This window comes from Prionailurus viverrinus, chromosome C2, assembly GCF_022837055.1.
Source record: "Prionailurus viverrinus isolate Anna chromosome C2, UM_Priviv_1.0, whole genome shotgun sequence".
In the NCBI taxonomy this organism is placed as follows: Eukaryota; Metazoa; Chordata; class Mammalia; order Carnivora; family Felidae; genus Prionailurus; species Prionailurus viverrinus.
This window is the reverse complement of record NC_062569.1, coordinates 12096488-12384845: the sequence shown is the minus strand read 5'-3', so window position 1 is coordinate 12384845 and position 288358 is coordinate 12096488. Positions and strand designations below refer to the sequence as shown.

The following is a 288358-nucleotide window of genomic DNA, read 5'->3' as shown; positions in this document are numbered from 1 at the left end:
GCAAGCTTTGGGTTTTGTTTGACCCAAAGACTCACAATATCATCAAGCCTCATTTTCCTTCAATTCTTTCAGCTTCTCCCTCCTTTGTGCTTTCACTTCATCCTTAGGCTGGCTCGCCTCATGGTAGGAAGATGGCCGCCAGCGTTTTCCAGAACTTCCAGGTGAGGGATACTGCTTTTCCCCAAACCATGAGTTAAGAGTGTTAAGCTTCACATTGTATCATCCTTCAGTGTTTTAGCATCTCTAAAACTATAAATGTCACAGGAAGTTAGAATTATCTTGATTGACCTGGGCCAATTCTGACCTCTAGACCTAGGGGCCTGGTTAATCTCACATAAACCTTATGTCTGCTCTTCAGGGGAAAGGGAATGAAACAAATTTTCGAGAGGCCACCAGAATATTCATTACCAAAGAAGATAAAAAAGATATATATTTCTAAAGTGCAGTATTTACTTGCCTTAATGTCATGTCCAGTCATAAAACCATGACAATGTAAGGTCCCAGCACAGGAAAAACTCACAGATTTGATGGTGTAAAACTTACCCAGTAAGGAATCGCAGTCTGGGGAGAAGATGGTGAAGTGACCAATAAAGGTATTATTGTGTGGTAAGTACTGTGAGCAATAGAAACACAGTCTTGGAATTATCTGGGGCTTCAGAAGCTTGGATCTGAGTTGTGGATGCCTTCAACACATTTCCTCAGCAACAAAATGGGGATAAGATCTTATTATTCGTGGTGAGTTCAGCTGCAAGTAACACGAAACAAAATTCAAATTCTTTCACCAGAAGAACAATTACCTCACTTTACAGAAGACGAGAATTGATAATTCGGTCACTTGATGACCTCATTAAGGACCAAAATTCCTTGTGGATGTTGGTATTTTCCTTCAGTATTAGCCTTTTGTGTTTGCTAGATGACCAGCTCCTCATGTAGCCACACCCATAAGACCAAAGAGGAAGTCATGCATCTCTGTGGAGAGCAACAAAACTCTTGGGCAGAAGCCATTTGTCACCTTGCCATCAGCAAACATCTCGTTTGGCCAGAATTGTACCATATGTCCACATCTTAACTTCTGTCTGCTGGAACTAGTAGAATGGTATCCTTGGCCCAGACTCATCAAGGTTCATCCTCTTGAAATACGCAGAGAAAGGACTTTATCCCAGAACATGCGGATAAACAAAACTTTTAACCAAAATTCAGGAAGGAAAAGTTATGTAGAGTTGGAGGTGGAGACAAGCACGGACCAGACAGATGTGGGAAAATCTACCCAAATGCCCACTAAACCAAACTCACAGTTAGTGTATGAAAGGAGCTTATCCCACAGTTAGTGTGCAGTATGTGCAAGGGCTCAATAAATAGTTACTGATGCTGCTATCTATAGAAGATTCGTGTGATGTGGAAAAAAATCACACTAGAGGATGCACCAGTCTGAGTGTTGAAAACAGAAGCATTGTGAACTTTCCTAGATGACAAATGACAAGGGAAGGAAGGGGGCCAGAGGCTATGGGGCTGGAGATAGTAGATAATTAAGTAGTTGCTAAGGACTGAGTTTCCAATTGGATCAGGAAGTCTAGAAAGATTGAACTTTCTGGTATGACACAACAGTATCTGTGGATAGATGTGTCATTTGCTAGGACGAGAATAAAAGGGAAGTGTCTGGTTAGATTGCAGGGTAGAGATGCCAAGTTCAGGGATGGGAATTATGAGTTTAAGGTGTCTTCAGAACATTCCAGTACAGACTTAATTGTAGTACAATCTGCTACTGTTTATTTAGTAGTATGTCATTCATTCATTCAACAAATATTTACTGTATACCTACTGTGCCCTTGGGTCTGAGCTCAATCCATTACAAGCATTGTTGTGTAATCTTCTTAAAATTATTTATTTATTTATTTATTTTTGAGAGAGAGACAGAGACAGAGACAGAGAGCAAGCAGGGGAGGGGGGGGGAGAGAGAGAGAGAGAGAGAGAGAGAGAGAGAGAATCCAAAGCAAGCTCTGAGCTGTCAGCGCAGAGCCTGGTGTGGGGCTTGAACCCACAAACCATGAGATCATGACCTGAGCCAAAACCAAGAGTTGGACTTTAACTGACTGAGCCACCCAGGCGCCCCATGTTATGTAATCTCCCAAACCCTGCTACAAGATAGTTGCCCAGTGATCTCCAACCATTGCTTTTGAAGCCAATTTTGGAATCCATTCACTGCCGCATCACTGATAGTTAATTACATTGTTGGCAGCAGCATCCTCAAACACAAAAGCCACATTGTTTATGTTAACTCAGGAGTGAGGTTTTCTCTTGTTATCATTAGAATCAGACCTGCAAACTCATTAACTTTGTCTCATTCATATACGCTAAAGAACCTGAAAATTAAGTGCATGAAAATGCATTGAGTGAAATAGACTGATAACATATCACATCCAAATACATGCAAAGAAAAGCTTAATGTTGGTGCTATTTTGATAATAAATTATATATATATATATATATATATATATACACACACATATATATAATTTATTTTCTGTATATATTTATTATATATATAAAGTTAACATCTGTCAGAGCTTTATAAGTTATAAAGAGTTTTCATAGACATTATCACGCTTGATTCACAAGAGAGAGAGTGAGACATAACCCCCCCCCCTTTTTTTAATGTATTTATTTTTGAGAGAGAGAGAGAGAGAGAGAGAGGAGAGAGACAGAGGATCCTAAGTGGGCTCTGTGCTGACAGCAGAGAGCCTGATGTGGGGCATGAACTCACAAGCCACAAGATCATGACTCCAGCCAAAGTCAAAACACTTAACCAACCGAGCCACCCAGACATGCCAAGATATAACCCTTTAACTAAACTTATATTTTAAGATAATTGTAGATTCACATGGCTATAAGACATAATAAAAAGAGATTCCAGGTACTCTAAATCCAGTTATCGATCAATGGTAACATTGCAAAGCTATTATAATATTTCAACCATGATATTGACGTTGATGCAGCCAATAGTACTAGTCCATGGTATAGATGTATCACAATGTATTCAATCACTCACCTGTTGAAAGGTATCTGTGTTATTTCCACTTTGGGGCTACTACAAATGTTCTTGCCCCTTTTTCTTTGTGAACGAATATCTTCATTCATATAGGATAGATGCCGAGAAGTGGAATTGCTCAATTATGCCGGAGTTGTAGATTTAGTTATTTAAGAAACTGCCACATTGTTTTCCAAAGTAGCCATACCATTTTACATTCCCACCAATAATGTTTGAGTGATCCAATTTCTCCATGTCCTCGCCAACATTTGGTGTTGCCCTTATTTTTTATTTTAGCTATGCTCCCTAATGGCTATTGTTGTTGAGCATCTTTTTATGTGCTTATTTGTCATCTGTGGGTCGTCCTTGGTCAAATGTCTTCTGGTTTTGTTTGCCCATGTCCTTACTGCTTTGTAGTTTTATACATTCTCAAACAATTTTGAGAATTCTTTATATGTTCTAGATAGTTGTTCTTTATCAGCTATGTGAATCGTAAATATTTTTACTCACCTGTAGCTTATCTATTCATTTTTTCAAAGGGTCTTTCATAGAGCAGACATTTTCATTTTGATGAAGTCTAATTTATCAACTCTTTTCTCTTATCCTTTTGTTCTCAAGACTAACAATACTGGGCTAGAGCTACACTGCAAAGATTTCTCCTCCTATGCTTACTTTTCCAAACTTCGTATAGCTTTACCCTCTTCATTTAAGTCTGTGATCCATTTTGACTTAGTTTTTATATAAGATGGGGGGGTTAGGTCCAAGTTTTGCTTGTTTTCTTTCGGTTTTGGCTTTTACATAAGGAAGTCCACATGCTCTAGCATGATTTGTTGAAAAGGCTATCTTCTCTCTGTTGAATTGCTTTTGTATGTTTGCAACACATCACTTGGGCGCATTTATACGGGTCTATTTCTGGGTTCTGATTCACTGATCTATGTGTCTTCCTCTTTCTGCCATTACCATGCAGTCTTGATTACTGTAGCTTGAAATCAGATAGACTGAGGCCTCTCATTTTATTATTCTTTTTCAAAATTGGCTTAGGTATTTAGGTTCCTTTGCCTTTCCATGTACATTTTAGAACAGGTTTTTCTTTCAGGACATTTTTCCATGCCAACAAAAGATCATGCTAGTATTTTGACAGGAATTGATTTAAAAGTGTATAGAGAGATTTAAAGAGAATCAGTGTCTTCACTACTTCAGGTATTCCAATCAGTGGATCTTGTGTGTCTCTCCCTGTATTTGGGCCTCTCCTAATTTCTTTCATGAATGTTGTATAGCTTCCAGCATACAAGTTCTGTACGTGTTTTGTTAAATTTATACCTATGTGTTTCATTTTTGAGCTATGTAACTGGCATTGTAGTCTTCATTTCAGTGTCTACGTGTCCATTGCTGCTGCATAGAAATATAATTGATATTTATGTGTTTATCTTATATCTTGTGACCTTGCTGAACTCACATTATTTCCAGGAAAGTTCTTGTAGATGGGATTTTCTACATAGACAATCACGTCATCTGAAAATAGGGACAGTAATTTCTATTGTTCTATTCTAATTCACCGATTCATTCTTCCATCATTTCTAATCTACTGTGGAACCCATCAAATGAGCTTTTTATTTCAGTTATTATATTTTTCAGTTCTAAATTTCCATTTAATTCTGCTTTATATTTCTCGTTCTTTGCTGAGTTTTCCTGCTTTTATTTTTCGTTTATTTTTAGGTATATTTCTAATTTCTTGTTGAAGCATTTTTACCACGGCTGCTTTAAAGTCTTTGGTAGATAATTGTAATAGCACCATTTTCTTCGTGTTGGCGTTTGTTATCTTTTCCCATTCAGTTTGAGATCTTCCTGGTGTTTGATATGAGTGATATTCTAGAGAAACCTGGGCTTTTTAAATTATGTTGTGAAACTCTGGATCTTGTTTAAATCTTCTGTTTAAGGGTTTTGTTTGTTTGGGGTGTGTGTGTGTGTGTGTGTGTGTGTGTGTCTGCTTGGCTTTCAATACTGCTCCAATAGGTTGAGGGGCACCACACTGTTACTGACAGGTAGAAGTCAGAGTCCAGGCTGCCCATTTGACCTCCACTGACACCTGGCTGTGGTGTGGGGAGACTCTCATTGCTGGGTGCAGTTAGGAGTTCCGGCTCCCATGTGGTATCCACTGACGGGAAAGTAGAGGTGGCCTTCTTACTCCTGGGAGATAGTAAAAGTCATGATTTTCCATGAGCTCTTGTCTGATAGCACCCCAACGGGAAACGGTAGAGACACCTTATCACTGCAGGATAGGGGTAGAAATCCAGGCTCTCTACATGGTCTCCACTCACAGCACAGAAGCAGGAAGGGGCAGAATGGGGCGCTCTACTGGCCAGTGGCGATGAAAGTCCTGTCTTGCTACTTGGCCTCCTCTGACCCCCCCTTAGTAGGCGGGGTTGGGATCCCTCATTAAAACTACACAGGCATGGAAATCTAAGCTCCCCTTTTGGTCTTTGCTAGTATGGGTGGAACCACAATATCTTATGTGGTATTTTGATGGAGTATAGCAGTTACCGTCTAAAATTTTTCTATTTTGCTAAATTGCCTCCTTTCTAGTCTTTTGGCTGGAGTTTTGTTTTTGTTTTTTAGTCTTACCGGTTGATGTTTCCTGGTTGTTGGCTTCTTTAGCTCCGAGTATGAGCTTTTGGGGAGGGGCAGAGGGGAGGACTGAGAAACTCACCACCATGTGGTTCCTCAGGTTCGAGGTCCCTAGTTGGTTTTACTTCTTTCCACCTTCCATAGTCTTCCTGTGTTTTCCTACATATAGAGTCCAAGGTTTTTACTTGTGCTAATCAGGAGGTATAGGGAAAAGTAGCTCTAAGCCATCTTTGTAGTGGAAGTCTGATGTGATTATCAACTTGACTTTAAACTTAAAATCAATCAGGCTCAGAAATGTTGGATAAATTGCTCAGGGTCTCCAACCCAGAAGGTGGAAGATAGGAAAAAAGGGTCAAGAATAAGGACTCTGATGCGAGATGGATTGGGTCTGGTTCCCAGATCTATCATTCACTCTAAATATTATTAGTAAACTTTTTTTTTAATCAAAAACCCCTTTGAAAATCTGATGGAAGTATGATCCCCTCTTTTGACAAACACGTGTACATGAATTCATACAAATTGTTGCACATCATGGTAAATTCCATGAATTCCAGATTAAGATCTCCTGTTTTGGAGAAAAGTATGCTATAGGCTTGCATGTAGGGAAGAGAGAGGCCACACTTATGAAGCAGCAGCAAAGAATCACATCCTAAATGGTCATTCACTGGTCCAAGAACTGACCTCAGGATCAGACGGCTGTGAGGCCATGCAGCAAGGAGAGGGCAACCATGGGGGCATCATGGGAGTGCCAAGAGTAGGGGGTTAAACTGGATGGTATCCCCCTACCTTACCAGCACTCTACTGTCTACCCCCACCGCATCTCCCATCCCAGGAGTCTCCAGGGATGACTCTCCTGGACAGGCAGTTCCACTGGGCTCCTCTGTGTGTGAAGACACTGTCCACTAATTGTCAATCACCATGATGCATGGGCTGTAGAAATGCTCCCAGGGCATTCTGGCTCCAGAGCACTCTGGCCCCTTCTGGATAGGGAGCAAGTGACAGTACTTGAAATTTTGGTGTGGACTTAAGCATATCGGTATACCCTGAGCCAGGAGCAGACGTGAGAGCCCAGTGTAGGGACACGTAAGTCAGCAAAAAACAGAGTTGAAGAAGTCCCTGAGGAACAGAAGAAAGAAAAGTCAGGTAACCAATTGGTGTTCTGGCTCTTACTAGCTGCGTAGCCTCAGGCAAGTCACTAATGTCTTGGAATCTCGCTTTCCTCGTCTGCAAAATGGAGTTCATAATTCTCGCCCTGTCAACATCATGTGGTTTTCGTGAGGCAAAAATAAGATCTGGTGTGTGGGGACTCTGTGAATTGGAAAATACTACACCAGCATTATTTTTAGGTCTGGCTGGAGATTGTACACTTCACCCAGAAGTAGAATTTTATCTACAGAATCGTTATTTTTCCGTAAAAGATATTCATGTAAAAGCCCTGATTTGAAAACCTATAAAAGGTCTATGGTAAAACCAAGATCGAGTTTTCTTTACTTAGAGAAAAATGTCCTGGGGAATATGGGTGTTCCCCAGGAAAGAAACAAGTACGTTTCATGGGAGCAGATGGTTGAGATGAAGGAAAAGTAGAGCATAACAAAAGGTGTCTATAAAATCAGTCAAATAAAACATGAAGTGTTGGGAAAATAGCCCAATGTTTTAATTGTCTTTCGGGAGTTGATTTTGTGTGTGGAGGCAAAAGATAATGATAAATTTCAAAGGCAGCGTCTCTGAACTACTTCCTCTGGAATTCTAAAGAACGAGTAGCATTCTGATAGCCTGTAGGTGAGGAATGACTGCAAGAAGCAGATGGCTTGATGTTGTTATGACTTGGCGATAAGCATTCACCATGGCAATTCTCAACAAGAACCAATGGGTCTATTGTCAACTTCAGGAAGGAGGCACCCCTTTGAAATGCCCGAAGGCACATGTAGCACATGCTTTTCCAATGATTCAGTGGGTTAATAATTAATCACCTCTTGAGACTTTTGCAAATAATTATGCAAGAGCGCATTTCACACTGTGAATTCTTCACCTCTGATACGCTAAAGCATAAGTGTTTTGTTACCAAATATTCTTTGCAATTGTTCTTAGCTGTTAAACTAAAGCTTCTGCGTTTACAGAACTGCTGTGAACTGACTCAAGACATTTTGTCATTACCCAACATTTGCATATGTTTGGTGGATGGGGGAAATTAGAAATGGGTTGAGAACCCAAGGTCTCCCCATATCCTTGCCACCAGGTTAAGACTTAACACTGGAAGCAAGTCTCAAACTGAATTCTGCTACACGTATGTATATTTATTAAGTAAACCAATGTCCACCTCCTCTGTGGAAAAGTGAAGTCTCTGCTGTCTGTCCTTTCACACACTCTGAAAGTATTTTGCAGGAAATAGTCACTCCAGGAAAATGTGACCATTTTCTAGCAGTAGAATTCAGTTAATCTGAGATCAAGGGTCAGAACCTTCCAACAGAAGCCAAACACAGGATACTGGGTTAGGCCTGGGGCTCCCTCTTTAAGCCAATTTATATGTCTTGAGCAACAATCATTTCACCAACAAAAATTCATTTCTGACTTGCACATGACACTTAGCAAACCGTCTGGAGTTGATCTAAGATAAATATGGCAAAAACTGCTTAGGGGTGCAGTCTCGATAAGAGCTTTCTAGATGCTACCGTTATTCACAAAATATTTCCCTTTGACTAGGGTACAAAAGTTTTATCAGAAAATCTCAAATATTCATCGAGTCTAATTAGCACACATGCGTATTGCATGCTCTGAGATGTGTAATACCATGAAATCAAAGTATAAATTAAATGTAGCTCTTCATATGGTTATATCATTATTTTTCTGAGACCAACTAAATAAACTCACGTTAAGGTATAATTTTGTAAGCCGATGAACCAGTACCACTAAGTAATTTTGTATTTCTGCGAAATGAACAACTAAAACAGTTTGTTGTAATTTAAAGCAATAACTTAAGTTTGACTAAGTGTCTAACATTCAAGTCTTATAATATCATTTGGTTAATAACTGCTTATTCAACTGAATGATAATCATAATAAAATTTTAAAAATAAAAAATGAAACCTCTTTTGTTGCAGTTTTCTTTTTTTTTTAAACTTAAAAATTAGAGATGAACATTTACCAGGGTGAAATTGATCAATGTAACTATCAAAAATATAAATGTTCTCTTGGGAGATAAAATCTATTTTCATTTATTTATACCCTTTTCACTTATGGGAAGCATTTTTCAACAACTTAAGAGGAAGTTTATGCTGGTGTTTAAATTCCATGGCAGGTATTTCTAGCCTCATTTGGTAGTCAGGCATTGAGGGTGTTATGGATTTTATCTCCCAGATTCACAATCTGTAGAGTCTCAGTTTTTTAATATTACAGATTATGGAGTCTATTCATTGCATCATCTTATCATTCACGGGTATTTATTGAGCAACAAACATAAATCACGCACAGGAAGCTAAAGATGTGAAAAACACAGTTCCTGCCTCAAGAATGCCACAGTCTATGGGGAAATCTAAGGGGTGGCCACTGTAAAGACAGTAGATGACAAAGTGGCTTAGAGCCTGGGATATGCAGCTGGTCTCTACTGGGCTGGAATTCTGGCTCTGTTGTTACTTAACCTCTGTGTGGTTTAGTATCCCAACCTCTAAAGTGGGTATGATAATACCATGTACTTCATAGGATTGCAGTGAGGGCTATGGGCATTTATTTATATTAACAACTCAGAACAGTGTGCAACATAAAATGTGCTGGGCGACCAATGTTGGTTACAATTATTAAGCAGGATGTTTTGGGAACCATCTTCTGCAAGACTATCCCTCTGCTTCGTCTCATGTCAATTCAGACACCAGTTTCTGCCAAACTGAGCTCTTTATATATTTCTTATCCATTGATTTCCCTCCATTCTCATGCTCCTTTGGCTCAGACTTGTTATTTCACAGTTGTTTTCCCGACATAGTCTTACACCCTCAGATGCATCCTTCAGACTTTTAATCACTATTTTGAAAATCTTATCTGATTAGTTCTGATCATCTCCCTCCCTTGATCAAAATTTCCTTCAATGTTTTCATCACCTGACATATGAAATATAAACTCTTTAGCTTGACATAAAAAAAAAAAAGGGCTTCTCCAAGCCCAAGCTACTCTGGGCCACTATTGGGTTTTGAGATTCCCTGTTAATGTCCACGACTAGATAACTACTAAAATGAAATAACAAAATTTTGGTTCACTTACACCTTTGCTATGTATAAGCAAACATATACACATAAATATGCATTTCTTTATGAATGCAAATACATAAAAAATGTAATTGTGTGATTTCCAAGATAATTGGAGAAATCATACAGTTAAGGCATAATTGATGTGATTCTGTATTTGGTACACAGATTGACAGCCATGTGGTGACTGGAACATCTCCTTCTTTCCATTTCATTAGTGGACTTCTCCGTATTAGTTAGAATTTTGACTGGAACTGACAGTTGACATGATATCAGTTATTATGTCTTGTGATTCTGCAATCTGGACTGGGATCACCTTGCTGATTTCTATCCCCTCTGGCATTTGCTGGGGCTGGGAAGTCCAAGACGGCTTCTTCACTCCTGTGTTTGATGCCTCTATTAGGAGGACTGGAATAGCTGGTGGCTGGTTGGGTATCTTTCTCCATGTGGCCTCTTATGGGGTTCACTTGGGCCTCCTCACAGCATATGGTTGCAGGGTATTCAGACTTCTTACCTGCTAACTGGTTTCTGAGAGAAGTCTCTCTTTGTGGCCAGCCCTAGAACGGGCACTGTATCATTTCTACCATGTTCTATAGGCGAAAGTAAGTTATAAAGCTAGCCTGGATTCAAGGAGAGGGAAAAGAGAAAATAGGATCCATCCCACCTCTTGAGGAGCAACCGGAAGCCAGTGAGGAAAGGAAAGGGTCATAGCCATCGGTGAAGACTACCTACCATACTCAGATAATGTCTAAGTTGAGGTGGTTACTTATATTGGTTCAATAGTTCTACTTTGGGATACTTTTGGCCTTCTGTCATTGTTGAAAGGTGACTGTATCCCTGTAACTGCTTCAGCCTCCCCTAATTATGTTTAAAGGTAAGAAACAGGAGCGGGAAGAGTGGCTTTCCTTGGAAAGAAAACTTTCTCACAAGCCCCAGTAGTATTCCTTTTTATATTTCTTTGCCCAGACAAACCAGGACAGGCTCTTTCCCTAAGACACAGTTAAATCCGTATCCTAAACAAAATTAGACTCTGATAACAAAGCAGGAAGGGGAAGAATAAATTTTGCACAAGCCAGCCATGGTGTTGGCTGTATTCTATAACTTCCTAAATAATCAAATGTGTAGATGATGCCAAGAATCTAAATTAAAGCTGCCTTGCCCTCCTCACCTCCAGCCCCATGATGGACCCCATGATGGTTTTTGCCTGTGAGAACCCTTTGCCTCTAGTGGGAGGAACTCCACACTCAAAAGGCAAAGAATATGAATTCAGGGAGGGGGGCAGAACTGGGCCAAAAAATACAACCTAAAATCCCTTCAAATCTGTACTCTGGGTATTTTAAACTCCTTGTATTTCCCGGCCCAGTCTACGCTCCTACTTCCCCTTGTCTTCTCATGGCTGATCTGTGTATCTGCCACATGCTTCCTCAGGCCTTCATGGCCTGACCATGCTTCAGGATTCAGCTCAAAAGGCACTCCTTCCCTGCGGTCTTCTCTCACTCTCAGGCTGGTTCTCGGACCCTAGTGCCTGCTGCTGTCGTAGCCTGAGCTTATCACCGTTGTGACAATTATATTATCAGGGATATTCCTATTATTTTTCTACTTATCTGTGTTTCACATCAGATGATAAGGACAGCCTCCTGCCCTTCAGTTAAGGCTGGGATTACATTTTCTGAGTCCTCATGCTTTCAGTGCTTAACAGTATTTGGGTCATAGTACAGGATCAAATGCTGGTGAGATGCACAAATGGATGGACACCAGGTTGAAATTCTGTCCTGAAGGCAATGGGAAGCCATTGAACAATTTTAAATGTGATTGCTATTCTGGTATCTGTGGAGAAGAATATTTGGTCACAGGGGAAGATGTAGTGGGATGTGGTGAAACTAGAGAGGAAAGCCGGTGAAGAATCTAAAGTAATCCTCATAACAAGAGGCAGAACTAAAACATGCAAATGGGGGATGAGAACAGAACAGACTCAAGAGATATGCAGAAAGTAAATAGATAGACCCTAATGCCCACTTAGTTCAAGAGGGTAAAATAGAAGTAAACTCTAAGCTGATTTTTAATATTTCTAGCTTGGGCTATCCATTGGAGTTGGAGCCTTTATACAATTTTCTCTCAATTTTAACTTTAGAAAGAGGTAAAGGAGGAGGGAAGGGTCAGAGAGAGAGGGGGAGAATCCCAAGCAGGCTCTGCACTGATCATGGAGGCTCAGTCCCCTGACCCTGAGATCGTGACCTGAGCCAAAATCAAGAGTTAGATGCTCAGCCAACTGAGCCACCCAGGCACCCTTTTTAACATTTATAAAAAAATTTTTTTAAAGATAGAGTCTTTTCTCCATATGGGGAATGTGCCAAGGGGACATGCACTTTGGAGTCCAATTTTAAAATTATGAGTGTTTGCGATGCCAGTGGAACATCCATGAAGAGTCGAGTAGGCAAATGGAATAATGTTAGCTTAGGTGAAATTAGAGCTTGATGATTAGATTTAGAAATCATCATGTATTAGTGAAGCCATACAAATGCATGTGTTCCCAGGAGGAGTGAGAGAGGGGCAGAGAACAGAGTTGGTAAGCACTAGCATGAGACCAATGAGCGGAGGAAAACAAACCTGTCAAGGTATTGAGAAGGAACAGCAGGAAATTGGGCGCACTAATCTGCTAGCACTCCCATCACAAAATACCATAGACTGGGCGGCTTAAACAGCAGAAATCTACTTCTCACACTTCCAGAGGCTGGAAGTCCAAGGTCAAGGCGTTGGTGGTTCGGTTTCTCCTGAGACCTCTGTTCTGGGCTTGCAGGTGACTGACTGCCTTCCACGGTGTCTTCACTGGCGTTTTCTCTGTGTGTGCACTTCTGCCTCCCTGGCAACTCTTTTTATGACGATATCAATCGCATGGGGTTAGGACCCTAACCTCATGAGCTCTTTCAATGTTAATTATCTCTTCAAAGCTCCTATCATCAAATTTAGTCATATTGTAGGTTAGGGTTTCAACGTATGAATTGGGGAGGATATTATTTAGTCCATAACATAGGAATGGAAGAGCAACACTGAAGTCAAAGGAGAGAGAATGCCAAGGGAGAGAGGTGAGCAGGCTCCTACTATCCAAGGTGATAGAGCAAGAAGGCAGGTAAGCCCCTGATTGGAATACGCCCATCCGTGGCACAAGTTAAAGACAAGATGCGAGCTAAGCAAAAGTACTTTCCAACGGAGAGGTGACTGCCATGGGCTGACCAATGAGTAAGGGAGGAAGTAGTGATAGCAGAGGTGGGCTCTCACCAGCCCATAGTCACCCAAAATAGTGTGATGATCAGGCTGGTCAGGTGGTTAGGATCGACCACTTGGTCAACTTATTCTAGAGTGTAGACTCTGGAGCTACACAGGCGTCAGTGTAAACCTGGGCTCTGTCCCTTACTAGCTACGTGAACTTTGCCAACTCTCTAATCTCTATAATCCTCAGTTTCTTCACCCGTGAAGTGAAACTCGGATCAGTACTGCAAGGATGTGCTCCCAAATGTTAACAAGTGATTATATTTGGGTGATAGAGTGAAGGATCTTTTTATTGATTTCTGCCTTTGGCTTATCTCTAGTTTAGGTTGTTTTCCACCTGAAGTGAATATACATTATTTTTGCAATTTAAAACACAACTATGTTTTCTCCAAAAGAAACAATTCCTGCTTTCTCTAAACATGTGGTATAATAGCAGGTTTTATTAATATCTGTAGAGAACTGCAAACAAGGGGATGGATGAGAAAAACAGATATTCTCATTTTTTTCCATTTATCGAAGGCAGGAAACATACGTGGAGTACTGTAGGGCGCAAAGTGTGGTTCAAATTTGAAAAATGAATAATCTATGTTTCCAAGGGTTTTACAAGTATGTGTGTGTGTGTGGGGGGGGGGGTAGAATTCCAAAAAAAATAATGAATAATTATAACACACTCCGTGTCAGAATGGGATAAACATTACAAAATAGGTCAAATAAACGAAATGCTCCTTGGGTTCCCTCTGGGAGAGGAGAGATCATTTGAAGCTGGAGGAATCACAAAATATTTGCTGGAGGAGCTAACATCACGTAAGATTCTGAAAGGGGTGGGTGGTTCTCACACATTCAGTATTGTCTCAATGTTCATTGGCCTGTTTCACAATAGAAGGAGAATTGGTCAAGAGATAAGAGCTGAGAATGCAGAATATGATTGATTTCTGTGAAGAGCAGTCTTCTGTCAATTGCTTTGGTTGCCAGTAACCTCAGCAGCTGCGTGTCAAAAAGTTGAGGGGAGTGGAAAGTTCTGGCTTATCACAACTGGAAAATGCAGGGCTTAAATGAACCATTTTGATTCAGTGCAATTGTGTGTGTGTGTGTGTGTGTGTGTGTGTGTGTGTGTCTGTGTGTGTGTGTGTGCGTGCACGCTCAGAGGTTGTAAAACTGGAAATGTGAAGACACTCAAGCCGTTTAACTTTGGTCCAACTTGGTTTTTATTGTTTTTCAAATTGGTAAGGGCCTAAAAATTACTCTTTGTTTTTTAAGTCCCGAGGAGTTGGGGTTTTAATTTTTGCTTCTATCTGCAAATGGCCCCAAGATTTGCGTATGTCTATTAACTGAAAATTATATTGAGTCAAATATAAAACTCTGTGTGAAAGCAATGTTTTAACTGAGAGTATCAGACTTCTTTTACGGCGAGAATCCCAAAAGGAAGGTCAAACTGACAAATTTTTAAGATTGCCAAATTGCAGTATGTGTGAGTTTACTAGGCCTCTGATTTCATCCGGCTGATGGTTTCTAAAGGATGAGTTTGCATTTGGCAATGCTGAATTCAGACTCTCAATTTCACAGGAGATTGGGGATTAAATCAGAAATGTTAAAGGCAAACAACATTAAAGTCAACATTACTAACACATGATGGCAAAGGCCCTCCAGTTAAATTCTCTGCCACGGAACTGAGTATCTTAAACCTGGCCTCTGACAATGTAAAACATCTGTCTTTGCATTAAATATGGGGGAAAAAAAAAGCCTGTGGGATCACCTGGGCATTTATTTTCTTCTCAGTATGTCTGGAGGAGTAAGGAAGTATATGTAAGCTGTCCAGAGGAACTTGGGCAACTTTAGAAAAAAAAGAAGAAAGAAAATACCCACACACTTCTCCTTTTTAAAGAAAAGGAAGTAATAGTGACATCACCTGTAGCTAAAAACTAGCCTGTTTACATCTCAATTTATTAGGTAATAGAATGCCTTCTCCAGAGTTGCAGAATAAGTAGGGCACTGAAGTCCAATTTTCTTCTAAGTCTTTATTAACTCATTCTTTCGTTTATCCAACAGCTATTTCTTAAACACCTGTTACATGCTAGGAACTAAGCTCACAATGGTGAGCAGAGGGAAAAATTTAATCCCTGTCCTCCAAAAATTTGGACTTGAGCTGGGGAGAGGAAGAGAAGTGAAAGAGTGACACCGATAATGACACAACGATACCTGTAGTAAGTGTTAAAAATGAGAAGCATAAGGGTGCCAAGAGAACATATAATAAAAAGTCTGTTCAGAGAGGTTAGGGAAATCGTGTCCATCAAGGAAGTTGGGATTTACCAAGAAGACGAGGAATTGGCTGGGTGAAGAAGAAAGGAAGAACAGAGAGAAGGAAGGGGGCCCTAGGGGTGGCTCTGTACAAGAGGAATAGTGGACATGCTCTAGGGAATTTGGAGAAGGCTCTCAGCAGGAGAGGAAGGGAATTGAAGGATCCAATTTCTACCCTCTCTCAAGAGCAGTGGGAAGCCACTGAATGCATTTAATCAGAGGACTGGGATAATTAGGTTTGCACTTTGAAAAATGGACGTTAGCTCTGATTTGAGAAATTGGGTGCCCAGAATGGCCAGGACTGGGGATGGGTGGTTGGGAGACTCCCGCCCAAGGGTTGGCAGTGGAGAAAATGGCAAGAAGCAGATTTTGAACTCTACTTTCCTTGGTGGCTCAAGAGGCACCAGCTTTGGCGAGGCTGTGGTTGAGCAAGAAGATGCCCAGCCCCTCCTGGTTTCCCTGCACTTCCAGCATCCGGAACACAAGAGGGCTGGGAAGTGGCCTTTTCCTAAGAGACATTCCGAGGCAGCTTCCGTGTTGGGTGGAACAATGGTGACAAGGCTGATGGCTTCAGGATCAAGCAAATGAACTCTTAGATTGACAGGGAGGTTTTCCGGCGTTGGGTTTCCTGGGAGAGCTATTTGCTTTTATTCCCAATGAACCTGGCCACCTGCCTCTGCAAATGTTTCTCTCAGATAAAGAAAATAAGTTCATTGTGCAACCTGCTGGAAGATCTCCTGACCAGAGAACCGTAGACGGTTGGAACTGGGATGAGCATAGAATTCCCTACCCAACCAAGACGCTTGGGAAAGGAAAAGGGGCTCCTTGAATGATGGAACTTCAAAACAGGTGTGCACATGGATCTTTTCGGGCAAACCTGGTCACCCTAGCAAGAAGGGAGGGTTCAAAGTTGCCCCAGCTTTCCGTTTTGCAGAGGCGCTGAGGATTCTCTCTTCACAGGCAGCATGGGAGTGCAAACCCTGGCACTTCTCTCGCTCCTGGGCCACTTTGATATCAACATTTACTGCCATACTCCATCCATTCTGCGCATGAAATGTCCCACCACTATCCCTCCGTGGTGGCTGCTCCTTCCCACTCACTGAAGCGCCCCACCCCCACCCCCCAGGAAGGGGCAGTTCAAAACGGGAGGCAGCACCCCAGAGCTCCTCGGAAACGCTGCAGCTTGGGGGTCCTGGATCAGAAATTTTACATTTTAGCAAGATACTCATTTGGTTAACACGCACATCAAAGCTTGAGGGAAAAAAAAAAGGGGGGGGGGGAAGAAAAAAAAAAAAACTTCCGGACTTGGACCTACAGTAAGGAAAACATTTCACAACGAAACAAAAGTTTCTCGAGGCACTGCTTGCTATTTTATTTGAAACAAAACTGCGCTCACGCCTCAGATTTCGGCATCCGCTCGCGGGGGCCGCACTTGGGGGGCTGAACACACGATTCCGGGGCACCCGGGAACAATGCAAAGGGGGGTGTGCGGAGCGGGAGGATGCTTGGTGCGGGAGCTCGTGCAAAGCGTGCAGACTCGCCGTGTTCGGCTACTTTCTGAGACGCGTGCCCTTAGTCACGCGGGGGGGCAAATGCTCGGAGCCAGCAACTCCTGAGGGCGGCGGGGGCAGCTGAAAGTTTGCCAAAGCCCTCGGAGGGGCCGGTCTCAGGGACGTGATTGGCAGGCAGGAGAGAGAGCGAGGGCTGAAAGCCGAGCGGAGGGAGAAGGCTCTCGGGCGGCGAGAGGTCCTGCCCAGCTGTTGGCGAGGAGTTTCCTGTTTCCCCCGCGGCGCCCGGGCGAAGTTGAGTGAGTCACTCGCGCGCACCGACCGACGACACCCCCGCGCGCGCACTCGCCGGGGGCAGGAGCCGGCCTCCTGCGCAGCTCCCCTCGGCCGCCGGGGGCCTCCCCGCGCCCTGCCGGCCTCCAGGCCCCCTCCCGGCTGGCGAGCGGCGCCGCATCTGGCCCGCGCATCTGCCCGGCCGGCCGGCGCAGGGTCCCGAGAGGGCGCGGCGCGGGGGCGCAGCCGGGGCTCCGGGAGGCGCCGTCCGCTGCGCTCCGGGCTCGGTCTATGACGAGCGGCGGGGGCTGCCATGGGTCGGGGGCTGCTCCGGGGCCTGTGGCCGCTGCACATCGTCCTGTGGACGCGCATCGCCAGCACGATCCCGCCGCACGTTCTGAAGTCCGGTGAGTGCCCCCCCCTCTCCCCAGGCGGGCTCGGCGGGGCGCCGGGGGTCCCCGCTGCGCTTGACAGGCGGCCCCGGGCGCCCGGCGCTCGGGCGGAAACGGGAAAGTTCCCTCGGCGGCACCCACGCAGCCCGGCTCCCCGAGGGGCGCCGGGGTGTGCGTTTCTCTTTCATAAGAGGACGAAAGTTCGAGGGGAAGGGGGCGCGGGGCACGTCGGGCCCCCTTTGTGCGGGCAGGAAAGGCGTTGCGCCGGCCGCGTCCGAGGCGCGCCCCCACCCCCGGAAAGGGAAGTTTGAGAAGTTGCTTGGGCATCCGAAGGAGGCAGGGGAGCCGCGCGGCCCGGAGCCGAGGCCGCCGAGCAGCCAGAGCAGCTGGCGCACCTGGGGTCGCCGCGGCCCGGGCCGAAGCCGCGCGCCCACCCGGGTCTGGCCGAGCCACCCCCCTCAGTGGCCAGCGAGTCCAGCCTTCGCTCGGGGGAGGCGCCGCACGTCGCCCCAGGCCGGCTTCTCGGCCCGCAGTCACTGTCTGCAAGTTTCAAGGAAAGAAACAATTTCCCAAGGAAAGCTCTCTGGCCCCGCCGATGGCTGGGCGTGGACGGGGAGGGGAGCAGGGATGGTCAGGTGGAAGGCGGAGAATTAGGAACTCAGTGCCTACTAGGTGCTGGGTGCTGGAGATGGGGCCTGGAGCAAGACAGCCCTGCCTTCCCTGAGTTGATGGGTTCTGGAAAGGTTCGATTCCTGACCGCCCGTACGCTTCCTAGAGGTTTCTGAAGGTGAAAAATGCAGGAATTGAGTTCTTACTGACTTGCTGCGGAAAGTGCGGAACCCCCGGGACCTTAAAAGTTAAAGTTTTTGCAGCTGTGATTCCGACAACTGAGTGTCTGCAGCTGGGGTCAAGGTGAACTGAGTATTTGGACCTTTCAAGGCCTCAGTTCCTTCATCTGTAAAATGGTTACGTTGGGATAGTTTTACATCCCTTTCATTGGTAGCGCTTGTCGCTGCCTTTCCCCTTCGGTGATTTGGAGATGCCTTGTGTAGGTAGATTTGGGACGAAGTGTAGAGGATCTCACAGGCCAGGTCACCTTCAGGTACTTGCTTGTTTTTCCCAAGGGGCCACAGGCAGACTTGACCTTTATGTTTGTCCAGAAGAGAGGAGCACCGGGTTCTACATGGTACCTTTCAGAGGATTTGAAGTGGGCTGAGAACTTTTTAAAATGATGCTTCATATGGAACGTGGCATGGAGATGGGAGTTTTCAGTGGAATAAGGCAGAAGAACTGTTGTAAACATAACGTCCTAACGCGCATTTGAGTTTAATAAGATCCTAGTATTTCATTCTTGGATGTTTTCCTATGTTGCAGCACCACAATGTTCAACTGTCTCTGATTATATTCCAGACACTTAAAAACTGAACTGTAGGGGCGCCTGGGTGGCGCAGTCGGTTAAGTGTCCGACTTCAGCCAGGTCACGATCTCGCGGTCCGTGGGTTCGAGCCCGGCGTTGGGCTCTGGGCTGATGGCTCAGAGCCTGGAGCCTGTTTCCGATTCTGTGTCTCCCTCTCTCTCTGCCCCTCCCCCGTTCATGCTCTGTCTCTCTCTGTCCCAAAAATAAATAAAAACGTTGAAAAAAAAATTAAAAAAAAAACTGAACTGTATTTTGCTAGTAAAGATTTGAAACAGCACCCTTCATTTTCCGAGTACGTTGAAAGTCATTAAAACTCTTCGTTTCAGATTACGAAAGAAGGAAATCAGCAGGCCCTGATTTCGTTAGGTTTTGTTTACGAGGATAAGATTTATGAATTTTCCAATTCCAGACTCAGTACTTCATGAGCCCGTTTCATTTCATCTGTATACACATTTTTAAACAATTAGCTTAAGAGCCTAGTGGCTTTTCATTCGGGCTTTTGAACAGTTTTGCAAAACCCACAGGTTTCGTATTCTGATGGAATTAAAGTTTCCGAATTTGAACTAAGGAATCACTTTGAATCTGGATTCATTTGAAATTAAACTTTCAAGGACAGGTGAAGGTTGAAGGTAGCTATAATGAAAACAAGAAACCTGCCTTCCACTTGCGTTTTAATTTTCCGTGTAAGTAAACGGTTTCAGGATTTTTCTAAAATAACGGGTAAACTGTCCAGGCTTTTTCAGAGCATCTTAATGTGTGATAAGATGGGAGGAAGTGAGATTGTTTACCGTGTCTTGTTAGGTCACCTAAGTAAGTCCCATCTTCTGTGTGGCAGACTGGTAAGTGGGAAAAGGATTTCAGTGTAAGAACAAACTTCTCGGGGCGCCTGGGTGGCGCAGTCGGTTAAGCGTCCGACTTCAGCCAGGTCACGATCTCGCGGTCCGTGAGTTCGAGCCCCGCGTCAGGCTCTGGGCTGATGGCTCAGAGCCTGGAGCCTGTTTCCGATTCTGTGTCTCCCTCTCTCTCTGCCCCTCCCCCGTTCATGCTCTGTCTCTCTCTGTCCCCCCCCCAAAAAAAAAAAAAAAGTTGAAAAAAAAAAAAAGAACAAACTTCTCAAAGAAATGCTCCTAAATCCTTTTTTGTTTGTTTGTTTGTTTGTTTCGTAGACCCACTCTTCCCGAATGCCCCGAATTAAGTAATTACTCTTTAGGGGAAAATCTTACATGTCAAAAAACTCTTCAGATCTGAAAAATGCCACTTGTGCTTTTCAAATCCCTAACAAGAGATTTCTGTGGCGGTCTCAGTGTTGGTAAAAGTGTCACACAGATAAACTTCTTTCCTAAAATCATGTCATGTTCTTATTTTGTCAAGGTCAGGGACTAGAGATTGCTAGGCCCGGAATTTGATCTTTGGTCCTATTGCTTTTCAGAAAACACATTTATACCCCTAGGCCACTTCCTTTAATAACAGCTTACTTTTCCCCAGTTACGGTTTATACAAAAAACTCATCATAGTTTGGATTTATTGCCTTTTATCAAGGTAGCACCCCATGGTGATGAGTCCTCATTACAGTTTGTGTAGCTACCATAACTGCTACAAGGTTTCCATTTTATTTTTTTTTTTAATGTTTCTTTATTCTTGAGAGAGAGAGAGAGAGACAGAGTGTGAGTGGGGAAGGGACAGAGAGAGAGAGAGGGAGACACAGAATCCAAAGCAGGCTCCAGGATCTGAGCCGTCCGCACAGAGCCCAACACGGGGTTCGAACCCATGAGCTGTGAGATCATGACCTGGGCCGAAGTCAAATGCTTAACTGACTGAGCCACCCAGGTGCCGCACATGGTTTCCATTTTAATTTACCAATCCTTAGTTATCAATGCTACTTTAAAATTTTTTCTTTATTTTTTTTAACCCTAATTTTCCAATTAAGAATGATACCTCATTGGGGCCATTGTAAAAAGTGGCCAGGACTCATTCTGCCTTCTCAGTATTTATGGAGTATATTCTTGTGCCAGGCTCAGACCTGAGGACACTGTCCTGAATGAATAAGATGAGACTTGGTCTTTGCTCTCATTGAGCTTAATGTTTGGGAGGGTGTGAAAGGCCTCGTGCAAGAACGTTTGGGAGGGTGTGAAAGGCCTCGTGCAAGGACTTTGAAAGGCCTCCATAAACAAGGACACATAGTTTAACCCTGTGCACTTGGAGGCGTTAATGAACCCTGGTGGTTTATTTCCTAGACCCCTCTTTCAAAAGCCCGTTTGCTTGTTGAATGCTCTTATAGGAGTGCCTGTTGAATGTTTGTTTTTTTTTCTCCGTCCCTCTGAACATCTTTTCTTTCCATTGATCTGTCCTTTTCTATACCTGCCATGTTGTAGGTCCCCACTTGGGCCACCCTGGTTCCCCACTCTGGAGCCATTGTGGTAGACCCAATGTGCCCATCCAGTCTCTCTTTTGAGGACAGGCTTAGAGATACAAGCTTTGGAATCGAGGCCTCCTGGGTTCCAGAACCGCCTCCTGCTTACTGGCTGTGTCGCCTGATGTAGAAACCTTCCTCTCTCATCCTCAGTGCCCTCCCTCATTTGTAAAATGGGGATTATGGAGCCATGGTAAAGATGAAATGAAATCAAGCTTTGAAGTGCTTAACACAGTGCCCACAGCATAGTAAATGCTCAATGAATAGCAGCTTTCATTATTATTATTATTAAGTCCTCAATCAGGCCTCACAAGATGCTCCATGATCTGGTTGTCCTTTGATTCTGAGACTTTGCATCCCACCAAGTGTCACATTTTCCCAGTGTACCCCTGTCATCCTGTATACACATGCCCTGAATAGTTTAGCCCTTTTAGTTAGTGTCTTTGTTCAAGCTGCTCTCTGCTCACACCTCCTGCTCCCTGAATAACTTTCCCTTGTCTTTAAGACTGCACTCAAGGGGCCCCTGGGTGGCTCAGTCGGTTGAGCGTCCGACTTGGGCTCTGGTCATGATCTCACAGTCTGTGGGTTTGAGCCCCACGTCAGGCTCTGTGCTGACAGCTCAGAGCCTGGAGCCTGTTTCAGATTCTGTGTCTCCCTCTTTCTCTGACCCTCCCCTGTTCATGCTGTCTCTCTGTCTCAAAAATAAATAAACGTTAAAAAAAAAAAAAAGACTGCCCTCAAGTGTAGAGGTACCTGGGTGGCTCAGTCAGTTAGGCGTCTGTCTGACTCTTGACTTCTGCTCAAGGCCTGATCCCAGGGTCGTGGGGTCAAGTCCCGTGTTGGGCTCTGTCTGATGGCACAGAGTTTGCTTGGGATTCTCTCTCCCTTTCTCTCTGCCCCTTGCTCATGCTCTCCCCCCGCCCCTCAAAATAAATAAACTTAAAAAAAACAACAAAACTTTGCTCAAATGTCATCTGCCTAAAGAAACCTCAACCTCAGGTTGAGCTAAGACCTTAGCACCCAGGAAATGTTGAGCTGAGCTGCTGGTACAATCCAGGCCAAGCATTTTAACAACCAGGCAATCACTATGTATTGGGAGTTTGTCTGAATGGTAAGATCTTACTTTTGGTTAGAATGGTTTTGGCTCCGGGGTGCCTAGGTGGCTCAGTTGGTTGAGCTTCTGACGTCGGCTGAGGTCAGAGTTTGTGAGTTTGGTTCATGAGTTCAAGCCCCACATCGGGCTGTCTGCTGTCAGCACAGAACCCACTTTAGATCCTCTATACCCCCCCTCTCTGCCCCTCCCCTGCTTTCTCGGTCTCTCTCAAAAATAAATAAACAGTTAAAAACGAAAGGAATCGTCTTGGCTCTGATCTAAGTGGGCAGTATGGCTGTTTTTATCCTATGTCCTTGTTTCTTATTCTGGTGAGATATGGAATAAGAGGCTTCAACTTCTGACAAGGCATGATGGAAAGTTCTCATCCAGTCCCTTCAGCTATGCATTTTGAATTAGCATTAGGCATTCTAAGCCCTTCCAAAACATTAGGGTTTCCACCCAAGAAATTCTCCAGTAAACCCTGAATTCTCTCTCCTTTTTTTTTTGTTCTAGAAGGTTGTCGAAAGGAGACTTTCCTTAAAAATGAAGTGCTGAAATCTAAATATAGCTTTTAAGTTTCTTTTTTCATCAGGGTTTTATGTTTTGGTTTATAAGCAGTGACGCAGAGTTGGTCTAAGGGCAGAGTGGCCCTTGAGCAGTCTCTCTCTGCTGCAGAGCTGTGTGGATGTTATTTAGGTCTGATACAAACCACCAAAGCAGTTTAAAATAGGGTGCAGAGGAAACCTACTTCCTGGCTAGAGCATGGCATTATTTAGCCAATTTCCACATAAAAGCATAACTCCGCTACCTTGTTACCTTCCGCTCTTTGGGTCCTCACTTACAGCTTTGGCTGATTTAACGCATGATTCTCAGGGGAAGTGACTTAGCAGAGAAGCATTAGCAGTAAGAACACTCACCACGTGTTTTGTGCTACCTGTTTTCCGTGTAATGTTGTGTCCCGTCTCCCCCCCCCCCCCCCGCCCGTGTACTGTTGCTTCTGATCTGGGCACCGCGATCATTCTCCTTCCTTGCCTGGCATGTCAGGAGGGTTTAGAAGGCCGAGCGGGCACATTAGCTCATCTCAGGGAGAAGTGGGGAGAAGGGAAACCAGCATTTGAAAATCTGCTCGCAGCCGGCTGCTTGACATGGCTGATCTAATTTAATCTTCAGAAGAAGCCTGCTATCTTTATTTATAAATGGGGAAGATGGAGTCTGCTCAAGGTCACTCGAGGTTTGTGTGTGTGTGTATTCAAAGTTTGCCCGGCTTGCACTCTGCTAGGCTCTTTTACGTGGTGTATCTGTGAGTACAGAAGTTGAGATGGAAGTTCGGGAGGGGGTGAAGAGTCCCCGTGTTTCAGCAAGGGGAAACTGACCCTCTGATAGGATCAGTTCAGTGCTTCTGATTTCATGATTTGCTCTGCTTACGTGATCTGCCTCCTTCCTGATTCTCTTTGTACTACAGAAAATCAAGATAGGGCAGTCTCTTTGCAAGGAAACTCTACTCTTCTAGTCTGATCACAGAGGCCTTCATGTGACCCACGGTTTGACTGTTGGCGGCGATTGGACAAGCACCATCCAGGCCTAGCGTGTGGGCAAAAGGGGCCTCTGCCCAAATTCCAGGCACGTAGGGTCAGCCTCTGCGTACAGGCCGCAAATGACTGTTGGGGAGAGCAGAAGGAACAGACTTTATCAGGCATACCAAACGGGGAAGAGTCGACTGTTGAGGTCCACCCAATCCGAAGGCTTGCAGGTGGCTAAGATTCTTCTCCTCATGATCAGTTCCGGCCTTTTACTTGCTATGATCAGCTTTTTAGGTCTTGGCACTCAGCAGGAAGCAACTGCCTCCTTACATGTAGTCAACTCAGCATGGCTTGCTTAGGCTCTCATGGGTTCCCTAGCATCTTTGTTTTGTTTATGGGGCTGAAGCACAGCTCTTTAGGATGGCTTTAGCTGCAGACTAAGTGCCTATGACTAGTGAGGCTGTGAGTGGGAAAGACTGTCTGCTCTGAAAATATGCAGCTCGCTCACCCCCTCCCTCCCTCCTTCCCTCCCTCCCTCCTTCCCACCCTCCTTCCTCCCCTCCTCCCCCCACTTCTTTCCCTCCTTGCCTCCTCACCTCCTCCACTCTTTCTTTCTTTCTTTCTTTCTTTCTTTCTTTCTGATGAGATCTCCTCCCCCTCCCAGTTTATTTCAGCTCAGTTAAAATATAGGCCTAGTGTATGGGCAAAAGGGTCCTCTGCCCTTGGTTGTAGAGGGGACTACCTTTATTCTTCTCAAGTCAGACCCCTTGTCCATGGGGTGAGGAGACTCTGGGCCTCTGAATCCAAACTCCTCCCTCTTTTAGGTCACGTTTCAGGTACCTGGGAACCACAATTCTCTGTCCAGATGGCCCTGTTAGCTTTGACAGACTACAAAGACCTTTTGGTCCATTTTGGTGAGGGCCCATATAGCCACTAGTCTGTGCACCTGAGCGATGGCTAAGGGGCAGCTGTGTGTGTATGGGGTGTGTTCAGGGGAGTGTGACAGCTTTGTGTGTCTGTACATATCTTACAAGGTCCCTCTTGATGTAGGATGGAAGGGGCAGTGGAAAGAGGAAGCTATGTTGTTGGCCAGGCCCTGGACAATGTTTACCCAAAATACCCAGTTCTAGGGAGGGATTTGAGTAGTTCAAGAGTTTTAAAATGATACTTAGTCCTGCAAAGTGTTATGAAGATATATTTTGTCAGTGGAAGTAGGACAAAACCTATTTTACTGAATAGTTTCTCAGCTTAATTTAGAACTTCCAGTATTTTGACCTGTGGTGTGTGGGCCTCTATTTGTCCTGGCCCTGGGTCTTCCAGTGCTGGGGATGCATCTGGCCTCAAGAACATTCCTTTGCAGAGGTGTGGGGTACAAACTTAGTTTTTGTGGATTGTATTATATTTTCCCTGGAGAGACTGGTCATTCATGAAAAAAGCTAAGACTCTGTTTGTAATTATAACGTATTTTTTTGTGTGTGTGTGCAGTTCAGTTTCTCATAGTATTTTCTTGAAGGAAACTTTAGTTCTATTCATTTGACTTGTTCTGTGTGCTATTTCACGTCTACATTTTTTTTTTTTTTAAAGATTTCCCAATGCCTAGTTGCATTTCCTCCATGTGTCGGGAACACTAGGGCAGGGTGAGACTTATCTAGATGTTTTCTTCCACTACTGTAAATATTTTTACATGAGTATCCATGGCCCTCTCAAGCCTCTGTAAGGAAAACAAGAACAGTAGAACAGTGCTAAGAAGGAAGAAGCCCTTCTGACCCTGTCAAAGGTATAGATTGCCCAAACTATGCATGTTGGGGAGCCGGGGAGTTGGCAGAACAAACAGGAACGTTTCGAAGGAGAATATGAAGTCTGGTACATACTTAGAGCATAGGCCACAGCAGGTCTTATCTAAGAAAGCTGTAAATCATTACAGAGAATTCACTGACTTGGGAAGAAACTCACTCGGCTGTTTGTGGATACGACTGGCCATCCGAAAACCCTGTGAAACTTTTCTACACAGGGATATCGAATTGGCCTCATGCTCCCTGTGAGTGAGGAAGTTCTCTCTTTCCAGGAAGCTTTATTCAGGAACCTTCATGAACAGGTTTCCCAATAATGTGTGTAGCTCGCTTCTTGAGATCTTGCTACTTCCTGGATCATGCTGAGCATCACATCTCTATTAGTTAACCTTCAAAAAAGTTTTTTAATGTTTATTTATTTTTGAGAGCGGAAGAGAGAGACAGAGCACGAGTTGGGGAAGAGCAGAGAGAGAGGAGATACAGAATATGAAGAAAGAAGCTCCAGACTCTGAGCTGTCAGCACAGAGCCCGATGCGGGGCTCAAACCCACAAACTGTGAGGTCCTGACCTGAGCCAAAGTGGGACGCTCAACCGACTGAGCCACCCAGGCGCCCCTCTATTAGTTAACCTTCAAAACAACTCTATGAGGTAGATTTTATAATGCTCATTGTAAGTCCTCCGGAGTTTGGGAAACTTAGCAAAGTCTGCCTGGGTAGCAAATGATTATGCTGGGATTGGAACCAAGATGGTTTGGTTTAGACCCCTGGCTTCCCAGTTGTTACATTACATACTATACGAAGGCGAGGCTGCCTAAATTGACATAAGTAGTTTCTCTACTGTAGTGGGGGTGGGGGGGGACATAGAGGCTGAGAAAAATAATGATTATATCCAACATTTTTCTGACGCTTTAGTGTTTTTTTCATTTATTATCCCATTTAATCTCTTTAGCTAAATAAAATAGTGCTTGATTCATACGCCAAGTAATCAGACGTCATGCCTGTCTTGTGACCTCAGTAGGAAAATGAAATATATACATCCATTGATGCATTGTGGAATATTTATGTCATCAAGGAGCAAAACCAGCCCTATATTTGGAAGGACTGGGGGGAATTCAAGGATGTGTAAGTATGTAGGGAATATATATGGTATGCCAAGGTGGGATGTAACTTGCAAGGCTTATCCTTGGTATAGGCCCATCTCTGGCTCTGGAAGGGGGACTGGCAATGTGGTTAGCGAGTGTCATCAAGTTGAAGAATATTTAAGAAATCTTGCGGTGCCCTAAATATCACAGCTCACGTATAAAAGAAACTTGATGGAGGTTTTCCCAAATTTAGAGGCAATTCAAATATTTATAGGATATCACTTAAAATGACTTACGAAGCTGAAATAAACTTTTTCCAAGCTATTAAACAATAAATTACAGGGGCGCCTGGGTGGCTCAGTCTGTTAAGTGTCCAACTCTTGGTTTCGGCCCAGGTCATGATCTTGTGGTTCATGAGTTCAAGCCCTGTGTCAGCCTCCGTACTGACAGTGCAGAGCCTGCTTGGAATTCTCTCTCTCTCTTTCTCTCTCTCTCTCTGTCCCTCCCCTGCTTTTGCTTTCTCTCTCTCTCTCTCTCAAAATAAATAAGTTTAAATATTTTTTAAAAAATTACAAATTCTGATCAACAGTTCTAGAGCAAAGATTGAGTTCTTTCTTTCTTTCTTTTTAATGTTTATTTGTGTGAGAGAGAAAGAGACAAAGCATGAGCAGGGAAGGAGTAGAGAGAGTGGGAGGCACAGAATCCGAAGCAGGCTCCAGCCTCTAAGCTGTCAGCACAGAGCCCGAGGCGGGACTAAAACTCCTGAACCGTGAGATCATGACCTGAGCCAAAGGTCATGCTTAACCAACTGAGCCAGCCAGGCACCCCTGAATTACTTTTCTATTATCTCTATAGAGAATATTGTAAAATATCATTGGAAGAGGTGATCAAAGAATATGCAATCAAAAAAGGTAGCAAAAATATTTCAAAACATGTCAGTTAATAAAAACTGTTTTTTTTTTAATTTCATGCTTGTGGTATTTGTAGCTTTTTAAAATCTGTAACTTGTAAGATGCCATTTTAAATCCTAAATATTTGCTTTCATACCTAAATTTCTATTTTTAATTTTTGTATTCTTTTCCTTAAAAAATGCCCTGAAATTTAAAAGCTTCACAAGATCCAACTCTATGCTTAATGGTAGGATTTGCTTTTTGGCCTAAAAAGTAAATAGAAGTGCCTCCTTCCCCACCCCCACCCCCATACAAACAGAGACTGAAGTCTGCATTGTTACATCACCAAACCCAAACTTCCCTCCACTCCACGCTTAGCTAAACCCTTCATCATTTCCCTAGTTTGGAGGCCCCATGCCAAGTAGAAAAGAAATTGTAAATATGTAATTATCACAGAACCTTGATCTTGAATGAAACCCAGATCTGACCATTAGTTTGAGTGAAGATTCTGCCTGGGAGACAGCTGAGGAAGACTAAAGTGTGTTATGACACCCAAGGTGTCTGGGTGACTTGCCTAAGCCCCTCGGCCCCACTAGGTCTAATTTTTTTCTACATACACTGGCAAGAATTGGACGAGATGATATTTCCAGTTTTTTTCTGTTTTGAAATGTTTCATTTTGTAGCTTAGTGGAGGAAATCATTGAAACTGACTTAGAAAACATAATCCTTAACTAATCTAAGCAGAAAACTCAAAAGTCATGACAGGTCAGAACTGACAGATAAACATCCACTTGGAGTTTGTTGGAGATGACTACTCTTGAAAAAAGAAAAAGAAACCATAGTTATTTTGAAAATTTCTTGGTACAGGTGCCTGAGCATACACCCTGACTAAATAGCATGTTTACTTGAACCTAGCACTTCTTCCTTGCTGAAGAAAAGACTTACTTGGTTTTGGTGGTAATACCATTTCTCTTTGGTTAATTATGGCGTTCTCATTCCCCCTTTCCCCTGAATTGGTTACAATGTCTGGGAAGGCTTTTCCTGAGGAAGAGAATTATGAAATGCTTTGCTGTGTCTAGGAAAAGAACGTCCTAAAGGAGCTTCTATGGGTTTTTTGGGAAGAGAAAGGAAACTCGTCTGAATATATTTAGTCTTCTCCTGCCTTTCAAAGATTTCTCTACCACTTTTCTTAACATAGTCTCAGAAAAGACAGAATTTGCTACAGATTGGCAGATTGCAGACTGCTTTTTTTAGGCAGAAGAGTAGCTATGAGCCCCGTAATTGCATTTCTGTAGTGTCTGCAGACACCAGTTAGCACAAAAGAGGAATCTTCTAACTATTCCTTTGAATGACTATCTTATTACTACATCTCACTTTTATATGTTGTTCCCCAAAACCCATAGGATTGGGGGAAAATGTTGATAAAATTTGACCTCAAATATGTGAAAAGGAAAAAAAAAAAACCCACGGTCACATTGTGAAATCCCTTAAATCCTATTGTTGTCAAATACTTTCTAACAGTCTCAGCCCATCCTGAGCGCTCTCTTATTCTTATCATTTCTATTATAATTAATCATATAATTTTTATTGCCTCTTATCACCTGTTTATTTACTGCAAGGAGCCACAGGCCAACCAGTCTTTACCTTTTTTGCTATTTTCTGTTTTCCATCACCTCCATCAAGCCCTGCTTGTCCTAGTTGCTCACCCCTTCACGAACCTCATTTAACATCTACTTTTCATGTGTTATAATACAGGTTGAGGTTCAGATCTTGAGCTCAAGCATTCTGACACCAAAACATTGCTTTTACATCATCCCCTGATAACAGCAACTGAAGATGTTCTAATACCTGGCTACTCAACGGGTGGTCCAGAATCTGCATTTTAACAAGATCCCAGGGTGATTCATGTACATACTTGAGAAGTCCTGCTCCGGTAGCATTAAAGCATTTTGCACAGAGGAGTCAAAGGATCTACAGTGATTTTGGGAGATCAGATCAGACTTGCTTCTGCCACTGAGGAGGAGAAGGATTCCAGGGGAGTAGTAGCTCCTGGTTTTCGGAGGGTGTTTTGAGTCCTTCCTAGCTACAAGGCCCCCTTTAAACCATATGTAACTAATGCTCCGAGGCTAGCAGGCGTGAGTGCTCTGACAGCGCTTCAGGTCAATTACTGAGTCAGTTTCACCCTGTTTACCCAAAGCGTCTTCCATGGCTCTACCATTGACCAACAACCAAGATCCCAGGGATCCATTTCTCTGCTGAACTCATGGCATTTATCACGTTTACTCATTAGGCTTTTAATCACAGGCTACCTTGACATTTGTAGGCCTTAATTAAGAGCTATCATACCTTGGCATTTCTGAAAGTGGGTGGCACTGTGCTGTATATAAAGTATGTACCCAGTAAAGTAATGAATAAATGCCCGGTTTTTCGGGACATGGTTTTCCTCTTCAACATTAAAAAAAAAAATTCTTTTGCCTTGAGAAACTTATTTGGTTGATGCTGAGTGAGAACTCACTAAATTTTTCTTGAATCCATCAACATTTATTTTAGATGTTCTAAGCACCACCATGGGCTTTTTCTGTGATTGGTGTCTGTATTTTATTTACCATAAGGCAGGTTTTTTTGCACCTTGGTTACTTTCATCTTTAAGAATTTTGGGTCACTAGCAGTTACAACAACAACCAATTCTCATACCTCTTCCTGATCTTATTTTTTTCAAATAACTTTATCTTCTGACTTTTTTCTTCTTCTTGACAATTTAACTGTATTTGGCAAAAACCAAAATAAACAAAAAACTGAAAAAACTTTCCACTGAAACTTGTATCTCATGTTGCTGCCTTTTATATCAAATGTCAACTTATTCAGCAGAATAACTGTAAATCTTAATACCTCGAATCTCTTAAGCAGATGTTTGTTTACAACAGGAACCTAATTACATGAAATGCATAACCATTTGTTTTCATATTTGCTCTTAAATCATGCTACCATAATGAAAATCTGAACTCTTACCTTCTGCCGTCGGTAAGAAGCTCAGTGGTTTCTGCCCATGGACACCCTCTGTCCCTTTTCTCTTTAATAAATATACATGGCCATCAGTTAAATCTTCTCCCCAGACTTCATTTTGAACAGGTGACCCCTGCTAGAAAGCCTTCCATGGATCTTCTCTGTCGATCTCGGGGATTGATTACATGGCCCTTGCTTTCTGTTTGAGGTCAGGCGCTGCATCAGTATCCTTGGTTCCTAAGACTCACTGATGGTTCCTAAGATTCACAGGATGGGTTTGATGATTGCGTGTGTGAATGAGGCCAGTCCTCTCCCCCATTTCCCCCTCTCCTCTCAAGCATGCTGTGGACCCTGGTTCCACTCAGACTGGGTCTCCTCACACATCCTTTTGCTTTTAGATTTTCTATGTTTGACTGTTCTGCTCCCCCACGTTTTCCCATTCTCTACCCATGTCCTACAACACCTCCACCATGCTGAAATAATGCCTGACCAAATGCCACTCCCTCTGTTGGGTTTTCAGTTTATTATCCCATCAGATCTCCTTTCATTCTCCTCTTTGCAGCCTCTCTAACAGGCCTGGCTTCCACACTCAGGTGGCTTTGGTGGCCAAGCTACTCTTGGCTGTATTACGTGCCCCTTATTAGAATGAAAATTCTTTGAGGGAGAACCTTCTGTCTGATTTTTCCTGGCACTCAGTGTGTATTCTCACTGAAAGGTAGTTGCTGTTTAGAATTTATTACTTTTAAAGACCAGGGAAACTGCTTATAAATTCAAGATGGGATGGATAGATCTATATCTGTAATATTAACTATAGATATTTTTTATATAAATTTAAATATTTTTTTCTAGACTGTTTACCCTTTCACCACCAAGCGTGTCATCAGTGGTCTTGTCATTTATTGCCACCTTGAGGGAACCTTGGGCTTGTGGGAAATTTTAAACCATCTGACGCGTGTAAGTTGCTCTTTGCAGTGGAGGATCCCCTGTCTTCGGTCTTTAGCTTCTGTGAACCTGGGGGAGCTGTAGTCTGTGGGTGTTATAGCCTGTTGTTTTTCCGTCCGTCACAGACCGCCTTTGGTTCATTTATCCTCTTGTGTGTGAATCTTTTGTAGAGGGCCCAACGTGTTGTGACTTATAGAAGCCAGAAAAAGTCATAAAGGAAATGATAATACTATCAGACTCAGGACAGGTTTGTTTTTATTTATTTATTTATTTATTTATTTATTTATTTATTTATTTATTTATTTTTGCCACTCCTGCCTTTCATTTTTATGAATTGTGGGTTATCTCCTGCCATTGGGATAGTTGGGGAAGGGACAGTTGAATGAAGGAGTCTTAGTGCAATGGAGAGTGTCCGAAAACACCCTTCCACCTGCCCAAGGGAGGACATCCCATATTGCAAAGATGACTCCTGGCTGTACCTTCTGGAAAGGTCTGTAGACATGGCCCCTAGCTCTCTTCCAGCTGGATTGTCACCCATAGACCCCCCCTCCTCCAGGGAAATTTTGGAGCTACCCATGAGTTCATAACATTAGGCATGGCTAGCAATGCCCTTTCTGTTCTGTCTAGGGAGAAAGGGAGATGAAATCAGAATTTTATGTCTTAATATTCCATCGCACTTACAGGAAATGGTTTTAATTTGATGGATGTTGGTTAGCTTTCAAAACTGCTGAAAATCTTTTATCTTTCAAGATTTTGACGATGAAGTTGGTGAGGATGTTTGTGGCAATTATATAATCGGTTATGCAGCACTGTGCAAAGCATTTTGTCAAACTCAGAGCGTCTCCTGTTACCAGTTTATTAATGAAATACTTATCTTCAGGGCCAAGGAAGGAATCTAGTTTCCTAATAGTTTCATATTTACTTGTTGGATAACTGTTGGAGCTACAGTTAACTCTGTTAGGAGCTCACTGGCTTTGTTACTCCTCAAGGTATAACTCCTCTTAAAAGCAATTGACTAAATGTTAGATGCCTCTGTTAGTCATCTTCTGCTAATCAAAACAGTTTTCTTCTTCTCTCTCTCTTTTCATAGAGAGTTCTGTAATTCATCTTTAAGTTCTGGGAAGGGAATCTTGACCGTGAGCTCTGATACAAAGTACTGTTTTGATTACAGTCAGTACTTTAATAAAATGTGTGTGAAAGTGAGTTACGGTGAGCATTTAATAATGTATATAATTGTCAAATCACTGTGTTGTACACCTGAAACTAATACAATGTTGTATGTTGGGTATACGTCAGTTAATAATAATAAAGGAGTATTTAAAGGGAGCCCCTGCATGTCTGATTGATCCTGTGTCCCTGATCTTAAATCTACTTCCCTTGTTACACAAAGTGACCACAGAGCCCACCTTGGCACTCGTGCTCTCTGAATTGAAGTGTCTTTGAAGTTAGGGGAAAATGAAGGGATCAGAGTGAGCAGCTGATGATTGTGCTGGTTGAAAGCCACTCGTGTGCCCTTTATCAGCAGTGACCAGGGCTGCGGTAGAACGTCCTGATTGTAGTGAACATTTCTGCCCACAGCCCTCCCTGGTGCATATCTCTTGGGAACACGGAAGATGTCTTTTGTTGTTCAAATAGCTGTTAAGTGAAGATGAAAAGCACAACAGACATCGTAAAAATAGTCATTTGCCGGCTTGTCCAGGCAGATACAAAACTAGTGTCAGGAAAACAGAAACGAGCAGTGCTTTGAATAACTTTATGAGTGCTGAGACTTATGGGGGAAAGAGTACCAGTGGGGAAAAGAGTCTAGTCCGATAACTTTGAAGAAAACATATTGACCATGTCTGGTTATAACAATTTTTAAATAATCCCTTATGTTAATAGAGTGCTTTATTATCTGTAAAAGAGTTTCACCTGGATATCATATTTCATTTTGGAAACGACCCTCTGAGTGGGTATAATTACCCTGTTTTACCAATAATATGGAAATGGAAGCCCAGAAAGATGAAACCATCTAAGGCATTGTAAAGCATCACAAGTGTGTGTTTTTGTCATTTTACCATCTTTTAGTCATCGTAGCCCTGGCTGCTTAATTTCTAAGAAAATGTGAGACAAACGCTATGGTCCTGTCATGTTTTTATATTTCAGTAGCCAAATTGAGGAAGACGGGATCGTAGGATTGACCTCAGAAGCCTTGTTCTTTGCTTCAAAAATTGGAAACCATATTTGGGACTGGCGAATACCCTCCTTCAAGATACACTTCTTTGAGGGTTTTGTCACCGGTCTTCCTAGAGCTGAAGCTGTATAATGAGTTATTTTTCTCGTTCTCCTTTTCTTGTAGGGCAGTTTTTCTCTTAAACACCATGCGGTCTGCCTTCCCGAGGGTTATATCACCATTGCCAGTAGGCACATGTCGCCATTTATAAAAGACTATGGCTTTGCCACAGTCTTGTAGCTGTGCTCATCTTCAGAGTTTCGGGATGCTTCCCATAATCACACAGGAAGGGTGTGTCTTCACCATATAGGCATAGAGGTCAAGTATTGTCCTTGGCTTCCTTTCCCAGAACTTCTTAGAGATGAATGTCTGAGTAAAATACGGAGAAGAACAAGGTTGTTTTGACTGGCAGAACACAAGAAACACAGGCATCCAGTATTACTGGAAATCCTAAATTACTTTTGTACCCTAAAACCAAGAGCACACTGTATACACTGTATGTGAGCCAACTTGACAATAAACTATTTAAAGAAATAAATACATAAATAAAAGGAAAAAAAAAGAAATTACTTTTGTATACAGTAGCTTCTATCTTGAGGAGTAGCAAAGCCGACTTATTTGACTGACATTTTCAAAGGATATGGTAAAGAATGACCTTGATTGGCAGAAACTGCACTCAGCTTGTGAGCTACACAAAGCTAACGGACACTCCTGCTTGCCTGCAGTTTGTTCTAGAAATGTCATTTCCCCCACAACATAAAAAGAGAAGTTGAGTCATGATGTCGTTTTACCTAATTTTGGTTAAGGAAACAAATCAAATCAGCTCCCACATTATAGTATGGACTTCTTTCTCTTCTTTTCTACCATTCTTCTTCTTTTTTTTTTTTTTTTCCAGTGGACTTGGGACGAAGGATTATTCTGATCTTTCCATCTCTGGGAAAATTTCCTAGAAAAGATGATCTTCCTTAAGTAATGACTGGGTTCATGAATTTATATTAGAATCAGATCTTCTTCAAATTAGAATGGATTTCAGTGTTACTTTTCATGTACTTCTTGTTTAAAAGGGATTTCATGGTAGATCTTCTAGAATACTACCTATTATATAATCCTTTTAAAAATGGTAATTTGTGCATACCGATTCCTGTTAAGGCAGATGTAACTGTATTTAGAAGAATATTCAAATTGTGAACATCTCAGAGGTGATCCTTCTTCAGATCTGGTAAGATAGTACTCAGTATATATCTGTTAAATGGAATAAGAAAGAAACTATACCACAGAGACAAGGAAGAGAAGTTAAGCTGTAGGACTATATTGACTTAAAACTTATTTTTTTGTGTGTTCTATCTATTTAGCTTTGTGATTATCTGAAGGAAAAACATGTCCACAACCGCGAACTCTGATCTAGGAGCTATTTATCTTATTAACTCCTTTGGTAGTGCATCTGAAAGGAGATAACACTTTCTTATGTTGGACTTTTTGAAGTCATTATTCATTTTGCCTTGTGGAGTCAAAGCCCTTTAGAAATTCAGCTTTCTCAGGAAACCTGCCCCTTAGGTCTTCAAACAGATCTCCCTTCAAACTCATGCCCTTGGTGATTGACCAAGGATTTCCACCCTTTAAAAACATAGGAATATGTAAAATCCCTACTAAAAAATTAACCTAAAATGACCTTCCAGGGGTGCCTGGCTCAGTTGGCTCGAATGACTCAGTTGATTGAGGGTCTGACTCTTGATTTTGGCTCAGATCACAATCTCACGGTTTGTGAGTTTAAGCCGGGCGTGGGGCTCTGTGCTGACAGTGTGGAGCCTGCTTACAATTCCCTCTCTCCCCCTCTCCCCTGCTCATGCTCGCTCGCTCTCTCTCTCTCTCTCTCTCTCTCTCTCAAAACAAATAAATAAACATTAAAAAAAGAAAAACAAAAAATAAATAAAAATGACCTTCCAAGCGAGAATTTGTACAACAGCAACCAAATGCCTTGGGACCGATTATGTTTACGATCCCTGCCCTATCCCAAAACATTACTGGAGTTTGAGTCACGTAAGAAAATCACTTGGGTTGGGTTTGACCCAACCCGAGTACGTTGATAAAAATGTTCTGTTAATAATGCAGTTTGCGACTTTCCCCGCAGCCAGGCCAAGTTGAGAGGCATGGTTTGCAGGCGGACCCTCCTCTCTCTCAGACTGCCTTGCTCCCTATCTCTAACCCCTGAGCTTGTTCCTGTTTAGCTCTTCACTCCATACACAGTAAATCCTTTCCTGAGCTGTATTTACTTTTTTTACTTCCGGCTGCACATTAGAATCATATGGGGAGCTTTTAAAATAATCCCAGTGCCTGAGCCAAACGCCTAAAGTTCTGATGCATTCGCCCTGGTGGAGGGCCCGAGCATCGATAATTGTTTTAAAAGATCCCCCGATGATTCTGTTGTGGAACCCAGGTTGAGACAGACTGATTTCTACAAATGGAGAATTTGCACAGAGAAGTCGAGGCGTTCACTTAATGTCCCGCAACAAAGTAGTACCATTTATGACTCCTGACTCTAAATCCAGTATTAACAAATAAGGGCAAGGCTTTGTTGGAGAATGAGGGGGGAGAATCAAAATCCCTTTACTTCTGGAAACTCATCGGCAGAGTGGGGTTAAACACACACCCATCCAAAAGCCTGTCTCACAGTACAGGTGGTTAAAAACCAAGGCCGAAGGAATCGGAGCGCTGGGCCCTCCTCAGTGGTTGTATCCGTTCACCTGCTTCAAGGGAACCAAGGGAAGCTGGGGGGATGCCTGCTTGCAGTGTATACCCAGCAACCACACCCAGGACTCTTCCGGTTCTCCCGAGCGACTCCACCCTCCAGAGCGGACAGTCGGCACACTCACTGAGTTGGGCCTCTCCTTGGGGAAGGTGTCAGATGCCAGGTGTCCTTGGAGAGGCCATTCTCTGAGTTCCTTTCCAGCTGCTGGCAGAGGCACTGCCCTCTCTCTGAGGCCTGGGCAGACCACATTGGGGATGGTAGATGTTATGTGGAGGCGGACACGCTGGGGGTGGAGAAGGAAGAAAGGGTGAGCATATCATAGGGGTTCTGATAAGACGTCGTTCAGCAGAAAGATGCTCAGATCATCGGGGCCTTAAATGCCAGGCCATGTAGTTGGGCTTAATTCTCCGAGTCACTGGCAGATTGTAAGCAGGGACGTAATCGAACCGTCCCCAGGCCAGACGTTTGTGATGGGAAGGCTGTGAATGCCTTTCTTCTCTTTTCCTCTGATGCCTCTGCAGCTAGCAGAGGGCAGCGGAACCCATCCCAACCTGCCTGTGCACCTGGTCAGCACCTGCACCCTTCTGGATTCTGATTCCACATCAGGGTTAGGGTGTCATCACCGGCACTTAATGGTTTTTTTTAAAAAAAGAACAGTTCTTTCGTTGGACCTCAGAAGATATAGGCGGAAACTCTTAAGCATCGCAGAACCTCTACTGTCTCCACCTTATCTTTAGGTTCTGTGCTGATCTCGCTCCATACAAAGTAGTCGGCCGACTCTTCTGGAATGAGGTATGAACAAACCAAACGGGCACAAATTCACTAATTCCAAGGGGGCACTTTCTTTTGCCAGACCTCACTTATAGATGCTTTCCTGACGTGTTCACACCCCAAGTATCTCCAACATATGCCTCATACTTTTAGAAATCTGAAGAATTTAGAGTTTCAGTTGGGTAGAGCCTCAATGGAATACTTTTATTTATTATATCTAATGCCATTTTAATGGGCTTGAGACTAGGGAGGTTGGATTGATTGGACAACGTATATAAACCACTGCAAGGAATTTACTAGAGTGGAGAACGATGCCAATAGCTCAGAAATGTGGTATTTATGGAGCTTTTTACTTCATAATCACCATGACAACATTGGGACAAATTGTATAGCCCTCTTAGAGAGCAAGCACTTGTTTGCTGGAACTTTCTGCAGTGGTGACAATATCTAATGTCTGTGCTCTCCACTGTGCTAACCATTAGCCACCTGTGCCTTCAAATGTGGCCGGTGCAGCTAAGGAACTGGGTTTTAAATATTATTTTATCTCAGTTACACTTAAATGTAAATGACCGCCTGTGGCTATTGGCTTCCATCATGGACAGAACAGTTATAGAATATCCTTAATATCCTCATTCCCTTCAAGTCCTCTGATGAAGCACAATCAGATAATTTCTTAACACCTATAATCATAGGCAGATTACATTATTTATACCTTTCCAGTCCTGTACTTTGGAATTGTAGGCTGTTTCTGTCTTGGATATATGATATTCTAATGTTTACGAAAATACTCTTTAGTGTAGTACGCTTTAATTATAATACTTTGTTCTAGGAGGATCCAGCCGGGGCCTCTTTTATCATCTGTGTTTTTAGTTTTAATCTTAAAAGGGCTATAAAAATAGTATTATTTTGTGGGAGAAAAAAATATGCTTAACGTCAATGCCTGTGGAGCGGTAGGGATTATGAAACATTCAAACTCCTCCTGGAAATACTGGATAAAGAGAAGTTAAAGAGGCAGGTAGAAATCTCCAAGGAGAAAACTTGCCCTGGAGGAATGCTTTTAATTAGATTCAGCTTCCATCAGAAGAGTCTAGCAAGGTGGCTTTCCCTGAGGGCATTGGGATTTTCCCTTGTGAATAAATTCTCTCCACCATCGGTCACCTCTCTGCTACCTTCTTCTAGAAACTCAGCCTTACTTGGCATGCCGTGACTTAAACCCTCCAAAAAACCTTGGAAAAGAAGCCAGTATTTTTTCTAAAATGTTAATTTCCTTGCTTTAGGCTTATGTAGGCTTTGACTGGAAACTCAATCTGTGCGCCTCGGCTCTGCATTATGTTTCAGTCATTGAAATGGGGCTTAATAAGAATTACTTGATACCTTAGGAGTCAGATGAGCCTCACTTTTTTTTTTTCAAACAGTCTTTTATCTTAGGCACAGGGATTTGCATTTTGAGAGGTCGTGCCAGCTGACTTGAGCCTCTACAGGTTTCAGCTTGTTGCAAACCTAGTTTGGTCCATTTTTCTCACTTCTGGGACCTTCTGTTGCTGCCACTCATGGCTTATGGGTTTACTGAAGAGATCTAGTCCCTGTCCCTAATTGTCTCCTGTCCCTACCTCAGCAGTAATACTACAGATAGCCAATCATTTCATGTATAACACATCCCTTAAGAAGTCGCGATGGAGTGTTGGGGCACCTGGGTAGCTCCATTGGTTAAGCATCCGACTCCTGTTTCCACTCAGGTCATGATCTCACAGTTAGTGAGTTCGAGCCCCGCATTGGGCTCTGCACTGATAAAGCAGAGCCTGCTTGGGATTCTCTCTCTCCCTCTCCCGTGTGTTCTCTCTCTCTCTCTCTCTCTCTCTCTCACTCTCTCTCAAAATAAATAAAATAAGCTTAAAAAAAAAAAAAAGAAGTCAGGGTGGACCGTTAGTTACAAACGACGTCCAAGCCAGTCTCTTCCCCGTGGGACTTCTTTTCTGGCTCTGCCCCACTTCTCCTTCCATGTCCCTTGCAGCTTCTGATTTCAGAGCTCCCTGGCAGCTGAGGAGCCCAGGTCTGTTCAGATTCCTTCAGATCAGTGTTTGTCCGATAGAACTTTATGCTGTGATGAAAATGTTCTGGGTCTATCCTGGCAATATGTGGCTACGAAGCACTTGAAGATGGTTAGTGCTACTTGAAAGTGAATATATGATTTTATTTAACTTCAGTTATTTACGTCTGTTAGTTTAGTTATTTAAATTTAAATTGAGAAAGCCGCGTGGACTTCTGGCTACCATATTACACAGCGCAGCTCCAGACTGAGCCCTCGACTTCAGAACAACGTGCCTTGACAAGAGCATCTTGTCTTGGGTGCCCCGTGGTCCTCTACCTTCATGAACGAGCTCTTCCCAGGAAGGAAAGTCTCTTGACCTCTGAACTAACTTCTTTATACTGCTAACTTTGATTATTGAAATCTTGAGCTTTTTATTTTTTATTGTTTTAGACACTGCACAGACAATTCACACTCTCCACACCTGGGTTCTGGGTTCAACATGCCAATTTTTTTTTTCTATTGTCTTATTTCCTCTGTGAGTGTATCTTTATTCCTTGTCCAACAGCTACAAATACACATTAATTTACTTTGTAACAAATAAGAGGCATTTGTCAGAAACAGTAGAACTTTTCTCCGGGAACCTAAGGAAGGGATGTGAAACTTGGTGTTGCAGGATGGAGGGAAATGGAAAAGTGGAAACGAGTGTTTATTGCATGCCAGCTACCACGTGCCAGACAGCGTCGAAGATTCTAGAGGACAGCCGTGAACTAAACAAAGACCATTATGCTCCAGCTAGAAACAGGATTTTACTAATATGTTGGGATAATAAGTGCAGAGTAAGGACCAGAGGCTGATGGCTGAGTGCAATTTTAGAAAAGGGCTACCATGTTCCTATCTGAAAAAGGCATCTATCTTCAGAATGTTCTAGGTGGAGGGAATAGTACGTCCAAATGCCCTAAAACCAGAGCGTGCTTGTTACCTCTTCACACCCTCCTGGTCTCCCCGTGGTCTCTCATCTTTGCTGGTCTCTCTTTCTCTCTCTCTCTCTCTCTCTCTCTCTCTCTCTCTCTCTCTCTTTTTTTACATTTATAGACGCACATTTTTACATTGGACTCCTCAAGAAATGAAGCCAGTCCACAACCCCATTGGTGTTGGTAAAAAGATTAGACTGAAATGGTTGAGAGTCGGTGAAATGTAGTCAAAAATGTGCTTTCTTGGTCACCACTGGGGCCATGCAGCATTTTACACATCTTGCCCACTCACTCCATTAGGTAGTTTCCAGCACTAGTTAGGTTTAATGAGTAAGATTATTTGAGTTGGGGGGCGGGCGAGGGCAAATCCAAGGTGCAGAAGTTAGCTGCCTATGGGAGTTGGCACAAAAAGCCTTCTAAAGAACTAAAAGGTGTCGTAGTTTCATCTCCCAGTCAAAGACAATTGAGAACATTTCAAAGTTGAAGTTACTTATCCCACACTTAGCCCTAGCAGTAAGTGTTACTGCTGTATGCAAATGTGGCCGTCCCCATAGATGGAAGGAGCCCACTGTATTCCAGTTCTCAGTGGGAAGAGCCCCAAGGACTGTGGGTGTGGTTCTCATTTTCTGTACTGAAATGACTGCTGGGATCTGTCTTGACTCTGCCACAGCCTGTTGACAACAGTGAAAACAATATCCTCTGGTAAATGGCTGTTCTCTCTTCTTACCAACTGCAGTGGGCTTGTTACAGCGTGGAGGGCAGTTGGCTTGTTACCTCTCGGAGGACAGCATCATACAGATCACCGCTACTTACCTTACGAGAGCCCTTTATGCCGTTTACTGTGAATGGCATTAATGACAAGGGTGAGGAATACCCAGGAAAGGCATAAACCCTCCCCACACGTTCTCATCCTACTGTATTGCGAGAAAGCGACAGAGTTGCTCGGTTCAAGAGCAGATTCTCAGAATTCATTTCAAATTTCCTGCCCTGTGATGTCCCTCCTTGAAGGCTTCCCAGTGCTTAAAACGTGTTTCTTTCTTTTTTTTTTTTATTTCACTTCCTCTCCTTGAAAAATATGAAGGGAGGCTTCAAAGTGTTTGTTGTTATCTTAGAAACCAAAGTGAATCCGAACGCACCCTTTAGTTTTCTCGTGCCAACTAGTCGAAGGTAGTTTGGCAGCTGCTGGTCAGTGAAAAGCCTCCCCAGAATCTTTTACAAGTGGGTCACAGTTTTAAACATAATGCTGAAACTATACCAGAACTGGTTGTTACTTTCATTTTCTTAAAATCGACGCTATTTCTTTGCCTTAATTTTCATTGGAGGGAAAATTCAGCCTCAAGTAGATGGCCTAGTAGAAGGAGCTTGGTTTTGAATTTTGGCTTTTACTTCAACATTTATTGAGCCCTGTTCTGTGACAGACCCTGGGCCGAGGCTGTCCATCTTGGAACAAGACAGATGATAGTCCCTGACCTCATGATGCTGATATCCTGCTGCCTGCCAGCCTCAGCAAGCTACTTAAACAGTTCCCTCTTCTGTAAAATGGAAGCAATAATCTAATCTCTCATAGCCACTTGCCAGACACAGTCAAGGCATAGATCAAGTAATGGGATGTTTTTGTACAATTATGCATGTTATTATTACTTATCATTCCAGCTGAGCCCAGAAATGGATTCAGAGTAAACAGTGATGTTTCTAATGCTGAAGGTTGTTTTTTTTAAATGGTTAGAGTGAATGTCCGTGCTGTAAGCCAGAATTTCCTCCACATCCCCCATAAAATTAGAGGAAATGCCTACACGGGCTGAATGGAAAGTGATCCTTTGTCATCTGACATAATTTTCCTTCCTTCTAACCTCGGGATGCACAAATGTTTGTTCCTGCAAGATGGATCAGCTTCAGTGATCGGGGTTAAGCCTGAGTATTAATGGGGGATGTGGACCTCCCAAAGTTGCAGAGAGTGTGGTTTCTCAAGGAGCAGAGACAGCAAAACTGAAATCACACCGCTTGATAGTCCTGAAGCCGTTTTTTCTTATAAGCTGAAACATAGCATCTCATTCTGCTTAACCAGGACTGCCAGGTCAGTGCTGGGGCACGTCTGAATTATTCAGGTTTCTTGACTCTTGGGGGTTGAACTGTGAGTGTTTTCCAAAACGAAAGGGACTTAAAGATCGTCGTGTTCAGCCCACGTATTTGACCGGTCAGAGGATGGGCACAGTGTGGTCGGGTAGTTGCCCAAGAACGCAGAGCCAGGCACACAGTTAGTTCAGCGTCTTCTCTGCTGCAACCCGCTTCTACTCCCAGCGTGAATTCTCCTCGAGGGGAAACTGTATAGCAATGTCACATAATTAATTTTTACATGAAGAGACGGCTTCGAGGAAAAGAGATTAAGGAATATTGCTTTCCGTGTATCTGAATGGCACAGAACGCTTCTTAACTAGATAGATAGTTACAAATCTAGGAAAATTGTTGCTTATATTCCTCTCCATGTTCCTCATCAGCTGTGAATCACATTGTGCTGGGTTTTTCCTTGAGAAAGAAGGCCAAACATAACTTCATTTCAACATTTTAGAATTCCATAATCTTTTTTTTTTTTAATTTTTTTTTTTCAACGTTTATTTATTTTTGGGACAGAGAGAGACAGAGCATGAACGGGGGAGGGGCAGAGAGAGAGGGAGACACAGAATCGGAAACAGGCTCCAGGCTCCGAGCCATCAGCCCAGAGCCTGATGCGGGGCTCGAACTCACGGATCTCGAGATCGTGACCTGGCCGAAGTCGGACGCTTAACCGACTGAGCCACCCAGGCGCCCCTAGAATTCCATAATCTTAAGGTGCCTCGTTGCCTCCCCACGGCTGCCCATCAAATTCACTAATTTTATTAGCATGTTGCCAAATGACACACGAAGTGCCTCAAAGCCAAGGCAGATCAGCTCTTCATGTTGAATGTGGTGCAAGGGTCAGCAGAGGATTTGAAAATCGAACTCGATCCTCCAGTTACTACCTAGTTGCCAGACCTAAGCTGGTTCTGAACAGTATTTTAAAACCAGATGGTTTGGCTCTAGAAGGGTGTTTAAAGATCCAAAGCACTCTTGGGAGCTTTGTTATCAAACAGTGATTGATTCCGTTAGATCTCTTTGAAAGCTTTGGCTCCAGGTCGCTGGTAACAAAAAGTTACCGTATTTCAATTTGTCTATTCGCTCAAATTTCCTGAAATATTTTGTAGAGGTCATCAGACTGCTGCATTCTGGTGATGAGGAGGCATAGATTTACCAGACTTTTAATTATCTTGTGCCTTTCCTGTAATTTTCGTTTGTGAGGGAGTGTTTGCATGCCGTGTTACTTTTCTAACCAGAGTGCTTGTGTGGCACTTTTTTATTGTCCAGAGGATTTTCTCATGTACTTCCAGCATGTTTTCACTTCATCCTGACCCTAGAGAGTACCATTTCATTGATCAAGAGAAGGGGGTTTCAAGAAGTGGCTTGCCTTGGTCCTACGGCCTTAATAGTGGCAGATCCTGAACTCTGAAGTCTTTGACCTTAAAACCCTTGGACTTCACAAGCTGACTGTGATTCTATATGTCTCCTAAAATAAGCAAAGGAATTACAAAGAACCAAAGCTCTTTTCTAAGAAAAGTGCTGCTCCCCTGGCCCTACATGACCCCCTCTATTACTTCTGGCCACACTCAGTATCTTTGCCTTCTGCTGGAGGGACTGTTAAGTGCTTCTCAGGAACCTTTACAATGGGGACATCTGTCACACTGCTAGTGTCAGGGAGGCTGAGGGTTTTCATGTGACTTGTGGCTTTGTTTCTCATTAGCTGCGTCTGATTGACCTTGAATAGTCAGCTCACCTCTTTGACCCTTAATTTCCCCATCTGTGAAATGGTGATGACAAAATGCCATGGTGGTTGTGATGAGCAAACGAAATAATCCTCACTCTTGGTACTGGACTAGGCATTTGGTCTGCGTTCAATAAATGGTGTAGAAATAACTAGTATTATTATTATTCTCCCATACAGTTCCGATTTCTAAAGTAGAAAATTTTCCTTTTCTTGAAACCTGAGTGTCGACATTAGTGAATCAAATACACATTGGAAAATGACCATATTAGAGAGTTATACGTGAGTTTTTGGCGTTCCAGTTAAACCTCTAATGTTGGAATAGAGAGTTGAACAGATATGTTAAAAAAAATCATTAACGGTAAAGCTTCAGGTGGCCGCAGGGGCCGGGCAGAGGGTAGGAGTCATGAGGGAGCAGCGGTGAATGGCAAGCCAGCCAGTGGGTACTCGAACCATCTCAAGGGCCTACCACCCCTCGCTAGTTAACATCTGACTGTTGTCGTGGCAACTCTGTAGGTCCACTGTTGCCACATCTTTTTAATTTTCTTTTTTTGTTTTTCATTTTATTTATTTGAGAGAGAACAAGTGAGGGAGAGGAGCAGAGGTGGAGAGCAAGAGAGAGAATCTTAAGCAGCCTCCATGCTCAGTGCTGAGCTGGATGTGGGGCTCGATCCCATGACCCTGGGATCATGACCTGAGCTGAAATCAAGAGTAGGATGTTCAACCAGCTGAGCCACCCAGGCACGCCATCTTTTAATTGTCTTAGTTGGAGTTGGAAATCCAGCTTTTCATGTGAAATATCCTAATTTGAAAACCTGGGGGGGCGCCTGGGTGGCTCAGTCGGTTAAGCGGCCGACTTTGGTTCAGGTCATGATCTCATGGTCCGAGGGTTCGAGCCCCGCGTCGGGCTCGGTGCTGACAGCTCAGAGCCTGGAGCCTGTTTCAGATTCTGTGTCTCCCTCTCTCTGGCCCTCCCCTGTTCATGCTCTGTCTCTCTCTGTCTCAAAAATAAATAAACGTTAAAAAAAATTTTTTTTTAAAAGAAAACTTGGTTCACGTTTTTTCTACGTTTATTTGTTTCTTTTGAGAGAGACAGAGAGTGAGGAAGGGACAGAGAAAGAGGGAGAGAGAGAATCCCAGGCAGGCTCCACGCTGTCAAGCACAGCATGGACTTGAACCCGTGAACCATGAGATCATAACCTGAGCTGAAATCAAGAGTCAGACACTTAACCTACTGAGCTACCTAAGAACCTCACTTGGTTCACATTTTAAAAAGAAAAGAGTTTAGGCCAAACAGAACACATCTGTGAACTCTGTGTGGCTCATGCAATCCCTGCTTTAACGTCTCTCAGTCTGGTCTACTGCCAGCTTATTTGGGTGTCAGAAACCAAGCATCTCGAACCTCACCCCTTAAAGAAGTACTTCACCTGAGTGCTATCGTATTTCCAGCCCTTTTGCAGAGCATGAGCCTCTGAATCATCTGCTCTGACCAGTATTTTCACATACTTCACAAAACTGAAGAGCCTTTCCATTTCCAAAGTTTTTTTGATAAAAATCATATAAGTACTGTTTGTTTTTTTTTTTTTTTTTTGGTTCCCTACAGGACTGTAAGCATCTTGAAAAGAAAGGGTTATGTCTCATAATGTCCACCCTTTCCATAAGAGTTCTTTTAAAAAAATTTTTTTAATGTTTATTTATTTTTGAAGGAGAGACAGAGAATGAGTGGGGGAGGGACAAAGAGACAGAGAGGGAGACCCAGAATTCGAAGCAGGCTCCAGGCTCTGAGCTGTCAGCACCGAGCCCGACACGGGGCTCGAACTCACAAACCGTGAGATCATGACCTGAGCTGAAGTCGGACGCTTCACCGACTGAGCCACCCAGGCACCCCCATAAGGCTTTAATATCCGCTCACAAAGCAGATAGGTAATGCATGTTTGCTTATGTCGGCTAATTTTTCTCATAATTATTTGAGTTGAGTTGGAATGCTATAGCACTCCATAAATCGTGTGCTCGTTATGGTGCCTCTGCCAGGCTATTTACCAATGCTGTTTTGACTGTCACCAAGAGCGTTAATCATATTTATTTGCAGTAATCTCTGGGTGCTTTTGCTTGTTGTCACGGTATACCATCCAAGTCACATCAACTGAGGGAGAATTGTTTTCATAAAGCACCAACTAACTTTAAAGCATTTCCCAGCAGAATAGTTATTTTGACAGTATGTGAAATGGTGTCAAATTGTACTCTTTCACTTGGTATGGTATCCCATTTGCATTGTTGTGGCTTAATTTATTCAACTGGTTTCCTCTTTTCCTCAACCCCAGCCCCTGCATTCTCCTGGTGTTGGCTCATTTCAAAGTCTCTAGAGTTAAGATTTTGCCAGATAAACACACTGTGAAAATCAGCTTTCTTAATGGTAAACTAAAATTGCCATGTGTGGACAGTGGCATTTGTTGCCAACTGCTCACCCCTGCCCAGCTTTCTGGGGGCTGTTTTTCTACTAGATCCCTGTTAAACATTAAAGAAGATGATTGAGAGAGCTAAGAGTTTTTCAGCTCTTTGTGGCAAAGATTCTAGTATTCGGAAATACTGCCTTTGGCAGTAATATAGATATTTCCATCAGCACGAGTCATTTAAAATGTGTGGGTTTTGTCACCTGATATGTGGCCTGATTCTGGGACATATACCCGCTACCCCCCCCCCCCCCCCCCCCGCAAAAGAAAGCAAATGCAGCAAGTGTTTTCGGAGAACTCAAGCTGCACTTCATCCTCAGTGATCCAAGAAATTCAGGGCTAAGCAAGAAAACAGAGTGTGCATATTGGGAGCTATTTGGAACTATAAGGGTTGGGGAGTGTTCAGTTGAGAAGTTTGCAATCAAACTCTAGCTCAGTTATTTTATGTTTGCCACTAGAAAATGCCAATTACTTTTCCATTCAGCTGCAACTTGTTTTAGTCTATATATGGCTTTAAAAAATCTCCCTGTAAATCAGAATTTTAAAATCCTCCTTTAAAGGTACAGTCAAGTTTTCAATGTAAAATGCCCTATTGGATTAATCCCTTTGAAACATAGCTTAATCCCTTCATTTATTTGTTTGGTGAATACAAGTTCCTACATTGGTTTATGCAGTTTCCTTGAAACAATCCATAGTGAACAATTCGACTCATTTTAGCCAAAAAGGCTAAAGAAAAAAAAAAATAAAGAAACCCAAACCTTCAAAGCTAACTTCCTCCACTGAACAAGTCAAAAAGGGAGGGAACACACACGCACACACACAGGCACACGCACACACACACACACACACACACACACACACCTCCTCTCCGATTTATTCACAGTTACCTACTTTTTCGTGAATTTAGGCTGGAGTTTTATTAGGATGGTTGACAACTGTCCAGATTCATTAGTTTACTTGCCAGCCCCTGACTTTTAAGTTTTTAAACCAGGCCTGGAGTTTCTTCAGTTCATTTCTAGATTAGAATATTTCTACTATGAGGGGAGGCAGACTACGTCTGAGATTCAGTTCTTGCCTCCTGTGCTTCTGCTCCCGGGGCTTTTGCTCTGCCTTCCCAACTCTCCTTGCCTTTTGTAAATCTCACTTGATCAAGCCAGTCCTGTGAATAGCATACACACCAGAACATGCATGTGCCACTCAAATGCAGGATGCCTATTTGATGAATGATTCTCTGTCTTCAGAGATCTCATCTCTGCTCAGACTCTCCTGGTCTGAGCTATTTGCTCAGCCCAGAGTGCCTTTATTTAAATTAAAAAAAATTTTTTTAACGTTTATTTATTTTTGAGAAGAGAGAGACAGAGCATGAGCAGGGGAGGAGAGAGAAAGAGGGAGACACAGAATCCGAAGCAGGCTCCAGGCTCCGAGCTGTCAGCACAGAGCCCAACACAGGGCTCGACCTCACGGACCATGAGATCATGACCTGAACCGAAGTCAGACGCTTAACCGACTGAGCCACCCAGGCGCCCCGCAGAGTGCCTTTTTGTCCTTCCCTTGCCAAAGCCACCCATTCTTCAAGGACCGATCCCCACCCCCCACCCCCCATAAAACTGGGTATTCCTGTGCCAGTCTCTCTCCTTTTTTTGACTTCATGCCTGCATTTAAAGACAAGTCAGTTACATTTGATAATTTTGCTTCTCCAACTAGAAGGTAAGCCCCAGGAGGGCAGATGTTTGTTTTAAATCTCTTGGGACGTGGAGAATATCACAGACGCTTGACAGATCCTTAAAGGTTGGCCATGTGGTAGGCAATTTCAATGTGAAAGGATACATCTTTTCTTATTAGGTTTTTGACTAGAATGACTTTTCTGCCATTTCAGAGAGATTTTCGAGTATTGTTTCGGTCATCCTTGGAAGGTTTTTTGAAAGTATTATCATAGAACATTTGCACGAAAAGAATTGATGTATTCAGGCCACTTGTCTCTGTTTCTTTCCTGCCCATACTCTGGTCTCCAAGTTAACTAAGTGATGGTTTCTCTAGGACTCATCCTGGTCCTTCAGAGACCGTGCGGGACTATCACTTGAAGAAGAGCCCACCTCCCCTGCTCTCCAGATATTTACAATTACTTAGGGAATGGCGGTTAAAATACTTTTAAAACTAAAATAGAAGGTATTGTGTCGTGTTACGATTTCCAGCTATGCTGTAGAGAAGAAAAATATTCCTAAAATGTCTTCGACTTAATCACGAGGTGTTATTTGTTTGTTTATAGACATAGGCCAAAGTATTTTATTCCCTCGGAAATGTCTTTCTTCCGTGAAGAGTTATGAAGGGCCTGCTCTGAGGCTGCTTGACTTGCTGCTTTGTTCTGGAGGGAGGACGTGTGTGACGGGCCAATACACTTGTCCCACCTGGTCTCGGGGGCCGTGGGGCATTTGTTGCCAGCATCACAGACCATGGCGGCTGTCTGCCAGATGGTCGCCTCAGTGTCTGACTCCGAAATGCCAACTGCAATTAAAAACCTTCTTTCAGAGAACAAGTCTTTCAATTCTGGGCCCATATGGTGATCAGAGCCTCTGGGCCTGTGATCGTTTAAGAGGCCAGACTCAAGAGAAAAGCAGATGGAAAGAACCGTAAGATGAGACATGCCTGTAAAAAAGGTGAGGAGCGGTATTTAATTTCGCTGGGTCCAGTATGAGTGGAGAAGGGGGAATAATGGCCAGGCAAAAACTGGGCTCCCCCTAGCCTTCCTCCTCAACACGTGAACCAGCGGCATCAGCAGAATCTGGGAACGGTCTCAGTTTCTCCCTGTAATGCCCAGTTTAATGAGTACTTGGCTAGGCTACAGGGCCCAGCTCTTCAATCAAACATTAACCCGGGTGTTGCTGTGGAGGTACTTTGCAGATGTGATTAACAACTGTAATCAGTTGACTCTAAGTCAAGTCACATTACCCTGGGTAATGTGATTGGGCCTCATCCAACCAGTCGGAAGGCCTTGGGAGCAGAAGAGGTCTCCCCGAGAAGAAATTCTGTCTCAGTGCTGTAGCATTCATTCTTGCCTGGGTTTCCAAGCCCTGGCCTGCCCTCTAAATTTTGGACTTGCAAGCCCCACAATTGCATGAGCCAATACAGTATCCCACACCTGGGGGTTTAAACGTATTCCCCAAATCTTTGTGCCCCTCGTAACATCTGAGAAGCACTTCTCAGAAGCATGTGGAGTTCTGTTCACCAGTTGCCATGGATTATTCTTTGAGATGCTGCAGGTAATTGTATCAATTTTAGTGGTCCTGCTCTGAAATAAATAGCACTAAACAAGACCTCCACAGGTGTTTGTAGAACGAATTCATTCTTAGGTGCCCCCCAAAACGCATCACTAGGCGACAAGAGATAGATGCATGAATTCAAACATACGGGAGTGCATTTCTGGCAAAGTGTTTAAGGTTATGTGTAGAATCTTGAGATTTCACCTAGTACTTCAGTTAACAGTTGCCACCATTCCAAAGATAACGGACTAAGAATTCCTATCCGATAGTCATATCTAATATTTATCTGGAATAAATCTAAGCCTTAGTAGGCTGCTCATCACTAACCTTCAAAGACAACAGGGTTGTTCCAGAAATAGACACAGCTAAGCTTTTACTCAATTCATATTCTCAAGACCTGGAACTTGTGTCTCCAGGCAATGAGTTTGGGGAAAATGGGCCCTAAAATGAGGAAGGCAGTATGACCTAGACTGAAGGTCTTGGTATTACTCATGGGTTTGTTTGAAGAGAAGTGAAATGCGGTGTGCCATGTGACCCCATCATATGCTGAAGGAGGCTACCCAGGCTCACTTCCTTTAGCGAATGACTTTCTAGGTGAGAGATGTTCTTATTGGAACCTCTTTCTGGGGGGACATTATGAATAGCTGATTTGCCTGGTATGGGTAGAAAATTCCCTGAAGATGGTCAGCTGTGCACAGAGGGCATAGAGACACTAAAAATGTTCACTAATATGAGAACATATTAACTAAAGATGCAGGAGGGTAATTTAACCCGAATTGGAAGTAATTTGGAAGTTGGTTAGGGTCTACTGTGGGGTTAATTAGGTGGCTTTTGTTGTGGTGTTTAGGGTAATATCTTTGTCCCTGGCGATTCACATATATCCACTCACCTTTCATTACTTTGGCTTCACAAACACGTATTCACAAACATAAGATGTTTGATACCTGAGGTTGCAATGGTAACTTCTTCTGTTGATTGGAATGCACAGATGGAATCATGCACGTGGTGAATAGCCACTAGGGCCCTTCCTGCACCCCCCCCAGGAACCCCCCCCCCCAACTCTGAATAGCGGTGTGCTACTTAGGGTGCTATCGGTGATTCTTGAGGACTCTGGGCTAGTCCTTGGAATCTTCGGCGGTGGGGGGCTTGTGGGTCTTCAGGGAGTCTGTAAGTCAGCCCTCTGAAATGATAGCCAAAACGTCCTAAGTATGTCTCCCCCATCTCTTCAGAGTGACTTCATAAAGTTTTTAGCAAAACTAGATGACCTCCAACAAAGCTTAAGAGAAGCTTTGCCCCTGACATTTCGCTCTATGCCACCAACACACGTATTCACAAGGGAGAACACTGGCCTAAAGCAGAGGCTGATGCTTACAGGCTGGCTGGAGTTGTCAAGGTAGGGAGCCTCCTGAGGTCGGTGAATAGGGAGTGGCTGGCTGGAGAAGGGAGGGCAAGAAATTATAGTGAATATGCCCCGGGTAAAGGCTTTCAAATTTTTCAGAAAAACAAAAACATAAAAAACAGCTGCTCAACCTTAAAAAGTCTGTTCACCTTAGCAGTGGTCGCTTTTACAATAATAAAGAGAAAGATGAGGCCTCTTCACTGGGTACTTACGACGCGATATGTGATAACTTAACATCCTTTGGTGCACAGTAGGTGTTTGATGTGTATGAATCCCCACTGTAAATGGTCCCTTCCCCCCCGACACACACACACACCTGTACCTCCAAGTAGGGACTGAAGTTGGCTGTTTGCCTTTTTCCCAGGGTTCATTGCAAAGGCCTTCCCTTTCTGGGTCTTGCCGTAGGCAGCCGGCTTTGTAGACCTGCATGTCTCCAGGGGCCCCGTTTGCACAGACTGCGGTCGGAATGCCACCCCCAGGGCTGTGTGGCTTGGCGGCCCTTCTCTAGCCTTTCTCTTCTTTGATGGCCCTCTTTGGTGTCTTCACTGTTGATTGTGCTTTGTAGGCATCAGATCTAAAGCCCTTCTACTTGTCAACAGGTCTGCGGCTGCCCTGGTGGCTTCCAACAGTGGACTCACTGTTTGCACTTCTCTCCTGACTTTTCTCACACTTCTTAGCGTGTGTTAGAAAAGCACTAGCCATCCCTGAGAAGGACTCCTTTTAGGGGCTGGTACTCCTGGCTTTATGGAGGGGCTGCTCCATTACGGTCACAGAAGTTGTGTGTGTGTGTGTGTGCGCGCGCGCGCGTGTGCATGTGTGTGCATGTGTGTGTGTGCGCAAGTGTGTGTGCGTGTGTGGTGGGAGGGTTGTTTGTTTTGCGCCGGTCATGTTGTTTTCAGTTAATTCTAGGTCAGGATTCTCTGCCTTGGGTGCACGTTAGAATCATCCAGGCAGCTTCTTAAAATTCTGATGCTCAGGCTGCCTTCCAGCATAATTAAATCAGTGTATCTGGAGGTGGGACCTGGGCCTCATTATCTTTTAAAAGCTCCGTAGGTGATTGATTCTGACATGCCCTCAAAGTCGGTAACCGCTAATACAGGCTAAAATCCTAAAATGCTAGAAGGCTTAATTCCATTTCATGGAGGCTTCATTTTATATTTAAAAAGAACAAAGCTTCTGGCAAATGCATGTTTGTCTGTCTGAAACATACTCTATACCAAAAAAAAAAAAAAATTCACATAAATACAACATGCCCCAGCTTTTTGTTGTTTTACAAATGTCTTATAGGGAAATCTAAAGGGTTAAGTTAGTTATTTCATAAATAGATCCAAATCTAACTATTGCAAATATATATATATATATATACACACACATATATATATATATATATATATATATATATATTCATTGTCGTGTTAGTCCCAAATTGAACACAAGGTTCAGAAAGCATTTTAGCCTGTATTTTTAGCTTAGCATAGAGCTCTGGGTCTGGGAGACAAATTTCAAAATAGTTTGTTGCCTAAAAATATACTTCCTGAAATGAACTTGAGGCCTGAGAGGGATGAATGGGTTTGGTTTTTTTTTTCTTCTTCTTCTTCTATATTTAATGTTACCACAAGAAAGCAAATCTTAAATTTATATATGTTTGTATTTTTAGAGACCCAGGAAACAGGTGCTGTGCCCAAGTGATGAAGAGGGTTTCGTGGCAAAGTGTGGATGACAGAAATCTGAAATTCACGGGACAGGGAGAGACAGGGGGTGGGTGATGAAGTCGTTCCTTTGGCTTTAGGCAGGAGCATGCTTGACACAGGGAGGAGATGGGGAGGCTCTCCTCAGGCCTTTCCAAGGGCGATCCCTGGGAGAAACGTACCTCCCAGCTTCCTAATGGCCAGTGACTGATATGGTGCTACAGGTGGTCTAGGCACCTGATCTTTCTTAGTCCAGTTGTTAAGTGTCTCTGAGTTCATGTTTGTTGACCAAATGCCTAGTAGCCTTGTCTTTATTTTTTATTTTTTTAATGTTATTTATTTTTGAGAGACAGAGAGAAAGAGGGAGGGAGAACAAGTGGGGAAGGGGCAGAGAGAGAAGGAGACACAGAATCTGAAGCAGGCTTCAAGCTCCAGGCTCTCAGCACAGAGCCGGATGTGGGGCTCGAACTCACGAACTGTGAGATCATGACCTGAGCTGAAGTCAGATGCTTAACCTACTGAGCCACCCAGGCGCCCTCCCCCCGCAACCCGCAGAAGCCTTGTTTTACTTCTCTTGACTCTCAAACTCATCCATTGAACTTCCACTTTTGCCAGTAGAAATGGATCTCGTGCAGGAAAAATAAGGGGAAGGTAGTGTTATCCCCTTTTTAATGGTCTGTTAACATGCAGCATGTATCTTGCAAAGAACAGTCTGTCTTCAATATGTTATTGATGACTGTGAATGAATATTGCATGTATAATCACACCCGCCACCCCCCAATCTGAAGGAAGAAGTTATGTATCCTTTCCCACTTGATACAAAGAGTCAAACGTGAACTCCTTATAGTTAGTCCTTTGTGTATTCATTCTTCACATAGTCATCTGACAAATACTTTGGATACCTTCTATGTAGCAGGTCGTCTTCTTGGCACTAGAGATACAGTGTGTAGACAGGGCAGATGAAAGCTCACGGAGCTTGCATCTTGGTGGATAGATTGTAAGCAAGTAAGTGACTGAGATAGTTGTGCAGGAGATACAACAGAATTCTGTGGTAGTTACTTGTGGGTTGCTTTAGGATGAAGAGGTCACATTAACTGGAGACCAGGAAGGTGACAAAAAGCCAGACAAGGGAATAGCAAGTGAAAGGCTCTGGGGAGGAAGGAACTCGGCTTCTTCCGGGGAAGGCCGGAAGGAGCTGGTGGGGGTGTGGCGGTGGATAAAGTCAGAGAGATAGCAGGTGGTAGATTCTTGAGGTAGAACTCACCTTTCACTCACCTGCGGGACTCCGGCGCCTGGAGCCTTGCCAATTTTGGGGATTCTATCTCAGAGACAGTCAGTGTTGGTTGATTAACTGATTTCCTTCAAGGCAATGGGGAGAAGTTAGAACCAGTCTCTTGCAAAGAACGCCCTTGTAGCTCTTCCCATGCAGGTGAGGAGACTGATGGCAGTGTCCTGCCTCACCTACAGTGTCTCCTCTGAGTTGGCCAACACGCTTTTGTACCGCACAGCTCTGCTCCATTGTGACCTCTCTCTGCCCATCTAAGTGGTGGCCCTCGTTAGGATCCTGTATCTTCTGTGTTTCTATTTTGGGTTACCCTGCCCTCATTTGTTTCCTTGTCTGTCTACTCAGCTAAATGATGGTTTCCTTAAGGTAGTGTTCTCTGTGCTTCCAGCACCCAGAACTATGCAGTAGACCGATCAGTTCGCTGTTTCTGGATGGAATGATTGTTTGTAGATAGAGTGCCTTAGGTAACCACTGACAAAATCAAGAAGTTACTCAGACGTCCCCCCGCCCCGGCCACCGCCACCCTGAAATGGCTTTCATTACGAATCGCCTGTGTGAAGGAAATTCTGATCTGACATAAAGGCATTATTTTATTTCATTCGAAATTGCAACACATCATCAGGGGTTCGCTGGCAGGCTGCCTAGCAGTTAGATACTCATTTAACGTGTCTTGCTTTTCCCTCCCCAGTTAACAATGGCATGATGGTCACCGACAACAATGGTATCATCAAGTTTCCGCAATTGTGCAAATTTTGTGATGTGAGATCTTCCACCTGTGACAGCCAGAAATCCTGCCTGAGCAACTGCAGCATCACGTCTATCTGCGAGAGGCCACACGAAGTCTGTCTGGCCGTCTGGTAAGGTGGCCTCTAAAAATCTGCCTTTTCTCTCTTTTCTAAGTGATGCGCGCTGCCGTGCGTAAAGTCAGGGTGTCCCCTGGCCCCCTGACTTGTCCCTTTCCCTCAGGCAGCCTCTCTTCCGGAGATATTCTGTATGTTTTCAGATACATACACACCCCTGTGGATCTGTTTACATGTGGGCGTGACAGTGTATAAGATGGCCTTAAATATTTACAATAAGTCTGGGACCCCTTCCTTGTATGAAGGAGAGACATTTGCCACTTGTCGTTTTAACTGACAACCTCCCGCTCGGTACCCCAGAGTGACACCAGGAGCTTTGTTTCTCTGAGGCAATGTCAGTCTTGTTTTATGGGAGGAGAGGGGATGAAAGGTGGCTGTGTAAAGAGGAAAGACCTTGTCAAAAACAGGGAAGTTCTTAGGAGAACCAGAAAAACAGCCCATTCATTAGTCAGAAGTCCTGGCCATGTTACTCACAGTATCACTGGCCTAAATAATCCATCTTGCTCTGGGATCAGAACTGCTTGTTTCTTAGGTCACATTCCCTTCATATTCTCTCTCTCTCTCTTTCTATCTCTCTCATTCCCCCTTCAACACATGCACACACACACACACACACACACACACACACACACACGGTGCTCATAAATCCTTTGATTCATTCATAGTTTGGGATTGGGAGTAAGAGCAAGAGATAAAAGGAAAATAGAGATTAAAAGAGTCCTCTTTTATAAAATGTATAAATTCATTAATGAAATACAGCATTTGCAGACTTACTCTGATGTTTTAAATTTGTCAGCCAATTTTTTCTTAAGTAACCTATGTGTTTCCTGGCCAGTTGGCAAATGAGAATATCTGTATCTATCTATCTATATATTTTCTTAGTTTTTTTTAACATTTATTTATTTTTGAGAGAGCGAAACAGAGCACGAGTGGGGGAGGGGCAGAGAGCAGTGGGGGACACAGAATCCAAAGCAGGCTCCAGGCTCCGAGCCGTCAGCACAGAGCCCGACGCGGGGCTCGCACTCACAGACCGTGTGAGATCATGACCTGAGCCAAAGCTGGCCGCTTAACCGACTGAGCCACCCCGGCATCCTGGCGAATGAGAAGATAAACCCAAATGTCTCCCTGCACCGCCCCCCACCCACCCCACCGCCTTTTGGAGAAAAAGTCTTTTGAGACTTTCTCCAGACCACATACAGTTAGCCTTGATGATAGATCTGAAAAGCTTGCAAATTTCTTTTTTTTTCCCTTTTTTTTTCCAACGTTTTTATTTATTTTTGGGACAGAGAGAGACCGAGCATGAACGGGGGAGGGGCAGAGAGAGAGGGAGACACAGAATCGGAAACAGGCTCCAGGCTCTGAGCCATCAGCCCAGAGCCTGACGCGGGGCTCGAACTCACGGACCGTGAGATCGTGACCTGGCTGAAGTCGGACGCCTAACTGACTGCGCCACCCAGGCGCCCCGCAAATTTCGATACATACCAGGGGATGAACGAGTTTCTTAAGAACTCCAAGAATGTTAACAGCCAGTAGCTGTCGTGACGGCTTGCTCTACCTGCCAACCTCATCAGGTCCAGTTCTGAGCACCGTCTTTGCGAAAGGGGTTTTGACAGAGAGCGTGTTCAGAGGAAGAGGGGCCGGTACGCTTGCAGGCTTAGGAAGCTTGTGATGTGTCAGCTGTTCCTCACAATCTGACGTGGTGAGTCCAGTAAAGAGAAGACATGGGCTCTGTTGAGAGACGTTGGATGGCTGCTCAAGGGGAAACTATAATAAACTCGTTCTCCATCATTCTGAAGGGCAGAAAGAGGATCCGTCAAATGAACAAGGGATCGGTCTGCAGTATAAGTGTGAACATTTTCACACTTGTGGTTTCCTGCCAGCCAAACAGGCTTCCTCGACTGAGGAGTCAAAGTGCAGGGGAGGCTGGGGGACCACCCATCGAGTCTAATGCAGGAAAGATTGAGGCACCAGATTGTTATGGCCTCAAAGCTTCCTCCTTTGCGTCTGGTCTCTGCTGATCACCTTTACTTAAATCTCCACCGTGACGTGAGAGTTTACTTCTGCGACCCCAGACAGGCTCATCTGATAGATATTTTGACCTGTGGTCCAAGCCCCACTGATGGCACGTGAATCGAGTCGCTGTGAAATTCCCATCTCTGGAACGAGGCGTTACTCGCTGTCTCAGAGGATGCGAGCATGTAGCGGGGAGGAGACCTCCCTGTTTCCTCGGTGTGCCCACCATGAAGAGTTAATACAGCCAGTGTTGTTTTTCTACCTGTCTCAGCAAAGACAAATCCTCCCGTGGGGGTGGAGTGTCGGTAAAGAGAAAGGGAAGTGAGAGGTGCTGTCGCACATCTTGCCCACCCTCCTCCGCACTGAAGCCCTCACCCCCTCAGCTGCTGGCACCAGTCGCCGCTGAGGGATCACCCGAGTCCCTCCAGCTAATTTCCCTCCCTCCACTGACTGGAGCTTCTGCCCTCACGTGGCCTCTGCTCAAACTTGCCCCTCCCCATGGGGAGCCAGCCTCCCGTGACCGATTGACTCCAGGGTCCAAAATGCCAGGCCACGTTGCCTCCTTTGGGACCGCCCTGACTGGCCATCTTAGCTTTACATCTTCTGAGGGATCAGGGAGTCATTTGCTGTGACCTGCATTGTGGCTCAGCTCCTGCTGTGGGAAGTGCTCCTTCCTTCATCCCTTACAGGTGCCTCTCCAGAAACTCGCAGAAATCTCACCTTAAGGTCCGTTTCCAGGGAAGCCCAGCTAACAGCCAGATGTGGAAACGGAAAGGCTCTACCCCTGCTCGTGCATGCCAGTGCCTTTTCCGTCGTGGTGTTCTTTTCATTCATTCATTGACTCATTTGTTCGTTTAACTGATGTCAGCTGCGCCCCCATACCGTGTCAGACGCGTACGTTCTTGCCAAGGATAAAAATAATTTGGACCCAAAGTTAATTTCATTATTGTGTTTCTGGTTTTGAGTGGATGTTGACAAACCCCTTTAATGGCTCAGAGCAAATGTTTCAGCGCAAAGAAGTCTGTATTTATTCCATCGTATTCTCCCTTCCTATGCTCAACTGTATCCGAAGATGTTTTTCAGAGTTGGCTTTGCCTGCCAGGGAGCACTGTTACAGGAGTGAGTGGAGAAAGCAGTTAAGGACTTTCCCCAGACTCAAGTATTCTAATTGAATTTCCTCTCTGCAATTTTAGTTCTCTAAGCAGCGAGGAGATGGCAGGCAAGAGGCTCAGGAGCTGCCCAGGGATTATACGGCAGCTTTCCTGCACGGCCCACAGTTCCTTCCTCCGTCCATTCGTTGGGCTCTAGAAGCTTCACAAGGAAGAGACACCCTACTTTTACTTGGGGGGCACAGAAGACTCAGCCTTCAGTTTGTTACCCGAACCAAAAAGCAACCATCTCTGGGCACGCACACAACACACACACCCCCTCGCGGTGGGGGCAGGGAGGGAGGTGCTCTTGCTTCATGCCTGCCGTTTTTGCCAAGACTTTCAGTAGCTTTGGGGTGAAGGATCAGTGGGTTTTTTAAATAGGCATGGTTCGTTGTGTGATCGTGCCAAGTTGGGTTTCACTTTGCTCCCTGCTAGCCACCCTAGAGTAAGGATTCCGATTGTGGCATTTCCTTTACCAGGAGGGACCTGCTCAGCAAGGGCGTGCTTCTCTCGTGCCTGCTGGAGTGTTAGTTCCAGAACCCTTGAGCTCTCTCGCCTCGGGCCCATTTGCCTTTGCGGGAGCCGACCCTAGGTTGCGTGGATGCCAGACACGCTGTCTGTATTCCTGGTTGGACCATTCTATCTGTACCCTTACTTCTGCTCTTCTTATCTTTGTTGACATATTGCCCATTAGTGTCCTGGAATTTAACACCCTAGCGGTGGTACTGTTAAAGTTGCTCTTCCCCTGTGGACATGGCCTACCTGTTTTCCAGGTGAGGGCTGTGCCTCAGCTGCTTCTTGCTTCCAACCTGCCTCCCATTTGCCTTGCTGCACGCAGTGAGCTTGTTGCCGGGAGGGGAGCAGCTGGTGAGTGTGTGTGGGCATGTGGGCACGCGTGTGCACTCAGTCGCATGCATTCAGAATCCTTCCCACGGGAGATTATATTTGCAAATTGATGGTCATTGAGGCCTTATTGACCCTTCCCTAGACAACCCCCGCTCCAGATATAGAGACTACCTTTCAAGACCACACGTATTTTGCATCTGAAGAGGTCAGAGATGGGAGGAAAGAGGTCAAACCAACCTTGGTGTTGGACACAGTCCTCCAAGATGGCAACTTTATGAGGAGCAGATTGAAACAGGCAGAGAATGGTGCACATTTTCAAGGATGCCAGAGTTTCATGTAGGCTTTTGCAATTATAACAGTGGACATTAATCATGTCACTTTTATTTTTTTTATTTTATTTTTTTAATTTTTTTTAACGTTTATTTATTTTTGAGACAGAGAGAGACAGAGCATGAATGGGGGAGGAGCAGAGAGAGAGGGAGACACAGAATCGGAAGCAGGCTCCAGGCTCTGAGCTGTCAGCACAGAGCCCGACGCGGGGCTCGAACTCACAGACTGTGAGATCATGACCTGAACCAAGTCGGACGCCCAACCGACCAAGCCACCCAGGCGCCCCTAATCACGTCACTTTTAAATGTAATGTACACATACAGCCAGCTGAGCATTTTCTAGGGCCTAAGTAAAATGCCACGTGGGAGATTCTCTGAGCCCTTCGCTGAGTCAGGCTTCAAATATGTGATGTGAAGGGATGCTAAATGTAGAAATAATTTAAGACAGCATAAACTATTTCACTGAACTGTACATGAAGAACACCTTGCAATTCTTTCCCGTGTGTTTTCTTTTTTTTTTTCTCTTCTGTCCCTTTCTGTGAGTCGGGAAACTGCCAGTCCTTCCTCTAGGAAGTTTGTTCCGTTTGCTCAGCCCAGCAATCAGCTGACACGGAACACGCCCTCATTCATAGTGCTCTGGGGCCCAGTGAGAACATTGTAGAAGCTAGACATGACCCTCATCCTGCCAGATAAACTGGGGATACGGCATGAGCCCGGTGGTGCGTTCGGGATGGAAGGTTTAATCCTGAGTCCCTCGAAGTCTTCCCTTTACCGTGCCTTCCTTTCTACTGATTTCATTAAGAGGTAATGTGTCCGATTCTCCAGCAGGACAGCCTCCGAGGAAAGCCTTCGTGTTTACGGACATAAATGGGTTTTGAGACTACGCAATGGAAAAGCCAAAATGAGCAGAAAAAGCACAGGGGACTGGAGGACAGCCTGTTCGTGCTGGAGAACAGGAGCCAGCTGCCATTGTTAGAACACCTTTGTGAAGGCAACACAGGCTAGATTGCTTTTCTGCCCAGAAGACCGTATTTATCCGTCCTCTTTTTTCTCTCCTTTGCACCCCAGGAGAAAGAACGATGAGAACATAACCCTAGAGACGCTTTGCCATGACCCCAAGGTTACCTACCATGGCATTGCTCTTGAAGACTCTGCTTCTCCCAAGTGTATTATGAAGGAAAAAAAGGTGTTGGGCGAGACTTTCTTTATGTGTTCCTGTAGCACCGATGAATGCAATGACTACATCATCTTCTCAGAAGGTGAGTCTTCTTCCCCTAAGTGTCCGGAGCCCCGCTTCCTCTGTGTCCAGAGTCTCAGGCTCCATCCTTCTGGGACTAGACAGGGAGCTTACGCTCTGTGGATTAGGAACCAGGCACCTGGCGGGACGAGGTGCTTAAGGAGTAACAGGGCTGGTCCTGGCCCAGAGCCAATCTGGCTCATAGGGCCCACGTTCTTCTTGGCCTGCAACCAATAGTTTCTTCCCCGACATCAGTGGCTCTCCGTGCGGTCCCTGGAGCAGCCGCGGCGGCATCACCTGAAAACTTGTCAGCGACGCAGATTCCGGGTCCCCACCCCAGACTATGGAAGTAGAAACGCTGGGTGCAGGCCCCGCAATCTGTGTTTGAATAAGCCCCCCAGGTGATTCTGATGCCGCTGAAATATGAGAACTACTGGTCTAGAGATTGGAGGAGGCTGTCTTACTTTGAAGGCTTACTTTGAATTAAGTCAAGAAGTTTTGTGTACCTGTTCTCAGGATTTGTCTGAAGGGTACTTATTAATGCCCCGTCTCTGAGGAGAGCTGAAATGCAGACAGAAAATAATGACCCAGGGTTTATAGGGAAAGATGAGATTAGAGTCTTGCCTCCATCTTTGAAGTTCAACATTCACTCAGCTTAAAAAGAGAGCACACACTATTCCTTCAGTTTAAACCACTATTCAGTGATTTTTAACCACAAAAATAGTATGTGTTCCTTATCAAAAATTCAGACAATCCACAGCCTGTAAAAATTTTAAATGGAAGTACGTAAGTTTCTTCTCCTCACTCCCAACCCAGTAGATAATCAATATGAATAGTTTGTTTGATGCATACTTGTCTCTGTCATCCATTCATATTATCCTTCCTTATCTCCTCTGTTTCCCTATTTCCTCCCCCTCTCTCTTCCTTCCTTCCTTCAATCCATGCATCTGTCCGTCCATCCATCCATCCACCCATCCATCTATCTATCCACCCCATACCCTCATTCACCTTTCAGTGCAAATAGTTGATCATACTATAAATATTATTTGACAGTATTTTTTCACCCAGCCCCCTTACTTCTCCTTTTAAATAAGACAATACATATGGATATACTGCATGCCTTTTAATTATTGTCTAGAAGTTCCATAATGTGGATTATCTTCTATGACTGAATTAACCATTCCCTGTTGGTAGATTATTTAGTTGTCTCCATTTTTCCACTTAATCCTACATTGAATATCGTTGCAAAAACGTCTTGTACATTTGTGCTAATATTTCTGTAAGAGAGATTTCAGCCCCAAGGAGGTCTGATTCAATAAAAAATCCTTTTAGAACACAAGTTCTGGGTTTACGCAGCATCCCTGCTGCTATGTGTATCGCAGCGATGGAAAACGGGGTCTCATGCTTTGTGTATGGTGCTCATGAGCACTGCTGACCCACCTTTTTCTCTCTCTGTGTCTTTCGCCAACTCCCATTCCTCTCTTCTTGTCTAACCCCTTACCTATTCCAGATTCTCTGTACAGAGTCAGACACGTTCATCTTGTCAGCACAACACTTTGGAAAATCATCCCTCCCTCCTATTTTCTCATCCTATGATCCATTTGTCTCATTTTTCTTGTGTAATTTGAGTTAGGTGGGAAGATATAACTGTGTTAAATCACACTAAAGCATGGTAACACCTGATATACTGACTTAACACATGAACCTTCCCCAAGTAGTTCACCTTTTCAAAGAACTCCCAGTCTAAGGTGAAGGGATTAATCTCTAATAGTAGAATATCCAAACAGGTTTATTGCCATCGATGAAACTTCTCTCCTTTTGCAAACTGGTTTATCCACAGTGGAAGAGTTTATTCTGTCCAGAAGGGACAAAAGTTAGTAAATGGCCTCAAAGTTGAATATATAGTTGTATTACTATAAGCTTTTAAGATATTAATGACTTCAGGGGCACCTAGGTGGCTCAGTCAGTTAGGTGTCTAACTTTGGCCCACGTCATGATCTCACAGTTCATGGGTTGGAGACCCACATCCGACTCTGCACTGACAGCCCAGAGGCTGCTTTGGATCCTCTGTCTCCCTCTCTGTCTCTGCCCCAACCCAGCTTGTGTTGTCATTCTCTCTCTCTCTCTGTCTCTCTGTCTCTCTCTCTCTCTCTCTCTCTCTCTCTCAAAAATAAATAAACATTAAAAAAAAAGAGGAGCCAAAATTCTTCTTAAAAAAAAAAAAGAAGAAGAAGAAGAAGATATTAATGACTTCAGTTTGCAGTATATTTCAACTCAGGTGATCATCATGGGCCCATGTCCGTACTTTCCCTCTTATTCATTATCAGACTATTTCTTTCCTTATGAGGTAAGATAATCAGCATAAAGGCAGTTTCTCATTTACAACGCAGGAAATCCAGCACAGCTGATGACTGGAGTGTCTGGATGACTTCAAAGTCTCTTAAAATGCTCCAGGGAGTGTTTGCCTTTTAGGCATCTCCCTTCTCTGCAGTGGGATAATTCCTCCATGTAAAACGCCACATAATTAGCAACGTTTGGGGATCCGCATCCCTTCTTACTGCCACCATCTCTTTCTTATGCTGAGGAATGAAATGTCTTGAAGCAATTTTTATTTCTCCATTCCATGTCAAATAAGATGTCAAGCACAAACACTATAAAGTGTTTTATGCTGTATTTTTATTTGTACGGTGCTCTGTTCTTGTTGCCAGATTTCTGATCTGCAAACGCCGTGAGTGATAATTACTCACATCTTCCATTGTTCTTAAATATTTAAGGGCAAAAGGTAAGCCACATGGTTTTCCTTTTAAATGTAGATCTTATTTCCAGGGCTATTAGCCAAGATAGCTGACATTCAGCGAGAATGAATCCTGTCTCTGAAAGATTCTCTCTTGCTAAAAGGTGTTGTGTAGAATTCTGAGAAGTCCCAGTCCGCCCCTGGACTCCCCCAGACCGAAGATTCCAGCTAGAAGAGCGGGTGGTTGTGTTAGTCCTTATTGATGGCCTCGTGACAGCTGCTAGTCAGAGGAGACCTTTGAGGCTCCAGGACCGAGCATAGAATGTGGGAGGAGGGAACCCTGAGCAAACAGCTGTCCTGTTTACTTGCAGATGACACATCCACTTTGCAGAGACATTATGCGGGGATCGATCTCCCACTGAACCTTTAAGAATCAAACGCAACCACTCGGCTTTATTCATTCCTTAAACGGTTTCCAAGTGCAGTGAAGACACTCAATTTGCAGCGCTCAGAGCAAGGAGATGATTTTTTTGCTGTTTTAGGAAAGAGAAACAGTGTAGTGTAATTGGTTAAGAGTGGGAGCCCGAGGTGGGTTCCCTGCATCGATGGCCTGTTCTACTACTTATGAGCTTTGCCACCTTGGGCCAGTTACCTGATGTCTCCCTGCTTCAGTCCTCTTGGGTATGAAATGGAAATTAAAGGGCAGGGTTGGGGGCTGGCGCGGTGTTGTGATGTTGTCAGGATTGAATAGATGCGTGCGTGCGGAGCCCTAACGTCAGTGCCCAGTACAGCGTGGGGAGTCACTCCTCGCTGCTGGAGTTCGTTGGGCTTTTTGTACAGGTTTGGCACTTTTGGTTAAGACCTGGGCCAGGACGGTGCGGTGCCTAGGTCTCCTCCGGCACTGAGGTCGTGCGGTCGGGTTTTGACCATGGCATGCCAGCAGAGCATTGAGACCCCTCTCGCATACACGGAGGGGCTTGCTTTGCTGGACTCTGAGCCTCATCGTCCGCATGCCTTCACAGAGGAAGGGGAGCGTATTGGGTCTAGGATTTCTAATCAAAGCTAACCACAGCCCTGACATCGCAGGATAATATTACAAATTAGGCACGTTGTTCCTGTTTTGACTCAGAATCACAGCAGGAGGCAGCTAAATAAAACTAGGAAGACTCACAAGTGCCTTTCAGATTAGTGATGAGGGTAATCACACTCTGTCCTCGCTAGAGGGATTCACCCCCTCTTCTTTTTTCCAGCCCAACGCTTGCTTGGGGCCACGTGCCCGTCTCACTGAATGGCCTGCCACTGTTGACCGCCTAGTGCTGATAGTGGGGGGCCTGTGGCCTGGGGTGGCTGGGAGTTACAGGTGGTGCCGGGAGGGCCCAGCTCAGTAGCCAGCGCACAGTAGGTACCTTCTGTTTTACTCCTTCCTCCCTGGGGAAGGAGAACCCCGTGCCAAGGAGCACAGCTCTCCTGCATGGTGGAAACCTTTCATACACGGAGTCTTGGCACACCAGCATTACCAGGGAGCTTGCTAGATGTACACAGCCTGCGGGACCTGTTGCATCAGCATCTGCCCTGTAACCGTGTCCTTGGTGATTTGTTTGCACGCTGAAGTGTGAAAAGCACTGGTGTGAACTCACCCAGCTAGGCACGGCACCAGAGATGGGTCTCGTTAAGTTCATGCTGGCAACTTGCTGAGCTGATCAGCCCAAGAGGAGTGCATTTGGTCTTAACCCTGGTTCTTTGGAAGTGAGCTAAATATACTGTACTTGGTCCATTCATGAATCGCGTTAACGCAACTCCCCAGGGAAATGTGTTTTTCAACAGTGATGGTAAAGTTCATTTCTTGATACACCTGATGTCTTGTTCACTCCACAGACCTTGTGCTAGCGTCTGCATGTAGATACCAGGCCCGTTTTAGGTAACATTTGTTTTGTTTCCATGATACTGTTTATGCTAATTTGTCTGCGGGGTTTGTCCCCTAATACTTCCCAAAGCAAGAAGACATTTAGGAATGCTTTTAAGACATTGTTCTCAATTGGGTCTACAGAGGAGATGTTTAATAGCCCCGGGGAGCCCTGGACAAGTAATAGAGTAACGTTACAAAGAGTTTGCCTGAATCAGTTTGTCCTTCAGTTGTTTGTTATGGTCATCTGCCAGAGTTGGGTACGTGAAAAACAAGAAAGTGACTTATAGGAACTTCCTGTCCCAGGTGACTGGGCTCCTGGCCATCCCACCTTTCCTCCTGACTTGGAGCTGAGCTGCTCATTCTAGAAATGAGCTCTGCAGGAAAGGGAATTAGCATTAAACTCAAGTCGTGAACTTTGAAAAGTTTGGTTTTAAGGCCAGAGACCCAACGCCTTCCTTAACTGAAGAGCCAGAAAGCTGAAGCCTTCTCCGAGGCCCCGGCCGTGGTAATTCATAGAACAGTTAGAACAATAGCAGCCGCGATCACTGCCTCGGGTTGAGAGTCTACTGTCGGTTGGCCACGTGGGCTAACTTGTCCACTTGCAGGGATGTTGTCTTGTTTCCTAGAGTCCTATTTTTTTTTTCTGCCATCATTTTTTTTCAGCTTTATTGAGGCATAATAGACAAATACAATTGTAAGACATTTAGAATATACACATACGTTATGAAAGGATTCCTCTCATCTAGTTAAACACATCCATCACCCCACCTATTTGTGTGTATGTGAGAACATTTAAACGCTACTTGCAAGTTCCGATTATTCAAGACAGCTTTTTCAACTCACTGTGTTTTGCATTAGATCCTCTGACCTTACTCACTTTGTAGCTGAAAATGTGTACCCTTTTATCAACCTCTCTCCATTTCTCTGACCCTCCAGGCCCTGGCAACCACTTTGCTACTCTTTATGAGTTTGACTTTTTTTTTTTTTTTTTAAGAGTCCACATAAGAAGTGGTAACATGCGCTATTTGTCTTTCTGTGCCTTTTTTTTTCTTTCTTTTTTTTTTTTTTTTACTTAATGCCTTCAAGGTCCATCCATGTTGTTGTGAATGGCAGAATTCTCTTCTTATGGCTGTATATGGATATATTCCACATCTTCTTTATTGAGTCACCCATTAATGAACACTCGGGTTATTTCTATATCTCAGCCATTATGGATTTATCCTGCAGTGAATATGGGAGTATAGGTATGTCTTTGAGAGCCTGTGTTTATTTCCTTGGGTTATTTACCCCAAAGTCAGGTTGCTGGATAGTATGGTATTTCTTTTTTTAATTTTTTGAGGAACCACCGTACTGTTTTCCATAGTGGCTGCTACCTTCCCACCAGCAGTCCCAACATTTTCCTTTTCTCTCCTTCCTGGCCAGTGCTTGTCCTCTCCTGTTTTTTTTGAGTCACATTTTTCTTTAGGCTGAAATGAATCCCATGAAAGAAGCTTATCTACACTTTTTATTTTACTCCCAAAGAAATGGGTCTCCAGAGAGTAGCATGCATTTCCCAAGATCCCACCGTTGGTTCTCCAGCTTTTACCCACAGAGAATCAGAGAGTCTCGTCTCTTCTTCAGGGAGTGCCCTCACCCTTCCACGGTCAGGTCTGGTTGGGGGTGGGGTGGGTCGTGTATGCTTTTTAAATCAGGCTTACACCCGTGCAAGTTTGCACCCTTCACATAAGGGGCTGCCTGTTCTGTGGGCACATGACTGATCACTGAACTGCAATACACAGTCACCATTCAGCAAGTCCTTGGCAAGAAGTACAACCTCAGGCTTCCACTGTTCATGGGTTTGTGAGAAACGTTTATCACGTAAAGAATGGCCAGCAGGATGCCCATCTCTTGAGAAGCTCATGGTTCCCCCCAGTAAGATGATCCGAGTTTACATCCCAGCTAAGCGACTTATAAACTGTCCCTTGAGTGGACTACTTCGCCTCGGCATTCCCCTCTGAAAAATAGGGATAGAAATAGTGTTTCCTATGACCAGGATAAGTGTGAGGATAAATGACTTCATTCACTTAGGGGACTTAGAATAGTACCTGGATCAGAGCAAGTCTTCAATAAACGTTGTCTGTAAATATTGACTATTACTTATCGTTGGATTCAGCCAGATGATCAAGGAGCTTTGTGCACTGAAATCAGGGTGATATGTTCATGGTAAGGAATGCTGTTGGGGAAACTGTTCCCTGCATTGTGGTGGTATCTTCAGGAGGAAGCCGGGAGAAATTTCTCTCAGCTCTCTGCCTTAGAAAGACCGTTCCCCTCTGGGGCCCCGTTTGTGTCTGATCTTATGGACACTTTGAAACATATAGAACAGAGGTCAGCAAACTTTTTTGCTAAAGGACCAGTTGGGAAATAGTTTTTGGCTTTCTGGGCCACAGAGTCTGCCTCCTGCGGCTGCTCAGCCCTGCCGTGGAAGCAGCTAGAGACAGCCTGTAAACAAGTGGATGCAGCTGTGTTCCAGTAACACTTCATTTACAGAAACAGACTTCAACCCCTGATGGAGAGCGTGTTTTTCGTACACCCCCCTTCAGTACCGAGTTGAGCATCTAGCAAGTAATGTGGCTACTGACACCACCCCTGCCTGCCTGTATTCCACATTTATCTTCTGTTTACTTTCATTCCACAACCCGTCTTTTACTTTGTTGTCTTCTTTCCCTACTGTCTCTATCTGTAGGTGACATGAGATTTTTGTTGTTGTTGTTGTTGTTGTTAAACAGGATGGGACTATCAGTAAACACATCAATTATTTGTCATCAACTTAGAAACGAGGACTCTAGAAACCACTTCTGACTCAGAGTTCAACCGATGTGGTTAAACAGAGAAACAGACCGTCCGATAAAGGCTGCCACCCAATGTGTTGTCTCATTGCTGACGTGCCAGCTACGTGCGGGCTTTTGCAGTTAGCATGCCCTTGAACCTGAGAGGCTGAGAGAAGAGAGACCAGGGCTCCCGGTAGCCACAGAGTTCCATTCCTTCCTCTCTCATTGTAGAATTTCTTTTAAATGAAAACAGCCTCTTCGGTTTGCAAGCCTAACTCTGGCAGGAAGACAAATGATTTTTTTACAGTATCAGACACGCGGTTTCCTGTCTGTGTTTAACTTGCTAGCAGAACATCTCAGCCAGCTGGTTCCCCCCGGACCTATTGTGACCTTAATAACATGGCCTCGCGCCATCCAGCACACGCACTCCGTGTATCGATCCCATGCCTCGTGCACTTTATTGACTCGTATCGGTTTCTGAGTCAGAGAGGACCTGGGAGCACCGCCCCCTTTCCCTTAAATCCCACTTTGTGTTTGTTCCGTCCCAGCATCACGGGGCTGGCTTCTTGGGGAAACTCTTCGTTCTCACGTGGAAGAAATGAGAAGAATAAAGGGGCTTTGGCAGCTCCGTGAGTTCTGGGTGTGCTGCCTTTGAACTGTGCAGTCGCTACTCAAAATAGCTGGCCCGCCAGCTGTGCGTTTTTGTTGCAGGAGAAGCAAACCAGATTTACTTTCTGGTCTCAATGTAGGAGAAAAAAGTTAAGTGTGGAAATATGGTTGTGAAGAGTTGTTAGAAGAGGAGGAAAATTATGGATTAAACTCGCTGGTTTCATTCCTGGGAAGAGAAGTCAGTTATTTGAGGTGATGATTCAGTGCTGAAGGAGCCTTTGGTTATGAATGAGCTAGGTTAGAAAGCATCCTCTGAATCTGTGAATACGGCCTATGTCTGGCCAAGGAAATAATAAAGATCGTACATGCCAGAGGGCATTGTGACTCAGTCAAGTGCAGCTTAGAATGTATTTGTGGCGTCTCCGGGCAAAGCAACTCGCCTTTGTAGATTTTTTTTTTTTTTCCCCTAAGCAGCAAAGTAAACAAAGATGCTCTGAGGTTAGATGTGGTTGCTGGTTGTGAATCTGTCTACACTGGAACCTCATTCCACTGTGAATCATGGCAGAGTGGAATCTCGAATCCCATCCACTTGGATGTGAGTGACCAGTTAAACATTTGGTCCAATAAGGTGGGACATCTGTAGTCTCTCATCACCCCCATGACCACCTCCTTGTGCTGTACAAACAACACATGGATGGGTGACTGTGAAAAGGGTCCGCAGAGACCCTTTGGCTATTTTACAAGTGTCTCAGCGCCCCACCAGTGGAAAAACACCAGGAAGCTAGCTAACCACCATGAAATTGACTTTCATTTCCGCTCATACTAAACTCCAGAGGCTGTATTTACCACCAGTTGGACATCTGGCTGACAAGATTTTGTAAAATCTTTTCTGATCCTGAAATCACTCCTGCATGGTGCTAATTATGTAAATATCAAATTTACCAGCAATCATTATACATTCATTAAGAAGGAACCTTTTTTTTTTTTTTTATCTTTTGCTTTAGAGAATGGTATGAAAACCAATACGTGGATGTACAGGAAGTCCACTTTGACTTCATGTAAGGAATAAGTTTTTAAATATCCCAGTGTTTAGACCTTATCCTAGATCTACAGCTAGATCTATTGGGATTAGATTGTGGAATGATTTACAGAGGAGTGGGGTCCATCCATTGTAACATTTCATCATTTTAAGGACATAACTCATGTTTTTACTTTAAAAAAAATGTACCTCGCATTGCCTCATTAGGATATAGCATGTTCCATTGTCAAGAACGATTGATCCGGAGCACCTGGGTGGCTCGGTTGGTTAAGGGTTCAACTCTTGACTTTGGCTCACGTGATGATCTCACAGTTTGTGAGTTCAAGCCCCACATCAGGCTCCACGCTGACAGCACTGAGCCTGCTTGGGATTCTTTCTCTCCCTCTCTGCCCCTCCCCTGCTTGTTCTCTGTCTCTCTCAACATAAATTTAAAAAATATAGTTTAAAAAAATCCAATTGATCCTAAATGTAGGCATTAAAACTCCTTCCATTCCTTCTTTTTCCAGGTCCCATCCTATTCAGAATACCTATTTCTCCCATCCAGCTGAAGTCGTTCTCTGCTTTGGCTGCACTTTGGAAACACCTGAGAGGCTTTAAAAACCACTCATTAACTGGGTCTTAGCCCTGTAGTTTCAGACTTAATTGGTCTGAGTCCTGGTATCAGGATTAAAAAAAAAAACAACAACACAACTCCCGAAGATATTCTAATATGCAGCCAGTGTTGGGAACCACTGAACTCAAGACAGTTTGTTCTGCCAAATATTTTTCTATTTTTCATCATGTACCTCATATAACCTGGAAAAGAATGGTAACAATTAGAGAATGGCAACCACCACAGGAAGTAGCTAAAATGCCGCCTTGTAGGTTAGAGGAGGAGGAAAACAACCAAACAAAATACCTGTCTTACCACATCCCTGAGGAACAGGAGGGTTCTCTAACACAGGGTAATACCGTGCTCTCTGTAACTTACAAGCAGCTACTCCCGAACAAGGCCAAGCGCGTTACTGGGTGGAGGCATCCGAGGTGTTAGAACTGGTGAACTTGTACAGCATCATTTGAAACCTCAAAGTGTGACTGGAAGGTAGGATGGAAAACTGGGGTACCACTGCCCTGGCAAAGTCAAGGTGGGGCGGGAGGTGGGGAGGTGTGCACAGTTGGAGGAGGTGGAGACCCTCAGGTGGGAGGAACTGCAACAAGCTGTGGTTCACGTGGAAAAAGCCAGAAAAAGAGGCAAGTTGTGTTTCAAGTGACCGAAGGGGGATTGATAGTGTGAATAATGAACATGCTTTTCCAAAGTGGTCGGAAGACTAACACGAAGAAAAATGTGGCCCCATAGAACATCTGTCAGGTGGAGGCTCTGCCCGGGGAGAAATAGGCATTCATACGATAGGTGATCATTTCTTGGGCAAAGCCTGGCATGACTTAGGCTCTCTGTTAATGTTGGTTGCCCTCCTAAAGCCACAGCAACAGAAGTAGCAGGAATCTGTGTCCCAAGGAGGAACGTGAAGGACGATGAGCATGGTGGAAGGACTGCCTATCTACCGTAGCAGAAACAGAATCAGGGGTTTAGTTGCCTGGGATGGCCAGTAATAATGAACCTTAACAGATCCATGTAAAATCAGGCATATAGGTCCAGGCGATTGATTGCAGAAAAGTAGCTTACCAAAAGCTGGCTTGGCATCTGTTCATGTGATAAAGACCCCAGGGTTTACAGGTGAGTTAAGGGCACATTAAATTCAGGCTGATCTGACCGAGAGCATCAAAACAAAACCATAGAACCAACTAACCAACGAGTCTTCAACTGTGCTCGTAGGAAGGGGCATGAGAGTCCCAGTTAAACTTCGCGACACAGATAACATTCCAAGTATTGTGGCTGGGTCTAGAGAAACATGGAGAATCACGAATACCAAGAATGATTTCAGAGAATACATCACTTCACACTTAGAAAAAGGACCTGGCATTTCTTGGGTGCCTGCCATATGTTGGGCAGGCCGACTTTAGAGTCTGACACATAGATCTTTTGAAGAGCAATTGAAGGAAACGGAGATGTTCAACCTGAAAAAGAAATGATTTAGGGAAGTGGGTGACATACTTACCAAGAGTTTAAGAGCTGTCATCTGTCCCGTAGAAGAAGAAACCATTCTGTTGTCTTTTACTGTAGAGAACAGCATGAAAACCAGTAAATAGATGGCCACATTTGATTTAATACAGAGAATAAGCTTAATATAAAGAATAAATAAGAAACTATTCCAGTGTTCAGACTTTATCCTAACAGATCTACAGCTGGATCTATTGGCATTAGATTATGGAATGATTTACAGAGGAGTGGGGTCTCTCTGTTGTAACATTTTGACTAGAGGTTTTATCTCTACCTCTCGAGAATATTCCAGAAGAGGTGGTCCTACCCAACTAGACTACCAATAAGGCCCTTTTGTTGGGGAGAGAGGTGGAAGGAAATAATGTAAGGGAGACCACAGAAGGGGTGCAAGGGCTAGGGAATGGCTTAGTTTTGAAATACGTGTAATTGGAATAAAACAACCACGTGGCCTGGAGGGAAGACATCTTCCATTATTTTAGGAAGAATTATCCTCAGAGTCTGTCCAGAATGTCAAACAGTCCTGTCAATATTCTAGAAGTTAAATTCAATAGTCTGTGCCCAGTGAGCTCACTGTCCTTCTTTTGTTTAATTAGAATGATTTCTTTTTGTTTGCCTGAATCTAGTTGTTTGCTTTTTACTGAGACAATGAATGAAGAAGCGTATCTCCTGCAGCAGCTGATTTCACTAGTAAATTCTCAGAGACCCTTTTCTCACTGGCTAGCACTGAATACAGTTCTACGAGGGCTTTGCAAACAGGTCCTTTACGAATTTGCTATGGGAGAGGGAAACCTGTCTGTGGCAGAGGACCAAGGAACTTATTCCATGTTTGCTGAAGCCCCACTTCTCAAAGTCTACTGTGTAAATGAAGCAGGAGGGAACTTTGTATTCCTGATTCAGGAATTTAGGACAGGCCTGAGATTCTGCATTTCAGATACGTCCCCAGGTGACGCCTGCCCTGGCTGCTAGTCTGGGGGACACACTTTGTTGTCGTCGTCGTTTTATTTGAGTGTGGTTGACATACAGTGTTATGTTAGTTTCAGGTGTACAACTGGGAACACCCTTTGAGCAGCAGAGAGCCAAGAGAGTCTTTCTGTATCATGCCACCAGATTTTTTTTTTTTGATACAGAAAATGCTGGTAAGATATTAGAACTCCTCAACTAGGAAGTGTGTGTGTGTGTGTGTGTGTGTGTGTGTGTGTGTGTGTGTAAAATATGGTGGCTTGGTGTATGTGATGGGGCAAGAATAGAGGAAAGCTGTATGGATATGCAATGTAACAGAATAAAGAGATGCAATCTGTTTCGCTTCTTATGCAGTCCCTTATCTTGTTCTCTGGGGACCCTGGCGTGTGTGTGCCTGGAGAGTGCTGTGGTTCAGTAATGCTTCCCTTGCATAGTGAATGAACATGCACGAAACATATTCAGTGAATGAAGAGGAGACATCCGTATTTTTGGTTCACTTTCATCCTTTTCTTTATCGTAACCGGGCCCAACTTCCTTAGACATATGGTTCAACCGAGTTATGTCCCTGGGAGGACAACATCCAAACCAAAATGCGCATGTCTCCGTTTTCCCAGTACAGCCAGACTATCTTCCGACTTCCCTCAATAAGCCTTCCACCTTCTTTTTGGTAGTGCACTTCAAACTCATCAGCATACGCTCTCTTAAACTTATTTCTGACAAGGGTATATTGCTTCACTTTCTCAAGAAAGAGAATCTTACAGCTCAGATAGTCATGGGGGAAATGGGTTCTCTAAAAGCAGCATTATCATAGGGCATGATACAAAAAGAAGCCAGGCAAAACTGCAAACCACAAACCTAGTGAAATTTTAATGCTTCTTTACCAGATGGGGATTTTTTTTTTCTGGTTGGAAACCTATGAAATATGTTACTAATGAGAACTATTATTTTTTTGCTAGAGTTTATCACAAAATAATACAAACATATTTATCGAATGTTTTCTTTTTTTTTTTTTTTTTTTTACCTAACTTAAAGAGCTTGACAGATACTTACGAGATTGCCAGAAATCTCTTGTGAGTCTTATAAAGAACCTAGTGGGGTTATTTCTGGGTTGTCTTCATTCTGCAGGTGAGCAGGCAGAAAGAAACAAAGCTGGCCGTAAAATCAGGTTCCAGAGTTTTTAAAAACCCAGTTATGCTGCTTTTCACGTAAATTTTTCAGGCTCGGGATCTACTTTGTTTTGGGAGCTTTCTGTTGCCTGGTGAAGTGTTACTAGTTTGAATCTAGAGCTAGTTTCCGCCCCACCCCCCACACCCCCTGCAGATTGCAAACAAAGTCAGCTTTTCAGTGTGCATCCAAAAAGTCAGGACACTGGATCCCAGGTCAGTGTGGTGTCTAGAAGGTAAAGTAGCATGAAAGATACTAGTCCATCGCTTCATCCTGGAACACTCCAAGAACTCCCCTTCCCAAAGCATCAGGGACTTCAGGATTTTACATGTGGTGGCTGCTGTAGGAGATACTGCTAAATAGTTTAAGGGAAGAAAAGGGACCTTAAATCCCAGGCAGCAAAGGGCGTGGCAAAGAAAGGTGATTCTGGGTTACATTGGGAGACTTGGGATAAAAATGCCCAAATAAGCTGTTTCAACAAAATGTACTTTGTGTTGGTCTGTTTGGAAATAATAGTTTCTTGACTGGAAGAAAGAGTCCTTTTCATACCATGAACCGCTCGTCCTTCCCGATACCTACATCATTGTTTGTGTGCATATTATTTCATGAGAAAAGAAGCCACATGTCCGTGCGTCTGGTTGTAGAGCAGATTGAACTAGCATGGGGACACCTGGACACCAAGCGTCACTGAGCCCAGGTGTAAAGGACTGAGCTAGATGAGCCTGTAGATTTATAAAAATTCTTTATCTTGTAACACAGATTCCTCCATTTTGTTTCACTGTGCTGGTTCAGATCTCCAGTTCATGCTCAGTAGAGAGAGCTGTGGTTGGCATCCTGTTCCTGTTTTTAAAAGAAATGCATCTACCGTTTCCCCGTTAGAATCAAGTTTGCTGAAGACCATTGGTATGTTTTCCTTATCAAGGTGTTCAGCGTCATCATATACTTCCTCTGTGTCCACTGAATTGATCATGTAGTTTTTCTGCTGTAATTGATTAATGTGGTAAATGACAGTAGGTGGTTTTGTTTGTTTCTCGTGCTAAAACATGCTCGCCTGGTAACCTGGTCCTGCTGTCTTATCTTTCTATTTATTTTTATTTCAGTTGAGAGAGAGAGAGAGAGCAAGCCCAAGCAGGGGAGAGGGGCAGAGGGAGAGAGAGGGAGAATCTTAAGCAGCTTACGTAGCCCAACGTGGGACTCGATCCCATGACCTTGGGATCATGACCTGAACCAACACCAAGAATCAGATGCTCAGTTGTCTTAGCCACCCAGGTGCCCCTCTTATCTTTTTATATCCTTTAATGGGTTTGGCTTGCTGTTTAGTTAGAATTATTTGTTTAAATCACAGTACGTGAGTGAGATTGCTCTGTAATTCTCTTTTCTCATACTCTCCTTGTTTGCTTTTGGTTGTTCTGTTTTCATGGAATGAATTGAACCATGGTACAATCTTTTCTGTTCCCTGCAAGCGTTTGTGTGATATTGAATGGGTTTGTTCCTCACAAGTTTGGTTCAGCTGGGACTGGTATGAGTTTAGGGCTTTGAGGGGGGGGGGACACTGTTGCTCAAATATTCTCGGTTACTTTTTTCCCCTACTTCATAGTTTTCCTTTTTTTTTTAATGTTTTATTTATTTTTGAGAGAGAGAGAGGCAGACAGAGAGGGAGACAGAGGATCTGAAACCGGCTCTGTGCTGACACCAGACAGCCCGATGCGGGCTTCGAACTCACAAACCGTGAGATCATGACCTGAGCCAAAGTCAGACGCTTAACTGACAGGGTCACCCAGGTACCCTTCCCCCACCTCTTATTTAAACAAAATTTAAACTTGTAGAAAAGTTGAAAGGATGGCATAATGTACACTTGTATACCCTGTGCCTTCCTCAGTATTTACCCTGTGTTAACATTTTACTACTTCCTCGTTTCTGTGTGCCTGTGTGTGTGCGCGCGTGCGTGCGTATGGGTGTACCGTAGTCAATATTCAAGTTTCCCCAAAGCTGCGGTGTTGCTGCTGTTGCTTAAATTCCGGATCCAGGCAAGGACCACACATTGTATGTAGTTGTTTTACCTCATCCACCTGTTTCTTGTTTTTCACGACATTGACTTGGAACAGGCCGACCCGTTTGTTTTATTCTGGACTTGTCTGATGGTTCCTGCTTAATGAGATTCTTTTTGCTAATCGAGATGTAATTGACACTTGACATTGTATTAGTTTCAGGTGTACGACATAATGATTCATTGTATGTATATATTGCAAAGTGATCATGACAGTAAGTCTAGTTAACATTCCTCTCGGCGGCACGTGGTTACAAGCATATTTTTCTTGTGATGAGAGCTTTAAGAATTACTCTCTTAGCAACTTTCAAATATGCAGTGCAGTATTTGTAACTAGAGTCGCTAGGGTGTACATTTTATCCTCCAGACATATTTTATAACTGCAACTTTGTACCTCTTGACCACCTTCGCTCATTTATCCTACCTCGTACCTCCCACTTCTGGCAACCACCAGTGTGTTCTCTGCATCTATGGGTTCAGTTTTGTTTTGTTTCTTTAATTCCACATGTAACTGAAACGATAAAGTACTAGTTGTTCTCTGTCAGGCTTCTTTCACCAAGCACAATGCACTTAGGGGCCATTCATGTTGCCATAAATGGCAAGATGTCCTTCTTTTAATGGCTTAATAGTATCCTACTGAGTGTGTATTTATATAGATATATCGTGTTTTCTTTATAAATTCATCCACTGATGGACACTTCGATTGTTTCCACGTCTTGGAACATTAAATAATGTACATAATGTTGCAATAAACACTGGGGTGCATCTGTCTCTTAGAGATAGTGTTTCATTTCCTTGAGATGGATTAGATTCAAACCAAACATTTCTGTAAGGATTCTACTGGTGTTTTTATTGTAGGAAAGTTTGGGGTGGGGAGGCGGTTGACAGTTCTGGAAAAATCGAATTCTGAGATGTGTATTCAGACATGTTGATACCAAGGAAGCTAATTTGATAGTGAAAGGCTACAAAAGAAGAGAGAGAAAAAATTCAGAAATTAGGAAAATTTTGAATTACTCATTCAGTTTCTTTAATATTTATGAGATTATCCAAGTCTCATAGTTTTTCTTGGGTCGGTTTTGGTAAATTACACATATATTATTTCAGGACTTATGACCATTGTTGTCTAAGTGTTTAAATTTATTAGCAAAAAGGTCTCATGATCCTTTGAATCTTTGCTGTGCTTGTAATTACACCCCCTCTGTGCCTTTGCCTTATTGCCTTAACAGCTGCACAGAGGCTTGCATACTGTATTAGTCAGTATCCACAACCAATTTAGGGTGTTGTTGATCCCTGCCCCTTGTGTCTTTTATTCCTGCTTCACGATTTCAATCATTATGTTCACTATTCTTTCCTTCGGTTCACTAACATCATGCTGTTTCTAGGCTCTTCCTAGGGCTCGTGCCCTCTTCTCTGTGTTGAACCCTGTGTTGGCTGAAGGTCCCCAGAGCTGCCAGGAGCATCCCTCTTCGGGAAGCCCACCCCTCTGATGTGCACCACTACCTGCCATCAGAGCTCCTCTGCTTTGATCCCAGCTCACTTCCTGTACATTTTCCCAGTTCCCACTTCTGCGAAATGGAAATAAATACTACATAACTAGCAGTGCGGCTGCAGGATTCAACATAATTTGTGGTATAAAACATAGTGTTTGGCATTAAGTAGAAGCTTAGTAAACGAGTGCTGGGCTTGTCACCATTATAGTGAACAGAATGACTTAAGACAGGAAGTTCTCCCTCCCCCCACAGGCCTCTCTCTCTCTAGCAGTTTCCTTCTTTGGATCTGGGCCAGTTGCATGTATATCCTGTTGCTTTAGACGGTATTGGCGTGTGAAAGCTTAGCGGTTAGACTGCTACCACCAGCTTCAAGAATCTCAGGGTTGTCCTGTGGTGTTCGTTCGTAAGCCCTGCAGCAAGGAGTGTGTGGAACAATCATCCTTGTCCCTTTGTATTGCTTGGATAAATTAGTTTCTTGGTAAAGTTGTGCCTGAAACTCCCTCATTAAGTGGAGGAATTGCCAAAACTACTTCAAATATTAAAATAGGAGCCCATCTCTCAAATTCGTCTATGGTGATTTGGCTTTTCTCAAGACACATTAGCTGACCCACCTGTGGCTTTTTTTACTATATTGGTCTTATTTATTGTCTCTGTTATGGTTTGATTTTTCTTTTGAAACTGTGAATTATAGAGGTTTACTTTTAAGTTCCTTTTAGTAACCAGTGTTCGATTGGGGCATAACAAAGGACTTGAAAGAGGCTGGGACAACCTGTTTTCATTGGGGTGTGTGTGTGTGTGTGTGTGTGTGTGTGTGTGTGTGTGTGTGTGTTACTAGGCAACTTGTTTACTTTTAAATCACTCCAAAGGAATGTATACCATGAAATTTCCCCTTGAGGTTTTCTGCCAGTTTGTATTTTTTTATGGCATACTAACATTTATCTTTGACATTTGTCTTTAAAAAAATATTTATCATCAAGGCTCTGACATTTGCAAATGGTTCCTTATTTGCAACTAAGTCTGGGCTCTGTATGTGGGGCACATTTGGTTGGAAATTTTCAGAATTATTAAAGAGACCTCCGGGTTCATTTCTAGGGAGACAGTTTGGTGGCATGGAAAGAACAAAGGCTTTAGGGTCACTCAAAGTTGAGAGAAACAGCCCCCCTGTTTGCCCTTGAGTGATTCATCATAACTCTCAAGTTCCCTTCCTTCCTCCCTTCCCTCTCTCCCTCCACATTACAAGAATGTTTCTGGCAACATCGGTCATAGCTCAAAAGGACCAATAGTGGTAGAATGGATAAATATATTATGGTATATTTGGACAAGGAATTTAATTTCTTCACCCCTAAGATGGGGTGAATACTTGAAGGGGTGTTCTGAATATCAAATGAGATTACGTATCTGAAATTTTTGGCACGTAGTAAGTGCTCAAAAAAAAAAAAAAAAAGAATTTTATCTTCCCTTTTCTTTTCCCCTAATAGCATCCAAAATAATTTACTTAGCCCAGGAGCAAGGTGTGGCGTCCACAATTATTCTTCTGATTTCTCTCTTTTGAAAAGAGAAAGAATCTTGCAAAATAAAATAAAATAAAATACAAACACAGAAAAGCACATAAAACAAATGTCCTGCTTAGCAAATGGGGCTAACATTCTTATAACCCCTGCCCAGGCCAAAAATGAATAATTTTGCCAGATATCCTCCAAGTTCTATGTGTTCTTCAACTCAATCATAGATCCCTCCTTCCCTCCAAAGTAACCGCTATTTTTCTTCTATAATTATCACTTACTTGTGTTTTCTTAAATAGCTTTATCATCCACGTTTGCATCTGGCAAACACTAGCATAGTCCTACCTATTCTTCTTCTTATTATTATTACTATTATTTTGGTAATTTGATATACCTACAGGTTCTTTTTTTTAAATCTGCTCTCCCCAGTTCCTTTTTCCCCCACATCGTATCTATTGAAGAACCACGTTGACCTGTACTATTTTACAGTCCGGATTTTGCTGGTGGCATTCATGGTGCAATCCACGGCATTTCTCGATTCGCTGTATTGTTTGAAAATTGGCAGCTGGATCTGGAGGTTTCATCAGACCCCACTTAGATCTCTTTGGCAAGTCTATAGGCACAGTTATTCTCCTCCATCAGGGGTGATGATGTCCGACCATCTCTGATTTTGTTACATTGGTTGGCGTGGGTGCTTGTTGCCTAGATCCATTTAATTCATAAAGGGTTAAAAAAAGGATAATCTGTTTCTTCCAACTCATTTGCACTTATTCGCTAGAATAATTTAACAAGGGGATGCTTTATTCAACTCTTTGGTTATCCAGTGCTGTGGTCTGATGGAAATGGCAAGATGCATGCTTGATGTTTCTCTTCATGTTCTAGTTTTCAGTATAATGAGTTGACATCCTGTTGCCCTCAGAAGTTGATAAATTTGTCAATCATTCTTATATCATAAGTTGAAACGTACTTAATTGAGTCCCAAGTGTGTTGCTTTTTAAAAATCTTCATTATCCTGTCTTGGTCAGAGAGTCTCTTCATGATGGCTTCTGGGTCCTTTGGTCATGACCTGAGTAGTCTTTGATCACCTCCTTGTTATGTGGTATAACAAAATATTCCAAACTTATTATTTCCAGTCCCAGACCTAGAATTGGCCGTTTTGCCAAGAAGCCAAGATGTCTTCTGTTGGAAGCCTTCTATTGATGAGGCATTTCTTTTTTCCTCAAGTGGGAACCAAGAACCATAGCTTTCCTAGGAAACTGAGTCCTTGTGAGGTGAAATGACTTGCTTCGGATTTCATGGGTGATTAATGACAGATACAGGAATATAATCTCAGTCTCCTGATCTCTAATCTAGTGTTCCTTCTTTCACACCACATTCCAGGTACTCAAGCTAACAGTGCCCACATGCCATGCACAAATTACAGGGAGACTGTATGCGAGCAGAGTCAGGTCTGGCTCACTCATGGAATTTGGCCTCTGGAGAAGAGGCAGTCAGCTTTGCAGAAATATTCCTCATCAGGTTGATTCATCAGATACATTCATTCATTCACTCAACAAACTTGACTTGTCTCCTTATCTTTGTGTCTGGCTGTGAGCATGATGATGGTGAGCAAAAAACGTGTCCCGTTAATAACTATACTTCAGCTTTGGCTGTGCCAGAGAAAATTGGCAGGAAACTTGATACTAGGGACAACTTTTACTTAGTTTTCTAGGTAAGCTAAAAGAATGTTGTAGAACCAACCGAGGCTCAATAACCTCGTCTGTAAAACAGGGCTATTAAGGGAACCTGACTTGGTTGTTGGAGAAATAAAGTGAAATGGTGCTTATAAAGTGAATTGCTCAGTGCCTAGTCCAATAAAGCACATTTTATGATCATTTTCTTTATTATTGTTGGGATTTCAGTGGAGGGCTTCCCACCATTACCCATTGCAGACCTCCCTTCATGCGGGGCAAGGGAGACAGCAGCTCTGATGGAATTCAGAGTTAGGATCTGTCACTGGCACCAGCTTTCTCCCTTAGTAACTTCCTGGAGAAACAGCCCAATCTCAGAATCACTGCCCTAGGAAATCCTGGCAGATACTGGCGCTCCAGTGACTTCCCTCTGCCATGGGCTTCTCGCTTTTTTTGTGCATGTGCCACGGACAAAAGTCCATAGACTTCCTGGAAGTCCGGTGAACCCAGTGGACCCCTTCTCAAAAGGATGTTTTTAAATGCATAAAATATAATATGCAGGATTCCCAGGAAAATTAATGATATTGAAATATAATTATCAAATGTTTTAAAAACTACATTTGTGATACAGTAATATGTGCTTCTGTAATAATGCTTTAACAAGATCTAGCATCAGATCTAAGACACTGAAGTATATTAAGTGATGAGTATAAATGATATACAAAGACATCTTGTGGTAAATGCAACATGGCCTGAAAATACCTGTGGTTTCTACTGGTAACAAACTCATAGCTACAGCTACTCGTAGGAAATGTTACTTTAGCCAATAGTTGGAGAAAATAAAACGATGTGATTTCTGCCCATTTAAATTCGCAGATCTACTGAATTCTATCCATGGAGCCCAGGCTGATAACTTTTCTATTAGAGTGTAGAGACTTATTTTTTATGAATCTTAAAGAAATTCTCTTACTTGTACTCCTCCCCTCCCAGAAGTATATGGTTTCCTCCACCACCCAAAAGCAGAGCATTCCAATGAAACCTTTCGTAAGCCAAAATGACGTAAAGCAAAGAAGCAATTACCATTAATTTATTTGGAAACATTTTTGAGCATTCCCACATTCCCCCAAATAATCACTTTTTAGGCTATTCTGATACTGTGGGACACATCTTGCTAACAGATGCACAAAATAAATTGAGATAAAGCACAGATGTTCACAGAGTTCGAAGCTATGGCGGCCTGAGGCTGAGCTGCTGAGTGTGGTTCCCAGGGAAGGGGCTTGGCAGGGCTGGTCTCGCTGCTGGGGTGGGGGTTGGGGGGGGGGGGGGTGCCTCCTCTACAACAGCTCACTGCAAAACACTGGATGCTGTTTTCTCTTTTTGCCTTCTTTCATAGAAGTCAGAATACTCCCCGGATTTCTTTCAGTTAGCATAAACAGGTACTAGTGTAGATCTTGTGTAAAAAGCCAGTGACTTAACAGGAACGTTTAAGAAGTAGAGAACACCTGTGTCTAACTGGATGGTACGTGACAAGGGAGCGTAATGTGATTGTCAGGTCTTGGGCACTAGTTACCTGATATCCAGGCAACAATTTATTATGTAGAAATTCTGGTGGTTTGGCAGTTACATCTTGAGCGTCCTATGTTGTCAAAGGCCCTGGGGTAGACTCTGACAAAAGAGATTTTAGGTTCTCCCTCATGTAAGACTTTTCTTCCCAGGCAGGCAAAAGACACATATTCATGGGGACACTACTCAACTGTGGTTCTTAGTTAAAAACCAAAGAGAATCACCTGCACACCTAGAACATGCCGTTTGGGATGTGTTATCTAAGAACTGCCAATATCACTTAATAGATGTTTATAAAATCGCCTAGTGCCCAATAGAAGGCAACCAGTTCATCAAGCTAAGGGGTTTTATAAATTCATTCTTCGTTGGCTTTCACCAATGTGAAGTGTACAGACAACATGGCGGGGCTCCAGTCAGACCGTTCGTTTCACATAGTAGCTTTGCTGCTGCCTCAGTTTATGATCTTGGGAAATCATTTAATCCATATAACCCTTAGCTTCCCTATCTGTATAATGGGGCTTATAATAATAGTAATATCTACCTCCTAGGGTTTTTCTGTAGATTAAAAAAAAAATGATATAAAATGGGGGCACCTGGGTAGCTCAGTTGGTTGAGCTTCCAACTTGGGCTCAGGTCATGGTCTCATGGTTCGTGGGTTCGAGCCCCGCGTTGGGCTCTGTGCTGACAGCTCAGAGCCTGGAGCCTGCTTCAGATTCTGTGTCTCTCTTTCTCCGCCTCCCCCATTCACGCTCTGTCTCTCAAAAAATAAACATTAAAAAAAATTATATATAATATATATATTATATATAATATATATGTAATATATTTTATATTATATATTTTTATTATATATACACATATATATTATGTACATACATTATATATATACATATACATATAAATAAAAGTTAGCACATAGCCAGGCTCATACTAAGTATTGAGTATCTTAGTTCTTGTGTAATTGAGAGTTGGTGAAAAGAAATACCATCTCCTGGTAGTCTCGGAGTAAAGGAAATGCCAGCTTGTGCCTGTACCTGAATCTGCTTTTGTAGCAGCCCAAGGGTTAATACCCAGAGGGTGTGGGTGGCTCCTATTTAGAAAAAACCACATCCCAGAGCTCCCTTTTAACCCTGTTTGCTATTGTTAGGGTTTTCCACCACCTCTTTGAAGTTTCAAGATTGACAGATGTTATTCAGTAATTCCCGCCCCATCAAATTTTTACATGTAGGTTTTCAAAAAGAAATCACAGGAAATTTGAGGGGAAAGTAAAACTTTTGGTTTCTGACACTGAACTGGGGGGCGGGGGGGGGGGGGCGCAGTTGGGGATTTCTAGAATCTTCTTCACACATAAATTTCAGGGGATTTCTGTTTTTGTGTTTCCCTTAGCCTGGAAAAGAATAGAAATTAGCAAGGAAGATCCTTTTCATCTGTGGTCAGGAATTATAAAAAATCATCAGCAATAAATAGTTCATCTGAATGCTTTGCACACTTTGATGAATTGAAGGTTCATTTGAATGTTTTGCACACTTTGATGAATTGAAGACACAGCCAAGTAAATATGCAGTATTTATATATTTATATTTTATAAAAAGTATCTTAGGGGCACCTGGGTGGCTCAGTCAGTTAAGTGCCGACTTCAGCTCAGGTCATGATCTCTCTGTTCATGAGCCCTGCATTGGGCTGTGTGTTGACAGTTCAGAGCCTGGAACCTGCTTCGGACTCTGTGTCTCCCTCTCTCTCTGCTCCTCCCCTGCTCGTGCCCCCTTGCTCTCTATCTCTCTCCTACAATAAACATTTAAAAAAATTGTTTTTGTAATGTTTTACATTTTCTAAAATATTTTAAAATATTTTAATAAAATATTTAATAAAATAAAATATTTTAAAATATTTTCTAAAATATTCTAAAAACTTTATATTTTTAATATATATAATTATATGTTTTATAATTTATATATTAATTTATATTTATATATTTTATAATTGTATTGCTGCCCCATATGTGAAACAGAATATATTCACCTTGGACCAAAGTGAACTCTCCCCAAATTCTGCCAATGTGTTACAGGTTGTTAAAAAACAAAAAAAAAACAAAAAAAAACCACCCACACAAGAGGGGCCTGCAAACTTAGAGCTCTATATAGAGCGAGGTAGGAAGTATTTTAGGCTTTCTGGGCCAGATATCATCTCCGCTGCATGCACTTGTTAGTCTCTTTCTTTTTCTAAGCAACTCTTTCACAAACAAACAAAGCAACAAATGTTTGTAGCCCACAGGGCTGTACGAAAATAAGCCTTGGGCTGTGGTTTGCCAGCCCCTGCTGCAGAGCGGAAAACGTGTGAGGGCTGTTGTCCTGTATAAGTTATCATCCAGCCAGCTTCTATAGCGAACACTTGCTGAGTAGTGTAGGTGCCCCTTCCTCAGCCTGGCACACTGGGTGTGAGGACGACGATCGATACATAGATTTACCCATAAAGAGCTTACTTTCTCTTGGGGGAAACCAGCGATGCAGGGATCAAACCGATCTATGATCATAAGGCATCGTGTAGTTACAGACAAGTGGGTGCTTGAAGCAGACACATTCATGGGATACTTGAGATAATAGAGGCAGAGTTACCAGGAGGGAATGTTGTTTTCTGCTCTATTCCTTCATCTGCCCCCCCTCCTTAACCTTGCTCTCCAGGCTCATACTTTGTTGAAAGGTGGGGACAGTCTGTACTTACTCCACAGGAACTCTCTTCGTTTGCAGTTCCAGCCCTCTCTGCCACTGCCTTGTGCCACTGTCACTTACGGTGTCTCACCTGTCCTTTGTCCAATTCATGCCTTCCAGTGTGAGCAAGAATTTGGGTTTGCAGGAGTCAATTGCCATATTGTTTCCCTTTACCTCTTCTTTTTTTAAAAATGCACTAGGGGCGCCTGCGTGGCTCGCTCGGTTAAGCGTCCAACTTCAGCTCAGGTCATGATCTCACAGTTCATGAGTTCGAGCCCCGCGTCGGACTCTGGGCTGATAGCTCAGAGCCTGGAGCCCGCTTCGGATTCTCTGTCTCCCTCTGTCTGCCCCTCTAATGCTTGCACTCTGTCGCATTGTCTCAAAAATAAATAAATGTTTAAAAAAAATTTTTGTTTTAAATGCACCAAGAGACCTTTCCCCAAAAGAGTGACTTTTTTTTTCCCCTCTTGGTTGCTGAAATTCAGATGTGTGGGGGTTGCTCTTCCAGCGTTTTGTGGCATCTCCTTAAGATCTGAAGTTTTCATCTAGAACATACAGGCAGTTGAAGTTGGTGTTCCCAGTCAGAACTGACCTCAAGACTCAGCGGTACATCGTGTGAAACCTAACCTCTCCAAACTGGCTTGCTACAAGCTTCCTTTCTCACTGAGCTTTGTTGACTGACGATACCAGACATGATTTAGGTGACGGATTCTCTTTGAAAGGTGATGGTTCTCTCCCTCGTACCTGGACTGTATTCTCATCACTGTATTCTCATCAAACGCCTATAGTAGGTGAAAACTGCCATTTGAACAACGATACTACTCTCTGACGTGCTCTCCGGTTCCGTGTCACCTACCCAACCTTTTTTCTGTTTCCTTGTGTGGAGCTATTGGTTTGGGAGAACTACTCTTCCTCAAATCATATATTCTTACTTTTTAACAGAACATTTCTTCTGGTCACCACTCACTTTTTCCCATTGTTCGTTGACCAGCTCAGAGGTAGTCCTTGCCACCGCGGTTCCCTGTTTCTCCAAGCTTTTCTATATTCTGCCAACACATAGACTGCAGCACACATTTAGCCCCGTCCCACCGCGGTTCCCTGTTTCTCCACATTTAGCCCCGTCCCTGCTTGCTGCATTATCTCTATGCATTTGTACACGTGCCCTAATCCTCTCCTGGGTTAGAACCTCTTTGAGGGCAATGCCATGCCCACAGTGGCATCCAACAGTGCTGTGTTCAATGAGTGAATCTAGTCTCTGATCATGAGGACTGCTTCTTCACAGGTACCTTTGAGGGGAAATGAACGACATATAAAACCAGTAGAATTCTGGCAGTCTCGTCCAGTGGAGACAAGCTGACACAAAGGTCTCGCTGAACCATGACCACCTTTCTCCGTCTTCTGCCACTGACTGTTTCCATCTATGCTCTTCTTCCCAGAGCCAGGCCAGGCTAGCACATGACCCAGAGTTTGACATACAAGACATTGTATGTGGTCAGATAGCTGGTGCTAAGGACTCCCCTCCATCAATCCCCAGGCATGCTTCAGTGGTCCAAGCTAGAAAAATGGCTGCCTTTCTTTTTACTCTTCTCAGCTTTGTAGTAATATTTCCACTGTTGTGGGGCGCCTGGGTCCAACTCTCGATTTTGGCTCAGGTCGTGATCTCACAGTCCGTGAGTTTGAGCCCCGCATCGGGCTCTGCAATGACAGCACCAGTCTGCTTGGGGTCTTCTCTCTCCCTCCCTCCCTGCTCTTTCTCTCTCAAAATAAACGTTAATTTTTTTTTTTTTAAAAAGACTATTTCCACTGTTGCTAGTAAGAATTCCTATTCTAGGAAACTGCACATCACATGCACGTTCAAAAGAGGGATGTTGGGTGGGTATAAGGTACCTGCCTTCCAAAAAGACCCTTTGCATCGATTCCTCTCCCCACCACCTATGTTTAAGGGTGGCCTGGGTGTCGGCCAGAACAGGACAAGCTAGAGTTTAGAAAAGAACAAAGACATTCTTTGTTTAGAAAAGAACAAAGGTCATTCTTTCTATATTACTGAAGCCTCCTGTTCAGCCTTGGGCTTAGTTAACCCTCAGTAAATGCTTTGTCCGTGTAGTGAGCACTTGCCGAGGACCTGACGTGTGCTAGGCACTGTTTACAATAGTGCCGGAGAAAGACACGGCCCCTGCCGGCATGGAGTTCTCAGTCTGCTGAGGGTGGGGGAAGTAGAGAAAGGCAGATGTGAAACCAGTAACCAAAGTCATAGCTATTTAATTCAAATTGTGCTAAGTTGTCGCATAGGAAAAATGTAGAGCGTCATGAGAGTATATAAAACAAAACGTTTTCCCACATTTTCCTAGATTTCCTTTAGAGAGTGACATCGAAGCTGAAGTTTGAGGGATGAATGGGAGACATTGAATAGGTGGCCAGAGGCGGGGAAGACTGCGCAGGTGCACCCATCCCTGGAACAAAAAGTCACGATATATTATCCACAAAAATAATGCAGGTGTCAAACCCTCTAGTTGCCTAAGGCGTGGACCCGCTCCCTGACCGTGTATACCCGCTGAACCCAACTTCTTCTCTCCCTTGTTTTGTTTCCACATCAGAATACGCCACCAACAACCCTGACCTGTTGTTAGTCATATTCCAAGTGACAGGCGTCAGCCTCCTGCCCCCCCTGGGGATCGCCATAGCCGTCATCATCATCTTCTACTGTTACCGTGTTCACCGGCAGCAGAAGCTGAGCCCATCCTGGGATACCAGCAAGCCACGAAAGCTCATGGAGTTCAGCGAGCACCTTGCCATCATTCTGGAAGACGACCGCTCTGACATCAGCTCTACCTGCGCCAACAACATCAACCACAACACAGAGCTGCTGCCCATTGAGCTGGACACCCTGGTGGGGAAAGGCCGCTTCGCCGAGGTCTACAAGGCCAAGCTGAAGCAGAACACTTCTGAACAGTTCGAGACCGTGGCGGTCAAGATCTTCCCTTACGAGGAGTACGCCTCCTGGAAGACGGAGAAGGACATTTTCTCAGACATCAACCTGAAGCACGAGAACATACTGCAGTTCCTGACAGCCGAGGAGCGCAAGACGGAGCTGGGGAAGCAGTACTGGCTGATCACGGCCTTCCACGCCAAGGGCAACCTGCAGGAGTACCTGACGCGGCACGTCATCAGCTGGGAGGACCTGCGCACGCTGGGCAGCTCCCTCGCCCGGGGCATTGCCCACCTGCACAGCGACCACACCCTGTGCGGGAGGCCCAAGATGCCCATCGTGCACAGGGACCTCAAGAGCTCCAATATCCTCGTCAAGAACGATCTGACCTGCTGCCTGTGTGACTTTGGGCTTTCCCTGCGTCTGGACCCGACCCTGTCTGTGGATGACCTGGCCAACAGCGGGCAGGTAAGTTAGACCTGGATCCCCTTACTTGTAGGGGGCCCCGCCCTACCTCTCCATCCATCTCCCGTGTCTTTTGTCTCCAACGGCCCTGTGCTCTGCACACCTGTCAAGGGAATGTAGCCGAGGTCGGGAGTTGGCCCTGGGAATGCCCCACTGTCTTCTGCCAGGGTGTTGTTACTAATGGACAGCATTTCTCCTCCTGTTTCTGCAGACCTCTTCCAATTCAAGACAGACATTCTTCTCCTTGAGTCGGTCTTCATTTTTCTCCCGTTTGCAGAGTACATTTCATTGCTTCTAAGGCCATTAGTGCTTTGCCTCTATTTTTTCCCCTCTCTTACTCTTCTACTGAGCACTTCCTACTCGGTACTGTTGGTGGCCACATTGTTTTCTTTTTACCATTCTAGAAGGCAACCTCCTTGAAGCCCAAATGCACATCCATTTGGTCATATCTAGCACAAAGCCTTGAACGGTGAAAGTGACCAATAGATACTTATTGAGTGAGTTGACAGACTGAGTGAATATACAATTCTACAGTTTTTTTGAAGCATCTCATAGATGAAAATAGAAACCTTTTTGGGTAAGGAGGTATTGGAAAGTCACTAGAAATTACCAAGCCATCCTTCACGAATGACGGCACTCCATGTTTTCACACACTGGAAGCTTGATGTGGATTATAGTAGAGTCTGGAAAGCACCGTTGTTTCCTCTAAGAAAGTGGGGGTATGTGCTTCTGAAGCATTCAGTTACTCCTTGGTCTGGCCTCTTGGGTCCATAGCTGCACAGCCATTGTTGAGGTAAACATATGGAATGCAACATGGACAGATTAATATGGCAGGGTAGTGAGTCATGCAATGACCTATTGAAAAGAAGAATTCCCTCTGATACATACGATTAAGAAACATTCCTTGGGATAGTAATATCAATTCACATGACCTGCCCTAGATTCTTGAAAAGGTAAGGACTTCATTGTTACTTAGTTAAGCTATAGATACTGCAAAATCAGACATTTAAGTGATTGCTTCCCTAGAAATATCTTTCTCCTTTTTTCCTGTGTATACCACTGTTTTTGCATTATCAGCCATTGTCCAAAGAAAACTGCATAGCATGCTCATCACAATTCTACAATGATCTAGATTTGGCCTTCTACTATAGAAATACTTTCACACAGCTTAGTTTAGTAGAGATTTTATGAAGGTACGCTACATTCTTGGCACACTAGAATGTACCACGGAGTAAACAAAGAATATTGAGGCCGTCCTTAAGTGACAGACACTAATGGCAATTATTCTTACTTTCACCATAAATCTTGGTGTTTCAGGAATGAGAAAATAGTTATTTGCAAAAGCAAAAATAAAGTTCTAACATATCACAGATGTTGTCTCCCCAGTTATCTGTGAGGATGTTATTGTATAATACAATGACATATATCATGAAGTGAGAGAAAGCAGCCCTGGGGTTTGACATTTCCTTATTTTGGCGTGCTTTGTTTATATTTTTAAAAGTGTGTTCAGGGAGAGAAAAACTATTTTTAAAAACAATTTCAGAGGCTGTCCCTTTCTGTACCAGTCTCATTATTTAAAAGAGCGGTGTGCTTTTCAAAGATCATCTGCATGTGTAGAGAACAAACATCAGTTATATTTTTAGAATAAAAATGCAGCTGGATTACACGATGGGCCTCAATGTCTATTTTTGCTTTAGGTGGGAACTGCAAGATACATGGCTCCAGAAGTCCTAGAGTCCAGGATGAATTTGGAGAATGTTGAGTCCTTTAAGCAGACGGATGTCTACTCCATGGCTCTGGTCCTCTGGGAAATGACATCTCGCTGTAATGCGGTGGGAGGTATGTATGGACCACTCTCATACTGTGGGGGTAGACGTGTCTTCAAAATGATGTCACATTGTTCGCTTCAAGCGTGATTCCAGGGGTACGACAGAGTTAACCCCACAGTGGGAGCTAGCTGAGATCGGTTAGTACACAGCCGTTCCAGAATGACTGAGAATTGTGCTAAAAAGCCTAGATTTTTCAGCTGAAAACCATGTTTGGAGCAGAAGGCTTTCTATCCCCTTCTTTACAGTATAATTACTTTTCTCTCGACACATCTCTCCACGGATATTTAAATATCTGGCAAGAGATGAACACTAGTAATACTTATAAGAATTCCTCCTGTTTGTCAAATAGATCATGTTGTTAGGAAAAATATCGGATTTTTGTTTGTTTTTATATTTGAAGGTTTTTAAACCCATCACCTATTTGCCTGGGTCCCTGTGTGGGGACGGCACTTCCTGTCTGGCCGGCCCTGTTATTTTCTGCTGCTTGCCTGCCTGCCTGCCTTCCCCCCATGGCACATCCAAAACTAACTTGGTTTTTCCTTGCACAGTGAAATTTGTTTAACCAAGTTTCAGCCACTGAGCATAATTTTCTGCTTGAAAGCTTTGACAGTTCCAAAACGAATCCTTCGACCAGTATGAGTTGTATAAGAGACGGTGCTGTTGTCACCGTCAGAATAAATTTACCTAGATTTCGGTATCTTTTCTATCCTTTCAAACCCGTTATTCTATAAACATGAGCTGGAGATTGTGTCTCTGTCTTTCCCTCTGTCAGCGCAGCCAGCTTATTAAGGCCCTATGTGAACTCTCTGCTTTCATTGTTATCAATGACTGAAGCCCTTTCCTGTTGATATTTGCTGAGTGTGGAAGAATTTGGACTAATGGGGAAGAACTGAGTTCACCAACTTTTACGAGGTCTAAAAATGGATACAGTATAAACAAGTTTTCCCAAGGAAGGAACAGGATCTCATTTGCTCAGCTAGTCTCAGAAAACCTTTCATAACCTTTAGGATAAGAACGGATGGGTTTTGGGGAACCGGAAAGAGGCCATCCCAGTTCTCATTTTGTTTGATCTTAAGCCCACAGTCCTGCGTCTCTCATCTCCGCTCAGGCTGCAGAAACTCAAGTTATTTATCTCTCCTCACTTGGATCCAGCTGAAAGCCCTTCACTTGATTTAGTGTGTGAACTCACGTATTAAGCCCTTTTCTTTACCTTCTTTTGGAAAGCATTGTGGATTTTTTGGGGTTTTTTTGGTTTAGAGGTTTTTTGTTTTTTTCGAAGGGGGTGGAATGTATCTTGAAAACATTAAAGACAGATTCTTCGCTTCATCTTAATCTCAGAGACTTTTCCTTTTTTTTAAAATATTTTTTAAGTTTTCTTATTTTGAGAGAGAGAAAGAGAGAACATGAGAGCACGAGCAGGGGAGGGGCACAGAGAGAGGGAGAGAGAATTTCAAGCGGGATCTGTGATGTCAGCACAGAGCCCGATGCGGGGCTCGAACTCACAAACCATGAGATCATGAGGACCTGAGCCAAAGTCGGATGCTCAACTGACTGAGCCACCCAGGTGCTTCTCAGAGACTTTTCTTCTGTGTTTCAGGAGTCCCATGGGAAGAGCATAGAGTCGGCAGATAGAAGGACAGGTCTTGCCCTCAGGAAGCTTGACTGATGAGACAGACTTTTTTCTTCTTTTCTTTAAAAAAAATTTACAAATTCATCAATTTCTTGCCTTAGAGATAAGATCAATTATAATTCCCCCCAGTTGATGTTAGGCTTTAATTTTGAAGGTCTAAGAAAGAGGGTGGGATGTAGAAAAATCTTTCCTTAAGCTTAAACCTTCTTTTCTCTCACTTGAAATGCAATGTGTGTAATCACTATCTTTTATTGACCGTCTGATTTCAAAAAAGGAAATGTGGAACCTGAAGCTTAACTTGGTATGGCGAATTAGAGATTGAGATTGTATTTTGCCACATAGGTCAACTAATATTCCATTCCATCCAGTTTTATTCGGAGTAGCAGGCATCTAACTGCATGCGGGAGGATGCTAACCATTAGAGGACAGTCTTGTAGGGAATGTGAAACCCCAGCTGTCCTGCCGTTAAGGGACGCCATTCTGTTCTTACGGTTGAGCCCAGACTCTTCACGTGAATGCTAAGCCTGGCCCTCGCTCGCCTTTCTAGCCTCATCGCCCCATAGCACTGTCATTCCACACGGCACGTCTTCTATGAATGCCTTTTAGGTCTCAACCCTAGGCTTTGTCCTGTGCTATTGACTGGGACCAAAATAGACTTCTAAACACGCAAGTGCAGGTCAGTTGTGACCAATGCTGCACGAAGGTAAGGCAAGGACATGGGGCCCCAAAAGCCCACGTCAGCTGAGGGGAGTGAGACAGTAGGGTCGGGCAGGGAGGGCTCTGGAAGGATGCGTAAGACTTAGGACCGTCCTCTTGAGTTGCTTCTTTTTCAGCCTCTCTCTGCGAGGCGGCTCGAGGGGAACAGAGAAAAAGCACTACCACCCCACTGGACCAGTCAAGTCTTTCTTATCAGATGACAGAATGCCAACAGTTGATCATAGCACTCTTCCGAAGCCAACTGGTACAGCCTCCTTCACACGGAGGAGCTCGAGAGGTGGGCTGCAGTCATTGAAGAGGGTGGTCCAAGTGGAAAGGCGTCCTGGTGGAAGCAGCTCTGATCATGAAGAAAGCCACGAAGAAGTAGTAGCCACCATTCCCTGGGCACTTGCTTCATGGGTCAGCTCGTCCAGCCTACCGAGCACTCTCGGGCACTGGTATTAAATGCTGCATTTTACAGATGGGAAAACTGAGGCTTCGGGAAGTGGGAAAGCCGTGTGGCCACGACACTGCTGGCCTGACCAGTGGAGGACATCGTAAAGAAAGGACATCACGGATTGGGCAGCCAGTGCTACCTTGTGCATCCTGGCCTCTAATTCAGTGTCTTTCTGGAAGTAGCCAGCAGGACTGTCACACTTGAGGAACGTTCGGTGATGGCCTCACTCGTGAAAGTCTCCAGGGATGGACTTTCCCGTCTCCTCTGGGTGCATCTCTATTAACAGATTCCTAAAGCTCTTAATTTCTGAGCATGTTACAGACTCAGTGCCTTAAAGTCTGAGATAACTTCTTTATCCTTATTTTTCTGAAGATCTGTTTATTCGTTCATTCCTTCTCTTAACAAATATTTATTGAGTACCAGTTGTAGGGCAGGCATTATTCAAATGCTAAGGACACAGCAGTGGGGGGCAAAAAAACAAAAAAACAGAAAAAATGCTGTCTCTGTCCTCCAGAGACAAGGAGTCTGTGAAGAACTCATATTGTCGAAAGAGGGGTAATGAACAAACACATATGTGATTACAGCACCGGGGTGGGAGTAGGCAGATATGAATTTAGAAAGCAAAATAAAGAGTCAGGGACAGATCATGACAGAGCGCATCATCTCGGACACTCGGATCACCTGAAAGAACACGGAAGTCAGGAAAACAGGTCTTTCAGAGTTGTTTGAAGGAGCCGATCACAGGAGGTGATTGGTCTGTGACTGTCTTAGAAAGGAGGAAAGTCGTGAAATCGTCCTTCAGCAAGGACAGACCCGGAGACGGGCCCTGCTTTACAAAGAAATCTCTGTCCGGCTTTTGGTTTATTTGGTGTTCATGCAAGCATTTGCGGTGCGTGGGAGGCGGAGGATGGCGGGGACCCTTTCGGGAGCCCCCCTCTGGCGAGCACAGCAGACACAATATGCACATCACCCCCAGCCAAAACGGACCCACCGGAAAACCGACTTCCAAATAAATCCCTGGCCACTGAGGTCTTTGAATAGCAACTGACACACGGCAGCCCGAGGAGCGGGCGTTTAACAAGGGGAGAGACGTAGCTCTTAAGCATCCTGTCTGCCTGCCACAGGCCTGGAAGACAGAAAGTCACATGAGTCGAAAAGAAAGGCAAAAGAGAAAAACAACAACAACGATGAAGAGGGGTGGGGGAGGAGGGCTGAAGAGAGGATAAGAGGTGCTCGAAGTTTTCCTGGGTTTCAGGGGAGCATCATTTAGAAGCAGATACAAAACTCAGGGGTGCTGCCTCGAGGACCACTGTCAGCCTGCTCTGTGAAGTTGGAACTGCATCAGAACAACAGCTGTGTTCCAGATGCCGACTTCAGAGGAAGAGCATCGTGTCCCAGAGACTTGCCCTCTGCGTGTGCAAAATCCGGGGGGGCGGGGGTGGGGGGAGAGGCAAGGGTGGTTTCTCTTAAGAGCCTCCTGAGAGACATGAAAGGAAGCTGCCAGGGTCTGGGAGGGATGGCTTCCATCAGTGGAAAGACTCAGGGGAAAGCCTGGGAGAGGGGAGCCGGAAAGGAGAGCAAGCCGTACGTGATAAAGAAGTTCCGCAGACAAGATGTTGTTTGAGGCAGCCGGGCAGATCCCGAGGTGTCGTGTCGGGCCCTGGTGCGCCTGGCGTGGGAAGCAGCCTGAGGGTGGGACAGAGACTGGGTCCGAGTGAATAGTTCTGTCGTGCGGACGTCTGGCTGGGGTTGGTTGCCTCAGAGCCTGGAACAAGAATTGAGCCTGAGTGGTTTATTTGGGAAGAGATCCCAGGAAATGCCAGTAAGCGAAGGCAGAAGCGAGTCAGGAAAGGGGAGGAAGCCGGGAAATGGCAGGTCATCAAGCAGGCCATCGCTGTGGGCAGCTGGAACAGAGTCCTGCTGGGGACGCCGGGAGCAGACACACACACGCCCCGGGAGCACACCATCCGACCCACGGGCAAGCCGGCCGTTTTCCTCCCAAACCCCATCCATCGTGGGTTCAAGGTCGCTCCCGGGGCGAGTCGGAAGGGCGAACACAACCTGCCCAGCGCGTTCCACCTGTGTTGGGCCAGCGGGCATGGACAGCCGCGTGGCCGGCGGCCTTCTGGGAGTATATGGAGTAACGGTGCGGAGAGCCCGCTCCCCCCTTGACTGGCGTGATGACAGTTCCTCACAGAAGGGAGGCCTGAGCCGTGGCATCGTTTATTCAGATGCACAGACGGCACCTCCAGAAAATCACGCATTAACCCCGCGGCCAACACTGCCCTGATCTGGTGCTCGTGGCACAGGTTGTGATGGGGTCCTCTTCCCCCACCTCTACCGCCACCAGCCCACCTGTTTCACCAAAACCCAGAATGGACCAGCGTTTGGGTTTCATGCTGGTCAATAAAAGCAGGGAGAAGGCTGCTCGTTGCCATCAGTGAGGGGTTTTCTCGTTGGCTGTTTTGTTTTTTTGTGTAACCCGTTTAGCAATTACACACCGTAACCGTCCGACAGATTTCCATAAGGTTCCCCTTCTTGGAGCCATGCGGTGCAGAGGGGCCGGCCAAGGCAGGGAGGGACACGTTTGTCACATTTGTGACAGGCATGTTCCCACCTGGGGCTGCCCCAGCTGGGCTTGTTCTGGCCAGGGGGGAGAACGAACTCACCGAAACGCTTAGTAGAGAGGAGAAAGCATGCAGGCTTCCTAAAAAGGCAAAGCCAGTTCATCAGAGGAACAGTAATAGAGCCCGCGATTCTGAGCGTTCTTCCTGGAATCCAGCGTGCTCTCTGGCCTCGGTTTTCGCAACTGGAAAATGAACTGTTGGATCACATCTCTCAAGACTCTTCTTCAGCATTCTCAGACTCATTTGAAATGTTGAAAGTATGTTTAACAACTTGCATTCGGTTCCTCTGTCAAGACGCAACTCCTATTCCTTGCAAAACATGTACAACAGTCCTGCTGAGAGCATGGGCTGCAGAGGGTGCTGGCCCTCGGACGGGTTGTTTCAGATTTGCGACATGATGAGGACAGAGCGGGGGTGCGGTGACTCTGATAGCAGTCTGGGGTTGCCCAGGACACCCAAATGGCATTCCTTCTTCCTGTAATTTTCTACAGTGTTTTACCCAAGCTTCAGTCCCCAGTGAATTGGGGGGGGGGGGTGCAAAACATCTATCTAGTCTTTTATCAAAAAGAGATAGATTGAGAAGCACTCATCATAAACAGTAAGGGGCAAATTTAAATCACTTTTTTGGGAAGTTTGTTTTTGAGAGAGAGAGCATTTGCGTGAGCAGGGAGGGGCAGAGAGGGAGAGAGAGAATCCCAAGCAGGTTCTGTGCTGTCAGCATGGAGCCAGACTCAGGGCCTGAACTCACCCACCGTGAGGTCATGACCTGAGCCGAGATCGAGAGTCACATGCTTAACCGACGGAGCCACCCAGATGCCCGTAATCACTTTTAATCCCGGCATTGCACCTAAGCCACTTTTGTGAGACTAAGGATGAGGAGTGGGACAAAGATTTGCTTTTGCCTGTATCCATCTACTTAGTAATTTTGGAGTTTTAAACACATGCATTTTCTAAAATAAAAGCATTTTAAGCACCAACACGAAAAACAGATAAGGACAAAAGATAAATAGACGGGGATAAAAGACATGTAACCTGGACCGAGCAATTTTGCCAGAGTGGATGAAGCATCTCAGCCCCTAGTTGCCTGAAACCATGGGAGAAAGTTGGAGCTGAAAACCAACCTCTGGTTTGGCCAGTCACCACGTCTGCTCGAGTCCCCCGACCGTCTGGGTTTCAGTGCTCGAGGTTTCATCCCAGGAAGGACCATCGGTGCCCAACTGGCTGACAGAGGCTTCCTGCCCTCAACCACCTGCCCCAGGGCTTAGGCCTCCACCTCGGTCTCTGTGGCCGCCTCCTCCTGCTGAAGCAAAGAAAATATGCACGGTATCCTGAGGGCCTCTGAGTAGACCTGAGGAGCAGTTAGCACCTGGCCTCCAGGAAGAAAGAAACAGCCTCTCTTACAATGTCTGTCCGCGGTCATCCTCCACAACCTGATTAGAGACCTGAGAAGGCATTGCCTTCACAGCCACAGAAGGAAAAAAAAGGAAAAGAATGTTAGCAGACAGTGGTCTCCACGATCAGAGATTCAAGCCGGTGACTGAGAGGCAGAGGGACACGTGCTGCCAAGCACAGGTCATCTTTACATGTTATAGGGCATGATTTAAAAAACTGGGTGGGAGTGCGTACGTTTAAACTGAGGGCGAAAAGCAAAGAAAGAGGAATTGCAGAAATCCTCAAGACAAAAAGCCCGCTTAGCTGTTTTGAAAAATATATGTTATGTAAATATGACATTCACCGGGAGTTGAAGAAAAGTCAGCTGAAAATATGCATACACTTTAGTTTTTTTTTTAACATGCATATACTTGAAGTCTCCATCCCGTTTCCTCACTGGAAAGACTACCTCGTTATTAAGGGATGGGGGTGTGCCAGTGTGGGTCACAGCATGGTCACCCAGACTTGTCTAATTTTTTTTTTTTAGTGTTTATTTTTCAGAGAGAACGTGCAAGTGGGGGAGGGGCAGAGAGAGAGGGGGACAGAGGACACGAAGCCGGCTCTGCGCTGACAGCAGTGAGCCTAGTGCGGGGCTCGAACTCACAAACTGTGAGATCATGACCAGAGCTAAGTCAGACGCTTAACTAAGCCACCCAGGTGCCCCAGACTTGTCTTATTTATTTATTTATTTATCTAAATGTTTTTATTTATTTTTGAGACAGAGACAGAGCATGAGCGGGGGAGAGACGGAGAGAGAGAGACAGAGACACAGAATCTGAAACAGGCTCCAGGCTCTGAGCTGTCAGCACAGAGTCCGACGCGGGCTCAAATTCACGGACTGTGAGATCATGACCTGAGCTGAAGTCGGACGCTCAACCGACTGAGCCACCCAGGCGCCCCCAGACTTGTCTAATTTAAACTTAAAAGGAGATTCATAGATCCACACTCTCCCAGTTCAGCTCAGAGAATCCATTTCAGACTGCCCTTGACCTCACCTGCCTACTTAATCTCCCACAAGTCACAGACTCCTACCCCTCAGGGATACCAGGGAATCTGACAAATCTCACAGCTTCCCAAGGCTTTAGGAAAAGTAGGAAGTAATCCAGTTAAAATTCTCTTCACTCTGGGAAAGGACTGTCGCCTTTGTCTTCTTTTCCAAAGGGGCATTCATTACTTTTTCTTTAAGCAGAAAACAAGCCCGTGCCTAATGCCCTCTGCCATCGTCAGCTCGCCCCCATTCCCCATGGAAACCTGCGTTAGTCCCCACAGAACTTACAAAATTAGACACTGTGGTTTGTGGAACTTTGAAGATTAGAACTGGAAATTAAATAAATTGGCCCTGGGTTATAACGACCTCAACTCTGGAGATTTTTTTTCTTTGTTCTCTAGGAATCTTAGCCATGAGCTCAACACCTGGGATTGATTCTGATCCCGCCATTTTCCTTCCCTGACTGCAGTCATCCCCCGCCCCTTTCTGAGCACTGTGCTGTGGGAATTGTTGATGGGTTAGTACGTTCACTTTCTCAGGAAGAAGCCCTGTCAAGGCTTCCTCAGGGTGACTTTGCAACCAGGGTCCAGTGGTGCAGTTTAGCTGAGAGATTGACCTGAAGAGAAAACACTTCTTTGACTGCTGTCTTAGGCTGGCTTTCCTAGAACTAATCTAAAACAAAGAGTTTTGTGCAGTGGTTTACTGAGGATGAGGTCTCAGGAGAAGGGAGGAAGGGAAGGGGAGAACCTTAGTAAGCCTGTAGTTTCAGGAGAGGTCTAGCCTCAGCCTCATCTCATGGGGAACTCTAGAGTATGAACTGTACCATGGTTATCTCCCTGCAGAGGCAAGAGGGTTAGACTATTAATACTCCCACATTAATTTATCATTGGCTACCGGCTGTCTCTCAGGGTGAGGCTTTCTGGAAAACTCTAGGCCAGGCGGCTCTCATCAGCGAAGGGCAATCCTCCAGAGGAGGGTGAAGTTGTGGCCTCTTAGGACTCAACACCTGTGGCAGCTGGGGGCTGGTGCTCTTGGCTTGGTTAAGGTATAGAGCCAGGGAGCCAACAATGCCAGCTATGGCAGCCCAAACAGTTGGAAATGGAGAGTGTGTGGACTGATACGTTATCTAAGGAATACTTTATATCATATACAAATCCTATCCCATTATATTGTATTAGAATATGCATACCTCAAGACATGGAAGTAAGAGGGCATCATATTATTTGACTAGGTTGGATTACAAGATAATCCGGAGGGCGACAGGGAGGTCATCCACTTCAGCCCCTTCCTTTTATAGAAGACAATATTTATATCAGAGTAAACTGTACTGAGAACCAGCTCTGATTACCAGTCCTCAGCTTCTAGAATTCGACCCAACTCCTATCTGTCGAATGCCTGCTATGTATATGGCACAATTTTTAGCACTGAGCAGAGAATCAGAGGACACTAGACTCAGCCTCTGCCTTGGGCCTTAGGAATGTACAGTCTGTAGAGGAAGATAAGGGAATGGAAGAAAGAAATATTATGCAGATCAAAATTCAGGTCTCACCTCGAGAGCAGTAAGGGCTAAGTGCTGTGGCACTGAAGGGGCAAAAGTGGACACACCAAAGGATGGTCTGTGCTCGTGCTCACCTCAATGTGATGGGAAGCCTTCATCACAAATTTCCTGAAAAAAGATCTTCTATTTGGGGGCTAGAGGGGGTGCCACAGAAGATGAATCCGCAAGTGGGGTTCTGGGAAAGGGGAGAAAACAAACAAATAAGAACAGGCAATCCATTTCAAAATGGCATTTGCCTCAAAAGCTTCTTCAGTTCTTAGCCTGGAAGGGCAACTTACTGAAAGTTTTACTCATTAAACAAGATTATTTTGCTAAAAGCCCAAGGTCCTGGTTTCTGTAGGGAAAATGTTGGATCCAGCCCATCCTCCGTTTCCAGCACAGACATGTTTTACTTATTTTTATTTTTTGGCATTTATTCATTTTTTTGAGAGAGAGTACGAGTGGGCGGGGGGGGGGGCAGAGAGAGGGGGAGACACAGAACCAAAAGCAGGCTCCTCCAGGCTCCGAGCTGTCAGCACAGAGCCCAACGCAGGGCTCGAACTCACAGGCCACGAGATCATGACCTGAGCTGAAGTCAGATGCTTAACCCCCTGAGCCACCCAGGTGCCCCCAGGTATGTTTTAGTACCGGAGTGTTTTCAGTCTTTTAGGCTGTCCTGTGCCATACTGACATGTAGGGGATCCCCACCCACTTACTGTGTTGTTTTAGTATTCACTTAGAGTTTAGGCATTGCCACTTTGGACGGGATCTAAGATTCATCCATCCATCCATCCATCCCTCAACAAAGTATTAACTGAGAGCCTCTTGTAGAGGAGGCCCTACCAGGGGTGCTGGGAATACAAGGATGACCAAAGGGAGTCTGAACCTACTCTCCGATGCACACAATCTTGTTAGATGAGACCAATAAATTTGACTACAGCAAAATATGATACATGCTAACATAGAGCTCTGCCCAGGACATCTAGCCAGGAATGTCTTGAAGGATATTCAAGGAAGTTTCTATAAAGAGATTCACTTTAGTTGAAATCTGAAGCCCTAGGGAAGGAGTACAGCATATCCTCTCTGATCATCTTTGTCACATGTACCGCTAAAGGAAAACTACCTTTTTAAATTTTGTTTGTTGATGTGTTGTCAATCTCTCTCCTCTGCGATCCCACTAAACAGCATTGCTCAATGTTTTTGTCATCATTGCTGGCCTTAGGAGTCTTTATAGACATTTTTTTTCTTTTCTTCTCTTGTGTATGTGTGTGTTTTAATTTTAAGTAGGCTCCACACTTAAGGTGGGGTTTGAACTATGACCCTCATATCAAGAGTCGCATGCTTTACCGACTGGGCCAGCCAGGCGCCCCAACAGTTTTTTTTTCTTAATCCTTACTCTGCTTCAGTGATTTTCCTTCCTGGAAGAACATACATAATCTAAAATTCACTATCTCAATCATTTTTAAGTGTAGAATTCACTAGCGTTAAGTACATTCACAGTGATGTTTAACCATCCCCATTACCTATTTCCAGAACTTTCTCATCTTCCCCAACTGAAACTCTGTACCCATTAAACAATAACCCTCCATCTCTCTCCCACACACACACACCCTCCCAGTCCCCAGCAACCACCAGTCTACCTTCTGTCTCTATGAATTAGTCCATTTTAGGTGCCTCATGTAAATGGAATCAGATGATATTTCTCCTTTCGGGATTGCCTTCTCTCACTTAACATAATATGCTTGAGGTTCATCCACTTTGTAACTTGTGTGAGAATTTCATTCATTTTTAGGCTGGGTATCCCCATGAAGTTTGCCGCCACCTATTAAACCTGTGTGTGTCCTAGGGACCTTTGTAGGGCTACAAACCATCGTAATGTGTAAGATTTCTCCACCTCCCAAGAACCAGTGTTGCCTTCTTGGGGCAACATCGTCCCCCTGAGAATGCCTGCTTGAAAATGTAAGCTGAGGGACCTTGTTGGTCCCATTCTTCACTGTCCGCAGCCATTAGCACAGTCCCTGGCACGTAGCAAGAGCTCAACAATTACCCATTATTTCTCTGGCTCTTTCCACAACTACTTCTTCTTTCTTATTTTAATCCACTCTTCTTTAAGCATTGCTCTCAGAGGAATCACAGGTATATTTTGATGCTCGGTGGCTCAGGGTACTCGGCCAGGCTGCTCACCTTGTTCTTGTCCCCAAGCTGCCCACGCCCTTCTCAGCGGCCTTGTTCACCTGCTCTCTTTAACAGAGGTGAAAGAGTACGAGCCTCCATTTGGTTCCAAGGTGCGTGAGCATCCCTGTGTTGAGAGCATGAAGGACAATGTGCTGAGAGACCGAGGCCGACCAGAAATTCCCAGCTCCTGGCTCAACCACCAGGTAAGGAGTTGCTGTTTTGAAGGAAGAAGCAGATTTGTCTGAAGTAGCCTTTAGTAGAGGAGAGAATTTTAGGATGTTGGGCTTCAGTCGGAAGGCGGGTCACTTGGTGCTCCACGATCCTGCTAGGTTTTGTTTCTAGAGAAAATGTCACTAAAGTGGACTCACACGGCAGACACGCCATTCAAAGAGGGCTCTCCAGTAATCATTTGCAGGCCATCGTCCCATTACGCAAGCCCGCTTGGGTCTGGTGTTAAAATATTTTGTTTGCAGCCTCTGCCCCTCACCCCCCAAGCCTTTACGTAGCGTGTTTATGTTTTGTTCCCTTCTGGGTTCCAAATATCGTCTCCTGGGAATCTTCTGCTCTAAGAGTGAGAAGTAAGCAGAGTCTGTCCCCCAGTGGGACCGGGGGGCGGGTGCCGTGTGCTCATGGCCGTGTGCAGGCCACGCACACTGGGTTTGGAAGGACACCAGCTCTGCAATAAAAGAAAGCCGGGAGACGTAGGAAGGTCCAAGTGAACAAACAGGAAATCTGTCTGTGGGGAGCATCCTCAGGGCTGCTGCTTTTTCTTTTCTTTTTCCAAGAGATGGTAGGCAAGAGCATCTGTGGAAGGGCAGCCGTTCTGGACTTTCGGGGTGAACTATCCAAATTCTTTGTTTGGGGGCATTTTGACGAGAGCGGTGATCAGAGAAGAAGAAAGTGAGTGATAGGTTGCCAGGGCAAGAGAGCTGTGCGACATACTCGGGAGAGAGCGTGAAGGAAGGACGAGAGGGAGCCGTGTGCTCCTGTCTCACGGACAGAGCTGATCTTTCTCCTGGGTAGACCCTCTGATGGCCTCCTTTGGAAGAATTCCCTTATCCAGTGAAGGTCGGGCTAAGTTGTAGGTTTTCTGAAGGGCAAGGCAAATTGAGATAAGCAACAGAAACAACAAATCACGCACAATCAGGAAGACAGATGGAGCCGGAAGCCTGGTCGGTGCCAATCCTGGCCCGGAGCCACTTCAGCAGACAGTCCCTAATAAAGTCGGGGTAGAGCTTGAACCAGGCCATGGTAGCCCAGGGCTTCCCCGGGGTTTCGGGCAAACCCTCTTTGGCTGAAAATGCAAGGCTGTTTTGTGTTCCTTCCGAAGTCAGCAGGCACTGGGGTTATTTCTTTCAAACCCCGTTGCCGCCTCTGCTGTATGGTTCTTGTAATGAAGCCATTATTCATGATGATAAAATTCTGGAAAGAATTTGCATAATACATTTTTTCTTTTAATGAGATTTGTTGCCCTATTGATTTCACGTTAATGCTTAATATTTAATTTAATTTACTGCCTGTAATTACAGGGCCAGAATAAAATAAATGTTACTTGTGTACCAACAGTACCACTGCACTCTTAACAGGCCATCAATCAATACCGTCAATTAGGTGAATTTTACAATTAATTCAACATCATGAATTCACTCACAGGGCAGGAAGGGAAGGAGAGGCTCCTAGGTGTGTTGGGAAAGTTACCTGTGGTAGATGCTCAACAGCAACGTGCCGGTTCTCGGGGCAGGTGCTGGGGTATATCCATCCCACCTGGGCCACTTGTATCAAAGATCACCAGTGACCGTGGGGAGCCTCTAACTGTTGGAGGCACACTCTACGTCTGCCTCTCTGTTTAACCCCTGCCTGCTTGGTTGCCAAAAAGGACTTGAAATGATGAACGTGTTTGCACTGCAAAATAAAAATTACACCCGTGAGAGAAGACCCTTGCCACCGTACTGGGCAGCATTTCCTGAATGCCACCCCCTCCTTTTTTTAAAAAAAATTTTTTTAAGTTTTTGATAACAGAGTGCGAGTGGGGGAGGGACAGAGAGAGAGGGAGACACCGAATCTGAAGCGGGCTCCGAGCTGTCCGCACAGAGCCCGACGCGGGGCTTGAACTCACGGACCGTGAGATCATGATCTGAGCCCAAGTCGGACGCTTAGCCAGCTGAGCCACCCAGGCGCCCCCGAATGGCCCTTTTGAACGGCGTCTTTATGGGGCTGGACGAAACCTTCTGACAGAGCCTGGAGTCTAGCACGGCTGACTTACAAAGACAGCTGCTTCCTAGGGTGCAGCCTGATGTCGCTGGGAGGAGCGGGGCACGAGGGGTCATCCTTGGCAGCTGCCGGAAGCTGTCCAGAGAACGTGGGACTTCACAGGAGGAAACCAGCCCAAGGTTTGGACTTCACTCTGACTGGGGTATTTAACCCTGTTTAAATAGAAAGGTGTCTGTGATTCCAACTGTAAGATGCTCTCAAAAGGCAAAACCATAGACGCAGGAAGATCAGTGGTCTCCAGGGGCTCAGGGAAAGAGGAAGGAGGGGTGGTGGGGTACAGAGGACTTTAAGGGCAGGGTACTTACTCGGTGGGCTATGACCATGTGCCTCCATGCCGTTGTACATTCGGCAGAACCCCCGGCGTGTCCCCCGGTATAAACCACGGACTTTGGTTGGTAGCGATGTGTCCGTGTTGGTTCCTTGACTGGAATAAACGTACCACACGATGCGAGATGTCCGTAGTGGGGGACGCTATACGTGTCAGGGGAGGAGGTGTTCGGAAACCCTCTGTGCTTTCCGCTTAGTTTTGCTATGAACCTAAGACCACCCTAAACAATAAGGCCAAAAACTGCTCTAAAGAAATAGGAAGGCGTGACAGGGTGTCAGGGGCCACTTCATGGGAATTTTCCGGTACCGGGGATGCTACTGCACCTCAGAGGCCTCCTGGGGAGTCCTTGTCGCGATCAGACGTGCCGGCTCTCCATCTCACGACCTGTCGTGATGCCATGGCGCAGGAGCGGATGGGTAGAGCAGGCTTCCAGGACAGCGCACGCCCCTTTGTTCCACAGGCGAGTGGCCGGCCCCGCCTCGTGGGTGCTCAGTCGGGACATGGGGCTGGCACCCAGCCAGTACCGCAGGGGCGAGGTCAGCAGGAGCCCCCCAGACCAGCAGCTCCGCGTGACTGTGACTTTTGTGACTTCTTTCCCACCGCAGGGCATCCAGATGGTGTGCGAGACACTGACCGAGTGCTGGGACCATGACCCGGAGGCCCGGCTCACGGCCCAGTGCGTGGCAGAGCGCTTCAGTGAACTGCAGCACCTGGACAGGCTCTCGGGGAGGAGCTGCTCCGAGGAGAAGATTCCCGAAGATGGCTCGTTGAACACTACCAAATAGCTCTCTCGGGGCAGGCTGCGCTGATCTAAAGAAGCTGCCCCTGTCACCAAAGAACAGAGGCAGCGGGAAGCTGCCCCTGACTCTGAACCAATGCTTCCTGGAGGCCCCGGGGGCCACTCCCCTCCCCGTGAGCTGTGGGCGTGAGCAGAAACACCAGCAGCAGGGAGTGGGTATCATGAAGCATTCTACGCCTTTGACATTGTCATAGGATAAGCTGTGTTAGCACTTCCTCAGGAAATGAGATTGATTTTTACAATAGCCAATAACGTGCACTTTATTAATGCCTGTATATAAATATGGAATACCTATGTTTTATATATATCTATATATGTCTATATCTATATATATATACAGCCATACTCTGGAAAGAGACAAGGAAAAAAGATCAAACATCCCAGGAAATTGGTTTGTTTGGAGCGCTCCAGAACCAGGCACAGAAGGAAGGGATCCGTGACAGCATTAGCATTTGACAATCACACGTGCGCTGGTTCTCTGACTACACAAGGTGGGGGCTCTGCATCAGGAGAGGGGCTCCGAGGCTCCGAGCCAGCCGTGGCCACGCTGCACTCGCTTTTGCAAACTAATAACTCCGTGCACGTGGAATTAGCTCCTTTTCTGGCCAGGGAGCTAATTAGAGTCACGCCGTTTGGGGACCAGATGCTGGGAGACTGGGTCTCCTGGACTTCTCACTTGAGCTTCAAGCCCACGATCGGTTTGTGAGTCACCTTCCTCGACCAGCTCAGAAACCCTGTCCCGTCTCCAAGAGCTTTTAGCTTCCCAGGCTTCACGGGCATAAAAATCAGAACAGATTTCCCCACTTAGGAAGTGGCCGCATATTCTACTAATGACAGATCGTTCTGTTTGTTAATCCCCCTGCCATATCTATGTTACTCTTCTCTCCTCCGACCCAGATTCCCTTTCCTTAAAGGGAATACGTCTCCTGTCGAGGGTTCGTTGTGTTCATTTGCTCATCAGGCTCGGTTTGAGTCTCCAGCTTTCTGTGCAAACGCCAAGAGTTTCCATCTCTCTGGGCTCCTGGATGCTTCAGTACATGTTGGCCTAGTCAGAAGGATTCGAGCTGCATGACACTGCCATGGTCAGAGCTGTTTCCTCAGGCACTCTGAACATGTGTTTTGCTTGGCCAGCACAGCGTTGAACAAAATTGAGCCACTTTTTAAATATTTGGAGATTTTGCAAAACAGAAAATCTGGATCCTCCCAAGTGAAGACAGATAGCAGATGGTTTCCAGTTCTCCCCAGTCCACATTATTCACAAGACAAAGGTGTGGACACACTTTTAAAGCTGCTTTACTTCTCGCTGTAAACGTTGCCATTTTCCACTGCCTACCCCATCCCAGGCTAGGAATTAAACCTGCCCGTAACCAAGGCCCCTTGTAAGAAATGTGCGTTACGTCAGCCATTCTCTGGCTAGATCATATGAGTTTGATTGCCTCTCTCTTCCTGGTCTGGTGTTAAGATTTTAAGTTGGTGGGTTTTTCTGGACTGAAGGGGACCCCCTCAAGTGGTCCCAGTTAAGCCAAATCTATTTTGCCTATATGTTAAGAGCTTTCCCCTGCGCATTATGGAGGGGAGCTCTTACCTAGAAGCTTTTAAAAGCCAGGGTTATCAGTCTCTCCACCATACCAGCCTTCCCCGCCCTTTGCAGGATTTGCTAGCAAGGACTTGAATGTGGGACCCAGTCCCTTTTGCATTTAGGAAGTCTGTGTCCGAATGGGCAAGAACAAAGAATGAGCTTTAATACTCCATAGGAATTTGTTAATCCACAAACAAATGTTAATGCTGCAAATAATCTCTCTCTTTTTTAATGTTGTTGAAGCTACCTATTTTCAGCCAAATAGGAATATTAGGACTGGCAGTGAGCAAATCAGTTCCATTTGGATTTTGGAAGGTCTCCTCTCATTGAAGTTTTAGCAGATAGGCTGAGATTTGGGATTAGATGAACCTTGTAGGCACCCTTCTCAGTGGGGGTGGGCTGAGAGAGTTCGGGACAGTCCGTCTGCAGTACCTTGGAAGTGCCCGGAAATTCCTTTGCACCTTAGGGCTTAGATGCTGTCCCAATAGCTGTTGCTCATTGACCTCTAGTGGTGAATTTCTAGAATACTGGTCCATTAATGGGATTTTCCAAGATTCAAAAGAGCTTTATCACTTCTGGGTGGTCATCAGCATAAACTGGAATGTAGTGTCAGATGATACTGTGGCTTTTTTTTTTTTCCTTGTCAAGAAAAAGACCAAGGAATAACATTCTGTAGTTCCTAAAAATACTGATTTTTTTTTTTACTACTATACATAAAGGGAAAGTTTTATTCTTTTATGGAACACTTCAGTACTCATGTATTAAAATAGGAATGTGAATGCTATATACTCTTTATATCAAATGTCTCAAGCACTTATTTTCATTCTATGCATCGTTTGTCTTTTATATAAATAAAATGTTTATTAGATGGAATAAAGCAAAAATACTCAGGTCAGCTTCCTACCTTTTGATCCTGTTCATCGTGATTAAGCCATTTAACCACACTCGGTTATTGTGGGAAAAGTCACAAATTTTCCAATTTGTTGTCTTCTTCAAGTGGCAGTCTCAAGTCCTTTTTTTAAAAAAGCAATCACAAAAGTTCCATCACAAGAGATGCACCAAATGTCATTGGTGGCCGGGACGTGAAGTCTCTACGTCTCCTGGCTGCCATCTCGCCTGTCCCAGAAACTGCCTCCATTCACATGACTTTGTCTTCTAGGCTCCTTCCCTCGCATAGCAGGCCCTTGACTATCTTTTTGACTGTTGTCACTTATGCTTCCTCCCTCTTCCTTTCTACTCATCCATAGCATCTTAGGGCTTTTAATCAGTTTATCTTCATCACCAGATGACAATGCCTTAGGCAGTTGGCTCCAGGTCCTTGCTGGAAGGATTTCTGGTAACAATGTCTGTGATTTGCTGCTCAACCTTTGGCCTTCCAGTTTTGGAATCTCAGAGATTCAATGGCTTCTTCTAAGTTATTAACTGAGTTCTAAATAGTTACAGTTCTAAATATTGGGCTTTCTTTATTTTTTTAATGTTTATTTTTGAGAGTGAGAGAGCATGAGCAGGGGAGGGGCAGAGAGAGAGGGAGACACAACCAAAAGCAGGCTCCAGGCTCTGAGCTGTCAGCACATGGCCCAATGTGGGGCTCGAACCCATGAACCGCGAGACAGGGCTACCCAGGTGCCTGGGCCCCCTACGTTGGGTTTCTAAACCTCAGCACTACTGATGTTTTGATCAGATAGTTCTTTGGGGAGTGGGCCTGTCCTGTGCATTGTAGACAGCATCCCTCGCCCCCACCTCCCAGCTGTGACAACGAAAAATGTTGCCAAACATTGCTAAATGTCCCCTAGGGAACAAAATCACTCTCGGAATCACTGAACTAGATGATGTGGTCCTATAGTCCTGTGGGCATGAGTTATAGTCCTATGTTAACTAGTAGCTCGACGATTTTAGTGGTTATCTACTCCTCCATTTATCAGCTTTGTGACCTGCATAATTATATGCTTCATGCTTCAGCTTCATTATATGTAAAATAGGATTTTACAGACCTCATCCTATACAATATACCATTGTGATAGGAATACACGCAAAAGCTTTTGGAGTTGTGTCTTGAACTTGGAAAGCCTGCAGTGCATACTGGCCAATACTAAATTGGTTTAGTAGGCCAACGGCTGCTTTCCCAATGAGGTAGATTTTGAGGTAGACCCTAGAGAGCATTAACACCACTGAAGAGACCTGGGCACGTGCTCCCCGGCCTATATGTCGATAATCTGTGGAGAGCTCCCATTCCCTACCTCCCATCTCATCAAATTGAATCCCCGACCCGCGCCCTGAGGTAGATAGTATGTCCCCTTTACAGATGAGAAATCATCCTGACAGAAGAAAGAAGCTAGGGTTTCACAGGGGTAGAATCTGGGTGACGGGCCAAGTTGTCTTAGAATTTGGAATAATTTGGAATAATTCTTGGTTCTTTTCTCCACGTCATACTGTCTCCTGAGGGAACTGGCTTGTACGTTAGAACAAGAGGGCCATACCATGATGAAATGTTCTCCACGTACACAGCATGGTCACTGTTCTCATCTCCCCTGCCTGTGGAGTTGATTGCTCAGTGGAGATAAGGAAAATGCTGCTTCATCTGTGTAATCCACCCACATGATAAATGTCATCTAAAGCCTTGATGAGAACAACTGGAAGATGGATGAATATGTGTGGACAGCGTTGCCTAATGTGTGGCACGGACACTGGTACTTCAGATGATTCTAGATTGTGACAACCCTTAAAAACGTGGCTTTAGTGGGCCTGTTCTTATTTAAAAAAAATTTTTTTTAAGTTTATTTTGAGAGACAAGAGAAGCCGGGGAGGGGCAGAGAAAGGGGGAGAGAGAGAATCCCAAGCAGGCTCCGCACTGTCAGCACGTAGCCGGATGACAAACTGAGATCACGACCTGAGCCGAAAGCAAGAGTCAGACGCTTCACCAACTAAGACCGCCAGGAGCCCCTGTACTGTTCTTATTTTAACATACAGTCAGCGGAAAAAATTAACACTTTAAGCCTCGGGTTTCACAAATATCAATCCATATTAATCACTAACATGTATTGAGTACTCAGAAGCACCAAACCCTGTTCTCTCTTCTACCTTCTTTATCTGCTTTAATCTTCGCCCCAAACCTGCGAGGGAGCCTTACCTCCATGTTAGCGATGAGGAAACTGAGGCAGAGAGTGAAGTATTCCGGAGAGTTCCACAGTTAGCGATTCTTAGGCCAGGATTTGAACTGAAGCGATGAGATTCCAGAGCCCATCCTCCCATCTCGAACACGAAAGAGAGGTGGCGTAAAAGAGAAGGGGGGAGCCTCTGGCGTGCTCCAAGGTCTGATTCGTTAGCCTAAACTATGGAAGAGTAAGGTGCAATTTGGAGGGCAAGGGGTTGGCCATAAGGGAGCCAAGGGAGAGAAAGCCATTCCTCAAAGTCACATGGACTCTGGGCTCCAGTTCAAGAGCTTCAGCCAAAACAGGAGCCAAGGTCCTCTGACCCCCTTCGCAGGCTCCGTTTTGCTGGGGTTATTTCAGTTCTTGTTACTGCAAGGTCAGGCGCTTTCCTGGTTGGCCGAAAGTCCCCAAGCGCCCTCAGCAGACCCATGGTCTCTTGCGCCAGTCCCCAGCTTTTGAATGCAGGCACTCTCAAGAGCCCACGAGCTTCTGTTTTGGGGTGGGGGCTTTGTTGTAAGCCCTCTTTGCAAACGACACTCGCTAACGGCATGGTCCTGAGGGAAATCCCTCCCCTAGGTGACAGGAAACTTCATTTAAAACAGTGCGTCCGTCCTTTTTCACCAAACTCACCGCCATTGGTGTCTCTCATTCTGTTCATTTTCTCCCTGAAATAGGCCTTCTAATCATTGCTAATCACATTTCCAATTCTTTTTTTTTTTTTTTAACTTGAATAATTATAGCTCCAGACGATGGGTTTGGGGCCGTGGCTTTTCAGGCCTGTTTTGCAAACTGTGCTGATAAAGACAAGATTGTGAACTTTCCCATAATACATGGCCTGCCAGTCACCCTCACACAGTGTAATTTCATTCTAGCACACCTCCAGATCTTTGCTGCATTTAAAAATAACTTAAGAGTCTTCCTATTCTAATTAAGCTGTAATTGTACACACTGAAATGCTTGCTCTCTTTCACTCTATGCACATGAGTGCACCTGCGTGTGCACACACACACACACACACAAAGTGGTCCTTAAAAATCTCTTCTGTATGCAGCCTGTGAAGTACACAGCTTCTGCAAATGTCCTCAGAGCCTTCTCTCCACCCATGCCCACAATAGCAAATGACAGAATGACTACAGCCCTGATGCCATTGGGTCATCAAAAAAGATAAAAGGCCTTTGAATTTTCATGTTTTGTCTAAGTATTCATAACAAAATCATTAAAATTGGGCCCTCGAGAGCCAGACTCCCTTGGTTCAAATCCTAGCTCTGCCACCAACCACCTACACAACTTGGTGCCAGCCTCTTAACCACTGTATTCCTTCGGCTTCTTTCCATGTAAAATGGGGTTGGCGATAGGACCTTCCTGGGAGAGCAGTAAGGGTTGCCGTGAGAGTAGCGCTCCTGTTTTAAAAATGGTTAGAACAGAGCCTGGTGTTGCAGGGCTGGTTCGATATTCACAAATCAATCAATGTGATACATCACATGAATGAAAGAAAAGAACCATATCCTTTCAATAGATGCAGAAAAAGCATTTGACAAAATACAGCATCCTTTCTTAATAAAAACCCTCGAGAAAGTCGGGATAGAAGGAACATACTTAAGCATCAGAAAAGCCATTTATGAAAAGCCCACAGCTAATATCATCCTCAATGAGGAAAAACTGAGAGCTTTCCCCCCTGAGATCAGGAACACGACAGGGATGTCCTCTCTCACCGCTGTTGTTTAACATAGTGTTGGAAGTCCTAGCATCAGCAATCAGACAACAAAAGGAAATCAAAGGCATCAAAATTAGCAAAGGTGAAGTCAAACTTTCACTTTTTGCAGCTGACATGATACTCTACACGGAAAACCTGACAGACTTCAACAAAAGTCTGCTAGAATGATACATGAATGCAGCAAAGTTGTGGGATACAAAATTAATGTACAGAAATCGGTTGCATCCTTATACACCAATAATGAAGCAACAGAAAGAGAAATAAAGAAACTGATCCCATTCACAATTGCACCCAGAATCATAAAATACGTAGGAATAAACCTAACCAAGATGTAAAATATCTGTATGCTGAAAACTATAGAAAGCTTATGAAGGAAATTGAAGAAGTTACAAAGAAGTGGAAAAACATTCTGTGCTCATGGGTTGGAAGAATAAATATTGTTAAAATGTCAATACTACCCAAAGCAATCTACACATTCAATGCAATCCCAATCAAAATTGCACCAGCATTCTTCTCAAAGTTAGAACAAGCAACCCTAAAATTTTTATGGAACCACAAAAGACCCCCAATAGCCAAAGTAATATTGAAGAAGAAAACCAAAGTGGGAGGCATCACAATCCCAGACTTTAGCCTCTACTACAAAGCTGTAATCATCAAGACAGTATGGTATTGGCACAAAAACAGACACATAGACCAATGGAATAGAAGAGAGACTCCAGAAGTGGACCCACAAATGTATGGCCAACTAATCTTTGACAAAGCAGGAAAGAATATCCAATGGAAAAAAGACAGTCTCTTTAACAACTGGTGCTGGGAGAACTGGACAGCAACATGCAGAAGAATGAAACTAGACCACTTTCTTACACGATTCACAAAGATAAACTCAAAATGGATGAAGAACCTGAATGTGACACAGGAAACCATCAAAACCCTAGAGGAGAAAGCAGGAAAAAACCTCTCTGACTTCAGCCGCAGCAGTTTCTTACTTGACACATCTCCAAAGGCAAGGGAATGAAAAGCAAAAATAAACTATTGGGACCTCATCAAGATAGAAAGCTTCTGCACTGCAAAGAAAACAATCAACAAAACTAAAAGGCGATGGAATGGGAAAAAATATTTGCAAATGACATATCAGATAAAGGGCTAGTATCCAAAATCTATAAAGAACTCACCAAACTCCACACCCGAAAAACAAATAATCCAGTGAAGAAATGGGCAGAAGACATGAATAGACACTTCTCTAAAGAAGACATCCGGATGGTCAACAGGCACATGAAAACATGCTCAACGTCGCTCCTCATCAGGGAAATACAAATCAAAACCACACTCAGATACCACCTCACGCCAGTCAGAGTGGCTAAAATGAACAAATCAGGAGACTATAGATGCTGGCGAGGATGTGGAGAAACGGGAACCCTCTTGCACTGTTGGTGGGAATGCAAACTGGTGCAGCCACTCTGGAAAACAGTGTAGAGCTTCCTCAAAAAAATTAAAAATAGATCTGCCCTATGAGCCAGCAATAGCACTGCTAGGAATCTACCCAAGGGATACAGGAGTGCTGATGCATAGGGGCACTTGTACCCCAATGTTTACAGCAGCACTTTTTTTTTTTTTTTAATTTTTTTTTTTCAACGTTTATTTATTTTTGGGACAGAGAGAGACAGAGCATGAACGGGGGAGGGGCAGAGAGAGAGGGAGACACAGAATTGGAAACAGGCTCCAGACTCCGAGCCATCAGCCCAGAGCCTGACGCGGGGCTCGAACTCCCAGACCGCGAGATCGTGACCTGGCTGAAGTCGGACGCTTAACCGACTGCGCCACCCAGGCGCCCCTACAGCAGCACTTTCAACAATAGCCAAATTATGGAAAGAGCCTAAATGTCCATCAACTGACAAATGGATAAAGAAGATGTAGTTTATATATACAATGGAATACTACTTGGCAATGAGAAAGAATGAAATCCGGCCATTTACAGCAACGTGGATGGAACTGGAGAGTGTTATGCTAAGTGAAATAAGTCAGGCAGAGAAAGACAGATACCATATGTTTTCACTCATATGTGGATCCTGAGAAACTTAACAGAAGACAAGGGGGTAGGGGAAGGGGGAAAAAAAGAGTTACAGAGAGGGAGGGAGCAAACCACAAGAGACTCTTAAATACTGAGAACAAGCCGACGGTTGATGGGGGGTGGGGGAGAGGGGAAAGTGGGCGATGGGCATTGAGGAGGGCACCTGTTGGGATGAGCACTGGGTGTTGTATGGAAACCAATTTGACAATAAATTATATTTAATAATAAAAGAACAGAGCCTGGTGCACATAAGAACTAGTTGTTAGGATGATGATCATTTTTTTTTTTTTTTGCATTCTGCTTTAAAATGAAGCTCTGTCATAATATTTCCCAGACATGCTGTGCCCCAAATTTGGGGGCAAAATGGACTCTTGAGGAAGATGAGCCCTATTTACATCTGTAACTATGAGCAGACCACCCCACATGGTTGAAGAGATTTTCACTCAGCCTGGCACGGCTGTGGTGGTAAATACAGGGCTCTGGGAGGCAGGAAAGCCTGGGGTCTAGTCTGGCTTCACCAGCCACCGCCCTGTTTGTCCATGACTTTGGTCTCTTGCTCTGGACACTCACCTGAGGCTCTTCCCTGTCCTGCCCACATTAGAAAGCTGGAGACAAATCAAATGACATAATAAGTAAAAATGCATGGGAAAAGTACTGGATAGCATTGATGCAAGAAGGAAGAATTTATTACCTTTTTTGGACATGGAGAGATACACTGAGATTTTGCTGGAATATTAGATTCTCTTTTGTTAATAACATTATATATGTATACGATCATCATGCCAGCAATCCTGGAAGGGAGGAATTAGTTTTTTTCCATTTTGCAGTTAAGGAAATGGAAATAAGTATCTTATGCAAGTTTACAGTTTACACCCAGTCTCTCCCAAGTGCAAACCATCCGCTCCGGCAAGCTGTTTTGTCCATATTTATTTCCTTCACTCAACATACGTTAATTGAATGCAGAATAGCGTACCACCCAAGGTCTGCTTGCAGCTTGAAAGCAAAAACTATGTGTTGTTACTCAGCGTTTTATACCAGCATCTAGCACAGAGTGGAGCACATAACAGTTGTTCAATAATTTTCACTGAAGGAAGAAAATAAGCCTCTTGGCCTTTGGAAGTTCACAATCCGACGGAAGACACAGACATTCAAATAAACAGCACATGCTCAGGAGGTCCTAATTGGTAATGCCTGTTGGAGTGAAATAGCCTGAGGCCAAAAATGCCTACATTTTGCAGAGAACTGCTTAGCAAGAGCCTGAGTGCTGTCCCTTATCTGCCATGTATGAAATGCTCCAGCCACCATGGCTATCCCTGACAGGGTGGACTTGCTCCTTCAATTCCCTTAGAACTCTCTCTCTCAAGGAGCTTGTGTTAGTTCCCTAGGGCTGCTGTGACAAATGAGCACAATCTGAGCCAACAGAAATGTATTCTTCCACAGTTCTGGAGTCTAGAAGTCCAAAATCAAGGTGTCAGCAGGACCTCGTTCCCTCTGAAGTCTCTAGGGAATAGTTAGGACTAACTGCTTGATGTGTCCAGATCCCATTGGCTCCAGGCATTTCATGGCAGTTCTTGGCTTTTGGCCACGACACTCAAGTGGGCCTCAATCTTCACATTACCTTTTTATTTGCTTCTCTGTGTGTGTCTTGTAAGTATAGTTTTCATTTGAGTTACAGCCCACCTAGGTAATCCAGGATGATCTCATCTCGTGATTCTTAACTAAATTCCATCTGCAAAGACCCTTGTTCCAAATAAGGTCACATTCACAGGTTCTGGGGATCAGGACATGGATACATTTGCGGGGGAGGGGGGCGGGGGGGACCATCATTCAACCCAATACAGAGCATTAGCCAATTCCTCTGATATCAATTCTTTCCAAGATGAGAAGATCTCAAGTCCAACACTCTCCCTTTGGTCACTTGAAGCATCCCTAAAGATGACCCTGACAGATTCACAAATTTCATTTGTTTCATTTTCTATCTTAATACACACACACATATGCCATGTGCGCACACACACACACACACACACATACACACACACACGGTATGTTTATACTGTACGGTAATTAAAATATCACTTAAGGATTACTGTTTATCTCAGTGACTTCATATCCTTTTTATACACCTATCATTTTTCTAGCAGTTAGGAATTTTGTCCTCCAGAAGTATGAGAATGAGGTGAAGTTGGCAACTCTTTTCCCACTATACCTCCCTTGGATGCCACCCTGTGTTTAACAGCCCCTGCTACCATGTAGGGAGCAATTCATGGTTCTCCAACAATATTATGGAATTTCACACCAGTGCCAAACTTAGAAATAAACTGTGACAATTGAAAATATTCAGTTGCCTTGTTCCAAAGCCCCATCTCATTCCTTTGAAATCAGAAAGGATGAGAATGACAAGTCAGGTTCTAGCCTATTTCTTAGTCCCTTACCTCCATGAGCTTGGGTATTCTAGTAATTATTCTAGCATAGCAAGTGACTGTAAGACCTAATGGCTTAAATCAACCACTTTACTTAAATTTTGTGGATCAGAAATTTGAGGAAAGCTGGGGCTGGACAGAGCTCCCTTGGGGTCTCTTCTGCCATTGAACTCCCATGTTGACTCATGGGATCATTAGATCATTAGATCCCATTAGACTCATGACTCATTAGAATCATCTGATGGCTCAGTTGAGCTGGACGGCTAAGATACCTCACTTGGCAGTTAAAGCTGGTTATTGGCTGGGAGCTCAGTTGGGACCATCATCTAGCACACCTACACCAGGTGGCCTTTCCACCTGGGGATACCAGGGCACTAGTGTTCTTACATGGCAGCCGGCTCCCTGTAGGGTGAATGGGCCAAGAGAACTAGGCAGAAACTGCATGGACATTCATGGCATCTTCTTGGAAATCTTATAACATCACTTCTCCCATACTCTTAAACCAAGCAGTTGCAAGTAACTCGAAATCAAAGCAAGGGAAGGGTCTCAAACCTCTCAATGTGAGAAGTGACAATTTTAGGCAATGCCTAAAAACTACCACAGGTACTTTACTGTATGTGGGTCTCAGTCTCTCATCTGTAAAATGGAACTACACTATCTCTAAGATTCTTCTTAAAATTCTCAGAGTTTATGAAGTACTTTCCTATATTTATCTTAATGGACTCACATTAATATTTATATATTCAAAAATATTTCCTTTCCTTTATGTCACAAAATAACCATATTACATAAAATTAGGGGGAAAAGAGAGAAAAGGTTCCATTCCAATAGACTTCCTAGTCTTCTGCATATTTTTAGAGTTGCTTTCTATGTGTGGTGTTTATGTTGTCTGTGTATGTGTTATGTATGGGGAAACTTTTCCCCAGAATTAAACAAGCCAGAAGGACATTCTGGAATCTTATTTTTAAGAGGCATCAGTTCCCATTATAACTAAACATGCTAGGTAGTAGTAAAAGTTAATCTCCTAATTCAACTGTAGTGGTTATAAATCTCAAGATTACAAACTTGAGTGTGCCAGACATGTCCTGTGTCTTATTTTTCTATAAATAAGAAACCTAACTTTGATTCTGAGCCCCTATCCTGCTGGACTGGCAGGAAATCCAGCCCTTTTTGGGGGGGGGGGGGCTATTCTCCCCGCTAACTCCTGGAGATTTACCATTGTTTCAGGCTTCCTGCAATGAGAACAAGGAGCAAGGGGTTGGCTAGTTCTGGTTCCCAGTTATCAGTGAAGCCTGATTTACTTCCAAGATGCCCATTATCCCATTTGCTGGGTTTGTTCAGGTCTGTCTTTCCTCTGGTCCCTTGCCTTGCTGGGGACTTGGCATTTTTCTTGGGAAAGCTTGAGTGCCATGGGTCTAGATTTGCTTCCTGGTACACCTGGGCTACTCCCTTAAAACCTACCATATCCTCAGGTTCCGTTCCTCAGCTCCAGAGACTAACACAACTGTCATTCCTTCAGGAGCTAGGACTTCTCTATCCTCCATGTTTCCTGTATCCAAGCTCCGCTCCTGCCCATTTGTTACTAGATTTTGATGGCCTATCGACTTGGGAGTCTGAATCATTAGCAACCAAATAACTGGTTCATGTAATCTTCAAACTTTCCCTGGAGAAGAAAATATTTGCATTCCATTATTCTAATGCTTCAGAGAAAGCAAAGAAGAAGAAAGAAAAAAAACACACACAAAGTGAAGAACCAATTGATTATTTTTCCATAAGAGTGGATGTTCACATCTTGACACAGAAGAATATATCAGCCTTATTTATATGCATTGTATATCCTCCAGTATAATAAAGGGACTCAAACTTCCATCTGATAGTTTTCTTGAGTCTGTGTGCAACCATTTCCTAAACCTCCTGGGTCTGAGGGACAACAGCCTCTTTCATGGCTGATAGCATAGAAGAAATACCAAAAAGAAAACAAAATGGTGGATTTGGTGTTTACTGTTGGGATGAGACCATACAGGTCCATAATCCCTTATTTGCCATTTCAAATCTGAAACCTCTGAAACATATAAATTTCCTAACTCATTTGGTTTCTAAACCTGACTTATAGTCATTATTTATCCCATGTAGGGTAAATATTTATGTTGTGTGGCAGAAATATTAATGTTTGATTTTGGGGCTGTCACCTGTACTATGCTTTAGGGTGTCACATAACATTCATCTTATTATCTTTCTAAAATTTCCCAAAAGTCTAGATTTCTAAATCAATCTGACTCTAGAGGTTTTGGATAAAGTTTGGGAGAGGAAAAACTATATATATATATATATATATATATATATATATATATATATATGATCTATCTATCTATATTTGCATATGTTGGGAGATATCTCCCAAACCTTATCCATATATACATACACACACACACACACACACACACACACACACACATACCAGTAAGTTTCTTAATCATGATATTTCTTTGTATGCCAATCCCATTCACACTAGATCAGTGGGCATGATATAGTGAAGCATGATTTCAGGGTATGATTATTAAAGCTGAAGAGAAGAAAAGGCAATTTCAAATTTCAAAAGCTTACGGTGGACTCAAAGCAAAGAGGAAGACAGGTATCAGCAGAACAAAACTTCTTGTCATTATACCACCAAGTGTAGTCAAAATTCCCCAGTCTAGGGGAGACAAAAGAACAATGAGGAGAATAAATGTCCGGGCCTGGGACCAGTGTGCTAGAGATCTTGGAGGAACCACACAGACTGAAGTTGAGAGACTGAATGATTTAAAGACACCCAGTCCCCATTAGTGTGACATTTTGTCCGCCTATGGAACACCATGGATACAGAGTCAGAAATTCTAGAACCTCTAGGGTCTACTCTAGTGAGTACTTCATGCCTTCTGTACCAAGGAATTATATCAATAGTCTTTCACATTAAGAATCTGGTGAGAAGCTCCTATCCATAGCAGTCTGTTGGCCTCTGAACGTCAACAAGGAGTGGCCCCAGGGCCCCCAAGAGCTTTTTCCTAGGCCTCATTTGTTGCGAGTTAACCTGAGTAATTTTGCCAGCCATAATTACCAGACTCTGTTGGCTATCAGTAGCTTCTGATGGTTAACAGCTTATTGAGGCTACAGGTTTCCCCAACAATCTTACCAGCAGATTTTAATGAAAGCAAGTCTCAGATGGCACAAAAGGAGTCACAAACTGCTCCATGGCCTCAAAAAAAAAAGTCCCAGATCTCTCTTCTTAGTGCTGTCGCCATACTTGGCGACATTCCAGAGGTGTGTGTTGGGGGCGGGGGGCGCGGGTGTAGCACCTTTATAATGATACCCAACAACCAGAATTTTCAAAATCAGTACCTGAACACTGTTTTAGAAGCCTACCTCAAATAACAGTCTGAAGGAGCTAGACTTATAAGCCAGTTGGATTTTTGTTCACAGGAAGACAGGGAGAAGCTTCAGAACTTTTTTAGTCTGTTCACACATCTTGAACACCACCATTTCACCAACGAACCCTCATTTGTGCATCCATTATGATAACTAACAAAACCTCTGCTCTCGTGAAATAACGGTAGGGGAAATGCTTGTAGTCAGTCTGTGAAGTGTGCCATTTAATTACATATGAATTAATCATCCTTGTAATATTTATTGAGATTGGAGCAGCCATCCATCCTAGGAATATATGTTCAAGTTAATTTATGTAATATATGTATCTCGAATGTACGTACTAAAGTATTTTAAAGTCAAGTACAGACTACAACTCCCAGGGCACTCAGGAGCCCTTCAGGTTGGAGTGGAAGGCACTGGATACCTAGAAAGATAATGGTGGTGGTATTTAGCTGAAATCCCAGCTTCTCAGCCTCCACACTTGAACTTGTTTGGGACTGAATGGAATCCGCTGAGAATCTTCCAAACTCGGGAAGCAATATACTTTCTTCCGCTTTTCCTGGTTGGGATATTAGATAAGACCCTACTTCTGGAACACAACTGGTTTGGTTAGAATGCCTCCTCACTCTAGCTTCCCGGTGGACTATGCTGAGTCATGATGACTGGAAGGAATATCATTGCTGTTGGCACACACAGGACAGGAAAAAGCTGTTAATGCAGGCAATACCTTGTGGTTTTGTTTTAGGAGACAAGTATTGTATTAACAATAAAGATTCTGTGTTAGGAAATTAAATCATTCATACTCTAGCACTGTGTAAAGACATTAAATCATTCACAAGTTCTAAATCTTCAGTAATTGATACTAAATGTGATTTCTTAAAAGGCTAATCCTCAGTCTAAATTCAAACATTGGACATTCAAAATTTAACAGTCAATATTATAGAAGTGATTGAGTAAATTACAGTCAGAGGAGAATCATGTTATGTAGACTGCTATGCATGACCTAATGTGAAGTGGAAAAGAATCATGGAAAACATACTTTTACCCTGTTTTAAATTTTTTTGTGTGTCTTTCACATCTACCTGTACTCATGAATTTCCCATTCTTGCATTGCCATTTTTCAGCATTGTGAATATTGGTGCAATGAATATCTTTATATAAGTTAGCATTCGTATATTTTCCATTTCTTTAAAATAGATGATAAGAACTGGGGCACCTGGGTGGCTCAGTCGGTTGAGCATCTGACTTCTGCTCAGTTCATGGTCTTGTGGTTCGTGAATTCAAGCCCCGCGTCAGGCTCTGTGCTAACAAATAGTTCAGAGCCTGGAGCCTGCTTCAGATTCTGTATCTCTCTCTCTTTCTCCCCCTCCCCTGCTCATGCTCTGTCTCTGTCTCTCAAAAATAAATAAATGTTAAAAAAGTTTTTTAATAAAAATAAAATAGATTATAAGAAGTTATGAGTATTTTCATGGGTCTTGTCATCTCTGTCGAAAATATTTCCCAGAGTAATTGTGTCTGTTTATATTCCCACCAACAGTACACAAGAACATGTGTTTAACAGCACATGCACCAGCTTTACATATTATCATTTTTTGTTAATTTAATATTCTGTGATTATACATCATCATTGATATTTGCATTTCTTTGATAAAAGGTTGAATTTTTTTCATATGTCTGTTTAGAGATTATACTTTTATCATTGACAATTATCTGTCATGGGGAGGGAAACAAAACATGAGAGACTCTTAAATGTGGAGAACAAACAGAGGGTTATTGGAGGTATTATGGGAAGGGGGATGGGCTAAGTGGGTCAGGGGCATTAAGGAATCTACTCCTGAAATCTCTGTTGCACTATATGCTAACTAACTTGGGTGTAAATTAAAAACAAAACAAAACAAACAAAAAAACTAAGGGACAAATCCAAAAAAAAAAAAAAGAGAAAATTATGTCATGCCCTTTACATATTTATCTATTACACCTAAATGATTTTAAAAATTATAGTATTTGCCATACTTTTCCAGCTTTTATTTCCCTCTTCATTTTGCTAATGTGTATTTAATATATACAAATTTTAAAATTTGTATAGAGTTAAATCATTCACTCTATTTCCTTATGAATTCTCCTGCCTTCATATTTAGAAAGCAACCGTCTTTCCAAACAGCCAATAAAGAACCAACGCTATTTTCTTAAAGATTTTCTGTGACATTATCTTTTAGTAATTATTTATTTTCTCTAGAATGTATTTAGGTGTATGGTGTGGGCTTGAGGGAAGATTATTTATATTTTCCCTTAAAATTTTTTTAATGTTTATTTATTTGAGAGAGAGAGAGAGAGAGAGCGCACAAGTGGGGGAAGGGACAGAAAGACAGGGAGACAGAGAATCCCAAACAGGCTGTCAGCAAAGAGCCTGATGTGGGGCTCAAACTCACAAACTATGAGATCATGACCTGAGCCGAAACCAAGAGTCAGACGCTTAACTGATAGCCACTCAGGTGCTCCGGAAAGATCATATTTTTTCTAATTGCTCAAGAGATACCCCAAGATCATTTAATGTGGAGATGAGGGCAAGAAACTCATTTATGATTGATTTGTGTTATTTCCATCAGGATCCAGTATATTTGTCCTTGTAATAGAAACTACTTCTGTACTATTTTGCTCCATTATCCAAGTTTCAGTGCAAGGTTGCTATAGATAATGTTACTTCTAATTAATGTTAATACTTCTCAATTCCCAGAATTTTTGTCAACATTATGGCTTGTTATTTGTTGTTGGTGGTGTTTTCTTCATGCTGTTTTTGTTCTCATTCATTTTTTTATTAGGAAAATATTAATAATTCAGCATATACCCAGGCCTATACCATATATCCAGACTTCATAAATGCACTGGTTCTGAATTTGATTCAGAACTTAGCCTTTCATTTGAAAAAGAAACAAAATACTATAAACGTCACCACAATCTTGGTAGCTGTCCTTAGTTCCTAATCCCTGTTCCTACTGATCTTCCCATGTCCCCCTCTGTTACGGCTTAAATGTGGATCTTTCCCATCTATGCATGTACCTGTAATCGAGTGTTATCTTCTGTGTATAATTTTTACTTTCCAGAAGTGGCACTATATACATGTTGTTCTACTTCCTTATTTTCTTTACTTAAGATTATGTTTTTGAAATCCATCTATGTGGATACATATCAATCTTGTAGTGCTTATCACATGTTAAAGTAATCAAACAAAGATGCCATCAGATTGAGGTGGCTGAAATGCCTTGGGAGTCTAGTAGGCAAACCAAAACTTAACCCAGAGTTAATTACTATAAATGCCTCAAGGTTAAAAAGAACAACCAATCATAAACAGCAAACCAGTCTTTCCTAAATAATGCAATCACTTAAGCTGTAGCCAATCAAATAATTTCCTTTTCTGCTTCTGTGTCTTCTCTATAAAAATCTTACCTCTAGCCCTCGTTGGTAGAGCACTCCTAACTACTTTTTATTTGGTGCTGCCCAGTTCAAAATGATACTTGTTCAAATAAACTTCAAAATTTTAATGTGCTTCAGTTTATCGTTTAATACACATAAATATACCGCAATCTTTTCATTTACCTTGCTCAAATACCCTGGGTTTTGGGGTTTTTTTTTTCCAATTTTTTTCCAATTACAAAAGGCTGAGTAGACAGTATTGATCTATTTTTATTAGAAATGATAACAAAATTAATTAAAAGACGTGAAATAATTTAAAGTATGAAATTCATCAGAAAATATACAGACTGAGCATAACTAGTGAGAAATAGAATAAGGAGAAATTAGCGTAATTATGACCCCCTCCCCCAAGGTGAGAAAAGGTCTACCAGTTTAAATGCTAACAACATACGTGCAGGATCTGTATGCTAAAAACTGTAATAAATTGATAAAAGGAATATAGAAGACTGGTGAGGAGGAAAACATTTTACTCTGTCCTTCAACATTCCTCTAGCTGGTCTAAGAATCAAATGGACACAAAACGGACTAACGGGAAAATCAAACAAAAGTTTAACAACATTGATATCGCCTGTATTCACAGGAAAGACCCAGGAAAACTGAATAACCCCTCAAAATGACTGAGACAATCACCTTAAATACCATCTCCAGCTAAAGACAAAAGATGACGATGTTGGGGGTGGGAAGTCAGTTATGAGAGGTCACCAAGAGAAGCACAGTAAACACAGGTAAGGATACTGTGCAGATTAAGTCCTTGCCTTTCCCACAGATCAGGGTTTCTAGATGTAGAGTCATCCCCCTCTTCCTGGTACAGAGGGAGACACTCTTACAAATGAAGATTTCCCTTATCCATGTAAATGTCTCTTATAAAAAAATGTACCTTCTATTTGGTTCCCAGAGCTTTGCTTGTGTCTACAATTGCTTAAAAATAACCAGCTAAAAATAATCAATATGCCAAAGAGGTATATCTTGAAATACCAACATTTGCTCCCTACAAGACAAAAATAATTGGAGCACTATGCTGGGATCATGAATCGGCAGACTCAATATCATTAAGACATCAGTACTCCCCAATTTGATCTGTAGATTCCACACAATCCAATCAAAATCCTAGTGCCCCCCCTCCCCTTTTCAGTAAACATCAGCAAGAAGATTCTAAAATTTATATAGCAATGCAAAGGAACCAGGACAACCCAAACAATTGTGAAAACAAACTAGGTTGAAGGGTAGACTATCTATTTTGAAGACATACTATAAAGCTATTGTCATCAGAATAAACAGCCCAGAAATAGACTACACAAATACAGGCAACTGATTCTTGATAATTGGTGGGGAAATCTAATAATATAAATAAAATCTCTTGCCAGCCCATACAAACCTATCCACAAGGGAGAAGAGGGAAAAAAAAAAAAGGTTTATTATTGAATAAGCATTAACTCAGAGTGTAAGACACATCTAAAGAGATTATAAAGACAGAAAGAAATCACATCTCTTTATATAGCAAAGCAGATACAATTCGTTACATACATGTTAATTGTCTTTATCAAAAAGGAAAAATAAAACTTCTCATATCTCTGTGACAAACAGAAATTTACAACTTGAAGTCAAGCACTGAAGCTGAAACTCCCACAGAGGCAGGGAGACAAGGTCATCCTTCTTGATCTTTGCATTTCAAAGAGATAGCCCATGTTTCTCAAGAAAGAAATCTCTGGAACATAAAACTGGCAAGAGGCTCATTTAGCTTTTAAAAGGACTAAAATGCATTTCAAAGAAAACAGAGAGAGCATTTATAATTTCATATTTTCTAAAGGAAAGGCTAAAGAGAAAGGAGAACAACAAGTTCTCTTCCCCTTTTGGTATGAGGGAGGATTTATTTATTTATATTCGTATTTGCCCTAACAAATGTACAAAGGCAATTCAATGGAGAAAAGATAGTCCTTTCCACAAATGGTATTAGAAAGACTGGATGTCGTTATGCAACATAAATAAACTTCAATATATACCACACAGGTTATAGAAAAATTAACTCAAAATGGATCATAAATGTAAAAGTAAAATTATAAAAGTTCTAGGAGAAAAAAATCTGTGTGACTTTAAGTTTGACACTGAATTTCTTTAGACGTGATACCAAAGGCATGACCCATAAAAGAAAAATGGACAAATTGCAGTTGGTCAGAATTTAAACTTTTGTTTTCTGAAAGTTATTGGTAAGAAAATGAAAAGATAAACAGAGTATGGAGAAAATATTTTTAAATCATATTTATGAGAGACAACTTGTATTCAGAACATATAAAGAATACTTAACACTCAACAATAAGAAAACAAACAAAACAACAACAACTATAAAACACTCTAAAAACTGGGCAAAAAACTGAATCGGAAATTCACCAAATAGAATAGATGGATGATATATAAGCATATAAAAAAGCTCAACATTATCAGTCATTAGGGAAATGCAAATTAAAACCTCAAAGAGACATCACTATATAAGCATTGAAATAGCTAACTCAAGGGATCAAAATATGCCACCCCAAAATATGCCACTTTGGCATAAGGGTAATTTTGAGCTGAAGGCAATTAAGAAATAGCAAACATAGGGGGAATTCTCCGACCTTTTACTTTCTGCCAGAAGAAGGGCATAATTTTCCCTTTTGTAAAGGAAATATATCAACTGAAAAGATTTGAGTCTGTGTAACAAAACTCACTGAATAATCCTTATTTACTGTACATTTTGTAGTCGCCTTCTAGCCATTTACCCTTCCCTCCCCAGGAAGTCCAAACTTCCTTTTCCTTTTGTCTAATCTCTTCTCCACACTTTATCACCCTTTGTTAAAATTGTATATAGACCTCTGGGTCAAACTACTTCTTTTCTATGAAGCCTCCACATGCATGCAAAATAAACCTTTCTCCTGCTAATCTCTTTTCAATTTAATTCACAGGTTCCAGTACTGAACATAAGAGGGTAGGGGAAATATTTTTCCCCTCCTTTACACAAATACAAAACTGATATCACTAAGTGCTAGTAAGACTATTGAGAACAGAAAGTTGTACACATTGCTAGTGGAATGTTTGGAAAATCATTTAGGAGTTTCTTGTAAAGCTAAACATATACTTAGCATATTACCCAGCAATCCCCTCCTAAGCATTTACTCAAGTAAATGGAAAATTTATGTTCACACAAAAACCTGGACACAACATTTATAGAGGCTTTATTCATAATTTCCCCAAACTGGAAAGAACCCAGAGATCTTTCAACAGATAAACAGGTTAAGGAACCATGGTATATGCATACCAAGGACTACTACTCAGCAATAAAAATGCATGAGCTATTGGTTAACATAACAACATGAGTGAATCTTCAGTGCATTTTGCCAGATAAAAGTTGCTAGACTCTAAACGCAACATTCATATAATTCCATTTATATAACATCATGGAAAAGGGAAGAATATGAGATTACTGGTTGCTGAAATTTGAAGGTAGAGGAACTGATAAGAAGGGGGCTACACAAATAAATTTTTAGGGTAGTGGAATTCTATTATAGTTTCAGATATTTGACTATATTTATTTTTTCAAAACCCATAGAAAAGTAAACTACAAAGGGAGAAATTTACAATATGCAAATTTTAAACTCAAGTAGGATGTCAGGATAACATTAAAGAAAAAATTATTCTGATCCTTGTTAAAATGGTAAGGAAGACTTTATTCAAGACTATGGCAATAAGAATATTTCAAAAGGGGAAATATTAGGTTCAACTTTGAATTGAAAGGTAGCTATGGATTTATAGCCAATGAACAGAGTGAGGGGGGTCAGTGGACAGAAAATTACTAAGTGCAGACATCAAGGGTAGCATGATTCTTGCCTCCTGGCCTAACAAAATTCTTGCTAACAGCAGATCAAGACTTAGATATCAAAGGTAGGGGATGAAGAACTTGGTCAGCTATCAAGTTGGGGAATTCTCTGTAAACCTAAGTCCAAAGTCAAAGCCTACTTGAGGGGCTTAGAGTGTCTATCGAAAGTTTGGGCAAAGAGAGGTTTTTTTTTGCAGCAACGTGAAGGGAATGTCGACTATGACAAATAAATCTAACAGTCTTGCAACTATGCAACATAACCTCACGGGAGGAAATGGAGAAAAAAGGAGCCAACTTAAGTGACTTTGAAGAATAATTTTTTGGCTGGATACTGTAAAGCTAAAGAAAAAAAGAAAACAGTCCACAAATACCGTACTCCAGTTGGTACGTTTGTTTCTCTCAGGGGCACAATAATGCAGGTTAGCAATCTTGAGATTAATTTATGTGTAGAGTACAGTTGAACAAATAAGTAAATATATTATAAATAAAGAGAGCCAGATGTCTTACTGTTAGAGAAATAGGTATAAATAAGCACGTCAGGGAATGCTAGAAAGAACCCTGCAGTGTTGGATTAGAATTGGTGATAACAGTGTGAATTCATGTTCACACACACACACACACACGTACGCATATGCATTATGCATGTGTGTATAGGTAATATATATAAATTGTGTGTGTGTGTGTGTGTGTGCGTGTGCGTGTACTTGGGTTAGGGTGGGTACATGCATATATTTCCTAGCTCTGTCTTCTGAGATGGCCTAGATGCAATGACAGCCCAATTACAACCAGCACCCTTAGCGTCTACACATTGGCTTCTACCATTTTCCAAAGAAAGGAGGTAGGACTTCATGGAGAAATGGCTATCTCTAGATATGAGCAATGAAAGATAAGCCTATGGCATCTGGTTGTGCTGAAGGGAATAAAGTGCTTAAGAAAAAGAGATGGGAACATGTCAAAAGGACATAGGAACCAACCTGTAAAAGCTCCCAATGGTCTAAACTGGATCAATCTGAGCACCAAAATAAATAGCAATGGTGCTAGATTCTGACTAAGAGAAAATGAGTATCTGTGAGTCCATGCTGACATAAGTAAGTGACTAAATAAATACGTAAGGAGGAAAAGAGACAAGACTTTCTTACAAAATAATCCCACTTAGTAAATATAGAAGGCATGAGGGAAATAGAAAATCACTGTTAGAACACCAAAGTAATAATTCCCATAAGGCAATATGCTCTAATGAATGATCAAACCTGTGGGTAAAACTTTAAGGAGAAAGATATCTAAGATATTTACATAGCCTTAACATATCTCCCCCCCCCCCCCAATATTTAGTAATTACCGCGGGTGTCTTTAACATGTATCTACAAATTCTTTGACACGCCTTTTTCCAGAAATCAGAGTTAATTCTCTTCCATTTGAGAGTGGCTTGGATTAAGTAACTCACTTTTAAAGAATAGTATATGAAAAGGAAGAAAAGAGTAACTTCGTGGTGGAGAAGCCTGGTAGGTTAAAGGTTAAAAACGTTAAAAAGACTACAAAGAAAGCAGGAGACAATCCGGATGTCTGAATGTAGGACTAATTTTGTTCCATCATTGAGGCAAGGCCCTTCTGAGTATTTTACTCGGTGTCCTATGAGTCGTAAGGTTTTCCAGTGTGGCTGATAGGAGAAGGCATTATTATTCCAGGCCCTGTCAAAGCACTGGTTACTGTTTCCTCCAGTCCCTTAAGAGGGTTCTGCTTCCAGCCACAGGTCATTTCTTCACAGACACATGCTGATCGGTACTCTGTTAAAATATCCAAGGGAGACAAAACCTTTGTGGATCTCCAGAATTTTCTATCTCTGCAGCTCTTGCCTATTCAATATGCTTGACCCTTGAACAACACAGGGATTAGACCTGCCAAACCCCGCAGTCAAAAATCCCCCTATAACGTCTGAATCCCCTAAAACCTAGCTAGTAAGAGCTTACGGCGGATCAGAAGCCTTACCCATAACAATTAATACACACTTTGTATATGCATTATAGACTGTATTCTTACAAAAAAGTGAGGTGGAGAAAAGAAAATGTTAAGAAAATCATAAGGAAGGGGCACCTGGGTGGCTCAGTCGGGTAAGCATCCAGCTTCGGCTCAGGTCATGATCTCACAGTTTTTGAGTTTGAGCCCCACATTGGGTTCTGTGCTGACAGCTCAGAGCTTGGAGTCTGCTTCGGATTCTGTGTTTCCCTCTCTTTCTACTCTTCCCCCATTCACACTCTGTCTCTGTCTCAAAAATACACGTTAAAAATAAGTTTAAAAAAAATCATAAGGAAGAGAAAATACATTTACAGTACCATACTGTAAAAAAAAAAAATCTCTGTATGGGCAGTGTGCCCAGTGGTCCCATGGATCTGCCTCTTGTTTCCATGGTGTTTGGACAGAACAGACCCAGGGACACCCCTTCTAGCAATGTCCTACCATTCTCTAGCCTCTTTTCTAGTCACAATCTCCGGGGACCATCTTCTGAGCCATCCTCTACCCTCCAGACCAGTCAACACCAGTTTTTGAGCTTAGCTCCTTATTGCCAATCAACCGTGAATTCCCAGATTGCTCAGAATTAATCCACTGAGGTGGAGACCATCCCTATCGACTGCTTGGTCAGCCTCCATCTGAAAGCTTTCTACACCTACCTCTCTCTGGCCTTCTATTTCATCTGCCACGATGTGGCTCAGGAGGGTGTTAGCCTCTTCCTTGAGTTTGGAGAAAAGAAGCATGAGGGCATGGGGTCTTAAAGATGCAAAACCAGCACAGCTGCTGTACCCTCTCTTTCAGGACATGCAGAAGCTGTCCCAGAATAAGTGGCATAAAACTTTGGATGCCATGGAGGTCACCATGGGCCTGGAGAAGAATCTGGACCCTTTTGGATCTGCCTGCCCTGGGTTCTGCCCACAAAGACCTGCATCTCTGGGACTTCCTGGAGAACCACTTCTTAGATGAGCAGGTGAAACTCATCAAGAAGATGGCAACCATGTGATTAACCGCTGTAGGTTGGCTGGCCCCCAGGCTGGGCTGGACAAGTATCTCTTCAAAGAGCTCACTCTCCAGGCACCTAGGTGGCTCAGTCAGTTAAGCATCTGACTCTTGATCTCGGCTCAGGTCATGATCTTGTGGTTCATGAGCTCAAGCCCCACATCGGACTCTGCACTAACAGTGCAGAGCCTGCTTGGATTCTGTCTCCCTCTCGTATGTTTTGCTCAGTTGTGTTTTGTTCAGTTGTTTGGTTGTTCCTTATGGACGAGTATATCTGGTTCCTTGAACCAGGTGAACCTGATGCTGCACTTCAGCACCGAAACTCACCGGGATCGACTTTTCACCAAGAAGGAAATTGATATGGAATCTAACTAAGTCTAGAATACACTTGACTCCTATCATTGAGAGTAACTGTTGCTGAGTATTTGTTTTATTTTCGGGATTTAATGGTTATTTTAGACAGAAAAGACAGACAAGAGATTTCAGGGATAATTACTCTTCAAATTAGGGAAAGTCATCAGCACTCAATCAAACTCACAATGGAGTCCAAAGTCATCCAAACACACAGCTCCTGTTCTCAATTCAGCAAAATCTTCGATGAATATTCATTGGATCTTTTCTTCTTTTGAAAATAAGAACCAAAGGCAATCCATTTAGATAGGATGAGGCCCAAGACGTGAAGCCATTCAATGATCACTACAGCAAGCAGCATTACACAACACTCAGCATGGAATTTGAGATCGGCCACAGCAGCACAAATGCCAGTCCTTGGTCTCTAATTACCAGGCACTTTTTAGAAGGTGGGTTGACACAGGGGCTGGTAACCCAGTTTTTCTTCAGTTTTCACAAATAATGGCAATTTATGATGGCTAGCTTGTTTCCATTTTCTGAATTGTAATACATCCCTGTTATTGCAAGCTACGTATCAAAAATCAGATTCACCCACTTGTCTGCCAAACTAGCCCCTCTTCAAATTTCCCTGGTAACGACAACCATTCAAGCACCTACTCAAAATCAAAGACTTGTGTTAATCTTCCACAAATGCCTTCATTCATAATAGTGCACCCTGACTTTGGCCCTTCAGGGTAGTGTGATCTGCATACACATCACATATGCGGAACCACTGACTTGGAAGGGTGCAATTCAAACATCAGCTAGTATTCAGTCAGGAACGTTGGTACCAATTTGATCTCATTTAGAAGTCAGGCTTTCACAGCTCTGTCAGGCTCTGTTAAGTCTACCTTACTCCCCGTCATTGGTATCTGGATTTTGTTATTTAGGCTTGACCTCTCCAGGATTCAATCCATGCTTTCCCCAAGGTGTAGAGCATGGGGATTCTGCTAAATCACTGCATTCCAGTTAAAAATATCCGATTCCCTTTGTGGCTTTAGATAACCCAGACCTGCTGACAGCAGCTGACCAGCATCCTGGTCAAGCCAGTCCCGGCCCTATAACCACATGCCTTCAACCTAAAACTGAGCCCTAATCTATAACCACACACACACACACACACACACACACACACACACACACGGTCTTATGGGTAGTCTCCAGGATCATCTAGCTCTTCGTCCTTGATTGCTCCCATTAGGAGATGTGATGCAGAAATTCCCACCTAGACTTTATTTTTATATTTTTAAGTTTATCTATTTTTGAGGGAGAGAGAGACAGAGAGAGAGAGAAAGCAAGCAGGCACGAACAGGGGAGGGGCAGAGAGAGAGGGAGAGAAGGAATCCCAAGCAGGCTCTTGTGCAATCAGTGCAGAGTCTGATCTCACGGTTCCTGAGATCATGACCGGAGCCAAAATCAGGAGTCAGACACTTAACCCACTGAGCCCCCCAGGCGCCCCTACCTAGACTTTACTATGTGGCTACAACTATAATGGGCATCCAGACCTTACAGATACCGAAGAATTTTTACAATTTGCACACAAGAATAAGAGGAACCTGAGTGCTCTTGCCTGGTAGACCAGCAAGTGTCTATAACATGTGTGCACAACCTCCCTGGAAGCCCTGCAGGTTGGGATGTGTCTTTCTTCCCTAAGGATATGAGAAATACCAGAATTGATCCACAGATTCCAGGGCAACAGGCAGTAAACACTCAGTTGTGGCTGTAGGTCTCAGGATAAGAAGATTCCTCTCTAGTGGACCCAAGTCCGAGAGACCTTAGGGAACCATGTGTTTGGGTTTTTGAACACTTGACCTAATCATTCACCTAAAACCCCAACTCACATGTTGATTTAGGTATGATATGAAAGGTATATTTTTATAATTAGCATGGGTTCCCCACTGTGATAATAGGGTCCTATTCTAAAAGCAGGGAAAGGAGGAGGTAATAAAGTGCCCCCCAAAGCTCAACCCCCATCGCTCATCTTCTTCCTCATCCAGCCTACCAGCAGCAAGAGACGCCCCCCTTGCAGAGAGAACAGCTGTGTTTCCAGAATGGCGTAACACCCTTCTGGCCCTTTGGTCTCCAGCAGAATACGATCTACCCCAAGAAACCTTAAAGCCTCCATCCAGATAACAGAATAAAAATTGTTCGGGACTCACCATTCACTTGAGGGACAGTTGGTAACTCTTTGTATCCTACATTGTTCTCGGCAATCGGGCAGAATTGCAGAATATTGCTAACGTGAGCTGGTATTAGGCAGCATTAGGGAAATATTAACCAAACCATAACTTGTGATGCCTTAAGGTAGATGTGGCTTTAGTCCCTCACTCTCGTGAGAAAATATCTAGAAATCAAAACTATTCTTATTCCAATAAGAAAGTTTTTCTGAGATAAGTCAAATCTAAGTTTATTTTTAAGAGGAAACTTGGCTCCTTTTCTGCAGGAGCACATACGCTAACACATTTCGGTTATACGCTGTGTGTGTCAGTAACACACTGACATTTCAATTCATAGCATGTGGGGTTTTTTTTATTTTTAAATCTTTTAAAATGTTTATTTATTTTTGAGGGAGAGAGTGTGTGCACACAAGCTGGGGAGGAGGAAAAGAGAGAGGAGGACAGAGGATGTAAAGCGGGCTCTGTGCTGACAGCAGGGAGCCCGATGTGGGGCTCAAACTCACAAACCTCGAGATCATGACCTGAGCCAAAGCAGGACGTTCAACTGAGCCACCCAGGTGTCCCTCAAAGCAATGTGTTTTAAGATTAACGGGTGACTTAAGAGTTTTCTCTAAGGCATAGGTTAATTGTTTTATACTTAGGTATCCAAACCTCCTCTAAATAAAAAAGTTATCTCTGAAAGCATATTATTGCACTTACCTGCCAACCTTCCTCACTGCCACAATAATTTATTGAGCAATTACTATGTCCCAATCCCCCTCTGTATATCATAGTCTAATTTTTAAAGTATACAGAAATACATGATTACAAATAGTGATACATTCAGTTTAAGAAAATTATAGAGAAGGGGAGCCTAGGTGGCTCAGTTGTTTGGGTGTCTGACTTCAGCTCAGGTCATGATCTCTCAGTTCATGAGTTTGAGCCCTGCATCAGGCTCTGTGCTGACAGCTCAGAGCCTGGAGCCTGCTCTGGATTCTGTTTCTCTGTCTCTCTCTGCTCCTCCCCAACTCATGATCTCTCTCTCTCTCTCTCTCTCTCTCTCTCTCTCTAATAAATAAACATTAAAAATTAAAAAAAAGAAAATTATTTATATTGATGCAGATCCCCTTTTGGGCAGGGAGAGACGTTATTCTAAGAAACTGAGAATCAAGCTGAGATCTGAACTGTGTGCAGAAATTCAGTTAGGAGAAGGGGGGAACAGCATTTTAGGAAGAGAAAGTACTACATCCCAAAGTTTTGACATGAAGGATCTGGAAGAACACTGACTTTTCTGGCTCTCAGCAGGATGGAGGCAACGCAACGCAAAGTTGAAACTGTATGGGAATTGGAAGGAGTAAGAGTCTTGGCAGCCACTGCCAGAACTTGATCTTTATCCTGAGAACTGAAATCACTTGCTTCCGTGTAGCTTAACCACCAGGACCGAGAACCAAGATGACTATCGTCAGCATGATTTAAATGTTCGTTTCAGGAGATTCTCGCTCAGAAAGCTAAGGTTGTAAATCAGAGAATAACTTCCCCGTTTGCTTTAGGAAACCCTGCCAACTAATTTATCCAGACAAACATTTGAGCCATCTCTCCCATTAGGACAAAAGAGTGCTCCCTGCAGAAACAGCTTGCTTATCACACAACAGTGTATTTATCAAGACTTACATCAAGTATCTCACCTTGCTGTGCCCACCAAGCCTAAATGATCCCATGATTAACTGTATCCCAATCAGTTTGCCTTGGAAGAGCCATCGGAGCACAGACCTGAAGCTTGTAAATACCATCCTCCAACTTCTCCCTTCTGAGACACCACTAAGACTCTTGCAAGGCAGTGTTCCCTGTACTCGACAGAGCCAATAAACTTAGCTTTGCTTGATCAACAGGTTTTCTAAAGGTCTTTGGCAGAGTTGGTAGTTGTCAATCCTAAGACCAAACAGAAAGTGAGAGATAGGACCAGTTCCGTGTTCTAATCTAGTTGCAGTTTGGTTAAGTAGATTAGACAGAGCCCGGAACCAATGCATGGATAACACCAAGGAGGTTATTGCTATAGTCTGGAGGAGAGGTGAAAAATGTCTGGAATTTGGACATCTTGGATAAACGGATGGATTGGGGACATGTCTTGGAGGGAAACCCAAGAAGGCTTGCTAAGTCATTGGACAGTGGGGGGAGAGAGAGACCCACAAGGTATCAAGCCTGAATTATACATTTTGGTTTGCTACACTAGATAGGAAGTTGTGTCATTCACTGAAATGGAAACACAGACGAAAAAACAGGTTTGAAGATGAATGTAGGGTTGGGGTAGGAAATCATGAGTCAGTTTTGGGCTTGCTGAGTTTGAGTGAGACACCCTAGTGGAGTTGTCGACTAAGCATTAGCACAGTGGTCCAGGAACTCAAAAAGGTCCGAGAAACAAAGCAATGACCAAATACTCAGAAAATATTTATTTTCACCTCCACTCTGGTCCCTATAAACATTTCTTATTTTTGAATTTTTTTTTAACATTTATTCATTTTTGAGAGACAGAGCGTGAGTGGGAGAGGGACAGAGAGAGGGAGACACAGAATCTGAAGCAGGCTCCAGGCTCCGAGCTATCAGCACAGAGCCTGATGCGGGGCTCAAGCTCACGAACCACGAGATCACGACCTGAGCCAAAGTCGGACACTTGACCAACTGAGCCACTCAGAAGCCCCTAAACATTTCTTAATATTTCAGGTCAAAAGACCCTCTCTACTGCTGCCCTCCAACTTCCAAGGCAAAAAGGAGACAGGAAAATTCCTAATCTAAAAAAAAAATAAAAATTCCTAATTTGAGAAAGGTGCCATGACAGTATGAAATAATTATTGCCCTCTGAGACCAAGCTGGTTCTCAGTGCTTTTGTTCGCCAAGTAACTGTGGGATGCCAGACATAGTCAGATTGCTAGGATTGGTCCACGATGACTCTTTCCTCTCCATATAGCTACAGAAAGTGAAGACATTTTTTTCTAATTTTTAGCTACGGCGCTCCACCTACACCTGTCCCCACATGGGCCTTCATTTTCAGGGTCAGGGTGCTTCATGTAACCAGTCTCATGCCAAGAAAGAAGGGAGTGGAAAATAGAATAGAGACGGAGAGGTCTCATTTTTCCCCATGTGTGATTCCAATTGAACCTGGGGTTGTCCTTTGTGCTGTGAGATTATTTTTCTCTGAAGAGCTGGTCAGGTGTCGCTTACTGTAATGCTGCTATTTGAATGGGTTCCCTAAAGCCAGGGGCTTCCTGAAAAGGGGGTTTTAATGCATCCTGTTGGATTAAGCAAGTGTAATCCAATTTTTCTTGAACTAAACCATATAAAATAAATCTCAAACAAATCAAAACAAAATCAAACCATTTCTAATTTGCTGGAATGAATTCCCACAAGATCAAGCTAGCTCAAATGGAATGTGATCAAGGTAGAGAGACGTAAAATTGCTTCAAACTGGAATCAGGCCAGCTCTGATTATATTAGGTGAGTTCAGACCGGTTTAGATTAAGAGAAATAAAACTGGTCCTGAAGAGGTTAAATTGAATCTAAAAAAAATTTTTTTTTTTCCCTGTTCAAAATTGGCTCTAATTGAGTTAAGGGGATTAGGACATTTCAAGTTGTATCAATCCATTTCCGGTTGGATTAGGTAAATGTGAGCGGGGCAAGGCTGACGCTGCTTAGCTTGGACCAACCAGACCAGATTCCAGTTAAAATGGAATCAAACCTTATCAACCTAGGTTATTTCCGAGCTCTCTGGAAAAATAATGCTTTCAGAACTGGTGCCACTCAATGCATTGTCACAGTGGCAAAAACCACAAGTTGCCTGTCAGTACCCGTCCTCATATTTTTCTTCACTACTAACAGAACTACTTATATGGTTGTGGGCATCAACATATGTAGAGCTTTAAAACACCCACAAAAACAAGCAGACGAAAAATACTGTATTTCCCATTCTTTCCCGAAGAGAAAGTGTGTCACATGAAGAGGGGAGGGGGGTGGGTAGCTCCTGGGAAAGTTTCTTTCTGCTTCTTGCTGCTCCAACTTGAAAGTTGGAGAAGATGGCTGGAACCACAGTGCACAAATTACACCCATGAGTAAAACTTGATGAATGAATCCATCTCTAAGGATGGCAGGGTGAAAATATGGAAGGATCTGGGGTCCCTGACAATAGGGTGGAGGTACCATCCAGCGGTCAGCACCCCTCCCAAGTCTCCCCAACATTCACCAGTCCCGCTCAAGGCTTGGGTGGTAAGCACCTGTATTCTCTGCTTGTAAACCTCTTAGGGCCATGGAAGTATGATCAGGATGGTCAGGGAGCTAATACTCCTGGGATCAGCTCTCATTCAGTTAATTCCCCAATGCATTAAATACCCCCTCTTCTTTGCCCCTCAGATGGAACACCTGTGAGGTACATTCTACACTCTTTCCCAGAGGTCATGGACAGTCGTCACAGCATTAATTTGCTCACTAACATTCACTATACTGGTTTCCTTCTTCACTCCACTGGCTCCCAAACAGTGCTTTCTGGGCTCACCAAGTGATCAGGCTTCTTGCTCTCAAATCCTTACCTGTGTCTTCTTACTGGGTAACCCAAGGTAAGATACCAACTCCAGGTTATCTATGTTGGAACCTCCTTTGAATAGAGAAAAATAAACCCTTCCAATGAAACCACAATTAATTGGGGTTTCATGTGCATGCTACTAAATCTCATCCTCTTTGATGCAGTTAGCAACGAGATACTTCTTGAAGTTCAAATCCCTTTATGTTACCAGATCTTTTTTTTAATAAAGAACTATTGTTAAATGTCAAAAGCCAAAACAGGAATTTTAAAGTGTCTATGCCAACCAGTTGAACAGTTTTCAACCAACTGAATCAAGTCTACTAACTGCTAAAGGAAATACTGAAAATTATATTTTAAATGTTTATTTTTAGAAAATAAAATTTCAGTGAGACATTTTAACGATGGCCGGTAATAATGAATAGATTGCCAATTCTAAAGGAAATCTGTTTTCACTTGACCCATCCCCAGCATTTGATATGGTTGGGCATTCCCTCCTCCCCCCAAAATGCTTCTTTACTTGGCCTGTGGGTGACCACTCTCTTCGTTCTTCCTCTGCCTCACTGGCTGCTCCTTTTCAGTCTTCATCGCTGGTCCTCTCCATCTTGTGCTCAAGTCCCAGGGCTCAGTCCTTGCCCTGCCTCTCCTTTTATATCTCTGATCTAGACCTTTAGATGATCTCACCCAGTCCCATAATTTGAATTAACATCCCTATGCTGGTGGTTCTTAAACTTGTAGCTTTAGCCCCAACTTCCCCCCTGAAACTGAGACTCAAAAGTAATTCCTTACATCAGACCTGGTTGTCTGGCATAGACACCTCAAATTTTACGTGACCCCAAACAGGTTAAACTACTCTCCTCAGAGTCCTTCTCTCAGCAGATGGCAATTCCTTTCTTACAGTTGCCCAGACTAAAAGTGTATGAAACTCTCCCGAATCCCCCATTTCTCCTGGAATACTCCACTCCATCAGCCAACCTTATCAATTCTACCTGCAAATGCCTCCAGGGTCAGACCCCTTTTCGTCACTTCCCTCATTGCGACTAGTATAAACTATCATTTCTTGTTTGAACTCTTGTGGTTGCCTCCTGTTTGGTCTCCCTGAATCCACGCCTGACCACAGACATCCTATTCTCCAAACGGTAATCAAAGTGATCCTTCTAGGGGCACCTAGGGTGGCTCAGTTGGTTGAATCTCTGACTCTCGATTTCAGCTCAGTTCATGATCCCAGGGTCATGGGATCAAGCCCCGGATCAGGCTCCATGCTGACAGTGGAGCCTGCTTAAGATTCTCTCTGTCTCTCTCTCACTCTCCCTCTGCCCTTCCCTCCCCATCTCTCTCTCTCTCTCTCTCTAATTAAAAAAAAAAAGTGACCCTTCTAAAATAGAAGTTGAATCACATCAATACCCTGTTCAGATTGTCCAATGTTATTTCTGCCTGAATCTAAGTCCCCACCCACAGGGCCCAGTGTACTGACTCCCAGATACTTCTGTGATGTAATCATCTACCACTCACTCCATGATTCCCTCTGCTTCAGCCTTGCTTACCTCCACAGTGGTCCTTGAACATACTAAGAATGTTGCTCCTCAGGCCTTTCACTGACCATATCCTCAATCTAGAATACGCTTCCCCCAGACACCCAGATGGTCCCCTCCCTCACTTCCTTAGTCTCCCCTCAAATGTCACCTTATTAGAGAGGCCCTACCCCAACCAACTTTTCTCCAATAGCACACGCTTCTCTCCTCTCCATACTCTTCCCCTCTATTCTCCCTAATTTTTCTTCAAAATTCTTATTACCACCTGATTTGTTACATATTTACTTGTTGTCTGCCTCAACTAGACTGAAAGCCTCAGAGGAGCGGGCACTTTGTCTCATTCACTGCATATCCCTGGCACCTAGATAGTTGCCCAGGATGTACTAGGCACACCATCTATATGTTCAAGGAGTGAATGAATTACAATTAACCTTTTGTTGGAAAATTATTCTTGACCATTCAGCCAAATACATGATTGGGGGTGGTGTATCTGAATATGTGAAGGATCAAAGAATGGACTTTTTAAAGTATCTGGTAACAGTTATTCTTTTCATTGATCAAGGAACTATCATCTCTCAAGAAAAGGTCCAACGGGAGCTGAGCCATGGCTATCGGGTTCCCGATAGAAGACAAAACAAGAGACAAATCCCCACTTTGCTATAACTGCTTTTTCCATTTTACTCAAGGTGTTGGCTAAAAAACAGACAGCTTCCAACCGACTCATTCAATCATTTAGCTAAAATCCCAGCGGAACTCAATTCACTTCTAAAATGCATTGAGAAAACCCAGTAAAGAGGAGATGACAGGAATAGAAAAGTCGGTAACATTCAGTGGGCGCTAATGTTGCTTTTTATTTCATGAAACCTGAGTTATTGCAAATATCAATTTCAGGAACATTTTATGTAGACATTAAAACAAAGAAGCAACAAGATATGTAAAACACACATGCACACACACACACACACACACACACACACACACAAATAGTTATCACCAGAGAATAAAGTGATTCAGAGAAAGATTAAAATATTCTTTGACTGATGGAGATATTGAGAAAGCACACACCTGAAGTGAAAACATGGAATAGAGCAATAGTACACATCTGCTTTTTACTCTTCAAAATGTAATCAACACAGTTGACGATATCGTATGGAAGCTTATTGAATATGCGAAGTCTAATACTCTTCAATCTTTTTTGCCTCCCAAATCAGAGTTCTAATCAGATTCACAACCTTACCTGTGGAACTCCGCACCCACACCTCTGAATTCTGTTTATTTCTTAGTCAAATAGAATTCTCCTAGAAACCCAGGACCAGGATCAGAGACAGAATTACAATCACCCGCTCCCAAGAGGAACAGGGGAGGTGTCTGCACTGAAAAGGCCTCCAATTCCCAGATTCTCTGCCTAATATAAACCACTTAATAGTCTACACTGACGTTTCAAAGCTTGATAAAGGGAATGTTGTATAACCCTGGACTTCATTCTGGTTATTTCCTATACGCAGAGAATAAGATAAGAAATGGGCCCCTCACGCCGAGAGAGATACATAGCTGGAGACATCTGTATCTAATGTCTACTCCAAGCTAATGGCACAAGCGCTTTGGGAAGTGAATGAGTACCATTGCTTTCATTAAAAAGGCCATGCTACAAAGTGTCCTTATCCTTATCTCTAATTTAAGTTATTTAGAATAGATCACGGTTAATTTTAACTTTTGAGAATAAACATTCAGCTGCACAAAAGATACATCTTTGTAAAGTAAACATCTTAAACAGTTCCTCTGTTCAAAAATATATATACTTCTGATGCCCCTAAACACTTGTGCTACAGATGCCATGGCCGTATTTTCAAACTGACTCGGGTCGCTGAAATATTAGCTATCTCTTTGCTGGCAAAACATCGGAGTTATTACTCAGTCTTCACAAGGTTGCACTAAGCCACTGGTTTCAGATTTTGCCTTGCCTCAGAATCACCTGGAAAGCTACTTCAAATACAGAATGTTGAGTCGCACTTGAAATACAAAGGGTCTGGTTCGGTAGGTCTGGGCAGGGCTGAGAACCTGTATTTCTAACAAGTTCCATGGCAATGTTGATGCTCCTAGTGGAGGGACCACCAACTCGAGAACCACTGCTTTCAACTATTAATTTACATGTTCTTGAAAAGGGCAATCGAAGCTTAGAACCCAGGCCCTGTGTGGTACTTACTAAATAAACTCTCTTCGAGGCTGTGTCCTAAAGACAATTTTTGAGCAAGTCCATTTTTTCACTTCCTCCTTTCTAGCAACACTAGTGCCCAGGCAGCTAAAGAGTCCTTAACACTATTTGCTTAGCATTTCCGCTTTGACAGGCCAGACCAGGGCACCTTTCCTATTTCTCACCAGAAGGGCCACAGTCTCCATGTCCCCAGATCCCCAGGACAGGACCCGTGCCTCTGGGGAACCAAAAGCCACAGCTACATGTCTCTCCCCAGTAGGTCTATCTCGTCCAGGAGGAAGTCCATGTCCTCCCGGCTCACTTGAGGGCTGATCACCACCTGGCGGAAGAAGTTGACCTTCCCCCGGTGGGGCTGGTAGCCCAGCATCAGGCTTCCCTTCTTCATCATCCGCTCCTTAATGGTTGGGGCCACCTGCACGGGCGAGAGGAGGGAGGCGGTGAAAGACAGAGCGCATTCCTGCTGCATTCCAACCAGGCATCTGATACTCGCTGGCATCCACTGTGGACCCCGTTCCCTTGCGCACAACAAGGTCAACGTTCATAATAATCTACTGAGAACCTGCAGCATATGAAGGCTGATCCAATGGCTTTAGATCAGTTAATTCATTTAACCTTCACAGTGACTTCATGAGGGAGATACAGATATCCCCATTTTTGGATGAGGAAATTGAGGTACAAGGTGATCAGTCTGAGGTCCCATGTTCAGAAAAAGTCAGTGAAAGAGAAGGCAGCCTCACCTAAGCCCACACTCTGAACCCTAAATCATTAGGCACTGCTGTCTCTTTCAAAACAACCCAGTGTCCCCAGAGAGCACAGATTTAAAAGTATCAGATGTCACATTCCCAACTTTGAACTAAAAACTCTTCCAGTTCAAGCATGTTTTTATTTTTTTAAGTTTTACTTAAGTTTGAGAGAGAGAGAAAGAGAGTGAGGGGGGAGGAGGAGAGAGAAAGAATCCCAAGCAGGCTACAGACTGTCAGTGTGGAGCCTGATGAGGGGCTCAAACTCATAAACCCTGAGATCATGACCTGAGCCGAAATCAAGTTTGGGATGCTTAACTGACTGAGCCACCCAAATGCCCCTCCAGTTCAGGCATCTTAAATAAAGAAAATTAGCCTTGGGTGGGAACACACACACACACACACACACACACACACACACACACACACACACAATAACAGTCTTGCATCGATAGTCTACAAAGGAAAACATGAATACAGATATTATGCACGGTTCTGCTTTGAAGACTAATATTTTATTAGTTTATTAATAGTATGTGTGAAACATAAACACTCTTTTATTAAGAGGTGTAAAGGCAGGAATAAAACAGGAAGCCCCTATTTTAAAGATTTCCAGGTAACACAGGGAAAATGGGACCTGATAATCCAACTGTACAAATTTTTCTAAAAGTTTAATGTTTGAAGAAATTAGTCCAATTTAAGAACAAAATGGAAAAATCAGCCCATTTTCATATCGGTAGTGTGACCACCCAAGAACTAGGTTATAAACTTTTAAAAGAGCAAAGCTGCTCTTTGAAATACCAAGTCAAACAATTTAAAAGAGCGCACTCTTCCTGGCTTGGAAAGGCAAGCAAAGGTTTTCCATTTTCCTTTTAACTGTTTCAAAATTTGAGTGCGCCTACATGAACATATGATGAAAATATAATGAGTTTATGTTCTCATCTCCTCAGAAAGATGAGTCTTACTTAATTCAGAAGGGAAGAAAGCATACATAAATAACACCAAGCATGATGTGCTTTGAAATTCCTTACATTAGGGGCAAAATTCTCTGTTCCCGCGAGCCTATTTCAGGGTGTGACCATCCCACACCGTTCTAGTCTTTAAACATACCTATGTTTTGTCAGATATCCCCCTGAAAACAAGCCAAACTACTTTCTCTGACATTCCTCTTGAGCTATTGCAAAGCTTGTGGAAAAATTGGGGGTTTTAGACCTCTATTGGCAGGATGTGTTAGACTCACCCACAGAGCCTTCCAGGGGTGTGTAAGGATAATTTTAACTAAGTACTTTTTCCCCATATGTGCTAATTTTAGAACCTAAATCTTGCATAACGTGGACTACTCTAAGCCTACGACAGCAAAAACAAACATCCATTAAGCACAACCACATTGCCATTCTAGCAAAGTATTGGTGTTCTCTCACTGTATAATGAGACATGAAAAGAAAATCTATGAGCATGAAAGAAAAAAAAATATAGAAAAAGAAGATGAAGTCAGAGGTCAAGTTAGTGAAAAAATATGAACGATCAAGTTCTACAGATTGCTGGAAGTATGTCACAAATTTTACCTGAGCTCTTTAGAGATTAGGAAAGCAGGGTTAAATAAACATCATCTCCAATCTCTGCAAAATTTAGTGACAAATGTTCAGTGGATGCTAAAAGGAAGCAAGTAGGGAACACTCTACATACCTATGCTCTACGTATATCTGTTTGAAACTCTTAAATATGAATGCTCCAAGCATCCACTGAGTTTTCTTGCCAAGCTCTGTATTTAAGTATCATTTGTTATTGGAATTATAAAAATCTTGTGAAATGATATATAAGCAAATGAAAGGTGAATGCAAAAAAAGAGAGTGCTTTCCATAAAAACTAATTTGAAGCCTTTGGAAAGGCTGGATGAAGTCGGGCGGGGGGGGGGTGGGTGGGTTGCTAAACATCCCCGCAAGTCAGGTGCAGGAACAGAACTGGAAAAGCCTTCAAGCAGAATCTAGAGTCTAGACTGATTCTGCACACAGATGGCCACACAGCTGCCACACCCTCACTCTGCTTACAGAAACAGGGGCTGGACGGGACAGATGACTCCTGTAGTTAACGTAAGAACGGTAAAGGCCCTTTGATCATCGGATCCCCACTCAAGAAAAACCTCACTTACTTTTGGAAAGCTTTTAGAAAAAATCCTCATTTGACAGGGAAAAGAAAACAGCAGCCTCCCACCGAAAGATGGGGGAAATAAATACACATAGATATATTTTAAGTTAAAATGTTTAAGTCACGTATGCATCACATTTTCTTCTAGGAGTATTTGCTGTAACTGACCAATCCTCACCACCTTGGGTAGGAGGGTTTCTTGTGTGACTATGGATGTGAATGTGTGCGTGTGCATGTAGGTATGTGTGTGTGTGCACATGTCTGTGCACAAGCACATGTACATTACACTTTTTAACCCACCGTTTGTCATTTAGTGCTCTCAAAAACCTTCCTGTTTTGTCACAAAGCAACGAGGAACCATGGTTTGACTCAGGTTCATGACAAAGGTACATTTAGTTTTATTTCAAACAAGTGGCCTCTTGATGTAAATGGAAGGTATGAGGGAAAAATACAATAGCACCATTGCTGATAACTATAACGTGGGTCACATAACACACATATCTGGCCAGGAGAGTCACAGACTATCAGTTTTAGAGCTTATGGGTTGTGGTTCTGCTGACTTTTTTTAAAACAAAAATTCCTTTCATATTCATCTCTTTCTTCCTCTTGGTACCCAGGGGCATATAACAGGCTCTGGACTATAGCCAATTTTAAATTTAAAACAGGCATGTTCTTGGCTCAAGCCTAGTCTTCATTGTCTATTCCTGTTTACTTTTGAATAACCCTATTTCCCCCTTCCCAGTAATATTTTATGCCTTCCCTTTGGAGAGCATTAGAATTTGGATCCCAGCTCACAAAGTGTCAGAGGCTCACACGAGGCAATTATCAAAATGAATCTGTCAGTTTTGCCTTTCTTGTGAGCAAACCAAAAATATTCTCGAATGTGTGCAAGAAAGATAAAAGAGGACCCGTCGGCTCTTTCAATATAAAGATATTTTGGGTCTTTACAATTCTTGTCATTGTAGAATGGGCCTCCGCGGCTAAATACACATATACATGGGAACCAAACTTCTAAGCCACCTTTTGCCACTGATGTTCAAAAAATTATAAATAAATGACTAAATATCTATGTGACTCAGAACAAACTAAGCAAGGGTTTAGCAGTACAACACTTATTTTATTTATGTGCCCATGCATATATGATTAATTCCTAGAGGTGATTAATCACTCCTAGGCAAGAAGGGAAGATCTCCTTTATCTATGAACGCTTTGCGGGGAAAAGCAAGCCATAAGCCACACCAGGGCTGATACTCACTAAATCTCTGTCACAAATTATAATTGTAGCAGTGGGACTGGTTTACCCTTGTTGCCAACAAATATTTTACCAACTCTTCACAATCTCCAATGTGCTTTCACATATCTGATTCCCACGAACTCACATTAAAGCTTATTTGAAAGGAACCCGTGTTTTGCAATTTAGAGACCAAGAATGGTCTCATTAACGGCCAGCTTATCATATTTGCACCTAAAAAAAAAATCACCTATTTTCTATTTATAGAACTCCACGCACAACCCAATGCTGGATAACCTGGATATTCTCTTTTGCTGATCGAAGCAGAGAAATAGTCCTAATCCGACAGGATGGGATATTCACAGGGGAAAGAAAATATGCACAAACTAAATGTAAGTATCTGAATATCGCCCCTAAATGGAGCATGCATGGAGGAAAGCAATTTGGTAGGAGTGAGATTGCTTTCCAGCTCTCAATTATTTTACTGCTGGTTTTCCTTCAAATTGTAAATCAAATTCTTTTCGCATGCCTCAGTGCCCTGGTCCCTGCATCTTAAGTGGAGGAAGATCCTGACATTTCTATTTGGTTGCACAGAAACTTAATCGACACGTTTCTGTAGGATTGCTGTCCCCCCACCCCCGCCACCTTAAATTATGTTCCAGCAATGATTTAGTCATTTAAACAGAATTCTGTTGTCACAGTCCTGCAGCATAAAATAGCATTTGATATTTAAAAGTTGCTTAAACCCAAGGGAAAAATAGAAAACGAAACTCTCATTCTGGCCAACTACAGTCATTTGATAACAAGTAACTGACCAGACACTAGCATAGCCTTTCAAGAAAATAAAATTTCATGTCCATTAAGTGGTATTTCGTCTTAAAAATTTGTAACATATTTAAGGTTGACGGTAACACATTTTCGATACACAAAGTGTCTCTCAAACTGTGAGGAGGAGGTTTATTTTTTCCAATGCATTGCAGAAATACTTTTGTGAAATGCAACAAATGCGAACTATTGATTGAAAATGAATTACTAAATAAAAATGTGGTAAAAGACAGAAAACTACAAGCCCCATTAAAAAAAAATTTTTAATTCAACAGTAAAGTTAATCTGTTAACGTGTCGTCAAAGTTTCTAAGCAGGAGCTCTTGAGTTCCATATTTTTCTTATCGCAGACTGGGAATATTCAGTTCATGGATCTGCAAAGGGCTAGAGATGACCTTTTGAAGTCTCTGCTGCTCTAACTCCCTTGGCTCCTTGTGGGTATAGATTATGCTAGTTATGAATCTTCATGTTATTTTGCATGTTTATTTACGCCTCTTGCCATGGTCCCCGTGCCATTTTGAATGCTGTCTTGTATTCCATCACAACACTATGCCTTAGTTTACCTAAATCATTTCCCAGTTGTTAAATCTTGGGCCTGCTTCAGTCATGATGGCATTTCAGTGAAACCATGGACCCAATCGTGAAACCTCTACATCAGTGTTTCAAAAACTCGTGCAAAGATTATAATAGTAAATGGCTCAAAATGGTCTAAACTTCAGGACTCACGTACGCCTATTCCCATTATCTGCTGTGCAGGTGAAATCAAGTCACATTTTTTTCACCTGTAGAATACACAGCATCACAACACCTAGGGTGGCCGTGAAGACAAATCCATAATTAAAAGAGATGATGCTTTTGCAGCTAATATGAGGGACAAATACTATATAAGCTTCTACTCTGACTCTAGACAACAATACGACCCAGAGCTTCTAATAAATCCAGACAGACTTGTAGTTTTGCTAAATTCTCCCACAAACCATGAACAAATCAATGCTCCTCAAACTCCAGATTTTTAGAGCTCTTGTCTCAATTTCAATTTAATTAACCTACATTCCATTTTCTCCAAGGAAGCAAAGATTCTTTGGAGGTAGGAGGCTAAACTCACAATAATTTGCAGATATTGTGGGTAGAACATATAGTGGGCAGGCAAGCTAATAAACTGAAGAGTAAATTACGAGACTAGTATTGTAATTAACATCTTGTTCTAAGATTACCTTGCCTGAAAGAAACTTATGTCAAATGCGGAAAATTATCTACAATATTTTTCTCTCTATAAAAAGTCACTTGAGGGGCACCTGGGTAGCTCAGGCCGTTGGGCGTCCGACTTTGGCTCAGGTCATGATCTCATGGTTTGTGGGTTCGAGCTCCGCATCAGGCTCTGTGCTGACAGCTCAGAGCCTGGAGCCTGCTTTGGATTCTGTGTCTCCCTCCCTCCCAGCCCCTCCCTCGCTCATGCTGAGAAATAGACATTAAAAAATAGACATTAAAATAGACATTAGTGTCTCTCTCTCTCAGAAATAGACATTAAAAAAAAAAAAGAAAGAAAGAAAAAGTCACTTGAAAGAGTTTTAAATTTGCCTCTATCTACACTAAACTCCATACCTCCTTGGCCTCTTCTGTATTCCCCACAACAGTTTATGGACATACCGAGACCACACGTCTCCATACATGGTTAAGCAAAGAAACACGAAGAAAGGAATAAAATGGAGGCTAATGTTCAGCGGCTATACTTGAATGTTAGTTATTTTAGATCTGAGAGACGAACTTTTTTCTTTAAAGGGTTAGCTAGTAACTATTTTAGGTTTTGTTAGCCATGCAATCTCTGTTGCAAATACTCAACTCCCCCATCACTAGCATGGAAGCAGCTCTAGACAATATAAATGAGCAACGCTGTGTTCTGTTAAAACTTTATGTAGGGACAATGAAATTGAACATATGGTTTTCACATATCAGGAAATACTAAGCTGCTCGTGATGACCTTTAAACCAGTTCAAAATGTTAAAGCCATTCGTAGTTCCTGGGCTATAAATCAATAGGTGATGAGCTAGATTTGGTTGTGGACATATGAACCGACTCCCTGGTCAAAATGGAAAGATACGCGATGATATGTAAAATCTACCCTTTCAAAGGAAAAAGCGCATAGAAACTTATATTCATTGGTTTTTTTCTTTGTGCTTTGTTTTGTTTTCAGAAATTCTACATTGAGTCAGGAAATGCCAACAGTCTTCTTGACTGTCCTTCTCCAGCAGAGCATGAAACCGGTACCACAGATGGGTGGACAGGCTTTGTCACTCTGACTTTCTTCCAGCAGTTATCCCTGACCAATCCCGAAAAGTAACTTGCTTTATATTTTCTTCTCAAATAATCTGATTTCCAATACAAAGCCTTGCCAGTAACTAACGTTATACACTTGTCAAAACCCATAGAACTATATACTTTCAGAGGTGAGCTCTATCTGTATGTAAACTTTTAAATTAATAAATGAATTCCTTTAAAAATAAAAGAGGCTCGGGGCGCCTGGGTGGCTCAGTCGGTTGAGCGTCCGACTTCGGCCCAGGTCATGATCTCACGGTTCGTGAGTTCGAGCCCTGTGTCAGGCTCTGTGCTGACAGCTCAGAGCCTGGAGCCTGCTTCGGATTCTGTGTCTCCCTCTCTCTCTGCCCCTCCCCAGCTCGCACTCTGTCTCTGTCAAAAATAAGTTAAAAAAAAAAAAAATAAAATAAATAAATAAAATAAAAATAAGAGAGGCTCTAAGGAGACACGGAGCTTTAAGAGATTAGGCAAATAACTTTAATTCCCAAAGCCCAGTTTCCTCATCTCTAGGCAGGAGATGATAATAGGATAGTGCCCCTTCATTCAACTGATAAAATATGGAATATGATACTATAGTGCAGCATGTGATGCGAACAGATGGTACTTGATGAAGATTAATATTCTTATTCAAACAAAGTCTAGAGCACAAACTCTAGAAAGGAAACGGAGGTCTAAATTGGGATGTTTCTTTCCAGTTCTGTCACTCACCGCATGTCCTTAAGCAAATCACATAATTTCCCCATAGCCCTGAAATGAGAAGGGTCATGGTAGCCACTTTTGGGTGCACAAGATAAAACTATTTTGGACGCAGTGGCACTTGAAGTTTTTCTTCATGGTGAGCGGTGCGGCCTAGTGGAAATTGACTGGCTCAAAGTTTTTATAGAGGCTCTACAGCACATTACATCAAACATTTAAATGTACCCACTGTGCTTATTAAATGTGATTCACACATGATAATGGAAGATTTCAGGTGAGTTGTGGGTGACTAAGCTAACATAAATTTTTGTTTGATGTCTGATTTTCCACTTTCTCTTTTGCATTTTGAGGCGATTTTTAAAAAACAGCAAATATTTTTATATATCCCTGTACAATTCCTCTGTCCCCGCCCTAATTTTTCCTGATGGCTAAATAAACTGGAGTTTACTGAGTGACCAATTTTCCTGTTTCCTCAGGACAGATCAATTTATACCTGTAATTATCAATATGTGCCTTTCATTATTATAAGTGAGTCTAGATGCTGAGTTATAGGTTTAGAATAACCATACATAAACCAAGAGGCTAGTTTAGACTGACCTGGGACCTAATTCCTGAAATTCGATGTGGCTTTGGACCAACATTTAACTCCTCTGGGACTCACCTTCTTCTGTCAAGACCTGATAATCCCTTGTAGGATTGTCAGGTGGACTGAATGAAATAATACATATGAATGCACCAAGAATACAATCCGGCACCTTCTAGACACTAGTATTATTAAGTTTCTTAAAATGAATTTGTTTTTAATCAATTTACATTCATACCTGGTCTTTTATCACATTCTTTCATTATCATCTCTTGAGAGATGAGCATTTGAAAGTTATGTGAAAACACGATTTGTAATTTATTCTTTCTCCCCAAAGCATCTAAACTGTATTTAAATAATTCTGAGATGTTGTGAGTTAGGAGTTTTAGAAATTAAATCTCGCACCTCATGTATGCCACTTCTGTATTAATCTTCCATTTAAGTTCCAAGTTTTTCCCAACATTTAGCAAAGTAAACTTCTTTTTCCTTTAAAAAGGAAGACAGTAGTTGAGCATCTTGGCAGTTTGGCGGTGGGAGTGGGCAGTGGGCAGGGAAAGAAGCTTTCCACTGAAATGTATTGTGGGCAGGGATGAGTTTCTATCGTATGTTAGAAATTTCCGCGTGTCGTATAAGTATTTTGCAGGAAGCAGAAATACTTTCTAAGTAAAAATTTACTTCTTCTTTGGACACGTGGAAAAGTCGTAAACTGAAAAGGTCATCTGTCCCCATATCCATGAACTTGTGCCCAAAATTGTACAGTCTCCTTGTGCTGTCCCACCACTTATATTTTTATCAAAGGAAGACCAAAGAGAAGTATTAGGTGTTCCCCAAATGTGTCTGGAGATACAAATCAACTGGATCAGGGGGTCCCAATCCAGAGCATCTGAATTTGAATCTCAGTGTGTTAGACCTGGTCGTCTTCATATTTACCAGGCACTTCAAATGCTTGTTATCATGACGCAAGTTTGAGAACACGGCGAATGACAGTCCTTTACCTAAGACCCTGGGACAGGTGACGATGGGATGAGAGGTGAGAGATCTTTGGGACCAGAAAAACAACTTTAAGAGAGGAGGGGAGAGGAGATTGGGAATCTCCCCTTCCTGAATTTCTTATGTCAATTTTATAATAAAATAAGACTTAGCTGGCAGGAGATACTGTGATCCTGAAAAATAAAAAAATAAAGAAATAATAAGCCAGTCACCTTCAAAGAAATTGCTGGCCAACTTTTCTATGAATCGCAAAACCTGATAAAGTGTTCAAAACACTTAACCGTGGCCCAGGAAACAATAAAGCTCTTTGTCTTGATTGCTAGGAGAATCAGTTTGCGTCTTTCCATATATTTTCTGCCATTCCTTACCTGTCCAATTCTCTTCTTACTCCTGCACACAACGCTCACTCATTCCCCTGGTATCTGCCCCCCTGTAATTTAGATCTGAGTTACATTGGTATAAATCTCCCGAGCTTAAATTATGTAAAATTGGTGGTCTATAGCCCATAAAATCAGATGCATCTAAAGGATCATTTCAGCTTGGCAGAACATGGAGAAATAGGCCACACTCAGAGTGGACATACCTCTTTTCAAATAGGGATTTTTATCCATATTTTCCTCCAGAGTATATCTCAAAATCAGACGCGCACAAAATGAAAAAGTGTTTCGACTTCAAAGCACTGTCCTGTTCATGCCCTTTCCAATACAGAGGAGCTAAGCCACGAAAACAGAGTTTAGAATCCTGGAAAGGCCGAAGGACACAGTTAGATTCACATTTGGTGTTTACAACGTGGAAATGACAATGACAGCAATTCCAATAAACCTAATGTCAGTCATATATTCAAGGCAGCTGAAATGAACAGTCATAAAAATAAACCAAACTGAACTGAAAGCGTTAGCTGAAGAGTGGACACAATAAACGTTTTACACACTCTATAAAGCAAAAACTTAATCCTCAATTGTGTCACAGGAGCCATGTGAGCTAATAGCTGCTCGGTAACTGTTGTGGGCCAACCCCCAACTTTTCGCCCATTTTGGGAGATCCCTGTCTCGTTCCTTAATTTGACAAGTTATTCGGTAATTCTTTCCTTAAAATGGCAGCCGCCCTGGGGTCCTATCACCTCGCTAGGGGCTTTTGTGTCTAAGTGTTTTGGATTGCTTGCCAAGACTCTCTGCATTTCACGTCTGAAGGTCAAGGGTGCTCAACACCTCCCAGTGCTTCAACTAAACCTGCCCAAGGAAGAGTCACGTTGCCCAAAATGCCAACGATGCCCCTGTTGAGAAACATGGATCATGAGCCCCTTGTGCTCCAGGGACACCTCCGGGTCCTTTTGGTTTCTCTCAAGAGTTCTGACCCTTGCTTTGGTCCAGAACACAGGACTCAACTGATGACTCGGCAAAGGGAATGGGATCTTCAGAGGCCAACAGTACTTTCTGTTGGCTCCCTTAGGCCCTTTTTAATTTTTTCCTGCTTTACTGAGGTATAATTGACAACGAAAAACTGTGTGTAATTACAGTGTACAATGTGACTTTTTGCTGTACATATACATTGTGAAGGGATGGCTCAAAGATTCTTAACATACTCCAAGAGTATCACCCCATGCGAAAGGATAAAGTGAGTATCGTCCAGGTTTCTCCCTAGGTCCTCTGGGCGGTGGTCCATATTTCTAAATGCTGCATCTGGCAGGGCAGGGACACAGCTTGGAAGCCTCCAGCTAGTTCCAGCACGACTGCCTTCTAGAGCCAGGGGCTCAGACTCACCAGCTTTTTGCGACAGGGAGGTATATTCCTATCCTTCCCACACACTCATGAGGTAAGGAGTACCCAGTACGCCTTCTAAAGTGGATGAGAGTCTGATTCCTTTCCCGACAGGTTTTCCCAGGGTAACTTTCCCTGAGAAGTCTTTTCCCCTTGGACAACTGGCAAAGGGCAACTGGCAGCTGAAATTCTGTCTTCTGACTCAGCCATTACCAACAAGCCTCTAACTGCCAGTGAGGCTGTTTGAGGCATAAATGCCAAACCCCTACCCAGCGGCAGCGCAGGCACAGATGTGGGAGGCGGTCCTGTGTTGGCACAGCAATAATTTTAAGGTGCAGAACCTGCATTTAGGCTCAGGGGGCTAAGCTTCCTGAATTGCAGAATTATGGGCTTTTAGAGTAGATTCTGGGCCTGACAGGCAGGGAGTAAAACAGGAAGTGATCCCATGATGTTACGCTGCTCTGAACTGAGAGACATCTTACTCTGCCCAGCCTGCCGACACGTCCGATTATGCCTCGGTGAGGTGCTCACTGGCCCGAACCCACCTACCTGCAGCCACTCCCCTGTATCCTCATCTCGCTTAGAGGTTGTTTTGTTTTGTTTGCACTGATAATTGCTTCTGGAGTAAACTGAAGTCCAAATTGTCTTTTTGACCTTTTCTGGTTTGGTAGAACACAGCTGTCCACTGACCACCCCCAAGTTAGCTACACACACAAGATACACTCTCACCTCTTCCTATGGCTTGTCTTTGCATGTCTATTTATAAGTGCTTTGCATATCATTTCACTGCACTTAATTTACCGAGCTCTAGTGTATCCTAAAATGCCTGGTGTTTCGACCTCAGAGGCAAAACCCGAACTTTTAAAGACAGATGTTTTATGTACCTCACTTTTCTTTCTTTCTTTCTTTCTTTCTTTACTAAATCAAAGAGAGCTACCATGAGGGTATTTAAAAATAATTATTGTTCCTGTATTACTCATAAAAATATTGAGAAAATAAGTGTTATGTTCCTTGCTGAAATCTTTATAAATGCTCATAAAGGATTTTTTTTTTTACAATTAGTGCTGTAAATAGCAAGCAACAGCTTTTAACAGCAACCCAGTCCGCTTACTTAAGTAGCAAAATGCTTTAGGTTTGCACATTTTGTGCAAATTAACAAAAGCGATTATGCATTCTTCCTTATGGAGCTCACTCAACACTCTTTAAGTGCTTAAAATTGGACATTGCCTCTTCCTCAAAGTCATGGTGGTCCGGTTGGTTCCAGGGGGCTACAGGATAGAGAGGGCTGCAGAAGGGGAGCAGGGATGCCAGAGGGGCAGGAAGAAGGCCCAGAGCAGACAGGGCCCTTCTTGGCCTAAAGCAAGCCCCACCTTAGCTGTCTTTAATATATTAGAGTTCTATGTGAGAGTTTGTGGGACAACAAGGGCTCCGTCAGGTAAAAAACAAAAACAAAAACAAAAACAAAAAAACAAGTTTGAACTTGATTGGCAATGTATTTGTTATTATTATTCAAGACTGACCATTTTAAGATATCCAAAAAATACCCCTCAAGATGTTAGCTAAATGGATGCCTCGTTACATGCTGAGTCTAAGGGGCGAGGGGGGCTCTTGGTTGACATTCTTGACCAAGTTGGGGAAACTGAGGAAAGTCACAGAGAAACAGGTTGCAGAGTTGAGGATATGTCACACACGGCCAAACTATGTCCAAATGTAGCAACAATGAATAATTATTGGCCGTTTCACATAGCTGAACCTCAAGTATATCCTAGTATAGCTGCACTACGGAGCTGTATCACCTCCCATCTAAGGGCCGGTTTGTTTCTCCCACGTGATCATCATTCCATTCCTGTGTTTTTACTCTCTCATAATCACCCCAGAGTTTCAGCTTATCCATTTGCCATTTGAATGGCTTCCATTTGTAAACCACTTGTTCATGTTCCTTGACCGTTTTGTGTGATCGTCTTTCACTGATTTAGAAGAACGCTTTATTACTAAGAACATCAACTATCTGATTGCTTCACATGGTGCAAGTTGTTTATCTGCTTTTAATTTTGTTTTGGTTATTTCATGTACAGTTTTATTATGTATACAGTCAGACCTATCAACTACATCTGTATTTTTTTTCCAACATCCATTGTACCCTAGGCCAGTTAAATAAATATGGTTTTCTGATTTGATTGTGATGCTTAAAACCTTTAATCCATTTGAACGTTCCATTTGCACCTTACATAAGTTAGAGATGCACTCCTTGTATTTAACCAGGAGTCTCAACATCACTGAGGGAATAAGCCTGCCTTTCCCCAACATGTATTGGGGAATACATATGAATACTTAGGTCTGAGCTTTCTATTCTGTAAGATTGATATGTCTATTCTTAGAATAATCAAGCTGTTTTATTTATTACAGTCCATAAAATATCAAACGCCCCTTTCAGCATTCACCCTTCTCAAAATGTTCTTACCTATTACTACCCACCTGCTCTCTTAGATGATATTGAAAAACACTGTGACAAGTTAAAAACAAAAACAAAACCTTTCCATGATTATGATTAGAATTATATTCACGCTGCATATGAATTAGGGAAAAGTCAATCTTCTTATGTAGAATTTTGGTGTTTTTCAGCTTCTAAATGAGGTAGTTTTGTTTTTGTTTTTTAAAATATGGCTGCATGGTTTTTGGCATTCCTCTCAAAGAGATTTCCCGACCTGGAGAGGATTGGTGGCAGGCTAGGCACCAGTAATGTGGTAGATGTTGCACACCTCCAAGGTGAGGTTAGGAGAGGTACAGCAGTGTGCAGCTGATTCTCAGGGACCCTGGCTTCTTGAGGTCTAACTATCCCGAGCCCACCCCCTATGATGAACCCCAAGCCACCCAGAGAGGCGTCAGGTAGGGCTCTGGTTGACAGGCCCAAATGAGGTCCCAGCCAAGGGCTGGCATTAACCATCAAGTATGAGTGAATATGCTTCCAGAATATTCCAGCTCCAGCCACCGAATCACCCTCAGCTATTTTAGTCCTCCCAGATGAGGCTCCTGACATCCCATCCCCTCTGTCTGTGCTCTGTCTGAATTCTTAACCTCCGAAAGCCATGAGCATCATAAAATGGCTGTTTAAAGGTGCTTCATGTGGCATAATTTGTAAAACAGAAATTGTTACTGGGAACATTAAAGTTTTGGGGGGGTGTCCTTAAAGTTTCGTACTTTTGCAGTTTTCTTCTATAGGTACTATAATTATTTAACTCTCAGAGACTTAATGTATTTTTTGCTATTGTGGTTGAGAAAAATTATTCTTAAAGGCTCCCTTCTGATATAAATTTCAACTCTCCAGCTCCCAGGTTCTTACTCTTTGTGCAAGGAAAAGCTTTTTTAGATATTCAACTTCGTACGCCTATGGTAGCCAATTTCTCAAAGCTTTTTATTTGATGTCCTTGGGTGTTATAGATACAGAATCGCACAATCTAAAACGAACACATTTGAGTCTTCTCCTCTGAAATATTTTAAAGCCCATGTCTTTTTCTGGTTGTCACAGTGGTTAGCGCTCCCAGAACAACATCGACGCGCAGCAGCGAGGGGCAGATGTTCCTAATTTGTTAGTGAGCCTAACGAGAAGGCTTTTCATGTTCGGTAGATATTAATCGAAGACATCATACAAGCAAACAAAGGACACAACTGTGAGACTACCTGCAAGGCTTAACATTAATTTTGGTCATTCAGCCTATGTTTTTTGTGTTCTGTTTTTTTTTTTCTCTTGCTTCATTCATTTTAAGTGGGAGAAATAATTTTGGAATACTTTCGTAATTGACTTGGCCAGAGAGAGGGAGAAGATGATGAAATTGCTTTTTTTTTTTAATTTTTTTTTTAACGTTTACTTATTTTTGAGACACAGAGAGACAGAGCATGAATGGGGGAGGGGCAGAGAGAGAGGGAGACACAGAATCCGAAACAGGCTCCAGGCTCCAAGCTGTCAGCACAGAGCCCGACGCGGGGCTCGAACTCACGGACCGCGAGATCATGACCTGAGCCGAAGTCGGCCGCCCAACCGACAGCCACCCAGGCACCCCTGAAATTGCTTTTTTAAAGCCCGCATTTGCTTAGCTTTTGAAACAACGGGCGTCCTGCTGAATGGAGCAGTAAAAACGGAATGTGCACGGCAACACCGCGTGCGAGGCTGGCTAATCAATCAGACAGGTTCGGGGGCTCCAAAACCACGACATAAATTAAGTTCTTCAACCTGTGTGAGTGGATTACTGTGCAGCAACCTGAAATAATCCTCCCGTCTTTGAACGCTGTCCTGACCCAGTTTGGGGAAGTATCTTTAATATCTGGTTCTACTCCGCTGACCTCCAGGCAGAAGAGCCAGACCCGACCTGCATTTAACAGGCAACTTTCACCTGCAGGCCCACAAAAGGGTCAGCTTTCTTTAAACAGGAAATTGAAACTCCTATCACACGGCCAGCTTTTTAGGTGATTTTACTTTCTATTTTATCACCCCGACAAATGGGAGGAAGGCAAGGCTGTGGAATAACTTAAGTGCCTCAGAACGGCGCAGACCTATTGATGCAAGTAAATCAAAATCCGTTGACTGGACCTGCTCTTACTCACCCCTGATTATTTGTCAAGTCGTGGGCCCTCGCCCCAGAAAGAAAAGCAGAAACACACGTGTAGGAGACGAAGTTACCTAAGTGATGGGCAGGAGGACGGATGACTGAGAGACTGGGAGGGGGTGCTCACTCATTGCTATAGTGCAACTAAGTGAAACCTAAGGAATACAGCTCAAACTAAGGTGCATTAGGTTAGATCCAGGATGAATCCCGCTTTAGAGGAACCCAGGTAATCCTTGTTTGGCTCTAGTTTTCCCTGCATTAGACAGGGTACTAAAGCCCTCACACCCTGAGGATACTACGCACTTAGATTTCCGTAGGCAAAGTCCAGGCAACTGCTGGATGATTCTAAGCGACTGTTCAATGAGTATCTACCATCATTAAAGTGGTTTGGTCAGATAGAAAGATGGCGTCAATCTCCAGCACAGGGGTTGGCAAACGTTTTCCAGAAAGGGCCAGACAGTAAATAGTTTAGGTTTTGGAGGCTACATAGTTTCTGTCATGACTACTCAGGTTGTAAGTGAAAGTAACCACGGATAACAGAAAACCCATGAGGGTGGCTGTGTTCCAATGAAACTTTATTTATAGAAATAGGCAATGGGCTGAATTTGGTCTGCAGGCCAACCCCAGCTATAGCATAAGAAAACTTAAAAAAAAAAACCACACACATATAAAGAAATAAAAACATGTTAAAACAAACCTAATGTTTTACAATCAGGTTTATATTGTTTTAACACTAAAAGCTACCCAGTGGTCACTGAAGGACACTGATAATTTGTTGGCTTTCCCATATTTAAAGGACAGATGGTATAACCACTTCACAAGGTTTTTGTAGGAATTAATTAAGATGGCATATAAAGTACCAATGACCAGGCACTCAATGAATTTCAGTTTCTTTCAGCTTTCATCTCTCTTTTTTCATCTTTGTCCACTCCGAGTGGATTCCCACTGAAGGGCTATTTAATGCATGCCAAGTTAATGAAGGAGGTCCAACAGTAATGAGGTGAAACAGAGACATCTGCTGAGCTATTGGTTTGATAAGATAAACTTATGATAACCAAGAATAACTACTAATACATGCCGTGATTTACATGTCCATTAATTAGACTTCCAATTATATTGACCTGACATAGAAACGCTTTCTTCCCAATTCAGGTGTATATTTTGAGTGACAGGTAATAATTCTGTGTTATACCAAAGTCATACAATTCCTAACGTCTTGCATTAGAGCTCTGTCCTACAAGGGTAGAAACCAAAATCTCAGTGCTATCTGCTCAAATAAAAACAAGTCCATTTTATCATTTATTGAACTCAGACTAGGAGGTCAAGTTTTCTTTTAAAAAGCAATGAGTCTTAATATGGTTCTCTATGTTCTTTAAATGTCTTTAATCATAAATAATCAGAGTCAAATGTGCTCAGGAGCTGATGGCCAATATTTGCCATCTCTGGCACGTGGGCTATAGTGACAAGTGTTGAGATAATTGAACCACTTTTTCTCCCTATAAATTTAAATGCCACCAGAGAAAAGTATTACTTTTTTTTAAGGACATTTTCTGCCTGATTTAACATTTTAAATTTATCTTCCAATTCTCCTCTTGGAGTTCATCCTGTTTCCAAATACTAAAATCACCTCTCCTCCCTTCTTTCTACTTCTTCTACTGCCAAAATAATGACCAATATCATTAACAACTACACGGTGTCTGTTCTGTCCACGAGGTGGATAACCTGACACGTATCATATCTATCACAGTCGCTCCCAAGACACCAAGGCAGGTATAAACACCTTCCTCCTGAAGCAGTATAAAAAAGAAAGGTAGAAATATTCTTCCGTAAAATTGGGGTATATGCTTATGGAGACTTCTACCTTATTCACAGAGTAGGGGAGATTTTTTTTAATGTTTATTTATTTTTGAGGGGGGGGCAGAAAGAGAGGGGGACAGAAGATCTGAAGCAGGCTCTGCACTGACAGCAGAGAGCCCAATGTGGGGCCTGAACTCACGGACCACGAGATTATGACCTGAGCCATGCTCAACCGACTGAGCCACCCAGACGCCCTAGTAGGCGAAATTTTTAAGGTAAATGAAACTGCTCTGAGCTGACAGCATAGTTGTATGCTTGAATAAACATGGGGAAGGGAGCATAGTACAGGAAAATGACTTAATATCCATTTACTCCTGATGTTAATATAATTCAAGGATAGTGGTGGATGGAGACAGTAGCCTTTGCACCAGGGCCTAAATCACCCTGCCTCGTGTGACTAGAACATGCAAAAATTGCCTCAGAATCGTCTGGAGGTGCTTGTTAAAAATACAGATTGTAGGGTACCACTCTCTGTATACCTAGTAAACCTCCATTCTTTAAGAAATTAAGCCTGGAGGGGACCTGGGTGGTTCAGTCAGTTGAGCAGCAGACTCCTGATTTTGGCTCAGGTGATGATCCCAGGGTCATGGGATCTAGCCCCAAGATGGGCTCCATGCTGAGCATTGAACTTGCATAAGATTCTCTCTCTCTTTCTCTCCCTCCCCCTCTGCCCTTCGACCCGCTCACACTCTCTTGCATGCATGTTTTCTCTCTCTAAAACAAAACTAAATTCAATTTTTTGAAAGTTTAGGGGTGCCTGAGTGGCTCAATCGTTTGAGCGTTCGACTTCGCCTCAAGTTGTGATCTTGCAGTTTGTGAGTTTGAGCCCCGCATGGGGCTCTGTACTGATAGCTCAGAGCCTGGAGCCAGCTTCGGATTCTGTGTGTGTGTGTGTGTGTCTCTCTCTCTCTGCCCCTCCCCCGCTCATGCTCTCTCTCACTCTCAAAAATAAACATTAAATTTTTTTTTATTTTTTTTTTCAACGTTTATTTATTTTTGGGACAGAGAGAGAGCATGAACGGGGGAGGGGCAGAGAGAGAAGGAGACACAGAATCGGAAACAGGCTCCAGGCTCTGAGCCATCAGCCCAGAGCCCAACGCGGGGCTCGAACTCACAGACCGCGAGATCGTGACCTGGCTGAAGTTGGACGCTTAACCGACTGCGCCACCCAGGCGCCCCTAAATTTTTTTTTAAAATAAAAAAGTTTTTAAGTTTAAAAATAAGAAAAGCAATTGAGCCTGGAAAACTGATTTTTACCAAAATTTCCCTATGATTTTCATGTAAAGCCAAGTAAAGGAACAGAAAGATCATGAGAAATGCAAATAGTCCCCACTCTCAGTATTTAAATCGAGGCACAGAAAATGACACCAGGGCCATAGCTCATTGGGCAATGAGCTGAAGGGTGGGCTATCACTCCCTCGGAGAAGCTTCTTTCTCTTCCTACTTTGTACTTTTCTCTCAGACGACAACAGCATCTAATCCTGTGTCATTGGTCATCTCACACTGAGGAACATCAACAAATAAAACTCAAGTATAATTTGGGGATACGAAACAAAAAAAACCTGTCATCCATATAATCGTCCTTAAAAATCACCATCGGCGTATTTGAAAAAATGAGCCAGATCTATCACAGGTACCAAAATCCTTTTCTACAAAATCGGTGTGGTATTTTAGTGTTTCTGAGGGAAATCAATGCAGGGGAGCAAAACTGAAACAGTGTGTTTGAGTATTTAAAGAGCAGAAGTGGGGCACCTGGGTGGCTCAGTCGGTTAAGAGTCCGACTCTTGATTTCAGCTCAGGTCATGATCTCATGGTTTGTGGGTTTGGGCCCCACGTGGGGCTTTGTGCTGACAGTGTGGAGCCTGCTTGAGATTCTCACTCTTCCTCTCTCTCTGCCCCTCTCCTGCTCTCTCTCTCTCTTTCTCTCTCTCTCTCTAAAAGAATAAAATAAAAGAGGGGCGCCTGGGTGGCGCAGTCGGTTAAGCGTCCGACTTCAGCCAGGTCACGATCTCGCGGTCTGTGAGTTCGAGCCCCGCGTCAGGCTCTGGGCTGATGGCTCGGAGCCTGGAGCCTGTTTCCGATTCTGTGTCTCCCTCTCTCTCTGCCCCTCCCCCGTTCATGCTCTGTCTCTCTCTGTCCCAAAAATAAATAAATAAAAACGTTGAAAGAAAAAAAAAAAGAATAAAATAAAATAAAATAAAATAAAATAAAATATAAAATAAAATATAAAATAAAATAAAATAATAAAATAAAATAAAAATGTAAAGGGCAGAAGTATACTGAAAAATCCCTCTGTGAAAGAAAGCAATTCAGGTCAGGAATTTTCCATCCTTCATCCTCACAGGCCTTTTTGCACCGTGTAACATTACAGCAACTATATACGGATGTCTCTAAAACATGGCGCCTCTCAGGTTCCGCCATTTTTCTCTTTGCCCCTCAGGTGATATTCATTACCGTAGGCCTGCGCCAAGCCTTCCACATAAAGCATATCATGAGACCAGTCAGACTCGGGCTCTGCTCTGTTTATGTTGACAACCAAATGATCACAAGTGGAACCCAGCCATTGTTCCCTCCCAGGGATTTCAGCATCCAACCTACTGGGCTGTCTAAAAGTTCTTTTTTTCTCACAGAGCTGGCTCAGACCTCAAAACGTATTATGAAAAAATTCAGTCTCCTTGACTACTGACAATAGTGAATCAACTGCCTATATAGCTGTCAAAATGATGGCATGTTTTGCTATCTGAATAATCAAGCAAGGAGAAGAAGGGGAGGGAGAGAACTGTGGAACTAAGTGAGTCTGAAACTAAACACAGTAATAAGATAGAAACAGAAAGGGAGGCAAACCATAGGAGATTCTTAAATACAGAAAACAAACTGAGGGTTGCTAGAGGGGAGGTGGGTGGGAGATGAGCTAAATGGGTGATGGGCATTAAGAAGGCCACTTGTTGGGATGAGCACTGGGTGTTCTATGTAAGTGATGAATCACTGGGTTCTACTCCTGAAACCAATATTACACTGTGTGTTAACTAAGTTGAATTTAAATAACTAAATTTAAAAAATAATAAACAATAATTCTGGAGAAGGATGGATTCATATCTACACCTACAGCTTATTGGACAGTTTTTACAGAATCCTCAAATCCAGTTACTTTTTGAAACATAGACCCCAATATCTTTTGTGAATCAAATGTCTTATTTTTTTTTAAAAAAACAACAGTAATTTATCATTTCCTTTGAAAGGAAGACTCTAGTCATAGCCACATCTGAGGGAACATGGACCAAAGATTTACATAGGAGGGCACGAGGATTATACGTTTCCACTGGTCTACCATAGTCTGTATTTTCTCTTCATTACTCAACTGTCCACCCACTCATCAAATCTGGATTTCAGTTCCTGTCAGGATTGGGGCCTGTGGTTTGAACTGTCTTCAGGGAGTTAAAATGAGTTTGTTCCTCATTCACAGTAGCAGCTAGATCTCCGGGGCCACAGAAAATGCTTCTAGTCAGAGTCACCCCCAACACATTGACAGGTCCGTACCTGCAGAAGTTCAACAGTACGCAGACCTAACCACGTATCAGATAGTGGGGAAAGGTCCAATCATTCTTGAAGGCAGAGGAAGGGAGTTAAGTCAGTCGCAGAGAGCTTTGTGTTTTTCCCCTTCTTCCAGGACCAAAGCAATGGTGTCTAGACTATGGGTTGATTTGGGACACCATCTAGTGAAGGATTTGAGGAAGTGCATGAACACAGAAAGAAAAATCCCAAGCCAAATTATGTTTCCATTGATTAAATACTTTCTGCCGGACTATTTTAAATGGTTCTGAAATGAACAATGGTGTGATTTTTTTTTTAAGTTAGGGCAAAAGCAAAACAGAATGACCAGTGACTGCGGCAAAGACCAGATTCGACTGATTATCCCACCTGCCTCTTGAGATACAATGGATAGTTTCCTCTCTTAGCACTTTCCCATTGACCAAGGTAACAGCCTAAGAAATGCCTCATGGAGTCAGTTCAATCAATAGCCTACTTCTGCCAGAAAGTCAGCATCTGGGAATGGCCCCAAAGGGTTTGGAAAGAATGATGCCAGGGCACCAGATTTTCAAACATGCATCTATCACCTGCAGTGTTTTTCAGTTAAACAGTATATATGTAGAGGCTTTAGCTATCAAAAATATTAAGTCTTTTTTCTAGAACTCAACAGCTTTTATCGCCAGAAAATCAGTACTAACAGTACCTATTTCACAGTGCACTGCACACAAAAAGCACTCAATAAATGTAACATTGTTCAATAACTAAAATTGGCAGCTAGAATTTTTAACCGGGGAAGAGAGTTGAATATAATTCAGCTATTATATTTTGAATTCTTCTCTATAAAGCCATGCTCTTGGCATTGAATAAATGTTATGTCACTGCTTCTAAGCTTCCCATGGGGGTGGGGGAGGAGAAATAAAGCAAAACAACAACAAACCTCCCGAGCTCAATAGTGTGATACTTTTATTATAACTATCAATAGTTACTAACGATTCTTTCAAATACTCTGTCTTAAAAAAAAACCCTCATTCCCCATTCATGACGGGAAGCTTGCTCTCTCATTTCTAGCAGTTGCTCTGAAGTTACATGGTCAGATCGCCAGGGGGACATCAGTTTCTAGGAGTAACTGATTCTAGCTACTCTCAGTGGAAACAAATGTATTCATGTTGCTCATGTTGTTGGCTTCTCCTTTTTAGGCGAAGAAATAAAGCCTCCGACAGGTCTCCAAGCCTCCACGAGAGGCCACTGGGAAGATACGGACCTTCGCTCAGAATCTTGGACTTCTCTCTCTAATCAGAAGAAAACAAGACTGTCCAGAATGCTGGATGGCTCTCTCACTTTCCCCTTCCAGGTCTTCCACTGTTTGACAGATGGCTAAATAGCTATTATCTTAATCCAGCCATGCACCAGCTAACCCATGCTTATTTTGGGCAACAGGTGACTCTGGGAACATTTCTTCTAGAAGCCAACACTTTCAGCCAATTGGACTTACTTTGAGCTTAGAGAACAGAGCACTTTTTGAACTTTAAACTGTGCTTCCCTTATATTTATTTGTGGCCCCCGAAACTAATAGGAAGGGAAGGTTTTGAGAGGGCAACAAATTCTCGATCTGCATGACAATACCTGAAAAGCACCTCCGGGCAGGCAGAATGGGGAGTGAGGGATGCCCCTACTCAGTGGTTTAGGACAATGGCACAGCCCACCCTTTGTCACTGGGTCTAGGTCAGCTCCTCACGCAGACAAGCCACTGAGGGACTCTTACAGTGAATGGCTAGAAAAACATATTCCCTCTCAGGGAGGGGTCAGAAAACATGAAAATGACTATCACATGAAGCAAAATGGGCTAAATACCATAACTGAAGGACAAACTGTGATGGGGAGTTAAGTCAGAGTGTTTTATCGCCAGCAATCAGGGATGATGGAGAAAAAGGCTTTGGGTAGGAGATTTCTTCATCCTTTTGACAAGAGTCCAGATTGACTGCTGGCACTCAATCAGCTGTGTGGTATGTAGGCAACCTATTATTTATCAGGGTAAAGGACAGGAATCCTCCTCTTCCTCCTTCTCCTTCAAAGCAAGTTAAGAGCATTTCAGATTATCCACATATAACATCCCTCTGACTCCTGCTCTGACATGCTTTCACGAACGGGAAAGAAGGAGTTAAAATTACAAGAAAAAAGAGCACATAACTAGGGACGCCAGTTTGCTCAGAGGAGTGCTGATTTTATGTATGTCTTTTTTTTTTCCTGGTATAATTATTAATAGCATCCACTTCGCTTTCAAAAGTGTCCTGAGTTAGGCAATATGAATACGTTCTCTGGTCACCAGACACACACCGAAGGTCTAGGTCGTAAATGCTGTGTGAGTGGATGGAGGAGCACAAGCATTACCAGCACGCTCTGGCCTCCCTCTGCTCCGGCCTCCTGTCTCCCTCTGCTCGGGCCTCCAGAAGGCCAGGCCCACTGAGATACCCAAGCGACATTCCAAAGGTGATGCTGCGTGAGAGGTCACAGTGGCCATTGAGAAGCTCCCAATTTGCTTCCAAATGATGCAAAAGCCTAAGGACAAAAATTCCCACCTCTCCATCCCTTTCCCCCTGATGCCAATCACCGGCCACAACTGCTACAACTACTGCCAATAGTAACAACACGCACGCGCGCGCGCGCACACACACACACACACACACACACACACACACAAATATGTACACATGCATATTTGCAATTTGTTCTGTGGTTTCTTATTGCTTGATTTAAGTTAGTGTCTTCTTCAAACTAATTTCTCTTCAGTGGACTCAAAATAAGTGCCAATTCATTTGCCTGACTTAGAAGCTCATGTTTTTCTTTTAATTTTCAGCACGCATCAGGACCTGCTAGGGTCTACAATAAACAGCACATTATATATTTTACGTGTTTCTGGAAGACACAGGACATCATCTCCAATACAAGATACAGATGTAAAAGGATGTGTGTTTGGTAGACAAAGAAGTAAAAAGACCTTTCTTTGGCAAACCGAATAAACCAAGCAGAACAGAGAGGAAAAAAATAAATAAGCCCTCCAGATTTTGAATGGCGGTATTATAGGCTAATAGGAAAACTTAAAGACAGATGATTTGAGGGATTATCTTCTGCCCCTCCCCAGTCTATTTTTACTCCCCTCGTGTCCCATAGACACAGACAGATGGACTGAGAAACTCAATTAGATTTCTGTTGCACTGGCGCCCCCCAATGGTCTTACCATTTCACAGCTCATACTTTTAGAGGAAAGCCCTGTGTATGGAACCCTTTCACAGGCTTTTTTTTTTTTTTTTTTTTTTGTCAAAGGCTGGAGTAGGATTAAGTGGCAAGGCTAAATCCAGCTTTCCACTCTATCCCCAACCAATTTTGTTCCCCTGTCTTTCCAACAAGTGAATGGCAAAGGGTAATGAGGCCAAGGATGAAAAGAGAAAAAAAGGGAGGCTTACGGATGGCCGTCAGAATAAGATAGGCCGAGATTCTGAAATTAAACCCAGCAGGCAGAAGGCTTTCCAAAGGCCGCCCAGCCCGGCTGCTGAAACCCATTTCATTAAAGCGCGGTTGTGGTTTCTCACTCGACACACAAAAAGGGACCTGACTGAGTACTTCACTGAGAAGCTTGAGCAAAGATGCCACCCCCGATGTGGCGCTGCTCACCAGGCTTTCTCAGGTAATTTCGGGGTTATTACCAATGGCTTTTTTCCTGCTTTTAAAATTCAATGGAGGCAGATTCGCAAACTGAGTACTAGCCCAGGCTGACATGAGACAAAGCCTCAGTTTCTTTCATTTCAGACACTATAGGGCCTACCTCTGCCTGGCTGACAGTCACAAGCTGCAGTTTAAGCACAAAATCCATTTAAGTGCAGCACTCTGCATGGAGGCGTCGAAATTTGTGGCAAAAGATGACGGGCACAACAGTGAAATCTGTGTCCCAGCCAACCTCAGCTTTTACATGATGCCCTGCACCCAATGGTTACAATAGCTAACATAAATTTACCGTAGCCCTGGAGATGAGGAGGACATGGGACACTATTTGCTTCTTAAATCACCAGAACCACTCAGAAACCCAGCCTGGAGGAGTCCTAAGTGACTCCTTCCCTGTCCTCTCTCTCTCAACCTCTTCCCCTTAAACATCTGACAGCTGCGGGAAAGTGATCTGTGGAGCAAACGCCACAGCAAGACGACCGAAGTGAAAGGGCAGCATGGATTGTTCTAGAAGAAACTTCCCCCATCTCTCAATTCACCTGGGGCTTCTAGAGAGTGTTGGAATCCAAAGATTGGTTTGTTAGTGCTTAAAAGATGTCAATTATGAAGGGGGGTAGAATTTGCCACCCCAAAATATGCCTCTTTTAGCATAGGAGTTAGTTCAGGCTGATTATTTTTTAAAAATCAAAACCAAAAAACAGCAGACATAGGAAAACCAGTAGGCTTTAGAAGTTACCTTTTGTTGGGGCGCCTGGGTGGCTCAGTTGGTTAAGTGTCCTACTTTGGCTCGGGTCATTATCTCACGGCTCGTGACTTTGAGCCCAGCGTCAGGGTCTCTGCTGACAGCTCAGAGCCTGGAGCCTGCTTTGGATTCTGTGTGTGTGTGTCTCTCTCTCTCTGCCCCTAAATGATGTTTTACAGCTTAAAGGGAAATCTCCATGTGTAAGGATGTCTCCCTCTCTTTAGCAGGAAAAGAAAGGTGATTCTAAATCTCTAGAACTCTTATCAATAGTAAAGCAAGGACTTAAATCTGTATAACAACCTTACCCTTGTTTACTGTGCTTTTCCTGATAACCTCCCAAAACTGGTCTCCCTGCCTCCCAAACACCTTTGATCTTTAGCTGAAGATGGTATTTAAAGTGATGGCTTGATGGGGCGCCTGGGTGGCTCAGTCGGTTAAGCGTCTGACTTTGGCTCAGGTCATGATCTCGCGGTCCGTGAGTTCGAGCCCCGCGTCGGGCTCTGTGCTGACAGCTCAGAGCCTGGAGCTGTTTCAGAGTCTGTGTCTCCCTCTCTCTGACCCTCCCCCGTTCATGCTCTGTCTCTCTGTGTCTCAAAAATAAGTAAACATTAAAAAAAAAATTTAAAGTGATGGCTTGGGCCATTGCAGGGAGTTACTCAGTTTCCCTGGGTCTCTCTCATATATACAGGAGGTATACATGTTACTAAACTTCTGCTTGTTTTAGTCCTATTAATGCCTTTATTGTAAGGGTGTCTCAGCCAAGAACCTAGAAAGGCAGAAGGAAAATCATTTTTCCTCCTCTACGATATCTTAAAATGATCCAACTCTTTGGATACCAGTGTTTGTTCTATTTAACTTTTAATAGGATAATTATTTCCTAATGTATCAAAAAAGTAACCGCTCACAAAAGTCGATGGAAGCCAAACCAGTGTAACTGGGTGACGACAAACTGGGAACTACTCCTTTGAACTGAACTTGAACTCAGTTGAAAACTAAGAATCTTCATTCTCAACAACCTCAATCAGTTAAGAACATTCCATTATCAGTACATATTAATGAAGCATTAAATTTTAGGTATATTTAGATTCTAAAGTAAAGTACAATAGGCATCTTAAACCAACTTCCCTTTACAAACAGCTGCCAACAACAAATTCACTATTTCATCCTACTGGTGAGACAGCGATTTGCTGCCTCTGTGATATCAATGTGCTAAGTTACCTTGTGGAATATTAACCGCATTCGAAAGACCCCGCCCATGACTGCATGCAAACAGAAGAAAATTGCCTTCACACCGTGTGAGTGGAGACAGCCCAATTTACATTACGTGCTCTATACACAACAGCCTTTCTTTCCCTGGCATTTATTCCTTCAATTCGGAAGTCCTTCCTCAAAAGCAGCCTTCCTAGTTCCAAATGCATCTTTAAAAACACCAGTGACAGGTTTGCATACAGTATTTTGCATATTTATCTTGGTCATGGGGCAGGGGGTTGCTTAGTGTTTATTTTTAAACTTTCTTAATTTTAATTTTAAGGGAAAAGAAAATGTAATCCTCTCTCAGGTCGTCATTTTTGCAAAGAAACCAAACTACTGCTTTCAAGAAAGGATGGTTTCTTATAGAAGGGTGACTAATGGGAGACCCTTTTGCCCACCCACCACCACTGAGCTTGTCCAACAGAACAACCAAAGACCAACAGACCTTAAAGGACAACATGTTAGTCCTTTTCCTTGACAATACTTAAATGCACCCTCCTAACCCTATATTTACCTGTGGGATGAGGCTTACAAAAGGCCCCAGCTGACATTTGGGTAATGTTATGAGGAAACCAATGTGAATCTAGTAGCCCAAATAGAAACTCCCACTCATTTGCTTCTTAACAATTACCTGTAAAGGCTTTAGCTAGTTCATCAAATGGAAGTTTCCTTATACATTTTAATCCACTTATGAGGTTCCTCACAAAGCACCTAATTTTAGTGGGCCCTGTGAAAAACGTAACTAGAACCTTGACTAATTAGAGAAGAGGAAGCAATTATTTAAAATGACATTAGGGGCGCCTGGGTGGCTCAGTTGGTTGAGTGTCCGACTTCAGCTCAGGTCATGATCTCACAGTCCATGAGTTGAAGCCCCGCATCAGGCTCTGTGCTGACAGCTCAGAGCCTGGAGCCTGCTTCAGATTCTGTGTCTCCCTCTCTCTCTGACCCTCCCCTGCTCATGCTCTGTCTCTCTCTGTCTCAAAAACAAATAAAAACATTTAAAAAAATAATAATAATAAAATAAAATGACATTATTATTCCGTTTAGAGCACACTAAAAGTCATGGCCACCCACAGGATTTCTCCAGGGGGACTGAGGGACAGCTGCATCGCCAGTTTTGTTCTATACCCTCTATCTTCAAGTCATAAACTCAATTATCGACACAGAGGTTCCTGTGACGAGCCATCAGGTTGATATGCGGACTTCAGAGAAGTAAAGATCCTCTCAATAAAAAGAGAAAAGAAGGTATACGGGTTTGCCTTTAAAGTAGGACTCTGTCTATGTTTGCTTCCTCCCTGGGTGACAATTTCAGTATAGTGCCACGGGCACAAAGTCCACCATTTGTTTTTATCAAGATATGTAAAGAGGGCACTACATGCTGGCCTTTTGGGGAACAAACGATAAGTTTGTCCAACTAATGAAATACAAGTTATCAAATCATATCATCTGACAGACCCCTTCAGGAAAGAAAATAGAGGGTGTTGTGACTGTACTTTGAGAGTAGATTCAGCCCCAATGAGAAGCATAATAAAGCCTAAATCCTAGAGGGATGTGGAAAAGGATAACTCCATAGGAATGCCAATGACAAACTTTTTGATTCTACAGGAGCCTGGGAATGTCAAGAACATGAAGTCCAGATTCTACAGCTAAGCTGACAGATGATAAAGAGTGTATTACCTCAATGGCTAAATATTTAAGCTTCATGGAGTGGAAGATATTTGACTGTAAATGAGCCAAGAATACAAAATTAGGGAGAAAAAAAAAACCTGCCTGTGAAATTATACTGCAGACATAAAATCTCAACTGCCTGAGAGCTCTAGTTTTTTGAAAAGCCGTGGTTGACAGAGCAAATTAAGCAGTGAGATGTTTACTGTGTTTAACAGAGATAAACTGGCAAATGTAGAAGATGTAATTACCAGCATGTTTTTCTAAAAATGAATCTTAGCTCTGCTATGAAGGAGCAACACTGGGGGGGGGGGGCACTGGGTTCTTTTTCTTTTCTTTCTATTTTTCTTTCTATATTTTTTCCTAAAAAAAAAAAAAAGTCTCTCGCATGCTTGGAAAGAATTAATTTTTTTTTTCCCGCGGCTAATAAGATGGTCAAAAATCAAGAAACCAAGAGAAAGCAGACAAAATGGGAACCCCTTTAACATTACAGCATCTCTGAAAAGGATTCCCTGCAGGAAGAACACTGTTTGACCTAGCCGGATAACTTGACGATTCATATTTATACCAAGGACTAGCCCTTACCTTACTGTAAATTATATCCCAACTAGATTTGTCCTGTATATAATAGGAGATAATAATTATTTACTGACTTGAAAGCAGTACACAGAGATGTTCCATGCTGAAACCACCAGCCTGGTTTGTTAAAGAATCTGGGTGTTTCTTCTCGTTATTAAATAGCAACAGTAAAAGAAGACAGTTCCAATCCAGCCCTTGGAAGAAGATCACCGCTATAAACAATTTACAATTTTTCACAGAGTACAACTTTTTTGTTTGTTTGTTTGTTTTTGAGAGACAGAGCATGAGAGGGGGAGGGGCAGAAAGAGAGGGAGACACAGCAGGCTCCAGGCTCCCAGCTGTCAGCACAGAGTCCGACTTGGGGCCTCAACTCTTGAACTGTGAGATCATGACCTGAGCCGAAGCTGGACGCTTTTCACCTCATCCTCTGACATAGTCATCTTTCTGTAGCCCATGAAAACAATATGGAGCTTGGTGATAATAAAAACTAAATTTAAGCAACCTCTACCTAGTTAGCTACCTAATTAGCTGATCAGAGCCTCCATTTTCTTAAAATGGGGATGGTCATAAGAATAAACTTGACTTTATAGGAAGGATTCATAGGCAAATCGGGTGAGACTGTGGATGTGGAAACACTTGTCAAGCCTTAAAACACTCTGTGAAGTATGCTAGATAGAAAAGTGTCTTTGTAGAATGATTGCAAACATAACACTAATTCTCTGTACCTCTACCAGTCTTTAATGGACTTTGAAGTCCCTCCTGTCCTGCGTCTATTCATCTACGATGCCTCCTCTCTGATCTGGCTGGTCTTGCGATTTGCTCTGGTTTATAAGAAACAGCAGAAGGGATGGTGGCCTAGTTCCAAGGCAAGGCCTCAAGTAGTCTTTCAAATTCCTGTTTGCTGTCTTGGAACCCCCACCACTGCCAGGAGAATGAGCCCAGAAGAGCCTGGTGGAGGACTGAACACCGTGCAGAACGTGGCTCGGTTATCCAACCCAGCCTATGGCAGCAAACATAACCATGAGCAGCAGAGCTGACTACCTGACCCGAAGCTCACTGTAGGTATAACCCTGAGCTCAGCCAGGACCAGCAGAACCATCTAGATCATCTGTAGGTTCATGAAGAGTGATAAAAAGAAAATGAATATTTTCAACCACTGGGTTTGGGGGCTAGTGTGTAATGTAGCAATAGCTAACTGACACAGCATTGTAGCCTCCAATTAAGAGTCCCTGGGGAAATGTGCAGAAAGAAAAGCAACATAGGCAGGCTGTATGAGGTCTTGGAAATCAATGACAATTTTATCTTTCAGCTTTTCCCTTCAGCTTCCTTCAGCATCTCCAGGGTGGTGGGAGCCACAGTTCCTAGCTGACCTCAGAATGAAGGCTGAAAGCTTCTGCTCTCAGCAAAAAGACTGCCCTTCAATCACAGAACACAGTGTGAACGGCTGTGTGTCTGCTTCCAAGACGTGATCCAAAAAGAAAGTCAGAAATGGCTTCCCGGATCCTATCCAATCCCTCTTTAAGTATGCTGCCCCAATAAAGAGCTGAATATGCAGGCAGGTCTCTTTTTAAATATAGCTTCTGAAATCAACCTACCCAACCTGACATTTAAAAATCAGCTGATGCAGGAAAGCAGGAAGGGATTAGTTAGCAAAAGTGGAAAAGGGAATAGATCAGAGGCTAGATCACCAGAAGTCTATAAAAACCATAAATGCTCAGGAGAAATTGCACAGAGAGTAGAAAGATAATTGCAGAAGAAATGAAAGGGTAACCCATCAATGCCTTCTGTGACCATGTAGTCTCTGCTCACAGAGCGCCTGCCATGTACAACCAGGACGAATGTTACACCGTTACTGAATATTCTGAGGATAATTATAGGCTCATGCGTTAACGTTTCCCTTTATTTCCGCTTTGTTGTTTGCATTTTGTTTCTCTGTCAGGGCTTACCCCCTCCACGGAATGTGCATAAGCACAGGATGATGTCCTAGAAATCCAATCATCCAAATATTTCTCATGACTAATAGATCAGAGTCACAACAGGAGAACTTGAAGGGATGCTACAACTTGTGGAAATATATTGCCACCCTCGCTTCAGGGGTTCTCTGTTTACAGTATACCTTCTGGATGCCCAGACTTCCTTCTTTCCTCCTATTAACAGAATACACCAGCAGCAAATTTATCCAAACTATCAGCAGATCAGCAAAAACTAAGAAATAGCATCTGAGCTTAAGATGGGAAGGCCGAGTGCCCATCAACAATGCTGCAATATCATTTACTGAGCGTGTTTTTCCATACTGTGCATCCTAGTGTTTATTCACAGTCTCAGAGTTGTCTTCTCAACAATTCCATGAGTCAGGTGTTATTAAATCCATTCTACCCATGAGGCTGGGACACAGTAACTTGTCCCAACAGCCAGTTATAGCTACTTATTGGCAGAGCCGAGAGCAAGACGAGGTCTGGATGATACCCAAGAACCATCTGAACCCTAAAATTTGGCTCCCTCCCACATTCTTTGCTTTTGAAGCTACTGCTTGTACACCATGTCACAATCTGCCAAGTGTTGTCACACATACAGTTACATGGACCAAATGTCTCACCTTTCTCAGTTCCTTTCCTTGGCAGGGCTTGGTCTACCTCCCTGCACAGCCCCTCCTAGGCTGATGATGTTTCTCCTGGCCACTCTTTGAAGCCTCTCCCAGCTCTGCCTTTTGTCAGCTCTCCGTTACCTATGCTTTTCCTTTCATCCCGCCCCCTTCCTTCCCTTTACGGAGAACCACAACGCCTGGGCTTAAGAACTAAAGGCTAAAGATTCTAAAGGATCAGACCGGCTCTGCCACTAACTAACTGGCTAGCTAATTAACATGAGATGTTGGGCAACTAACTGACCCTCTCTGAGGGGAATAATAGAATCTGCTTCATAGAACTAAATACAATTATGTACGTACTGGGCTTAGCACACTGTAAGGGAATACAGTAAATGCTCAAAACATGTTACGGAATAATAAATACAGCCCCTTCGAATAACACACCGATCTGGCAGAGGGACAGAGTTGAAACTACTCATAGACTCTCATTACTGAGAAAAAAAGATCTCCACGATGACCCCATTCAGGAGGACTGCATTCCATGTCAACAAAGCACGTCTTCTTTAGATTTGCTGCTTTCCAACTGTTTTTTAAGTTTTTATTTATTTATTTTGATGCTTTGATGCTGTACAAATTGTAAAGCACTTCATAAGTAGAACCCTAGGCCACCCTTGCCCTAAGGCAGCACTTTCTAGGAACCAGGACAGATGCCTGCCTCTCGATGGAGTCTTCCCTACGCTTCCTGTAGAAGACAGCAGGGACTCAGCATCATACAACCCTTCCAAATAAAGTCCCTTCCTATACTGCAGAGGCTGATGCATTCCCAAGGCCCCCTTGCAGCTAAGGTGTCTGGTGTGACTGAGAGTTAGCCCATCAGGTGCACCTGTATGAGCCATGATTTCAGTGGGAGAAGTGGTCTAGTGACAGGGATCCGTTTTTGCCGGGCAGATCACAGTACAGGCAGCTGGTTCCAGCGTGGGGCATCTCTCGTGGCAGAGTCACAGTTCAGCAGGCTACTTCAGACAGGGGCAGGGGCAGCAGCACCCGAGGCAGCCTGGCTCTGGGGCATGGCTTTGAACATGTGTCTTTTTTAGCCCTCCAGTGATTACGTCTTTGATTCTCTAGAAATTCTTTTCTTGTTAAATTAGCCAGAGTATATTCTATGACATGCACTTGACCCCTAAGCAATCACTTAGAAGAGGAATTCTTCCTGCCCTTCTTTCTGTACCCAAAGTACTTTGCTCGGCCCGTAATTCTTGTTACACTTGACCTTTCATTACAGCAATTTTTAGACAGGTTTCTCTCTTCTTCCAATTGAAAGCTGCCTGAAAGAAGATGTGATGTCATTTTCATCTTTGATTTTTCCCGTAGTGCTTTGCAAAATATGTGCTGAACTGAACTGAGGCAGGTTCCCACAATAACACCGTGGCAGGGCAAAAGACTGATTTTGAATGATCACTGCATTTTATTCTTCCATATTCTATCTCTTGTTAAATTATGTCTACATTGCTAAATTCAAAGTAACCATCCATGTTTGTGATAGATGAGGTAACTCTTCAGAAATATTTACTCATAATATCTTAAGACTTGACTCATCAGTGGAATTTAAGAAACACAACAGATGAACATAGGGGAAGGGAAGGAAAACTAAGATAAAAACAGAGAGGGAGGCAAACCATAAGAGACTCTTAAATACAGAGAACGAACTGAGGGTTGCTGGAGGGGCGTTGGATGGGGGATGGGCTAAATGGGTGATGGGCATTTAGGAGGGCACTAGTTGGGAGGAGCACTGGGTGCTATATGTAAGTGATGAATCACTAAAGTCTAGTCCTGAAACCATTATTACACTGAATGTCAACTGATTTGAATTTAAATAAAATTTGAAAGAAAGAAATATTTATTCTTACCTCCTCACTTCCATAGGAGTAACATATTTCCCTGACCCATTGAGACTGATTTGGGCCATATGGTTTGATACGGGTTTACACTGAGGTGGAGTGTAACCCATTTTTAATATTGGGTTCAGTTATGTGACTTGGTCAACCCTACGCTAGCAGACATGATGTGACAGAGACTCCTGAAATTGTTCTTGTGAAGTTGGGCTTGTGCTCTTGGGCCTCTGTCATTGCTATAAGGACATGCCCCAGATAATCCACTGATGCAAGGAAGAGAATAAGAGACTCCTGGAGCAGAGCCGGCCCCAGCTGAAGAGAGCCGAAATTAGCCACCTAACATCTCCCCCTGCCCCCGCTGATCTGTAGATGCGTGAAATGCCTACTGTTTTATATCAGTAAGGTCTGTGATTATTTGTTACACAGTATTTTCGTAGCGATAAGTCACGTTCCTGGGAAGGCAAAAAGGAAATTCTCCCTTTCAAAGACGATTGGATACACTAGAAAAAGAAAGTGCATCTTGCATGAAGTTTAATTCCTCCCTGGAACACATCCCCTTCCTCTAACACCCTTCTCAAGCCTCTCCTCCTTCATTTCCGGAACAATATACATTACTAGGGCTCTAGCTACTTTCTCACTGTACCTTACCACCCTCACTCTCCTTGTGTGCCATCAATAGATACTACTCAAAATGTTGCTTCTCTTAACATTAAGTCCTCTTCTGTCTTTTCAGTATCATTTTCAGGGACCTGTATCACTCCCTGTGGAAAACTCTCACACTCTATCCCCGGTCATGAAGGTTTCCTTGGGTCATAGCCACGGAGTTCCAGCTGCCCGCCGGCTGTGTCCAGTGGGCATTCCCCAAATACCTCTCACGTGCTATTCCCAAAACCACGGGCAGCAACTTCTTCTAACTTACTCTGCTCTTTCCCCTCTCTTTTCTTGACCATCTGTCTCCTGGCCATCCATCCACAAAAAACCTCGGGCTTAAATAGTTATCTGTCTCTCACCGAAGCACACTCCAAATACCTTGCCGGTAAGATATATGCGGCTTTGAAACGCACTCAGAGGGAGTTATTTAGATCCATGGAGGCTCTCAGGTAAAGGTATAAGATTGGGAATAATTTTGTAAAGCAAAGAGTGACTTTGGTGACGTGACTTTGCCCTGAATGTGTTCTCTAATTTCAGAATTTTTATCATATGCATTTTTCTTGAATTAGGAGCAGAGCGGTGACAGACAGGTGGTGGAGCCTCATCTGTACAAAGACTGAGGGACTCGGTGAGGGTTCTGGTGGGGGAGAAAGCACATAGGAAAACTGCAGCCATTCCCACTCTGATCATCAAAATTAAAGGCGGTCCCATCCTGTGCTGTCCCATTCAAAAACCAATGACTAAGAAAAAAATGTAAGTAGTATCAACTCAGATTGGCCAAACAAGGATTAAAATTCACCAAGCAGAACAGAGCCCATAAAATTTTTGCAACTAGATTTCTTTTTCATTTCAAGAGAGCATCACACTACCAGTTTTTATCCAGGCATTTAACGAAGGACCTCTGAGGAGACCCTGGGTGTAAGTCTCGCAGCATCTGCCATATTTACTCATTTAATAAAATTTCAGGTTTCCTTCATATCTGGCTGAATTTCCATCCCGTTGTACATCACTGAGAAATGCCGTGTCATGGTTAGCAATGAGAATTCTAAGCACAGCCTCCAGGAAGAAGGTAGCTAGAAACTATCAGGGCCCCTTACCAAGTTGCTGGGGTAAAATGGACTCAGAGAAGATTTATTTGGCAAATTCTAGGAATGAGTGACGACTTGTTTACGGAGCGTATGTGGAGTTTATTGACAAAGTAAGCGGCTACGGTTTCTTCCAGGCACTGAGTGTCATTCGCGCACACACATTTTCACATTCCATTAACTGCAGAGTCTGGGGTTTTATATGTTTATTTTTACTGCATGGTATATTTTAGCTCCTAAGCTATTCAAGTCTTTTGTGCAAATGGAAATTGGTTAAGCCCTCTTCCTGACTTTCTTCCTAACTAGTTGCCCCTAGTTCTTTACCCAAAAAAATCTTGGAGTCAAGACCAAACTTTATTTATTTCAAAATACCAATACTTAGCAGACCATAATGATGGGGATTGGAAGGAGATTTTCAGAAATACATATGGGGTGTGGGAGAACGGGCAGAGGGAAAATGACTTTACTGCATGAGCATTAAGCTGAAAAACCATACAGGAACAGTTACTCTATACTATACCCATAAGATAGCACCCTCCCTCACACACCAATTGGGGTCAAAACTAAGGTTAATGTTTTTAAGGCAGTATTTAAACTGGATAGCACACCAATTGTTGTATTTTATGTTATATGTAATATAAAATTTTTATATATGAACATACATACACCAAAGATGTATACATACGTTATACCGGGGAAGGTGGGGCCATGGGAAGAATGAGATTCTACGAAAAGAGAGCATCTGGAACTAAGGTACAAAAGAGGCAGATGAGACAGAGCACAGCACTCTTAGGGGTCTGGTGTGGGTGCAGAAGGAGGCACAGCTGTGTCACCAAGTATCTTGACTGTCCTGCTTAGGGGCCCGCATTTTATAGAGAAGGTAATGGGAAGCTCTTTACCCAGTGGAACAAAATGATCCATGGGCTGTGTCTATGGCCCTCAAGTGGTAATGGGCAGGGTGAGATGTACAGGCAATGCTAGAAGCAAGCAGATAGTTCTGAGATGTCTGGAGCAGTCATCTAGGTAAGAACAGAGAAGTGAGGACATACACTTAAAATAGCTTCCTTTTGTAAGAAATAATTAGTACTGGCGAGGATGTGGTAAAAAAGAAACCCTCACACAGTGTTGGGGGGAATGCAAAGTGGGGCAGCCACTGTGGAAGACAGGATGGAGGTTCCTCAAAACATTAAAAATAGAAATACATATGATCCAGGAATACCCAAAGAATACAAAAACACTAACTGGAAAAGATAAATGCACCCCTTTGTTAATTGCATTATTTATAATAGCCAAGTTACGGAAGCAACCTAAGCATCCATCAACAGATGCATGGATAAAGAAGATGTGGTATATGTGTAGGAGGGTATATTACTCAGCCGTGAAAAAAATGAGATCTCGCCATTTGCGACAACATGGATGGATGTGTGAGGGCTAAGCTTAGGAATCCCCCGGACTTACACCAATGAGTTGACAAGGCATAAAGAGATACAAAGTCATAAAATGCTCACACCTGAGTTTGGGTAAACCAGATTGGCATTGCAAGAATAGGGGGGTGCAGGGCCCCCAGAATAGAGAGGGAGAGGCAAAGGCCTGAAATAGAAACGGCGCAAAGGTGCCCAATACACAGGTATGTGAAATTAACAAGATTAGATGTTCAGGATGGAAGCACCCCAATTTAGTCCTATGGCAGAAAAGCTGCTTTCACAGGAGGATAGGGCCAGGTTAGGTAAATTGGTGAATTGGACTATGGACCACTGAGCTGCAGGCAAAGCAGCCCAGAGCGGAGATGATTAACAAAAGAAAAGGTGCCTTGTCAATCCTGAGGTTATTTCCCCAGATTTATCCCTGAGGCTGAGACAAACAGAGGTGCTGCCTCTGTAAACAACCTTCCTCTGTAAACAACCTTCCTCCCAACTCCCCGTTGCCCCGGGGATTTTGTTTTGTATTAACCCACACCGCTGTCCACAAATATCCGCAAGACCCCCCTTTCCCTCACGTCCACAAGTTAATGTTCACAGATTCATTGTCCCTCTGTGCACGTCCATCGCCATATTTGTAAGCCTTCTGATCCTAATAAAAACGGGGCAAGGACCCTTACTCGGGGCTCTTGTCTTTTCCCGGACATTAGCCATCTCTCGCTTTAATCCTGCGTCCGCTCTTTTGCTAGACGAGACAGAACTTTAGACTTAAGAGTCTATGACATGGATGTAGGGGGCATTATAGTAAGTGAAATAAGTCAGACTGAGAAAAGACAAATACCACATGATTTGACTTCTATGTGGAATCTAAAAAACAAAACAAAAAACCAAAAGGCAGGAAGGGACCAAAGATTACAGGGAAGAAACTAGTGGTTGCCAGAGAGGAGGGGGTGGAGGCTGGTCAAAATGGGTGAGGGGGATCGGGAGGTACAGGGATGAAAGTTACAGCATAGGGAACATAGTCAATAGTATTGTACGAGTGTTGTGTGGCGACATATGGTAGTTATACTTGTAGTGTGCTATACAAAGATTGAGGGACTCGGTAAGGGTTTAGGTGGGGGAGAAATAGAAATGGCATAGCACTCTAACACATAGAGTGGTGCAACCCACTATGTCATACACCTGAGACGAACGTAATGTGTGCCAACTATAGTTCAGTTAAAAAAAAAAAAAAAAGCTGACTGGCTGATTGTTTAAATAGAGGGAAAAAATACAACGTACCAGTTCCAGCTGTTTTTTTTTCCTGTGATTTAAATATATTTAAGATTAAAAAAAAATTGCTCCTTTTTCTACCCAGTACTTCAATACAAGGCTCCTTTGGAAAGCAATATTCAAAGTTGTCATGTGATTTTTCTGAATTGCCATTACATAAAAAAAAATACATGAAGCATCCCGGAGTCCTTTCCATCCCCTGACTTACATTAAAAAACATACACATATAGGGGCGTCTGGGTGGCTCAGTCGGTTAAGCGTCTTGCTTCGGCTCAGGTCGTGATCACACAGTTCGTGGGTTTGAGCTCCGTGTCGGGCTCTGGGCTGATGGCTCAGAGCCTGGAGCCTGCTTTGGATTCTGTGTCTCCCTCTCTCTCTGCCCTTACCCCACTCGCTCTCTGTCTCTCTCTCAAAAATAAATAAACATTAAAAAAAATTTTTAAGAACATACACAAATTAGATACGTGTGTGTATGTTTGTTTATATGTCTGTGTGTTTGTGTGGTATCTTATATATATGAACCATATATAAATATATATATATATAATCTTTAATCAGCTTTTGACAAGAAATTTTTAAATAATGTGACAAAGTTCATATACCTATGAAATGAAGAAAAGTGCAGGTATCAGAAAATACCTTTTTTGAAATGATGTAGAATGTGGCTATCTGTATTTGGAAAATATAGCTTCATAAAAAAGTTCAATAATACAAAAGAAAGTATCTTTCCATTTATTTTTTTTTGTTATAAAAAGAACCAAAATTTAATAGGGTATTCCTATTAAGTTAATTTTAAACCCCTGAATGAAGATATCAGGCAATAAAATATTTTATTCAATATTACTTTTATGATAACAGCATAGACAATTTTAATATAATAAGTGTTTTACAAAGATGTAAATTTCTATTTAACATATGCATGTACATTTATATTTAATATGTTCATATTTATCTTTAATAAAGTAATTAGTAAAGCCATTTTAAAGTTAAGCTTCACAGGGGCGCCTGGGTGGCGCAGTCGGTTAAGCGTCCGACTTCAGCCAGGTCACGATCTCGCGGTCTGTGAGTTCGAGCCCCGCGTCAGGCTCTGGGCTGATGGCTCGGAGCCTGGAGCCTGTTTCCGATTCTGTGTCTCCCTCTCTCTCTGCCCCTCCCCTGTTCATGCTCTGTCTCTCTCTGTCCCAAAAAAATAAACGTTGAAAAAAAATTTTTTTTTAAAGTTAAGCTTCATATCCAAAAATAAAAAATAAACTACTTAAAGAAATTTTCAAAATTTAGTTCTCTTACATAATAACTAAGGATATGAAGGGGAGGAAAAAAAATATCTTAACAGAGTTATGGATGAGATTTTTAGATCCAAGGCATTTTCTCTGTTCAAACTGTAAGAAGATACACAGCAGAAGCTAGTTTCCAAGACATGGTCTGATAGATTCCGGTGTTTAGACTATAACAGAAATCACAACTCACTTTTGCAACATTTCTGTTAGCTTACACTCACAATGTATGAGTGTAAGAAAAATAAAACCGCAGGACCACAGCATGAGGAACTAAAGTCCAAGCTGAGTTTGCTCTTGTACAAACTGAGGAGCATTTCTGTTTTAATCATTTTTTAATCTGTCCTGTTATCCTTCATGAAACCCTCAGTCTCTAATTATCCTTTTCCTACACCCCTTGATCAGCATGTTAATTCCAGAAAGGACTGAACGAAAAAGAAGCGGGCAGTCTAAGCCCCCAGATGAGGGTTGGACTCCGAGTAGGTGCTCAATACCCATTTTTGAATGAATGAGCAGATTCAAATGAGAATTCTGACTCCCTGATTGTCGTCTTACAGTCCCGCATGGCTAACGTCCGCAGCAGACATGGTTAGGACCCAATTCTCCAGCTACAATATTCTGGCCCACCTTAGTACCACCTGGCAATCGGCTCCCCCAGGGGGCAGACGGAAAGACCATCTCCATTCAGAGTTAGGCAGGTGATGGTACGATTGATGAAAGCAAGATCTGCTACTGTACCTCCGGCATTGGAACCATCCCAGCCCCCGAAAGAGTGGGGTGCTATCCTGTCTAAGACATCCTAGATAGGAAGACACTTCCATCAGAAGCAGAGCATGATGCCAAGATAGACAGTCGGAAAAGTCGGACCTGAAGTCGAGAGAGGCTTCGCCATCGGCAGTCAGACCTGTAAATGCGGACCTCAAAAATCTTTCTCTGCATTCTGAACGGATGACGACTTGGCTGGCAGGACACAACTAGACAGCAACTCTCAGCACCAACTCTGTCGACTTCCGCGGAGCCAGAGAAGCTGACTTCCAGACAAAATGAGAAGACCGACTAAAATGTTCATCTCCCCTAGAATGCTCCTCCCTCCCTGCAATGTCTTCCTTATCAAGACGCGATGCCTTTGTGCTGAGAAAACCCCACACGGATCATTCATAGATCTGAGGGCTCTCAGTCCCTCCTGCGCATCAGAAGCCAAGTAAGAAAGATGCTCCCAGGACATGACTCCAGACAAAGCCCAATCACAGTCTCTGGAAACGCAGTTGATGTTTTAAAATCCTCTAGGGGCTCACCGATGGGCAAAGAAGGTGAGAATAACTATGTCTCTAGCAAACCGCTGTAAGCATAGAAAGAAGTCACTCCAAAGGGTGACACGTTAGTCCATGCCTTTATTCACTGATCCGTTCATTCAGCAAACATTTATTGTGCATCTCCCCCTGTGATAGTAGCCATGTGAGAAAAATGCAAAGCAATAAGAATATAACCAATCACCCCCATTATTAACACTCAGTACAGTACCAGAGCTGGCTTGATGGGTGTGCAACCTACACAGCTGTACGGGGCCCTGCGCTTAGAAGAGCCTCATGCTTGGTTTCATATTGTGCTGTCACCACATTAGAATTCTTGATAATTTTGGAATAAGAGGCTTATCGTTGTTATTTTGCACCGGGCTCTCTACTTGCCAGGCCTTAAGTAAACATTGAATTTGTTTTTAAAAATTAAAAACAAATGAGGAAATCTTAGTTGATAACAGAGGGTTTCTTTTTTTTTTTTATGTCTTATTTTTATTTTTGAGAGAGACACAGAGACACAGACCGACGGAGAGCGAGGCGGGGAGGGGCAGAGAGAGAGAGGGAGACACAGAACCTGAAGCAGGCTCCAGGCTCCGAGCTGGGTTTGAAGCCACAAACCGTGAGATCATGACCTGAGCGGACGTCAGACATTTAACCGCCTGAGCCGCCCAGGCGGCGCCCCTGATGGAAGGTTTCGATGCGTCATCCCCATGTTAAAGTTCATCAGCCATTCCCCCCTGCGGGTAACTTCTCATGGCCTGCTCCTGTCTTCCCAAGCTTACCACCACCACCTCCAACCCCCGAAAAGGTTTCTATCGGGGAGTAACTGCCGAGATAGTATAGCCAAGCATCGTCCACGTGTTTGGGAAGGGTACTTACACTCGAGTGCCAGGAAACGCTTCCAGTGCCAGCTGGGGGGCCGACAGCCTGATCTTAAGAGGGAGTCATGCACAAAATTTCCCCGTGTACCAGGCTGAAGGCTACAAGTGGCCTACACAAGACTAGATCATAGCCACAGTCTCTCAGAGGAGGAAACAAGGGGCCCCTGGGTGGCTCAGTTGGTTGAGCCTCCGACTTCGGCTCAGGTCATGATCTCACGGTCCATGAGTTCCAGCCCCGCGTCGGGCTCTGGGCTGACCGCTCAGAGCCTGGAGCCTGCTTCAGATTCTGTGTCTCCCTCTCTCTCTGACCCTCCCCTGTTCATGCTCTGTCTCTCCCTGTCTCAAAAATAAATAAACATTAAAAAAAATTTTTTTTAAAAAAAGGAGGAAACAAGTGTGTATCTCGGGGGCTTCAGGGAGGAGACTGCACATAAAGTAAGCCACGGGGTGGGGGGTGGGGAGGCGGGAGGGCATAGGAACAAGACACCAGGGACAGAGGGAGCAGCTTGAGAAAACACAAGGCGGTCAGAATGCTAACATTCCCTGCCATCATCAAATACTGTGGACTTTGGCTGGCTTCAAAGCTCTGTGGCTCGTGCAGTCACCTGGTACCCCAGACTAGAGAAGGGCCTCATACTTTGTTTAATTCCCCAGTGTCACGGTCTTGAAATTCTTGACAATTTCTGGAAAAAAAGAAGTCGGGGGGGGGCTCATATTTTCATTTTGCACTGGGCTCTGCAAATGAGGTAGCCGGTCCTACTCAGCTCGGTGAGAATGGCTTGCATGCACTATCTCATTTAATCTACGCAAAGCCATAACCTATCATTATCAGTGTGATTTTATAGATGAGGAAACTGAGGCATGGGGTGGCAATGTCCTCTACCAGAAGGTACACGCAAAGAATGATGAAGCCAGGTTTGAACCTGAGCTTTTGAGTGCTGAGCCCATGTGCTTAGTGACAGTGATATAGGCCGGCTTCCCAAGTGAACACAGGAGCAGGTGGTCCAGTTGGCTGGAGAGCAGGGTACATGAGGAGGATGAGCCGGGGACCGTGCAAGGAGTCTGAAACAGATTGGATCACTGCGGTCCCCGAATGATTATGGACCCTCTCCCTCCGGAACAAAGAAAGCACGAAGGAGCGGACGTGACGATCAGAGTTGTATTTTAGAAAGTTTATTATGATAAGAGTGTAGACGGCAATTTGGAAAGGGGCAAACAGAAAGGCACGAAGAAGACATTCGAGGCTCATACTTCAAACATGGGGTAACAGGATTAATAATGAAAAGTAATGTTCAATAAGCACTTACTCTGTGCCAGACTGTACCCGAGTCATGCCATTCAATCCTTGTCAAAATCCTTTAAGGTGGATATTTTTATCATCCCCATGCCATCGATGGAAAATAAGAGGTAAAGGGACCTTAAGTAAGTTGTCTGTGGTTACACGGCCAGTGAGCAACAAAGGCGTTATTTATTTAGCTCCAGATCTAGTGATACAAACTCCAATAAAAAACCTAACGAGCTGTCTTTTTTTTTTACTAAAAAAGAGTTCTGAAATACGTATGAAAACATTGAGCCTACTGAGACTGAGCCACCCAGGTGTCCCCCGCCTTTTTTATGTTTATTTATTTATTTTGAGAGAGAGAGAGATGTGAAGGGCAGAAAGAAGGGGGGGGGGAGAGAGAGAGAGAGAGAGAGAGAGAGGGGGGGGGGGCTCCCAAGCAGATTCTGCACTGACAGTGCAGAGCCTGATATGGGGCTCAGACCCACAACCAGTGAGATGGTCACCTGAGCCAAAACCAAGAGTCAGATGCTTAACCCATATGAAAACATTTAAAACACAGCATTCAAGAATGCTATGTTTTAAATGTTTATTTTTAAGATAGAGAGAGTAGGGGAGGGGCAGAGAGAGAGAGAAGGAGACAAAGAATGTCAAGCAGGTGCAGAGCCCAACAGGGGACTCAAACTCACGAACGGTGAGATCATGACTTGAACCTAAGCAAAGAGCCGGACGCTTCACCGACTGAGGCACCCAGGGGCCCCTGAAGAATGCTGTTTTAAACAAGAACCAGAAGGATGGAGTTTTAGCAGCTCTGGGTGCCCATTAGGAAGCAATGCCACCTAAAACCTTTGTCTCTGGCTCAAAAACAGAAACACAGATCAATACAACAGATTGGAAAATCCAGAAATAGAAGGAAGTGTTTTTAAAAACGTAACCCTTGATAACACAAGCTTCTGTAATGAAAAATGGTAAGAAGAATTACTTAGTAAGTCAAACTGTAATAAGTAGATAACCATTTGGGGAACTTTCCAAGTTAGATTCATAGTTTACACAATATACAAAAATAACCTCCACCTGGATTAAGGAGTTAAATGCAAAAAAAATTGAATGACAGAAAAACCGGCAGGAGATGGGATAGAATATTTATCAGATTTGTGAAAGACAGTAACTTCAGCTTTGAAGCAGTGGAATAAATCATGAAGGAAAAGACTGACAGATTTGAATACATAAAAAATTTAAAACTTCTGTACAATGAAAACACAGCAAGACTAAAATAAAAAGGACATTATACTGAGAACAATATTTGCATGCTATCTGACAAAGAGGGCCTTAAACTCACACTATACATGTTCTTATTCAAATTCATAAGGAAAACATCAGACCTCAAAATATGGAAAATATGGGAGAAAAAAACAACAAACACACAGGGAAGCATAATCGGTGAAGAAAAAAAACCAGAAAATGGTTCAGCCCACCAACAATTAATACAATAAAAGGTACAGCAAATGTGAGATATTATTTCTCACCTTCTCTGAGTAGAATTTCCATCCCCCCCCCCCCACAATCGGCAGCCTCCAATGTTGCCATAGTTGGATTGTGCCTGGGAACGCATTCCTTGCCGGTGGCATTGTAAGTGGTTACAACCTTCTTAAAAGTCAGTATCACAACACACAGCCAGAGTCTGGCTCAAAACCACATTGATTTTCATAATCAGCAATTACATACGGGGCACTTTATCTTCTGGACATAATGAAAGCAAAAGCGGGCAGTACGAGCACAGACGTGGTCATCCATTATCATTTACAACGGCAACGCGCTGGAGGCAAGCTGAATGCCCAAAATCGCGGGGATGGTTTCATAAGCTATGACACAGGGTGTTCCATGGGCTAAGACACTTTAAGTTTTTCTTCTCAGCAATTTAGTCCAAAGGGATGGAGAAAGAGACAGGAAGTAATTTGAAGGGAAGCAATTTGCTAAAAGCAAATCATAGAATGATTTCCTCCAAGGCTGTCAGAGCCTGGACGTGTGTATTGATGGAGGGCAGCAATACAATAGAGAAAAAGAAAGGATGCGAATATGAGGAGAGAGAACGAGAAGGGAGAGAAGGGGGTGGAACAGAAGGGACGCCGCGGGGAAGAGAGACTGTCTGGGATGACGCCCCAGAAGCAGAACCCAAAGGTAAACAGGCAGGAGTCTGCTGTGCAAATAGGCAAGTCCTTCCTCTGGAGTCGAGGTGAAGAGAGACCAACAGAAACACGTTTGAAGTGAAGACAAGGATCAATTTGATCCTTCTAGAATTTCTTCTTCAGGTGAGCCTTTCTGGGTTTGGCAGACTCCGGGAGCCCTGACACCACGGAGGCTGAAAAATCCTGTACCGTCTTGTTAAAAGCATTGCTTCAGTCAGGGGCTACTGTGGCACTTCCCAGCTAGTAAAGGAAAAAATGAGCAAAATTGCCACCAGGGGGCAGGTCTGGTCTGGCAAAGGGAGTTTAAGGATCTTCCGGGGGGGGGGGGGGGGGGATTTTTTTTTTTTTTCCTTTCAGCTCTGGGTCCATTCTTTGTTTTGCAACCATAAATACTGCATTGGGTCCGGAGCAATTTCTTTAATGGTTGTGTTGTGGGTATGAATTTTGCTCCAGAAACTCAGGTGTGCATGAAATGTCACAGTACTTTACATCCTTTGAATAAAATTAAATCCAGCCTCAAGTGGAGATCCTACAAGCCTGATTAAAAGTCAGCCTCCGTCATGATTATGGCTCCCACAGCCCCCAGAGGTCCCTCGGAGGTTCAGTGTTAGCACTTAGGTGACTGGTCCAGTACATGAAATGCTTACGACCCGAACCAACGTGATCCCCTGATACGCTGTGGCAGGGCCATTTCCTTCCCTGTTAGAAATGAGCAGACATTCCAACATCTGGAATGAACACACACACACACACACACACACACACACACACACCACCTTAGGATGCTTACAGAGGGGAGCCGGGAGTCATCCCTATCTGGGGATGCCCCCACCACCCCTCCTTTTAGCCCCTTGCTCTCCTAGGCCTGCATCTCTGCCTCTAAACTTCTTGCCTTCCTCTAGGGGTTCACTGGCCAGCTGAGGCTTTCAGAAAACCTAGGAAGACAGATACCATCACGGCTACACAAGCCTCAAAGGAGGCATGGACCCCAGGGGTGCTACGCCTTTCTCAGGATCAGGAAAGGAGAAGAACACAAGAACAGAAGCCACCCATATACCCTAAGCGTGCTGCCACATTTGCCTCAAGGTTACCATTTTTAAAACCCCCGTGTTTACAAGTCTGACATCACGTGACCGTGCGTGTTCTTTTTCCGGTAGATGACACAGCACTCAGGCAGCCCTCGTAGCCGACGGTGGGTTGAGGATTCACCATCATGGTAGGTGCCATGGAGGAACCAACACAAAGAAGGGATACGTCCCCCCCCGCCTCCAAGGAGCTCCCAGTGTCTCATGCACAGAAACAGGTCATTAAGACCTGGTGAACTTAGGGAAGAGTTGCAAACTAAAAGCCAGAAGGCCAGATCCCACTGACAAAGGTACGTTGGAAATTTTTAAGTCATTGGCCAACATTACAAATATCAAGAGCAAAGGATAGTTCACATCAGCACCTGTATATGTAGCATCTCTTGAAAAATAAGACCGGGCACTGAGCGTTGTATGGAAACCAGTTTGTCAATAAATTATATTAAAAAAAAAAAAAGAAAAGAAAGAAAGAAAAATAAGGCCTGGGACACAGCCCTGCGTTCCTGCATGGCAGCCGCCATTATTTGCGGAGTAGGGGCTGCTCCCTTAGCTGAGGCCGCCCTTCTCTGCTTTATCACAGTCCCCACCACGCCCTAGAATACTATGCCCAGTCCGCCTCCCTTATTTATACTACCTGTCTAGCTTCTATAAGCATTTGAGCTTTAACCTCTGAGTAAACTAAATACAATCATACTCAGGATACAGGATTGTGCTCCAGACTGATTAAGACTAAGCGTCTGCCTTTCCTCACTGCTCACACTGATTTATCTGGAAATTCAGAATTATTTCAGACAGCCTTAAGATTTGAGCACAGACTAAAGACACTGGCATATTTCAGGTACCGACTTGGTTCCTATGCAATTGGGACAGATGAGGCCAGGGGTAGCCCTGGCATACAGCACAGAATACCCATGCTTGTGTGAGGAACAGCAAACCCAAGGTACAAAGAGATACTTGTGGAAATGCAGCTTTAGCTCCACTGTTGGGCCTCAGTTTCCATCACTGCTATTGAGAGTGCCCAGTGGAGGGGCGCCTGGGTGGCTCAGTCGGTTGAGCGTCCAACTTGGGCTCAGGTCATGATCTCGCAATTCATGAGTTCGAGCCCTGCAACAGGCTCTGGGCTGACAGCTTGGAGCCTGGAGCCTGCTTCGGATTCTGTGTCTCCCTCTCTCTGCCTCTCTGCCCCTTCTCAAAAATAAACATTTAAAAAAAACAAAACAAAACAAAAGAGTGCCCAGTGGATCAGCCAGCCCCAGTGAGCAGGCATACACTGGTGTGAACAGGCTACAGGAGGCCACACACATGCATGTTCCCCACTCAGAACCCATCTTTGTCCTGACCTCAGCCCATGAGCTCAGCCTCAGCCTGCAGAGACGCCCAGCTTGATTTTGCTCAATTTTAATTTTCAACAGACAGTCCAAGCTCAGAGCTTTTTCCACGGTAAATGAGAAGAGTCCAACAGAAACAAGAGGGGAACCTGCTAAACTCCGGACAAAAAAATAAAAGGAAAGAAAAAATAATTTTCTAATGAGGTCTTCTGCACTTGTCTGGCTTTCCCGGGGAGCTCAGGTTACTATCCATGAAAAATCCTCTGGATGGGTCTGAAAATAATGTTTTAAGTCCACAAGATCTAAATGCAATATAAGTTAATATAAATTAATAACACAACAATTCTGTGTGTTCCGAAGGAGAACTCACTGTGAACTCCCCTGTTGCACAAGAATATCCAACAGGAATGTTGTTCGAATCTTTTGCTGGAGGGCGCCTGGGTGGCTCAGTCGGTTAAGCGTCCAACTCTTGGTTTCGGCTCGGGTCATGATCTCACAGTTCGTGAGGTCAAGCCCCGCATCGGGTTCCACGCTAATAGTGTAGAGCCTGCTTTGGATTCTCTCTCTCTCCCTCAATCTGCTTCTCCCCTGCTCATGCTTTCTCTCTCAAAATAAATAAATAAACTAAAAAATTAAAAAACAATCTTTTGCTGGTTGCAATTTTATAAATACAGTGGAGTACAGCTATCTAGAAAGGCTGTGATTTAAACTAGGGAAAATCAATGAGCATAAACCCATAAAACATTCAGAGCATCCAACGTCCTTTAGCAGAAGGGACACCCCACCCTCACCAGCTGATTTCTGAAGAAGGCCATGCTTACGCGGAACATATCTACGTGGCTCCTTGTGATGCCCTAACCCTTAACCACCACCTTGTGGTGCCCTGACCCTTAACTCAGAATGACCAAGAACAATCTGACTTCAGCTAGTAGGGCATCTGACAAACTGTAGATAAAACAGCTCCACCTGAGAGAATACATAGGGCAGGATTGTATCTCGGGTCTTAATAGTTTAGGGAAAGAGAATACATTATCTACAAGACATAGGAAATTCATGAGTTAAGCTTTTCCAAAATCCACACCCCAGCCACTATCAGAAAGAGAGTCTCTCAAGTCACATTGAGAAATACTTCACTTAAAGGGCACGTCTATATTAGATTCTCCTTAAATATAAATTGTAAACAAAGCGCAGCTTTAAGATGAGTTATACCCACTAGGAAACAGGAGTTTTGAAGAATATATTGTAAATTCTGTATCCCATTGTTAAAATAGAAACTCATCCTGAACATTAAAAACAAAACACTGTTGCATCTTTAAAGAAATGGGTGTTTTTAGTTCATGATCTAAAAACGAGTGATTGGATATACCAATGTCATAGATGGTGATGGAAAGAAAATTAGGATCAGCATCCTCAAAAATATACAGAAGCTCTCAAAATGTATACAAACTCTTACATGCATACATACATGAACACACACACACACACACACACACAGGAATTAAATGCAGCACACCCAGGGGGGTGCCTGAAGCCCTGCCTGCCCACCTAGGAAGTGGCCTTTGGGGTGTCTCACTGTGAGGCTTCCATAGAAACACATCACCCCACCCAGACTATGCAGTTCCTTCAAGTGTTGTTCATCAGAAACCTGCCAGGGAGAATACTCGATTCCCTCTAAAGATATCTGGAATATCATATCAAGTGGTATCACCAAATAAGCAATAAAACAACACACCCATCAAATAGGTTCTAAAAGATTTATTTCTCTTCTACTGTTGAGGAGAAAGGAGCCGGTAATAAATGACTAACATTAGTCACAAATCTGCAGGTCAGCAAACAAAAATAAAGGTTGAAATGACCATGCGTGAGTACAAAAAGACAACTTAATTACTTTTAAGAATGTAAATTTGGCTGGCGCGATGCAGAATTATTTATGAAATGTTGACCAAAGAGGAAATCTGCATTAGAACATTGAGTAATGATGAGGCAAAGCAAACTGACGGGATTTTCAATTACATTCTCTGGGTCTCGGGCTTCTGCAGCCTTGCCCAACTCCCTTGCCCTCCACATCTGATCACTAGGGTGAAGCTTCCGAAGAAACAAACAGACATAAACTTATTTTAGGCAGTCGCTTTAGAGAGCAGAGTATAACTCTGCTACGATGCTGGAAGCTCCTGGGGAGCCCTGGAAAGCCTTTCGAAGAACTCAACTGAGACCACGGGCAATGCCCCTGAACTTAAAATCAGTGCAGATGGTGTGGGTGTCTTAGTAAGGACAGAGATAGAGATGGGAAGGGAAGACAAATGACATACTACATATGGGAACAAGTCATGAGAGAAAATAGTTTGCAAACTAATAGACTGAATATTGTATAATCATGCTCTCCAAACAAGACAATCCCCTGTGATGTAAGAAGAGATTAGAACATCTCTTCATAATTTAAAATTTAAAATTCATCCTTAAAAATGATGATGTGTATTTTTAAATGTGCATACTATATTTAAAAGTAATACATGTAGATGATTTTAAAAGAATAAAAACATATTGGGGTGAATGAATACTCAGTTTATTTTCGATGTTTTTAACTGTTAGTAGATTGCGGTCAATTCCTAGATAGCCTTTGTGTAGGTAAGCAAGCAAGGAACCCGATGGCTTCACTAGGTCAATTACTCTATACTTAGGGTTATTATTATTGTCTCTTATTATGATTTTTTTAAAATTTTTTTCATGTTTATTTATTTTTGAGAGAGATCGCAGAGGAGGGGGCAGAGAGAGAGGGAGAGAGAGAATCCCAAGCAGGCTCCAAACTGCCAGTGCAGAGCCTGACGTGGGGCTCGATCTCACTAGCCTAACGGTCAGATCATGACCTGAGCCAAAATCAAGAGTTGGATGCCTAACCGACTGAGCCACCCAAGGGCCCCACTCTTATTATGATTTTCACAAAAATTATATGTTAATGGAGAAAATTAAGACATTTCAGAGGAATACTAAAGAGAAAAAAACACCTATAAATATCTCTAAAATATTTTGGTGCCTGTTATCTTCCCCTTATCTAACCATATATACAACATTTTGTACGTATATAAGTATCTATGTATATATACATAATAAACACATGGTTTTTCAAAATTGATATTATACTATAGTGGCTGTTTGTATAACTCATTTTTTTCAGTTAATAATAAATTATGAATATGTTATTTTGGAACAGAATTTTAAGTGTCTATATACTAGACATTTGCATATAAATTAGGTACTAAAATTTAACCAATTCCCTATAGTTGAATACTTAGATTCTTTTACATTTCTTGTTTTAATACTTGAAGTTTGGACATGAAGGCCTTCGGATGCCAAGCAGAATGGACTAGATTTTATCCTATGGACCAGTCACTCTCAAGGGAATGGCAGTATACTTCTAGGGAAGGTTTTGGAAATCTGGGCAGATGTTTTGGTTTTCAAGATGGGTGGAGACTTCTACTGGTGTTTAGTGAGGGCCAGAGAGGCTGCTTAGCTCTACAATGTGTAGAGCGGTCCTGAGCAATAAGGAACACTGTCCTGTGTCCTGCCCAACTTTCAAACGTCCTCCCGGAAATGCAGCAGGTGAGAAGCCCGGTTACAAGGCTCCAAGCCCATACCCTAACTCTGTTTTACATACACATGCAAAAGATTCTGTGCCCATTTTTAAGAAACGCTAAGTTTTTTTTATTACTCGGGTAAATCAAGGGAAACAGGTTTTCTTCAAAGCTTTACTAAGAGTTGTGCACCGTTTTTGGAAAATTATTTCACTAATACCACACCACACCTGCTATTTGCATCAGCAACGTCACCTACGTACAAAAGTCTGCATTTGTATATGGCTTACAATCACTGTGATTCTAAGAGCATGTGTGAGAATTGTACCACTCACTTCCTTCTGTCTTCTAGTGCAGTCACGCACTAGTCACGCATGTTGTAGTGAAATACGTATCTGTATTATGAAGATTAGCTCTCCTTCACGTTACACGCAAGGTCTCGTGTTACCTTTTACCAAGTCAGGTGTCGGTATTGGTCTCATTTTAGGAGAGCAAAGGGGACATTGACAATATTTATTATAAGCAGGGGTCATTGGGTCTCTAGGGGTGAATATTGCTACTGCAAAGCACAGGAAGCCATTAGAGGCTTCCGGCAGGAGAGCAACATGATGACACAGAGCTGGAGGTATGGATCCGCAGAGAGCCAAGAAAACAAATGGGGAAAAGAGATGGCAAGAGACAAAGAGACCCTAAAGGAGGCAAACGCAATCTGGGCAGGGAAATAACGCACACCTACAATATCACAATGCCTGCAAGCATCAGAAAGAAGAACATTTTACAGAAGCCATCTTAAAAAGGAAGTGACTAGAACTCAGTGATTGAATATGGTGTCAGAGTGACTACAGAGTGACTGAGTCCTCAAAAGTAGCCTCACACACACGCACACACATTTGCGAGCACGCACACAGACACACGCTTACATGCTCTGAAACTCCCGATTCATCACCAAGTAATCCCTCTCCCGCTCCTGCTGCCAAAGGAAAGACTTATCACACCACTGATTCTGTGATCTGACAGCTCAACCTGACAATAGCCTGAACTGGAGGGGCAAAGCCTGATTCGGCTTATTTATTTGTTTGTGATTCTGCATCCAAGATAAACCCCCAAATAAATTTTAAGTGTGCTTCAAGTACACTCCAGGTTATAAATCACATACTTGCATTCTCATACTATAGGAAGCAGAAAACTACAAAGATCAAGTGTGCATATATATATATGTGTGTGTGTGTGTGTGTGTGTGTCCCTTCCTTGCCAAATCCATGCACACCCACACAAAGAGAGACAATAAAAGGAAACTAAGAACCTGTGAACCAATGATTATGTGTCAGCACTAGTCACATTTACTAATCAGAAGCAACCCTACCAATTAAAATAGTATGCTATTAGACTGGGCAAGAAAACCATGGTACTAAATAGAAAAAAAAAAACACTGCAAAATGAAGGAATAGAGAATCATAGATATTAACCATAAGAGAATCAGCGCTACAAAATATTAGGTATAGAAAAGAATGTCCCAATTAATATTCAATTTCCAGTTAAGATTAAAAGTATATTACATGCTGATTATCTGACTTTAGCATGTATATCCATTCTTGATTTCAACTGTTTTTGAGAATAGGTAATATGATTGTTGCTTTAAATAAAGGAAGAGTGAGTCAACAATATCCCCAAATATAATGGGGCTATTTAGTTTTCCTGATCCGTGTCTTGAACTGTCATGAGTCAGCAAAACACAAATATCACATCCTTGGTTGCTTTTCTTAACAATGGAAAAGTGAGGAAAACGGTAACCACATCTTTCTCAACCCTGAGCAATTATTCCCCCACACCACCAAGAAGTGTCAGTTGTATTCCATCAAAGTAGAAAATGTCCCTAGAAACCTCACTATTAAATTCCCACATTGTCCAGTTCTCTTTTCCTTGTATGGGTTACTTAGCATCTGAAATGCGTTCTTTAGCACTCTTCTATTTGCCTTGTGTGACAAAAATGCAAGACAAAGCCCAAGGACTATGTGAACGGCCTGAAATGGTTAAGGGCGGGGCTTTTCTAGGCAAAGGCACAGAGAACATCACCCCTCTCTCCCCATCTCTACTGCCTGATCTCAGGTTTGACAAGGGGTAGAATATGTATGTATCAGGTACATATTATGCTACAGTGTAGGAGGTTTAATGAGCCATGAAAAAAACCAGAGAATAACTTGCAGCTAAGAGGAGATGCTGTAGGTGAGGTTATCTGTGGTTATGGCTTAAAGGCCATGGCCCTCCCTCTTCTTCATTAGCCACAAGTTCCAAGCTCCTTGTCATGAAAGACAAGTACCCCAAGACTGCCCCTTTGCACCTCTGTCATCCTTGAATCCCACCTTTTCTTCTTAAGTCTCTGGATCATCATGCTGTGATTCTTCCTGGAACCTGCTTCTTTACAACCGTCCCCTAACTGGCTTCTACTGATTGTTCAAGACTTAGCTCTAGCGTCACCCAGTGAGGAAGATATCCTCTCTCTCTGCTCTCAGTGCAAACAGGGTTTATCTCCATCCGGGTCCTCACTAGTTACCTTGCGATCATCTCTTTCCTCATTTGTCTCCCCACTTCCGAACTTCTCAAAGGCAGGAACCAAGTCTTTTTGATATTTGTATCTCCAGTGCACGGCACAGCAAGTGCTCCATAAAGGTTTGTGGCTTGCCTGACTGGGAAGAAGAAGCACTATTGCCTATAAAAGCTATTAATAGTAACACCGATTTTCCCACTGAAGGTAGGGAGGGGTTTGCAAGTCGGAGGTTTTACTAACCAGGGTCATGGAGGTAACTGAGCTTGAGGGAGAAGATCCCAGGGGTAGACCATCACCCAAATTACCCAACCTCGATGGTTGCAACCCGTTGTGAACTCTATTCTATCTGTCATGGCCTCGGGGCAACTCATTGGTTCACATCCCTATACATGATGTCTATGCAGCACGGGAGGGGGAGCAAGTAGTGTTGACTCAGGACTTCCCTGTTCTTCAAAATCTAATTTGGAGGCAGGAATTTAACCGGCAGGACCATGCTAGGAGAGGGGCAGGTGAGACACAAGGAGTCTCTCTCTAGAGCCCGGGGGCTTCTTCTCACTCAGGACTGTCAGCCCTCACCAACTGTGTGGAGACACTTTCAAGCACATTTTGTTCTATGATCAGTTGAAACCCACTGCTGGCATCTCTTCATTTTTTTATCACACAAGCCCCTTGGGCATAAGATGCTTTTGTTGGTGGAAAGAACAGAAGGTTTCACACTCACAAAGGGTACCGGATTTAGACTTTTAACATTATCTCCAAGAGAGGTGACGCCAACACAGACATGTGCTGGCAGAGTTGGAGGAAAGAAGCCATTCATCATACGATTTTACCTTGTGTTCTGTTATCAGATCATACTTTCAGAAATACACTGTGAGTGAGAACTTTTCATAAATCTTAGAACGATCTTGCAAACAGCACTTTATTTCGAGTTTGTGTGTAGGTCAGGTATGTTAATTTGTTAAGCGTAAACAACATTTATACTGTTTGGTATGTCATTAGCTTGTAATATACCAGGAGCTACTTCTCTACATCTTCAGGAGGTCTTACAAGCACAGAATTATTTATAGGATCAACAGACAATGGGCATTGAATCATTTCATCAAAAGGAGAAATGCAATTTTACGTATTACTTACCACATTAAGTTTTTCCCAGAACTCAGGTCCTTCTTCCATCTCTCGAAGGCTCGGCGGAATGTACCAAAAGCAAATATTGGCATATTCAGGCTGGGGGTTTAAAAAATTTGAAAGTTATTTTAACTTAAAATTAATCTTATACTGTAATTAAGCTTAGTTACTTCTTCTAAGAGTTGTCGTGTGTGTATTATGTTGATATCAAATCATTCTGCCTCACTTCTGATAACAGCCTGTTGGGAGATTTTCTTCTCAGTTGGGTGCACCCAACTGAGAAGAAAAAGAGGGTGCTCTTTCCTCCAGGTAAGGGATGAGCACAAAACTGGGAAAAAACATAATAAAGTTTGAAGCTGCTCCAACCAAGCTCTGATCATCAGTTAGCACCTGACACTCACGTGCCCAGAGATGCCCTGGTCCCTCCCTCTTCAACTCTGATCCTCAACTTATTTCTTATACCACCATACCCTTCTAATAATTCCTTCTCTATTTAAGGTAGAGCTATTTAAGGTAAAGCTGTCTTCCATTACCTGCTAAACCTGACGGATGCAAAATCCCCAGTTACCTAGGAGTTTATGACATAGGACATACCTGGACCTCACTTAACCAGCCCTGCTGTGACCCTTGCCTATACCGCTTTGAGAAAAAGAGCATCATCTTGACTCGTGGCTCTCGAGTATCAGTGCCAGTCCCAGGTACCTTAAGGATAGGAGTCGGCCTTTTTCAAAACAGAGATTCTCAGTCCCTGTGCTCAGAATGCCCAGCGTCTGATTTAGTCCAGCATAGAAAAGGCTGGAGAATTGGTATTTTACAAAGCATCTCAGGTGATTCTGAAGTAAGTCGTGCGTGGTATAGGTCTGAGAAACTCTGAACTAGAGAGGCCAGAGCCAAATCATCATCTCCAGTAATCGGTTTTGGTTAAACATGGGATAACCTGCCAGAACAGGCTTTAGTCTAGCTCTTGTCACATAGACGAGACCTTCTCCATTTCATACTTCATCCTCACAGGACAAAAACGTAGTACATGTCAATGGCAATCACAAGACTTGCATTCAGTGACCAGGTGATGTGGGAAGTTATGTTGGGGGTTTACAAATTAGATACACAGGGAAGATTAGATATTCAGGAAAGATTATAAGACATGACTACCTGCCCAGCAGACTCTTAGCAGTGACAGTATTTGAAATGATTTCCATTTTTCCACACAAGCACGGTTTGTAGGCAATAGCCAATGTTGTAACAGTTCTCAGTAACCATCAGAGTTATACTCTAGTATCAGGATGAAGTTTGCAAGTATTTCAGAAAGATGGAATTGCTATCATCTTATATCTTAAGATCAAGACCAGTGTTAAAGAGAGTTCGGATTCTAGTGGATTTTAAATCAAAAGTGAATGCCCAGAAACATCCCCAGCTCAACAAGCTAAGCCCTTTCACCTTTGAAATTTGTAACATGCTTATTGGATTTGACCAAAAAAAAAAAAAGCCACAAATCTTCAAAATATAGAGTAGTTCAAAATGAAGTACTATTTAATTCAACTCAGTTTCTGCAAACATTTATCATGAGATTTCAACAGTCTTTACAAATCCATACAATTTATACTTGGGTTTCTGATATAACTGATTTGGTATCTCTAGGAAAGAAATGTCCTTCAAAATTCTTTACTCCCTTGAATGTGAATACATCTTTTCAAATAAAGTAACTATAGTTGATCAGAAAGTAAAAGAAAATATAGTTATCTGTCATCGGGTTCTAGGAATTCATGTCTTTTACATTAATGATGATTTTTTTTCCCAGAAATAATTTCCTGCTTCTCAGCTCAAATCCACACTTTGTCTGTCACCCTATAACAATGGAAGTGGACTCTATAAATATTTCTCCTTGCCATCTGGTCCAATCTGAGACTTTATCAGCAGAGGGTGCTGGAGGGACGCTGAGAAGGAAGAGGTATCTCTTCCGGTTCCAGTGTGCTAACCTCATGGATCCCCCGCAGGACGTGTGGGTTTTTGAGCAGCGCTGGTGTCCAGCCACAAGTGGACCCCCTGCCAACTCCCCCCCCCCGGCACCACCTCGTCAGATGGTTTCACAGCAGACTGGTAGGGGCCCTAAATGGCTTTTTCTGACACACCCCCCTCAGGTGGTCTCACAGGGGAGTGCTGCCAGCGAGGCCCCCCTGTGAAGCCTGAGTGAGCTTCAAGGTGCTGCCCAGAGGCTTTCTCTAGCACTCTGTGCCTCCTCCAACTACCACTGAATCTCAGCCCTGGGAGGGACAGCCTCTTGCTTGGGTGCTGTATCCCGGGTTCTAAGAGTGGTGCATGTTTTCTACCTCTGCTATTTCTTTATTTTTTAGGGTTCTCTCTTTCCCTGATGAGGCAATCCCCTGTTAATAATAATAATAATAATAATAATAATAATTCTCCTCCTCCCCCCCTCCTTCTCCTTCTGATATGAAATGCCTCACAGATTCGTGTGTCATCCTTGCACAGGGGCCATGCTCATCATCTCTGTCTCGTCCCCATTTCAGTATATGGGCTGCTGAAGCAAGCACAATAATTCTTTAGACTGCACTTTCCCACTTCAAATTACTGTGCAGTTTTTGTCTTCTTATTGGACCCTGACTAATACATCATTAAGTTATTGCTTTTCATTTGCACGGAGACATTATAAATCATTTTGTGGTAGTTTCTACTTGCTCCCATATCTGCTCTATGTTGTATACGTTAGGACTTAGACCTTTTAAATCACCTTTTAAATTTGCTTCCTTTAGTAAGTTTCTGTTTCAATGTATTTTTAATTTTTTTTTAATTTATGTATTTATTTTGAGAGAGAGAGAGAGAGAGAGAGCAAGCAGGGGAGGGACAGAAAGAGAGGGAGAATCCCAAGCAGGCTCTGCACTGTCAGCGCAGAGCCTGATGAGGTGCGGGGCTCGAACTCATTAACGATGAGATCGTGACCCGAGCTGAAATCAAGAGTCGGACACTTAACCAACTGAGCTACCCAGGCACCCCTCTGTTTAAATATTTTAGAAGTGACATACCTGTGATTTTTGGCCAGTCTCTTTTATAATGGTGTTTTTTAGTGCTATGACATTTGAAAACTTGTGAAGCCTTTTTGACAGTTCATTTGATTGGAAGATATTTGATCTCCATTTGGTGGAATACCTTTACTGTCATCATTTCCAAAACTATTAAGATTTGGAAAAAATATCCTTTTGAATATTCACGAGGAACACATTTGAGTTTTTCCTGTCTCTTTGCCTTTCTAGCTTGTATTTGATATGTGACTTTCTTCAAGAGGCTGCAAAGCAGTAATGAGTATTTTCAGAGTAGAACCATTCACATGGCACTTCATTGCCTATATATAGGAAAGCCTGACCTCTCGAGTGTCTTAGGAACACTTTAGTCTATGTACTCTAACACCATAAAATTGAGAAGACATAAAAAGGGAATCCAAGTGTCTAGACCAGACAAATGAGAGCGAAGGGTACAAAAACACATGTAGCAGTGAAAAACATTGTCACAACCTTTAAAAATTCATGGAGAAGTACAGAAATGTCACTAAAGGAAAGATGGATACATTCTACCCTGATTTTCAAAGAGAAAAAAATAGATATATTCTAAGAAATGAAGCAGGCACTTTATTATTGAGCAAATGACATGAGACCCCTTGGGGAAATAAGTCGAAGGTCACCAAGATGTAGTAGCTTGCATCCTCTAGAACTGAGTCATGTCAAAAGAAATTCATCTCCTTTGCTTACAGTGTCATTAGATCACAATAATAATAATAAAAAGCAAAGCTAGCACTAGGCATTTTAATAAGTAGAAATGCAGACTCTAGCAGATAGAATGAAATAATCGTGCAAGTATAGAATGGAGAAAGGGGCCACGGTGGATTTCAACTGACTTCAAGCTTTTTTATTTTAAATATCTGATTAGACTACTGAAAAATTTCAAAGGCAGCACTGAGTAGCACAAACAACCTTGGTTTTAGAGTTACATGGATATGGTTTGGATCTCAACTTCACCAGGTCTTTGTTTGGACAGGTGTTGAACTCTAATCTCAGCTTCCTAATCTATGAAATGGAGATCATATGGTCTGCTTCACAGAATTGGTTAGATAGCACAGAGATTATTTCCAACATTTACTACTATATATGGCCATACACCAGGCACTCTATTAGAAGAGTGGCTATTATCTGGGGCTATATAGGTAGAACAAGATGTCCTCATCAAGTGGATGAGTAGCCACGTTAAAATCTGTACTAGGTGGGACACATCACTATTTTTGCATACAATATTTGAAGGGGAATGTTAAAGAATTATAGCCTGCCCCAAGAAGGGTAACTGAAATGTCTAATTCAATTAACAGAATTTTCTATGTTCTAGATACTGAACCAGACATTAAGATGAGAAAAATGACTACACTATATGCTTATCTCTAGGAACTCAGTGACGAGTAATGGAGCTAGATACAGGCAATTAAACTGCAATGGAGCGAGCATTACAAAAGACGAAATTTCTCGTAATACAAAAAACATTTCTGGCAACAGGAATAGTGCACATGTAGAAGCCCGTGTATTCAAGGGGATGGCAAGAACTTGGAATGAACAGAGGACAGGGTGTACTGAAGAGAGGTGAAAATGGGCATGGAAATGAGAGCCATTTCATGAAGGGCTTCCTCATCTGCCATGTTGGAGGGCTTTGGCTTGATTCTAGAAGAGATGTGGAATCATGGGAGACTTTTGATTTCAGGAGATTTCATTTTAGAAAGACCACAGTGTGGCTCCCATGTAGAGACGGACTGATCATAGTTCTAATGACTGAAAGAAGAATGTAGTATTTTGGTAAAGAAAATGGCTACACTACAGGTTTAGAAATGTTGGATTTGAGGTGCCTGTGGGAGTCTAACTGAAAATTTCACAACATACCTAATGTACAAATGACTAGAGTTTAGGAGGCAAGTCAAGGATGGATACATTATTGAAGCTGTTGACAACAAAGTTCTAGAAATGGATTAAACATTTCAGGGAGAGTAAGTGGACACAATGAAGAACTTAAGATGGAAGAACAGAAAAGAATATTTCACGGGGTACCCAGATGAAGAGACCTTTGCCACACAGAGACTGAGAAGAAAAAGTTACAGGTAATGGAGAAAAACTGGGAGAGATTCAAAGAAACCAAGAAGGAAGAGAATTTCAAGAGAGAGGGAGTAGATAATGGTGTAAAACGCTACCTAAGTCCAATGAGATGAAGACTAAACAATGTGCATCAGATTTTTGCGATTAGAAGGGTGCTGTCATCTAAATAAAAAAATATAAGAAGATAACTATAAATTGCATGTACTTGATACATAGCAGGGGTAAATAAATAATAGAATATGAATAATTAGAGCTCTGGGGAAGAGAACTGAGCTGTGAATTATCTGACACAGGAAGTGTTCAGGAAGAGGTTGACATCCTGTTATGGCTACTGGTTACCATCAAGAGAGGTGTCCTGCCTCCAGCAGGAAGTTGACTGGATGTCCTTGAAGATCCTTTACACCCTGGAAAGTCTATGGAGCCAAAATAACTCTTCCTAATGTAGAACTCAGGAAGAGAAAAACAAAAAGTTGAATAATTAGGACTCTCCCAAGAGATCAAAATAAAATATGTGAATGATAGTATATGAATGACTATACCTCTAGGAAAACACTTATTAGATCTTAGATCCAACACAGAAAAAACAGAAAGATTATTTTCAGGGGCCTATGAATAATGCAGAATTCATTTGAAATGATAACTTTAAATCATCTTCAAGAAGATATGCATTATTTTTGTTCTTTTCAGGAAAAGGTATTCAAATACTGGATATTCTGTTTTGTTGTGTTCATTTACTGTTTTCAATATTCCACTTAACATTCTCACTGCTATCTGCTAAAAAGTGAATATATATGTGTGTAAGTAAAATTTTATATATATATATATATATATATATATATATATATATATATATTCGCATTTTTCCTAAAGTGATAGACTTTCAGTTTCACAGACTGTACTCCAATCACATCTCTCTTAAGTCTATGGTACGGTTATATCTAATCAATCCAACTAAGCATTTGTTAGCAAAAAGGATAACTGCCTTGACACTTATATATATATGAGATTCAAGGTCTAATTTTACATTATTTCTCCAAATGGAACACAGAGAAAAGAGGCAAGTGCATCTCACATACAAAACCCCTTGTAAGTGGGAAGGCTGGAGTGCTTTTAGAAAGCCACCTTCACTGCTCTGGGGCCATCTGGCTCCCATAGCTAAGATATTCAGGGCAGAAGGCTGCCTAATGATTAAAACCCACCATCACTTGCATTACAAGTTGAATGTTTGCAATTCCCTAAAATGATGGTGAGAGTTTCCTCCCTTAACTTTTAAGCCTTTAGGAGGAACATATACATAACGTTTAAGACAATCCGTCTTTTTTTCACTTTTTCTTTTAGCTCTATCAAAAGACTTCAGTTCCAAGGTGCACAGGACTTTCCATAGGCACCAGAGCTCCCACAACCAGAGAAATAGAGAAGGCAGTTCAAAATTGTAAAAATAAAGAGTAAAACTCAACCTCAAGGAAGTAAAGAAGGCAAGTTAAACTCAAGAATATTTTTTTTAAAAAAAGTGACTCAGACTCAACCCCCAACCAATCCTATAGCTGTTTTGCGCCTATGTGCTTATATACGCATCTCTTAAAAATATAGATGTTTTCTCATGTAATCATGCCATTATCACACCTAGCAAAATTATTGATAATTCTTTGGTATTATCCAATAGCCAGTTCACATTAGAAGCTTCCCAACTGTTTGAAACTTTACTTTTTACAAGTGTTCAAACTAGGCAACAGCTCCCTCTGCTGCATGTGGTTATCAGGCCTCTTCTGTCTCTTTGAGCCTGAGGTGATCATCGCTACCTTCTCCTTTTATTTTCCTTCACCCCACTAACCTGTTGAGGAAACCAGGACAGCTGCCCTGTAGAATATCCCACATTCCAAATTTGCCTTTTTGCTTCTTTCAAGTATCCCCAGAAAGCCATTTAACTATGGATTCTCTTGCTGTCTTTGCAAGGTCTTTCATATCCCCATTTTTCAGGAACTTTGAACTCTTGCAGATAGTGGCGGAAGCCACAGTCAGGAGTCACTGGAGCAGTGTTTCTGCAGCTTATTGGGAGGGCCGTCATCAAACCTCACCTCTGCTACTGCAACGGCGTCCCAACTTGTCTCCTTCATCCTTTCCTTGGCTTTCCTTCACCCCCTCCCACCCCCTTCCTCTCTTCCCAAGACATCCAGCACCATCTTTTAAAATGGAATTCAGGGGGCGCCTGGGTGGCGCAGTCGGTTAAGCGTCCGACTTCAGCCAGGTCACGGTCTCGCGGTCCGCGGGTTCGAGTCCCACGTCGGGCTCTGGGCTGATGGCTCGGAGCCTGGAGCCTGTTTCCGATTCTGTGTCTCCCTCTCTCTGTGCCCCTCCCCCGTTCATGCTCTGTCTCTCTCTGTCCCAAAAATAAATAAACGTTGAAAAAAAAAATTAAAAAAAAAAAAAAAAAAAGAAAAGAAAATGGAATTCAGACTCCTGTCTGCTTAAAACTTCCCTGACGACTACACTTGGAATAAAAGCCAAAGGTCTTACCAGGCCCTACCTGACTCTACCTGATCTGGTCTCTGCCCACCTCTCCAACTGTATCACCTCCTATACCCCTCTTTCTTAATGTGCCTTCTTCTGGTTCCTTAAACACTTCGAACTCCTTGTAGCATTAAGCCTTTGTAGTTGTTTATTGATTCTACCTAGAATGCTTTTCGCTCAGACAGCTAGTTGCATGGCATGCTGTTTACCATCAATCAGGTCTCAGGTAGAAGATGACCTCAGAGGGCCCTACCTGCATGACCCAAACCAAACAAGCCACCCCCCACCGACATCCTCATTCCAGCATTCCACCGTCCTTAAAAAAAAAAAAAAGTTACTTAACATACAGCATAGTCTTGGCTTCAGGAGTAGGACCCAGTGATTCATCTCTTACATATGACACCCAGTGCTCATCCCAGCAAGTGCCCTCCTTAATGCCCATCATCCACTTAACCCATCCTTCCACACACCTCCCCTCCAGCAGCCCTCAGTTTGTTCTCTGTAGTTACGAGTCTCTTATGGTTTGCCTCCCTCTCTTTTTTCCTTCCCTTCCCCTGTGTTCATCTGTTGAGTTTCTCAAATTCCACGCATGAGTGAAATCATGCGATATCTATCTTTCTCTGACTTATTTTCCTTAACATAATACCCTCTGTACATTGTTGCAAATGGCAAGATTTCATTCTTTTTCATTACTGGGTAGTATTCCATTATACAAACACACACACACGCGCACATGTGTGTGTGTGTGTGTGTGTGTGTGTGTGTGTGTGTGTGTATACATATATACCAAATCTTCTTTATCCATTCATCAGTCAATGAACACTTGGGCTTCTTCCATAATTTGGCTATTGTTGGTAACACTGCTATAAACACTGGGGAGCATGTGCCCCTTTGAATCAGTATTTTTGTATCCTTTGGATAAATTCCTAGTAGTGCAATTGCTGGGTCATAGATAGTTCTATTTTTAATGTTTTGAGGAAACTCCATACTGTTTTTCAGAGTGGCTGAACCAGTTTGCATTCCCACCAACAGTGTGAAAGGGTTTCCCTTTCTCAGCAATCCTCACCAACATCTGTTTCTATTACAGAACTTGCTACATCTGTAACTATTTATTTGTATACTGGATTATCTTTGATGAACCTGCTTTATTGTTTTCTTAAGAGATCTCACTACCTGATGCTTGTTAGGTATTAATTTGCTTGTTTATTGCCTGTCATTTACCATTTTTGGTATAAATACTCTCAGAGAGAGGGATTTCCCTGTTTTATCCTCCCATGCCTAGAACTATGCCTAGCACATAGTAATTGCTCAAGAAATCTTGCTGAATAAATGAATACCAATGGCAGTCAGATTGCTTACATATAATACAGGTTCCTAGGCTGTAATCTCTAGGGGATTTTTACATTAGGTTAAAATTGCTATATAATACGTGCTATTAGAAGATCTGAGAGAACTTTATACTTCCTATTTCTTAAAAATCAGAATTAAATAACACTCTTCATATTTTCTAACCATATGTTTTAGGAAAAAAACAATATTCTCTACTTTTGCAACCACTTTACTTCTTATATATAGCAAGCAGTCCAACACAAAATGACTTATTTTCCCATTGCTCCAAAGCTAATATGCTTTCCTTTTTTTATAAAAAGACAAAACTAAATGCATTATTGTACATTCACTTAATTGATTTTTCACATGCAGGCACCACTATGGCACAGTTGAATATTCACAGTACAATCATCATGCAATTTATATATTTATTCAGTATTATCCTTGGTAATTATTATTGAGCACTTTAATTTTCAATACTTAAAGGCAAGTGTGCTCTTTGTGAATCTAACAAAGGAAAAATACTCACTAATAGAGTAAATTAACATAATGGACTCCATGAATTAAGCTAATGACTTGTTTCTAAGTCTGCAACACAAAAACCAGTGAAATATAACAGATTAGAAAATTACCACCTTCATCACTGTTGACTGACAAAATCACGAGCACAATTCCCTAATCACTTACTTCCAGCAGTAGCTTGAATCCTTCTCTTTTCTTGATTTCTTCTACAAGGTATCTAAAAATGAAAGTCACAATAATATTTATAATTTGGAATCCAAAAACTCCATGAACACAACTGACACACACGCACAAACTGCTATTTCTGATGCAGAGACAAGGCTTAGAAATAAGGAAAGGCATAGGGATAGGAATAGACACGGATTTAAACACATATTCCTGAACCTACTGCAGGCCTCTGGGGCCCGAGCAAAAAAATACATCTTTTTAATAAGGTGATGTCTATCTCACATGTCAGCATCAGACTTTTACCCCACTATGAAAACCACCTACAGTATATCGGAGATACATCTCTGACCACGTGAGTTACACATTTATATTCTAGATGGGGATTTAGTATAGGTACTTAAATTACCCAGCTGGCTTTTGGTGCGTAATCCCACCTATAAGCTCATTTAAACTTAAGGAAGCTCAACATTACCTTTTCCAAGGGCAGAACCGAGGAAAGGAGAAGTGATCATTAGTATCATGTTAAAAGTTAGTGGGCTGCAGCTACTGATAGAATGTCCATGAAGTCACCTCAAATGTCAGGGAAAAGAGAACTATCAGACCATAAGCAAAGGGCACAGATACATGAGATATGGAGTATGACCGAGAAAAGACAAAAACGACTTTGAGTAAATCCACACAGACACCTCTCCCCCTGGGCTTGGCTACTGTCAATAAAAAGGGGAACATTTTGAAATCATTGGCCTTAAAAATTAGTGATTTGGTTATAAGTCTGGAAAAGTTTGTAACCCTTGTCCCAGTATTTCAAATTTGGGGGTAAAGTGTAAGGAATGACAAAAATGTACTTGCCAGAATATTTATTGTGATTTTATATGTAATAGCGGAAGAAAGGAGGAAAGAAAGAAGCAAACAAACGAACAAGAACACGACACCCAGCAATGAGGACTGGCTTTGAAACTTACGGTCCACGCATCATAGGGAATTATATGGTACAATTGTATGGAATATGAGCATGTTGCTAAACTAAACTACACATATTCAACTAATACTTGAGGACAACAAAAATGTTTTTCTTGGGCCTAAATCTCAAAAAAACTGAAATAACACAATTTACTTTTCGAATCTCAAAGGCTGTTGTAAAAAAGTTAAAATCATACACGTAATTTTGTCTAAATCTACATGTACGTGTATATGTGTATTTAATACAAAATAACCAGAAACAAGAGTAATATCCAGAAATTGGGAAACGGTCAAATAAAATGTATTATAGCAATGCAATAGAACATGATGCAGCCATTAAAAAGAATAGATTATATCTACTTTAATTAAACCACAGGGATGTTTATGAAGTATTAGCAAGAGATAAAAGTAAGGTACTGAGAAATACGGATAACACAATTTTGCTTTTTAAGATATTATAAAAAGAACGCAAAAGTAATTCCTATCCACATGCATGCATGCATGCATGCGCACACACACACACACACACACACACACACGTTTTTAACAGAGTAAAGAAAGAAAGGGTACACCATATATTGTTAGTATTTACTCGAGGAAGGAACAAACAGGATGCAATGGGGAAGAGAGAGATTAGTAGCTCTCTTTTTATATTTCTTTGCAAAGTTTCTTGGATGTGGTTACTTGTAAAATTCTTAAAAGGGAACTTAATAAACAAAAATGTAAAGTACAAAACGTATAGACAGACACATGCAATCTCTATCTACATAAGGAAAGCTTCTGAACCATACTTTTTGCAGCTCCTCAGACACAAATGTTCGTAAGCAATATGGGAACTCTGAAGCAATGCCACACTTCACCCTGAGGAAGCCCCCACTAATTCTGGACACCTCAAAGCTAGGGAAAAACTTTGCATCTCTAGAAATCCCGGGACAGACTCTACAAGATTCTAGTTGTGCAGATCATCAATTTTGTGACTTTTGGCAAATCCCTTAGCCTCCCCAAGCCTGCCTCAGTGTCCTCCTGTATATAATGGAGGTGTGGGACTAGGGGGACAAAATCCTTCCCTAACACATGATGACTATAAGAAACTTACACAAAAGTCTCCATTTAAGCTATGTCTGTCAAACAGGCTACAGCGGCTCTCAAGAGAAAGGCATCCTAAAACAGACCAGGATCATGTCAGTTACAACTCTGCTTTTTGCTAACCGTGGGGACCCAGACTTTGTGTCAGGGTTAGCGTCCCCACTGCAGCTGCTCTCAGAGCCCGGAAAGCCCAGGGTAACAGTCTGAGTTGAGAGTGCAGGTGATTCGGGTGAAGAGTTGCTATTATAAACATCAACAAAGGCTCACGCTGGAGTCCCCCAACTATGCTCCATGCCAAACCGTGTAAATACGTCTCCCACATAAAAGAGTTCAATTGCCAAATAAACGTGAGCAATGCTGGGCATGCCAGTTAGATTACTTTTGTCTACAATTAGAAGGGGACTTGGCTTAATTCATAAAGACATTTATTGGGCTGGTTGGATGGTTCAATACTGGCATCAAAAACCAGGCGTTTTGTATCGTTTCTATCATTTCAGCCCGCCACGCTCAGAGTGCTGATTGTCTCATGTCCACAAGATGTGTGCCACACTCCACACGTCACATGCTTGTACAACGGTGTCCAAGAGGGAAGAGAGGGGGCTGGAGCAAAAGCATTTTCTCTTCATTTCTCTCTATTTAGCTAACACTATTTCCCCCAGGAGCCTTCAAAGAATTCTTCCTGTATCTTCTTGACTGAGAAGATACCCTGAAACTAACCCCGAAACTAACTACAGGAAGTGGAGATTGGGTTAGACCGATGTTCCCAGCAAGACTATTGCTACCTAAATAAAATCAAGGTTCTGTTAGCAAGAAAGAAAAAGGGAGACTGGCTGTTGGGTGAACAATAAACAGTGTCTGCATGTTAAAAATGTTAAAAGTCAAGCTAAAAAATGTTTCTATATTACAGGTCCCCTCAGAGTCTTTAATGCACTAATGAACACTGAATCTCCAAGAGAGGAGTTAGCATTTCCCAAACATATTTGACCATGAAAACGTTTTTTGGAAGAACATTTATTAAAATCTTCTGGAAGTCTATTATTCCACCGAGTACAGTTTCAGAAATGCTAGTTTAGAAGTGCCTCATCTATAGGGTACTCTATCCTCTTCTTAAATAAATACTTAAATTAAATGGGTTTTTGGGAGGGAATCCAAATAAGGTTTGAGTCACTTCTGCCTACATTCATAGGGATGATTTGTTCCTCACAATTTCTCTTTTCAATACATGGAAACAGACTAAAGATAAAATACATTTCAAAAAAAAAAAAAAAAACCTAGTCTTATCTGATGCAAACCAGAAAAAAGCTGTACATTGAGTTTGGGGACATAATGCAGGAACCATAAACCCCTTCCACCAAAAGGAATCCGGGTAAATGGATTCAAAAAACAACAATAGCTTATAAAAACTCATCACTGTGCTTCCTACTAATCTTAACAAAAAAAAAAAAAAAAAAAAGAGAAGGGAGGGGAAACACACACACACACACACACACCAGCAAGAATTTTCACCAATCCTACTGGGTAAAAAAAACTCATTGTATTAATATTCTGGCTTGATTTTGAAGCATCCATTAATGATGTTCTTGTTCCCAAACACTTCCCTTACAAACATGCTTCCGACATTTGAAGGCCCTCAATTCTCTGATTTGTTCAATAAGTCTGTCTGATATTTTTGCATTGAACTTGTCCTTTCGCAGGACATTCTTTCCAGAAACAGCCTTTCCAGTCTCTTTCTCAGCTACTCAGTCTCCCTGGAACACTCTGGACCAACTTTCTCTCCCAGTCTCACCTCCTCATTTGAAATTTTTTTTTTTCCGATGCACCGAGTCTCCCAGAACTCCCGAGAGGTTCCCCATCTGCTCTCTATATGCTCTGCATATATTAGAACATATTGCATGGCTTGTGTGATTCATCACAGACACCTACATACATGCTACGTTCTACTGCAATTGTGATTTTTAAAAAAATTACCAATATAAAGAAAAAGATGAAAACGCTGGCCCTTCTATAGCCTTGTAGACTGTCACCCTCTCATCACCTAGAGAAATACACCAGCACAGAGGTGCCATTGTGTAACTGCTCACCTTTTCCATACTGAAAACAATAAATCCCTCAGTATTCATGCAAGTCAGTGAAACGAATGCCATCTGAGAGATTACAGAGATTGTGTGTCAAGGGAATAGATAAATGATACACTGGAGATCTAACAAAGGAGCCGAATGGGAATTCTTGGGCTGTTTGTTGTTGTTGAAAAGATTTACGCACATGACTTTTCTAGACTCGCTTTAAAAATTACCTCTTACTGAATATCCATTTAAACTGAGGGCCTTAACAAAGGCCTGGAAGGTGCCCTCAGCAACGGGTAGCCCTGGGTATTGTGAAACATTTTCAGCTCTTCTAGGCAAATATCAGGGATGCACAGTCACCTGCCTTGTGCCTGAGGTGGTGATTTTAAACCTCAGCCCTCTGGGTCTCAGTGAGGCCTAATAATCGCACATTACTGTAGGTTCCCAATGTCACTGCTTTTCAAACAATCCAAGGAGAAAGCAGGTTTTTAGTCATTAATATTTCTTGAGATAAGAGTTCTCTTGTCAACTGGAATGACAAGGGTCAAATGGAAATTAGGAAAGGCCTTAGAAATCTTCCAGGCGCTAATTTTTCCCTTTTTCCCACCTTCTGACAACTCATTAAGTAAGAATCATCGTCCTCTGGAAAATGTTTGCTCTTGCTTTCCCAAGGGAAGCGAAAGCAAGCTATCTCATCAGGGTAATGGCAATCCATTGTTCCATCAAACTCCGGTCCTTAAATCTTGAGGTCAATATACAAATTTCAAAACTAAGCTCCATTTAGATTCAGGAACGTGGAAATATTGCTTCTATGGAGTTGAAGTAGCCTTTCCTGCAACATGTCAGGGGGAAAGAGTTGCCTAGCCTTGCCAGTATGTGAGAGACCTGACCAAGGATCTAGGGAAACGGGTATCTTGGCTACAACGGGCTACTGATAATAGGTATGCACACCAAATAGTAACACAATCCTCATCTGCAGCTTTACTTTGCTAATTCTTATCTGCTGAAGGAAATTGTACTTCTTGGAAACAAAACAATGTTGTTCTGAAATTATAGAAATTATGCCAGGCTATGGCCTTCTGGACACGGGTAAGAATGGTTTTTATTAGGTAAACTCTAAAGCAAGTGGCCTAGGGTCAGTGAGCTTGACCATAAATGATGTTTTAACTCTCAAGAGTCGGTGCTTTGAACTGATTATACTGGCTTACTTAATCGATGGTGTTCTAGGGCTAGGATGGACTGGCTGTTAAGAGCCAATTGTTAAATATTCACGAATTGTTGACAGCTCGCAATTTGACACCATGGGAACATTTACACCATGGGAACTGCCGGCATTTTAGACTTGGGCTTGTGTTTGCTCCTGCTGAGAGCCAGGTTCCCGGTATACCGCTGTATGTGGGCTCAAACAGAACGGACCCCAGAACGGAGATAAAGTCCCTTCTTTCCTCAGGAGCAGAACCACAAACCAATTAGCCAATCTGAAAACAAATAAAATCATAGAAATAAAGACTTACATTGCCAACTTAATATAATTCTTCATCCTAAAGAAACTCTCCATAATTTCCTATTCACTACAAGTGACACATCTAAAAGAACTCAGTGAAAAATTCATTAAAAATAGAAGGACTCAGTGTTTGCTCAGCATTGGGGGTAGAACAGGATGACTTCTGCCCACCCCGGGAATAGAGGGTTGGATTTATGAAGAATGTGGAATGTTAAGGCAAAAAAAGAAAAAAAAAACTATGATGAATAGCAGCATGATAGAGGAGGGATTATTTCTCAAATATTTAGATACAGGTCACAGCGTCTGCAGTGATGCTCACTGAAATGTTAATTCAATTCAATTCAACTTGACAAACATTTACAAACAATAAGTGTTTGTTGAATTGAATTGAAGTGTTAACATTTATCCTCCTGTGATATTTCTCTGCAAAAATTAGAAAGTATCCTTAGACTATAAATTAAATTCCACCCTGAGCTGAATGTTAACTTTATAACAAATATGATCATCAAATATTTATATCTAGCCTTCTTTCAAGACACCTGTCAATGAATTCCTTAGCAGCTCAGATGGAATAATGCAGAGATTCTACCACAATTTAGTTGAGAAAATACAAAAACAAAAAAGGAAATAGAGCTTTCTGAACTTTTAAGTGAACAGAAACTATGAATATTTATGGTAGACGTTTTCATTTTTTTTTCACCATTGGGTAGTTATCTCACTAACTCTGATAGAGGTACATTAACCCTACTTTTTTTTAATGTTTATTTATTTTGAGAGAGAGAGAGCATGAGCAGAGGAGGGCACAGAGAGAGGGAAAGAGAGAATCCCAAGCAGGCTCCACACTGCCAGTGCAGAGCCTGATGTAGGGCTCAAACGCATGGCCATGAGATCATGACCTGAGCTGAAATCAAGAGTCAGACACTTAATCGACTGAGCCACCCAGGTGCCCCTAACCCTACTTCTAATAAAGGCATATTCTTCACCTAGTTTCAGCACATATTTTATAGAAGGAAATGACGTCTCTCCAGTGCCAAGGGAGGGCATGACCAGTGAGAGTATCACATTTCCCTGGCGACAGCAACGGATTAGGGATGGACGTTTGCCTCATTCAGATATAGAGAAAACTTCCTTTGGGATTGTTAAGAGAGGAGCACACTCTCCTTTTGACCTTGAACTTGAACCGGGGAGGACACAGATCTTACACTCCTGGCAGCCACCTTCCAACATAGGAATAAACCAACATAAAAGACTGCAAATCTGGAAGATGGAGAATGATTAAGGTGATATTGTTTAAGCTCCTAGATAAAGTCATTCCAGAAGTCATCATTACACTACCTCATAAGGTACATGAGATAATAAATGACCTTTCTTTGTTTATAATATCTTGAATTATGGTTTCTGTTGCTTACCACCACCAGAGTCCTAAATGATACAATATTTATAGATTTTCAAACTACTTCTTAAACCATAATCACTAGATTTTCTGACTTCTAACAGTCTTCTGAAAGTGCCAAAGCCATCACTTTATCTGTCCTTATAACCAAGCCATTATGAAAGAGTATAAAGGAAATCTCATTTGAAATGGAGTCAGGAAGCCCTGCAGATGGGGCTCTCATGCCCTACAAACTAGACATCAATTGAAGACTTCAACAGGAAAAGGCTACCTTGCGTTTTCCAACAGGAAGAAGCCTATTTTACTACCACGGCAAATAGGAGGAAGATTTTCTCCTTGTCTAGCAACAGCCCCAGCCAGTGAGAAGCCATACTACTCAGCCAATGAGAAACCATCACTTCCTGTCTCCTCCAATGGACCCATGTCCAAAGCAACCCCTCTCAACTTCCCCCTTTCCTCTATATATGCAAACTTCTCCCCTTTGTTCTCCAAACTTGCCTATGTTTTGCCATGGTTTGCATGTCCTGAATTGCAATTCCTCTGTCATTCCCAAATAGACTATTTTTCTGGTAAAAAACTGGCTGTTTTATTTTCGAGGTCAACACCATGTAACTTTGCAGTTCTTCCTGCTAAAAGGCAGATTGTATTCCCTGACTCTCAACATCGAGTTTGGCCATGTGATTTACTTTGGCCATTGGAATGCCAGTAGAGAGGATATAAATGGAACTTTGAAGTCAGCTTGCATAATGGGGCCTTCTTGGCCTTCGGTCATCTCCATCAGATGACACTCTGAACACACTCTGGCTCACCTGTTAATCCAAGGAGGCTGCAAAGCATGTAGGGAGTAGACTGAGACCCTCCACCAACCCCCACAGCCACCATAGTATGAGATAAAGCCACTCCAGCCAACTGCAGATGTATGAGAATAAATAATTGCTGTTTGGGGGCATCTGGATCAGTCCGTTAAGCCTCCGAGTCTTGATTTTGGCTCAGGCCATGATTTCATGGTTTGTGTTCAAGCCCCACATGGGGATCTGTGCTGATAGGGCGGAGCCTGCATGGAATTCTGTCTCCTTCTCTCTCTGTCCCTCCCCCTGTTGTTCTTTATCTCTCTCTCAAAATAAATAAAAATAAACTTGACAAAATAATGGCTGTTTTAAGACACTGATTTTTCAGACAGTTATTGCACAGAGCACCCATACAATCCCAGTATAGAAAGAGGAAACTGTTTGATGCCTGGGGGCCTCAGTCAATTAAGCATCCGACTTTGGCTCAGGTCATGATCTCACCCTTCAGGGGTTCAAGCCTCGCATAGGGGTCTGTGCTGACAGCTCGGAGCCTGGAGCCTGTTTCGGATTCTGTGTCTCCCTCTCTTTCTGCCCCTCCCTGTCTCATGCTCTGTCTCTGTGTTTCTCAAAAATAAATAAATGCTAAAAATTAAAAAAAAAAAAAGAAAGAAGAAACTGTTTTATATCTCTAAGTGAGACTTCTGGATTTTGCATGTGAAATGTAGCAAGAAATATGAAGGAGAGATCATCCAAACCAGAGATCACAAACTCCAGTGCCTGTAGTGGTCAAGCAGGTATAAATAACCAAAACTCATATAGCCTGTAGCTTATGCCAGGCACATTCTAAGGGTTTAACATATGTCAATTCATTTAATCATCACAACAACTATTTGAACTACATACGACTGTTATCTCCATTTTAGTGGGGTGAACCGAGGCACAGAGAGGTTAAGAAACCTGCCCAGGTCACCTAGCTTGTAAATGGTAGACCTAGGTTTTGAGTCCAGGTTGTCTGCAAAAACACAGAAGGAAGTAGGGGGAATGTGGGTCTCTAGACAGGCATCAACATGTTCAGTGGTTTGTCACCATGTGGGACTGAGAGCATTCAGATCTTTCGAGAGAAGCCAAAAATCCAGATTTTTGACAAATCTCCCTATTTTTAAATATTTTAAGTCTTTAAATGTTTGAATTTTTTTTTAACACCAAGAAGATTAAGTCTATGCAGTTGGGGCTCAACCAATCACATTTAAAACTAAATTTGGCTGTGGCCTGCCCATTTGCACCCACTGATCCAAGCTTAGCAGAAGAGTCTTGAGTGGCAAATGTCCACCACCTGTCTCTCGAGAGCTTGTCTAATGCCTTTGGAAGTGTCTTCAAAAGCTTTGTCTCTGACGTTACGACGAGACAGGTAACCACAGCACTTCCAGATTACCTTTACCTTCTTGCCTCTACTCCAGCCCCACGTTCTCACAGACCTGCTGTTCAGGTCTTTCAGGTCACCATGATTGGGGCTTGATCCTCCACTCTGCCTGCACCATTCTCCTTCGCTTTCTTCACCGGGTCTTAGTTAAATGTCACTTCCTCCAGGAAACCTCTGCCAAAGCCCCTCAAGAACACTAGGGAAGCCACCTGAAGGCTCTTGGAGCACCACATACCTCTCCTTACCGAAAAGCAGGTTCACCTTTATTTGGTCAGGTTTGTCACTTAAAGGTATCTGTTACTAGGCTAGGACCCCAGAGGGCAGGAGTAGGACGGTTTTGTTCACAATTCCTAAAACACAGTAGGTACTGAAAAAATGGCCATTATATGAAAGAAGAAATGCACAGAAGAAAGACCATGTGTAAATCTCACAAATGTCATTTCCATAGAGTCTTTTTTACAGACATGCGTGGGCGCGCGCGCACACACACACACACACACACACACACACACGGGCAAGTACCTAGATAAAGCAAGTGCACGATTAACTCTTTCCTCAAGGCCTAATGTTCCCAGGGCCTTCCAAGTCATCCAGAACTTGAATGCATCTGGTCTCCTGCTGCATTGGATAGACTTGTCTCCTGTGTCATAGCTGACATCATAGAATTTATCCTGCTGGAAGAGGTAAGATGCCTTGGCAGAGTAGCATTTCTTGAGAAGGTCCTTTTAAAAAAAAAAGGAAGAAAGAAAAAGAAAGAAAGAAAGAAAGAAAGAAAGAAAGAAGAAAGAAAAGACTGTAAGACTGTCAATTTTTAGAATACACTTTATTTCAAAAACACACACCCACAAACAAAACCTGTGTGATATTCTACTACCTTGTGCCAAAGGCATTTGTTCTTGCTCTGTGACCGCCCTGCGTGGGAAGCAGTCTATGTGTGTATTAACTTTGAGACACAGGTTACCTATTTTGTTTGGGAAAAAAAAAACCCTCAGAGTTGAGAATTGCTCAGTCCATCTTCACAATCTCACTGATGATTACGGGGAAGCTTGGCAATGACCAAGTAATCATCGTACAATATCAAAGTGGGTCAAGTTCTCAAGATGAAAAATATCAGTTGGTAACTCACTCAAAGCTCCATACTGGGAAAAAATACCTAACATATTGTGTATACTTTGTATAATATCATAGGCAAAACAAACAAGCATTTATAGCCTCTTCCTTTAACGTCATATTCATATTGACAAGGCCAAAATTGACAACAACCCAGGGATAAAAAACCTGATGAAGGAGCTATGGGAGAGTTCAACGGCAGCCAGCAAGTTATAACTATCACCAATATCAGCTGCAATTGCAAAGGGTTTTGGGGGGTTGGTCCTGCATGGGTTTTATTTTGCAACCAAATTCGATCTGCATTTACTGACTGGTTACTTCTCTTTAAGCAGTGGGTAACAATTTACCCTATTTACTACCATTCTAAATTCTTCGCCCTGACCTCAAATTTTTAGAGTTTAATCCTGGTTACCCTCCAAGTCATCTGGTGTCCACAGAATCCCAGATTTCCTAACCCATCCCTTCACCATGCCCTATGCATCTCTGAGCATCTTCATTCTTACAGAATACTTAGTAAAACCCTCTGCTTCCCCAACATAGCCAAACTACTCAATGTCCTTTGACCATTAGATCATGCCTCATCTGTGTCTTTGCTCCCATCGCTTGCTTGACCCTATCTCTATTTTAACATAGTATTTGACACATTCAAAAATACATTCAGCGTATTTACAAGTTCTGAAGTTTACTAACACCGAACATAGTCTTTCCTCTTTATCTAGGTCTGCCCTTCCTTTGGGTCCCATCTCAAGTTATGCTTTCCCTTCAGCTTCTTTTCTGCCCATCCCATTGGACTCACTTCTTGCTTTTATGTTTAGCTCTGGTTGCTGGCTTTGCTCCTACGGTGCCCCTACTCAATATGCAGTCTGCATGTATTCTCTCCTTGTGTGGCCAAGCACGTTCTGGAGGGAAGGAATCATTTCCTATTCATGCCCACATCCACAGAGTTTAACACTGTATTGGGCATAGAAGACCCTCCCTAAGCAATTAGGGTGATGATGCCCCTCCCATATTCCATATTTCCCTCACATTCCCCTGACAGGTAGTATAAACAGAATAAACCCAGATACATGAGCTTCTCATTTGGCAGGCACATCTTCTAAATCTTAATAATACAAAAGGATCAATGCTGTACAGGAAGCTACAGAGAAACACCCCACTGGTCCTAGAAATGATCTCTTCTGAACAGAGAGTATATTCGTTTGACTAATCAACTTGGTACATTCCAAACAAAACCATGCATTTCCATGTTACAATGGTAACGTTGTATTGCGTGGCCACTGATCTGGATATAGGTGTTCCATTACCAGAAACCATGATTTTATGTTATGTAAAAAATTCTAGACCAACTATAATCAAGAACTCCAAAATTCCCACTCAACCAAAATTGTTGTTATTATCCAAAATAAACAACATAAAATAATAACTAAAAGAATACTAGGACGTCTTCAGTCTCGCTCTGGTGGATACTGTTGGGAGACACAGAAGAAGAACAGTTTGCTCTGATCTGTACATTAAGGTATAAAGGGCCCCTTGCTTTTTATTCTTTACTTTAATTCTCTCAGCAATCCTCAGCTTTGATCACAGCCCTTACCACTGTATCTCCCTACCCTCAAAGGTCAGAAAATTTGATTGTTGTTTCCATAGCAACTGCAGCCTGACCATATATTCTAACATTAAAAGGCCACTGCATACATTTTAAGGACAAAGCATGCACACACACTCTTGTACTTACATCATGACTATAAATTTGCTTTCATCAACCATGAAAGACTCCAAGAAATCCCCCAAGCAGATCAACTTTGGACATGTCTTGGGCAAGTTTCAGTGCCTAACACTGGTGACTGGAAGGGAGAGGAAGCCCATCCATTATCAGGAGACAAATTGCATCATCATAGGCAAATGGAGAAGAGAAGAGCCAAAAACATCACACACCAGAATGAGTGAGTGTCCTACAGCCATGACACCATTAATTTCATTGCACTGAAAAATCCTCCTGCCCTGGAAAGGTTTCATAAAGCACAACTGGAGGCTTGGGATTTCCTTTATCGAAAATAAATGAAAACTTTCACCACGAAGTTCCTGCTTTGCATTTTAGTTTATATCCTTGTGTTACAATGGATGTGATGCATTTAGTTTTAAGATACACATCTACTAAGGCAAGATGTTTCAGACCTCCAGAGAAAAGAACGTTTTAGAACAAGTAGAGTAAAAGTTAGTGTTTTTGAAAACACTTAATTAGTCATTATTGTGCTATCAAAGAGAAGCACCCTGTTTATCTTGCTCATCTTTATAATCCTAACACTAGCAGGACAATAAATACTAGTTCTATGATTTCCAGAGACACAGAGGCAATGAGAATACCAATTGCTTTATATTGTGATATCATCTCAAACAGTTCTCAGGAATTAGTAGATATTGTACTAGCACTCACACAGTGGTAGGTACAAGAAATGCAAGCAAAGTAGCTTAAACAAAAAGGAGAATTTTTTATAGGCTCATATATTTAAAACTCCAGGCACATATAATCTTCAGGCACAGGTGGATCCAGGATCAAATCTGGAATCTGTCTTTCTCTTCTTATTCTCTTTTGTACTGGTCTCACTCCCTGGCAGAAAGCTGGGAGGAAGCCTGGGAATGGGGGCTTCCAGTAGGACCTGTGAGTGCCCAGGGAGGCTCTGTTGGGAGAGAATGGAGAAGAGACAGCCTCTGCTGGTGATGCCCCTAAAGCAGAGAGGGACTGCTGCCCTCCCCCTCAATCTCAATCTCTTGTCTGAACGTCCCGTTGCCCAAACTTAACAGGAAGCCAATTGGCGAGGGAGCCTGGGAAATGTGATTTGTAGGAGGCACGCCCCTACAAAGAAGAAGGCTGAAGAATGAATTATGCAGTAAAGAGAAACAAGCAAATGACAAGCACGCTGCATGAGTACAGAAACCACATCTTGCCTTTTCACTGTACAGAACCTAGTACGTAATAGTACTGACCAGAGCCAGCATTAATGGAGTTCTTACTATGGGTCAGCCACTGGATATGCATGAACTCATTGATGTCTCAGAACAGTCCAATGATGTAAGTTCTATTATTTTTGTCAATGCCATGTACCTGTGACAAAACTCTAACGTGGCGAGGTTCAGTTAATTACCTAAGATCATATAGCTACCAGGTAGTGAGGCTGGATGTCAAACCAAGGCTTCTGGGATTAAGGGCCTGAACGCTGCATCCATTACACTCTAGTCTTTCTACAGTGGGCCCTTAAATACATGTGCAAGAGAGTGGCCCATAAATGTTCATTGAAAGTCCTGAAAGAGGGCACCCGAGCGACCCAGTCAGTTAAGCATCCGACTCTTGATATTGGCTCAGATCGTGATCTCATGGTGTGGGGTAGAGCCCCGCCCTGGGCTCCATGCTGAGTGTGGAGGCTGCTAGGGATTCTCTCTCTCCCTCTGCCCCTCCTGGTTTGTGCTCTCTCAAAATAAACAAATAAACTAAAAACAAAAGTCCTGAAGAGGCTGGTGAAAAGGAAAATGGCCCATCGAGAACACACGGAAATGGAGATCAAAACAACTATAATCCCATTTCAGACCTTTGCTTTTTTCCCATAAATATGACTTCTGTCTTACTAATGGTGGTGTTTGTCTATAAGGCATTCTGGTGTTCATCTAAATACTTGTGACGCTGGTGATGTTTAAGGGCATCACTACAAATACATAATGAATCGACACATTTTTCTTGTCGAGCTGAGTCAAACCATTTTTTATTTCCACAGGCTAGATCAAATGCTGTTGTCTCTTTCCCAGAAGTCAATGACCACATGGGCCTACTTATGTCCTCACTCCTTGCAATCATGTTTTTCAGCTCAGCCAACGAAAACTACCCCAAATTCTTCCCGTATGGCTCTTTCCATATTCTGTCCCATATTATTTACATGCAAGACATCGACTAAATGCCTTAGGAAATCGGCATATTAATAATTTCTGTACTAATTCATTATGAAATTATGTACTGAGTACTTGTTGCCTAACAAGCACTATGAGAAGCCTGGGCATACAACCCCATGGAGGTACTAAGCATCTTGGCTAACATTTGTTGACTGGATATGCAAAACTAAATTTAGGTTATGAATAGCAGAAAGGTTTGGTTGTAAACTAAAACGTAATGGTGAATTTTAAAAATGATCATATCTTCTCATCTTAGCTTTATGGCTTGAGTGAACAAACATTTGAGAGGCTTAGTATATGCCAAAAGCTATGCTAGGCACTGGGGATGTAATGGTAAGTAAGAAAACCACTATCCCTAGTCTATGGCCATACCACCCTGAATGCCCCCGATCTCGTCTGATCTCAGAAGCTAAGCAGAGTCGGGCCTGGTTAGTACTCGGATGGGAGAAAACCACTATCCCTAAGAAGCTGAAGATGGAGATAGGAATAGAAAAACAGGCAGTTACAGAATGGGGCCGGAAGAGGGGTAAGAACAAAGTCTACAGAGCATGAAGGATGGTCAACTTTCACTAACTCAGAGATGTTAGGGCTCTTTGTGAGAAGAAATAGGTCACTGAGAGCTGAAAGATGGGGAGGAGCTGGGTAGAAAAGAAGATGGAATGAATTCAGTCTGACTGGGGCTAATTAATGGGGTAGGGCAGAGTTAGTAAGGCTGGAAAGGTACAGAGTAGCCAAGTCACCACGGATCATAAGTGCCACAGTAAGAATGACTGGTCACAGAATTTTCATGGGCTTATACAGATACTTCAACCTAAACCTCATTATTGATCTGGCAGAATAAAGTGAGAATCAGCAGATGTAGAGTCCGCTTTTGATTTAGTCACTTGGGTGTCAGCGCTCAAAGCAAGTCACTTAACATTTTGGGCTTCATTTTTCCCATCAATGTAATGGAGATAATGATACTTGCTCTGCCCACCTTACAGGAATATTATGAAAATCTGATGAAATAATGTTAACTGGGGACACCTCTCAATCTTTTGGCCAAAAATCCTGCTCATCACTCCCTTCTTCCTACATATTCCCATACCCCCAACCCTTTCCGACTGTCCTTTGATTTACTTCTCGCCCCAAGCAAGTTGAAGAGCAACATGCCAGCTCTAGACAGTATCGCTGCTTATGAAATGAGCATATTATACCTCTCACCCACCTCTCGTGTTTAATGGTAGGTCTCGGCCAGCAGATATAGAAAACCAAGTGACAGACTATGTTAAGGCTATTAAAAGAAATGTTAGAGTAATAGGAAGAATTACCTCCAAGTGGAGGTAAGCTTGACCTTGCTTAAGCTAGGACTCTTGATGGCTCTCATAGATGCTGTGGATCTTTACAAGTGAAAAAGAAACATAAGGGAGTGGAGGGGGGAGGAAGGAAGGGAGGTAGGAAGCAAGGAAGGAAGGGAGAAGAATAATATAAGGATATTATTTCGAAATGAGTTTTCGCGTCTTAAAGTATAGGTCAACCTATACTTTATGTTTATGTTATGTTTATACAGGTGTGTTTAAAACCCATGGAAACCAGAAGACCATTAAGTTTCTCCTCTAATGCACCAAGGTTCTTGTACTGGCACAGCACTTTCAGGAATCTTTGACATTTTTGTTTAGTTTTTGATGTACCATGTAGGAAAGTGAGACCATAACCCTTTATCTTCACATCTTTCAATGCAATGTCCGTCCACTACTTTTGACTTTCTCTGTTTGTTCTTCAATCCCACAAATATCCCCTTTCTGACTTTCACGGGTATAGAGCATTTTGCCAGTCTTTATGGTAGGAATGAGACCTGGCCATCAAAATCACTGGCAACGTGAAAATCGTGCATTTACCGTCACTGGAGTCCTGACTCTGTCCCTCTGCGCACCGTCCATCAGATTCCCCCAGTCTCGGGCAGTTACTGACTGACAGGCAGTGTGTTTCACATGCTCAGCTCTGCTGTAAGATCTGTGCATTATTGGAAATTGGCCTTGAACTTTAATCCGCTAGGCCTCCACTTTCTGGGCTTCTACATACAGTATTTCTGCATTTTGCCCCATTCACGTTCATCTATAATCCAAAGCAGGTACCCTTTTCTTCGCAGATTCTTTGGATAGACAGCTTTCATTTTTCTCATGGTATGCCTTGGGTCCCTCTTTTTTGGGATTTATTTACTTCATTGTCTTTCTGTTACCTGTAGCTTTTTCGCTGGCTGTCAGAGCAGAAAATTGTTAAAATCATCTGGTGCTGCATCTTGCTTGAGAGAAAACTTACTCTACTTAATGAGCAGCCATCACAAAATTCCCCACCAGATCAGAGTTCTTATTTGCGTTTTCTTTTGCCATTTAGTGGTTAGTTTCAGACACGTTGTGCTTCACTGGCCACCTCAGTCGTTGCAGAAGGTTCACACCCCAACTTAGGGGCCTCTCTTGGCAGCTCTGAGTCATTTTTTGATCAATTGACTCAACCCTCTTTCTTATCCATTCCCAAACGTTAGTATCACCCCCACAATAACCTCTGCTTAGGTCTTCAGTTAATTCTCCAATTCTTACTCCCCTCTGTCACGTGTGATTTCTGGAAGATGTTAGGTATGGAAGTTCGCTCATATTTCAGATGCTTGTGCTTGAATTCCCGAAGATCTGGTGAACAACCTGCCCCCCCTTCTGCCACGTGGTGACACATTTGAGCCTGCTGTCCTGCCAACCACAAGGGTGTCCATTCACACATGAGCGGGGCCGGTGAGGCCAGGAACTCCCTACTTTTCTTGACAGACTCCTACATTATTATCATGTGAACTCTGTAAGACCAGCGGGGCCAAATCACTTTGATATCATATGCGAAAACCACTGATTACCCTGGAATGTTTGGGCACTAAGTGTTAATACCAAAGGCCACTTCTCCTTCCAGAAAGCCTCCTGGAAGATTCCGGAAAGTTTCGTTAAGTGCTAGGCCTGCAGGCCTGATGGGCATTTTTCAGAGAACTGATAAGAGTACTTCAGTGGCAGATTGAAGAGTCTATATTTGCTAATGAGCTGTAACTCTTTTGTAAATATCCCTAACTAAGGGTCGGAATGAGCTGGTTTAAAAATGAGGAAAGACTGAGCTAAAACATTTTTTTTTTAAAGAAATGCAACTTAACAATTTTAAGCAGCGAGGGTGACTACAGGAGAGCAGAAAGTTGGGCTCAGTGTCTTAGAGAATGTGTAAGTGCTTCTATAAATAGGTAAGAAACATTTGATAGTCCAGAGATAACTTGGCAATACCTCTGCATGCCCTACAAGCATTTAAAAATAGTGCAATCGGGCTTCTCTCTTAGGACAGATGAAGATTTTCTGATCTTCCCCGGGCAGCTATCAACATACTTTTCTGTTAAATATAATCTAAAGCAGTGGTTTTCAAACTCTGATTATAGCCCACAGTGGTCCTTAACCGTAGCTAATATTAGAATTATCTGAAGAGATTTTTTTTTTTTTTAATACCAATGCAAGATCCTTACTCCAGACCAAAAAGTCAGAATTTCTGGTGTGGGGTAAGGGTGATGGCATATTTTTTAAAGCTTCTCAGATGATCCTAATGTGCAGCCAGGATGAAAAACCATGGTTCTGATGGGTCTGGACCTTATGTTGAAAACTCTTGATCTGGAATATTCAGTCAGCATTACATTGATATAGAGTCCAGAGAACTCTGAGGTGTTGAGTTTTTATAAGGTTGTATCAACCCAGATGATTTTTTTTTTTTAATTTTTTTTTTCAACGTTTATTTATTTTTGGGACAGAGAGAGACAGAGCATGAATGGGGGAGGGGCAGAGAGAGAGGGAGACACAGAATCGGAAACAGGCTCCAGGCTCTGAGCCACCAGCCCAGAGCCCGACGCGGGGCTCGAACTCACGGACCACGAGATCGTGACCTGGCTGAAGTCGGGCGCTTAACCGACTGCGCCACCCAGGCGCCCCAACCCAGATGATTATCTGACTACTTTTCATGCTAATCGTGTCCATTATCACAGTTGTATTTCTGTGTGAATACAAATGAGGAATGGCTTTATTCTAGGCACCTAAGAAAACATAGGTGGATATGAATAATACTGGACTCTTAAAGCAGAGGAGGGGGAACAAGGCAGCTTATGAAAACACAACGTGGTAGGTTAAGGAGAGAGGGAAGAAGAGGAGAAAAAGAGGGATGAGGGAGTGGGGAAGGGAAAGGAGGAAGAGAGAAGTCAAGGCCAGGGGAAACGCCGTGGGGAAGCACAGTGCAACTGCCGTGGTATCTGTACACAGAAGTCATGCTGGACGGAGGGTGAAGGGCAGAGACTCCCCGCCGGTTTCTCAGCCCGCCCGGTCATGTGCACACCGCAAGAGTGCCCAGTGGTCAAATGCTGCGTCTGAGCGCCGAGTATTTACTCTAACTGGCAGGTACTCCACTTTGCTCCATCAGATCACATTTTCATTCACCAAAAATTGAGGATAATGATATTGCAAGGCAGCCCTCCTCCTGGGGATAAGTATTGGTGCCATAATGGGTAAGTGAAGGTCCGGAAAAACACTTATTAACACAAGACCTGTTTCTTCAGTCTGGATGGCTGGCTTGGCATCTCTCCCAGATAGGTGGTCGGGTACGTAGAGAAATGGTGTCTTTCATTTCGGCCAAAATGGATCTAAAGCAAGTGTGCTCCTGGGGGCCGAGGCTAGAAAAGTACTCCACACCAGGAGCGCGGTATTTAGCAAAAAATAAAACTAAATAAATAAAAATCGATCTGTGTCTCCAGCTGATTGTGATGCTGTTAACGAGGGCCCGGTTCCTTCTCAGGTGGAATTTTTACACGTTCAGCGGCAAGGCCGCCGGCCTACATTTCTTGGAGTTGGAACATTCTCGAGAGATCTGGCCTCTGAGGCCTGGAGTGTAGGTAAGAAATTGATGTTATACAGTGGAGAAGTGCGGTGCGGCAAGGCAATTTCTGAAACACAAGTTTCCTGCTCTGCATTGCATAAATCCCATCAAACTGTTGTTGGAAATCATTGGTAATTACCATGACCATGGGCAATCCTACTCAAAACTGGCCTTAAATCATAGTTTAAAAGGAATCAGGAAGTGCTTGGCAAAACCTTCTAGTAGGACGCAAGATCTAGCGGACAAAAGCATGTTTTCCCCCCAAAGACATGATAAAAGAGAGAAATGTGCTAAGATAACAAAGAATTGGGGCGCCTGGGTGGCTCAGTGAGTTAAGCATCTGACTTCAGCTCAGGTCATGACCTCACAGATCGTGGGTTTAAGCCCCACATCGGGTTCTGTGCTGACATTTGGAGGCTGGAGCCTGCTTCGAATTCTGTGTCTCCCCCTGTCGTCCCTCTCTGCCCCTCCCCTGCTCATGCCGTCTCCCTCTCTCTCGAATACAGATAATAAAACATTTAAAAAATTAAAAGAAAATAAGAATGTTTTCACTGCACGAATGGACGTTTGTCCAGACAGAAGAATCAGTGTGTTCCATGTAGCTCACTCCTCAATTTGGATGTAACTAGGGAAAAAAAACTGTATTCGCTGACTGTCCACTGTATGGCCGGCAACACACTGCACCCTGCCGGAATATTACCCCATTTAATGGTAGAGTTGTTCTTCATGAGAGAAAAAGTGTCTCCATTTTATAGATAACATAATTGAGGTTCAGAAAAGCTAAGCGACTTGTCAAAGGCATGCAGGGCAGTCCCAAACAAAGGCAGAATTTGAACACAGATCTTACTGAGTTTCAAGGTCTATAAATGGATTTTCCCACGGAGAAATCGTATTCAATCCCAGAATTCCCTAGTTCAGACTGTGGTCTCAGACACTAAGGAAGGCAGAGCCCTCTCTTTTGGGTATTCTAAAACAGGGGTCGGCAAACAATTTCTGTAAAGGGCCAGAGCGTAAATATTCTCAGCTTTGTAAGACACACAATCTCTGCCACAACTACTCAACATCGGCAAGTTGTAGCACAAAAGAAGCCATATAGGGTACTAAAATAAATGGGTATGGTTGTGTTCCAAGAAAACTTTATTTATAAAAACAGGCGTCAAGCTGGATTTAGCCCAAGGGCCATAATCGGCAGACCCTTGTTTTAAGACATAACCAATGAGGAGATACACTCAATAAGGCGACCATTTCCAATGTGTAAACGTAAAAAGAGCTAAACATTTATATGAAAGCTCCAATCCATTGTCTTTCATTTTCACTGAGGCAAGTTTTTCATCTGTTTTATAACAAACAGAGGATACATAACTTCTAAAAAAAGAATATTTAATTTAAAATAAATCAAAACTGTCATGGTTTATTTTCCCTTTTGCTTTGGAGAAACGTTTCATGCAATTTCCATAAGGAATGGCATTTGATGATCCAGACTCATATTGGCTTACAATTGACAATTTCTTTTGTTTCCCCCACGCCTCGAGAAGAAAAAATATATATATTCTGTGATAAAACTGGTTACATCTGGGTTCATTTTCTATTTTAAGGTTGTATTTTGTCATTTATAATAGGTCTTTCCTGAAATAATGCAGCAGGAAGATCTATAAATATCAAACTGGCAACTCATATGCAAACAGCAAGTAGAAACTACAATTGGTCAAAGAACAGGAAAGGAGAGAGGGATGGAAGACAGAGAGAAGGGCTCTCTGCTGGGACAGAAGCAGGGAGATGAGATGACTTCTAGGATTCTCTGGCTCAATGGGTCTCTAGGTAGGAGAATTATATTTTCCAAACCCAATCCTTGTTTGATAAACTGCAAGTGTCTCGAAGGGGTTTGGACTGGGGCATTTAGAACAGCGGTGACTGCAAATCCTAGGGGAGAGTGACTCTATCTACAGAGCCCTACGCTGAAACAGAAAAAGTAAATGAGAAAAACCTACATGCCGGGTCTGGGCACCAAACAGACTTAGGAAGTGATTTACAGGTCAGCTTAACCAGCCTGCCTGGTCATGTGAACAGAGTTAGAATAAGCAAAATCATTAGCAATAGTATTTCACTTTGTATTGGTTCTAAGAGGATTAAACAGGCAAATCTTATCTTCCCAAATCAATATTTTCTATTTCTTTACATCATTGTGGCTTTAAAAAATCAGTTTCAGGCAGGGTATGAGGTTGATCCATCACCTGTCATCTCGATTGAGGAACATAGAGGCCGTGTGATTAAAACCATGGATTGTGGGATGAGCCTGACTGGTTCTGAATCCTGGTGCCATCCCTTATCAGCTTGGTAGCCTTGGGCATGATATTTATGCTTTCCGTACTCAGTTTCCTAATCTGTCCAGTGGTCAGAATGACAGTCCCTACCTCGTGGGATTGCTATGGGGATTAAATTTATCTACTCATCTATCTCTCCATCACACTTGCCCAGGCCTATCTGGGGCATGAGAACAGTTAAGGAGCCTCCAGTTCAGTGTGGGTGACAAGCTCGTGGTTAGATCACAGAGGACCTTGCAATACACGCTGAACAAATGCTGGGATAGAGGAGAGACCTTTAAGCAGACAGTAAAGCAAGAAGCCCCCCTGGGAAAGTTGATGCTTGAGCAGAATGTTGTGAGAGAAAACACAGGACTCAGGGCAGCAGAGAACAGAGTGGTTGCCACACAGTGGGAAAATGAATGTATTCTTAACGTGATGTCCAAAGCCATCCAAACTTGATATTGTTCCCGAGCCCCCATCTCTCAACACGTCCCTCCTCCGTCTCAGACACCTGTCACTGCCAGGACATTGCCTCGCTCGACTCCAGACCACGCGTTTGCACTTTCTGCCTATTTAGAACTTGTCAGAAATCAGAGAGTAACTGTGAGTGAACAGCATCATGAGGGAAGGCTTCACCCATCCTCCCGCCCCATATCCTATCACACCCCTCAAACCTAACACTGCTCAGGGTACCCTCTAGAAGGGCCCTGTGGGCTGACAGGGACAGTGCCCCAGGTGCACAGTGACCTAAAATAAACCACAGCTATGTTCCTCCTCTCCTGCTTCTCAAAACCCATAAAACTGGCACAGCGGTAAGAAACAATATGTCTTCCCTATGATCTCATCTAGCTGGCACTGATGAATATCGTTTTTCATTCTAAATAATTATGATAAATGCCTTGAATATAAGTGATGGCCTTTCCCAAGAATGCTTGCAGCAATAGAGGCATTGCGGGGGGAATCCCGTACAGGGAAAGATAAACCCACGGGTTCACATTAATTCATTGTTAAGCTGGAAACCCAATACCGGGCTCGAGAGTACACTTAAGACTCATGGCTCCATGAAATTAACCTCACCACCAATCATGAGTGAGTCGTTTCCCCAATCACAATCTTGTTAAATTAAGGAGACTGATAGATAACTGCACGCCCCTGGTGATTTTCCCCTTGGATTTCAACTGAAACCTTTAAGTGAAGGGGGCCCTATAATTTTCATAACTGGGAAAGAAAACCTCTTAGAGAGACCAACCTTCTAACGCTTGCTGATGCTACCTCACAAGTAGAAAACAATCTTTTCCTTATTACATATAAATTCCTGGTTCTCACTAGCTCCAAAAAAAGCTATGTATTTCATTGCATTTCACTACATCTCTGGCAAGGTGGATATTGAAATGGCAGAAAGATTCTGACAGTCCTCTAAATGAATGCATCGGTATTTCTGTAACTGGATGTCGAGGGTTTAATCTGCACTATGGTGCTGTCTAAAACTGGTAATAAAACAGAGGAATAATATGTCAAGATAAGATCCAAAGGACATATAATAGTGACATGTGCTACTCCGTGACAAGGGCATAATGAAATGTACTGAGAAGAGAGTAGCCTTATAAAAAAGAAGCCTAGGGGCGCCTGGGTGGCGCAGTCGGTTAAGCGTCCGACTTCAGCCAGGTCACGATCTCGCGGTCCAGGAGTTCGAGCCCCGCGTCGGGCTCTGGGCTGATGGCTCGGAGCCTGGAGCCTGTTTCCGATTCTGTGTCTCCCTCTCTCTCTGCCCCTCCCCCGTTCATGCTCTGTCTCTCTCTGTCCCAAAAATAAATAAAACAAACAAAATAAAAAAAATAAAAAAGAAGCCAGGAACTTTTTTCTGACAACGGCTGCGGAGCCAGAAATGGGGAAGATACAATCCATCTTCCTTTTTTCTTTTCAGTTTCAGGACCAGGTTTAGAGGTCAACAATCCATTAGTAAGTTGTCACAGTTAGAGATGGGAGACATTTATCATAGACACAATGTAGGTTCTTTGTTCAGTCCATAATGACCCCTTACTTCCTTTCTCACCCATTGAGATGGTCACACCACACCATTCCCGCCCTGGTCCTAGCTGATTGGACCAGAGATGGAGAAGACTAGGTGTATGGAATTAACGCTGAGAAAGATCCTAATTTAGCTCATGCTGGTCTCTTGGACTGAGATAGAAGCATCCTACTGTGAAGTACCATATTTCACCTGGCATTGGAACTCAAAAACGACATTGTTATGAATTTCAAAATTGCATCACTTTAGATGTGCAAAAACGGTAATTTATTTTTCTTTAACTGAACACGTTTTTGATTTGGACCTATATTTATTTCTAATGCAGAACATTTAATATGGTCACTTCCAGAAAACCTCAAAACTCCGAGTGATTTCTCAGACCATTCTGACACAAAATATGAGCAATCAAGACTTCTCCCTCTGAGAGTTTTCTTCCTCTTGCTGTTTATTCAACATTGTTGGGACATTCACAAATGCCACTGAGGATGCTTGCCAGATAAAATACAAAACATCCTACTAAATTGGAATTAGGTAAAAATCTCACTTAAATTCATAACAACCAAAATTTTCAGTAAAAGTATATCCCATGCAATATTTGGGATATACTTATACTAAAATATTATCTGTTGTTTATCTGAGATTCCAACTTAACTGAGCATCCTGAATTTTCATTTGCTAAATCTGGCAACCCTATACTGAAGCTGGGGAGTGAACCTGGCTCCCCAGCGTGGTCACTGCTGTCCTTGTGCGGACCACTTGCCCCATCTCTAACTTATCCCCAGATGATCTTTCCCATCTTCCTGCTTCCATCCAAAGACCGGCCATGGCCTCCAGCTGTCAGATCGCAGTCATGCTCCTTGCTCTTGCCCTTATTTCCAGACTTCCTTGCACCTTCTTCTTCATTTTTAGTCATTTTTGGATGAGCTCCTTGCCAGCTACTCCGAAACTTATAGGGGGCTATCTTAGGTACTCTTATACCTTAATATGTACCCCCATCATGTCTACTTAATTTCTGCTTTCCAGACTGACGTGAGGAACAGAGGAGAGGAAAGGCTTCCCAACTCTCTATCTCTCACCAAGAACTTGAGCCAAGAGAGGAAAGGCCCTTATATATCCTGTATTTATAGAGAAGTTCTATTCTTCCTTGGTCCTCTTGGGTTTGCATATTCATATTTAATACTTGGTTCCTCTTCAAACACTTTTCTCCCCACCCCAAGCCCTGAGGACTGTCTGTCTACTTGAGAAAGAAAGTACAAACTAAAAATGGATTCTGGGTGATAAGACATCCTTGCAAGACTAATTATTGACGGGTGCTTGGGTGGCCCAGTTGGTTAGGTGTCCAACTCTTGGTTTCAGCTTAGGTCATGATCCTACAGTTGTGGGACGGAGCCCCACATCAGGCTCCGCACTAAGATTAAGATTCTCTCTCTGCCCCTTCTTCTCTCCCCTGCTCATGATCTCTTTCTCTCTCTCACTTGCGCTTGCTCTCAAATTCAAAGTCAAAAGAAAAAAAGAGTAACTTTTGAAGTTGAAAAGGTAAAAATTTGTCACTCTTGATCTCTGCTTTCATTTTGGTCATTGTCTGACTACAGTAAAACAAATCAGAATTTCATAACATATCTTAAGCACTTGGGAGGTTAAAATCTCTTTCACAAACCATTCTGGGCTAGAAGAGTAAATCCACAGTTACTATGGATTAATTAGAAAATAATTTAAATGAGAACACTCCAAAACAAAACTTAAGGAACAGAAGCGACATTGCCCTCAAATGTAAAATAACATTCTTATAGAACAAAAGTGTAAAGAAGCAGGAGAAAATGTGTAACAATTAAGTGAATAATTGAATAAATTTAATAAATATGTGAATCAAAAAATAAATGCAATTAGGGGCGCCTGGGTGGCTCAGTCGGTTAAGCGTCTGACCTCGGCTAAGGTCATGATCTCGCGGTCTGTGGGTTCGAGCCCCATGTCAGGCTCTGTGCTGACAGCTCGGAGCCTGGAGCCTGTTTCAGATTCTGTGTCTCCCTCTCTCTCTGACCCTCCCCCATTCATGCTCTGTCTCTCTCTGTCTCAAAAATAAAATAAACGTTAAAAAAAAATTAAAAAAAAAATAAATGCAATTAGTCATTCCTTATGGAGAGAAGATAAACTAAATCAAGAAAAAAAATTTTTTTGGGGGGTGGGGGCGCCTGGGTGGTGCAGTCGGTTAAGCGTCTGACTTCAGCCAGGTCACGATCTCGCGGTCCGTGAGTTCGAGCCCCGCGTCGGGCTCTGGGCTGATGGCTCAGAGCCTGGAGCCTGTTTCCGATTCTGTGTCTCCCTCTCTCTCTGCCCCTCCCCCGTTCATGCTCTGTCTCTTTCTGTCCCAAAAATAAATAAACGTTGAAAAAAAAATTAATGAAAGAAAAAAAATTTTTAAATTAAGATTTCAGATAAGAATATAAGGCAAAATTTAAATGAAAATGATAAATGTAAACGGATGGCATATATTCTGCTAACATATATGAAAAGCTCAATAAAATGTAGTAAATATATTTTTTTTAATGTAAGTTCTTGAAATTGATCAGGAGAGCAGGAAATTCTTAGTAGTTCAATAAAAATGGGAAAAATTAACATTAGATCAAAGACTTACCTCCCTCAAAATTTCTGAAAAGTTTTATGATTGACTTTTCTGAACACTTCTTAAAAACTGATGTCCGTGTTATTGTAATTATTCTAAAATGAAGACAGTTTAAAATCCACTCAAAAAAACGATCTAACCAAGATCTCACACACATGCACACATAGAGTAGATCAATCATATGTAGACAGAACCAAAAATCTAAATATACAAATCCATCAATACATTAAAGCAAATGACCACAGTAGAATGAGTTAAATTAGTAATGTAGAAAATCTATTAAGGCACATTTAATTTTGTTTAAGGAGTAACATGATAGAACTACCTTATTAGATAATAAAAGAGAAAATGGTAAAATTCAATACTCATTTTTACATTATTTCTCAAGAGGATTTACAAAGAATGTATATTTTAAGACATCTTTAACAAAATCACAAAGAAGACAAAAATGCCTTCTATTTACTGATATTACTGAATATATTTTCAGAAATTCTATCAGTACATTATAATTGCTGATAACTGATATGAAGCTTACATATTAGAAAAAAAGCAAAATTACAGTTATATACTGATATAATAATATATTTAGAGAATACATGAGAATAACTTTAACTCCTTCAGAAGTAATAAGAAATATGGTAAAGTAGTAACAAATACTTAAAAGTCTGCCTTCATAGCAGCATTTGCAGTTAGAAGATTTTTTTTAATTTTATATATATTAACAAATATAAAAATTTACAAATAACATTAATAGGAAAACATATTCAAGTCCTCTATGAGAAAATCCATCAAAATTCTATGATATAATATCTATAGTTGTTTTTTTCCCCCCAACTATATAGAAAAGAGTAGGAAGTGTTGAGTATGAAACTAAATTAGCCATGAATTGATCCTTATTAAAGTCATGCAATCAGTACATATGGGTTCATCTCTGCTCTTGTATATGTTTGAAATTTTCCATAGTAAAAATTTAAAAAAGAATCTGGGTGTGAAATAAAAGAAATGTGGTTAAATGGAAAGATGTACCATGTTCCTAGATGGAAAGGCTAAAATTTTGCAAAGATGTTAAATCTCAAATTAATCCATAGGTTTAATATAATCCTAAATAAAGTCCCAGTGGAAGGTTTTTACATTAAAAAAGTGTTTCCAAAATCCATTTGGAAGAATAAACAGATGAGAATAGATCATTTTCTTACAGAGTGAATGAAGACCTGCCCCACTAGACGAAACATATTTTTAAGTTATAATAATTATAGCAATACGGACTTGGCAAACAATAACAGTTCGATCCAATAAATGGGTTCCTCCAGAAATGGGATCAAGTTAAACCCTTGCTTCATCCTATCTTTCAGACCTTTAATTAACATTTTCTGCCTTTCCTCTCCAGTTTATGCACTGGTATAATTCTGCAATTCCTTATGTTTTAAAGACTTTGTTTTCAGCTGGGACAACTTCCCAGTTCCCCTACTTGATAAGTAGGCTTTGTCCAGCATTGGGTTTCATCTGGTGCCTCCAATGGGGTGACCTGCTCTCATGAAAATCTGGTTTCTCTGACAACTTTTTTCTGTCAATGAACAGATGCTGAGTGTCACAAAAAGTTGTCAACAGAGTATCAAAAGAATAGGTGGCTGAAGGAGCTTTCCAAATACCAACATCACCCCGTGGAAGAAGATGGTAACACCAGCAAGTTTAGCTTCCCTGTCTTCCCAACAAAGTCACTGATAACATAAGCAGTTGTGATTACAAGAGGTGTGTGGATGGGATGGGGGGGAAGGGATACTATATATTCTGCAATGGAAGAGAATCTTCTTAAGACTTATACAGAAGTTCATAAATGCACACTTCTGAGCTGGACTTAAGATGCCAAATTAGCTGCTTCCACAATCATGGTAACCATCCTTTAAGAAGCAAATTTTCTTAAGACTCGATAAGCCTAACCGCCTCTGTTTCTTCTATCAAAGAAAGGGGTAGGGATGGGCAAAGAAAGGAAGATGCTGGTTACAGAAGCAAAATAAATTCATCTCCATCAGCATCGACATAGATATGAATACATAAAATTCATCTATCAAAAAAAATTTTAATGATTTAACTTTGGCTAGTGGGTTCTAAGTAATTTTTATGTTCCTCATTATGCCTGACTGTGCTAGCATGATCTAGATTGCTTTAAAAATGGAAAGAAAGGGGCGCCTGGGTGGCGCAGTCGGTTAAGCGTCCGACTTCAGCCAGGTCACGATCTCGCGATCCGTGAGTTCGAGCCCCGCGTCGGGCTCTGGGCTGATGGCTCAGAGCCTGGAGCCTGTTTCCGATTCTGTGTCTCCCTCTCTCTCTGCCCCTCCCCCGTTCATGCTCTGTCTCTCTCTGTCCCAAAAATAAATAAACGTTGAAAAAAAAATTTTGAAAAAAAAAAAAAAATAAATAAAAATAAAAATGGAAAGAAAATACCAATAACTGTTAAGTCATGTCTGCTGCAACTAACTTTTCTACACCAGCCTTTTCAGCAGGGGTTGTTCTCTTACCTGATCTGCATTCCCTAAACATCTGCTTTTTACTCCATTACATCACTCTATTACATACATTATGTATTATATTTCAGTTATTTGCTTAAAATCTGTTTCCCGTACTAGCCTTTGAGTTCACATAGGGTAGGCATGATGCCTTACTCATCTAAAACATAGGAGGCAGTACATTTTTGCGGGTTGAATGAAAGGATGAATAAACTAACAAATGCTTATTCCTGCCGGCGGTGCTGAATAGCAGCTGATTATTAAAAAGCCAAATTCTAATAATAAAGGACTAGATCAATTGGAAATGCTCCTCCTGTAAGAAACAAAATATGCTGAAACAAAGCATAAAAACTTCATCTAAAGAAAAGCATCACAGACCTACCAAGACAGAAATAAACTTCTGGAAGGTCCAAGGAGAGGAAGGGAGCTCAAGAAGTTCAGCCAGAAATGTCTCTACCCGAGGGACATTTTCAGACTGAGGGAGGATAGCTAATACAGGAGCCAGAAGGGTAAAGTGAGGGAACAGAGATAGTGGCCACCATGTGTGGAAACAGGCACTCCAAATACTTCAGGAAACAGAGTTCAAAGGTGTTCAGCATCACTAAGGGCAGTAAAGCAATTCTTCCTCTTGTTTAGGATTCAAAGATCTCCACCCTGAAATGGCGGTAGGGTATATACTCTAGAGATCGAGAAAAACTTCAAGCTTTGGTCCTGGGCTGCTAATTCCCCCGGATGCCCAGAAGAATGAAAATAAAATCTTCTCTCCCAAGGTAGGTAACTCCACTCCATATTTTAAATTATTCCTAAAGGTAATCTTTCAAACAAAATATTCCGTAAACCATCAAACATTATAAGGTGTCTCTCTAGATAGAGAGCCAGGAATCACAGATACAAGAATCAATGGGAATAGCGCTCAAGGGAATTTAGATACCAGAGTTAACAGAGGTAGACTAGGTGTAAATCTAGGCGTGCAATGGTCATGGAGATAGAGGCTGATCTTAACAAACGTCAGCAAGAATCTAGAGGCATTATATATGTGAAAAAGGTTCATTTAAAAGAAAACTGGATTAGATATACCTGAAGACAGAATTCATGAATTTCAACAAAGATTATCAAAATTATCCACAACAAAGCGTGGAAAGAAAAAATTATGAAACATACAAAATAGAGAAAGAAACAGTGAGAAGATATCAAATACATTTAATTGGACTGTCCATCAGAAAGAGGAAGAAAAGGAGGGAGTTAATAATTAAGTGAATAGTCTTCAAAATTTGGAAAAATATCATTCCAAAGATTTAATAAGCCCAATAAAGCCAAAGCAAGATAAACCACACAGAATCTATGGTATTTACAACACCATAGATAAACGGAAAATTAAAGAATACTTGAAAATCTTCAAGGAAGCCAAAATAAAAAGTAATTTTGTCATCAAAAAAATGAGTTAGTTAACTTTCTAACACACAAAAGGGGGAAAGAAAAGGGAAAAAATCATTAAAGTACCAAAAGCAAATTACTGTCAGAATTCTACTTCCAGGAAAAAAAGGAAATAAAGCCATTTTCAAAGAAGCAAAGCCTAACAGAACATGCTGCCTTTGGATCCACTAAGAAATTCCTAAATTAGGTCTTCAAGAAAAAGGAAAATTAGGCCAGATGGAATCTTGGAGATATAGCAAGCAATGAAGATATGTGCACAAAAATGTTCACAGCCAATTTTTGTAAAAGTCCAAAGTTGTAATAACCCAAGTGTCCATCACTGGAGCAAAGATAAACAAATTGTGCTATAATCATATGGAAAACTATACAGCAGTGAAAATGACTAATCATCAGACTGCGTCAAAACACAGATGAATCTTACAGACATAAGGTAAATCTGAACAACACCAACAAAGCCAAGCCAAAAAAATATATATTATTCCTTCAGAAAGGTAAAAATAAACTATATTATTTGAGGATCCATACTACAGAGAAGAACTAAAAACAAAGCAAAAGCCAATAACAAGAAAGAGTACATGGGGGACTTCTGTGCTTCTAGTTATATTCTTTGAACGTATCTTTAAAAAAAAAAAACTTTAAAAAAGAAAAAACGACCAACATCTTCCAACCACCCCCCCCCACCAAAAGCCCTCAGAATGAACTATCAGAGAGGTTATTGAGTTACTTTTGCAATTAACAAAACTCCCTAAATTATAACTGTTCATCTATATCAAAATGACTTAAGGGCAGGTATATTTGCTGTGTGAACGTGTATGCATAAGTGCTTGCATACATAAGTTATATACACCTTGAATTTAAAGATATGGTGACTGTTTTACAGAGTTTGCCTTTTTCTATTCAGGGAAATTAGTTAATTCTACAATTAATTTATTATTGCTGTTAACAATTTTCCTACAAATTAGGGTTTACATACAATTCCTAAAAGCCTACGAAAAATAAATCTACATTTGCCACCCCTGAGTTTCTACAAAATCAGAATAATTCTGTTCACATGTACTCGTATTAACATTTGGAATGGCCATGGAAGAAGAACCCAGAACAAAACTGACTCCCTGAAATTTTCTGTCCTTGAAACAACAAAGCTGGAAAGCCCAACTAGGAATGTCAGGTATGTTTTCAAATATCTTCCTTGGAAAACAACACATATGACAATTAGAATTGTGCAAAGGAAAACAAACGGAACAATTTTTTCTAAGAAGTCAAAAGGGCCTCCCGTGTCATACCAGGGAGTAGAAATAAAAGAGAAAGCCTGTTGCGGTGAGTTCATAAAAAATAAAAGGCAAAAAAAAAATGGCAGATGCTTGGAATCCTTTAAAAATGTGAAAACCAAATTCTATGCACCTGAGGCAGATCCAGCATGCTAATTACGGCAAGAATTTTTTCATTAGCTTCATTCCATGTTTCCTTTTGTGCCCTTTTACTCTAGGTATCTCATTTTTCTTAGATTTGAGCTTACAGAACCCTCCCATATAATGAGACCCTCATCAGTTTTGTTGTAAGGTAGGATACAAAAAAAAACCAATCTGTAAATAGAATCCTCCTTCCGGGATATTTTCAACTGCTGGGACACAAGGGTAGAATTTCTCCCCCACTCCTGCCCCCACTTTTTATCCTTTTAGCAAATCTGAAAGTCTTCTATGATGGCTGGCAGAGAACCAAAGGTTGGGGTCCCCTACTGAAACGGGATGGCTGTTATGAAGAATGAAGTCTTTACCTGGAAGGGTATCAGAGAGATTCCCACACTCTGAGGCTTCTCCAGAAATAGACAGGCAGAAGGTATTAAGTCCAATAGTGGCCAACACCCCAACTCATCTAAGTCAAACGGACGAAATTAATGTAGCTTAATCAGTAGGACCAGGTGGCAGTCACCCAAAGGTCTGAAGGAACTCAAGGATGAAATTGGGAAGCTGTTGGCCAAGATACTGGATCCCACACTGCAAACAGGCAGATTGTGAATGTCATTCTGTTCATTAGAAGGGGTCAAGAGAGGACCCAGGGAGCCTTAGAAAAGCAAGTATCTCTTCCGCTTGTCCAGTCGCCAATAAAGAACAGCATCATTAGACACTAAAACGAAAATAACTTCCTAGGGGAAAGACAATATGGTTTCTGAAAAAGGAAAGCATGAGTCACTGATTTATTATTGGTCTCTGAGGCATGTAGATAAAAGGCCAAATGTTGGCACAGTTGAGAGTAAAGACTTTTTTTCAAGTGCCAACATGAAAGGGGATGCGAGGAGGTAATGGATATATCAAGCCATATGGATAAGGCAAACAGTTTCTACACCCCGTCAAAATTGCAACATATTGGCAGGAAGGGGCACTTTTTAAGACTTGAAAGAGATCAGGTGGTGATGATAAAGGACATACTACTTCACACTGCAGGTAACAGATTTAAAACACATCACCATTCGATGGTATTGGAAAAAGGCACAAAGTAAGTTCACTTCAGGAAACATTTCACTGAGCATTGAATGTCAAGCTTTGTACTAAGCAGTGGGACCATAGCAATGAATAAGATCCCTTCTGCCCTCCGGTAGTTCAGTCCGCTGTATACTGATTCCAAAAACCACGAAAAGGGTTCTGCGTTGGGACTAGGGCCCATTTACGACAAGTTGGTAACTACTGGCGGAAATCAGGTAGGATAACCACAATGATGCAATAACTTATCCCTTGGAGCCACAGTTCACAAAGGCATTCATATATTAGGCTAAAAGGAGCACAGATCCAAAACAAAGTGCAAATCCTTGGTTAAAACTAATGACAAATGCAGTACCAACCATAAACCCTAAAACCCAATTACTGGTTTATTCAGTAGAAACAGACATAATGGATTTTGAGAATGTGCAACTTGAACATTAATCACTATCTCCCTTTACCTCAGGGAAAAGGAAAGCAGACATGATACAGGGGCTTGTCACGACTGACTGAAAGCATGTGAGCCTTTTTTAATTTTTGATGTGATGCACACATATATACGTGCACATGCACAAATTTCCAAAAGCCTCATGAAAAGAAAATCAATTTTTGTTTATTACAATTAAAAAAAAAAGCCAAGAATTTAAAAAGGAAAGGGCGATTTAGCAACCATGAATTTGATGAGTTCTGCCAGTTTTAGGCAATCTCAACCTTGCTAAAAACTCTAAAAATTTTCTCTGTTCGTGCAGGAACATCTAAGACATGGAGAGTAATTTTGGCAGCACGAAGCACAGGAGACTGATGTCTCTCCTACAAGCAAAATGCTTCTTTTTTCTCATCAGTTTGAAACACCTACCTTCCTCTTTTTCTGCCACATTACTCAGGAGGCTGTCATTCCAAGGAAACTTACAATGTGCCTGTGTAGGGGGAAGTGTGAGTGTTCCCTGGCGTGAAAATAAGAATTTCTTTGATCATCAGATTGTTTAGTATTTTCAAACCATCTAATGGCACTTCCATAGGAACTCCATGAAGAAAAACAAGGGCTACCAAAGAAATCCTCACAAATCTGACACCGTGTGTTCCAGTTTCTCTAATAAATCTACTTTCCCTTCCTTCTTTCTTTTCTTGCACAATTTTGTGTAAAAAATGGCATATAGTAATTGTCATTTGCAATATCAGTTACCACCCAGAATAAAAATCTAAATGGGGCTAAAAGGTAACACATTTCTGGGGCACCTCGGTGGCTCAGTCAGTTGAGCGTCCGACTTCAGCTCAGGTCATGATCTCGTGGTTTGTGAGTTTGAGCCCTGCGTCGGGCTCTGTGCTGACAGCTCGGAGCCTGGAGCCTGCTTCGGATTCTGTGTCTCCCTCTCTCTCTGCCCCTCCCTCACTCGTACTCTGTCTCTCTGTCTCTCAAAAATGAATAAACATTTTTAAAAACTGTAAAAAAAAAAAAAAAAAAGAAAAGGTAACACATTTCTCAGGTATAGTATTCCAGTGAAAATCTCTGCCTTCTTCTGGGGGACCATATTGGGAGATGATATTGGGATCCTTTTTCTTGTTTTCTCTTTGCATCGTAGGACTGGGCCCGTAATGGACCTTTGGTGAGTGTGTATTGAATGAATTTCCTATACTCTTCTTCTTGCTACTCCTTCTCCTAATGAATAACCAGGACTCCTAAAGAGTGTAAAGAGAATAACTATTCTCCGAAAGAATAGAGGAGGATTCTGATCTTCCTCTAGAATGAAGAACTGCAAACTTATCGGCCTCACATTTGAAACCTAGGTATAGCCCACAGTTGCATGTCAATACCTCTGTCTAAAAAAGATCCCTCAGAAAGAGCTATGTCAATAAATAACACTAGAAGGAAAACGTGTCTGTAAGTGTGGGTATACACATGGCTTACCTGCTAAATTGACAAAGCTAAAAACCCCTGTGATGTCAAAGGTTAACACACACACACACACACACACACACACACACTCATACTCCACTAGTGACAAGGTAAGCAATATTTTAGAAGGAAAATTAGGACAGAAGTATAAAAAAACATCATGAAAGATCATCATGGCTCTTCTACTTCTAGGAATTTTTTATAAGGAAAGAGTATAAGATTTACATAAAGATTTAGCCCTCAAAGATGGCAGCCAAATCTCTAACAGCCAAACATTAAAACAACCTAATTGAGTGCTTGCATCAGCAGCACGTATACGAAAACAACCTAACTGGTCAGCAATAACGAGATGGTCAAGTTAATTATAATATATCAAAATGATAGAATACTATGCAGCTGTTAAAAATGTACCGAATGAACATTGCTTAACTAAAAAGCAATTGGTTGAGCGAAAATAGTATGCTAAAAGAAAAATATGTTATAATTTATTTATTTTGATTTATTTTTATTTTTTTGAGAGAGAGTGAGAGAATGTGTGCACGTGAGCAGAGGAGGAGTAGAGGGAGAGGGAGAGAGAATCTTATGCAGCCTGATGCAGGTCTTTATCTCACAACCATGAGATCATGGAGATCATGACCTGAGCCAAAATCAAGAGTCAGATGCTTAACCAACTCAGGCCACGTAGGCATCCCTGTTATAATCTTTTTAGATTAGGTATGTGCACCTGTGTGTGTGTGTGTGTGTGTGTGTGTGTGTGTGTGTGTATACACACACATTTATTTATTTAAATGCATATATGCAGAAGAAAATACATAAGTGGGCATGCAGTTATCTGAATTGTCTCTTTTCTTCATTTTTCTCCATATCTGAATTTTCTGATTTGTCTATGATGCATATTAATTGTTTCTGAAATAAACATATAAAAACAGACATAATAAAAAAATCCACAAGACCAACATAGTCTTTCTGAAGACAATTAAATAAAAAAAAAAGTGCCCCTTAAATTTTTTGATGAAACAGGAAATCCCTGTGAGTTAATATCGGTTGATAATGGTAGGTAGAAATGGAGAGAAAACATCCATACTCAAAAATTCATCTGATTGGTATTTTCTCATTTCATGTATCTGTTAGGGTTCCCCCCCGCTTTAAACTAAACAGTCCTTCTAATAAGCACTAAAAATTAAAAAGCCAATATTGAGATTTTTTCCATCTATGCAACTGATTCTTAGAATATATTGCCTTTTCTTTTAGATCAAAGCATCAAAATTGCCTTTGATCCAAAACAGCCATGTAGTGCCAGCATTTACATCTGAAGTCAACCTATTTATAATCACAGGGTTCTTTTTTTTTTTTTTTAACATCTGATTTTCTTTTTATCCCTATGATACAAAGGCGACTAGTGATAGTACAATCCAGAGAACAGCAGCTCTGCTTTGTTTTGGAAGCCATTTTCTTTACTAATACAGGACATTAAAAATGCAAACACCACAGCTAGTCAATCAGGAAAACAGCGTTGTGAATGTCAGGGCTCGGAGGGTACAAATTAGGAAATTCGTTTTTCCCTTAACAGAAGTATATTCACTAAGTAATTTGCTTTCTTTTAACTAGAGTTATCCCCTTCCATTAACTGGAGGAGTGAGTCCAAATTAAAATCGCTATTCATCAATTACTGCTGGAGGCACACTCCAGCCTCGTGTTAGGACCTAGGCAATAAAACTCATCAACTGCCATTTTCATCATTGTTATCTCAGAGCGTTCGAAAGGAACGATTTGGGGTAGGGGAGAAACTGGAAACTCCTCGTTATTGCTGACATGATAGCAAGTATTTTTGAGGATTTTTAATATATTTAAGCAGTCAATTTTTCAGTGAATTCTAATTTCATCCTTGTTTAGTGTGTACTTGCTAGGCACTGGGAATACAGTGGCAAATACAATGACATAGTCTATATCCTCACACAGCTTATGTTCTAGAGGGAGGGAAAGTGAATACATGAGAAATCTTAATTACCCATCATGATGAGCACTTACAGGAAGGGGACGGGGTCTGAGAAAGAATAATAGGAAGATGCTGGTCCACCTGGTGAGTCTGGGATCTCTTCTTTAAGGAAGTTACATTTAAGCTTCAACACAAAGGATGGGAGGTCATGAACATTCCTCATAATACGCTTCTCTCAAAGAGTATTGTATTAGCATCCCGCTTTCCTGATGTTCCTCCTATCTCCCCAGCCATTCCAACTTCAGCTTTCACGGACTCTGAAGTTCCTCAGGGCTAAATTCTACATCTTCTTCTCTTCTCACTTCCAAGTTCCTCCCAAGACAATTCATTCCACTCCCGTGACCTTGGAGAACATCTACATAGCAGCAATTCCCAATATACTTTTCCTGCCCAGACCCCTCATCCTAGCTCTGCATCTACACGTCAACTGCCTACGTGACATCTTCACTCGAAAACTTCATAGGAATCCCAAATTTAATGTAGCCAATGCTAAAAATCAAGATACTTCACTCTCAAATCTTCTCATCCTCTAGCAATCTCCATCTGCCTACACATGAACCTTCACTCAGTTGCTGCATCACCAGTCAAGAGAGTCAACCATGACACCTGTTCTTCATCTCCCTCATATAACTGGTGATTCAACCCTATCTGGTTGGTGGACAGATAAAGTATATCTTAAATTTCATCACATTTTTCCATCTCCCCTGCCATCAACTCTTCCTTGGACACCGCAAGCTTCATATTCTTGCCTCCACTCTTGCCTACCTCCAATCCACGGTCTTAAATGAAAATTTATTCAGATTACTTTCTGGTTTTAAAATTCTTTCTCTGTTCTGGGGACACCTGGGTGGCTCAGTCGGTTGAGCATATGACTCTTGATTTTGGCTCAGGTCATGATCTCACAGTTTGTGAAATCGATCCCCGTGTCGGGCTCTGTGCTGACAGCATGGAGCCTGCTTGGGTTCCCTTCTTACAATTCCTTCCTTTCTTAAAAAAAAAAATGGGTATGTTCTGTTTCTTCCAGCCGAAACATCTCAGGTCTCCCTGCTACACATTCTCTGAGTGCCATACTCTTTTCTGTATCAGATAGGAGTGCATTTGGCTACAAGGGACAGATCACCCAGTGGAAGGGATTTCAGCAATAAGGACAATAAATGACCTCACATCACAAAACGGTTGCAAAGTAATCACTTCCAGCATCAGCACAACATTTCAAAATCATTATTCAAGATGGAGACTTTTCCCCTTTCTGCTCTGCCATTCTGTGCATGCCCACTTTTTGATGGAGGGTCATCGTCGTACGGCTGCAAGGCGGCTATCAGAACTCCACACATCATGCCCTGACTCAACTTCATTCAAGGTAGTAAAGGGGAAAGGATGCTTTCCTCTTGCGTGTATCACCCCCAGCTGCAGGTAAAACACTTCTCAACAGTCCTCACACTTCCTCTATCCTGTACCGACCACAGCTGTGTCGTATTGTAGCTCATACTGCAAGGGAGACTGCTTAGATAGTTCGGGAAGGAGAAAGGAAGGCGGTTGGAATGGCTAGAGTATATATGATCAACAGTGTCTGACACATTCTTCGGAGCGCTTACTAAAATAATAATAAAAGAATTAAATATGAACATTTTGTTCATCGTCTCCTCGGTAAGATTATAAGCTCTTTGACTACAGGGAATGTGCCTGTTTTATAAGCCCCAAATTAGCACAGCACCTGGCCTACCCAGGAAGTCAGTTAGCATTGGCTGAATAATGAATGAATAAATACAAAAGAGAACAGAGGCAGAAAATAGGTGCAAAAGGGACAGAAAACTGCCAACGCAAAACTTGCTTACGCTGACTGTCCTCTCTCAGCTCTCATGGTTCCGCTCTCCATTCCAGTTAATTTAAAAACAATCCTTTATGTGAAGGGGCGCCAGTGTGGCTCAGCTGAATGTCTGACTCTTGATTTTGGCTCAGGTTGTGATCTCAGGGTTGTGGAATTGAGCCCCGTGTTGGGGTCTCCACTGAGCATGGACCCTGCTTAAAAGTCTCTCTCCCTCTCCCTTTGCCCCTCCCCAACTGGTGTTCTCTCTCTCTCTCAAAAAATAATAGTAATAATAATAATAATAAAATCATAAAAACAATCTTTTATTTTTAAGAGAAGCTTAAAACTTTTGGGGCACCTGGGTGGCTCAGTCGGTTATGTGTCTGACTTTGGCCCAGGTCATGATCTCGAGGTTCTTGAGTTCAAGCCCTGCCATCAGGCTCTGTGCTGACAGCTCAGAACCTGGAGCCGACTTCAGATCCTGTGTCTTCCTCTCTCTCTGCCCCTCCCCTGCTTGTTCGTTCTCTCTTTCTCTCCTTCTCCCTCTCCCAAGTAAATAAATAAACTTTAAAAAATCAGTAAAAAAAGGCAACTTTTAATAACGTTCAATTCTTTGCACAACAAATACAATTTCTGCAACTTTTTAATTCCTGCCATGGAAGTCGACCTGGGTATTGTTTTTTATTGAGATACAGGAATGAATTCTTTACAAAAATAAAATAAAATTGTCACCCCTTTAATAGAGTTAGACGATGCAGAAAATTTTGAATTGCATCAAGTACATAAATGCAAATCAATTCTTGGCTAAAATATCATTCGACAAGAAAAATGTATAAAAGCCAGAAAGTTATTTAAAAGAGCCGTCATCAAATTTTTGGTCTAACTTTTCCACTCCTGAAAGTGTCACGCCAACAGATAAGGATGTCATTCAGATTGGCGGACTGGGGAGAAGGCAGATGTAGAATGCCAGGCACAGAAAGGATGCTTAATATATTTTTGTTCTTATGTCTAGAGCAAAGGAAAACCTGGGCTTATTCCTAACTCTGTCATGTCCTAAATACGTACCACAGGCAAGCCGAGGATGTTCCTTAGTTCATGAATGATAATATTAAACTACCTTTCAGTTATAAAACGAAATAACAACTTGAGAAGTTACATGCAAAAAAAAGAATGGTGTGAAATACAACCGACAGTAGACAACCTAATAAAATAGGAGGCAATAAATTCATAGTTCTGAGAGTATCTCTATTTCCACATGCAGAATCGGTTTTTGCAGCTTCTGATGGATACTGAAAGGGAGGAAGAAATTGTACTTAGTCCTAGGTTCTTCTAACTGGACTCTAAATTACATTTCCCATTTAGGGGCGCCTAGTGGCTCAGTCGGTTAAGGGTCCGACTTTGGCTCAGGTCATGATATCACAGTTCGTGAGGTTAAGCCCCACGTCAGGCTCTGTGCCGACAGCTCAGAGCCTGGAGCCTGCTACGGATTCTGTCTCCTTGTCTCTCTGCCCCTCCCTTGCTGTGTACTGTTTCTCTCTCACACTCTCAAAAATAAATAAACGTTAAAATTTTTTTTAAAAAAAGAATTAAATTTCCATGAAGACAGATTAACAAGAGAGAAAAACCAAAGTTTTATTATGGGCACATGGAGGCCGAAGAATGGGATCGCGACCCAAACAAATGACGAAGGCGGTTTTTACACATTTTAGACAATGAGACAATACATTTGTGAAGCCTTGACACGATAAAGAAAACGTGTTTGGAAATTTTAACTGGTTAGGAATTCTAAGTGGAATTTGAGTTGGAGTAGTAGATTAGTAAACAGAAAAGTAACAATTTGTTTGTACAGCTTTCTCCGCTTTACAATTCCTGTCTCTGGTGGTCAGGATGTCTTGTTACTTCTTTCTACAGGGAGGGCACCTCTCAGGTGGGAGATTTGTCTTCGGTTTTCAGGAGGCCAGAGGGGACCTGAGTGTCCTTGCCCTGACTGACTCCCAAGTGGCTTCCATTCAAAATAATCAATATGCCACTGGGGCACATTTTAGGTGGGCCTGCCCTTGGCCCCTACTACAGTATTCTGTTCGGTCATCTCAAAACACAAAGAGTGCGGACATACAAATGTCACAGTTCATCTTGAAAGAGAGGTGTAACTGTCTGCACAAGCAAGACTGGGTTTCAACTTTAAATATGGTTTTCCTTTGAAATAAAATTCCTTAAAAAGAGAAAATGACTTTAGCATTGGCAAAGGGAGTCCCCCTAAGGGAAAAAAAAATGTAAACAGATGGCTGAGAAAGATCACCCACATGCTGCACACATATCTTGAGGAGGCATTTCTAAGAACGAAGCGGCATTTCCCAGCCTGGGCCACTTCCCACAAGAATCCTTGTCTTACCCGCGGAAAAACACAGGGTTTATACGGGTGGCCAGGGGGGAACCTCCGCAGCGCCGTTGCGACCTGGCCCGCTGGGATCCAGACTAGTGTCTAACTACCCCCCCCCCCCCCCCCCGCCACACCGACACCCACACGCACGCAAAATGTTCCCAAAGACCATAATAAATCAGTGTTCGGTGATCAGCCCGGAACTAACATCTTCCCGAATGCATGCGCTGTTAAACCCTAGCTAAGCATATTAAGCATTCAATTTAATGTATGACACACATCTGTCCCGCTTTCTCAGCGAGCAGAAGTTTCAAGATAACTTCAATCCCAGGCTTAATCAAGGAGAACAAAATCTTGGCCATGTTTAAAACTGAGGTTTTAAAATATAATCCAAATGAGGGCAAGAGAGACCGTTTTGCTGTGACTAATGAGATTATGTGACACCTAAAGCTAAGCCCCAAAATCACCTGAGCAGAAACACTCGATTTTTGTGTGTGTGTGTTTTAAATCTGAGCCTCTGTAGTCTTCCTTTTCACGCCACCACCATTTCCCAAAGACCTTCCACTGTATCTGGGTCAAGGCACCGAAACGTAAGCAAAAGCGAGGCCTCCGAAAACACGGTGGTTTCACCTTCCGTAATGCCCCAAGACCCGAAGAGGGAAAAGGAAAACTCACGGATTTGTCTTTCACGAGGAGAGCGCAGCACTGAATTCCAGCCATCAGCATCTTGTGGGGGTTCCAGGCCACAGAGTCGGCTCTGTTGCGGAAAACCAAACGGACAGGGAAGGAGGGAATAAGTAGCTTCTGGAGGCAAGATTACGATCATTAGTAGCACGTGATACTCACACCCAGGTGTTCAACAGGCTGCCTTGTTGGAGCAGTTGGGGGAGTTTGGGGTTTGGGTTGGTTTCCTTTCCAGTAAAGCGGTGACTTTGTCTCTGTTTTCATAGTCCCTTGAGTGTGCAAGATCCAGGCAGATGCCCTTGTCTGAACCCGAGGGGCCCGGGGCCTGGAAAAGCCACATTTACCTGTGGATGCCTCTCAGGAGCTTGCGGTGCTTCCTTGACATCAAAGCTGAACCGCCCCAGGAAGCCTGTGGAGATATTTATAGAACCACAACAACATTTCAATGCCATTCGCCTGTCAGTCCGCTGTCACAGAAAACCCTGAGTGACAACCTGTATGGTTTCCATACAACATCCAGTGCTCATCCCAACAAGTGCCCTCCTCAATGCCCATCACCCATTTTCCCCTCACCCCCACCACACATCTCCAAAGGCAAGGGAATTAAAAGCAAAAAATGAACTATTGGAACCTCTTCAAGAGAAAACGTTTCTATGGGGCGCCTGGTGGCTCAGTCGGTTAAGCATCCGACTCTGGCTCAGGTCATGATCTTGCAGTTTGTGAGTTCGAGCCCCACAGCTGTGCTCACAGCTCAGAGCCTGGATCCTGCTTCAGATCCTATGCCTCCCTCTCTCTCTGCCCCTCCCCCTCTCTTGCTCTCTTGCTCTCTTTCTCTCTCTCTCTCTCTCTCTCCATAATAAAGGTTTAAAAATTTAAAAAAAGATAAAAAGCTTCTACACAGCAAAAGAAACAATCAACAAAACTAAAAGGCAACCAACGAAATGGGAAAATACTTGCAAATAACATACACTTGCAAATGACATATCAGATAAAGGGTTAGTATCCAAAATCTATGAAGAACGTACCAAACTCAACACCCAAAAAACAAATAATCCAGTGAAGAAATGTTTTTATTCTTTAGTGCCATTATTGAAGCATAGTTGCCACACCATGTTACATTCGTTTCAGGGGTACAACACAGTGATTCGACAATTCTATGTATTTCTCAGTGATTACCACGACAACTATAGTTACCATCTGTCACCATACGTCGTTATTACAGTATTATTGACTATATTCCTGATGCTGTACTTTTCATCTCTGTGATTTATTTATTTTATAACTGGAATTTTGTGCCTCTTAATTCCCTTCACCCATTTCACCCCCACCCGCCCCTCTCCACCTCCCGTCTGGCAACCACAGTTTCGTCCTCTGTATTTAAGAGGAAAAGAGACAATATCCTTTGCAATGCTGGCATTCTCCCACACACAACATGCCAGGGTTGATAATGAGGTACGGGCTGACGGCTGGCATTCTGAATAATAAAGAGCACAGTTGACAGGGTGGGTAGAGGGGTACACAGGAACTCAAAGCCAACTAGGAAGGGCTAGGTGGATCCCATTCATTAGATCTTTTCAGCCAAACAGTTTTCAGAAGTATTTGCAAATCAAAAATGTTTGAAGGGTGGGAGAAAGGAAGCCTGGGACTTAGGGAAGATGTCCACAGGAGACGTAAACATTATGAGCAAAGGAGAAGACAGCTGAGACTAGGAAATGGAAGGAAACCCCACAGACAGGAAGTCTGGAGCCAGGAGTGGGGGGGGGGGCTGCTGAGGGCCGGTGGGGGGGCGGGGGGAGGAAGAATCCACATGAGAAATAATGAAGTCAGTCTGGTCCTTGAAATTGAGCAGACTGCTAAGTTTTAATTTGCAGAGTATGGAAGGGTAATGGTTGTGAGGGAATATGAGGGCACCAACTTGGGCCATGTTGACTGCCCTCCATGGTTATCTAGACCACACCACACTGCATTGAGAATGGAGCCATTATTTCCTCAAAATTTTTAATGGAAAAACTAAGGTTCAGAGGTGGTAGGTGAGATCCGGGAGCCAAAGCCCATTCCTGCTTCAGGATAACATCCTAGCTTAGGGCCAAATGGTAGAAGACAGTGTGCGGAGCGGAGAGTGATGGAAGGAGGTGAGTTCAGGAGCCTCACACACCACATTCGAACACCTTCCCGTCTCCTGCACCACCCTCTGCCTCCTTTTCCTCCCCCCAAATTAAACAAATTCTCACAATCCTAGTGAGGGGCGAGGAAGTTTTGAAATCACATCAACTTCGAGCACCTGGGTGGCTCAGTCAGCTAAGCATCGGATTTCAGCTCAGGTCATGATCTCACAGTTCGTGAGTTTGAGCCCCATGTTGGGCTCTGTGCTGACGGTGTGAAGACTGCTCGCTCTCTCTCTCTCTCTCTCTCTCTCTCCCTCCCTCTCTGTCCCTCCCCCACTTGTGCTCTCTCTCTGCTATCCTCAAAATAAATAAAAATAAAATCACATGAACTCTTTCAAGGCGTTAGCTCCATGGTTCAGAGTGGCTTGGCAGGGCCGGGAACAGCTCCTCCTCAGGCTTAGTCCTCAAAAGAGCTGACGGGAGAAGAACAACACCCCTCCGGGCACTGTCCTGCTTTTATTTGCTTCACTTTCTGAACTCCCAACCCCAAACTTGCAAAAACATCAAACCAACTGCCTAAATGATGACGGTTTTGCATCTAAGTGAGGACCGTCATTTACTGAGCTATTACTACATGTTAGGCTCCACAGTTACCATGTTACTTAATATTTTTCTCTTTACCTTTTTATATATAATTTATCGTCAGATTAGCTAACATACAGTGAACATACAGTGTGCTCTCGGTTTCGCGGGTAGATTCCTGTGGTTCATCACTTACATGAAACACCCAGTGCTCATCCCAGCAAGTGCCCTCCTCAATGCCCATCACCCAATTTCCCCTCTCCCCTACCCCCCCCCCCCCCCCGTCAGTTTGTCCTCTGTATTTAAGAGTCTTTTATGGTTGGCCTCCCTCTCTGTTTGAAACTATTTTTACCCCTTCCTTTCCCCCATGGTCTTCTGTTAAGTTTCTCAAGTTCCACATGAGTGAAAACATATGATACCTGCCTTTCTCTGACTTATTTCACTTAGCATAATACCCTCCAGTTCCATCCACGTGGCTGCAAATGGCAGGATTTCACCCTTTCTCATCGCCAAGTAGTATTCCATTGTATATATAAACCCCATCTTCTTTATCCATTTATCAGTGGATGGACACTCAGGCTCTTTCCATAGTTTGGCTATTGTTGAAAGCACTGCTATAAACATTGTGGTATATGTGCCCCTAGGCATCGGCATTCGTGTATGTTATTCCCTTTGATTAATTGGTTAAGAAATTAATAGCAAGACCAATCTGGACAGGGAGGTGGAGGCAAGGGCGGAATTGAGATCCGGCAGCTTCTAAAGCCCCTGATGTTAAATAGGTGCAGTGTTTACTACCTCCCCTGGGATTGAGAATGAAGAGTGGGTAAGACACCCCAGCACGCTTGGCTGGGATGGGAAATCATGCAGTATCCAGGGCCTCTGTTTCAGAGAAGGGCCAGACCAGACGGTTCTTCTAGTCTGAGGCAGAGGGTACAGCAGCATTTGCCGTCCTGGAGGAAGGATAGTGCCAGAGATACCAACTGCCAAAACACGGAAGTTTTCCTTAAGCAGTTGTGTAAAAATACACTATAATTAACCAAATGTAAGGCACTACCAAAGGGAAGAGTCACCACCTTTTGTGTGCCACCAGGAAAGAAAAGAAAAAAATGACATCAACATACCAACTTCCGACGCATTAAAACGGAAACAAAGTAAGTGGATCTTGGAATTAACAACATATGTCATCTATGCAGGGCAAGGAGGTTGTATAGAACACCCTCAAGGGCAATGATTGCATTTGTAAAAAAGAAAGAGAGAGGGTGACTGTTTTTAGTATTTTCTAGGGTTTAAAAAAATATTTTACAGAAAATTTCAGACAGGCCGAAGTAATTACTGCAATTTTTATCTAAAAAGTTACTGCTAATTTTTATCTTTAAAGTTAATAAACTATCCATGGTATATGAAGTTTCTTCGAGATCAGCTACATGCTCCTTTATTTAAAAAAAAAATTTGTTTTAGGGGCACCTGGGTGGCTCAGTCGGTTGGGCATCTGACCTCCGCTCAGGTCATGATCTCACCATTTGGGAGTTCAAGCCCCGTGTCAGGCTCTGTGCTGACAGCTCAGAGCCTGGAGCCTGCTTCAGATTCTGTCCCCCCTCTCTCTCTGCCCCTCCCCCCACTCTCAAAAATAAACAAACATTTAAAAAATGCAAAAATTCTTTACAGTTCTTTTTCAGTTTTTTTTTAAACCTTATTTATTTTGAAAGAGAGAGAGAGAGAGAGAGAGAGAGAGAGAGAGAGGGAGAGGGGCAGAAAGAGAGAGAATCCCAAGCAGGCACCGTGCTGTCAGTGCAGAGCTCGATGCGGGGCTCAATCCTACAAACCATGAGATCACGACCTTAGTTGAAATCGAGAGTCAGATGCTTAACAGACTGAGCTAACCAGGCACCCCCCCCCTTTATAAAATTTTATCAACAGATTCAATATGATTATTATAACGATATAATGTAGTATTCCATTACATCCAGCCTGTGATATTTTTAAAGTTTATTTATTTATTTTGAGAGAGAGAGAGAGAAAAACAGTGATACTGGGGAAGGGGCAGAGAGAGAGGGAAAGAGAGAATCCCAAGCAGGCTCTGCACTGTCAGCACAGAGCCCGGTGCAGGACTCAAACTCATGACCCGCAAGATCACAGCCTGAGCTGAAACCAAGAGTGGGACGCTTAACCCACTGACCACCCGGGGTACTCCCAGCCTGGGATATTAAAGCATGAGTGAACACTGTGTCAGTGCGGGAGCTAATCTCGTTAACAGGCCAGATAAACCGTAGTCCAACTTGTCTAATATTACTAGATGTCTACTAGGTGCAAATCAAGTAATTTGTGTGGCTTAAAGACTCTTATAAGAGTGTTTCCTTAAAAAATGTCAACCTTCTTTTTTTTTCTTTTTTTCTTTTTTTTGAAAATCTAGGGAGGTTTTCATTCATACTTATAAATCACAATTCTCTCTGAGCCTCTCTTAAGTCTTTAATCTCACTCCCAATTTAGAAACTGCTGTACTTGCTCTGCTTTCCCTAAACTACATAATCCATATTTGATGTTTCTTTTATGAGAACGGAATTTTTAAGTATAACTGCTGATATACTTGATTTTTCCCCCGCATTTCCACAGTCACAAAGTACTCACTTCATATTATCTTTTAGGACGGAATGTATTATTATGCTCCTAAGTCTATGAAAATCAATAAGATAAAAGCTGAAATGTGAACAAGGACAAATGCGACAATCCCACTTAAAGTCACAAATAATCTACCTGAAGCATTGCCATCGGCATACTAATAGAGCCGGTGACTCTAGCGAGATTTACATTACTGCTGCTTAGCAAATATTAGCGTATGCTTAATGAAAGCCTTGAGCTGCTGAAAAATTCTCTCTGTAACACAGGCACTGTACTTTGAAAGCATAAAATCATGCAAACTATAAAATTGTGTGTAGGTATATCCCCCAAATGCTTAGTTACCTTCCGTTCAGAAAGTCAAAAATAGCGTTCTTTATTTTTCTGCTAAGGAGGATATGAATCACTCACTTGCCAGAAGAAAGTTCCCTATGGTGTCATCAGTATGTTCAACCATCACTTCTATTAGGTTGAATCAAACTAATTAACTCCTCGTTTTATAAAAAGAAAAGGAAAACCAAAAGCTCGACAAGCATTCAGAACCGGCTGAATTCAAATGATTAACCCTGGATTAGTAGAATTTGAAGAGTTACCTTTAATTAAGGGAAAATGTATTATGAAGAGCCCCAGGACTTACAAAATTAATTAGGGGGAAAAAAGTCCATTCTTTAAGTTAGAAAATTATGAAGAATGCAAGTTATCTCAGTCCCTCTCAAATAATTATCTACGAGGGATCCAGACAAAACCCGCTGTAATTATAGCAGGCAATTATGTAATGCAGCTTTTTGCATTTTCCGGCTGATTGGAATCATGTCATTTCAGAGCTAGAAGATACCTCACAGACCACATCAGCTATCTCCCTCTTTATAAATGAAACCAAAGCCCAAACGGGGGAGGTCACAATGAAGAAGAGACCAGTTAGAACCCAAAGTCAAAGTCTCTTGATTCTGTAGTTCAATGTGCCCCTCATACCACACCTGCATCACGACAGTACTAGATTGAAGGGACCAGAGGAAATGGTTCATGGGAGAAGAGGAAAGAAAATAGAATCTGGAAAGCAAAACCAAAATTTACACCAAGTCTTGGCATCTTCTCCTTTATTACCTTATGGAAAATGACATATATATTTCCCCTACTTAGAAATATACGCTTGGGGCACCTGGGGGGCTCAGTCGGTTAAGCGTCCGACTTCGGCTCAGGTCAGGATCTCGCGGTTCATGAGTTCGAGCCCCGCGTCGGGCTCTGGGCTGACGGCTCAGAGCCTGGAGCCTGCTTCGGATTCTGTGTCTCCCTCTCTCTCTCTCTCTCTGCTCCCCCCGCTCCTCCGCTCACACTCTGTCTCTCTCTCTCTCTCTCTCTCAAAAATAAATAAACATTAAAAAAAACTTTTTTAAAGAAAGAAATGCACAAATGAAAGTAGCTGGGACCTCACGTCTAGTTTCTGAGAACATAAAAGACATCCCACCGCAGCGGCAAACAGACGAGGAGGTTGAACCAACGGGTACAGACACATGCACTTACATCCACGTGAAGCCAGAGGCCGTGCCTCTCACAGATGTCCGCTATTTCATCCAGAGGATCAAAGGCTCCCAGCACGGTGGTCCCAGAGGTGGCACAGACGAGAAACGGAGCTGCTCCCTGTGAGGAGGACCCACAGACAAGAACTGTCACCATCACCACTACGTTTGTCCTGTAGCAGGTTGGTAAACAGAATGGTTATACATCCAGAGATCTACGGGGTCCCGTCGGAGGTGACCACTCCCGCAGCGTGCGTTTCAACTTCTCCGCAACCTCGTCCCAGAGAGGTCAGGGAAACTGGGACAACGCTGTGACAGCAGGCGTCCTTGGTCCCAACTTGATACTCATCGTAACCCTTTTTATTCTCATTTTCTTTCCGTAGTATTTTACGCTCTCAGATTTCCCACACGGAAAGTGAGGATGCTCTGCCCGGTGGCAGGCTGGCATTCTGTGCGATCGCTAACCCCTTTTGGGGGCATGTCACTGGGGCCTGGGTGCCCGCGTTGTTGCGCCTCCACAAAATAACCAGGAGGACGACTGGAAAACAGGCAGCTCCAGGGGCAAACCGTGGAGGCCTGTCTGCCTGTCACTTTGTAGGGTAAGCAGAGCTACAAAACAAGGAGTGTGTGCTCGGGTACAAAGTGGTATCCGAGGGGATAAAGTAACCTCACTGGGAGACACTTGCCAAGATGGGTGCCCCACAGAGAAACCCATTAGAAAGTGCTAGAAAAGAGAACCTGCATCACTCCTACCGTGATTATGCCTCTTCATACAGCCCGTGGCTACATCGTGTAGAGCGAACAGGTGCCCGAGGGAAATGGGGTGGGGGAGGGAGACTGTGGGAACACACGCAGAGATGAATGGCGATTGCAGCCAAGCAAGCCAGATGCCCTGGCCCCATAAAGGAACTTCAGAGCAGCCAGATAGAGGGAAGCACATGAGGTTGTCTACCTCATAGATTCATCCCCGTATGTCAGCAAAGAGGCTCTGCTCACTGTGGAAGTGGCTTGGGAGGGAAAATTTGCAGACAGAAGTAGGGGTGGAGGAAGCAGGGAGAATCCGAAGATTCTAGAGCTCCTGAGGAACAAGTGACAAGAACGTTTACTGCCTATAAAAGTAATTTTACCTCCATTTAGGATGGAGTCATAGTTTTCTCTGTTTTATCTTGAAGTTCAGTTGTTCTTACGTCCCATTTAATGTCAGGTGGTGTTCCGGCTGAACCTGACTCATTCCCATTTAGCTGACCTTCGACAGAAGGACGTTACTTCTCAGTGGAAAGAGAAGCAGAGCAAAGACACTTGGTCCACCTCTTTAAATTGAGATGCACGGGAAACAAAGTGATGGTACACAATGACTCCATTTGCCATCGGGGGAGACACTGGTGACACACGGAATCCAGTGCATCCAAACCTGTTAGAGCAGGGCCAGTAGGGGATAGAGACCCTGGGGAACCATAGGCTTTAGGAATTCTTCCCTGTGATCAACTACCAACAGATTATGTCTTTATCATGTCGGTGACCTAAATAAAATGAGACCAGATTTACATCAATCATTAAGAGAAAAAGTAATTTCCTAAAAGCACTTAAGGTGCCTTTCATGTTTGGACTGTTCCTTATAAACCCTATGACACCCTGAACAGTTGTGAAAAAATACCTTTGCAGGCTATTATAGCCTATTAATGAGTTTTCCTCACCTTTTTAACAATCTAGCTATAAATATCAGGCCCAGAAATTAAACTTTTGCAATCTGGATTTAACCTTCCATTTTTTTCCCCCTTTCTCATATCTCAAGCTATCAGTGAGAAAATTCAGTGGGAACAGGGTTGATTGCGTGCTGCTGATGAGGTGTATTCCCTACGAAAGTTTGTCACTGAAAACACTCGTACACAAAAGCACTTTCGAATATCCAGTGGTTATACGAGTTTGATCTTTTCATAAGAACTTCTGATGCTCCTGTGGTTTTCAGCATCTTTGTAATGGCGTCAAATAAAGGTCACTGCTCAACAGATTTTTAATGGATTGTGGTGGGCCGGGGAACTGAATCCCAGCAGAAAAAAAATTGACGCGCTGGCCCCACATCTGTAGCAACACAAGTTAAAAGCTTGAAACAGAAGAGCAAGGTCTGAAGCTACTGGAAAAAGAAGCTAATCGCCAGGTATTATCTCAGAACAGACACAAGGTTTGTCCTCGGTGAATCCAGACTCAAGTTTTAACTAACTTGAAAGAAAACTGAGGAAACATACCCACTCTCACCCCATCGCCCTACTCTTAAATGTCCCTAAAGCGATTTTCACTTTTTCAAAACTCGTCTTTTCAAGTTCTCAACTTCAGGATATGTCAATTTTCATGTACTTTCATTGTCGAAACAAGCAAAAATTTGAACAATGAAAGTACTAATGACTGAAGCAGAATAAAACCCATCAAATATGCTAGAGCATGCATCCTTCATGATATTAAAGAAGAAAAGTCGCTTTGGCTATCTTTAGGGGATGCTAGGCAACTAACTCATTAATATGAAAACCGGTAAACAAGGAGAAAGAATAAAACCTTTATCCTGCCCTCACTGTGCCAACGGTTCCTCTTGGGAAACCAAAGAGGAGTGAGGGAAGGTTTTCTTTATGGTAGTAAGCCTGCCATTAAATGAAGGAGGAACAAGGGAATGAATTAGAACATCACCTAAGGAAATAATGGGTGTGGACAGAGATCATCCATGGCAGCAAAATTCATGGGGTGAGAAGCCGAAGCAGACGTCTGTAACTGATGGACCAATAATACCAGAACCCACGGATCAATGGCAGCACAAAAAGAGACAGGAGATGTGTCCCGACTCAAGGACAAAACCCCACCTGTGAAGAAGCCTTCCTGGTAAAAATTCCAACCTAAGTCTCACTGACTCTCAAAATCTCACTGTCAAGTTACAGGGAATATAGAGAACAGATGGATTGTATAGGGAAGGGAACACTTAGATTCTCAAATTCTTGATGTGATCGACAAAAACCACAACGTGGAAAACCCTACAGGATAAAAAACTTGGTTTCTTCAACAGATCAATTGCAGGGAGAGAAAAAAGGAGGAGGGGTAAGCTACAGATTAGAAAAGATTTGTGTGATGAATCAACCAAATGCAACATATGGACTTTGAATCCTTATTCAAACATGCCAACTATTTAAAAAATGCAATAGGAGAAATTTTAATATAGAGTGAAAATTTGATAATATTAAGAAATTATTTCTTGTAATGGTGTGTGTGTTCTTTTTTAATAAAGAGAGAGTATATACCTTTTACAGATATACTGAACTATTTCTAGATCAAATGATACGATGTGTGAGACGGGCTTCAAACTAATCTAGCGGTAGTGGAAGGGGGTGGGGTGTAGACAGAACAGAGCAGAAGCTAACAATTTCAAAGTTGCATGACGGGTATAGAGAGGCTCATTATATTAGGTTTTATATATTTGCAATTTTCCATAATAAAAAGTTTAAAATTCAAGAAAGAAAGAAAGAGTGAAAAGAGAGTGGGGAAGGAGGAAGGAAGGAATTCTATGAACCATACGGAAAGCACAATCGATCTTCCGTGCCCCCCCCCCCGCCCCCAGACAAGCATTAACGACATAAACAAAGTTCTCTTTGATAGGAACGTATGTAGAAAAAGATAAAACTAGGGGGAAAAGGATAAAATTAGAACACAATATCTGTGGCTCACAGAAGAACAAGCAGGTTGTCATATAGAATTTTACCTGAGAGTGAATGAAATCTGATAATCTGTCTCACCAGACAGCTATCAAGCCCACTTGTCATCAAAATGTTAAACAAAAAGATAAATATAGATCTAAGGACACACAACTAAAGCCAGTACACCTGTAGTAAAGGCAGAATTTTTAAGTACAGAATTTCAACCCAAATGCAATGAGCAAGTATGCTCTGGTGATAAGGTGGTTTTTAGGAAAAATTTAAAATGTGGGGGCGCCTGGGTGGCGCAGTTGGTTAAGCGTCCGGCTTCAGCCAGGTCACGATCTCGCGGTCCGTGAGTTCGAATCCCGCGTCGGGCTCTGGGCTGATGGCTCAGAGCCTGGAGCCTGTTTCCGATTCTGTGTCTCCCTCTCTCTCTGCCCCTCCCCTGTTCATGCTCTGTTCTCTCTCTGTCCCAAAAATAAATAAACGTTGAAAAAAAAATTAAAAAAAATGTGAAGAGTAAAATAACAGAAAAGGATTAAAATAAAAAATACAAATAAAGAGCCTATCCTTCCTAGAGTGTGAACTCGTATGAGGAGATCCTTCTATCCCAGCTCAAGGCTGGGCTTTCTGGTTTTCAGCAGCTACAGCAGTTGCAAACCTGATGCCGTCGCTACATTCTGGAAACACAGGGGAATAGTCTGAAGCTCCAAGAGCAGCGAGAGCTGTGGTGGGATGGGAGGGAAGCAATGAAGCAGGTGCACCTAACCCAGCAGGCTTTGGGTCCAAGAAGCAAGATGGCGGCCACCAAGACAACCACGCCCCCAAAAAGCAGGTGTCAGGGCCAGCCTTGGCTGGAATATGGCAGGTGAGGGGGGCAGGCCTTGCCTTCCCAGCAATGGGTATGTCAGCTTTAACATATTCTGGCAGCTAAGGAAGGGAGGGCATTCTGCCAGAGCTGAAATACTAGGCCCATACCCCAAATAAGGTGATGGGTATGCCATGGCTTTGTGTGGAAGCAACCTGGGAGGGCAGATTGCTCAAGAAATCAAAATCATTGACTGCAACCCAGAGACAACTGGTCTGGCCTATAGAATTCTCAGGCAGTAGTTAGGTAGGAGAGTGGCTACAGGGGTCCTGCTGGAGAGGCTGGGCTCTTCTTTGAAGGCTATTCGAGGCAAGAATCCAGAATATGGTGATGTCAGTGTTTTAATAGGCTCCAGCCACCTGGGAATGAGAACATCTGAGAAGCTGCACAGAACATGGACAGCCAAGCACCTGGAAATAGAACATCTGTAAATGAGTTTCCCTATTTTAGTGCTATCCAGAACCAGCTCTCTTCTCTCTCCCACACACAGAAACGGGTCCGGCTGCTGCAATTCTCTCCTTTGTATCCAGACACATGCCTACGTTCTCCTTCCCTCTTTTTCTCCCCTCTCACCTCTTTTCTGGCTTGCCAGATTTGCTTCTCCAGTTCCTCAGGTATCATTTTACCTCTAAGAGACACAGATTTGAGATGTTCAGTTATGTTTAGTAGTGAACAGACATTGGTACTGCTTTTTAAAAAAGTATGAATTCCCCCTCCGCCCACCAGGCTTCCGGATCCTGTCCCCATTACCTTCCATCTGTTTCCACAAAGCAAACATTCTCTGTACCAATCCCAAGAAAGGAGGCTGCTTTCTTCATAGAGTAATGACACTAAATTAAAAGGGACAAGGGAGAAAAAGGAAAACATGAATACACAGCATGAAAAAACTATTGCCTATTATCTCAAGTCATATGGCTGAGCCCAATCCTTGGAACATGATTCCATAAAAGAAAAAAGAAAGTAGTCACTTAATACAGTGGTTGAAAACATCGACTTTGGTTGGGATCAGAGAGACTAGGATTTAATTCCAGTTACAGCTATGGAATCTTGAGAAAATAATGTACACTCTCCAAGCCTCAGTTTGCTAATTTAAAGTGGGTGTGTCAATGCGAATTCATTTGTTTTTCATAGAAATAAATACATGTAAAGGGCTTAACACAGAACCTGACATATGGCACAGACTTGGTCACTGGAGGCTGTTGTTTTTCCATAACATCGAGAGAAGTTTCTCTTGACGCTATAATAAGACTCAACATTAATGGAAACAGAATCTAGTCCACTGCTGACTCAAAACCCTCCAAGGAGGGAGCAAGACTCTGCTTCGATAACTACAAGCACAAACCACAGCAGAATTTAATTGTTCTCAAAAGCAAACAATGGCTTATAAACTGCAGATCAGACACTTGACGAATCTGGCTCAGTATCAAACGTAAGATCAAAATTAGGCATTCAGGAATGCGGCTAAAACCACAATAACGAAAGTAATAGTAATTTATGGACACACTACTTTCTGCAGCCCTGGTGTGAATGAGGCTCAAATGTGGCTCTAATATTAGGTCTGACCTATTTCCTACTGGAAATGGTAGTATTTGCTTTAGATTGTTGGGACTTTTTTTCTTACTACATAAAGCCTCTAAAATAATTAGCATTCAAACATTGGGGATGTCACTCTTTATACATTAGTGTGGACAGGTGGTCAATTAATTCTGTCTCATGCCAGAAAAAATGAAGGTGCGAAAGGACATTATTGTACCAAAAACCCTTAGTAATTTAATTTGTAGGTATGAATACATTAAAAGAGTAGTCATGCCTTCACACTTAACTTGATATATTCCCTCAAATGTGGTAATTTTTTTCTTCCTTTGTCAAGAGAGTTTTATTGGAAGCTCTTTTTTTTTTTTTAACTCTGTAAAAATAAATGCAGAAGTAACACCATCAGGAAAAATGAAACCAGCCTAAATAATTAATTTCCAAGTATCAAATAGGACACAGCCAAGTGCCTGTAGGATGCATTCATTTCAAATTGTTACAAGAACATATGCATATTGAGGAGTAATAATGTATATGAAAATGTAATTAATTCTCTACTTGCTACATCAGCCCACCACAGCTAAGGTGACACAGCCAAGGTGAATTATTTCTCACCAGAGACTTGGGCTCTGGCAACCAAACAATTATTGATCTCGTAATAATAAAGTGTAGCCTATCCCACGGACATCTGCCAATAAGGAAAATCCCATAGCTTTGGCCTAAGAAATAGCAAAATGTCCCAAAGTATTGGATCTGCTGAGTAAAAAAACTGGTAATCAGAGCAAGAATAGCTTCAGTGGAGCTATCTTTAGGTACTTCGGGGCAAAGTATAGTCCAATGTCAATCTCGGATGGATAGGGACAGATTGAAAAAAAAAAGTGTCTGCGAAACTGAAGTCTAAACATCTGAAAGCATCAGAGGAAGCAAAGAGCCCTGGAAGGGGGGAAAAAAAGGGAAGGCAATGCTTCAGACGTGCTCAGTAGTTTCAAGGAAAGGAAAAACCTAGAAGGTTGGAGTTCAGAAGTAACGGCTGCATTTAGAAACAAATGGCGGCTGCTCCCATCTCCGGCAAAAGAAGGCAGTCAGCCATTCTAAGACCCAATCTGCCCTCAGGTTTCATTCGTCCTACAGAAGACACAAAAATCTCAGTGGGCTTTTATTTCTATCAAGATAAAACAGCAAGTGTCTACATGAAAGACAGGATTGCACTGACGTTTTCCTTTCTGATTGCAGAAAGGATTTTTTCTGTGACCTTGGGCTTCTCGGTGAAGCACCGCTTTCCCCTCCCATAGACGGTGTTCCGGACAATGGGACTCCCTCCTGGTGCTGACTAATCCGATGCTCAAATGAGCTCCAGGCGGTGGGGTCTGTGCAGGTCATGTGTTGGGGAATGAGGGAGAGGGATGTCGTACAAGGACGTCTCCAAGAGCACACAGCTGGCTCAATTCCTAAAGCAGGGTCGGAACCCAGCCTGACATCGTAGGAAGCACCTGCTGGCCCGTAGAGAACACCTGAAATGACATTCAAACTCAGGTCACACTTGCCTAGAGAGAAGGGCCACGGAGAGGGCAGTGAATGAGGTGGTGAGGAGGCACGACCCTGAGAAGCGCACCTGGCCTCTCTCACCCCATCCCAGTCTCCATCCTGCCAGAGAGGACCTAGGCCAACGGCTGGCTGGGCTGGGAGGGGAGAGTTTCTTTCCTCCCCTCACTTTTTAGTAGCAGACAATGATCGCTGCTTTATGCTGATTCCCACGATGACTTGAATTCCAAACCTATGATTTCTATAATTTCAGGGGAATTCATATCTAACTGCTAATCAAGCCATAGATTTATGACCTTTGTTACTTTTCTCCAAATGTCCCCTCTCTTTGGCTCCTGTTCAGCCTGCATAGGCTGCTGTGGATACACTGACAGTGCAGGTGTCTCTGTTATGATGTTCCAGGTCCGCACCAACAATTGGATTGCAGTCAAAACCTCCGGTATGCAAAAACACCTTCAGTGGAGCGTGCCTATAATCTACATCCGATGGTGCAAGACAGAGATGGAGTGGTTACCCTGAAGGCCTCGTAAAAACTGGAAAAAGAAGACCACCTAATATTGTTTATACTCACAAATAATCAAATAATCAAAATAATCACAGGGCCAAGGGCCAACACCTAAAAGGAAGCAAGAGGGATATAGCAAAAAGACTAACACGGGGTTTAAGACCATTGAGGAAACACAGCCTTCTTTAATTCTTGTGTTTTTTTTTTTAACTAATGGATTGCTTTGAAGGTGATCACCAAAACATGAATTAAAATAATGCAATACTATGACTTCAGGCTCTCTGGCAGAAACAGGGAAAGGAATGAGCAACAAGGCAGGGTCTGGATGGATGGAATGAAAATACACATTTGGAGCTACGGTGCGTTCAAAGCTATGGAGTTTTCCTGTAGAATTCACATGGTTGTGAGCTGAGTGTTTGCGTCCCCTCAAAATTCATGTGTTTAATCCCTAACCCCCATTGTGATGGGATTAGGTTTGGATGAAATCACAAGCGTGAGACTCTCATAGGAAGAGAAGACAGAGACATCTCCCTCTGTCCACAAGCATAAGCTGAAGAAAGGCCACGTGAGCACACGATGGTCCCCAAACCAGGAAGCAGGCTCTCACCAGACACTAAATCTACCACCACTTTGATCTTGGCCTTCCCAGCCTCCAGAACTGTGAGCAATAAACGTCTCTTGTTGAAGCCACCTGGTCTATGATATTTTGTTACAGCAGCCGGAGTAAACTAAGACGTGGCCCTAGTTCTTGGGTTTCTGGTTCCATCTTCTGCTGGCATGTTAGCCAGGGCATATGTCTTACCTCTTTTTGCATATAGAGCTCCACCAGAGATTTTTAAAAACATACTAGTTCTGATTTCCCAGCTGCATGAGGTTTCACTACCTTTTCACTCCCAATCTGCTAGCTACACCTGTGTCACTGACCTCTTGCAGGTATGATCTCTATTCTAGGCTTCCACAGTAGAATTCCTTCCCCTTTTCCAGAACAATTATTCCAGAAAAGACCTCTGGTAAAACCAAAGAATGAAGAAGGCAAGAGTAAAAGCCCTGAGCTGATAGCAGGGGCGCTACTGAATCCGCTTTCACAGGCGTGGAAGTGGCCATTCAAACGCAGAATGGACTTTGCATTTCCGATATGCTGGCTTCCTTCAACGGAAATACCGAAGTTTGGAACCCAGAGAGGGGAAGTCTACTCCATAATAATCCCAAAGAACCAAGTATTTCCCCCAGATGACTATATTCCCAAACATTCTTCACTGGCTTCACCGCAAGAAGGTTTCGGGAAGAAGGGCCTCAGGTGGCTGAGTTAAGAATCTCAGATTAGATGATTCCTTCCAGACACTTCCCACACTTGCTGCCCACTTTGCACCGAACCAATCAGAACAAAGGTTAGACAGAGACGGAGGACAACATGGGGGTTCTCCTACCCTAATAACTCATGCTCTCAGAAGAAAATAACAGATACGGGAAAGCCCAGCCGGAAATAACAGAGAACTCATAGGTTTTGCCCGCCTCGTGTGGTTGACAAGAGACCTTGGATTATCACAGAAGGAACAGAAGCTAAACTCTTCCGGCCAGGGATGTGGGGAAGAGGCAGTGGTGGGATGGACAGAGGCACCCACTGGAATCGCACAAAAAGAGAAAAGGAAAATAGGAATCCCTTTCAGATACGATGGGACTTCAGCTTGTGGGTGGTACTTCTACCCACATCACTGTAGCTAGGTAATTCTCCTCCTACTAATAAATCTAGCACCTCTGTGTATCTGTGATGTGCCAGACCCTACTTCACATGCATTAACTCATTCGGTCCCTGGAACACCCCACTCATCTGTGACTGCTGAGCTCCTGTGCCTGCTGGCTTGCTATGATGGCCCCAGATTGTTCACCTCTCCCCGTACTCATGCCCTTTGCCAGATGACTTTGCATCGAGGCCCCTTAAGAGACAGAGTCTGTTTTTCCACTTCTCGGATCTGGGTTCCTTCCCGTCACATAGTTATACCAACGAAAATGTGCCGGTTCTGAGCCTGGACTCAAGAGGCCTGGTGGGGTTCCAGGCTGTCTTCACCTGCGCCCCGGTCGTGACAACACACCTGGACTAGCCTGCTGGAGGATGAGACACGTGGAGCAGAGAGAACTCACTGGAGTTGCCCCTGTCAAGCCCACTCCTGGATCAGCCATTGGGCAGCCAGCCCGCAGACAGATAAGAGAGCTCAGCGAAGAGCTGCAGAACTGGCCTATCTCAAGGCTCATAAGCACTGAGAGATAGCTATAGTTCTACACCACTGGACTTTGGGATAATTCGGTGCATACAACAGCTAACTGATACTTATTTTAACAAATTAGGAGACTGAGGCATGGAGGAGTTAATCAACTTACCAAGGTCACTCGGATAGTTAGTAGTGGAGACAGGAATTGAATCCAGGCAGCTTAGCTCAAAGCCAAAGCACTTACTTAAAATCGGACCTCCTACTTTGGCGGAGAGTAAAAGGAAATAGGGGATTGTGGCAACACGAAAGCGCGCGCGCGCGCGCGTGTGTGTGTGTGTGTGTGTGTGTGTGTGCGCGCGTGATGGTCACTGTTTCTGAATACCTCCCCATCCTCTTGAAAAGCCTTTGTGTTAGCCATTCAAAGCCATCAGTTTTACGAGGAGACGTGAGTCTTCTGACATAGTTGATAAGTTCTAATAAATAAGACACTCGAAGGAGAGATTCACAGAAAGAGATAGCACTTTCAAATTGAGTGTTCCCTTTTCTCAAAGAAAAATGTGATAGACTATACATTTTAAATCAAGGTGATGTACAAAACTGAGTGGCCAGGGGTTACAATATCAAACCCATCAGAATTTCCTTTGGAAGAAAATATGATGTTAGACTTAGGCATATTAGTCACACATGGATAGGATAAAAGCATATCAGACGCCCCAAACACACCAAACCCTCTTAAATAATGCATTCTCAGAAAAATCTGTATCTGATATCAAAAATAATTTTTTTACCTCTGCCGACGTGAAAAGGATTAATCTTGGCAACCCAGACAGCCCCTTTTCCTTAATATCGGGACAGTATTTGTATCTAGCTAAATTCATTGCATACATATTGGACACTGAACCACCTGCAAAAACAAAATTGAAATGGCATATTTATAGCATGAAAGTATAGTTCCCTAAGTGCCAACCACCGTGCAAGACATGAATGGCCGTAGCTGTTCTAGTCTAATGACAAATCTCCGGAAGAGTCTTCTGAGTGCCGCGTCCCACACATCACTCCTACACACTTCCTAACCTCCAGTTCCAGCAATTTCCAACCTCAGCAAAGACTGGCGTTTGGCTCTATTCTCTCATGCCAGAGTTTTTCCAAACTAAGAGTTGCAATCTAAGGACATGGGCCAGTACCCAAGTCTTCATAGTTAATAATATTCTGTCACCTGATTAATAAAATGATAATACATGCTCATCTATGGTCCCAATAAAGGACCGTAGGATAAACAAAATGTGATTCAGAAATCTCCTCAAGTAAAATTGACTGAAAAACTTCTAGCCCTTCCAAATTCCCAGGAGCAGATAAATTCATTTGTTAGATATAAATCCTAAATGGTAGATATCTTATTTGTTTAAAATTTACGTCAGTTATTTAGCATTTATGCAAAATGTTGTCACTCCGGGAAGAGGAACACGCCAGATTCTCAACAAATAGCATTATTAATATCCAACCTTTTGGAATATGTAAATCTTCAAGGAGTTGTTCCTCACGTAATACATAAATAAATGTTTACATGTTTGCAATGGAAAGGAGATGGCAATAACTAGCTGTACTTACCTGGGTTAAATATTCCATCCCCTTCTTTCCAGCCAATAAATTCAATCATTTTCTTCAGAACCGCTTCTTCCACTAACAGAAACACTGGGGACACCTCATACGTATAACTAGATAGATATAAAAAACACTTCACTTCTATGACTAGAGTCAAACCATCCCTTTGGTGTCCCGAGAAATGCACACAGAGTTTTATTAAACCAAGTGGCTATGGACCTGTGGGTGGAGCCTCTGTAGAGTCTTGGGCCATTTATCCAATTGGAAATAGAGACATGTGCAGTCAGTGATAGCGCTGGTCATGATTTGATAAATGCCAATAGCTGGTGGCCTTAGGGATATGCAAGCTACTTCAGAAGTCTTAATTTACGGCAAGGGAGAGATAAAGGCAGTGCATCTAGAGTTTTTACATTAGCTATGAGCAGTGGCCACTTTATTCTCTGGATGCTGCTTTGGATGCTGGTTAAAGAAAAACCATTGTCATGGTAACCAGGTGTTACTAGATTACAACCATGAGTACCCTAACAGTCAGCTCTAGATATTCTACATGGAAACTACGAATCCTCAACTAGGGTTTCCTCTATTACATTCCTGTGTTTGTGCAAATGGGAAGTCCTCTGCGGGGCATCTCTTATTAGGTGATGATTTTATTGCAAAGCACTACCCAAATCCCCTGTCACTGAAGGGTTTGTTGCTCTGGGCTGAGCTGCTATTGCCAGAGAAACGAAGTTAGCCCCTTGGGAATTGCGTCAGCTTCAGGGAGCCACCTTTCCCAAGGTCACAACCTTTCCTCTTATGACTGGGCTAGCTGGAGGTGTAACGGTCATGTGGACCCAACTCCAGACCACTCTAAAGGGCCATTGTAGCTCCAGAGATCTCCATGGAGTCGGCCAAGATCGTCACTGAGCCTGCATGACAGCTGGACTCCTGTCTCCCTCCACTCCTGCTGCCTTCCCCTCCCCTCACCCATGTTGATCCCAAAGGCATTCCTTAATACACATCCTGCTCGCTCAATTCCATCTAGAGCAGTTTCCCCGAGAACCAACCTGGGAAGGTGACCATGTCTTGTTTTGTGATGTTTGAGTCATTTCTTTCTCCAGATAACCTGACGGAGACTAACTGTCTATATTCTCCTTCTCTGACAATCGGGCCAGTGCATTAAAGTGTATCTGAATAAATGAGTACTCTAAATAGGTACGTTAAACAGACACACTTAGACTTACAGTCACAGGATTTAATGCAAATATTTTAACATCTGGAAGGGAAAACGTTGGAAACAGGGCAAAACAAAAACACGAAATGAAACGAAACAACAAAATAGAACACCACAGTGTATCACCTCCCTATGTGCCAAGCACTCTCCAGACATCATGTCATCTTGCAAACAGTCCAAGTTCTATTTCCAACCATGCTAGGCAACCAGTTTACACATAGCAAAAGTGTGGGGAAAAGTATATACGTTTATGTGTACCTGAAAAATGGTGAGATAATCATCCGCTTTTTTAAAAAAAATTAATTTTAAGGCTGCCTTTGAAAGCCAGCCAAACTTTGAACCTGAGAACAGGCATGGAAGAGGAGAAGAGGACATCATGGGATGCTCTCAGGACCTCCCATTTCGAGGGGATTGTTCAGCTTAGCAGCAATTGAACGTTTTGTAAACCTCTCAGTGTTTCAACTAAAAGAACCCAGGAAGGAAGGTAGAAAACCCAAGATCCACAAGGAAAGGTTCACAGAGTTGGGTAATTTAACTCTCTCTTCTGGCCTATCTAGCACTTACTTAACTGTTGTACTCACTGTGAGCTGGTATCATCTCACATTACGCACAAAACCTTCTCTAACTGAAGTCACCAATGACATCCATGCTGCCAGTTCTGGGGGCAATTTTGAACCTCTGTCTTCAGTCAATACTCAACAGCATATGATTCTAGACACACTCTCCTCCATGGCTTCCATGCCTTCCTGTTTGATTTTCTCCTTCCCCTCTCTCTCTCTCTCTCTCCATGGTAGGCTAGCCTTCCTCCTCCCGATGGTAAAATATTAGATGTCCTCAAGGCTCAGTCCTGGGCTTCTATCCTCACTCTACACTCTGTCCTGCAGACACTGCTTCTCCATCTCCTGATTTGTTTTTATTCAAAGTGTTTTCATCCTGCTCATCAAAATCATTCGTTTGGCTTTGAAAATATACCGGTGCTTGGGACATAGCCACAGAAATTCAGATGTAATTGGTCTGGGTTGGGACCTGGGCCTCAATACATTTTTTGGAAATGTCCCAGGTTGATTCTAATGAACAGAAAGAGTTGAGCTTTACTGACTTCAGGAATCCCATCCACGCCTACCATTTCAATTATCATCATTCACCACAACTTCTAAACTGATACTTTTCATAGAGATATCAGCTTGGTTGATACACACTCTTGGATATCTCAAAGTCACTGTAAACTCAGTTGCTCACAACTGAAAATTAAATTCTTGCTCTTGCCTTTTTTTTTTTTTTTAGCATATCTTTGAAAACCAGTCCCCTCTTCTAATGCTTCTTGCGTCAATGAATAAAATGACAGTCAACCCAGCTACAAAAGCCAGAAACCCAGGCAACATTTTATAAACCTCCTTCTTGTCCTCATTCCCAAGTTCCGGTATATTACCCAGGCCTTTCTGTTTTATCTTCTAAGCACATGTTTTTCTCTCTATTCTTATCACTTCTGTCTAAGTCCAAGCTACTGTCCTCTCTCGCCTACGATAATGCCCTCCGGATTGGTCCCCTCAATCCACTCTCCATATTTCGAGTGATCTTTTCAATAAGCCAATGGTGCCTCATGATTTAGAAACCTTTACAGCCTTTCCTTTGTACTTAGGATGTCTCACAAACATGGCCCACTGAGTCCTGCATATCTGGTTTCCATCCATTTCTCCAATCACATCCTCCATCACACTCCCCATAGCTTATTCAGCTATACCTGCACTGATCTTTCAGTTTATAAGGTACACCACGCTGTCTCTTGCCACAGGGCCTTTGTACATGCTGCTCCTCTGTTTGAAATTCATCCTTCCTCTTTTCACCTAGTTAACTTATACTCATCCTTCAACTCCGTGTCGTCAATTCCTCAGAGAAGACTTTCCCGAGCTCCCAACTAAGAAAATTGTCCACTTATATTTATCGCATCATGCACGTCTTCTTCATATGTGAATTAAAGGTTTAGATCAATTTGTGTGGATAATTTTGATCAATTTGCATGGAGCATCTCTATCTCACTAGACTTTTTGCCTCGTGAAGGCCAAGTCAAGGTTTGTTTTTATTCAGCGTATCCCTCCCGCACTTGGCAGAGACATGACGTTTCATGCAGGAATGAATGACAAGTTGCTTTATCAATTTTCTCATTTGGTAGGTGGAGATAACCATGCCTGCGTTAACCATGTCACAGTCCCACTATCAAATCAAACGGCTCTTTAAAATACTGCTAAGTATCATTCCATTATTTATGATGACACTGTACAAATGAAACCATTAAATAGAAATTCACAAAATAAAACTTCACCTACTTAAAAAACATCTCTAATGCATGCTCTGTGTAAGAGTTCAGTAAAATGGCACTTACACACTTGGGTTTAAGGCTTCTGTCATAAATCGGGCCACCAAGGAGTAGTAATCAAGTCCAGCATACAACTGGTTGAAAAATCTGGGATGGTCTGTAAATTTAAACAGAGTATTCATCTACACAGCGATAAAAAAGACCAGTACTATCTATACAGCAGTAACATAAATGAATCTTTCAGACAAGAAAAGCAGCCAGATACAAAAGAATATATACTGCATGATTCCACTTAGATGTCATTCAACATCAGACAAAGCGAATCTACGGAGACTGAGGTTAGAATTCTGGGTACCTTTGCGAAGGTTATACTGTCGAGGAAGGGGCTTGAGGGAGCCCCTGGAGTGCCAGAAATGGTCTCTATCTTGCTCTGGGTGATAGTTACTCATGCACAGATAGGTACAAATACATGAAGCTAAGCACTTCAGATTTGTCTACTTTACTGAATGTAAATCATGCAACAGCTTTAAAAAGAATTCAAATTCTAATTGTGTACAAGGGAAACACATGTTGAAGACCCACCTCATAACCGTTTCTACCGAACAATAATATGTTTCTAAGCAAAACTTGGGCACTACCTTGAGACCTCTGGTTTATCTGCTCCCTTTTGTCTAACAACCCAGATCCAAACCAGAACCCTGGAGCACTGGATTATTTGAACTCTTTGTCCAGGTATCAAAGCCTGCTGCCTTTGTCTTCTGAAAATATTGATATTAACTTCCGCATCTTTAAACGCATTTCACTCGCCAACAGGGTTCACGCTGGGCTACCGGTGGGGAGTGACTTTTCATTTTTCAGATTAGACCGTTTTTCGTAGTGCAACTGGCTTATGTAGATGGAGTAAGATGTGACTCATCATGCGGCTTACATAAACTTTCTAATTCAACTTACTTCAAAGGCAGTAGCCTTTAAGACTCAACTCCAGTTCCAACTTTCTTTTTTTTTCCCCCTCCTATAAAAGGTCTCATAAAGGTTCTTGGCTTTACACAGTGTGAATATTCACACCAAACACCAGGCTAACTGACTTGACATTCTTAATCATAGGAAGCCCAGCATGACAAACAACAAAGAGGCAGGAGGTCTATTTCTAAATTTGAGTATTTGGGAACCTTTTTAGTTAGTGGCTTCTCATTACGACGCTCGGCGTTTGGTTTTAGGTTTTCTTTTTTTTTTTCCTCTTTAAACTGGGGGTTCGATAAAAAACAAAAGTCCAAGAAAATGGTTTTTTAAAAATAATATGTGGAAAACTTCCTCTAATCTGGCAGAGGAAACCAGACATTGCTACAAGTAATTTTAATAAGATTTTTTTTTTAGTTCCGTGTTAATTTATGATTGATTTCCATGGTAACATTAGGGAAAATATCCAGTAAACTGAAAAATCTACTGCATTAAATGTCATTCTCCACTTCTGACAGGCACTATAATAATAAGATATGTATCTCTTCTTTTGAAATGCTAACTGGGTTTTTGATACATACACCAGACTTTCCCAAGGGAATATAAAGCAATTATTTTTAGCCAGGATTTTATTATGTTCTTTCCACTAAATTTAGTTCAGTGTCAGAATTCACCAAGCATAATGCCTGTATGGTCCTAAGCACTAGATTACCTTTACGGCACACGGAGAAATGCATATTTGGGAAAGTTACTTTCTTACCTTTGGAACTTGCTCCCTGGGTGTATGGGATATTAACAGTTAGAATCGCACTTCTGCACAAGACGAATACCATGCTACTGCATTTACAAAAGATCGTAGTTGTTAAGTCTTCTTGTGAAGCTATCACAGCAGAAACTTACCATGTGTTCGTTGTTTTTTTTTTTTTTTTACACCATCCTAAGGGTTTTCATGTTTTGATCCTGCTAGATTTGATGAAATAATTGGGCAAGTACCAATTGCCAAGAGTTCATCAGTATCTTCCACGTCTATTCCTGTTTATAGCAAGGACACCCTCCTTAGCATTTTTTTTTCTTTTTGCATATTCTGGGCCTTTCGGATTTAAAACCCCTTCACACATTCTAATATCAAACTGACCTTTGGCAGTTTGGACCAACATAAGCAATGATTATAAACGGGGGATGGGATGGCCAAGGAACAGATGATATTTCTATATGATCACTAACACCAACAGTTTTTCCATCGATTTGTCTTTGGCCTTGACAAAAAAAAAAAAAATCTGTCTTAGGGATTAAATGGCCCATCGCAAACATATCAGAACCACTCTTTTTGGATCTAGCTTTCTTATCTCATAAACATTGTCATCCTCAGCTTTACTGTGAGGTAAATACGTGCTTAAGAAAATATAAGAACTTATCAGGGGTACGGACGAGGGAAGCAAATGAAAGGTCTTACTAGTTTTGACGCTGTAGCGGATGACATCCCGGCAGAGCTCCAACAGCCTGTGGTGTGGCTCTCCTGTGTTTCTCATGTCCAAATCAAGAAGCTGTTTCAGCTGTTCAGGAGGCCGCCACTCGCAAACCTAGACATTCAGCAATGGCAGTTAACTGAGCACCCACCGGAGCCAGGTACAAACAGGATGTTACCATCATGGACCCTACCCTCCTGCAGCTCCCAGACAGGTGGGGGAGACCGAGATTTAAATGTGCCACCACAGTTCAGCGTGAAAAGGCTGTGAGAGTGGCCCAGATGTCATTGGAACAAATGAGGGGCCCCATCTTGGATTTGGAAGGTCAAAGACTTCCTGGAGAAACCGATATATAACCAAGCAAAGATTAGGCCGCGGGGTGAGGCAAGGGGCACTCTAGGCGGAAGTAATGGAAGTCATAAAGGCTAAAAGATAAGGGGCACATCTCAAGAGTGAAGTTAGTTTGGTGTGGCTAGAGCATGGGGTTTGAGGAAGGACAGGCCAAGAAGGGAAGCTGGCACGCCACGATAACTTCCTAGTCTCTCTGCTTGTGCCCCTATCCTTGTCCCATACAGTCCATCAGCCTAGCAGCCAGAATCCAGAATGATCCTCTTGAATCGAAGCTATGGTCGTTCCTCTGCTGACATATCTCAGCGGTTCACTTCCTTCAAGGTAAAGCCAAAGTCCTCACAATGACTTAAAATGATCCTGTATGATCTGCTTCCCTCCTGGTTGGCTCTGCCCTGCTAACGTGCTCTTCCTTAAATAAGACCAAGAACCCCCCCACCTTGGAGTCTTCCCACTGGCTGTGCCCTCTGCCTGGATGCTCATGTCCCAAATGTCCTCACGGCTAACCTCCTCTGTTCTTTCAGAGCTTTGCTCAAAGTCACTTTCTCAATGATAGCAATCCCAATTTCCTTATTTCACATCACGAGCTGCACCCTGTCCCATCTCTGTCAGCCCCCCCCCCCCAACTTTTTCGCCTCTTCCTTTTTCCATAGCACTTGCCACCTTTCATTTATTATGTCCCACATAATGTCCACAAGAGCAGAGATGTCCATCTGTGCTTGCTGCTCCCAAGTAGCTAACACAGTGCCCACCACGTAAGAAGTGCTCCATAAAGACGTGATGAACAGAAGGATTAATGAATGACTGAATGGGATAAACAAGACCCTGATCATGACAGATTTTCTCTGGCATGTCACAGAGTTCGAACTTGGCTCGAAGGCAGATGCTGAAATGTTTGGGACAGGGGAATGCTATGAACATATCTGTGTTTTGGACAATAGCTTTAGTTGCTATGTGACGACTCCAAGTGAAATTGGAAATGAGGGGTTACTGTATTAAACCAGGCAAGAGAAGGTGGTATTCTGGATGAGGTGGATACCAGTGGAATGAAGTATTTCCACAGATATTTAAAATGCAGAATCAATAGAACCCAGAAGTCAATTACACAGTAAGGATGAGGGAGAAGAATGGGCCAAGGACAACCCTCAGGTCTGTAGCTTGCGTGCATGGGTTGAAGGTGGTGATGGTGGGGTGGGGGAGGCGGGTGGAGAATCTGGTGGGATGTGGGGTGGGGATGATGAGGTTTGAGCGTATTTAGTCTGAGGCCTCTCAGGACCTCCAAAGGGGGTGCAGCAGTTGACCTGAAGCTCTTGTGAAAGACAAGAAACGCAGTTCTAGGCATATACTATGAAAATACAATATGGATAACATGGCTCAGAGAGAACCTACCGCTAAGAAGAAAGGCACGGGATCTCACCTGGGCACCAACAACACTTAAGATACAGGCAAAGGGAGAGAAGCTCACTCGTGAGGTGGAAGACAAACCAGAGAAGCAGGGACAATCTGAGAAGAGTTTAGTGCTGCTAAAACAAAGAAAAAAAGAATGTTTTGAGGAGAAGATGGTCATCACTATCGAATCCTACTGCGAGGCCGAATTTGATAAAGATTGAGAAGTGCTCATGGGATTTATCAACAAGGAGGTGTTCTTGGCAATACCAGTTTGGCTTAGAGAGGTGGGAGTGAAGGCCAGATTGCCATGGAGTGAGGGTGTGGGAGGTGAGGAAAGAGAGGGAGGAAGGGAGTGTAGACACTCTTTAAAAAGTTAGGCTGTGGAGAGGAGGAGAGAGACAAGGGAGTAGCCAGGAAGTCAGGAGACTGGGAGGTGGGAGGTTGGGGAAAGAAGGAGGAAATACTAAGCTGTACAAGAGGTATGAAATTAAAGTCTGATGTGAGAACCATAATAGGCAGAGTTCAATCAAAAGTGAGACCATCGAAAGGAATGACTATTGATACAAGCGTATCTCAGAGACACTGCAGGTTTGGCTCCAGACCACCTCAATAAAGTGACTATCAGAATAAAGTGAGTCCAACACACTTTTGGTTTCCCAGTGCCTATAAAAGGGATGTTTACACTGTCCTATATATAGTGTGCAATAGCATCATGTCTCCAAAAAATGTCCATACCGTAATTAAAAAACACTTGTTGGGGGAGGTCATTGAGAAGAGGTGACCACACAGGTGACCCACAAGCTGGACCCGGGCACTTGGAGGCTACTCACCCCCTCCCCGTCCTTGGAATGTGGGTTCAAGTCGCATTTCCGGCTCTGAGGACACAGTCTTGAGATGATGTGGTGTTGAGAACAGTCGCATAGTGTATTTGGCTGAACCCAGTTGAGGCCTCTATCTATCTCTATGTATATAAACTTTCTAGATGAGGCAGGCAGGCTCAGGGATCCACCCATCTTGCTGCTACCCAAGACAAGTCTCCTATGTAAGTTCCCTTTGCTCATTAAAACTGCCACCACCAACCTGGAGTGGCCTGTTAGTTTCTTTGGTCTCTCCCTGCCCTCTGCCAGGAGCCAGTTTCAGATTTCACCCCAGGAAGCCCCTGAGGAGATTATGGAGCAACACTACTTTATTGCTAAAAGACGCAAACCATCATGGGGCACAGGGCCTTGCCTCAGCGTTGATGGCTGCTGTCTGATCGAGACGGTGGCTGCCTAAGGCTGGGGCGGCTGTGTGGCAATTTCTTAAAGTAAGACAACAATAAAGTTTGCTGCATCAACCAGCTCTTCCTTCCATGAACGGTTTCTCGGTAGCATGTGATGCTCTCAGCATCTTGCCCACGGTAGGACCTTTTTCAGAATCAAGGTCAATCCTCACAAACCCTTGCCACGTCTTTGTCAACGAAGCTAATGTCTTATTCTAAATCCTTTGTTGCCGTTTTAACAGCCTTCACAGCATCTTCCCCAGCAGTATATTCATCTCAAGAAACCACTTTCTCTGCCCATTCATAAGAAGCAACTCCTCATCCGTGCAAGTTGTATCATGAGATTGCAGCCATGCAGTCCCCTCTTCAGGCTCTGCTTCTAATTCTGGTTCTCTTGCTGTTTCCACATCTGCAGTTACTAACCCCACCAAAGACTTAAACCATCCAAGCCATCCATGACGGTTGGAATCAACTTCTTTCAAACTCCTCTTAAGGTTGATATTTTGACTTCTTCCCATGTTTCACAAATGTTATTTATGGCATCTGGAACGGCAAATCCTTTCCAGAATGCTTTTTTTTTTTAATTATTTTGCCCATATCTATCAGAAGAATCACTCTCTGTGGTAGCTATAACCTTACAAAATATATTTCTTAAATAATAATACCTGAAAGTTGAAATCACTCCTTGATCCACAGACTGCAGAATGGGTGTTATGTTAGCAGGCATGGGACCATTCATCCTGCACATCTCTATCAGAGCTCTTGGGTGACATTATGTGCATTATGAATGAGCAGTGATATCTTGAAAGGAATCTCTCTTCTGAGGAGTAGGTCTCAACTTTGGGCTGAAATTATCGAGTAAACTATGTTATAAACAGAGGTGCTGTCATCCAGGCTTTGTTGTTCCATTTACGGAGCACAGGCACGGGAGATTTAGCAACGTCCTTAAGGGCCCTGGGATTTTCAGAATGGTCAGTGAGCACTGGCTTCAAGTCACCAGCTGTATTAGCCCCTAACAAGACAGTCAGCCTGCCTCTCCTCTCCAGCTTAAAAGTCCTAGGTGGCATCTTCCAATAGAAGGCTGTTTCATCTGCATTGAAAATCTGTGTTTAGTGTAGGTCTTTTTTTATTTTTTTATTTTTTTTTATTTTTGGGACAGAGGAGACAGAGCATGAACGGGGGAGGGGCAGAGAGAGAGGGAGACACAGAATCGGAAACAGGCTCCAGGCTCCGAGCCATCAGCCCAGAGCCCGACGCGGGGCTCGAACTCCCGGACCGCGAGATCGTGACCTGGCTGAAGTCGGACGCTTAACCGACTGCGCCACCCAGGCGCCCCTAGTGTAGGTCTTTTGGATAACCTGCTGTAGTTTCTGTGTCAGCACTGGCTGCTTCACCCTGAACTTTTTTTTACAGAGACGGCTTCTTCCCTTACACCTCACGAACCACTCTCTGCTAGCTTCAAACTTTTCTTCTGCAGCTCCCTCACCTCTCTCAGCCTTCCTAGAATGGAGGAGAGTTAGGGCCTTGCTCCGGATCAGCCTTTGGCTTAAGAGATAACATTGTGGCTGGTTTGGTCTTCTACCCAGACCACTAATGCTTTCTCCATATCAGCAGTAAGGTTGTTTTACTATCTCATCATTCATGTGTTCACTGGAGTAGCACTTTTTCATTTTCTTCGAGAACTTTTCCTTTTGGAGCCACGATGCGGCTGACGGATGCAAAGTGCCTAGCTTTTGGCCTATCTTGGCCTTCAAAATGCCTTCCTCACTAAGCTGAATCATGCCTAGCTTTTGATTCAAAATTTTTTTTAACATTTTTATTTATTTTGGAGAGACACAGAGAGACAGAGCACAAGCGGGAGAGGGGCAGAGAGCAAGAGGGAGACACAGAATCGGAAGCAGGCTCCAGGCTCTGGGCTATCAGCACAGAGCCTGACGTGGGGCTCAAACCCACGAACCGTGAGATCATGACCGGAGCTGAAGTCGGACGCTTAACCGACTGAGCCACCCAGGCGCCCCCTAGCTTTTGATTTAAAGTGAGAGACATGCACCTGTTCCTTTCATGTGAACACCCAGAGGCCATTTCAGGGTTATTCAGTGGTCTTATTTCAATACTCTTGTGTCTCCAAATAGGGAGGCCCAAGGACAGGGTGGAGAAACCGGGGAACTGACTGCCAAAGGGCAGAACAGTCAGAATAAACACAGTTAAATTCACTGTCATATGGGTGTGGTTTGTGGTGCCTCAACACAATTACAACAGAAACATCAGAGATCCCTGATCGTGAGAAATATAAAAAATATTACAATATTTTAGAATTTGTTAAAAGATATAACAGATGTAATAATGAAAAAGTTTGAAATAATGTGAGAATTACCAAAATGCAACACAGAGACACGAAGTGAGCAAATGCTGTTGGAAAATGGCACCAATAGACCTAGTAGATGGAGGGTTGCCACAGGCCCCCCAACTTGTAGAAAACATAATATGTGCAAAGGACACTAAAGTGAAATGAGGCATCCCTGTATACACAACAACATGAATAAATCTCAGATGCATTTTGCTGAGGGAAAATTGCAAGCCTCAAAAGGCCTCTTGTGATAGAATCCCACCTATCTGACATTCTGGAAAAGGCAAAAAATAAAAAATACGGGCACAGAAAACAGGTCAGCAGCTGTCAGGAGCTAAGGCGAGGGGCAGGGTTGACTATAGATGGTCCCAGGGTTGATTGTAGAGGGGGTGATGGAACTGTTCTATATCTTGATTGCGGTATAGTTACATGACTTATCAAACTCACATAACCACACACCGAAAGGAGCAAATGTTACTAAAAGTAAATTATAACTTAATTTTTTAAGTTTTTTTGTTAACTTTTATTTACTGTGAGACAGAGATAGAGAGCAAGCAGGGGAGGGGCAGAGAGAGAGGGAGACAGAATCCCAAGCAGGCTCCACACTGTCAGCACAGAGCCTGGTGTAGGGCTTGAACCCATAAACTGTGAGATCATGATGCAAGCTGAAGTCAAGAGCTGGGTGCTTAGCTGACTGAGCCACCCAGGCGTCCCTGTAACTCAATTTTTTTTTAATGTCTGTAAGAGAAGGCACTAGAAGTAATCAACTCACAAAGTGTGGGGATGTATCTGAAGGTCACCTTTCAAAGGTGCCCTGTTGGATCTCTGAGAAAGTAGACTATATTCACGACATAAAAATTCCACCTCCTTCTCCCAAATTCAACATAGCTTTCAACCCAACTTCACATGGAGAGACACGGTGACTGTACTGCAATCAACTTGTGGTTCCTTAACTGATAACTTAAGATCTTAAGTCTCCCCTTCTTGTCTTATCTCCCATTAGTCCCCTACATGAGCCCTTCTTTCTGGGCAAAATTTCCCTTTTGCAATGCTCTTTCCATTCTTTGCCTTCCCGCTTTCTTCAGCACACATGGGTCGGCTTCTCTCTGCCCTTCAAAATCTTACTTGACCTTCACAACCCACATCAAAGCTCAGACTGCCCACTCCTCTGTGAAATCCCCGAAGTCAGCCCCAATCACACACATTTATCACATTCTTACTGGGACCCCCTGTTCTCTTGTCCAGTGAAAACTTATCCTTCCAATTAGACTATAAATTCTGTTCAAAGCTGAGCTTTTATCTTATTTGTCTTTTTATCCCCCAGGGCCAAATATAATGGCTTACCCGTAGCTAATACTCAGTTAATATTTAATGACTGAATAGAGGCCAATTAAAAAGGAAAAAAGCTTACCAGCAAAGCAGTGTGCTCCAAAGTGAAGCCGGTCCAAAATATTTCACAAGTACAGATAAGACCAGAAAATATGCAGTTATAAATATGTAAGCAAGAAATACCATCAGTGATTTTGCCTGGAATGTAGCTATTCTAAGTTCACGAGACACTTTCGTCTTTACTCGTATTAGTTTTCCCAAATGCGTGTGATCAAAAATTCAGAATAAATACCGTTCCACATTCAAAATCTTTTTTAAACGATATTTATTTTTGACTAATAGAATTGGAATAAGAATCCCTCCTATACATCTATTCGTTGATACTTCAACTCCAATATGAAAGATAATCAATGTGATAAAGGATTATTGAGCAATTATAAGAGACACACAGAGGAGAAGTTCAAAGCACAGACTCAAGCCAGGCTTCGTGGATTTTCGTGCCACCGCTAATACCTACTAACACGTGATCTTGGGCAGAGGACTTGACCTCCTGTGCCTCACTTTTTTCCTCATCCTTAAAAGAGAGTTAACATATAGCCCCTGCTTCTTAGTGTTTTTCTAAGGATTAAATGCACAAATTCACATGGAATAGTCCTGAGAACATCACCTGGCACACAGAAAATACTCCTAAGAGTAGATGTTATTAGTAATAATTGAAGTATCAATTTGAATCTGAATTGGAGCCTGAATTTGAAACCCAGGACCAGTAACCGGTGCCAGTCAGAAGTCAGACTTAACCAAGATTTCCAGTTGAGCTCAGACAAACTCCTGAGAAGGACCTTTAGATAAATTTTAAAACTTTTCATACCCTTTTCCCCATTCCGCTTGTGTTTTACCAGTAACAAAAAGAATGTGCCCATGACAATGGAGAGCAGAGTATTTTTTAGGGCGTGTATAAATCAGATCATCAGGTTAGTTATAATCCACACGGTTACAGCGCAGAAGCTTCATTCCTGTGTTTCATGCCCTCATGGTCAAGGTCTGAGGTCTCAGCCAGTCTCCCAAGAAAAGATGGCTGCCAAAGTTAGGCGCCAACCCTCCTAGGAAAGTAGATGCTGGGGGGAAGGGGGTGGGGCTCACACTTTGTTTCCAGGGATCCCCTTGAAACAAAGGTAGGAAGGAGATAATAGCATGAGCTTCCCATTTTCCCTTACCTCGAACCACCAGATTGGGAAAGAACCTATCTTTCCCATTCAGATTTCTGACAGGTGTCTTTTATTTTTACCTTCTCACTGACATCCGTAGCCTTCAAAACCACCTCTTCCATGATTAGCCTACAGGCCTCTTCCACAAATTTTTCTCCTGCTTTGGCGTCTGTTGTGGGGCCGTTCAGTACAACCCCATCCACGAGAACGGCACTCTTCTTACTTGGAACCATCTCTTGTTGATGGGGGTCTCCTGCAAGCACACAAACAGATCATGTCTGAGATGGAATCTAATCAGATCACAACAAAACACAAGGGGAAAAATGGGTCACTACCCCAGCTTCGAATGGTGTATCTCTTTTTTTCAATGTTTTTATTTATTTTTGAGAAAGACAGAATGTGCGTGGGGGGAGGGGCAGAGAGAGAGGGAGACACAGAATCGGAAGCAGGCTCCAGGCTCTGAGCTGTCAGCACAGAGCCCGAAGCGGGGCTCGAACCCATGAACCGCGAGAACATGACCTGAGCCAAAGTTAGATGCTCAACCGACTGAGCCACCCAGGCGCCCCATATCTCTTTTAATACATGTGGGGCATTGAAGCTGACAGTTTTTTTATAGTTCCCAATGGCATAATAGAGTTAAGGAAAGAAAGTTCTATTTTCCATTCCTGCAGCATCTTGTTTAGCATCAGGGAGTGCGGAGGAGCTCAAGAAATGTAAATTCAACCTACTTTACTCACTCTTGCAAACACCTTTCAAACACATGTACAAAAAGATGATTGTAGACACAAGCCCATGTCTCTTTTGTGCACATACACTCTTCTGCAATGTGTTAAGGACTGCCATATATTCCTTTTGTAGGAATGAGTCATTCCTGAAGAAAAAATGATCTCTAGGTCACCTCTCTTAACTTTACATTTGAAGCTCATGCTTAAATGACCCTCTATATTAAAGACACTGCTTTTGTCCCTGAGGGCCCCTCCTTACATGTACTCAGCCACTTCTTTATGGAACAAGAAGAAAAGGAAAGTGAGATGCATGATGGTTGGTGTAAACCCACATTTGATACCCTTAAATTTTTCAAACTTTCAGTTTGGGCACAGGCAGAAGGATGGAACAGAACATTTTTAGGAAGGTACAACTGCCAGTCAGTGACTAAAGGTTAAAAGTCAACATGGAAATCTATATCTGAGAATAAAGGTTACTGCCTACCCAAAATAGCCCTCCACAAAAATAATTCTGGCAACTTCATCCAAATATTCCACCAATATCTGCCACAAGCTTTGATTCAATTTTATTCTCTCTCTAATCAGTGTCTCTCTTTCCTCCTGTAATGTACATTGTGGAAATTTCCAGAAACATATGCCAGTGGCCCATAAGCGTTTCAAATATGTTTATGCTTACTAAAGCATAAAAAGCATAACAGTATTAACATTTATTATGCCTTAAAGTCCGTCTTTTCCTCAAAGTAGTTTATTTTGGTAAAATTCTGTGGCTTTACTTCTGTCACTGGCAAACCCAATTGGTGTCCATGGAGGCAGATAAAAATGGCACAGGCAGATTCCCCAATTTGGGAAAGCCGGGTTCTGCAGCAAAGGATCAATCTTTTAACCTCACGCTGAAGGGTAAACCATCCAGAGCTCCAAGGCCAGATTTCAGTTCCACCCTTCACTTTGACTTATCTTTCACTTGGAAGGGTGCATTCAACACAGCTCAGGGCCAAATGTGGAAGCCCAGGGTTTGAGCTTTCAGAAGGGAAGCCTGTAACACCTAAAGGCACTTTCCTCCCTCCCAATTTTAGGTTCTAAAAATAAACTGGAAAAGAGGGCGATTATTCAGGGAACCCTGGTTATGTCAGTAGGCAGGGCTATTATTAGGCAGAGAGAAAAAGTTAGTTTTTTTAACCTCATTAGTAGGATTTCAGGTTTTTATCGTTCAGGGAATAGCAGTCACTCTGTAGCTCTCTCAGAATCAATCTCTCTCTCTCTCTCTCTCTCTCTCTCTCTCCTCTCTCTGTCTCTCTCTCTCTCACACACACACACACACAAAATGTCAAACACCCACTTGCAACCAGAAAAGCAGTGAAATTGAAACTAAAGTCATCTTTGTCTCCACAGCAAAGAAATCCCCATATTTCATGCAATTATCTGTGAGAAAATCTATAAAAACTATAAAGAACTGGAGACAGATTATGCTTCTTTTCTTGATATATACATTCTAATTCTATTGCCAGATGTGACAATGTGCCTCTTCTTCCCCATGCTTTTTCCCAGGTTGTGTAAGTAGGTCAAACTGTGATTTTCTGGGATATGTACCCAGGATTTCCAATCTAACTGCTAGTGTTTATAGTGGTTAATAATGAAGTCTTTCAATGGGAAGAATCTTCCATGAAGAATAAGTCCAAAATATGACTGTTTTTCATCACCCCTTCCCCTACCACCTTAGTCCAAACCACCATCAAAAGCTTGGATTAGTGCAGTAGCCTCCCAGCTAACCCTTGGCTCTCACCCTTGTCCTGCATGTTGTATGGACTGTGCTCAACATAGTAGCTCTTATGTTCCCTTGAATCGATATGTCAGATCAAGGCTGACTTAAACCATCCAATGGCTCTGTATCTCATCAACCAAAAAGTCAAAGTCCTTATAATGAGCTCTAAGGCCCTAAATGATCTCCTGTCCCCATCATCTCCTGGACTTCAAACCTCATCTATTACTACTGTCCTCCAAGCTCACCAAGTTCCATCCACCTTGGCCTCTTCACTATTCTTCACTCTTTTCTTAAACATGAGCTTCTCAAAGAGGCCTTCTTGACGACCTGATTTCAAACTGTAGCCACTTCTCACCTCCACCTTCTTTCTTTGCTTTATTTGACTCAAAATTAGTGACCATGATGTGACATATAATATAAACTTATTTACTTATTTGTCTAAGTATCTGTCTCTCCGATAGAGGTTTGGCTGTATAAGCTTCTGTCTGTTGGTTTCACTTGTGTTTCTGTAGCACCTAGAAAGTACCTGGCAATTTATAGGAGTCTGATAAGCCTTTGTTGGCTATTAAATAGAAGAAACTCTCCTTGACCCTTCAACCAACCAATGATAATGTCCCCTTCTCTGCGACGCCATTGTAAGTTACCTGACTAACTGAGCGGGAGACAACTTTGGCTGGGGATGGGGTAGATATAGAATACAATTCATACAATCCATGGCCTACAGAAGCCACGGGAGGAACAGGAAGAAGAACAGGGAACAGGTTCAACAGGAAAACTGAGCTGTAGCCTCTGGACTGTGAAAGGAAACTGCACACGGAGGTTCTCACTTTCCTCTCCTCTACATACTTTTTGCTGCAGCCTCTCTCTTTCTATGCTCTCTCCTTCCTTTTCTTGTAGGAATTTTACTTCTGAAAGTCAGTCCATCCAGCCTCACCCTAGGAACCACACTTCCAAATGTGAAAGGCAGTTGACCCCTTAAACTCTGACTTGTGAATGTCCACCGGCTCTCCAATCCCATGCCTCCCAAAGCTCTGTATGAGATCAATGTTTGCTTTGTTCAAAGAGATGCGCAGATTTCCCTGGTGAGCAAACAATACATTCAACTTCAAATATTGTTTCAGTTATTGAGCAGTGGCCTCTTCCTTTGACGCAGGATTAAGTAAATTAACACAGACGAACACTTAAAACAGTGCCTGCTACGTAGTGGGCACGCAAAAAAAAAAAGTCATTAATATTAGCTGGCTCAATAAATTTTAGCTAACGGTAACAGGCAACCAATAATACTTATTAAATACATAAGTGCACGGAGGAGAAGTGAAACTCCATGCGACAGTAAGCTACAGTAGTAGAAAGGGAAAATCTCCTCAGCGTGGTCAAATGACAAGGTAATGAACTCTAGACCAAGGGGCCACAGTGGAAGAGTAGAAAGAGGGGCCACAGAGTGGGAGGTTGCCCCGTAAACACAGTACTTCCTGCCAGAATGTTCAGGACACAAGATGGCGGTCATGCAGTTCAGCCCCCACTGAGCAGGTAGCTCTCCACACCTCCTGCCTTGTCACTCTCCAGCTCGCACTGTGGTTTCTGTGCAGCGGTTTGGTTTCTTGCACCAGACTGTAAAATCCTACAGGAAAAGGATGCGTGTCTCATTTTCCTGGTCACGTCAGAAACCCGTTCAGCAGCTAGCACGGGTAGGCACTCAGTAACTCTGAGGACCGCCTGGCTAACGGCAGAGACGTCTGGGAAGTCATCTTACGCAATCCCTTCATACAATCCAAAGATCCCCTGCACAACCCAGTGGCCACAATGTCAAGTTAGCTGAGTTCTAGTCTCGATCTCTCTCCCAAGCTCCCCGATCCTGGGAGAGTACAACCTCTTTGTGTCTCAGTTTCCTTATCCACAAAATAGGACACAAAGGAAAGTGCTGGGCTGGCTACCAGAAAAGCTGAGTAAGATTCAGATGCCTAAGTCGCCACTCAAACGATTTTGTTCTAGGCTGTGTTCAAAATCTGGAATTCGGCAAGCGCTCTAACTTATACTAACACTGCTGAAACACACTAATGTCCAGCTGGACTTACGATTCACTGTTCTGGTGACCGCTAAGGTCCTCCCAAAATCTAACAGCTTTAGTTGTCTAGGCTCTCTCTAAACTTTAATACTTAGGCATTCATTTCAACAAGCATGTAGCCATCACCTGCCACACAGGCCACCAACCAGTTTAGGGGCCAAACACGCGAAGTGGATCATTTCCTCAAGGACCTCCAAGTCTCACGGGGAGATTAGGTCCTCAAAATGTACAGCCACACGAGACATGTCTACAGGCTATGTGTCCAGCTCTGTTCTCGAAGTTGTACAGATTTAACAAATTTAACGGTCGCAAAAACTCCAGTTATGTATTCCGTGTTATGGCTGAGGAAACTGAGACACAGACGGTTTAACCGGCTTGCCCAGCGTCACAGAGCTAGTACATGGTGAAACCAGGGTAAATAACATACTGAAGCTCTGGGGAGGACCAACAAGATTCTGTTCCACAGCATCTACAGTTTGTAAGGCCATGTCAGGGAGGTAGTAATGACAGCAAGATAAAGTAGACTCAATTCCTGTCCTCAGTTAACCGAGAGCCTCAGAGTACTGAATAACCAACCAGAGGACAGTAGGTGTCCGATGGCATGAGAAGGACCCTCATAAGATGTTTTGAATATAAACTATGCCGACATTCGTGGTTAAGGCTCAGGGTTGTAAGAGAAGTCGAGGTATCGGGGGAAACTTCTGAATTAGAGGACGTGTCTTCTCCTTGAATATCGGTATAATGAATAATCATAATTTTAAAACTGCATCACGTAGAGTAGCACCCCACTGACAGCTGGAAGGGTCACAAAAATTCCTCTCAGCGTGACTTCACGTACGCATTTGTGTCATTTCCACAGGCTTTGGCAGTAAGTGGGTACATGTCTAATTTCTCTTCCACAGGGCTCTGAGCCAAATACGGGGAGACTTCTTTCAGCTATCATCTAAATCTCTCTCTCTCTCTCTCTCTCTCTCTCTCTCTCTTTCTCTCTCTTTTCTAGTTAGAACTACTCCAGTTTCTTCGATGGTTTCTGAAGATGGTCACGATGGTGATGATGGTCACGATGGTGACGATGGTCACAAGTCTGGGTCAGTTTATTTCTATCTTATAAAAGGAGGCATAGCACAAAAATCCAGGTGTGGTATCCCCAGCTCTAGAATACAGTGAATTCAGGGGTGCCTGGGTGGCTGAGTTGGTTAAGCATCCGACTTTGGTTCAGGTCATGATCTCGCAGTTTGTGAGATCGAGCCCCACACTGGGCTCTGTGCGACAGCTCAGAGCCTAGAGCCTGCTTCAGATTCTGTATCTGCCTCTCTCTCTGCCCCTCCCCCACTCATGCTCTGTCTCTCTCTATCTCTCTCTCAAAAATAAATAAACATTAATTTTTTTTAATTTAAATAGAGTGAATTCATATTTCCCGTGCTCTGGTCACCATGATCCCATTAGTAAGGCTCCCATGAGCACCCTAGCTGATACCAAAGCTTAAGCTTTGAAACCAGGCAGATCCTGGTCCAAATTCTAATTGTGCTGCTGTGACTTCATCCATCTTATTTACATTCCATGTGATTCAGATTTTTTATCTGGTGAAGGGAGGAAATAGCCATGTCTATTTTAAGGAGTCACTGGAAGGGTTAAATGTGGCAAAGCATGTAAGGTGCTGAGCAAAGTGCCAGGAACAGTCTAAAGAGAACAAGAAATAGTAACTATTAATGTGACTGAGTCTATATGAACTCTTTTTTGGCACCCACATTCCACTGTTGGCTCAGGTAAAAGTTAGAATTAATAGCCTTAGGTCTTTATCAGAAGGTCTGCCAGTTAGAGCCAAGAGTCCCATCCAAGACTCTTTAATCGTTAAGAGAAAATTAGCAATAGGAAAATAATGCTTGCTTCCAAAGGATAGGAAGGAGGAACAATAGATCAAAAGAGGAATCCAGGCATCTGGGTGGGAGCCAAGGAACACTTCCAAAAACTTGTGCAAAAGACAATGGGGACCAAGGGAGGTCTGAGAGTTGGGACCTGGAAAGCCCAATAGGCCAGTCCAAGATGGGCATGAAAATCAACGCCCGCAAAAGAGGATAGCATTAATTAATAAATTAATAAGGGATAATTACCAAGCACCCAACTTGGTGCCTAGGGATACAGAGATAAGAAACACAGTTTCTGTCCTCAAGTTGCTAAACATCTGAAAAGAGAATATTTAGGGAGACAGAATGAAGGAAAATACGGCTGAAAGAGCAAGTTGAAGAAATACCCTTCTGTTCTGGAGTTTTCTACGTCCGGTGTCTCTTCTAATCTTAAAAGAGCGGATGCCTGGGGCGCCTGGGTGGCGCAGTCGGTTAAGCGTCCGACTTCAGCCAGGTCACGATCTCGCGGTCTGTGAGTTCGAGCCCCGCGTCGGGCTCTGGGCTGATGGCTCGGAGCCTGGAGCCTGTTTCTGATTCTGTGTCTCCCTCTCTCTCTGCCCCTCCCCCGTTCATGCTCTGTCTTTCTCTGTCCCAAAAATAAATAAAAATGTTGAAAAAAAAAAATTTAAAAAAAAGAGCGGATGCCTAATTTACTTGATGTACCTGGGTGGTACTGCTGGGCTCGTAAATTGTTTGCATCCCTTTCAAATTTCATGCCCGTTTTTAAGCCATTTTGTTGTCTTAAAACAACATATCAATGAGAGGGTAACTATGGGCAACCTACAATTAAAAAGACTATAGAAAATAAACAAAGATTAATAAATAACAACAATACAAGGCATTGGCCACAAAACCTCTGGAGATTTGGGTAATAGTAACGAATGTAGGGATTTAGCTTCTGAATCTACCTCTGCGATGCTGCAGAATCACAGAGCCTTTTTAGGAACTGAATGATTTCCACAGTGCAACCCACAAATATGACGACATAGGAGTAAAAGGCAAAACTATGCTTACAATATTATTCAGCTAAAGAGGGGTGGCTACCCATAGGCAGAGAGAAAGAAAGAAATTAAGAAATTAGCTGAAATCCACAGTGAATCAATATTGCTTATATTTACACTTGGTGAAATATTTACTGAATATTGTGTGCAAGACATTGGGATAGGCACGGTGGGGGAACTCAGAGATGAATCAGACACACAGATGGTAACCACAAAATCTCGTAAGGAAAATTAGACATGTTTATGAATACCTAGAATCCCATCCAGAGGGTGTAAAGTATGAAGCTTGAGGTCAGACAAAACACACTGAAATTCCAGAGAAGAGCTTCTGAATGTGCGAAGCAGAAAGGCCACCTGGATTAGACGGTAGTTAGGATGACCGTTCATTCAACCATTCAGCAAATACTTACTTAGTGCCCGTCATGTTCAAGATGAACAAGAAGACACAAATTTACATTTACTCGGGTAGACAGGAGATGTAGTCAATAAAAAGGCAAACAGATAGCCAATTAAAATAATTGCAGGCTCTAATAAATGCTCTGAAGGAAATTACTTGAATGACTCAATAGAATAAGAAGAAGAAGCTATTTTAGATCTGGTCCTGGGAAACTATTTCTAAGGCAGAGACATTCGTATTGACGTGTTTTAGGGAACCAGATGTAAAAAAGATGTGGAAAGAGAACAGCCTAGCAGGAAGGAACAGAAAATGCAAATAATCTGTAAATTGGCCCCTGAAAGAAACAGAAAAGGACTGTGCAGCCTAAGTGGGAGGAAAAGGGAAAAGAAGGAACCAAGTGAGCTTTGGAAAGACCGACAGGGAGCAGATCAGGTAAGGTATTTTATTCTAAAAGCGACACGAAGCCACTTAAGGGTTTTAAACAGAGGAGTAACATGATGGGATTTACATTTATAGAAGATTAGTCTGATTTCACGCAGAGGCGCATGTGGACGTAGATTACTGAGGAAATCCTGTGGAAGGTCCAGGCAACAGAGAACTGAAGCTTTGATGTGAAGGTAGCAGTGGAGATGCAGAGAAGTGCTGCGCTACGGGAGACATTTTGGTGGGAAAGCCAAGAGGACGTGCTGGTGAATTGAACGTAGGGGGTAAATAAAACAATAGGATCTAAGGTGACTCTTGGGTTTGGCACCTGTGCCACCAGGTAAACGGTGGAGCCCTGCGCTGATATGGAGACCACTGGAAAATGGCAAGTTAGTCAAGAATGTGGCGGGGCAGGCTTAGGGAATCAAGATTTATTTCTCATGAGTACGAATTGGTTGTGATGGGGGTAGAAACAAACGTCATGGCAAAAACATTCACGATAAAAAGGCAATGTGAACCAGGTAAAAAACAAAAAACAAAAAACAATGAATGTGTATGTTGGTGTCCAGGAAATCCCAACAATTTGTTTGTCCAAGAGGCAAGATCTATAAATGGGAGAAGTGAGTGTTGGGAGGGTGGCATGGGGACTGATCTTGCAGTAACTTGAATAGAAAGAATTTAGGTGTTACTTGGTGGGCAGTAAGAAGCCTTATGTACGACGGGATAAGAAGAGGGCTTTAGAAAGATTTAACAGGTGTAGAGGTCAGATGGCAGATCAAGAATTGGAGGTGGGGAGATAGGATGGTGATAATCCAGGCCAGGGAGAGGGAGAACATGAACTAGGCAGTGGACAGAATGGTAGGTTTGTATTTATTTTAACGTCTCCCCATAATAGTGCTGCTGTAAACTTGAAGCCAGGAATCCTGTGTCTTTCTAATGAGTCCTAAAGCTGTCCAAAGACAGGATAGTTTCCTATTCTCCAGGAAATCTGTGTTCTAATGATCTTTGGATGAGAAGGTGACAGAATAAGGCGAGAAAAAATCATTTTGTGCATCCATGCATC

At 42.7% G+C, this 288358-nt stretch overlaps 2 protein-coding genes, 1 non-coding gene and 1 pseudogene across 3 annotated transcripts; 2 read left to right on the top strand and 2 right to left on the bottom strand.

Moving 5' to 3' along the window:
- The first annotated feature begins 17004 nt into the window (after positions 1 to 17004).
- Positions 17005 to 107574, top strand: TGFBR2 (transforming growth factor beta receptor 2). The gene is made up of 7 exons (XM_047874669.1): positions 17005 to 17631; positions 55091 to 55259; positions 60670 to 60860; positions 87727 to 88526; positions 90221 to 90362; positions 101969 to 102096; positions 105098 to 107574. The coding sequence occupies exons 1-7, from the start codon at positions 17538 to 17540 to the stop codon at positions 105275 to 105277; spliced, it is 1704 nt and encodes a 567-aa protein (XP_047730625.1). The 5' UTR covers positions 17005 to 17537; the 3' UTR covers positions 105278 to 107574.
- Positions 107575 to 129325: 21751 nt separating this feature from the next.
- Positions 129326 to 130325, top strand: LOC125175133 (ferritin light chain-like; annotated as a pseudogene).
- A 10717-nt stretch (positions 130326 to 141042) lies between these two features.
- GADL1 (glutamate decarboxylase like 1) lies at positions 141043 to 279269 on the bottom strand. The gene is made up of 14 exons (XM_047875748.1): positions 279102 to 279269; positions 271130 to 271256; positions 268786 to 268876; positions 265199 to 265305; positions 264379 to 264494; positions 258557 to 258636; positions 258380 to 258434; positions 253272 to 253388; positions 246795 to 246859; positions 246442 to 246523; positions 214891 to 215090; positions 205152 to 205203; positions 195499 to 195588; positions 141043 to 141216 (listed from the first exon to the last, which is right to left on the bottom strand). Exons 1-14 carry the CDS (start codon positions 279252 to 279254, stop codon positions 141043 to 141045), a joined length of 1509 nt encoding a protein of 502 aa, XP_047731704.1. The 5' UTR covers positions 279255 to 279269.
- On the bottom strand, positions 197932 to 198038 carry LOC125175819 (U6 spliceosomal RNA). Its single transcript, XR_007155994.1, has one exon. It is a non-coding gene; the product is annotated as a U6 spliceosomal RNA (small nuclear RNA).
- Positions 279270 to 288358: the final 9089 nt, after the last annotated feature.

Bases quoted from the DNA above. Each gene is read 5' to 3' on its own strand.
- TGFBR2 (XM_047874669.1), top strand. From the start codon at position 17,538: ATGGGTCGGGGGCTGCTCCGGGGCCTGTGGCCGCTGCACATCGTCCTG. The intron at 60,861-87,726 runs GTGAGTCTTCTT...TTTCCACATCAG, and splicing joins CTACATCATCTTCTCAGAAG to AATACGCCACCAACAACCCT. The intron at 90,363-101,968 runs GTATGTATGGAC...TCTCTTTAACAG, and splicing joins TCGCTGTAATGCGGTGGGAG to AGGTGAAAGAGTACGAGCCT.
- GADL1 (XM_047875748.1), bottom strand. From the start codon at position 279,254: ATGGTTCCAAGTAAGAAGAGTGCCGTTCTCGTGGATGGGGTTGTACTG. The intron at 246,860-253,271 runs GTAAGTGCATGT...ATATCTCCACAG, and splicing joins GCCTCTGGCTTCACGTGGAT to GCTTCCTGGGGCGGTTCAGC. The intron at 215,091-246,441 runs GTGAGTTTTCCT...TTTTTTTAAAAG, and splicing joins TCCTCGTGAAAGACAAATCC to GACCTTCTCAAGAAATGCTA.